The sequence below is a fragment of the Serinus canaria genome, chromosome 8 (assembly GCF_022539315.1).
Source record: "Serinus canaria isolate serCan28SL12 chromosome 8, serCan2020, whole genome shotgun sequence".
Lineage (NCBI taxonomy): Eukaryota > Metazoa > Chordata > Aves > Passeriformes > Fringillidae > Serinus > Serinus canaria.
The window spans coordinates 26,869,663-27,158,020 of record NC_066322.1 but is presented as its reverse complement, the minus strand read 5'-3'; the positions used below and the strand labels follow the sequence as shown (position 1 = coordinate 27,158,020).

Below are 288,358 nucleotides of genomic sequence, written 5' to 3'. Positions count from 1 at the left end.
TCACTCCCAGCCTCACAGAACCTTCCTTCTTCCCCTGCTTGGTAGGTGATTGCTGCAGAGGGGGAAAAGGCTGCTTCCGAGTCCCTGCGGATGGCAGCTGAGATCCTGTCCAGTGCTCCAGCTGCTGCTCAGCTCCGTTATCTCCATGCACTGCATTCCCTTACCACAGAGAAACCTGCTGCTTTCATCTTGCCCTTGCCTCTGGATGCCATGAACCTGGTCTCTTCAGCTACCCATAGCTCTCCAGCTGTGAGCAGCCTCCTCACAGGTGCCACAAAGCTCCCAGAAAATCCAAAAGACAAGAAGGACTCGCCCATGCTCTGAGGGAAATGGTTCCCACCTTGCTCCTGCTCAGAAAGGAGCAGGAAGGCTGACCCACTATCAGGTTCTGACCTGGAGGCAGGAGGGAAAGCAGCTCAGGCCTGCAATATAAAGTGGATTGTACATGGAAAAAGCCTCTACTTGTTTTGGAAAGGAGAAAATGTGGAGTGCAAGGAGCAGGCCTAGCAAGTGTGTGAGCAAGGGGATGAGGGAAGTGGGGTGTCATCCCTTCCCCTCCACAGAGCCAGATGCACCTTGACACATTACAGCCTGGCTCTCAGGGTGTGATCCATCTTGCCCCATTACCTTCCCCTGTGTCCTTACATGTCCCCCATCCACAAACCAAACAGCCAGGCAGGTGGGAGAGGGAGCATGACAATCAGTGAGGGAACAGCATGCAGGCAGGATGCTGGGTGCTGCCATCCTGGTGATCCTGCAAGGAGGGAAAGAGCTGGGTCCTTGTGGTGTCCTGGGTATGGGATTTCAGTAACCACCCACATACATCCCCACAACCACGGTGTTTAGCCCTGGTTCTGAAGTAGGAGGAAAAGGAAGAAGGTGAGAGGGCAGCCTATTTAAAGCTTCCCTGCCGGGCACATCTGCTGTGCAGAGGAAAGGCTGCGCTGCTGCTCGCTTCCACAGGGTGGTGAGGCAGGACAACGTCTGAGCTCGTGGGCACTTCAAAGCGTTAGGGCGAGGTGACCTGCTTAACCAACGCCCACTGGGCTGACAAGGGGAATCCAGCACCACTGGCTGAGAGCCTCGGGAACAGTAACACCTCTGCCCCCCTGCAGCTGCCTTGGTAATTTTCACACATGGAGAACCAAGAGAGTTAGTTCTCAAAAATCCTAGAAGCCTCAAAACTCCTATGAATCTTTCCTGCCTACAGCTGTTTTAAATGGCCAGGAACCTACAGGTATTGCAGTCCTTTCCCTTGGCAAAAATCTGGAGCACTGTCAAAGGAAATATCCCTGCACTCAGATTTTCTGATCCTGGTGCCCTTTATGTGGACGTCAGCTCTGCTCCTGCCCTTTTATTTGACCTACAGCATCTCCCCTTGCTTCAAAGCAGATCTCCCTGCACAGCCAATCCCAGCACCACTGTTCTGGTGCTGGTGTCTTGTGCAGGTCAAGAGACAGGGCACTTTGTTGCCTTTCTCTTAATTGCCCCCACATTGTTGGTCATGATGTCCGTGCCTAGCAGGGGGTACTCAGCCAGTCTCTCACTCTTGAGTTTTCATTTATTCATAGCTCTTTGCCTGTTGGTAACTCTAACTGCTCCCATGACGGCTCCACCGTCTACAAATATTTGCCAGCATTTTTACAGCTGGCGAATAGGACACCTGGCCAACCAGCCCTCTTACAAGTGGCTGGGAAGTGGGAAAAATCCACCTCTGAACTTGGCAGTGACCACACAAGCACCCTGACCTGCAGGTGTAACCTCCCTTTTACATCGGTTGCCACTGTAACCCTTCCAGGGGAGGGGGCAGCAGGATCACTGTGGCTCCTGCTGGTGTGGCTGTGGTACATCTCAGGAGTGATCTGCTCATGGAAAATTTGCTATGTGAAATTGAACAGCTCTGTCTTCTTCCACTGGGGAACATGAGCTGTGCAGTTACTCCTCTAAAGCTGGTTCTGGTTATTTCTCATGATGCTGGAATAGACCCTTCTTTCCCAACCTCAAGGACATAAGGGCAAAAGGGCATAATACTACAGAGTGAACTGCAGCTGATCCTTTCTCTGGACACTTCTTTGGCTACATTTCTAACTCTGTGTAAAATGATCCATCCCCACCAAGATTATTGGCACAGGAAGGACCAACAGCTTTTCAGATAAAGTCTCAAAGGAACAACACTTAGCCCAAGAACTGATGTCAGGAGACACACAGCACTATGTCAGGGCACACGTGAATCTGCAGAAGCCAGGCATGGGTTTTTCAAACATGTCACTTTCTTACAGAAAGGCAAATTATAACTAGAGCATCCTGGTATAACTGGTATAAGAGCATCCTCAGTTCCAAAAAGCATGCCTTGTTCCAGCAGGATCTTCTCTCTTTTACATGTACAGAGCCAGCAGAAACTTGTCATTTTACTGCCAGGAGATACTAGGCTCAAAAGCCTTGCAGAAGGAAAACCTAGTTTAAAAATGTACTTAAGGATTAGTGATAGAAGAAGTTTCCAAGAGAGAGTTTACTCTGAGGGAGTTGGCAGGTGTTGTCTGAGCTGATGTGATTCCTGACATTTTCACTGCCTGCTCTTCCAAGCTGAGAATGGGTCGAATTGCAGTCATCCTAATTCCTGTACATTTTCCTCCTAATCAGTCAGACAGCTGGTAGCTGAATCATCTGAAGCTCAGAGGATAAAGAGAGTACCCACTAACTGATACATAACCAGGCCATGCTGGCACTGAGGTAAAAAACCCTCTTGATATGAGAGGGAAGAGATGCAAACAACTTGCTTGCATCATCCAACAGGGGTGAGACAGAATAAAATAAAGCAGCAAGAAGAGATTGATGAGTGCAAACAGGAGGCAAGAGAGGTGTGTTGAGTAGAAATTTGATTGTTTTACAAGGATGACAAACTACAGAACTGTGGGAGGGGGCAGAGGACAAGGAAGACACGTGGAAGAAGTGGCAGAAAGAAGAACATCATAAATGCTGAAATAGCAGAGACATGTCAGGGTAGTAGGTAAGGAGTAACAGCAGCTGATCAGGGTGAAATGCTACTGGGAACGAACACTAAACACTCCTCAGTCATTGCTGTTCTTGAGTGTTTGCTTTTTCTGGATCTCTTGGGCTGGCCAGAGGTAAAAGCTTTGGGAATTGAGCAGGCCATGTCTTCTGAGATATTTTCTTGAAAATTTTTCAGAGACAAAAAAGAGCAAGCCAAAGCCATTAAAAATACCACAGAGTTAAAATATGCCCAAGGTCTCACATCCTTAACAAACAAGTTAGCCCCTCCTCCCATTTTGAAGTCAAAGGGACAAGATAAATTGAAGGACTAAGGGAAGAAATTTTAATTACCACTCTTTCTCTTTCTCCACATTTAAATCTTGTAGATCTAGTTGAGAAAGGACACAAGGAGATGCTTTCATGCCCAATAAGCTTGTGATCTGAGGAACTCATTGCCACACCATGTGGGCAAGAACTGTAGGTAAGCAGTGTTCAAATACCTGCTAGAGAAAGCAAGAGTGTCATGCTATAAACACAAAAGATCTGTGGCCTCTGGAATATAATTTCTTTCTAATCCAAAATCAGTGATCCTGAACAGATCTTCTTGACTGTCACAGGGAGCACTCACTCACAAGGACTTGATTCCAGTTACAGTGATCTCCTAGATATAGATCCTTTGTTACATGAGAAAATCAAAATTAGTTTCTCTCAAAACCAGAGCATGTTCAGCATTTTTTTCTGCCCTGATCTAGAATCATGTTAAAAGCCTCTTTGCTTGACCACTGACAGAGCTGACCCAAAACCCCAGGATGTGTCCAGCAGGAGAGGGTTCTGCATTAGGGTTAGATGAGTGAGGTGTTCTCAAAGATTGCTTCAGTCTCCAAATCTGGAAAAAGGTTCAGAATATTGATTATCCTGACTTTGCCTTTCCTTGTTTGTTGCTTCTTGGATGCCTTCCTTGTCTTTCTCCAGCTCACACTCTAGCTCTTGATTCCCTGCAGAGCTTCTTCCTGCTTCTCTTCAAGACCTTCAAATCTTTCCTCTGCATTCTGAGCACGGATCTCTGTTTCTTTGAAACACAGAGGCAAAGTCAATGCAAAAACATGAAATCTAAGAAGCTGCTGTCAGGAGACCCAAGAGAAAGATCTGGAGAGCTGAAGAGTCCAGTGGGATTGGCTGGCTCTATAAAACATGATTATGGTTTCAGAGAAGGGCATTGTTAAAAGATCTACAAAGGATTTTATGGCACATCTATACAAACCTTGCAAATTTAATTAATTATAAAACTCAGTGTTTGCTAGCAGAGGGTAAGATGCTGATCTTAACTGTGAGAAGATAAAAACAGAACTGAGTCAGTTCTATTAGCAGAGCTAATGAGATGGGGTTTCCCTGGTTAATTCAAGCTCTCAGACAAAATAAGCACCTGTCTGAAATGAAACCCTGCCCTGCTCAGGCCTTCAGCACAGGACCAGAGCAGCTGCACTTGCAGACATTCCAGTGTTGCCAGGACTTCAAAGTCTTCCTGAGAAAAGGAAGTGGAGGACTTGTTGGCAGTCACCTCCCTCTAGTTGGAAAGGGAAAAACCTTTTTATAAGTGAACATGAAACCAACAATGCCACATTTCATCAGCAGCGTGTGCCTGGTTTGATGCTGGTGTCTCAGTTCAGAGTCCCCACCCAGGCAAGAGCTCTGTGTCAGCAAAACATGGAAAACCAGAGGCCAGGTCAGGCACTGAATGAATCTTGACATTAAAAAAAGACTAAAATCCTTTTCTGATGCTGATATGAAACTCTCACTGGCTCATAGTCTTGGATTGCTGGTGTAATCACTGGTTTATAGAGGTTGGAGATGGCTGTAGCTCAACCAGGATCAAAAGGAACCCCAAAATACACCAAAATGTTTGGAGAACAGAAAGAAGCAGCTCCTTACGGGGTCCAACAGGCATAAGTCAGCTTTCAACTATGATTTTTCAGTACAAGTAACTCTTGAGAGGCTCCTGCTCTAAGCCTTGGAAGGTAATTGTTATTTCCAGGGATTTTTTTTCTGTAAAACAAATCAAATCCATAAAGAAATGCTCCTGCATCTTCCACTGGTGTGTAGAACTGCTGCCCTTGGTCAGATAATTCATACCAGCACCTGGCTGCTGCTGAGAGAAAAGGAAATAAGAGAAAAGGAAAAAAGAAAATAAGTATGAGGTACCACTGGCATGCAGGGCAGTTGTAGGGCCACATGTCACATCACACACTGTGAGAAATAAATGAAAATGTCCTGCTGGAAAGTAGCACATTGCAACTATTACAGTCACGTGCATAATAGCAGCTTCCTCTTTTACTTCTAATCTTTCTTTCTCTGTTACGGATTTTCTATTGGTGTTGGCATCTTCACCTGCAAACTGTTCTTGAGTTGAAGAAATTATAGTCCCTAAAGTCCCTAAAGTTGAGCTTAAGTTGCAATTCCTGTAAGGCACTGTCAGGATCAGGTTAGTAATATGCTCCATTTGTCCATGCAAATAACCTAGGCAAACCCAGCTGGTCTTTGAGTTTCTCTTTCACCTATCTAGACTTAAACTCCAGCTACCTAGGGAGTCCTGGGTACAGATATTTCTAAACACAAATGAAAAGGCCAATTACTTAACATTGCATCAGCAGGAAAAAGAGAGGCAGCATGAGAGCTTCAGCACTGGCTGTACACTGGAGTCATGAACATCACTCTGCCTTGGGACTGAGTTCAGAACCAATGGGAACAAATTGTGCTAGACAATAAATCTAAATCCAGTTCCTTGTCATCTGAATGTTACTTGCTTTTTCATGAAAGCAGACTAATGCCAGGCCAGCCATCTATACCATGCAGCTCATTGTCACAGGCAGTCTCAAACATCCTTCCACATAAGGAATTAAATCAGAAGCTCAATCTGATCTCCTGGGCAAGGCAACCACCAGGATTGCAGCAAAAGTTCACCTCAATGGGTGAAGCAAAAGCCATCATGCACCATGGGGAGCTGATCTTCCAGGGTGGTAAAATTGAGACACTTATAGGACAAGCAGTCTGCTGTCACATCACAGTAAATCCACCAGCCACAGGACCAATTTTCTGTGCAGCTCAGTCACCTGTACAAAGCATCAGAGCAAACCTAAACCATTAATGAACAACTGGTCTTGCCAAGTAATCTGAAGTCGGTGTATTTCACATCAGTGTCCTATCTCATTCAATTTGCAAACTGATCCAATAACAGAAATGTTTATTTTTACCATTTTTTCCTTTATATTCATTACAAACAGATCTTTTCCTACTATGGATCTATCCTTCTCCCAGTTCTTGTTTAGGATCATATGCTGCTGATCAGCCACGTGGTGTGTTCTCATGTCCACAATTCAGCAACAAACCAAAAATCACGCACTACACTGCAACCCTAGGAGAAACACTCCCTAGGAATCTACAGCCCTAGGAGAAGGAAGTAAAACAACAGAGAGCCAGCAGGCCCAGCTGCTCTCTGAATGGAAAATATCAGTGTTATTCCAAAGGAAATGCTTACTAAGGGTGAAACAATAAATTTGTGCTCGTCCACTGTGCAGGAGACCTTGCAGCTACTTTTGGAGAAGCTCTCCTCTGCTTCTTTGGCTGGCAAACAAAAAACACAACTCAAACAGGAAAGAAAGTGTTGAAAGAGAAACAAGTGCTCTTCACAACTGTACTCTGGCCAGAGGGAGACCAAAGGAAAGACTGGATACTAGATAGAAAGCTCTTATCCCTAGCAACTGCAGTCTTGTCCTTCCTTTTTCAGGAAGAACACCATTAATTCAAGAATGGAACCCATTGCTGAATCATCTGACAAAAAATCCCTAGGTACCACCAAAGAAAGCCCCAAATCCAGAAGCAAAGTGACCTCCAGACCTGAAGGATCTCCTGTCTCAAAGACATCTTTTGCTTCCCAGCTCAAAACCCCCCAGTATGTTTAAGCACACCATATGCTGGAAACCTGACACAGGCTTTTTTGTTAATGCTGTATTTGTGGGCAATTCACAAGGAATCTTGCACATACACATTATGGATGTGTTCTGCAAATTATTTATTTCTTGATGATATTTAACCAAAGACAATGGAGCACCGTGGAGAAGAATATGCCCCCACATATCTAACTCTGTATGAATAATTCATTTTGGTGGGTTTTTTTTTTTCAAATGTCAAGATTTCCAAAGCAGGTGGCAGTTCTGAGGGAGATGGGGGTGTTCCAGGAAGGATATTGAAATCTCCAACTGTTTCCACAGGTGTTGCCAAACCGAAGCAAATGAAAGGCAGTCACCAATCACTTTAACACTTTAGCTGAACACATTTATCCCACTGCACGTGGGGCCTCACAAAAGGACATTTTTCAGGTGTAGTTTTCTGTACAAGGCCAGCCCAGATCCAATTAACACCTCTGTCTTACAGGAAGTGTGGTTTATCATCACTCTTAGCTTCCTGCAATGGGCTGGAGCCTGTACAGCTCCTCGCTGCATCCACCTGGGCCAGTCAGGCAGGAATCTTGTGATAAATGCTGGGAGCTTGGCTTCGTGCTTGCCAGGACCTCACTTCAACTTTCACACCTTGAATATTTCTACCCAGTCAAAAATCTAGCTGTGCCTGCAGGGGAAGAAAATACAACCTTTAATTATAATTCCTTGAGCCAACAAAAATAAAACTGGATTCTGTGAGGGATGCCAAGAGGGATGAACAGTCTATGTGGGAACTGGCTGCACTCAGGATTAAGAATGATCTGTTTAATAAACACTGGATACAAAGCAAACTGAAAGAAATTAGGCTTGTTATAAAGCCCTGACTTCTTGTCTTGGCAGATTTGGCTCCCTCATTGCACAAAGTCTTAATATAATTCTTTTTGAAAGAGCCTTGCAGTTACAATCACATTCTTCAAAGATGCAGGTGATGCAGATGTGCAAAATGCCTGGATGAGGCAGTAAATTACTTGTTCATTCACTTATCTAGCCATGCTGATGGACATTCCCTGTTTCTTGGGGAATATGCTGGAAATGTAACAATGCCTGCTCTTGATACCTAATGTTAAACCTTAGTTAAAGTCCTGGGGAGGTCTTGGTCTCCGTGAGGTCTTGTAGCAAAGTTGGCACATTAAGCACACAGTGGTAGGGGCAATTCTTTTATAGTTCAATGATTTTGATGCATGGCTTGGTTTCCCCTCTGCACAGCTGTGGAGTAGGGCTGGATAACTTCTCTGGTTTGGGAGAAGGGCAATGAAGCAGAGTTGGGATGTCCAGGCTGGTAACAAATTGAGTCATTTTTACCCTCTGTAGGATGGAACTTTTTAGAATGCACAATGGGAGCTCCACAATCAGGCATTAGTTTATAATTATCAGGAGGCCATGAGAAGCAGGAGTGATTTTTGTTTAAGATAAGGTAGGTGCCATGAGGGCATGGGATGAGGGAGAACAGTGACTTGGGAACACTTCCATGGGGTTTGGCCGTATTAGCCCTAACAAGTATTTTGTTATCCTTACTAAATAGCAGCTAGCTTTGGGAAGGCTGTCTGTGTCATTGCATTGATCTTAGCACTTAATTAAAGCCCAACACAAGAGAGACCTCAATGAATTCACTGGGGAGGTCACTCTAGTCCCAAGTGCAAATTTCAGAGTAAAAACACACCTTGTTCTCACCATGAAGGTACTCTGTGAAGGGTTTAAGAAGTGATCAAGGAATAAAATAATAGCTCAGAATAAAAGCTCAGACATCAAGCAAACCTTTTAAATTTCCTGTAAGTACTTTCTTACATGTCCTTTCTAAAACAATCTCATCTGTCATTGTTCTCTCTCCCTCGCTCATCCTTGTCATCAAAACATTTGTATTTCTGCCACATGCTGCTTGAGACCAGGTAATTGGATCATAGAAGATAATAAATACTTCAGGTAACTGAGTGCTCTTGTCTTAGAGGACAAAATTACCGTGTTCTCAGTATTGTCTCTTACCTATTCTTTATAATCTCATTTTCACTGTTTCTTACCAAAGAGCCATGTAAAGAGAAAGGATACCTTGTGTTTTCTGCTGAAAGGCCATTCATTACATTACAATATAAAAATGAACCCAGGCCATTCAAAACTCGTGTCCTTGTATGGATCAAGAGAATACCTTTCCTGTGGCCCAGTTCCCAAAGTCTTTGTGAAAATGAGCTAAGATTTCTTTATCTGGGCTCTACAGGCTGAAGCAAGTTTGGATCAGATATCCATGCTGTGCCTGTGCTCAGACCATGGCTAACTACGACTATCTGCTGTTAACCTTTTGCCATGCTGGTGTCTGGCCAATTCTGGTCCCATTCCTTCATCTTGCACTCCCTTTCTTAGGACAATTTATTTCTTTCCTTTAGCTGTCTCATCTCCTTGTGTAGGCTGAAATATGGCATGTAGCATAAGCTAATGCAGGGAAAAGGACAGGATAACCCTGAGGGAAAGAATTAGATGACAATATGAGAAGCAGCTCAGCAAACCTGAGTAACACACATGCAATTTAGTTTTAGTCTGAATAAAGGAAATAAGATGAGTAAAAAGCCGGCACAGATGAAACGCTTTGGAAATCAGGAATAAGTCACGGTCTTGCAGAGGCAAAGGTTGAGAAGGTTAGTTGCAAATTACTCAACAATTGTTTGTTATCTTACACAGTAGATGATAAATTTGATAAAGATAAGTAGATGATAAAGGTGATAAACAAAGAAAACATTTATTGACATACTTTATTATCAGGATAATTCGGGATCTAAATGCAGATAACTTTGCATTACTGATAAGGTAAAAAAAAATTACCCTTAGAGAGTGCTGTCTGGTTAATGATCTTCAAAGTGATGCATTTTAAATATCCATCCTTTTATTTTATTTTCCATAAATCATCCACATAATCACAAACCACACACTCTCCCACTGAACATATGACTTTCCTGTGTCATATCTGCATTGCATGTTCTTTGCACTGTATCACATTTAAAATTACAGGAATTCTTTTCAACTTTGACTGAGAGTCAAGTTTCTTGGAGTTTATCCCGGGATAGCTCTTGATTCTCAGCATATATCTGGGGGTCATACTTTAGCTTTGGAGAAGGCCAGTATACATTATGTCAACTGGTCCTTTATTTACCTGCTACTTTGCTGACATCCCCAAAGACTGAACTGCAAAATTGGTCATGCCTTACCATAGCCCCCAATTTTCCTTCTCTTGGAATCCCAGTAGTTTACCTGCCCTTTGGTTTGTTTCTTCCAGGGCAGGTTGCCATGGAGACAATGCCTCCCCACTGCTCTAGGTCTGCTTTTAGCATCTGAAAGAAGAGCTCAAGCCTGCTGTGCCCCCAAAAGCTAGACCAGCCTTTGGCTGTGACAGAAAGGTGATGGAAATCAGGTAAGAGAAGTATGAGGAATCCATGAGCATAAAGATGCCACAGTGAGTAGGTAGCACAATAAATTTAAAATCTACTGGTGACAGTTCTGAGCATTTCTACAGATTAATGTAATTTATCAGTCACCAGAGCTTTTGATCAGATAGTGGTCAAATGGGACTGAGTTTTTTGCCCTGCCTGAACTATGGCATTGGTCAATCATTGCTTCTCATGTGGAGACTCTTGAGCTTCTGCACAAAAGGTTTGAGTTGAAGTGGTTTTGTTCACACTGGCAACAAACTTAGATGCCCCCTAGGGCTCAGCTAACAGAGATCAAACACCGCTTGATATGTTCAACCCCCAAAATCTTGCATTTATCAACTCCTTGATGTCTTGTAGGATTTCATCCAGTGCCTTTTCATCATCGAAGGGTAGCTAAAGCAGAGGGAAAGAAGGGAGGACAGCTGAGGAAAAACTGTTAGTAGTCAAGGACTCTTTCAAGGATGGGGCAGCCACAGCTTCTCTGGGCAACTTGTGCCAGTGCATCACCACCCTCACAGTGAAGAATTTCTTTCTAATATCTAACCTGACCCTACTCTCGTTCAGTTTGAAGCCATTCCCCCTTGTCCTGTCACTTCATACCCTTGGAAAAACAATAAAGATGTGCACATACTCCTGGTTCCCTCCCAAAGAGGACACAGGTTTGGCACCTGGGAGAGGGAAGCTCATATAGTGTTTTTTCACTCTGCTTTTACCTTTCCCACTACACAATTCAGAACCTGACAGGAGCAATCTGCATCTGAAACCAGATGGAAACAGCCAACCCTGAACTGTGCCAGGAAAGCTGATGAGTTTTAGGATCATGGTAACACTGGGACACATGTATGAGGCTGTTCCTTCTCCCAGCTAGTGACAGACCCAGAGAGAGCTGAATGACAGCACTGATGGTAGTGACTCTTCAGCAGCCCAGCACTCCCCTACTGCAACCTAAACCATGCACCAGTCTGCACTCAGCCTGAGCCTTACAGCCAAGGCTCCCTCCCTTGGGTCAAGAAAGATGGATGAGACCATATTTTTTAGGCAGATTAAAACTTGCACTGCCTGTGCTTGGCCAAAGAGCATTTTTCAGTCTGCTGCCAATGCCCTATTGCCAACAAACCAAAACATTCCTCCCTTCCTAGCACTGTTAAGCGTCACTTATGTATAAAGAAGTGTAAAGCTATTCCCTGCTAAGTCAATTAAAGCCGGGAGAGCTTCTTTTCTTAATCATGGATCACAGAGCATCCCTGCCAGCCTGGCATCCTTTGGAAGGATGGTTCTAAGAAGTTATCATTTAGCAACTGTTTCATTTATTAATCCCAAAATGCCTTTCCCTCAGATTCCTTGGCCTGCAGTCCAACAGGACAGCTGGTCTGTCCATCCAGCCACATCAGGCAGCACAGCCACTACCAGAAGAGACCAAGGGAGAGACCTTGCTGTGTGTTCCCAGCTCTGTATTTCCACTGCCCTGGGCTCCTTATCCCTTCTTTGCCTACCTTCCAGCACCCATCAAACTGACAGGGTGGTCTGTCAGGTACCTGAATTTGCTCCAGCGATTAGGATAATGCCAAAGCTGATCTCGCATTTGCAGGCAGCTCTGCAGACAAGGCACATGTGGCTGCCACTATTGAGCAAGAAACGTGTCAGGGAGTGGGAGAGGTCAGGGTGAGCATCTAAAGAAGCTCTGTGTTGTTATTTCTTGAGGCTAAAGAAACCAGTGTGGACAAAACCTCAGCAAGGGATTGACACAGCACAGGGCATTTCTGAGCATGTTTGCAGGGACTGGAAGGTAGCACTTCAAATCTGAGTCAAATGGTGTGGTCAGCAAAATGATGCAATATAGGAGAAATTTATCTTAGGAGGTCAGCAAACTTTTTGCCCAGGGAACAAAAAAATGCCCTAGAGAAGACTATTCTACACAGATAAAAGACAGGAGATGGAAACACCCCAAAATCCCCTGGGGCTCTGGTGGTTTGTGGGGACTGTAAGTACCCTGGGCTGTGGAGAAAAGCACTAGTACAGGTCAGGCTTTGGAAACCTCCTCTGGAACACAATGACTCTCCAGAAAGAAAACCCTGATGTGGTTAAGCACCCTGGAGGTATCCCTCAGCTTGGGGATCTCTGGAGAATAACACATCAGAACCACTTCAACAGCATTTACTCTGCTGGTGAAAAGAGAGAGCAAAACTGATGATAGAATATAGGGCTGAGAAAATCTGAGGCAAAATTCCTGGTCTCTTACCCCAAAGCAGCATCTAAACCACAGGCAGCTAATCCCATGTTTAGTGGTTGTTAGGTCTTTGGTGAAGCCTAGGACAAGTTACCAGCAGGAGATAAAGCTCCAGCTGCATGGACACCAAGGGATATTCTAAATCAACTTGTGTGTGTCTGTAAAACCATTTTTCTTCTGGTGGACTGCTAGCAGTCAGCTTCCTGCAGAGTTGGGAGTGCCCTAAAACACCAGCAATTGCATAAATAAAGGCAAATTGTAATGCAGAGAAAGATCCCATTACTAAAGGGAAGCTGGAAGGATGGAGAGTCAGATGCAGAACCCCACAGCCTCCAGCCCAGAGCTACCTGACAAGTCCTCACCATATGGCTCCTCTCATATTCCCTCCATTGCCTTTTGGTCCAGGAACAGGCACTCCACTTGCAGGCATTGTGAATGGGGTTTTTTTTAATGCTTAGCCAAGAAAATTTGCAGTAATGAATCCAGTAGCAGAATTAAACCCACATTTGTACTTCATAGGGTTAGGGATTTTTTGCTCTTATTTATTGTGGAGACCCCCCCTTATACCAGACACTCTGCATCTGTTCAGGAGCCCCCAGTGCTTTGCTGTACCCTCCAAAGGGGCACTTGCTTGGCTTCCACCTACAAGCTGCCTAAAGCACAACTGCTTCTTTCATAGGTCTTACTGGGCCAGAGATTTAATAGATTTAATGGTATTTGTCACCAATTATTAATCTTACCATTTTTCTCATTGGAGGTGTATCTTACTAATGAAAAAGAAACATATTTCCATTGGTCTCATAATCCCCATGAATTATCTTCTGAAGCCTTTCTCCCCCACCAACCTTGCCAAATGTGTAAGTTTTTATAAATGCTTCTGCTATGAAGCATTTATAAGCATCCTCTTTATCAGCTCTATCCCTGTACTGTGGGTTTTAATTACATTAATTGCATTTCTTTACTTTCAGATACATGTTTGAGGGTGTAGGTATAATCAAGGAGTAGCTCTGACAGGTAGTTTCTTGTCTTGCTGTGCAAATGGTTCCTTGGAAAGAAAATAGAACAAATTATAAAAAAAATCTTGACAGAAGTTTTGTTTTCCATCTCGTGCCTTTTTGGCAGTACTTGATATTCCCACCAGAAAGCATAGGAATATTAATGGCCTTGGTCTGTAGCTGTTACAGCTTAAGGACACAGACAGGACTTTGGAGCATGTGGTACACAGCTGGAAAAATATCACATTAAGTTCTTGGCTCACAAACCCTTTTCAGGCCCAAATTAAAGGCAGAAGTCACCAACATGATGCACATTTGGCAGCTGCTCCGATTTGATGTGTAGTAAACTAGGAAAGGTGTGAAACTCTGGTCTGTTCCTGGAGCTGTTAACTCCTTCCCTGTGCTACTGTCCTGCAGATCAAGGATATCCTTTCCCCTCTCAGTGATGATACAAAGTTTAGAAAACCCCAACTTCCCTTCTCACCTGGTGTTTTACCTTGGATATTTCATACTGGTTTCCAGGACCTCAGGAAGGGCTTGTGTAAAAGTTTCTCCCCACACACCTAGCCAAGGTCTCTCCTCTACCACCCTGTGATCATGCCTCGTGCTTCTAAGCTTGGGTCTGCTATGGCATGAATGTCTCCATCCCTCTCCCCTCCTTGGAAAATAAGAAACACAGCCCCTCCCCCCCCAGGACATAGCTATGGGCACAGGCAGCTTCAGGATCCCCTTCCTTCCTTCACAAGGCCCTTCCCACTATCTCCCCCTAGCAGCCACCTTTCCCAGGAGAGAAACCCCACTTATCTTACTCTGTTCCCAATCCCATCCTCTGTGCCCTCTTGTACCTCCCCCCAAACCAGGCTCCTCAAGAAAAAATAGGCCAAAGCCATTTCTTTTCCTCCCCAATAGCAAAATATTTTTTAACGCTGTAATACAGTAGATTATAAACAGCTCTTGTATGTGACAGAACACGTACAGGTTACATCTTGAAACAGCTGGTGCCAGAGCCAGGGCTAATGCTGGTGTGTCCCCTGCCACAGCCAGGGACGGGCCACCACGGCTGGGGCGTCCCCTGCCACAGCCAGGGACGGGCCACCATGGCTGGGAGCACTTGGAGGAAGGACAAGGTGAGGCTGGCTGGGAGATAGTTGGGGAGCTGGTTCTGATGCTGCAGAGCACATGAACTCCTGGAATCTGCTGTCCCTCTGGCACATCTGCATTCAGAAGCAGAAGCTCAACCAGTTGAGTTTGCCTTCAGCAGGTAGGCCAGGTGTAATCCATACAATATTTATTGAACAAATCCAGCAGGAACTCCCCCAGCTCCCAGCACACATTGTACTCGGACAGCTGGCACAGGAGAGCTCAGACGCAGGACTGCTTCACCCCCCCAGCTAGCAGCCCCAATAGAAAGAACAAACTAGGCATGAGGACTCCACAGAGCTTTGGTCTTCACAGGAACAAACAGCTTTCTGCATGAAAACCCCAGGAAGCATTTTGATGGAGTAACATTGATTTTCATGAGGTTATTGAGCAAGAAGCTGCAGCTGTACTGGCTGCCATTCCAAAGCTGGAGGCTTCCCACCTCGCAGCTCAGGGAGTTACCATGGAAGCAAGCTGCACAGTTCTTGTGTTGGAAAGAACCACAGAAAACAGTATATACTATATTAAGTTATATTAAGAGCTTGTAAAGGGCAGGTTGGGAACCTTCACATCCTCACCACTGACCAGAACATTGCACTGTTCTGGTCAAGTGCTCTGGCACTTGCAGTCTAAGAAACAAAAACGTGGTGTAATTTAATTAAATAAGCAAGGTGCAAAAGACTGAGTATTTCCCCTCCAGCACTCTTGAGAAAAATGAAAATAATCCCACATTCAAAAGATCCACAAAATTGAAAGTAATCCAAATTGTTAATGCCCTGACAGCATGGTTGCCAGATGCCTTGATCTACAAGGCTGAAAACCTCAACTTGTCGAAAACTAAGACTAGTTCCAACAGCTGAGCATCCCTTTCTGGTTGCCTTCAGCTTGCCAGATGCTCAAGCCCTCAGGCTCCAAACAATGATGATGCTGACACAGTAAATGCTAATATTCCTTCTGGGCACACAGCAGTGCCAGGTGTGAGGGAAACACCAAAACAGGGCACAAAGTGCCATCCTTTGGTCTCTTTTCGAAAACACTGAAATTGTATCAAGTCCTGCCATGGGTTTCAAGATAGCAAACCAAGTCCCTAATCCATCCCACCCTCTTTGAGTGCAGTTACCTCTGTAAATGTTCTGAGCACCTAACAAAAAAGAATTGGACTGAATCTCATCCTGTACTTTGTCATCCTCTACTTTGTCATCCTGTACAGGTGACAAAGCTGTTTGGCCAAAAGGTGTTTTTTTGTTTTTTTGACTGTTTTCTCAATAAGGAAGCTTAGTTGTTCCAGAGCTTTTATTCTCTCCTCCCAAAAAAGGTATGGTGAAAGATTTCAGATTACTCAACCTGAATGATGATAAAGTAATCAATTTAATTCTCAGGATTTTGTATATGAATACTGCCAAATTTGAGCATATAGTTCCTCTGTAATTACTTCAACAGTTTCATCAAACAATTTTTAGCAGGAAGTGTTGTCAGAGGAGAATCTCACACAGAAACACTATTTGGCAAATTTGACCTGGTACAATGTCCTTTCTCAAGAGCATGCTTCCATCTTACTGAAGACTTGGAGGAGTTGAAGTACTCCCTAGCTTTCATAAAATTACTTCTGACTGAGCTTAGTGAAAGCAGAAGCCCAAAGGGGGCTTGGGAGACAAGCCCACCAATGGTCCCAATACTGCTGGTATGAAATACCCAGGGCTGTAGGTAGTAAAGATATGTTGTTCTCCATTGGCAGTTTCTGATAACATTTGAGTAATTCTAACATACCTGTCACCAAAGTTCTGGTATCTCTATCAGGTGGCCCTTTTCACCACAGTTAAGGTATGTCCATCAGGTGACCCTGTCTCCAATAATGGGAGCTACAGTTCCAGTAAAACTGGAGTGATCTGTACCCAGACACTCTGAAAGTTCCCTGTTCTGTTTAGCACCTGACAGAACAAGGGAGCTGAAGGAACTCTGACTGATTCATTGCTATGCAAACACCAAACTCACACAGGGCCCCTGCCTTTATTGGTGCGGGTGGGAAGATGTCCTACCTCTTCACCAAGAAGGCAGTACCCAGGAGGCTGATCTCTACCTGAAGCCCCCTCTGATGTCAGGGCAGACAAGGCAGGTGACAAAGCAGCTTTGGGACAATCCTCTTTCCCCAGCAGCATTAGAAACTTCTCCAATACACATGGCAAGGTGTGCTGGCACACTGAACTGCACGTGGCCATTTCAAACAAGATCATGCTCTGTACCTGTAAAGCTGATCCCATTTTCTTACAGTTTGGTCATATTATTTCAAGTTTTTCTTACTAAAGAAACCCTTAAGAACGTGTGTACCTTAAAGCACCTGCCAAATTAAAGCAAAAGCTCTTTTACAAGTTAATCACGTTAAAAGAACTGATTACCTAGAACAGGAGAAAGGAAGAACAAGAAGAAGAAATACTCCTCAAGTCACAAGGGCCTTCAGAGAACAAAAATGCTGTAAGGCAGTTGGGAACTAAACGAATACAGAGAAACAAATTTTTGGTGTAAAAAGTCATATAAAGACTGCACACACCATGCCCTGCTTCTGAACCTGACTTAGCACAGTGACAATCCCTCTTCCTCTACCTATTTTATATCTGTTGGCATACACAGGATGCAGTTTGAAGCCAGCCAAGAAAACTTGGGCCATCCTCAGAGCAAGGATGCAAACACCCTGTTGCTCTGCCACTTGTCCATGTTACAATGGCAGGCAGGATCATGAAGAACAGAAGTTTTGTAGACATCCCATTACCAAAAAGGAGAAAAAAAATTGCAAATGATGGCTAAGAAAGATGGACGGATACCAACAATGAGCTACCAGCAAATCTGACTAGCTTGCCTCTTGTCCAGAAAAGCAGCAACTTGGGGGGATCCCTGGATGAGTAGGATTCCAGTAGACTCCACCTTCAGCTCAATGTTTTACTGGCATGGAGATGGCTCAAAGTGGGACAGCACATTATAGATGCTGCCTTGGAAGTCTGTTGCAATCCAGGTCAACTGGTTTGCTCCAGCAATGTTTAAAAAAATTACAGTTTCTCCCCAATAATGAGGAGGCCCAACTTCCCTTAGAAAAAGTCTGTAGTAAGTTAGATCATTGGTCCAAATACTTGGAGGACACCTCTGTTTTTCTGTGATGTCATGGCCAGAGCACCGATTTTCACATCTTCACATGACAGGACCATGAGCGTGGCTTTAAATAGTCCAGGAATGTGGGCTGCAAAACATGGAGAGGCAGTAAATTAATCACAAGCCAACAGTACGAGCTGTGGTACAAGCTGCTGAAATCAAACTTCTCTAACAGGAAAAAATCAAACCACATTTCTGCACCCTACAAACCCTGTTCTTGCCTTCACTAAGCAGGTGCCTGGAAGGGTAAGTACAGCCACAAGTTCTGTTACATCAGGCAAACACTGTGCCTACTAACCTGTTGTATCAAGAAGCCAAGTAATTCATGATGGCAAACTCTTAATTGAGGAGAATCAAACTTAAAACAGAGGCTGCCAAAGGATACCTTTGGTTAAAACTGAAATCACCTGGGACAGCAGGAAGTTTTGTCTAGAACATAATCTGGTACCAAGAAAATGAGTTAGAGAAAACACTACCTAAACCCCAAACTATCCACAGGTAGCCACTTCTCACCGCCACCCACTCTGGGGCACAGTTTTTGTGAGCCTTCTACAAAGTTTCTCCTGACTTCACTGGCCAAGTGCTGCAGTTTCATTGCCACAGCCTAAATGAAGTCTAGCATAACCTCAGAAATGGGGTAACACCACCCTCAGTTTCAAGCAGTGAAATCCTACCAAGCACAGAAGGAGCATTACTGAACACACTTCTGTTAGGCAGCCTCTAGGCTAAATAACTCCTAAGGAATAGATGTAGCACACTGCCAGAAAGGCTCATGCCCTTTAACTTCCACTCTTCCTGCACAGCAAGACAGGACAGCCACTCCCAGAGCTGGTTATCCCAGGGGAATAAGGAGGCACTCACATTTTCCATGGGGCAGTACTGGCGGGCGTACCACTCCTGGCTGTAGAGGCAGATGATGACACCTTGGCCCAGGAAGAGGGAAGTCCACATGATCACATTCCAGAAGGGCCCTTTCCGACGGTCATTCAGGGTGAAGTTGAAGACCACTGAAAAGGGGAGGAATGAGAAGCATTATTCAGAAACAAACTCAAGATCCAAGAATCAAAGATCAACTGATTTTACTGGATCTTCCCCTCCTTTCACTTCACCTCTGGAGCAACAAGGCTACTGCATGAAAATCTGATTATGCTTGGCAATAGAGCAAATACTCTGAGCTGATTCTCACATTTCCTTCCAGCAAGTTTGCCAAGAAGCTGTGTGCCTCTGGGGAATCAAAATTATTTGTTTTACATTGGTCACTAAGGCATGGCAGGGGTGGCCTAGAGTTTATTAGAGCCTTCTAACTCAAAACACAAAAAGAAATCTAAGAGCTCTGACTTGTAAATGGGCTCTTCTGTTAGATTATACTTTTTCTGACCCAGATATGGGGTAACAGAGGTGTTTTAAAAACTTTTATTCTACTTTCAGTCTCATGAGAAGGGTGAGACAATACAGATATTATAATTCATGCCATCATAAATCCATTTCCCACACTCTTCCTCGCTGCAGTAGTGAACTAATAGATGCCTTATATTGTGAATAGAGGAAGACTGACAAGCTGCTGACACACAGCAATTCAACTACAGCTCAGCAAAGAGGAAGCAGTGCTGTTGAACTCTGTGCAGTGTCACAGGAACAGCAGTGTATAACACAGATCTCTCTTCCTTGCCACCAAGACCTTGATCATCTAAGCCCCAAGCTTACACACCTATATACACCAGAGGATGTGGATCTCCTGAGCTGCAAAAATCCATTCACAAAGCTTGGACTCACAATTGCAACCCTTGAGCAACAATACTGTGTGTTAGTGCTGAGGGAACAGCTGGCATCATTATCAAAAGCACAAAGCATGCTTCTCTAAAAAAAGCCACAAACCCCACAGCCACTCCCACACTCTCTTCCTTGGAGCTTACCTCCAAAGCATGAAAACAGGCAGAAGAGAACTGGATAGAAGAAGCCAAAGCAGATGCTGAGGACATACTCGTGCACAGCAGCTGACACAGTGAAGACAGACAGCATGGCCGCTGCTCTGAACTTCTTCCCAAAAAACTAGGAGAGACAAGAATGCCAAATATTAGGAGCTACTCTGCTGTGGTTTTTGTTTGGTTGTTGCAACACAGTGAATTTCCTTCCCTGAGCTAAGAAGGCTCTCCTCCAGCCAAGAGGCACTTGTGAAATGCTAAGTGCCTTGCAGAGCTTTAGGTGTTTCTCTTCAGGTACATTTCTGCATTTGTACTTGTGCTGAGCTCACTCATTAAATACCTACCACAGCTCATGGAAACAGTGCAACGTGAGTTCTGACTGCTCAGGCAGTCTCTGCATTGCTACATCTCAGCCCCACGTTTTGCACACATTAAGGACTTGGAAATGAGCAATGGATCTCTCTAAAAGCACAGAGGCTCCCCACAACAGCTGTCATGAAACATTTTTATGCTTCTAAACAGACAGGGATGCTGCACCTTGACAAATGTACCGTTTTGCCCAGTAGTTGAATGTTTAATTAACAAAAGAATACATCTGCTTGTTACTCACCCAAAGGAAGTCCCTGTAGGCATAATAATAGAGCCAGTCATGTACCACCACATTCCAGGTTCTGTAGTAGTTTGCATAGGATGTGGAATTCCACCAGTCCTGAAAGCACAATGGAAAGACTATAAATCTAATTAATTATAAAACATTCTAGAGGGCTTTTCTAGGATATCAAATTGAAAACTATTAAACAAAATAATACCAAGCTAACATAACAATTTGACCAAGCTTTCTATCACACTTCCAACATTCTACCTGGAGTATCAAGGTCTGGTTTTAACCCAAGCTGCAGTGGCTGACTTGATAAAAGAACAAAAAGAAGGCTAATGGAGCTATTGGGTAGGTCTGGTGGCTTCTTCTGTTTGTTCACAGGGTGTTTCACCTTAAAGCAACTCAGACTGCCAACAGAAACCAAATCTGTTCTACAGCACACAAACAAATTTAAGCCTTAACAGCATAAATCAAGCAAAATCCCATGGTTGTTTTGTTTGGTAAAACAATCTTCAGTTTCCTCCTCTTTTTTTTTTTCATTATGACAATGACTTTCAGAAGCTTTATCAACTACAGCTCCTGCTTCTCACCTTGTAGAACATCCTGTCTGCAAAGCGCAGCATCTCAGCAAACGCATTGAGCCAACAGTGAAGGAACGCAAAGAACACCAGGAAGAGAATCAGGACACCTGGAAACAAGGGACAGCCACACCAGTTTTGCAGTGTTTTCTCTCAGCCACAAACAAGAGCACCTAGCACAGCCAAAAACTGTTCTTATAGGTACTGACACAGTTGGGCTTTACTCTTTTGTGTACAGGTAGCACAACAATATTTCAGTTTCTCACCACACCAGGCCCTGCTTGCCCCAGAGGGCAACAGCAAGCCTCCCCCAGAGCATGCAGCTTGATTTGAAGACAGTTAAATTCAAACCCAGCTTTTATTTTGTATTGCTGATTTTGAAGTTTTACCCCTTAATGCTGCCCCCAAGATCTCCTTTGTTGATCTCTGCCTGTCATGAATGCATCTCAAATGAAGCACTTCTCCCTTCCACAAAGATGAAAGTCACTCATGGATCTGGGCCTTACCTGGCAGGATGGAGTTGAAGATACAGAGGACCAGCCCTCGAAGGTTGAAGGTTTCCTGACTACTGTTGCGAAACTGAGGAATGCAGAGTCTCACAAAAATGTAGTAGGCATAGAAAAGTGAGCCAAGCACCTGGAACAAAAATACCCCAAAACCTGACTTCATAACAGGAACGCACAATTAACACATTGCCAGCTCTAGGAGAGAACAGCAGCTGCCAACACAAGCCAAAATAATTTATTTTACATTGCTGCCAATAAACCTCCCTAAGGATCCAGGCAGAAAGAAAGCCACAGCAATCCCTGGAGCACACTGAACAGCCAGCAGTAAAATCAACTTCTCTTTTCTACTACAGCAGCTGTCAGTTTTTCCCAGTCCTATCAACTCACACGTTTTGACACAAAAAATCCATGCCACTGCCAAAGTGAGGAAAATACCCTTGATATGCATCCAAGGTAAGAGCAGAAATAATTGAAAAATACTTACTGTAGTTAAATCTAATATTAAAGCTTACTTTTATTTGATTCCAAAGTTGACATTTACAGGCCCAAGCATCTCAGGCTTTCTCTGGCTCATGATGCTGTGGATGTTGAGGTCAAAATGCCAATCACTGTTGAAATACTCAGATGTAAGGCAGGTGTGTGGCCTGTCATCCTCTTTGTCCAACAGCAAGCAGCCAAAGCCTGTTCGTGCTGCCTTTTTTTTCTTAATTGTTTTGCTCTTTAAACCATAAATGCATTGTGTGACAGCAAAGGTTTCAGTCACACAAGTCCATTACTTGGAAACACATCCACAAGAGGCTACTGGAACTCACAGCCACAAATGTGAAGAACCAATCAATCAATCTTGAACTCAAGCATTGGGGATTTGGACTCCAGGCCTCATTATTTCAAAATTGCTTTGAATAACTGCAGAGAAGAAGCTGTACCACTGCACTACAATCAGGGTGAAGAAAGAGAGCATGGGTGTTGCTCTACACACACAGAGAGGCTTTTTTTTTATCTGGAGGCTTGTTTAAGCAAAGATTTTAATTTTTTTTTCTTTCTTTGGTACAACCATTAGTGCAGCAAGATCACAGTTTATTAGTGACTGAGAAGTATTCTTTATTGGTAAGGCCACGCCAAGTAGAATGATTTAATGCCAAAGAAAGATGTTGAGCAACACATCTTAGATGATCTCCAAGAGTGTATTCTGCAGAAAGCTGCACCACTCACCTGTGCAAACTTGGTAGCTACATAGCCCCATCTTATTGTGGGATTCCTAGGAAAAAGAACAGGATATCACAGCTTAATAGGACCTCAAAGCAGCAAACCCCTCCCTTCAATTACTTGAAGGATTTTACAATTTTACTGACATATTCTCTGAAAAAAAATGGCTTCTGAATTCCAGAATTCTTAATCTCCTGACATCCAAGGGATGTCTGCCCAAATTGCTGGTTCCCCACTTTCAACTACAGCAGAACTCCAGCAATTCCATAAATGGGAAGGAATCTGGAGGGCAGCACTGTAAAGTTCTGTAGGAGGTGGGGATCTGCAGACAGTTGTGTGAAGGACTGCTGACTTCACACAGCCAAAGTGCCACCCAGCAATGTACAGAAGAGTCTGGGAGTTCCCACTCATAAAGGCTTCAGCCTCAAACTCAGAGATGGGGCTGCTTATTAGCACCACATAAAACACACAGGCTCCTATTACAGGAACTGTCTATCACTACAAGATCTGTAGCAAGCTGTTAATTAGTTTGACTTCAAGTGAGAGTTTCCTAAAGAAATAAAAGCAGAACTCCATGAGCAAGTCCTGCCCTTGCCAGCTTAACCACATCTTTCTGAAAGCTCTAACTCATAAATTGATCACACCCAGGGGTGCTTAATGTTGGCTTCAGTTTTCAGACTGCTTTAGTGTTCTGTTGTTGCTCACATTACCTGGGATAGTTGTCTCTGTAGATGAGGGTGGGAGCAAAGAGGAAGTACAGGTACTGAGAAATTCTGGGAATATGTACTGTGCCTGGGAAGAGGGAGAAATAAAAAACAAAAGCAATCTTTTTACTGACAGTTCAGTTTCCCCCAGTACCCTTTCAAAACACAGACCCTCCTCATCTCAGAAACCTCAGTCTGGAATGAAAGGTATGGGATTTGCAGAGAATAAAACAAACTCAGATGGTGTACATGAAGGACAGTTAGCAAGTGAGGGTAACCAACTATCTGCTAACACCTTGGTATCACATTTCCTTTCCTATCAACACTGGGTTCAGTCCAGTCAGCTCTAGCATGCCTTGCTTAAAAGGCCTTTTGTTCTATGATTGCTGTCATTTCAACTAGAGCACTGAGCTGGAGGTCTGCAGGCATCATCTAGACAACTTTTACTCCTAAAAGCAGAAATAGGGAATCCTGGAGAACAAAGATTTAAGCTCCAGAGAGTACTTTGACCTGAACAACAGTCTAGCCTGTTGTCTAATACAACTGAAAACAAATGAAAAGGTTCAGGCTGAAATTACGATGCAAAACCTTCGACCTCCCCATCCAAAGGCACCAATTCAAACCCCACCTCTCCAGCTCATGAGAGCAGCTCAAAGCAATGGAAGGAAAGCTAGAGCTGGCTATATAAAATGGAGCAGGGCAAGTTACTCACCAGACTTGTCCTTCACTGAGGACAGGACTCTGGGTACGTTCTCCCGGATGAAGGAATGAGCCTTCATAACAAGACGAACCTGAAAGGCCAAGAGAAGAGCAGCTCAGTGCTCTCATTTTCACAACCTTCCAGTGAAGACTGAATCAAGCATTTTACAGCAACACCTTCAGCATCTTGGTGTCTTTCCCATTTAACCCTTTTACAAGGGAAGGGCTGCTTCCTCCGCCCACAAGCCTGTTTAACTGACATCAATTCCAAACTCTGCAAGGGGAAACATGCAGCAGCAACTATGGCTCAGGAGAATCAAAACACATCTCAGCTACACTTGCAGGGCCACCACATACACAAGGACTCTGAATAACACCAGCAAGTCACTGATCACTAACATTAACTTAAAACTGAAGGGAAACCCTTCTCCAGTTCAGCAGGCCAGGATGTTTCAGAGTCTAGGTGTGTCCTTGAAGTTACATGTGTTGAACAGCAATTATCACTACCTGGGTATAAGGTGGTGCCCCACATGAACAGTCCACAGCTGTCAAGCAGGTTTTTCTTTTAATTTTGTTTTAATACTGAAGTACCAAAAGTAGGGCCAGTCCAAAGTTAATTCTTAAAACTCATCCCTGACCATCCTTGTTTTAACCTGATGGACTGACCAGACCTCCATTCTTGCACTTTTCTGTTCCCCTCCACAAAAAAAATCCACTTCCAAACAAGTCCTGATTACAGAGCCAAGACACTTGCTTCTTGAGAACAGAAATGCCAACAGGAACCACTTCTTGACCATGTACTTGCTTTTTTGGGTTTTGTTTTTTAAAGAGCACTTTCCAAAAACATTGGGAACTTGCCAAAAACATCACAGCTTCCTTGTAGACTACAGCACAACACATTCTTAAAAGTTGTTTTAAGCACTTAAGCATCCACAAGACAACCAGAAACAAATGGAATTTCAGTAAAATACTGAGTAAAAACCCACAAGTGGTTTCCAGGTCAAAATGAAGTTTATTCTCTACTCTTATTAGATTTGCTGCATGTAACTGTCTTTAAGTCTCAGAGATGCTGCATCCACGGCCTTGGCTTAATTTAATGAATAAAAACAACATTTGACTCCTTTAGGAAAAAGAACCCTTTCTACTTTGAAAATAAAATGCAATTAAGTGTATCCTAGGATCTGGAGGATGCAGGGTAGGGACTTACCTGTTCCAGGATTACAATGAAGCGGGAAGCTGGAGGCAGGGCATAGGCTACAGCAACATAGGTTGGTCCAAACCCAAGCCCAGCTATTTGGAAGAGTGTGAACAGCATCCCATAGAAGAAAGAGTGGATTGCACGATGGGAGGAACTGGAATAGCCTTGGGCCCACCACACAAAAAGGTTGTATGGAACAATTACTGTGGCACTGAACATGCACAGCCAAGTACAGAAGACAACTGGGAACTTTCCAAAAACAAAGACCAGGAGATCAAATCCAAGGACCAGCCTAGAAGGCACAAGGAAAGAGACAATTTTTGAGTGTCCATTCTTTGATTAAAACTACTTCCAGTCCACTAAGTGGCCACAAAACACAAAGCTTCCAGTTCAACAGTCTGGATAGATGGGACCATGGCAATTTCAGCTCAGGGCTGTCTGTGGCAGCTTCAAATGGCCACACTCAAGTATCCCAGAAACTAAGAGAAGGACTGATGCCATCAGTGCTGGCAGGCACAGCTTACCTTCAAATCCCACAGGGCTTAAGCACATCTCTAAGATCAGCATGTGCTTTTAAGAGTAGGCTCAAGCTCATCCCTCCCAAGAACAAACATGTGACTGAACAATCCACTGCTGGACAAGGGTCCACGAGAGCTTTTGGGGAACACTCCCAGGACATTATCACTACTGCACTGAAACTCAGCTCTTCCCAGGGGTTTAAGCCTAAAGAGGCTTTTTCCCTGCCTCTATAGGCATGGGGTATTTTAACATCCAGCACCCAAAGCTAGTTTAATCCTTTTCTGTGGGCATTCCACACAGAGTCAGTTTAGAAGTTATCCAAAAGGCTAAGGGTCATTAGAAGGTCAGTCCAAATAAGACCAACTGGTGTGCACCAGGTGCTTTAGTCCATTAATCAAGCTTAAAATATAAGGACATAAACAAAAGGTTGATCAACTTTACTGCCTCTCACATTCATCAGAGCTTACTCCTACAATAAGCTCTTCTAAACTAAGACCAAAGATGACAGTACAGAATACACCAATAAAAGTTATGCCTTCTCAGGTGGAGACTCAACTGCAAACTGGATCCAAATTATCAGATCTTGCTAAAACCATAGATATTTTTAAAGTAATCAGGGCATCCAGCTCCAGATGATTTTAAGGTAAATGCTAGTGCATGGACAGTGGGGGAGAATGGGTAAGTTAAAATCAGCTAAACAACATTCAATAGCACACAAGCCTGTTCTTAGACCCAGACTAAAGGGACAATGATTATAATCAAGATACAGCTCTGGTTTTGTACACTGAAGAGCAGATAATCAGCAAGATAAACACGTAATCCTACTTGTGTACATGAGATACAGCTTGCCAAAATACTATTTAAGCAACAAGTGAGGAAAGCAGTCTTTCACAATATTATTCACAACTGGCTACCTGCAAAGCACTATCTTAGCAGAGGCTCTGCCAACATCCTTGAGATTTTTCCTCAGGGAAAACAAAGTTCTATTTTTATTTGAGTACAAGTACAATGTTCCAGAACTGTCATTTTTAAGCAGAGGAAGGACTGCTGAAGTATTTAAAGTTTTTCTAAGCAGAGTCCTTCTTCAAGCAACACAAGCAGCTGAAAGCTGTAAAGATACTCAACCAAAGCATTCCACATTCCCTTTTGCCAGCCTTGTGATGAACTAAGCACCTTAGGCTGAACTGTGTGGCCACAGCTCTCACAGAACACATCAGTTAGCAACTTTTTCCCAATATCCAAATTTCCAATTTGGAATGGTCATACCTTCTCAACAGGAATTCCAGCACATATTCTAAGTATGCCAACTTGAAACCCATACTTCCAGCAACACCCCAAGAAGGATTCCCCCTTCTTTCTGCACCATTCTGCAGTTTCATGTGCATCTGGCACTCTGGAAGAGCTATTCCCAGCCCTTATCCCTGTCCTTCCAAGGCATTCTTACCTTCCTTCATCAATGAAGTCTACTAGAAGTGTACTGAGGATGAAGACGATGAGAAGAGCGATGAACATGTGGTAGATTGTCCTGATGTGACTCACTTCAAACAGCTCACTAAGGGAGACACCAGAGTTAAGGTACAACTGGGGTGCCAGAGACACTTCCTCAGCTTATCCTCAGGCAAAGAATAATTAGCCATGATCCCAGTGGTACTGAGATGGCTGTAATTAAGATTTATATTTGCAAGATGTAGTACAGATATTATAGAAAGAGAGAATCTTGAACAGATTAATCCTCATGGATTTGAACAATATAGTGTGGGTGGTGGCGGGGAAAGGACCTCAAAGCAAAGATTCATTAGTTTGCAATCAAGGGTATTTTCAGGGAATTTGATGAAATTACTTTGATGAAGTTAAGTTACTCACTCTAAGAGGGACCTCCTGGCAGTAAAGATTTTCCCGTGTTCTGGAGGGGCCCTCGAATTCCTGCAAGCAAAGAATATATGTTTGACATTTGAGACAAAAAAGGAAATAAAGCTTCCAGGAAACATAACCTTGTTATAGCAACAGCTTAAAAGGAACTTACTTGGCTTTGTGCAGTTCCTTCTCTGCACAGGAGGCTGGGAAAAGGGAAGCTGGAGATGAGGAATCCAGGAGCGCTGATTTTGCCACCAAGCTGTTCACAAACTCTGTGAAGTGACTGTCCACCTCTTTCATGAAAGCTGGCTTCAGTTGCTGACAGAGCAAAAACACAGCAGCAAACTGTTTAACTTGCTGCATACACTTTCATAAAATATTTATATTCCTTTTTATCCTGGAGCAGGACAGAGCAAGGCATCAAGAAAACATTTCTGTACCATGTACCAACAGTTGGAGCCTGCTTGGATAACCTGGGGCTTAGCCTGCTCAGTTCACACACCTCAGGCCAGAGGACTTTGAGTAACATTTATCTTCTCCATCAGATTCAACACAAAATTGCTCTGGCCTTTTAGAAGACTTATCAGAGTTCTGAGAATTTAGTTCCTTAATGTTTAGTCGTCAAACACTAAATGTGATGGAGGCAAGTGATGGAGCAGAGCTGGGAGCCAACCCCAGAGCTCCTGAACACTCTGCCAGCCAACCAGCACCTTAAGCACAGGCAAAAGGCAAGTTTCAAGAAACTATTTAAAATCTAATTGCAGATTATGTTTTGGTTTCTTAATGCAAGTGTGTACTAACCATGTTTGTGTGACCATCCTTTGCCTGGGATTTTTCCAGTTTGCCTCCAGATTCGAGGTGCAAGTCTTCCTACATGATATCCCAGATCAGAATTCCCAATTCCTATTTACTTTCTCATCTTGAAGGTTGAAAACGAAAAAAAAAACCACCTGTTTTCAAGGAGCTTTGTGGAGAGAGGGTTGTGTGGAGACCTCACAGCACCTGCCAGGGTCTGAAGGGGACCTACAGGGAAGTTGGAGAGGGACTCTTCATGAGGAAATGAAGTGAGAGGACAGGGGGCAATGGCTTCAAACTGGCAGAGGGTAAGTTTAAATCAGATGTTAGGAAAAAATTCTTCCCTGTGAGGGTGGGCAGGCCCTGGCACAGGGTGCCCAGAGAAGCTGTGGCTGCCCCCGGATCCCTGGAAGTGACCAAGGCCAGGTTGGATGGGGCTTGGAGCAATCTGGGGTAGTGGAAGGTGTCCCTGCCCAGAGGGTGGAACAGGATGATATTTAAGGTCCTTTCCAACCCAAACTATTCCATGATCCTATAAAATACATGAACAGGTGATGTACTCTTACAAATGCTCCTATTTAATGTGACAACAGCCAAGTAAGTTTAACTCTCTGGCAGAAAATACAAGAGAATCTGAAGTGAGATCACACACAAGCAGAAGACCCCAAAGTCATAATGGATCAGAACTCTACATTCCTCCTATTTTATAGTGGTCAGATCCAGAGAGATCTCTTGAAACAAAAGCTGCAGTAGGAGAAGGAGCAGATTAATATTTAACTTTAAAAAACATTTTTCTCCTATTTGGCAGCTTCCAGAATAGATTAAATAAGCTTTCCCAGTGCTTAACAAAATTCTTAGGATCTGGCCACTTTTAGATATTGCTTTCCTGGGAGGCACAGGATTGTCTCTGCAAGAGATATGAACTTGTTCCTTGAAAAACAGGAGAAAAAATATAAACAACAAATACTGAGTACTTGTGAATATAACCTGTAAGAGAAGACACTGGTGCTCTCTGGTACAGCCTAATTTCACAGCATACATGCATACATCCCTACAAAAAAGTCAAATAGAAATCCCTACTTCTGTTGGAGGGCTCAAGTTTCCATGCTAAACAAAGCACTATTAATTCCCATCAAAACAGATTTTTTTTTTTTTAATACTGTCTCCCGATTTTTAGCCTAATCTCTCCTCAAGTGAGATGAAATTTCCTTAAAGTACCTCTTCCCTTTGGCTGGCACTCTGCTGAGATTGCCTCATCCTAACACAGCCCTCTGGGGCTGATTCCAACTCGTGCATGTTGGGATTGGGAGAGCAGGGCATGAGGTCTTAATGGATAAAATCAAATACAAACTGGAGGAAAGACCCTACAGTAATTGTAACTAACTGTGATTACAAACCAAAAACCCTTGAAAGAATGCTATGCCATCAAAAGCAGAAGCTGGCCAATAGTAAAAAAAATGATGGCAAGTCAGAAAGTTGAGGGAAGTAACCCTTTACTTATAAAGTTGCAACAGTTCCCCAGGACTTTACTCATTCTAACAGATTTAGTAATTTTTGTCACTGACACCTGACAGCCCTGACCTAGTGACAGAACACACCATTCTCACCTCCCTTTAGAAGGAATAAAGGACTGGACTTTTAAACTGCAGATACTTGAACACCTCCTATACATGAGTGACACCCAGCTCCCACAAATCCCCTTTACACCTTGGCCAGGCTTTTCACAAGTCAAGTATCTGCCTAGGATTTAGGTACACATCACAGAAAAGGTGAACTGCAATCCCAGCAATCCCAGCCTCTGTTCAGTGGTTCCCACCACAAAAGGACCAGCACTCCAGGAATTCACAGGTATTTTGCAGTAGGGTGGGGTTTTTTTTCCTCAGCCTTGAGGCACCTGAAATAAATCTGCAAGCTGCATAACTCAAAGCTTAAAATCTGAACTCCCAGTGCTTTGGGAGAAACTTCAGCAATTAAAACACCACTGCTTTTCTAGGATTCTCTCTGTGGGTAAGAAAATTTTTTCTATGAATCATGTCTCAAAGCTGGTAACCAAAAAAAAAAAAAAAAAAAAAAAGAGGAACAAGAGACACACCTGAAGAAAAAAATCCAAGGTCAAGTTGTCCCCTTGCAACCAGCTAGTGCTCCCTGGAACTCCCAAAGCTACTTGTGTTTTACAGGGAAAGCCTTCTCCTGCAAACACCCACTGCCAACACAGTGATTAGCAACGACTTTTCTGTCTGCAGAGAAGTTACCAGGCTTGATCTCCTGTTCTCAGTAAGGATAAACAGGATAAGACAGCATCCAAAATAAAATTCTGAGCTGACTACCCCTCTAAAGGGCTGAATTTAAGGAGTTTCAGCAAAAAAAGCAGCATACCTTTTGCAGAAGACTATTTAAATACACCTTAGTTATACCTGTTATAAATGACACCACCTAAAAAGGCAGGGAGAAAAAGGAAAAAAAAAGAGTGAAACAGGAAAATATCTCAAAGGTGCAAGGTATTTTTCTCTGTCTTCTAAGTATCCACTCCCTACTATTGATGTCAAGCTGGCACAATTAGATTACTTCAGATTTACCACAGAATTTTCTGCAATAAAATTATGCAAGAGTGCAGGGCAATTTGCCCTGAAGAACACGGGTGCCACAAAACAATGGTTAACAAGGAGGGTGCAGTTCATCATTAGCCAATTTCATTTAATTTGGGCATAAATCACCTTAATATAACCTAAGACAAAGGCAGCCCACACAGATGCAGATGGTGCCAGAAACACCCAGTGCTATTTCCTATGAGGATATTGTTCACTAACAAAAAGAATGAGACCAAAGCTCGGGAAGGTCACCTCCACAGCCAGGGCAGCAGAAGCTGAGAGGTGCATGCTCCATGCTGCCCTTTATTCAATGGGTAGCAGGACATAGAGCATTTTAAAGGCTCAATATGCAAGCAAGCTGGCTAATCATCACACTGCCAAAAGTTAGTTGTAAGGCAATTTCCATTTTATTTACAGGTTTCAAAGTTCATTCTTATCTTTGGACTTCAACCTATTGGGGTCAAGTAAGACAGAACCCCATTACGTAAGATTACTCCTCTTGTGCTAAGTGGGAGAGAGAAAGAGGAAAAGTCATTGCACTCAATCTAGGACTGAAAAGGGCTATTTGTGTTCCAGGGCTAGTGACTCTCCAAAAGACTTCCAGGGTCAATTGTCCTGCTCCCCACCACAAGCAAGTATTGTGTTTACCTCAGCTTCTGCTATAAGCTGCATTTTCCTCGTTATCACGTGGTCCACATCAACCCAGCCTAAGGAAGGAAAGCAAATATTCAATATTTTTGTTTCATGTCTGAAAACACAAAAAGTACAGCATACAGTAGTTCAGAGACCAATTTTTCAAAAGCATTTCTGACTTCTAATAGGGTCCCACTAAACTCAAATCAAAGCTGCAGGAAGTTCATAAACACTGACCATGTATTTTAGGATCACAGCACTGTAAGGTAGTCAGCAGCTGAGAACATGCTGGATTTTATTTTTCATCAGCAACTCTGCAAATGTTTCCAAGGTCCCTAAACATATTCAGCCTTGAAGCAGCAATCAGAATGACCCTTAGAAGGTCATTTCCAAGTGTGCTGATTTTTTTATCAGGGTTTTATCTTAAGCAGACATAAGCTTAGTTTGTCTGGAGGCCTCTACATTGCCAACAGACAAGGCAGCCAGCCCCAGCTATTAGTAACATACCATGATCAACTCTGAGACAGGCTGAATGGCAAGTTGGGCAGTTATCCTGTGTTCAAACCTGGCTATTCCCACTCCTTTTATCCCTCAGGAGAAGTGCTAGATATCAGTGTGACTGTATTAAGATGTTTGGCTGTTTGAGTAAACAGTCAGGTTTAACATGCCATCAGTATAATCTGACTTTTTCATTACTAACACCATTGGCCAATAGGTAAAGCCTCAAATGCCACCTTTCTTTCACATCAAAAACTACACATCTGAGATGCCTCTGTGACATCAAGAGGAACAACACCCACAGGTCAGACATTTCAGACTAGTTGTGTTTTAGGACAAGCACCAGCTGGTGTTTCACTTCTCCAATAACAACACAAAAGATAAAGTTACTTAAAACAGAGAGTCTTGCATATGAAAGAAAATCAAGATTGAAGCAGCAGCATCCATCCCCCTAAAATACCAGTCAGAGTGAAAAGATAGCAGCAAACCTTGCCTTGTTCTTATCCTTTGGCATTTATGGCTGCAGCACCACCTTACACACCAACACACAGCCAGCACTACAACTTGCATGTTTGGTTTCTAAGACAACATTACCACTTTTAGAAAAAGAAGGTACTGAGGTGATTCCCCAATAAGATTCCAGAGAAGCATAAGCTAACAGATTTGCTGTAGAGGTGCCAAAGTTGTGCTACTGTGAGACAAGAAAACAGAGTGAGAGCACTACCACAGTGCATAATGTGGCCTCCTTGTATGAGCACAGCCTCCACACACCAAACAGTTTCATTTTCAGAGCAGGAAGTGCTTCTGTGCTGCTCAGGAGCCTCAGTCAGCCTGTCAGAGCAACTGCTCTTAAGTATTTTAGGTAGGCCTGCTTGAGAAGTGACTCAAATTCCAGTACTGGAAGAGAGTACAATAACACAAGAAACTTTCTCTTCAGTGCAGCTATGATCAGTTGTTAGCATTAATTCCCCTTCCCACTGATCAACCAGGAATTTTGGTTTTTTCCTATCTGCTACACAAGCTGTAGATTTAAGGACAGACCAGCAACAACTACCTATCACTTAGCAGACTTCTGATGTAATAACAAACAAGGAAACTGCTTAACACCATTGATTTTGGCTGCATCCAAGATCCATTTTTACAAAAATAGAACTCCTGGTTGCTAAGCATCTCACCTTCAAGACAAAAACAAAAAAAAACCAAACACCTCAGCATTTAAACTCATTGTGCTGTTACATTTGCAGAACAGCAGCAGTTTGGAAAACAATTTTCCAAATTGAAGAATGTAAGATACCTTTGACCACTCACCTCATGCACTTTGCTGGTCTCAAATAGGTTCTCCCCCAGCATACTAAAAAAAATAAATTGTTCCACAAGCAGCAGAACTGTATCCCCTTCAGATGTTCTCAGGGGCTCTACTCCCTCACTGTGCCATTCCACAATTGTATTCCTGGCCCACTCCTTCTATTACTACTATGGGAAGAACCACCTTGTGCTGGCTGACCTGCTAGAAAGCAGAACAGAGCTGCTGAGCTCAAAGAACAACCAACCCTTCCCTTCAAAAAACTAAGAATTTGCTACCCTTCCCAGCTGCCAATCTTCAAGATGATATCAAGTTTGCTTGAAGCCACCCAACAACAGCCAAAGACAACAGGGCACATGGGACTTAAGGAATTGCATTATCTCCTTTTAAAGATAAGCCAAAAATAAAATAACCAGTTCTTTGACCATATATTTCCTGTCAGATCTTGCCTTCAAAGCCTCAGTCATTAAAAATTCACATTAAAAACTACCCAGGCAAGGCTCACTTTGGAAATAAAACACCCTTTTAGACTACAAGGCCTTAAAACTGGGTATAGCTTTACATATACCAAATGTCCAGCTTTAATGGTTGCACAAGAAATGAGGACAATCTCTGACCTGCTGATGCTGAAATTGCTAAATTGGAATTTAAAGTGTCCTCCTGTCACTTTAGTTGGCCTCATACTGGGGTGCATGCACAGAAAAGATTAGAAATACAGCATCTTTTAATAGGTTTTAAAATCAGGATCTCCATGGCTTCAGCCAAAGCAACTCATATGACAAAGTAAACTCACCTGTGAGATTGTCTTTCTCAACACAAAATCTTCCATAGAAAAGAAGACTCACCCCAAACCAACCCATTCTGCTGTATTGCATCACCCCAAAAACCCAGCTGTGTCACAAGGCAGATACCAGAGAAAAAGCACATCATCTTTAATCACTCAACTTCCCTTGCACAAGACACCACATATATTCTGTCAGGTCACTGGAAAAGAGATTCATCACATGATTTTGAGTCTAAAAGGAAATGTGCACTGCTGAGAAGTCCAAATCTTCACGTTCCTTTGACCCTGCAAATGAAGCCTGGATCCCTCTGTATCACTTTGGGATTGCAACAGCATTATAGAAAAATGGACTCAAGGCTGCACTACACAAATAAGCACACCTTTGCATTTAAAAGAAGTTGAGATATGCCTTAAGAAGACAGAAAATATATTTAAAGTCATGAGAAAGTTGTCTTGAAGACAAGTATCAAAGTGGCCAATTTCAGAGGAGGCTTAAGCTGGACTTGCTTTGGAAGAGCTTTGTTCACAGGGAGAAGTTTATTTAATGGCCTTGGGTTCCCTTCCCATCAGCAAGGACATTAACAAGATCTTTAGAGGCCCATTGGTCTTGAGCTTGATCTTTCAGAATGTGACTCGTCTGTACAGACCAAATTCCGAGCATGTTCAAAAGTCAGAAGAAAAAAAATCATGGAACAATTTAATTGTAAGCTTTGTTTCTCTTTGAAAACCAAGCCAATAAAAAATTACCTGAAGATTGAGAAAGCTTCTTAATTGTTGAGAAGTTGAGCAACTAGAATTTCACAAGATTGACAAAGTACCTCTTCTAAAGGATCTTGTTGTCCCTTTTCCAACCCACTCTTGCACATTTTACAGAAAAGTGACATTTGAAATGGGTAGAGCAGAGAATCACTCCCATGATGTTTGGGCTGCAGCTTGGGATCCAAAAAAAAACAACTTTGTCATTTCTTGATAAGACAACTTCCCATTCAAGAGGTTAAAGCAACACAGGCAGAAGGATTTTATTACTGTCAGTCACCTGGATTTAAAGGCTCCCTCTCCAAAAACACTAAAGATGTTATTAGAAGCAAAAGCAGTATTAAAGCCAATCTAGTGCAGGGCTACTGTAAAGAGGGGAGGAGTTCCATAATGCTAAAATACAACCCACATTAATAATTGGAGCTAATGAGCCCTTATTCTTACTTATGGTAATTTATTTGGCCACTCAGCAATTAGAGGCAAGTTCTGACTAGATTCAGATGATCTGTTTAAAGAATTCACAGGCCATAGGTCACTGCACTGCTGGGCAAGCATTCAGCTTAAAAATTCAGTTCTGCAGGGACATGGAACCCAAACAGCCTCTTCACTAGCAGGAAGGAAAACCAGCATTCTCTATATTATAGTACCATGTCCACAGGCTCTTCACAAGAAACTGCTGAGCCTTCACCCAAACCACAGGCTCCAAAACATGACAGCCCCTAGAATTACCAGAATCCACCTAGACAAAACAGCTTTTTGATCTATCTCTCAGAAACACAACCCAGATACTCAATTCAAGCAGCTGAACCCACAAGAAGAAGCCTGTTGAAACACTGAACACTCACTGCTGTGAGTCATACAGCAAAGGCTAAATCTTTCCAAATTGCTCCCCCTTGGAGAGCTCTCTCTCCTCCATCCCTCTGTAGGCACACAATTTGTGCATCACCGTGAACTTTTGCACCAGGGATGATCGATAGTAACCTCACTGGAAGATAACAGCCCCTTTTTAAGATCAGCATTACCAGTCAGGCTTACTCACACCAAACAGATATGCCACATAGCTTGTTTGCAGATCAGCCTCCAGAGACACTTCCAGTCCTTGCCTGATATCTGGCAAACAAGAACAGACTCCAAACCCACCTTTTTACTGCTCTGAACACACTATCTGAGCATTTTAGAGGCACTCATGTGCACACATGATCCATGTCCTCTCTAGCCTTTTAAGAAGTGTCCATGCAGTTCCTGTTATGCTCATTCCAGGTGACTGGTACAGTCTGATACCAATATCCCATTAGGCAGAGCAGTTTTCCATTTCTTTATGTATCTCCTGAAGAAAACATATAAGACTAATCTTATTAAGGAAGCCTGGCTTTTGACAGGGGATTATTGCCACCTAGATCATCTGCTGACTCTAAGCCAGGACCAAATTAGTTGTTTAATTACAACTCCGGAGCTAATTCAAGGAAGAGAAATGATGTATAAGACTGAAGTTCAGCTACTCTGTCAAAGTAAAATTGCAGTCTGAATAATTACAAGATAGAAACAAATCAAGGCACAGAAGAAATCTTCTGGCAATCTCCAAGTTATGAGTACTTCCACACTTTTATAAAATTGGGTGTATCTGAGTAAAAACTATTTGAATCTTAGAACCCAAACAATGAGACAGACTTCAGAAGCACTGCAGAACCAAGAAAAAAAAATAATCCCAACTGTACAAAAGGAAGAGTCAGATCTGCTGTAGCTCTAAAGCCAATACATGTATTAAAATTACTCCTCTAAGCAATTTCAGATCAGCCAATTGATTTAAATTTTAATAAAGAAAGGATTAAGGGCTCAAAAGTTTCTGTAGAAAGTTCACACACTTCTGGAAACAAGTCAGCTGGCCCTTGACACCTCCACTCTTACTGTAGGAAGCAGACTGTGATGGCTATAATCAGAGAGGATCAAGGGTGGGTAATCACGTTAAAGGTTTAGTTTTTCTATGGCAATAACTGCCACAAATATGCTACAATATTTACTTCTGTACATTCTTGGCTTGGCTAGAATCACTTGACTGCAACAAACATGGATTTTGTCTAAAATTCCTCAGAATACCCAGCATTAAGTTGTTACAATACAAAAAAGCTGTTGCCAGCCAGCAGACCATTAGCCTCACACTGCCTTTGTGCACATCAGCCTTAGAAACTGCAATTCAGGAGAGAATGGCCAGGACAAAAGAAAGAGAAAAAACATCTATGCCTGCTTCTTCTGAGAAATTCTCCCACCTCACTCATGAAAGTCCTACCTAGGACTGGAGTACCTGAAGAGGCCACTGTCTGCAACTCAGAACACTTCACCTTCATAAATCTTCAACCTTTGGGTCACAGAGCTGCTGATTTAACTCTCCTGTACAGAGGAATTCCTGACCAGAGGGATGCATCTTTCTCCCATGCCTCAAGGCACAAACGCTGAGCTAAGAAACTTTGTGACACCTCTGCTCAGCTGGCAGCAACCTTGGCAGGTAAGGCACTCAAGTCTTGACTAACCAGGATTCACCTCCCTGCTGTCCTTCACTGCAGTTTGTGTGGGATTTAAACCACACTGCACTGTTCCAAGCCAACCCACCAGGCACATGGATACTTTCAAGAGATCTACCCCAAGATGTTTGTTTATTCCACACTCACAGTATCTCACCTGCAGTGAGGTTTTGTCACATCTAAGAGGTGTTAAAATGAATGGCCTGTAAAGACAGACACACCCACCCATCAAGTCCTGATTATCACTGCTCTATTTATTACTTATCCTCCATTTATTACAATTAAGGAGTTTCCACACATGAAAAGGTTAAAGTGGTAGAACTCTACTCCCAAGCCCAGCATCACTGGTTCTAGTAGACACCAACTCCCTGCAATTTTCTAATACAGTCCCATTTGATCCAATTAAAATTAGGTGACACCAAAATCTTAAAATCCCAGTTCTCCAGGCAGTTTGTAGGATGGCTTTCTTTCCAATGCATTTTATTTTCAATAAAAAATCTGACTTGTCCTAAACTTAAACATGCTCCAATTTCCATTTCAGTTGAAAGAAGTACTATTGAAATTGTGATGAGATCCAGAAGCATATCAGTGAGAATTATCTCCTTGAGTCACTGGCACCAGGATTTTGGATCTTGTACTCACACAGCACATTGTGATAACCTACTTTAGCTCTTTGCTTAATCTATCTCACAAAGAGAAAGGAAACAAGCTGCAGTTTCATCTCCAACCTCCTTATCAGGGGCTGGAACGTGGTACAGCATGAACCAGGAATTACAGAGGGTCACAGGCAAAACCACTCATAGTGCCACACAACTGTCCCTGCAACCCAAGGGACAGGGCATGGCAGCACTGATCCTTCCACAAAGCCAGCTTCAAGCCACATAACTTCTAAGGTGACCACAAAACAAATGAACAGACACAACTGTGCATTATTCAGTTTTCTGGTAGCCAAGATTTAGTCTGAATAAAAGGGAGCTGTCCCTGACATGAACAGAATCCCAGAGCATCATTCTCTGTGCCCCCAACCTCCACCTGTCTGTCAGGTGGACACAGCACCTTAGCCTGGCGTGTTAAAGACCATTTTCTTCCATCTTGAGAAGTCACATACTTAAAGGATGTAAAGGAAGTGAGATGAAGTCCCAAAACCAGCATTTACCAGGATTACTCAAAAGTGTTGCCAGGAGGCATTTGCACCATATACAGCACTAATGAATCTCTTCCTCCTGTGACAGTTAATCACTGTTTTAGATCCCTGCAAGCACTGCAGTGCACAGCTCCTGAGGGAAAGCTCTGCAGGACAGCACCTCAAACAACCCACACCTGATGAAGGGGTGCAGTTGGGACACAGGGAGCTCCACCTTCAGCCCTCAACCACTGCTGAGCCACTGAGTCTCACCATTGCTTGAGTTCTGAAAGGACCTCTGGCTCTCAGGTCTCCTCGTTGTTTCTTCATTCTCAGGGCTCTTGGAGGTTGCAGTGGAGCCAGACTGGCGTTTCCTTACACAATCATCACCTGCCATGGTTACCTAGCTGGATCAGAAAAGGAGAGAAATAATGAATGACAAAAATCTCATTTATTGTTCAATAATATGTTTACATAATGTTGGACTTTCTTCCCTTCATTGTGAATTCAGAGCATTGATAGAGGAAATTCAGCACACACTTGAATTGGTCATTTACTGTTGATCACACTTCCTTTCCCTTACTACAAGCAGTACAGGAACAAAGTAACCAAATAAGTTCCCCTACCAAACTTGTTCCTACAACCAAAACATCTCCTTACACCACCTTCTTTTCCCTGCTGATTTTAAAACTACTTAAAATAACTTCAGCATCTGTAAATCTTTAAAATCAGAATTGCAAGGGTTTTTATTTCTGACAGCCAGTTGGACATCAAGACTTGTCTTCTGTGAGCTGTGGAAAGTTTACTTTGTGGAATCACCAACAATATTTAAGCTGAGCCAAGCCCCTTCCCTGTCAAGTTCTCAGCTGTTGCTGCAGGAGCAGCTTCCTCAATGGATCCTTCTGTTCTGCTTGGCCAGACAATGTTTGTGTTGCAAACCAAGGAAAAAAAGGAAGAGAATCAGGTTTGAACTACACCAGTTCCAATGACAAAGGTCAGAGCTGCCAGTAGGGAACACCTGAAGTACCACATGCACGATGAAAACAAAATTCTCAGCTAATGAGAAGTGGACAAGGAGACTCTAATTTGGTCACAAAGTGCTATTCCAGAACACTTCCCATAAAATTAATCACAAGAACCTCTTGGCAGTGCAGCTACAACCAGGGACAATTTGCAGATTTTTTCCAGAAAACCTCACAGGCATGTATGTAATCACATTTTCAAGCTTGATATATTTTTTCATCTTGGCACAAACTCTGCAGCAGATGTGTTTAGCTACTAGTGAACAGCATACGTGCACCAGCACATATGAGCTGTTACAAACAGGCCAGGAAAACTCAGGAACTGGTGAAAAAACAAATTAAGGATGGATTACTTCAGAAAAAGGAGGCTGACACATCTGCAAAAGGGAAATAAAAGTATGACCAGAGCTTTTCAAAACTCAACTTCCTGTGTTTGTCCCTCTAGTAGGAAAGTCTCCTGTTCTCCTTTCAGCTACACGGCATACAGGGGAGAAACACCAGCCACCACCAAACAAAAAAATCAATAACTGGGTGAGTTTTCCAGCTCAAACAGAGGACCAAAAGTTTAATTCTTGTCTCAGGACACTTTTCACCTTCTTGAATAGCTTAGGAAGGCATTTCTTCCTCACCGGTGCAGAGTGGTTACAGTATCTAACTGAAAGGTTAACAGGAGTTAAAAACAACCAATCTTGGGGTGGGGGGAAGAAAAAGTCATGTGTGGCATGAAAACAATTAATTTAAAACAATCAACTTAAAGAGTTAATAATTCAGATAGGCTAAGTTATCACAGCACAGCCTTTTTCACAGCGAAACACGAAGTCTGCTAGGGGAAATCTATGCAAACAAACATTTTCCCAGTCCCCATATGAACAGAGGTGCAGCATTACAGTACCTAAGCAATTATCAGCACATCAGAGCCTAAAGAGGACATCAGCCCTTCCTGCCCATCTCTACTAGAACCGAAACATTCGTGACACAATGACAGGATAACTCCAAGATGTTCACCACCCCCCTCACAAGAGGAAATCGCTCCTCGCAATAGTAAACACTCCTTTCACCCCACTCGGAGGACATCCACAACTGCAGATGAAGTTTGTAGTCCTACAAACCCATGAACAGACTTCCTAGCAGAGACTCCCTGATTTCAGTGGTACCTGATTTACGGTACCCGCAAAGGGCTCAGAGATCTTGAGCTTCTCCGTCTTCCCTTTGGACAAAGTGGTAATTGATCAAAAGATGCCTCGGGAGAAAAGCAACACTTTACAGGAAGCTCATCTTTGCATTTCAAAAGGCTTGGTGATGGAACAGCTAAGAATCATGGAATGGTTTAGGCTGGAAGGGACCTTCAAGATCACCTAATTCCAAACCCCTGCCTCCAATACTAATCACACTAGATAACAACCTTATCCCAAAGACTTTCAGCTCTCTATCCCAAAGATTTTCAGCTCTCTAAAGTTTTCCTTCGAAAACTCTTGACCCTCGGGCATAGCTCCATCTCGCAGACCCGGACCTCGGTACCTGCAGAGCGAACCAGACAGGGACCAAAACAAAGTTAAGGTCACTCCACAAACCAAAGTTAAGGTCACTCCACAGCTCATCCGCAACGCGCACGACACCCGGCAGGAAAAGGTTTTCTATCCGAAGCCTGAGGACACCGCTGGGAGCTGCCCAAAGCCCCGCCGAGGCTCCGAGCCAGCCCCTGCCCCGCTACCTCCCGCACACGCCCGCGCCTCCTCCGAGCCCCAGCCCCGAGCGGCTGCGGGAGCCGTTGCCCGCGGGGGCGGGGCGGGACGGGGCAGACACGTTCCCGTGGCCGGTGCCGCGCCCGCCAGCCCGCGGAGCGTCACCTCAGGGGCGGCCGAGCCGCTGCCTCCTCCGCGCGCCGCCGCTCTGCTCTTCCCAGCTCCCGCCCGCTCCTCCCGCCGCGCGCGCCGCCACCGCCTCTTCCCAGGGCTCGCGCACGTCACGGCGCAGGGGGCGGGGCGAACGACGGCACCGCCCATTGGCCGAGGAGGCAGCTCCGCGGGGGCGGGGCGGGAGGCGCGCGCCGGAGGGGGTGGTAGGGGGAGAATTGGGAAGGGGCGGCACGTGAGGCGCACGTGGGGCGCGCCTCCCCCTCCCCCTTTTCCCTCAGTTTCCCGCCTTCGCCCCCCCCCCCCCCCCCATCCCCTCAGGTATCGCCGCCTGCTCCCGGCGCTCCTGAGGCGGGAAGTCAAGTGAGGGAAGAGAGGCGCTAAAAATGTGGTGACCCTGCGTTAAACATGAGGGAACATCCGAAGTTGGTAAAAGCTCGGAAGTCAGAGGGGCCGCGCTTAATCAAAGTTGTATCACTAAGCTACACACTTGGCGTGGAAATTTGTATGCTGGTACCTGACCTGCTATAGGAACAGTGGGTTCTGGATAAAGCAGCTGGGAGGGGGTTTTAGATAAAGGGGTAAGGGAAAAGAGAAGAGAGAGCAAAAGAGATTAATTAAAGAGAGAGAGAGAAACAGAGAAAGAAAGAAAGAAAGAAAGAAAAGAGATCTCCTTTCTGGTTCTGGCCTCAATCCAGCTGAGGGAATGTCAGTCCTGGTTCCAGGGTGTCGATCCCAGCTGTGACCACCCAGCCCAAAGTCCAGGTGGGCTCAGTCACCCCCAAGGGCAATGTCTGTCCTTGCCCTGAGGGCCCCACACTCCCCACACCCCAGGCACAAGGAAAACTTATTTAAAGGTACCGGGAGGACACCAAAGTCAAGGCTAGGAGGTCCCAGTGGTGTTATTGGTCCTTGTCCTTCAGTGGGAACACACGGGTTGCTCAACAAGTGCTTCCCCCAGCACCCAGACTTAGCACCAATCAATGTGTGTCCTACCCCCGAGGTTCTTCCAAAAGGTAGCCAAGGTAGGTATTTTTACAGGAAACTAAAAATGGAGTGCCCCCCAATTTGAGTAATCCTCCAGGGACTGGTGTTTTGTGTCAAGGCGGTGTTCTCCCTCACAAATGTTGCCCTGGGGAGTGGGAGCTCAGCTCTCCAGTTTGGGGGAGCTGAGAACGGGCTTGGGTGGAGACCTCTCCTTTAAGTCCCAGCTGTGCTCCACAGGGACAAAAACTGGGACAAAGGCTGCTCCACAGGGCCGAAAATGGGACAAAGGCTGAGGTTTGTACCTTGCTTTCTCTCTCTCCCCAGACAGACACAGGCTCGTGATGGAGGGTGAGTCACACAACACGTCACCAGCAAACAAACTCTAGTAACCTCCTGTGAGCTGCATTTCACACTGCAAACGGGAAAGTTTTCCCAAAGCCAGGAGAATTTATCCACTAATCTCTTACTGGCAAGTACACTCTCTCCTCTTCCTCCTCACGACATCAGCGCTGTGCTATGCACGATATGCCCCCAGGTGCACCTTGAAAGGTCACCTCAAAACAAGGTACAAAGTTACAATGGGGTAATAAAACATTTCTGTCACTTTTGACAGGTGTGTCACACCTGTTACTAAAATTTATTTTAACTAACACACACCTCAGACACACATTTAAATTGTAGCTGCTGAAACTTTCAGAAGTTGTTTTAAATACCTGTGGGGACTCTTGAGCACAGCCACTGAGTGAAAAAGTCCAAAACAGATTTATTTTGCAATGTGTGCTCACACTATTATCCCATCACTCATCTCTCATGCTGCTTAATAAGAAAACTTGTAAAAATGAAAAGAAAAACCTAAAAGCCTTGTCATTGCTGAAATGCAATGGGTGACAGCAGCAGGAATTTTCACATAAACTCGTCCCTGTTCTTAAGAAGTTGACTTTAACACAGTGCTGCTTAGAGATATTTTCAGGTCAGGCTGTGTGTGATCTGTGGTGCCCTCACTCCAAAAATGCTGTGCCAGCTATTTATAATGAAGTTGTGGGGCCAGCATTGGCTGAGCATGCAAGAATAAACAAAATAAAAATCAAAACCCAACAAAATACTCAGTGCACAATGTACAAAAATATCCTAAGGTTCAACAGCTTCTTGTTTAAACTGTTTCGTCCAATTAGTAAAAGCCTGACTCTGGGTGGTAGAAAAATGAGGTTCCTTTAATAGAAAGAAAAGTGCAGCTAACCTTCAGAATAAATTTGCTTTGCTTATTTTGCCCCAAAGAGGCTGTACAGATTTTATTGGCAGCTCTTGACAAATCTCTCAGGCCAAAGCAGTACAGTGTGACAAGCACTGAGCTCCCTCCCTGGTCTCTGGGTTTTTCCCTGGAAGAGCTTTTTCACAGCCTTCCTTCCCTTCTCTTTAGAGGCTGTTTACCTGCAGCTCGCCGAAAAACAAAGTGGCTGCTCTCCTTACCTTCCTTCCCACTATTTACAAGCAACTGGGAGAAGCTCTGCCTCCTCTGCTTCCTGCCACTCACGCCCATCATCTGCTATTGTCTTTCCCACTCTAAATTGCTGCATTGTTTCATCAGTGGCGTAATTTACCCCTCTTGTCACCACGGTGCTTGTAATCCTGATTTTCTGGGGTGTTGTACATTAATCCTCCGGTACATTGCTCAATGATTGCCCAAGCACAGCTGTTCCTGAGCACTCCTGCCTGAATCACCGCGTGGTCGTTCCCATTGTTGACACGGGAACCTTGGCCCTCATACCCCAATTTCCTCCCTCAGCTCCACTGGCTTTCACCTTCCCGGCTCCAGGCAGCAACTTGACTTTAGCAGCACTGCTTGTTTCTTTTCTTTTTCTTTTTTTTTTTTTGGTATCCAGGCAATTCCGTGAACCGGACAATCAAGTGCCATCCCGTCACGTGCCCTGTCCATTCCCTTCCTTCCTGTCCCTTCCCTTCCCTTCCCTTCCCTTCACTCCCTTCCCTTCCCTTCCCTTCCCTTCCCTTCCACAATGCTCTCAGGCACAAGGTGTGATTTTTGGGGATCTCCTGTGCAGGGCCAGGAGTTGGACTCGATGTTGCTTGACAGTCCCTTCTAACTCAGGATATCCTCTTTCCTTCTTTCCTTCTCTTTATTTCTGTCCTGGGTCCTCCTGTCATTTTTTGGCACTACTGTAAAATAGATGTGATTAATACTGCCTACTTTTAATTCTGAGTCACTCTATTTTATTTTCTATTTTAAGAATTTTGGTATCAGTCAGCCTAGGAAGTGAGCAGCTGTGGCTCTTTCTGATGCCCACATTTATTGACCAGGATGATTAATTCCTTTAAAACTTCTATCTTAGCTTTAAAGTCAGTCACTTGAGATCCTCAATGGCTTTCACATATGTCAGCAGATCCTACAATTAACTGTTTAAAACTGTGGTTTAGAATTTCCCAATGTGCAGAGGCACATTGAGGAACATCCTGATAGAAAAATGAAGGAGCTCCCTCAAGTGGTGAAAAATATTGTTATCTGTTCCACTTAAATGTTTTCCTTTTAAAAACATTAAGAAAAGGACAGCAATGTCAGTTTTAGAATGCAAAGCCAATTATAAATGTAGCATTGAACGAGCTTCCATTTTTACCTAACCAGAAATAATGGTGTGCATGTAAGACTATGGCCAGAACTCAGTCAGGCAAGTGCTACTGTTAAAAAGGAAATAATTTAAGAACCTGTGGAGGACTTCAGCCTGATCTGATAATGCATGACTGAATTTTGGCAGGAAAGCCAAAAAGTAGCTCCAGCAGATATCACATTTTTGAGGATGCCTGAAGTGTTTATAAATCATAAAGTTTGCTTTTTAAAAACTCTGGCTCAAGCTTTCACAGTTTCTGCTATCATCATGTCAAGATTTTGTGCATAAATAACCTTGCTCCTTTTTACTCTGTGTGAGACATAGACTTTTCAAAATATTTGGTGTGAGAGATTCAGAGCAGCAAACTTTGGAGGAAAGGCTGAGGCAGCAGCAGTTACACTCACTTTCCAAGCCACGAAGGTGCTGGTTTTGCTGGCAGATGAGTTCGAAAGAAATGTCCCCATCCCTCTCAGCAGAGGGCAGTGGTAACCTTACTCGGAGTCACATTGCTTTTTGCTACTGAACTGAAATCATCCCTTGGGGAAAAAAAAAAAAAAAAAAGAAAAGAAAAAAAAGTGAAGCCCTACTGCAAACCAGTGAGCTCCTGGCTTCCTCTCCCAGCTCAGAAATTCAAGTGATAAACTTGCCATGACCAAGCAGGAGGCGCAACAGCCAATTTAATTGCTGTGATTCCGTTGCTGAAAGGGAAACCTGCCTTGTTTTTTTGAGGAGTAATTAATTTTGCCTTTCCCTACCATTTTAGGTAATAGAATGAATCTTGCCAGCTGGGATGGTGTAATAGCTGGGGTTATATTTGTTTAAGTTGAGGAGGTTATTTCTTCAGTATGTTTAAAAAGGAGGTGATCCTTCTAGTCTGGCTAAACATCGAACTATGAGAGGTATTGAACCTGTATAAAAACTGTCTCACCCCACTAAGCTGAACTGTGTTTTCTGAAGCTGTTCTTTACTCTCTCTGACACACCAGCTTCCTCTTTCTGCTGGGCTCAGAAACAACTTCACCTGGGTCCCAACCACATTATATAATATCATTGTTCTCCTTGTGTCACCAGCTCAAACCAAGCTCAGATTTATTCTGCAGCATACTCTGCTGCTTATTAAAAATGCATGAAAATATTGAACTGCCTCAGTGAGAGGGTCTCTGAAGTTGTTTCAGCAGGAATACATGGAATTAAATATGCAGTCAACCCTGGAAGGGTGTTCAGAGAGATGCATTCCAGAACAAACAGATCTAGTTACCAGTATTGACTCTCCTGCATATAATGACTGTCTAAATATTTTTGTGGAAACAGGGCACTGAACTTGGCCAGCATCTTCTTCCCACTCCTACAGCAGCAACTGTTTGTGTTCCTTGTGACTCCACAGACTGCCAGCTGTGTTACACACCTGGGACCCTTCCTTGTGAAGGTCAGACATTTTATACCTAATTTAATGATGGCTTACTGCTCTTGTGGTAATCTCTGCCTCTCCATTTTTCATAAGCATGTGAGTCCTTTCTCTTTTTCCTAAATAAATGCAAACCAGTTTGCTATTGCCCTCTACACAGCTGCTGAGGTGGAGAAAACAGTGTATTGCCAGTATTTTGTATCAATTCATTGTCTCCCATTTATTTGCTACAGTACAAATGTGCTGACTGCTGATGGACATGGAAGAGAATCCTTATGGAATGAGAGATCCAGGATGATTCCCAAGACAGCTGTTTGCAGGTAATCATGAATTTCTACCTGTTCTGTACTTTGTAAAGTGCAGGTCCTGGGAACTAATAACTTTCTGTTTTCAGTAATCAAGTGGGAAAGTTGTGAGACAAAAACCACTGAAGTGCTATGGTGAGACTAGATCAGCCTTTTTGGGTATGAGATCCGTGGGGTCATCAAGGAGAGACCTTGCAGAGGAATGTCACGTGGGGAACACCATGGAGAAGTCCAAGAGCATTAAAATGGCAGCTAGAATCATAATGCCAAAAGTGATTGATGAAAAAAGTATAAGGACAGGGGGAAAAAATAATCCCCATCAAAACCAGGATATATTTCTCAGAGAAGAACAAATATCCCCATTAAGCCACAAAAGATTGACTCTCTGCTGTAAACTAAGTTTTTTACTCTCAGTGTCAGACATTTCCTCTTTTCCACCTTGTTTTAATCTCTGTAAAAACAGATGAAATGTACCAAAAGTCGTCCCAAGCAGGACACATTTCTAAATCTGCCCAGCCAGCTCTTTGGTTGTCTCCATGGCAATGAGGCAGCACATCCTGCTGCTCTCCCTTCTGTGAGTGCCTTTCCCAAGTTTGACACGGACTGACAACACTGTGCCTTTGTAGCTTCCCTGCCAAAAACCTCCCTTTTCTCTGCTCAAGGCCTGTCCCATCTGTTCCTTCCTGCTTCTCCCCAATTTTAGAAACACCTGGCTAGAGGGGGAATCCATCCATTGCTTCTCTGCTGCAATGATTCAGGCCAAGGAGGGACTGGAGAGGGCAGTGCTTTCCTGTTTGGGAAGAAGTTTTGGATGATGGTAAGGGAGAGCACTGCAGGGGCCAGGAGCATAAACAAAGCAGAAGGAAGGAAAATCCAGAATAGTCTCCCAAAAGAATCTCACTGAAACTTGGCACCATGGGCCATAGCAACAAATAGAGCAGTAAAGAATGTACAGACTTGGTACAAGGCAGTGCTTATTGAAGGAGATGACAAGCGTGAAGGAACACTTCCAAACCTCTGAATTCAGATAGAACTGTGTCACAGCTGAGTCTCTGGCAACTCTCAACAGCATTTTGCTGAAAGTGGAGAAAATAGGAGTTACAAAGCTGAAAGAGGCATTTTTGCTATCAGCTGAGGACTGGCAGAAATGGGAGGTTCTAACGGAACTACACCAGGAGGTGAAGCAATCTGCAGGGTTTGCTGCAGTTGATCTGCCTTGGGCTGAGTTGATGTGGTTACAAAAACATCTTTGTGCTCAGCACTATTCCGTTGTTGGCCTAGCGCCTTGAGGCTTACAAGCTTTGGAAATATGGATGAGGAGATGAAAACTTGAGCTTGTTTAAAGGATTTAAATCTGAAGATGGCAGGCCCAGGAGAGGGATTCTGAGTTCAGGCATGTAGGTCATGCAAGAGAGGTCTTGTCTTCACTAGAAAGTTAATGTGAAATATAGTAAAAGTGTTCCTGTTAGTTCAGTCCTTGCACACACAAAAAAATCCCTCATTGCAAAAAGTGGCTGGAGAGACATAAATTGACAGAGCAACCAGAGAACAAGGTAAACCTTGAGTGAATTCACTTAGTCCTTTACCACTGCTGTTTCTCTACAGTAGACTAAGGACCCCCATCAAAACATCCAGCAGTGCTCACTCCCTACAGTTTTTCCACTTGTGCTTTCCTTAGGGGCTGCTGACTCTGCTTTCTATTTGTGAGCTTATTCCCCCAGGTGCAAAAGGCTTCCAGTGTCCCCAGTACGAGTCACCCATCTTCAGCACAGAAATCTTGGGTTTATTATTCTGCAACTGTGTCTAGCAAGACCTTGGTTTCCTGTTGCCTGCTGATCAGACACCAAGTTATGGAAGAATCTCTGGCATGATGCTACTGTAGTCTATGATTTTCAGAGCAAGGATCCAGGCTGAAAGCTTATTGGTGACATTCCAAGTAAGCTGTCATGAGAAGAGAATCCAACACCCAAGACCTCAGTGCTTAGGGAAAATCAGAGGGTTTCATCTACTCTGAAGAAAAGATTAGAACTATAAATGCTAACTCAGTAACTCCCCAGGAATGAGCATGTGCCATGCTGAGACTGAATGCATCATTAGCAATTCCCTGGGGCTGGATGCCTATTTCAGACTGCACAGTATAACAGCTCCAGGGAACACACAACCAGAGGATGCTGATAATTTCACAGTTTCTGCTTCCCTCTGAGGCAGAAAATAGAAGTGCTCTGAAGCTCTTTCCCAGGAACACAGAAGTAACGTTTTCCAAAGCCATCAAAAGCAGAGGAAGATAGGTGTGTTCTGTGCAATCTGGGAGAAAGGGAAACAGAATATTCTGCTGCTCTGGCTGCTAAAGGAGGCTCTTGCCTGATCAGCAAGCTGTGTAGACTGAAGCTATGGAATATGTAGAAAAGATTTCAGAAAAGATTTTGGGGAGGCGTGTAATGTTGGCTCAGGTAGATGGCTATCTCAGAAGCACATAGGGTCTGCAGTGGATTCACACCACACCAGTGCCTCCCCTCACAGCACAGATTTAAATGCTTCTAGTACATTCATTTCAGGGTGTCAGTGGAGGCACAGACAGCACCAAAGAAGACTTCAAGCATCTGCAGCTCTTTATTGTTCTACAGTACAACTTTTTATAGCCCTCATGTTCATGCATTACACCTGTGTGCCCTCTGTACCCTTTGGTGATTGGTCAGTACACTTGGCACTCCATGTCTCATTACCTTTAATGCTGGTCACCTGTCTGGCACAGCTGTAGCCTATTAGGGATGAGGCTCAGCCACAGCCCTGCTCCCAGTTACCACAAACTGTACCTACAACACATTCACACTTGATCACAAGCAACCCATGGGAAAAACTTCCAGGACAGATGACTCAAGGTAATTTGGTAGCGTGACTGCATCCTCAGAAAGAGCAGACAAAAAGGGAAAGGCAGACAGCCAGGCGGTCTCTAGCACACTGAGGTCAAATTCCCCTTTCTGTTACTCTCGGCCATGGGAAAGCTGAGGACAACTGAGAGGTACCAGACACACTCCGGTGTCTGCTGGCAGAGATGGGTGAGGCCCCAGGCAGACTGAAACACACGCCCCTCCTGTGAGCACAACCATGCAATCTCTGCCATCAGAAAGATGATGCCCGGGTTTTAGGAATGCTCCTGAATGTCTCAACTTCTCTGCATAGTTTGGATTGCACAGTAAATGCCTTGGCTGCATGAGATGTGCTGTTGGCTCTGGGGAGGCATTATTTCAGGTTGGCTGCAGCTGGGAGTATGTAGCATGGCTTCAGGCCTCATTAGATGCACACTTGACAAGTTTTCTGCTCTAACATAAAGGGAAGAAAGGTTTCCTTAACAAAACAAAGCTTGTACAGTTGTCCTATGTGTATGAGGAAGGGTGTGTCTGTCTCTCTGCCCCAGCTGTCTTTTTTCTCCCAGTAACTTTTGAACTTCTTGGCCAGTTTTATGCAAATTGCATGAAGAGTTGAAGGTTCAAGAAATATTCGGTTCCAATGGCTTTTGCAAAAAATTCAGCCTAGTTAGAGGACAGAGTCTTAATTAATGCCTCAAATGGGGGAAATTTTTTTGGAATAAGAATTTTAGTTGGCAGCAATTGCTAGTCCAGTCTCCTGCTGAAAGCACAGCCAGCTTCGAAGTCCGATGAGGCTGCTCAGGACCTCATTTTGAAAACCTCTGCGGTGTCAGGAATCTACTCTGGACCTCAGCTTCACAAAACAAATATACTGAGAGCAACACCTTTGGCTCTGCCAATCAGAGAATTAGTTTCCCCCTCTTTTAAAGGAGGTATAGAAGGGGCAGCCCATGGTAAAGCCTCTGACAATCCGCACACCAGGCAGTCCATAAGGCTCTGCTTATGTTAAATATATTTAAGCAGCAGCTACTTACTTTATTTTGGCATTCTCTGGTAGTTAATGATTCCAAATACAAAGGTCAGACTCAGAGACACAATGCTTTGTGTATCCCATTGTTTGATTTACCAGAAGCTACAAGGGAAGGAGTGCTGCTCTGTATGAGTGGTAACTACAAGCTACACATCCAGCCTGACAAGCTAATGAGAACAAGTCATTCATTAACAGGAGACTTGCTGCTAGGCAAACACACACAGCTGGTATGGGAGAAGAATTTGGATGTGAAATGAGACAGTGTAGTTGGTTTTTTTATAAGACATTTCCTATTTCAGCAAGTTTACAGTCTAAATAAAGACCACACAGAACACATTAAGAGCCTGATCAGAGGAAAATTTGGGCTTATGTCTTTTCTGAAAGGTTTGGTAATGAGCAGAGAGGCAGAATTTGCAAGGAAAATGGAAATATTTGCATGTTTAACAGAAGGAACAAGTTTTAGATTTAAGTGAGATTTGATTATAAACGTAAATTCTGCTCTCTTGAGTACCAGTCTATTCTGTACACACACATACACACACACACACAAATGCATTCACAGAAACATCTCACAAAACTCTAGTGCCTTCTCCTGCTTCAGTGCCTGCTATTATTTTTTTTTTTAGAATTTCACACTAGTAAGCATTTTTTACAGGATGAACATTAAAGTTGGAAGCTGCAAAGCATGGCTATGTAATAACTGTTTGAGGAAGGAACACAGTGTCATTTGAAAGATAAAGTAAGCATTTACAATTCTTACATAATCAAATGAAAAATCCTGTCAAGGAAGAATCTCTCCAGACTTTGTGGAATGAAACAATAGCAACATTTCAGAACAAACTCTGACTTTCAAAGTGATTTAACTGTTTAGGAACATTACATAGAGCATGGCACCATCCATGGCCAGGGCACAAGTGGTCCAGAGCAAGGCTGGATCCCTACCATCCTAAATGTGTAACACAGAACAGCAATCCTGCAAGAAGCTGTAGCCTCAGGCTTCCTTATGAGATCAAAGGTTATATTCAGGAGTGTCTACAACTGAAAACAATACTAGGAGTGCAGTCAGTATGGGATTCCTTACTGTAACAAAGGCATCTTCTGAAGATGTGGTTTTCAGCACAACTTAGAAAAGGGAAGTGAAGGTGCTGGGGAAGATGGAGGGGAAGGAGATATTAGGGGAGAAAAAAGAAGCAAAGAACAAGGCGAGGAAGCACTGCTGATTCCAGAGTCTAATGATCTCTTCCTGCCTAAATGCCTCTATGATTCTAATTCCATCTTATTTTAGCTTCACATCTTGTTTTTAATGTATCTTTATTTTGTTTTGGACTGCCACAGAGGTTATGCTAATACAAACCCAGCACAGCAGTCATCAGAGGAATCTGTGCTGGGACGAGGCTGCTCTCTGAGGCACTGGTGGAGGAACTGCAGTACAGCACTGTGCTCTGAAGCATTTGCTATCACTTAACTAAATGTCAGCTCTCTGGATACAAACCTCTCAATGAGAGGAAACAGAAAGCACATGAAGAAAAGCTTCCATCTGCAAATCAAGAAAACCCCCTCACTGTCCAATGAACTAAGATTTTAAATTAGGAATCATAAAAAAATCGGCTTCTAAACATAAATTAAGTCAGTGCTAGAACTCTGGTGGCAAAACATTCCTATTGACCCACCTGCAGCTGAATGCCTAAAAGCCTGAATCATCATCAGCACAGTCGAGGGACCTCACATTACCTCAGCAAATGTACTTTATCAGTGATCATTGTGCAAGCTTAGTACTAATTTGCAATTCCCAGCAGATGCATAGACTTGTCATCATTTTTGTTTGGTAGAGGCAACATGTTCCACAGAAAAAGGCAAACAAACAACATTCTTAATGTTCTTATTAGCATAGTCTTCCACAGCCTTTGGTGCCTGGAACAGATGCTTGGGAAGGGTGGTGCAGCTGTAGTACTTAGAAAAATATATTGGACAGGAAAGAAATTCCTGAAGAAGTCCTATAATCTCCTTAATTCCATCTCTCCCCACCTCTGGCTCCACTCTGCTGGAGGCTGTGTGAGGTTTTGTGTTATACCCTGATGGGTACAGCTCCTGCAAAACCTCAGCAGGGGTAATGTGCTGCTGTTGACAGCTGACAGATACATGCACAAGCTACACGGTTCTGATCCGTGAGGGTGCTTAGTTACCCAGCATACCTAACTCCAAAACACAGGGCCAAATAAAAGAAGAATGGGGATGCCTGAGATGCTGTGGTGAGCTGGCTGTCTCTACACACTCATCTTTTCCACTACAACACCATGTGCCCAGTTCCTTTCCCTCCTGTGCATAGAGCCCTTCCTTTCCTGGCTCTCCTGGCTGGCATCAATGTTTAGACTTGTGGCAGTGTCAGAAGAATGGTTTAAATGAAGACAATGCTGAAGCAGCAGAAAAGACAGAGCAAAAGTCTGCTTCCACAGAGGAGGAGGATGATTTGGGTGGTGGGATACACAATTGTGGGAGTGTGTATGCGTAGGGCTTTTTATCTAGGGTGGAAGAGAGTTATTGAAGAGGAAATTTCATCTGCCAAGGGCTGCATGTGAACCCTTCTGTACTGTTGGGCAAAAATTGTTACTTCCCCAGAAAGCTTTTATCTTCACAGACTCTCACTGAACAGGCATGAGAGTACCCCAAGCTATCCTGCATGCACCGTACACAAATGCTAATTATTTTATTTATCACATAGTAGTGATTCAAAATAACTTTTAAGACCACATTGAAGCACTACCTATTGTGCCAGGACAGATCTGTGCAGACATTTTAAGAGCTGTCAGTCAGAGATGAAAGGGTGAGCGTTTGAACAGGTTACACCAAGAAACAATATCCTCCTTTGATACAGCTCAGCACTTACAAGCTTTCAACATTTACTGCAGAGTAACTAACCTTGTGTCACAGTGCCTTTATCAGATTCTTAAATCTTTCTTTTTTTATTTTAAAGCCTTTCCCCAGAACCCTATGGTGACTGAACCCCAGGAACCAGGTGGCTGCCTGGTATCAGGCGGGTGCAGCCCAGGGTGGTAGAGGGACACAGAGCAGCTCTGCCCTGGGCCATGTGGTGGGCAGTACCCATTCCTTGCAGACACCCCAGAGGAGCTGCAGCTGTCCTGAGCTCCACAACTTGTTCTGGCACTGAATAAAGGCACAAAAATCTCTACATGCTGTACACAGGTATCCCTCAATCAGGCTTCTGCTCTTCTACTCACTTAGCAAATACCTTAACTAATTCATCTGTGTCCTAAATACCAGTCAAATATTTCACACACATCTGTTTCTCTGTACAGCTTTAGTATACAGAAGGTATATGATCTGGAAGAAGAGCAAACATTACTGCTAGAATTAATTTTTAAGCTATCACCAGTATCCTTCTAGCTAATTTTTCCTAAGTTACAAATAGAAACTGCCCAGTTAACTCAACACTCAGGCTCTGGAGTCTCCAACTTGTCCACAGGCTCCTTCTGGCACAGAACCCACACTTCAGGCAGATGACAGTTAGACTGTCATGCACAGTATGATGTAAGACTGCTCAGCCAGCAATTTTTTTGAGTGTGTGATTTTTGGAGCATGCTGTGGATGAGGAGCAAATGCATTGTCAGTGCTTATAAGAAGCTTCAAGAAATGGAGATACCATTAATATTTAAAGTCAGTTCAAAAGTGTTTCTAGAAATACCACATTTCTTGTCAAGCACATGACTGTAACCACAGTGCTGCCTTGGTCCTTTTTACCCCTTACTTGCACAGCTCATGAATGGCAGATTGACTGGAAACCCAAAATCACCAGGACAGTAACTGTTACTGATGCCTCATTAACACATAGTGCCAGACCTCTTCACAAGAAATTACCCTTGAGAAACAACCTGTTCCTGGTGCTTCATGAGGCTGATAACATCACAGCTGATAAAAATAGATAGCATTGGTGCAGGTTTTACCTCTTGGCTTTGCATGGTTAATAACCATGACACTCTGTGACATAAATACTTATTTTAGCCTCCGTTTTAACAATGAGCAACATTGTCATCAGTAACTCAGCAGCACAGACTTCTTTTCAGTTTGGGGAGTTCCTTGTTTATATCCCTGTTGTTCTTCTAGCAGGGACTAGAAGAGCTGTCACCAACCAGGGCATTCCCTGTTTATATGACACTATAAAAACAAAGTTGATGAGGGGACAAGTGCACCAAGGGGACCACGTGGGGCACAGTCTGAGGGTCTGGCTTTTTTGGCACACATCAAGAAATGGCTGGAGCTCTGGGTTTGCTCTTTTTACAGGGTAGAGCATGATCTTTAAAAACTATTATACAACAGCAAAAACCCCATGCTGCTGCCCTCTTCTCCTTGCAACAGGCCTTCTTAAAAAGGCCTTGCCTGACCCCATCCCCAGAAAAGATGGTTTTGTGTGTCAGACTAGTTTCCTGCAGTTGGACATCAATGTAGCCCACAGCAAGCTGTTCTATGTGCAGAAGGTGCTGGGAGAGAAAATGAGGGATTTTATGAGATCTGAGGAATAAGAACACTGCTTAAATCCAATTCTCCTTGGTGCACTTGCATGTAATAGTCTCTTGACACTTGTATCTTCTTTTAAAACACTAATAGCCTTTCTCTGGATAGTTCTTCATGATCAGCAAGTAAAAGCATTAGGAAAAAAACCCACCGTTTCTGTTGATTTTTAAAGAGTGGCTCTATGCTACGTGGCAACTGCAAATGGCATGAGGGAGTTCTGTGTTTGTTGTCTCTACAGTCTCCAGAGAACATATATTTTGTTTACAAGGCAAACCATTTATAAATGCCAAATCCTGCAAATTCTAGCTGGAATGAGACCAGGAAATAGCTCCACTGCAGAGTTTACCATGGGCTGGTTCTGCCCGAGACTGCCCATTCTGTAGAACACCCTCTGCTCATTTCCACATAACGATGTCCATACAAGGTCCTGGACTTGGCACCATGTACCCCATGCTGCACCCTGGATGTTCCCAGCACTATTTTAAGAACTGTTTTGTTGTGTGTTATTAGCAGGTCTGTTTGGAAGTCCTGATCTCCCAAATGTTCTAAGTCCATTAATTTAGCGAGTTAAGGCATTTCTGGCTCTTCGTGCTCCTCATTCCCATTTACTCCATCCAGCCTGTCAGAGTACACATCAGTCCAGTGGGATGAGCCGCCCCTATTTTAGGTAGAATTATTATTGCAGCAGGGCTTGGTTTGGGTTCATGCACCACTGTGAACTCCCTGGAAGGCAGAACATGAGCTTAGATTCCTGTCACTGAAAGCTGGTTTTCACAAAGCTCTGAGAGAAATGTCTCCTTACCTTCCCACCATAGGACAGTGACAGAGGTTGGAAGCTGGTTGGCTCTGAGTGTTACCAAGCCAATTTGTCACTGTCACATCAGTTCTCAGTGGTAAAGGCATCTGAGGGGAGCAGCACTGCAGCTCATCCAGGATGAAGCAACATTACCAAGACATTGCTGGAATAGTTGCTAGCGTGGAGAGAGAAATACTCCCAACAGCCCAGCTCCTATAAACTGTGATGAGCACCATTATCTTTCAGGACAAAACTTCCTGCCTTCTGCTTTGATTGGAGTGCCTTATGCTAATATTACAGAAGGTGAAAGAAGTTGGTTTACTAATTAGTTACAGAATTGAGTGTATGTTTCAACCACCCAACAACAAGATGCTGCTGCCAACCACTCCTGGTGTTATTCACACAGCAGTGCTTTCCTCCTCCTCCATGCCCTTGGCCAGGACAACAAGTCTTGGAGGGAGCCCAAGGAATCAACCTGGAGCTTGGTAACCCATGGAGATCACAGAATCAATTAAGTGGGAAAAGACCCCTGAGCTCATCGAGTTCAACCTGTGACCTGACACCACCATGTCAACCAGTGAGCGGTGAGTGCCACATCCAGTCTTTCCATAAACACCTCCTGACAGTGACTCCACAATCTCCCTGGGCAGTCCATTCCAATGTCTAATCATCCTTTCTGTGAAGAAACTTGTCCTAATGTCCAACCTGACCTTCTCCTGGCACAGCTTCAAGGCTGTGTCTTGTTGTCTTGTCCTTGGTTGCAGGGGAGAAGAGGTTGACCCTCACCTGGCTACAACAACCTCCTTGTGCACAGCTTAGGACAAGCCCACTGCTGCTCTGTTCCACAGCTGGGCACACAGCCCTGGCTTTACCCTCATGCCTGCTCAGGTTTGTAGGCAAACCAGCCCAGCTGTAGCCTAAAGGGACAGTGTTGCTCGGGCTGGGGCAGCCTTGAGGCCACGGCCATTGCTTGACAAAGTTCAAGAAGTATTTTGGATGACAGTCTCAGGTTTGGTTCTTGGGGCTGTGCTGTGCAGGACCGAGAGATGGATTTGAGAGGTCCCTTCCATCTCAGGAGATTCTGTGATTCTCCTGGGCTGCTGCTCACGGCCCAGATGGGAGGCCTCTCCTGGTGTGTGATCTGGCGAGTCACCCGGGTGGCTCTTGCCCCTCAGCCCATGCCCATGTGCATTCCCTCGTGTGTCGGTCGCCTCTAATGTTCCAGCCTATGACCGTGCCAAGGGGATGGTGCCAGACTCTTCAGTGGCGCCCAGAGACAGAAGAAGGAGCAATGGCCATAAACTAAAGCACAAGAAATTCCTCCTCAGCATGAGTAAGAATTCTTTACGTTGAAGGTGGCAGAGCACTGGAACAGGCTACCCAGGGAGGGCGGGGAGTCTCCCTCTCTGGAGAAATTCAAAACGCGCCTGAACGATCGCGTTCCTGTCACCTGCTCCAGGTGACCCTGCCTTGGGCCTGGGTGATCCACAGAGGTCCCTTCCAACCCAAACAATCCTGGGATTCTGCGTGCCGCAGGAGAGCTGTTTGGGCTGGGGGAGCAGCCGCCCTCCCTCTATCCCAGCTTCCCTTCCTCCCTCCTTCCTTTCCTCCCTCGCTCCCTCCCCTCCCTGGGCGGACCGGAGGCGGCTGCGGGAGCCGCTCCGTCCCCGCTCCGCCGGCGCTCTGTGGTTAAGATGGCGGCGGGGGCTGCGGGGGCGAGCCCGTGAGCCCCAGCCCGGAGCTCCGCGGGAGCCGCCGGGACCGGCCGCGGGAGGACTGGGACGCGCCTGCCGGGCCGGGAGCGGCGGGAGCGGCGGGATGTGAGCGCGGCCCGCCATGGGGCAGCAGGTGGGCCGCGTCGGGGAGCCGGGCGCGGGGCTCCAGCACCAGCCGCCGCCGCCGCAGCAGCAGCAGCAGCCGCGGGGTCTGCGGGGGAGCAGCGCGGCCAGGCCGGCGGGCCGCCGGCGGGAGGCGGCCGGGCGCTCCGCAGAGGGAGGATTCAATGTCTTCACCCAGCACGGTGAGCGGCCGGGGCGAGGGGGAAGGGGCGCGATCGGCCTTCCTCCCCTCCCTCTTTTGTTGTGGTGGGTTTACTGGGGGAGGGGAGAGGCAGGCGGGGGGAGCGGGGCAGCCACGTCCCGGGGGATGCTCGCCCCGGTCGCCACGTCCTGGGGGATGCTCGCCTTCGGAGGAGCTTCCCCCCGCCCACCCGCTGGAGTTGGGGATCGGGACTGCCCGCCAGCCCCAGCGGGAGCGAGGTGGCACCGCCAGGGATCGGGACCTGCGGGGTTCGGTCGCTGTCACCGCGCGATTCCGAGCTCTGGTTTTGTTTACAAAGGTAAAGGTAACATGTGCCTTGTCCAACTGTTTGCCGAGGCGTTTGTGACTTGCCGTTGTAGATCTGTGAGACTGTCCCGGTCCTGACAGAGAGAACAATTTCGTTTTGACCTGGGGCGTTATAGCTGCCATCTGATTCTAGGTTGAAGTTTTTGTCTGTCCACTTCTATTCTTACTGCTATAAGCCGGACCGGAAATGTTTCATGCACATGTCTCTGTAACCTTTCTTAGAAGGACCCACACACCTTTAAATCTCCTTTGTAACCATGTTTCTTTATATATATATATATATACATACACACACACACACTTATTTGTGCATTATGTTAAGATGTTGCCAAGTTTTGGAATGTAAGATCAACTGAAACCTGTCGGCCTTGACAAGCTTGTTGAGAGTAGATGTGCGGATGCATCTCAAATCTTAAAGACCTGAATCAGCTCTGGAGAGCTTGGCTGGCTTGCCTTTAAGTGGAGAGAGAGTTGACAGTGTTTATAAAGCAAAGCTGCTTCTGACAATACACATTTTCTTTTGCTCAATAGAATGAGCTCAGGCAAAAAGATTAAGGAACGTGCAACCAGCAGTCTAAAAGTAAATATCATCTTCTGTGACTGCTGACATGTCAGTATCTATCAAAACAAGAGCACTGCACTAAATCTGGTTCTTAAAAATCTCCGTGTTATTACAGCTTTTGAGTTCAGGGAGCAGTATCAGCAGTATCATAACAGAACATGCTTGCTGAGTGCCTGGCCCACAGTTAAACTAAGAGTTGTTATTTTATCATAACTTCACGTTTTACTCTTTGTATTTTTGTACATTAAAAGGCACTTTGGCTAAACCATTGCTATCACAGACTGCAGCTCACAGTGTTAGGGACATCTCAGAAGTTATGCACATACCCCACTTCTTTCTGTGGGGTGTGTCTAAGTCTTTAGTAGCAGAGCAAGAATGCTGGTAGAGACTGCTGGGTACACTCCTGCTAATGTCAAACTGTCCTCTCATGCTTTGGTACCAGGGTGACTCTTTGGTTCCTGCTCTAACAAGGCAAGGACAGAAAGGACGTTTGTGGGAAGTGCATTACGGCATGTGGGGATGTGTAGTGACTTCCCAATAACACATTTGACACTGACTTGAGCACTTCTTTTTGTTATTGCTGCATGTTTTGGTAGTAATTTAGTTCAGCATCCTGACAATTCCTTCTAACTCCTCCCCACACCCTACTAAATTTCAAAGGTAGACAGCAGGGAGAATTGTTTACATGTAGTAGCAGGGAAATGGAGAGGAAAAGCTTTCTGCATGCACACCAAGAAGACAAATTATGTGCCCTGCCAGCCATTCTGCTCTGTCTTCCATAGAATGAGAAACAAGAATGAGCCTGGAAGGCCAACACACTGAATAAAACTGTTCAGTGCCACATAAAAAAAACATTGCTCTGGGATAAGAGCGATGGTATCTTTCAAAATAATTTCTCTGCTATTTATACTGCTTAGGTTATCTGCTTCAGTGGTAAGGTAATGGATGTAGCTTGACTTAGGGTCCTTACTTAGGATTGTTTTTGTTATTTTCCTTGTAGACTATAAAGGAAGGTGTGTCTTAAAAACAAGAAACAGCTTTTTATTCTGTTAGATTATGTAGAAGGGGTGGGACTTTTTGGCAGCCCAGGTTTTGAGAGTTTCAAAGCAGGTTTCAAACTTCTCTTCCATCTTGGTGAATGCCTCAGATATGTTAAATTGTTCCCTTATTCCATTCACATTTTACTAGGAATGAGTTAACAAGTCAACATCAATAATCTGTAGCAAATGCATGTAGTGTTCCTAAATCTGGAGTTCACTTCCTTTGTCAGAGAAACTGTTTCCTGTGATCCTGACTCTCCTTGTCCAAGGGAATTTTTTATCATCACCATGTATTCTTATTTTTCATTTAATGACAATGCTCTCCTGTTTTACTTGGCCAGCAGCAGGCCAGGTTTTCTTTAAGTGAGTCATATGCTTCTGCTGCTGAGATGCTCTGGTTGCTGGTGGTACTACTTGATCCAGATGCCTCTTTTCTAGTCATTTCTTTCTGAACTCCACCTTCCATCCTTTTTCTGGGACATGTATTCACAGTTTATGAAAAGCAATGGCAAAAGCACAGGATTGTGGGTTAGCACCCTTGGACCAGTGGCTAAACCAACCAGTCACAGGATGGGGCTGGATTATCTCCCTTCCTTGGCTTTCCTTGATGCAGTTATGGATGTGAAGAAGACAATCTGTTTATTAATCCCTACCTTGTGTTGGCAACTTTGCTACCACGTCGTGCCAGCAGCAAACCTTGCTGAGTACTCCTGCCAAGGTTCATTTTGAGGGGTTGCTTCTTCTGGATTGTTTATGAAAAGGGTGGAAATAAACAATGTTTTCAGCCTCAGACCTGGTTTGCTACAGGATTTTGAAGAGCAGTTTGAGTCAAATAGATGAAGTGTAAAACCCTTTTTGCTACTGGAAATCTGAGACAAACATTTAAACCCAGCTGACTTGAACCATAGATGTCCTTGAAAATCAAGAGATTGAGTATAGCCAGTTTGTCCCGTGATTATTTGCTGGGTTATAGTTTGTGTGGCAGAAGCTCTACAGGAGAGGCACTACCTACTTCAGGATGTACTTTTGGGACAAAGGATTTGAAGATATTTTATGGAAAGAGCAAAGGATCTGCATTGTGGCACCCCACTATTCCATCATGAGAACAGACACCTGGACTGCTGGGGCTTTCAGCTCTCTGTGGTGTTGAGTTCTGTGTGTGACATTGAGCAGAAAAGTCCTAAGCAAGCTGATACACTTGTGTGATTTCATTAGTTATGGAGCAGAGTTCTCCAGGATGCAAGAAGATAATAATGGAATTTGCAGCCTTCTGCAATTAGCCCTTCAAAACACCTCTTTGTGAGCATTCCTGGCATGTTGTCAGTGACTTATAAAAGCAGGCTGTGGATTGTAAGCATGCTGGCTGCTGTTGGTGTAGCAGAAAGGATGAGTGTGAACACGAGGATTGTTCAAACACTGGTGTTCCCATGTGCACTCCACTGCAATTCATGAGTACCACAACTCGAGAGGGAAGAGCTGCAGTGAGCAGTAGGTACAACCAAATTCTTACAGATGAGTGCAACCAGCAAAGACAAGAAGTGCTTGCATTACAGGATGAGCTTTCCCTTCCAGAGAAGGAACAGGAGAGTGAAGAGGGAAGTCAGTTATCTCCTTATCCTTTCAGAAATTTGTTTGAGGAAAGGGGAACAAGCAACAACAACCAACAACTTCCAAGCTGCACGGACTCTACTGAGCTGGTTTGACCTTTGAACAGTGACACTTGTAATTTTCTTTCAGAAGAGCACTGATAACAGCCTACTGTACCAAGATACTCTTTGGAATGGTGTTAGCATGCTTTTCATCTCCAGAAAGACTTGCTGAGTGTTGTAGAGCACATACTGCAGGAAAATCAGATTATTTAAATCCTGGCTGGGAAGCCTTTGCAATACCTGTTTGCAATACTGCTACAGTTGCCTTGGTGATATATTTTGGGGTAGTGGAAGGCTCTGCCACACTTGAGCTTTTGATCCAGCAGGCACAGGACATTTGTTCCCTGTTTTGTTTTCTAGAGGAGGAGTTTAGCAACCTTTTATTATGTGCATCAAGGTCAGGCTAGATAAGCCTATACTTTTAAAAATAAAATTATCATTAAAGCTCCCCTAAGGCAGTCAGAGTGCTATGACACATGATAAAAACATTCTAAAATAGGAAGAAGCATAAATAACACTGTCCCTTTGAAATTCTGAAACTGAAAAGCTGGATGCAGGAAAATGGAAAGAAGGAGAGAAAATAGGGTCAGTTTAACAACTGCACTTTGTGGGCTGCCTAAAATGTTCTTTATTCTTCATCCCAGTGAAATGCAGCAAGCTCAGGCCAGAGCTGCTTGCCCACAGACTTTCCTGTCAGTAAATGCCCCGTGCAGATGGAATATAATCACTGTATTCAGTGCCTGGCTTTTTGTACTGTGCATCAGAAATCTTGTGGGACCAAAATATATAAATAACTCTTAACTAATTATTTGGGGAATAAAGGACAGTTCAGCTGAGTGTCTAGGGGAACATCCCTTGGAGAACATGAATTTGTAGGCGTGTTCTCTGTTACATCCTTCTCCATGATATCTAAATTATTCCTGCAGATCCATTGCATTAAAAATTGATTTTTATACCTTGTGTTAAGCTGGGATTTTTGCATCATGAATTTTGCAAAAGAGAAGAGGCTACCAACTCTATTTAAGGGACAGTACTGACTACTGATCTAATTCTTTTCACATAAACAGGGAGCACAGTCTGAAGAAGGTAAGACTGAAATGAAGTTACCTCAAAAGGTTTTTACTCAGAACCAACTTAAAAATCAAATTTCAAAGCCCAGACATATCTCTAACTTCTCAGTTCTCCCCATGCAGCAGATGGTGTGGTACAAGTTGTTCTAGCAATATTTCACAAACTTGCTATTGCTTGCAAGTGCAGTGTTTTGCAAAAAAAAAAAATTTGTGGGATTTTTTTTGGAATTAAGGACATGGCCAAGTGAACAAATTGGTGGGAAATGAACAGGGACACACAAGCAAGTTGTTACAAGTGTCTTAAACTATCCTTTTTTAATCTAGTGGGATCACCAGCTCACCTAATTAGAGTGGGGAGAGTTGGACTGTCTCCTGGAGAAGCTCTAGCAGACTTGGCTTCAGGAATATTTTATGGCTGGTGCTTATTACAGATTCTGGGACAGTAAGCCTGAAACCATGTTTTCTCTGGTGTTCAGGAGGAGTGACCTGCTCTGTGACCCACTTCAGCATATATCATGTTTGTTTGTTCCTAAAGCAGGCCAGTCCTTGCCCAAGTCAAACTGTACTTTGTAGATCTTTGTTTTATGGCTAAAGCCAGACGATCCTTCCCATGATTTATTCTAGCTCATTTCTCTTAGTTGTCACAACTTAGTGTTTCCAGGATACTTACTATCCATAAACTGCCTTCTAAGTAGTGCTGACAGCTGGCTAATTTACAGTCATAAGAAACGATCAGAATCCAGCTAATACAAACCAAGAACCAGCACTTTGTACTCACTCCAGTAGGGATACATGGGGAAGTTGTTAAAAGTAATACAGCTAGGTTTTGTGTGGTGGCTTGCAGAGCTCTTTTTCAGCTGGTTGTGTTTCAGAAAGCCTGGGATGGATGGATGGATGGATGGATGGATGGATGGATGGATGGATGGATGGATGGATGGATGGATGGATGGATGGATGGATGGATGGATGGATGGATGGATGGATGGATGGATGGATGGATGGATGGATGGATGGATGGATGGATGGATGGATGGATGACCGCAGACCAAAGCCTCAGGTACATCCTGTTTCCAACCTGATCTCCCAAATCCCCAGTCCGTTAGCAGTGCTTCCAGCAGCCTGTCATTAGGGGTGACACAAGGCTTGCAGTGCAAATGGCCCCAGGACCGGCTTTGCAGGTCAATCTGCAATGTAGGCATAGAGTTTCTTCCTTAACAGCCTTCAGCACAGTATTGTCTGGTAAAGAAATACTTCTCTGAGTTGTTTGGGTCCCTGGCAGCTTCTTTCCCTTCCCACAGCAGGAAAGAAAACTTGTACTGAGGTGCAGCAGCATTGACTTGCTGGGTCTGAGGTCACAGTTTTCTCACCTTACTGCATCATCCTTCACATTTCTCTGGCTTTGTGGTTATGAAATCCTTTATTTTAAAGTATTTCTTGGTATTACCCATAGAGATTGTTCTCTCTGGAATAAGTGACACTTACAAAACCATTGAGGCTTCCTGTTGGTAACGCTGCAAACCACAACAGCAAAGCTTACTTCTATTACCCATATCTGCTTAGGAAGTTGCCTGTGCTTTGTGGGCTCTCTATAGAGACATGAGCATCTCTCACTATGAGTACTTGTCTGCAGCTGGATGTAAATTAACTTTTTAATAGGTGGCTTTCAGTAGCAGCTAATTCAGCAGAACAATTAAAAAAACAGCCCTGAAATCACTTTGCCTATTTTGAAGGGGAGACAAAGATGTACAGAAGTACTTCACTAAAAATTAAATTAGTTTTATTTCAATCTTCTGGTGCTCTTTAGAGGTCTGTTAAACATACTTCTTTAATTCTTTTTCAAGAATTTCCCCTCCTCTCCTTCTATAACCAAACATTAACCTTAGAATCTTAATCTTACTAAGAGACTTCAATTAAAAATAACTACATGTAATAATGAACTTGGAGCTTCACTTACAATAATTTGAAAGTTTTCTGTGACAGTAGTGATGCAAGACTTGACTACAGTTATGTAAGGCAAGTAGCTCTTAAATGAAGGAACACTCATTTTTCTATAGGACAGCATGCCTCATCCTTTAATTTGTAATCCTGCTTGGTTGGATCTTGGTCTCTTTCCTGCTTTGTTTGGTGTTTTCTTGATTTTATTGTTTACTATTGAGGTGAAATGGAAGTAGCTGCTTCTTGTTATAAGCTCTGTATAGCAAAGGCATAGGAACCATCTCCTACTGCTTTTGGGTCAAGTTAGCAATTGAATTCTAGGATAAGAGGGTGAGAACATTCTGGATTTGTGACCCTGTGCACCTCCATGTCCATTTCTCCTTTGTTTCTCTAGTGATAATTCCAACAACAAAGCATCAAGCAAGTCTTGGCTATTCCTATTTGTTGTCATCTCAGCTGAGATCAGCACTGTGGCTAATTTTGAAACAGGTTTCATTCTTGCCTCTGGTTGAAAGAAATTGTGTGAATATTGGCTAAATTATGTGGATATTATACATTTTGGAGCATGTAGCATAGGTCATGAGGTGTTCTTGTTTTTCAGAATCTGTTTTCAGTTAGGCTCATTTTTTTTCAAAAAGTTAGCTGCAGAGTGGTGCTCCTCAGCAAACACACCAAAACCTACAGGAACTGCAAAGTGAAGAGACATTTCCCCATCACAAATCTGTGTACACTCCAACATGGCCTGGGGTAGGAGCTTGTTTAAACATTATCATATCCCAGTAGATTGGTATTACCTCCTACATTAACCCTAAATATCAGAGATCTAAAAGGTGTTTACAGAGCACAGATCTGTTTTCTAGACAAAACCCCAAAATATTTGTACATTCGAATTCCATAGCCCCTGGATTGTGAAGATAACCCTTCAAACCCAAGCTGGAGTGTAAATTAATATAATGAGGCCTTCCTTAGCCTGCAAGGTCAGCTCAGTTTCTCATGATTTCCAAGCCTTTGCTGCTCAGGGTTGGTTTTGCTAACCAGCAGTGTCACAGAGTTAACAAGACTGTTCAGTTTTACTGCTGCTATTCAAAAACCTGTGGGAGGCTGCACGACTGATGAGAATATCAATTTTGGGTTGCTGCTTAGGAGAGCCAAGAGCAGAAGCAGAGCTAAGGTACAGCTGTAATGGTATTTCTGAAAATTGCTTAATAATAGAAGGAAACTGGAAAGATTATTTAGATTAGCCTTAAAGGGTTTTTAAAAAAAGAAATTTTAAAGTGTTATTTCCCACCCAGCAATCTGTCAAAACTGGCCAATTAATGAAAGTGTACTGCTCTTTAGCAGTAAGAAAGCCTTTTTATGCCAATCTTTTAAAAATTGATATAACTTGGGTTTTCTAGGAAGGAGGAAATGCACTCTAAGAAATCTGAATAACCTTGAAAATGTTTTGAATAGTGACCTAGCTTCCTTCCTCCATTAGGTCACTGGGTTCAGCAGAACTCAAGGTTATACAGGCCTGACTGATTTGCATAAAGATGGACTTAATGCTTGTGTTTAATGCAATTTTTTCTTTAAAGACAAATTTGAATTATAAGGCTTTTTCTATGGTCACCATTCCCTTCAGTACAAGTGAAAAAGAAACAGCATCCATTGTCTGAGAGCTGATTTGTGGTTCATTTTGTCTTGCAAATTTTGTTTTTTCATCTATAAACTGACAAATAAAAAATTTCAGTCTAATAAGTGGCAGCTCTCAGGCTCAGTTCCTGGATAGTAAAGTTAAAATAGGAAGTTTTTACAACTTGAACTGTGAATTGTTGAGTGTCCTTTGTGTGCTCTTTGGAATATTGTTGATTTTAATAAGCAGAGTGTTGGTAAAGTTGCTCTCCCAGTGACAGCTTGATCAAGGCATAAAGTCTGGGGTGGAGGTGGGACCTTGAACAGGTGCTCTGAAAGTGAATTCTTTGATCATTTTGTGATATATCTCTCAATTCTGGTTTGTTTTCAAACCTGCTTTCCACTGACTTGGATGGCATCAAGTAAGCCAGATGAGCTTTATCATTTGTGGCAGTAAAATATAAATTAAAAATAAAATAGTGAGAGCCACCTCTCTCCAGGATTCCTGTGCTCTCCTCTCCTGCCTCAGAAGATGAGTAGGGTTTGGGGAGGTTTTGGCATCTCTTTCTGAGGCAGGGAGATGCTGAGCTTGGGGAGGGATGAACAGAGCTTGTGTGATCAATACCACTGTGAAACCTGTGCTCTGGCCTGATTACTCAATGAAGCACAGCAAAATACTTTTCACTAGTCATCAACTGTATGCTCATTGTTTGGGGTTATGTTTGTTTGGTTTACATAATTTTATGTTGGAATAAATAGGGAAAGCAGAGGTACTTTATGAGATTAAAAAGGCTTTATCTACAGAAGATCCTTAGAATAAATAGGAAAATGGTAGGGTTTTGTAATGATAGTGTTTCAAGTTATATTTACTCTTTTTTTTAAATTCAGGATCTTAACCCTGGGGATATAAGGTTTGCAACATAGATTTGGGGAAGGAGCTGATTTTTTGTATTAGAAGAAATTATAATTTAAATTTTTTTTTTACTAATTAATAAATTTGAGTCCGATACGAACTACAGAGGAACATCAAGCCCATTTTTCATATTTTTTTTTCTTCCAGAGGTGCATTAGATGCCTTGGGATTGATTTGCAAACTCACTAGGTGCCCAAATGCTGATTGGAGTGGCTTGGCCTGCCATAGCTATCCTAGGAGAGAGAAGTCCAGCCAGTTGAAGCCTTGTTACATCCTCTTTGTTAGAAAATGTTTTCACTTTTAGGTCATTATAAATAAATATATTTGACTTCTTTAGAGGTAAAATGTACATAAAGAAGGCACTGTCCTCTAGATCAAATTCATTGTTTATGTTGTAATTCTTGCACTTAGAAATACAGATGTGCTTTAAAAAGTTGAAATAGACCACAGGGCTTATGTCTGTCGAAGATGAGGTTGGCTGTAGTTTTGTGCAGAAATTCAAATTCTTATTTTGAATATGCCTGTATAGCTTCCATCTACTTTGCTGTCAGAGGGTTGAGCTAAATTTGGATGAGACTCTTGGCACGTGTCTTTCTTTCCATCCACACACAAGCACTGTGGCAGCAGAAGCACAGGGACATTTTCTGTGTGCATGGCAGCATTTCTGCTCAATAAAACACCTTGGTTCTCATTCCCTGCTCAGGGGCAAAGCCTGGAACTGCTCCTAGGTGCAGCCTGACTCTGGAATAAAGCTCAGCTGGGCTCCCAGTGCCTGCTCTGTCCCAGGTGGGGACTCAGTGTAAACTTGGAAATTTTCAGCTGGCAAGGTAAAAGGATTGATGGCAGCTGCTCGTGCCGAACGCTGTTTCCAGCCTGCCACGAGAGGGTGCTCCAATGCCTTCATTTATCCCTCGCTAAAAGGTTTTTTCCACTAAGGAAAGTGGGGTGTGTTACTTAACATAGCTGTGTTACAGTGCAGCGCTTGAAGTAAGTGTTGGGTTATGAAAGCAGGCAGGATCCACACAGCAAAAGGCAGACGTGGCTGTATTAAGATGTAACAATACATGTTTGTTTTGATTTTGCCATTAAGAGCTTGGATGTTTCCCTTTTAGTTGTCTTGTTTCTGTTGGGCTTTATCCTAAGTTAACTTCATCTGCCAGCAAGGGAAGTTTCCCAACTTGTTTATGTGCAAGTATGCAGACAGCTTTGGTGCATGGAAGGACATTAAATCTGATACTTTTGCTAGGTAATCTGAGCACTCAAATTAAGAATCACTTCTCATTGCTTCTGTGCACTTCTCATCTGTAAAATTACAATTATGCTTACTTGGTTTATGGAGCTGTTTAGACTTAATTTTGGCACAAACAAACCCAGGAAAGCTGTCTGCAGGCTAAATTAAATGTGCAGTCATACACTCTTGTCTCATCCTGTAGGCTTTGGAGAAATGTGTTTGTTGTGGCTCTAGCCTGTATTTCAAAACATTTGTGGTGTGGTAATAGGTCCAAGGGAAGGGTAATGTTTGTGTTAATTGTTGGGCTTGAAAAGGAATCTCAAAGCACTGTGCTTTGCTCAGTATTATCTCTCAAATATCCATAAAGAGGCTGAAGCTACAGTGAATTTTAAAAGAGAGAGAGAACTGTGGAGTAATGTCTTTGGCTGCCCAGCAGTACAGCAGTGCAAAGGGAATTGCTGTAAGCATTCATGCTCTTGGGCTGGTGGCTGGGAAACAGGATCTCTGCAAGGAGATCCCAAACCTGGTGTTAAGGGCAGGTAATTACCAAAAAATAAAATCAGTGGTGTTAGCCATTGACTGCTCAGTTGTTACACTAAATTGGGATGCATTTGTGTTTTTCTAAAAGTCATGTATTAATACAAGCCAATGAAAGGCCATGCTGAAAGAAGCACCTTAATGAGTCTTTCTAAAGGAGATATGGAAACCTGTTTAAAATGCAACCCAGGCAGACTTCCTGTCTTGCATACTGTCATGCAAAAGCAAAGGCATGACTTCTGGTATGCTGTAGATGCCCTTTTATTCTCCCACAAACTCTCCTAACTTACCACAAAGTTGAGATCTTAGGTGCATTTCAGGCCTTGGCATCTGGTTTATTACATCCTCCCATCTATTCTTCCTCTCACAGAAAAATACTCTTCATCACACAGTTACCCCTTGAGCTGCAGGGAGGTGGGCTTGTAGTTTTTGAAACCTAATAAAAGCTATTAGGCAAATAACACCTCTGTTCACAGTTAGTAGGGAAGTAGGCTTTAGTACATAGAATTTACTGTTGCTCATGTGTTTTTAGAAATTAGATAGTGGCCCTGTGTGGAGAACAGGTGTCATTCCATGGACAATACTGTGTGAAATGAGGGTGTTTGAGGTTTAAGGAGAAACACAATTGAATGTCCAGGAATTGATGCTGGTGTCAAAGTAGGAATAAAAATTTCCTTTCCTCAGAGCATTTAGCATTCTTACTCAGGTGGTGTCTTGTTTGGAGCCATATCCATTCTGAAAATAAGACAAGTGATGCACAATGTCTTTCTCTCTGACTGTGTGCTCCTAGTTTGTTCCCAAATTCTTTACCTTTGCTGACAAAGGATGTCAGCTCTAGAACCAGGAATACAGACCTGCAGGAGCTGCAGAAAATAGTTTCTCCCTGTGAAGGTACCAGCTGTCTCTCTCTCTTTCTCTCTCTCTCTCTCTCTCTCTCCATATATATATATATATATGTATATATATGTATATATATATGAAGATACTGGCATAAGTGAAAATCACTGCAGTTAGGAAAACTATTTTCCACTGTAGTTAGCTATTAAATTTTTTTCTGCACTGGCAGAGTAGTCAGCTTTTAAAAGGAAGACTGTCATGTCACACAGATAAGTGAGGCATGAGCACACAAGATGGTTTATGCAGCACATCTCTAGCAGGACTATGGATGCAACACCCTTTCCACAGGCCCATTTTTTTTTTCCAAGTTTGACTGTAGAGGCTTTCTATTATGCTTTGCCCCATGGCAGGTGGTTTTTTTTTACCTTTTTTGATGCTTGAACTCAAAGCTATTTATTTTAATCCTACTTCATTAGTGTGAGTAAGAGTAGGATTTTTTGTTTAGGCAACATCAGTAGTTGGGACAGTAGCTGTTTTCAGAGTTTTTCATGACTTTGATTGGAAGGGTTATTTATTAATTAGATAGTGTGAAGGTTTTGTAATGAAAGCTCTGAGTGTTGCACTTCAGGAAGGATCACTGGTCAACACCAACTTGAGTCCTGCTCTGCCATAGCTTCAAGATATTTAGGAAATCACTTTTGCTTTGCTTTAGACCTCCTTCATAGCACAAATTTATCCTACTACTCTGTAGGGCTGTCAAAAGAATAAAATACCAAAACTGCAAGACACTCGATATATTGAGTGCTACAAAAATATCCTGTGTAGTATCAAGCCATAATATTAGCATGCCCTGACTGAGAATGTTGTGTAGGCTGTGAATTTAATGTGTCTGAGAATAGGCATTTGCTGCTGGGTAGAGCATGGTTAGCAACAGTGAGAGGAGTCACTCACAAAGCAGGTACAGCCCAGCAGAAGTCTGAGATTTAATACATCCTCTTGCTCTTCCGTCCTTTAATTGCTCATAAAACATTTCAGCAAAAATTGTGGATCTTACTGTTAAGTTACCTGAGCAGGGGAGATGGTTACCTACTAGAGGATTTAGAAATAAATCTTACTAGAATTCATATCCTCAGTGGGAAAACATCATTGCCTCTTGTGACAAATCTAGAAAGCAATGATCCAGATTTAGAAAAACCTCACAGTTTGGCATGAAATACTCATGCTGCTGTTTCCTGACTGCCTGTTGACTAAAAGAAAATCAGTGGGTGGCAGGTGAGCCCTCCCAGCTTTGTAGGGTAGCCCTCATGCAACTTTAAAGCTGAAAAAAATGTGCCTGCACACCTCATTGCGAGGAGGAATGCCTGGTCCTTGCTTCCAGAGACAGCTGCACAGCTAGCACATGTGTCTGCACCATGATCCCCACCCCAAAGCTCCAGACAAAACCAGGAGAGGAATCTCAACAGCTGCAGAAGGTTCATTTTATGAATCTTAATTAGGGTTAGGAGTTGGTGGAGGTGTTTCTTTTCATAACTGTCTAGTGATGGTTGGGAGGGCTCCATATCCCAGTTCAGGTTGTCAGGGTGTAATGCTGTGTCTTCACAGGGAAGGAGTTTCTGGTGATCTGAGCCTGTGAGTGCCACATCCCTCTAAAAATAAAGAATGCTTATATGGACCATAGTGTTTTTCTGTGCCCTACCAGGGTGCTCTTAGTTCTCCTTCCTCTTTTCCCCTGCCCAAGTTACACATGTTTTTGCACAGCCTGATTTTTCCAGTTGTGTTTTTTCTTTGAGAGGAGGGTACCACCCTTGCAGCTCTTATGACATTGGCAAAGCTCCCACAAAAACTGGTTTGAATCCTCCACACCCAGACCTGGTTATTTTTCCTCATCAGTTTAAAGGAAAAACCTGTATTTTATGTATTTGTCTTAGATTACAGCGGCCACCTTCATGCAGTAAAAACAAAGACAAGACTGTCAGTTTCCCTGTTATTCTCTTTTACCTGTGATTATGTAGGATGCCTTACCCTTTCTTTAGAAACAGAATCATTAGACTTCATATATTTTGAGTAACTTAGTTTCAACCCTGCTTCTGCAGGATGTATCTCTTGTATGAAGTTTGTTCTAAATTATCTGCCTGCAGTATTGACAATACATCACAATACATAATTTCTAGGAATTTTCAAAATAAGAGTAGTTTGGTTGGGTTTTTTTATTTTTTTTTTTTTGTGTTTTTTTGTTTTGTTTTGTTTTTCAGTTTTTTGGGGGGTTTTTTAATTTGTTTGTTTTGGGTTTTGGGTTTTTTTTTCCTTTGGCTTTTTTCTTTCCTCTATGATAGGGAGGAGTTATAAGTTGATCTAGGAAGTACCTGATCTCAAACTAAAGTTTTACAGGATACAGCCTACTTGTATCCTGGTCATCTGAATGGCCATGTGATAAGGCTGAATGGATGGAAACTTGTCAAAAGAGACCAATATTTGTGCCCAAAGAGTCTGGTTCTGCCAATGAATCTGTTAGTCTAGTTTTGTAGTAATTAGGAATGAAGTTCTTACCCTGGTAATCTTTGGCTGCATTTTCATTAGACCCAATTCAGATGTGGAAGTTTTACTGAGCAGGCATGTTTGACGTTGCTGGGAAGAGGAGACACCATCCCAGATTAGTCAGTCCTTCTGAGGGCTGATTCCACTTGCTGCATTTGCTCACAACTATTTGATGTTTGCCATTACTCAGTCTCTGGCGTCAGAGCACAAGGTGTGACCCTGGATGTTTAAGTCACTGATCTTTTTAGAGGGGGAAAAAAAATCAAAATATTGCTCTATGCAGGTCCCTGCTGGATGTTCTCCAGGCTCTCATTTTTTGTATATCAGTCATTGATTTGGGTGCTGTTCAGAGGCTTTCCCTTTTTGGGGCACTGTTCATGATGAAAGCATGACCTCAAGGGGTGTTGGTCCCACAGCCTCTGCTGATGCATCGTGTTGGAACTTCAGCATCCTTGCTAGAAGAGCTTAGTGTGCTGGGTGCTTCCGATTTACAGCTCTTGGGTCAGTTTTTCAGAGACTGATCATACAGGCTTTTAAAAAATTTAACATGGTTATGCATGTGTGGTTTATTTTTGATTTGGAGACTTAGCTTCCAAAGCAATAATAAGTCCATATTTCCTTACCTTGCTGTTTTTGACAGTTTTGGCTCTTGCTGAGCTCTATAACCTATCCAGGTTACTTCTAAGCAGCAGCAGCTCTGTTATATTGACTTTTAAGTGCTTAAAGTAGCTTGAAAATAGTGGGAAGACAGTTTCTGGCAGTGATGTAGATGAACAGGAAACATGTCATTAATTCTAAACACCCTTCAAATAACTTTCAAATATTAATTAGCTCCTAGTTCTTCTAAGCTGAAAACCCATTTTAAAGCTGAAGTACAGCAGCTTTCAGTCAGGAGTTAACGGGATCTGCCTCTGGATCCTCCATGGCTTGCCAAGGAGCAGCTCCTGGGCTGAGGCATGTCTTGGAGTTTGCCTCAAGGGTACTTTTTCCAAAGAAATTTGCAAGTTAAGTAACAGTCACAGCAGCTTGGAATTCCAAAAGAGAACTGCCCTGAAAGGCAGGTTTAGTGGCATCTCCAGAAGCTGGCAGTGGCTGACTGGCTTGTAGTAAATAAGGGGTGTCCATAAAGGATGGGGTAGAGAAGCCCTTGGCTGGAAACAGGATCTGCACGGGATGGTAAATGTTCTGCTTTCTAACTACTGTATTGAGGAGAGCTGTGGTCATTTAAATATCTTCAAAATACAGGATTGCCATAGGTAACTGCTATTAATAGTAGAAATGAAACTGAAAGGTCTCCCAAGCTGCCAAAAGCTTTGGAGTGGCTTTAATTTCCAGTACCTGGACAAAAGATGGAAGACAGGATTCCTTTGCTGTAAGAGGCTGAGTCAGAGTGAGTACAAGTTCACCATGAGTTTTGGTGAGTAGCTTGAGTAGCTGATTTGGAGTAGGTTTGTACTTTGAGAGGCTCAAGAGAGAATGTTTTGAGAGGAGCATATGGAGGACTGCCTGTTGTCTTGGGATTTCCAACTTCAAGACAGCACCTGGTGTGCTGGTAGAGCCCAGTACTGAGCCCTGATCCCACTTGGTGTGGCTGGGTCCTGCAAGGATACAATACAGCCCTGTGTAATCCAAGCAGTCAGCTGTCTGACAGCCAGTACAGGCCAGCAACAACTGGGAATGTTTTTCTGTGGAGTGGGAGGAAGAAAGAATGAGGTGGAACTCTGTCGAATTAGAAAAAAGAAAATATCTCAGTTGAACAAGAGAAAGGGAACTTTCTTGGCCTTTCAAACCAGAAGATGTGGGGATGCTGCAGGTTGGCACAGCCAGACTTTGGTCTCAGTTTCAGTACCAAATGGACATTTGATAAAACATCACTCCTAAATGAAGCAGTCTTACATAGCTCCCTGGAGCAGCTGTATGGCACAACTGGCAAAAGTCTTGCCATGAACGTAGCAATGTGTCCTTCTGTCAGAGCCTTTTATTGGCTGTGGAAAAGCATCTTGCTATGCCCAGTGAAATCCACCCAAACTGCTGTTGTGGATGGATGCAGTTTAGGAACTAAGCAGTGCTTTCCAGAGCAAGAGGAAACCAACTGCTGAGTGAGCCACGATGTTACACCTCCCACTGGGAATTTCCAGCCCTTTCCCTCTTCCTTCCTCCCTCGGAATATATATAGTAAACACACTAAATTAAGCACTGGGGGAGGTGGCACCCAAAGGCAGGAGCTGTAGCAGAGGCTGAGTGGCCCCAGTTAAAAGTAGCTGACAATACCATGGCCAATCATGTGAGCATCCCAGTCATACCACCCGTCCTGGCAGCAGGGGAGATGTCTCAGACAGCTATGCTGGTATTGAGTGGGAGGAAAGCTCCTTAAATAACCACCAGTGACTCCTATTCCCTCAGTGTGTCAACACTAAGTTGTTGTTTTATTCTCTGAATAGGAAAAATTAGTCAAGTCATTGTGTGGCAAGCAAGTGACAGAAATGAAATAATGTGTTTTGCTTTTTCTAGCTGCTGGATCTGTTTTAGCACACAGCAGATACTTTCCTTGTCATTTTGCATTTCTATTAAAAAACCTCCAAACAGTGGATGAAAACCAGAACAGAAGAGGAATAGATTTGGGTAAAATCAGGGGAGTAGCATTCTATTGAACCTCATCACTGACTGCTCCAAAAGAACACTTTTCTAGGTTTTGGGTTTGGAATATCTGCGTTTTGAGGGGGTAAGGCAGCATTAGTGCCTTCCCCATCATTGTTCATCTTTGCATGTAGTTAAATTACAGTTCATAATCCCTTCTTGAAAAGCCTTATTCTTAATATACCTTACACTACCTCTTCTTATTCCAGGTGAATAGCAAATGTTGTTGTGGTGCCAAGTCAATAAAATAGGATTTTATTTAATTAATATTGTCTCACAGCCTGTTACAATCCTAGATAATTCCAGACAACTGTTTTCCTCTTTCATATTTCCCCAGCACCAGGAGGGGATGTTGGCAGTGGTATAGAAAAACAAACCATTAGTATTCAGGTTAGCATTGTAAATTGGCAACAGATCTCAGCTCTTTTGGGGATTTGTCTTGACAAATTGTTGGGTAAATCTGAAATTGTAGCTACCTCCCTTATTGTTTGTTTGTTTGTCTGTAGACCAGATTCTGTCCTTGCTAGCCAAATTGAAGGTTAATCTAAGTATTTTCCATGCAATTTCTGCTTTTTGAAATGGCAGTCATGAACCTAGGCAAAAGATTTGGCCTAATGTGTCTGGGGAATTAAGTCACTCATTTCCACACTGTTGTACTTTGTTTGCTTTTCTTTACTGCTCTGAAAACAAATTAGTAGAAAAAACATCATCTGCAGGCTGGTTTGGCTCTGTTGGCATCCAGGGACAGTCAAGTTTTCCTCCTCCTGGGTTATTTCTCCCAGAGCAAATGTTGCTTTCTTTAACCAGTCTCTTAGTTCAGCAGTTTTCTAGTTTCCTTTGCAAGGTAATTTTTATATATATATAGTTTTTAGTGCTCCTCACCTTAGGATAGCAATATTTGCTGACTTAACCAGACCATACACTACCAACCACTGCTTGTAGTATATTCCTTGTCAGAAGACCTCAGGTTTTTTTTTTTAGTGAATGGGGTTTAGAAATGAAGAAACTCTCAAACAGGGTTTGACTTTACCTCAGCTTTCTAACTTTCCTTAAATTCAACTGTTTTTTGGGTTTTTTTAATTAAAAAAAAATGATGTGAAATGATATGACAAATGATGTGAAGAAGAAAGCAAATGGCAGGTGATAAAATTGCTTGCAGGAGGTTGAAGAAGCAGAACAGGATTCATTGTGATCATGTAGAAGGTGGGACACGGAGGAAAATGGTTCTGCCTTTGCATGTGAGGTATTAAGTTCTGAGCTGCCCCTGTAACAACAGGAATCCATTTCTGAGCTGTAATAAGACATATCATGACAACATTTATAGGCTCTCTTCAGCCTGGAGGACAGGTGGCTGAGGTAGAATGAGATTAGGGCTTATAAAAATCATGAGTAGCAAAGAAAGCACCTACAGGTACTGATCATTTGGGATTTGCCTTGTGGAGACTGAGGATCATCTAATAAAAGTAGGAGATGTCCTGAACAGTCAGAGCCTTTTCTTTGTTCTACAAGGTGCTGTGAGCTCTTGGTACTGTGGCAGAGGGATTTTGTTTGTGTGTGAGGTTAGTTTGCAATGCTTCAGACAGCAGCTGGACAAAATAAAGCCTGTCAGGAAGTTTAACTTCAACAACACAAGCTGTGGCTCAGAAATACCTTGAGTACAACATGTTGGAGGCTTGGAAAGTATTCTGGAATAATATTATTACTCTTTTGCCAGGCAGGATGCTGGGCTGTAAGTGACCCAGGACAGTGGTTGTTGTGTGCCTGAAGAATCCCAGTTGTTAGCTGGCTGACTTGCTTTTGACATTTTTAAGTGTTCTGCTAAAAATGAGGGGCAGGACTTGTTTTTCCTGTCATAACTTCCTTTAAATGTTGTATAGTTTTGATGTTAACAGTCAAAAAGTGCTGTACTCCCTAAAAGATAATCCAGAAGTAGCAGACAGATAAAATGTGTGTTTATATCTTAACTGCATAAAGTTCATCAAGACTAGCCAATGTATTGGCTAGTCTTACCTCTCTTGAAGTAATTAAAAAAAGTATTGTTTCTTCTATTATTCTGTCTTAAAATGTCTCATCTACTGAATAATATCCATTGCAAACATACTAGATTATATAAACATTTTCAACCCAGCTCCTCTTAACTTATGCACAATTTTGTCTATTTGCTTGCTGTTATCTTTCTTTGTAATAGAACTGATTTCATTTCCACATCAGCAAGTCAAACCTTTTGTAGTTTTAAGTACTTTTAGGAGTACTGAACCTGCTCAGTCTCACAGTGGCTTCTTTTCTTTCAAAGCTGTATTAGTTCTTCCATAACCCAGGAAGGATTTTCCAAAGACATTATTTCAGTGAGTACATTCTTGACTTAATACTAAATTCAGATGTGTGTGGGGGCCAAACACTGCAGTTAGATTTGGAAAAGCAAACGTGGTGACACAGCCTGAAACTACAAAGCTGTGGCAGCGCTGGGCTTGGAATTCTCCCTCTGGAGAGGCTGGGGCTTGGAATTCTCCCTCTGGAGAGGCTGGGGCTCGTGTTACCCTGGTCCCTGAGCAGCTGCTGGGCTGGTGCTGGTGAATGGAGCCCCTTGTCTGCTCGCTGGAGCCAATGACAAGTGTCTGGCTTTCACCAACGGGAAGCGGTTCCGCAGCCGGAGCTAAGTTTAGTGCGGTGGATTTGTTCCTCTGACTTCACATTCCCGCTGCCCCCCCCCAGAGGAAATCAGCCCAGAGGGCTGAGAAGGAGCAGGACAACTAAACCTCCCTCAGCCAGGGCTCAGCTGGATGTCAGGGGCTTTCCATCTTAGGAGTTTTCCCTGGTTCTGAAGTTCACAACACGGCATGCAATTTTTGGGCAAGTATTCATGCTAAAGCTCAGCTTTTCTTGGAGGAAAGGAAACACTTGTTTGTTTTCTAAGACAAATGTGTTTCAAAGGAGGCAAGATCACAAGGGTATTTTAGTCAAATGAAGTAAATATTCTAAAAAGGAACCCCCTTTTTTGTTCAAGAGAAGAAACTGTGGACGATGGTTTGAACAGCATATTGGTTGCTGACAAATGAGGTTGAGAGTTTTGTGATTTATTTTTAGCTGGAGAATTTTTTTTAAAACAGAAGTACTGTGTAGCCTTGGCAGTTGCTGCATATTCGGTGTGGGTGGATGGAACTGAGAAATCGCATCTGTGCTAAACAAGCGTTTTGGGATTCCATTAAAAAATTAAACTCATGTACTGGAAACTGAAGCTGTACCAGCTCACCTGGGGAGCTCTGCCCTCCGAATATCCTCCACAAGGTAAGCAGTGCTGCCTGCCCAAGGCACTTGCAAAAATACTTGGGCCTCAAGATGTGACATCAACTCAGATTTGAGCTATTAGAGTGACATTTTCTTTCTTTCCTGAGATTACAGGTCAATGAGTTAATCTCTACCTTCTCCTTCCAAGTTTTTCCTCTAACTAAAAAGGCTAAAAATAAATTTCAAAAAGGCAGCTGAGAAACAGTTTAATGTGGTCTTTGATCCAAGTGCTGAGTCTAAGGAGAGTACCTAATACTGTAAGGTATCTAATAAGATGTAATTATGTCACTGGGAAAGCAGCTTGGACATTTATATCATGTTAGCTCAAAGGTCTGATCAGTTAGTGCTTTACAGCTGGAAAATAAACCTCTCTCCAGCTAGACTTTGTGAGTGTGGGTATTTCTGGTTTATTCAGGGATCGGCTGAGCTGTGATTTCTCAAGTAGCCTTTTTGCAGAAGAGCTCTTACTTCAAGTGTTTGTGTTACACTGTGAGTAAATAAGTACCCATTTGATTTGCTTAGAAGTAGATAATATCTGGCTTTGATGTGGCCAGTAGTAGCAACTCCCCAGGAATTCTGTTGCAGTGCAGTGTAATCCCCATGAAGCAACTTCTCTCCCAAGGTACTGATTTAAAAAAGTGCTCAACGACTTGCTGTAAGCAGTGTGTATTTGGCCATCCCACCTTTCCTGGAGCAGGACTGGGTGACCTAATCCTCCTCACCCTTCACACTGGAGAGGTTTACTGGAACTTGCCAGGACAGAGGACAGAGGAAGAATGTCAGACACACTTTTGATCTACAGTTTCCCAGTTACCTTCGAAATCTGTGTCCCTTCATAACACTCCTTTCCTAAAGCTGACATTGTGGGAGTAGTTGCTGTCTGCTGTGGGCAGCATTCAGAGGAAGATAGACTGGAGCTTCAGTACTCAATGGAAGGAGGTATGTGACACAGAGCATTTACACTTGCTGCTCTCTGCTTGTTTCTAGACTCTTGCAGTAGCAAAGCTGACTGCCTCTATAGGAGCTGAGCAAATCCTTGGGAATTAAAGGAACAAACACTTGGATACAGTATTCATGATTTTTCAAAAGGGTTACATTTGTAGTTTTTTGTTCTAAAAACATCTTTGTATTTAATTTAAATTACTTCACAGTCTCTCTTCAGGGAAGGAAAGGGTTTTTCCCTTATCTGCTGTGCTGTTGGGTTTTGGTTCCTCATCCAGAGGCCCATTTAAAGAAGTCACGCTTGGAGTTTGTCTTTTCTGGTGCTTCTGACCATTCCCAGTACCTCTGCCAAGATACATCTGTTGTTCCCTCTAACAGCTGCTAGGTCCAGCTCTCTTGTGCTCACTTGGGTACCTCACCCTAAAGTGCTTTGTAAATGCTTCTAAACCCCTGCATCATTTTGCTGGCTGCACTTACCAGAATTGCTTTCCTGACAGAGTTCTCTGAAAATCTTAGAGGTGATGAGAGCCAGACTATTTGGTTAACAGTATTGTACTGAACATGATCAATACTTCATCTACTTCAAAATTCTCTCTTAAAACAGCAGAGCTACCAAATGCTGCTGTGGATGGTTCAGTCACAGCCTACACTTTGATCTATGAAGAAATTTATGCATCTTGGTTTCAAGGAATGAAGATTTTCAAATGAAGGCTTGGGAGTTTAATCTTGATTTATTTCATACTGGATTCTGCAACAAAAAGCTACTTCACCAGAAATTAGTTGGGGAAGAAATAGGGAAGCACTTCATTATGTTGATAATGGGAGGAATGTGTCACTGACATATAAGCAAAGAAATGGGCTGAGGGATGCCTCTGATTGCATTAATAACAAAGGAAGGGGATAACTGGTACCAGGGAAACAGAAGACAGGCAGTTTTTCTAAAATCTTAACACAGCTTGTAACATTCAGGTAGACAGACAATGTCTTGAATTCTTCATACATTGGTGGACCTAAATCAATTTAGATCAATATCTCTCCTTTTACCAATTAGATTCAGTAACACCAGATCCCAAAAACTTGTCTTCCCTTGGATTTTTGTATTAAGCTAGCCAAGAAACCCCTCTCCTAGGCAAAGATCCACCACTTTAACCCCTCTTTTATATCAGCACTTCATCATGTTGCAAAATTGATCTGTTTGCAAGGGATGAAGCATATAGAGAACTCTTTCTCCATGTATTTCTCACCTGAAACCAAAGCTTACTTTTATCTATGTCAGATGTATTTTGATCATTGAGGCATGACAGTGCTGCCAACTTGAAATATTTCTTTTTATATGATGTGAGCTGTTCATGATGCAATTTTGTCACTGACTCTGAAATCTCCTCCCTTTCTGTCTCTCCCAGCCTGGTACCATAAATAGAAACCTACTCCTTGCCCATCCCAAGTTCTTGGCTTGGAGCTGTATTTCTTGGCTTTCCTCAGTGGGTTGTTTACAATACTTTAACCTTGCCCCACTCTGTGGGAGGCCCAAGGACTAACTATGGGTCTGTGCTTGGCTCTAGCAAACCACATTATTAAGAGTCTGGTTGCTTGCAGGAGAGGAACACCTAGGAATGGCATTTAGGTAGTGCCTGCATTTTACCAAGGCCATATGTGAGCTGTCTGAGCCCTTCAATCTGGTGTTTTGCATGGCCACATGGATGTCAGCAGAAAGCCTAGGTGGTCCATTTAGGTAGAGGCTGCAGTCTGTTACAGGGTAAAGGAAGTTCATAGGTCTGCTCCAATACTACCACATTATTAGACAGCAGAAACTTGGCCTGTTCAGCACTGGTTGCTTTTCAGAGTGTAGCTTGTCTTGAGTATTTTTGGTTAGCAGGAAGCACTGAGACTTGGCTTCAGAAACAAAGCTGCTGTAGAACTTGAAACTGTTCCAATCATGTCAGCAAAATAGGAAACCCACTTGCTGCTGTGTTATCAGTTTTGTTTCCTTGTATTCATTAAGGCAGAAATCCACCCACTAAGAAGCCAGTTAAAGATCTGAAGGTCCAGTGGTGTAATGTTTTGTATGTGATGGATGTTTTGAAGATGCAGTGGAAAATACCAATTATACCAGCACTCATTAGGTACCTGATGGTCTACTTTCCACGAGTTGATGACCAGTGCCTGTTCTTTGGTGGTCTTAAAAGTAAGCAAATAAAATGAGCCTGTCTGTAAAACAGCATCATAGGTAATTTATTGGTGTTTAGTTTAAGGACTCAAGAGTGAAAATAAAATATGTGGCATGTGCAGGGGTCTTGGTGGCTTTGTGTTTGAGTTGTCCTTATGTGAAAACATACACTCATGTCTACACCCTGTGGGTTTTGTTGTATAGTATATCAGATTAAGACTGTATGCAATAGCCAGTATTTACCCCATGAACCTCCTTGCCTCTCTCATTGACAAACCAGTCACTTTGGCCTATGGCAAACAACACCAAATCAATTTCAGGGCTGTATTTTCATTAACACATTCTTTTCTTTGATTAAGAGACATTGAAATTCAGAGTATAGCAAGTTTTTTAGAAGCTCCCTGAACTACATTACCAAGTAGCATAGTCAGCAAGATTTCCTTTTATTCAACTTTTCCCCACTGCTGGAAGAACTAGAAAAATGCTTCTAAATGGATGACTTAAGTTGTACCGGAAGGGTAACCACTCTCAGGAAACAGCTTTGAAGGGCACCACAGGGAATAGGATAAAGAGCTGGGAAGAACTGCTGTGCCTGAAAGGTGCATTCTTCCACTGAGGAAGTTGAGTGTGCCAGAATTAAGATTTTATGTCATGCACTTACTGTGAAGAGCACAGGAACAGGATGCAGATGTGGTGGATGCAGGTGTCAAAGTGATGGCCTGTTGTGTAAAATATCTATCTAGGAAAATCAGTTTTAAGAGAGAGAATGCCCATCTAGAAGAGAAGCCAGAAAGATGCTTGGTTTTATTCTGGCTGGATGCATTTGACAGGACCTTATGAACTTCTGTTTACTGTGTGTCCTTTCTACTGGAGAGCACCTTCAGGAGGGTGCCTGGAAAGAGTGTAGGCACAAAATTACTCTGCTGCAGGAGACTTACAGCCAAAATGTTTCTCACCAGTAATGCCACTGCTGGCAACTGCATGGTTCCCATCAGGAACTCTCAACACATCAGCTAGCCATTAGGCTTAGGCTACAGACTCTTCTGACAGAGGCTAAAATTGATGGGGTAAGTAGGGATATGTGCAAAATACATTATTAATCCAGCTTAACTTCCTGCCAATCCTTCTTTGTTTGAAATACCAATTACTCATCTGTTGTACTTTAACTAAGAAGTTAAATGTGTTATTTTAGCTAAGGTTAGTAACTGTCACAGCTGGGACTAATCTAGCCACAAATCCATACACAACTTGCCCTTTCCTGGTACCATTTTAGGTAAGGGTGATTGTCACAAAGCTCATCCATGTCTTTCTGAAACTGTGCTGGCTTTCTCCACAAATTCTGATTATTCTTTGTGTATTAACAGATATGCTAAGCTTAGTCCAAATGCCAGTGTAATTCAGAGTACTTGAAGCAAATGTAAGCTGAGAAAAGAGTAAACTGCAAGAAGCAAAACAAAGAGGAAAAGAGAGGAAGCCTAGGAGCTCTCAAGTAAAGGTGTCTCAGCCTCTTAGCACTGGGTAGCATGCTGCAGGATTCACTGAGCTTGGTTTTGGAAGAGGAAGAGAAGGAACAGCAGTATTCAGGTGTCCCAAGTTAATTCTTTGCCTAGTTAGTTTTCCAAAGTGTCAGTTGTTGGTTGCAGAGGAAATTACTCTTGTCAGAAGCAATATGGGAAAGGCAACTCCTCATCATCGCAGCATCTCCACAGTTCTCCATACACTTTTTCTACATTCACAGCCTTACAAAACACAGACATTTGGAATAAGCCTGCTTGCTTACCTTTAGTCTGGTTTGAGTCATCATCACACAGTGCAGCTGCCCCTCTCACAGAACAGTGACGTTCACAGATCATGGAAGTGCTGCTTTCTTGCCTCACTGGACTGCAGCAACTCCTCTCCCCCTACAAAAGCCTAAACTACAGACTTCCCTTTCCCTGTTCCCTTTTATACCCCTCTGCAGGCCCACCACCCTCCTAGGTGTGAGAATGCCATGGTGAGTGCTGTTTTGTTAACCCTTCCATGGCCACCTGGCAGGAGGACCCTGTCTTGCCACAAGGCAGCTCTACTAGAAAACCAGGGCTTTCAAAGAATTCATAACAAATCTGGGACTTTTGAGAGGTAATTTGATGGGGCCCTTGTGGAAACTGTCTCAAGTGATTATTAAATCAGCAAATGTGCAGCTCAGACTGGGTGCACTGTGCTGACCTTGCTTTCTGTGTCTTTCTGAATTCCTGACACGTCCACAAGCGTTCAGGTGCTGTGTTTGTACCTCTCCAAGATGTGGATTTTCACCAACATCCTTTCCCGTTGATTCCTGTAAGCAGTGCTCCAGCAGTGGTATGTGGAGTGGAAAAGTGAATCAATCTGGGCGGTCCCCTTAATGGGTGATCTGATTTGTAATTTGTGCAAAGGAATTTCTCCAAGGAAACTGTTTGCTTTCTTCCCAAACACTTTGTTACCTAACTCATAGTGGAACAAAACTCTGTCTCTCCACTCATCTCAAAGTTGTTTTAACTTGCAGTCCAATCCCCACATCCTCTGTGTGCTCAGCAGTCCCTGGAAAGCTCCACCCTCCCATCCAGTTAATAACCAGTTAGCCCAGGGTCTGATTTTCCCAGTCTCTGCTCTGCCTGCCTAGCAGCGTTTCCTTTCCCCTTGGCCCCTGGCCTTGTGAGGAGTGACTGCTGTGTGTGGAGCCCTTGTGCTCAGCCTCGTGGTGCCAAGCAGCCTCTTTGCTCTCTGGGAAGCACAGAACATGAGTGTGGGGACAGTCCTCTTCCAGTCCAGCAGCTATGGCAAGGAGGGCAGACTGCTCTGCTGCCTCAGCGAGGGCCCCTCTGAACCCACTGTGAGCTTCACAGGTAGGATGCTTGGGGTCTAATCCTGTCCTGTCCCTTTCCTCTGTTTTTCCAAGTGCTTCAAGGAGGATGAGGTCCTTTCAAGTTTGTCTTTGTCTTGTAGTATGAGGCCAGCCACAGGTAGGTGTGAGTCTGCCAGCTTTTATTGGGATTTTAGGATTAGTGAAATCCTTCTTTTCTACGAGCAGTTACATAATATTTCAGAAATAGAGACCACTTCAGCACTTAATGTGACTCTGAAATTTAAAATTTAGCATATTCTACCTCCTGCTCTGAGACCAAAGAGATTGGTAATTATTCTGTTTGCAGCAAAGGTGGGGGACAAAGCACCCCTTACATGGTGCCTGGATAGGAAAGCTTTCATATCCGGAGAGAAGCAAATTGTATTGTGGGAATAAAGGAAAGGAAGGAGATGGATGAAGCATAACCTCCTTGTGTGACTGTGTATTACTTGTTCACTAAGTGATGATGTAAGTTTTCCATTGCATAGGAAATGAAGGTGATAATATAAGATTTATGGTTAGCCTTGAAAAGGAGCTGATATAAAATGGAATTTCCCAGCTCATTTCCTGATTTTTGGTGCGGACTGAGCTCACAAACTGTTCAGCTGCAGGGGCACCACTGGTGATATGCTTTGGTTATGATCATATTTCTCTTCTGTGTTGGATGGTGTAGATCCCACACCATATGGAACAGTGTGGGCTGTTATAGAATTATAATCTGCAAGAAATACTTTTGTATCCTGGTAAAAATCCCTTTAGGTGTTGGGTAACCTTTACAGTTATTTAAGCATTCAGGTCACTTTAACAAGTAAAGGAAGTTAGTGAGACATGAACTCTTAAAAGCATTTGATTTTTAGGTAATAAGATTTTTAGGTAAGCACTGTAGCTAAGTGATTGAAGCTTCTCATCAAACATTAACTTCTGCTGGCTTTTTTGTACATCAAGTGGGTTTTAAGAACCTGTGCCAGCCTCCCAGGCATTCCTAAGAAAATGGTAGGAGTCCCACATCTGCTTTGACTCCCCTCTGCCAGTCCAGCACAGCCCCACATGTTTCCATGTGGGCAGAACTCTTGGTGCTGACCAGGTTGCATTTCTCCTGGCTTCACCTTGCCTGCAGTGGGCTCAGCCTGGCACAGGGCTTGCTGCAGCACCTCTGGAGCTGGGCTGGCCCTGGGCTGCTTCAGCCTATCCATGGGTGCATGGATGAACACTTAACTTTGTGCTGTCTTTGGAGCAGGGCTTGGCTGCTTAGTGTGTGAGCTCTTCTGGCTGGAGAAAGAAACTTAAAGGATGCTTTATGACTTAGAATAAATGCTATATTTTTGTTTAAAGCCTTCACTGCTTAGCAGCTACATATTTGAAAGTAAGAAGGTAATTACCACCATTAAGGGATTTTGGAGCTGGAAAGTTGGGTATTTTTTGGAAGCTGCCTACTTTCATCTTTGCCCTCTAGCAGAGATGTGTAAGTCAGGGTTCTCATACAGCACATTTGACTGCTTAAAGCATTGAAACACTCATAACACAAGTCATTGTAGGAGCATAAAGAATGTATTATTTAATTAAATAGTATTTTTACACCATAAAGAGAGCTGGATTTAGGAACTGGTGTTCTTTCATGGAGCTGAGTATGCACACATCCAGCCCCAAGTAAATACAGTGGGATGTTGGCAGACATGCTGTAATGTAGGTGGCTGAGCATTGGGATTTCTTATTTTCCATGATAGCTTCCAGTCTGATGGATTAACATCTTGTAAAAGTAATTGCAGTTGAAAGTTAGGAACAAGGAGTGTATGTAAATATTGCATCTGCAGGCAGTGCAATCAAGGAACTGCCATTTTGGTGCCTTAGTCTGTAGGCTCTTCTTTTTGTGCTAGGAGAACCCTGACAGAAGGCTACTTTTAGGTTATTAAGTAATTGCAAGATGAGCAGGTTATGCTAGAAATAGAACTCTGAATAATTACCAGAAATGCAGTCAAAAGGCACTTAGCTAAGCTTAAAATGGAAACAGAACAAACCTCAACCACTTACTTTCTCATATACCTACAGTACAGTTAAAAAATTACATATTAGGCTGGAAACCCCCCCATAGTTCTCATTTTCTAGGCCTGAGCTCTGTCCTGTGACACAGATTTGGGTTGTGTCTCACTGACTTCCCATTTTTCCTGTATTGTGCTGCTTTTGAGCTCTTTGTTCCTTTTTCAAGTGCCTTATAGACCAGCTCTTGCTCATGAGTGTAAATCTCAGGGGCCTGTGGAGAAGGGGGTAGGTATAGCCACACACACATTCTCTGGCAGTGTCGGCTTAAAAACATCCCAAACCTGACTTCTCAGCCCATCAGAAATGGGCCAAACCAATGACTGTAAAGCAAAGAAAGCCTCAGATGTTTTTAGAGAGAACTTTTTATGTTTAGTGCATTTTATGAAATCTCTTTGCAGTATACATTTCTCTAAGTTCACCTAGAGAATTCAGAAAGAGATATTGGGATGGGGACTTAGATCTGTGCTGTCAGAAAAAGTATATATAACTTTACACCTTCATGTGGTTTTGTTCCCTTGAGTAGCCCTCATGTATGAAACCACACCATCACTCTTTCTTTTCTTAATATTGAGATTTACTACATGTTCCTGGAAAACCTCTCCGTGAGTTAGAAAGCCAGTGATGGTGTTGACATAGCACTAGCATGAAGTGTTCACAGTTTGGCTTCTTGCTACAGTTCTTCCTAAAAACCCTGTGGATTTAGATTAGTTTTAATCATTACAAGCACTGTAGGGACTTCTTTTTTTTGTTTCTAAAACATGTCTGATTCCTCCCCCCACTCCCTTGTAGTGACAAGTTTGCATCAGTTGTCCATTCAAATAGCAAAACAGAAATGCTGCTGCTAAATTCCCAGCATCACCTGTACTGCCTTTTGTCCCTACTCCTGTCAGTTTTCCACCTCTGTTTGCACAGTCTTGAAATGTATTACAAATCACTGTTATTCCTGTTAATACTGAACCAGTTACTATCCCAACTTATACATCTCATTTTTGCCATAGTTCACTCTTACTTGTATTTGTAATGTTGGTTTCAGATCCACGCTGTGTCCACCAATAACATTTTGTGATGGAAAGGTTTTCTTCACTCCTTCATGTAATTTTAAAAAGTGCTTTTAGTTGTGCACCTATTTTTTAATCTATGGATGCTTAAATAATTTCGAATACAGGTGTAGATATATAATAAATATTAAGTAGAAATTTTATATACATTGCTTGCTGTCTGGCTTATAGCAGTTAAATCACTTTCTTCAGGAGTTGGACTGGATGATCCTTGTGGCACTCTTCCAACTCAGGAAGGGAAATGATTAGAGCTGTACACAAAGTGATTGCCTCTCCTGTCCTTTCCTCAGAGGCCCTGCATCGCCCCTACGGCTGCGACGTCGAGCCCCAGGCACTGAACGAAGCCATCAGGTGGAGCTCCAAGGAGAACCTGCTTGGAGCCACTGAGAGCGATCCCAATCTCTTTGTTGCACTTTATGATTTTGTAGCAAGTGGTGACAACACACTCAGCATCACCAAAGGTAACACCGGGAGTGCAGAGCCCCTGTGGGCTTGAAAACTTAGCAACAGAAATGAGGAAATGGAATCCCTGCCTGGATAGGAATGGGAATAGTGCACTTAGAGACTGGGAATGCTGCACTTAGAAAAGGTGGTTCCCTACAGCAGTGGTGGGAAGCAGACTGCCCATCCCTCATGGTGCTGGAGGGACACCTGCTGGGCAGTTCTGCTGGGACAGGCACAGTCCAAATGCCAGCCTCCCCACATTCTCACTGGCCCTGTGAGGTACCTGTTCTAGGAAGGGCAGAGGGAAATGGGTACATCATAGATGGTAACAGAACTCAGCAATTTCAGCTGGGGGCAGAATCAAGAATTAAGCTTGCACAGACACTTTCTGATTCTGGTCAGTACATGTGTCAGAACTGTTAAATCATATGGCATTTAAAGCTTCCACAAAACAAACCTTAGCCCTCTAAGAAAATAAAGTCTTCCTATTCTAATAAGCTGGATACAAGAAGCTTTTTGAGTTCATCTCACTGCACTAAACCAGTGAACAGTATCCTAGGTAATCTGTCTGAGCCTTTGCTGCATAAATGCCTTGTATGTAGCAGTTTATTTATAAGATGGTTTCTTTTGTTAAGCTACAAACCCAAGCTCAACTGATGCTGAGTTTCTCCCTCAAGGAGACTCAGCAGCTTGCACTGTGCTTATTTTGTGTTTTTCTTTCTGGTCCCAGGTGAGAAGTTGCGAGTCCTGGGTTACAACCAGAATGGTGAATGGAGTGAGGTACGTTCAAAGAATGGGCAGGGCTGGGTACCAAGCAACTACATCACCCCAGTGAACAGCCTGGAGAAGCACTCGTGGTACCACGGGCCCGTGTCCCGCAGCGCAGCCGAGTATCTGCTCAGCAGCCTCATCAATGGCAGCTTCCTGGTCCGGGAGAGCGAGAGCAGCCCAGGGCAGCTGTCCATCTCGCTCAGGTACGAAGGACGTGTTTACCACTACAGGATCAACACCACCTCAGATGGCAAGGTAAGGACCTCTGGACAGCGCTGTGGGGAGAGGAGATGAAGATATCATCTTGCAGAATCTCAAGTTGGAGATGCAGTATTAATATAAAAGAGCACGTGTGCCAAGGGTTTGGTGGTGACTCGCCAAAAAGCACTTTGGAAGAGGTGCAGACAGTTCTTTTTGGGGCTGAAAGTAGCTGGGTAGCAAGGCAGCTGTGGTTGGAGGTGGGGTAGCCTTCCACTGCTCCCCTTAGAAGCAGCAGAGCTTTGGTAAGTCAGCATTTTTAACCAAGATGAAGTAGTGGCCTGTTGTGTTGAGAGACCTAAGAATTCCAGCTTCTAGTCCTATGAAGCACAAGGCAGGAGACATTTAATTGTCACAAGAACTGACACAGCTCTTCAGTGATGGCTTACATGTAGTTGCCTTCTGCAGGTAAAACTCCCATAGATTAATAGTTATTTGCCCAACAGGAAGAAAACAAATATTTTAGTCCTGGTTTTCTGATTTTTTTTCCAACATTATTGAAAACTTGCAGCTGCCTTCATTTAAGCAGGTTCCTCTTCCTTGCTTTGCAGGTCTATGTGACAGCAGAAAGCCGTTTCAGCACCCTGGCAGAGCTGGTGCACCATCACTCGACGGTGGCAGATGGCCTGGTGACAACTCTGCACTACCCAGCCCCCAAGTGCAATAAGCCCACGGTGTATGGAGTGTCCCCCATCCATGACAAGTGGGAGATGGAGCGCACCGACATCACCATGAAGCACAAGCTCGGGGGAGGGCAGTATGGAGAGGTCTACGTGGGGGTCTGGAAGAAATACAATCTCACAGTGGCTGTGAAAACCTTAAAGGTGAGTTTTCAGATTCTGGGCACTGTTCATTTGGTCACTGTTTATGACATGAGTAAGGAAATTGGAATGTTCTCAACTACACCTCGTGATATGAACATCAGAAAATGGAGTGTATTGCTCTGCATAAAATCCCTGCTTGGCAGTAGCTTTGCAGATCAAAATGACCCCATCAAACTTACACCAGTGCACGTGGCTTAGAAACAAATTGGAATTTTGGCCCAGCAGGCGCTGCACGTTCAAGTCAGACCAATAGAAATGGTTACAAACCCAACTTCCCTTCCTCCAGAGGAGCTATGGAGGCTTTAAGAAATCAAAGATGTAGAAAATACCTTCTGTAAGCTGTCCTCCACTCCTGAAAATATTCAGCCTCTCCATTTCTCTTCCTTTTCAAAACTTCATTTGTTTCAACATTAACAACTGCAATTCTAAGTGGTCTCTGAATAAGTTAATTTTTATAGCTCTACAGGGGAACTAAGTCAGTGATCCTGAGAGTCTTCCTCTCATCAGTCACAACAGCTACCAAATGGGCAAGCCTGGCCCTGCCAGGGTACTGCAGATCATGTGCAGGACAGCCAGGCAGCTGTTCAGGGCTGGTACAGTTTGCTTTGGTAAAAGCCAGAACAACAGAATGGAGACAAAGATACCATCATATATATTCAACCAGGATGTGTGGTGTTAGCCAGACCTTGGTCATGAAGATAAATGTTCCTTTCTTTGCCTCTCTGTCTATCTAGGAAGATACCATGGAGGTGGAAGAGTTCTTGAAAGAAGCTGCTGTGATGAAGGAGATCAAGCACCCAAATCTAGTGCAGTTGTTAGGTGAGTGAAATGCCTTGCCTTTTTTTTTTTTTCTTACTTAGTCTTCATTTTGGCAGAAACTTCCCTGGTTGAAATGCAGTGGCAGCTTTTCTGTATTTATATAACTTTATGAATCAGGTCAGGTTATGGGCTGGTATTTTTGACAGCTTTATGTAATACTGGGGCTAAGAGACACTAATTTTAAATAAAACATCAAATACAGTCACTTACATTAGTAGACAACTTTGCTGTTGAGGCATGACTGTTACATAAAAGTTTGTAATATCAGCCTCCTGCTGGTTTGTGTCCTTGGCCTTAACATGCTCCAGGGTTCAGTGATCAGGTTCAGATTCCTTCTCTGCTCTCTTAAATCAGATTTACAGAATAATTTTCTGTGGCTTATTTTTCTGAGAGAACAGGAAAAATTGTAAGAAAATTCAAAGTGAAAGGAAAAATTCTGTTAGAAGCACAGCAAATACCATTCTCCACACTTCTCAAATCAGAGACATTTACAGAAAAGGCAGTATTGAAAAGAACAAATTAGTCCATAATTAGGCAGAAGACACCAGATTGCTGCTGCTGTGAGGAACTCTGTGTATCACCAAATAAGTACATGAGATCAAACAACCCAGGACTGGAAAAAATCCACAGGCTTTACATCGTGACTGTGCCCTGTTGTCTTGCTGGCAGATGCATGATATGATGATCATTATTAAATAGTTTGCATAGCTGTTAAATCCACATGCACAAAGATTCTTAAGGAGACACCCTAAACCTCTACTAGTGTTAAATTGCCTCTGGATTTCTGGCACTTTCAGAAGTAGAGCTGTCAAGCCAAGCCTGGGATGAAAGGAGAAATGAGAAGAATGTGAAGGCTTTTACTAATGGCAACTGTTCTGTACCCATTTTAAAAAAGGGCACAGATGAAATTTTGTGCCAGCCCTCTCTGGTTCCAGGAGCAGCAACTCAGAGATTAGTCATCAGAGAGGTGCATTTTTTTCTCTTTCTGGTGCATGGTGCTTTACTCCTGAATGTGTAAAGAGCTGCAGGGGGGATCCCAGAGCTGTGACAAGGGTATCCTGTTGCCCTCCTCCTCCTCCTTTACACAGAATGACTGTAGCAAGGAGTCATCCCAGGAATGTGTGGGAATGCTGCTCTAGGAGCGGGTCCCACCATGCTGATTCCTTACCCAGCACATGGGAGTGCCTCACATTACGCTGTGGTGACATTTCAGTCTGGAAATCTTGCCAGCTGACAGGTACCTGCTTCCAGTTGGCCACTCTTCAGCTCTGTGAAGGCAAAGAGGGGAAGAAAAGCAAACTGTGTGTTCATAATTCCTCTTTTTTCATTCTGTAACCTTTCAAAGAACAGAATTACTGCTTCATGAATATTAGATGGGAATAGTGGTGCTTTTATAGACATGTTTCTCTCTATCCATAAAGCTGATGGAGAGAAAAACAGACAGAAGCCCTGAGTTTGGGCTGCACTGACCTGGGTGTTGTACATGGAAGTCTTCACTTTCCCAGAGGAACACTCAGTGGTACAAAATGCAATGTTAAATGAGGAACAGTGGTGAGAAAGGGAAGCTTTATTCACATGCTGCCTGCTGCTCCCTGGCAGGTGTGTGCACCCTGGAGCCCCCGTTTTACATCGTGACGGAGTACATGCCCTACGGGAACCTGCTGGACTACCTGCGCGAGTGCAACCGCGAGGAGGTCAGCGCCGTCGTGCTGCTCTACATGGCCACCCAGATCTCCTCTGCCATGGAGTACCTGGAGAAGAAGAACTTCATCCACAGGTGGGTGAAGTCATGTTCAGCTGGTGCAGTTTCAGATTGCAGTGATAAACAGGTCACCAGAATGATGGGCCAGGAATTTCAGCTTTTGGGGAGGTGTCTTCCACAGCTGGGATTCACACTGGCTTATCCATTGGCTCTGCTGGCTTCAGTACTGTCTTGCAGTAGCTTTTCCCCAGGACTTTCATAGCAATCTTGTGCCCAACTGCCTGGCAACACCTGTGTGCAGACAGTGCCCACCCAAAGAACTGTTTAAGTGCAGATAAAGCTGTGCCATAAACCTGTTACCAGTGTGTGATGAGCTGCTGATCCCATCCTATCCTTGGCACCGTAACAGCCACCATTACTGAAAACTTAATAGAATTTAAAAAGTTAATCCTAATCCAGATTTACCTTATTGCTCCTAAGAATAAGTCCACTCAGTTTCTGACACTGTTCAGGGTAAAGCTCACTTTGCCTCTGCCTGCTGCATACAGAGAGCACTTTCTGATCCAGGGGAGCAGGGCCCCAGAACTGCATTCAAAAGCCCTGCTCCTCCTGCAGTGGTGTCCTTTGTTCCTTCATGCAGAGACCTGGCAGCACGGAACTGCTTAGTTGGAGAAAACCACGTGGTGAAGGTGGCTGACTTTGGCTTGAGTCGACTCATGACTGGTGATACCTACACAGCCCATGCTGGGGCCAAGTTCCCAATCAAATGGACAGCTCCTGAGAGCCTGGCCTACAACACCTTTTCAATCAAATCAGATGTGTGGGGTAAGAAAACTCACCTTCATTGTCATTTTCTTATTAATTTTGTTTTTTTATGCCAGCCCAGACAATAACTTGCTTTCTGGATGGGCAGAAACCCTTGTGAAGACAGTCACATGCCAGGCCAGAACTTCATGAATCAATAACATTTTTAGCATGTGATATCTCCATATAGATTGGCCTGAAATACCTGCAAGGAAACAATGCTGCCTCAAGCTGCAATGAAGGCCACAGAGTAATGAACAGCACAATGATCAGGATTTTTGTTTTCCTCCTTTTGCAGCCTTTGGGGTGCTGTTATGGGAAATTGCTACCTATGGGATGTCACCATACCCAGGCATTGACCTCTCTCAGGTGTATGATCTGCTGGAAAAGGGCTATCGGATGGAGCAGCCAGAGGGGTGCCCTCCCAAGGTGTATGAACTGATGAGGGCATGTGAGTATCTTCTTCCAGTTGTGGGGACAAAGTCTGGGAAGGTGGGAGGAATCTGGAATTAACAGCAATACCTGATCCTCAGCATGTCACAGTGAGCTTGGGCTTCAGTTCTGAAACAAAGAAGGTGGGAAATGATGAAGGATATTACTGCTTAAAAAACCTTAAGGAAGCTGACAAAAGCCCAAAAGCTGGTAATTCATATGATCATAATGCAAAACAAGCAGAATGCCAATCACTTTCCAGAGCTTGTGGTGATACCAGCAGACAGTGCTTCCAGAATACATCTTTCTAGTGCAAGTTTCTAACTGCAGAAATTACACTTTTCATCATGATACTCTTCTGTAACTTCCCAAGCTCCATCTAGGATCAAGGCATTCTCCTCCTCTTTCCCCCAGAGGGTCCACACATCCTTCTTTTGGAAGGGTCTGCCTGAAATTCAGTATTAAGAGCATGAGAGCAGGATGGTGCCTGAAGCTTTACACACTCAGTTATCTGTGGCTGGGCTAGATGTGTTCAGTGTAAGCAGCCAGGGTAGCAAATACAGAATTGTCCTTTGCCCAGACAATTCAGAAAAGGGGATAGGGAGATCAGAAAAACCTGTAGAGGTGGCAGAGAGCTGGGATTTCTAGACTTGGTTCCTTCTTCTCATGATTTGCTGGTGAGGATACAGCAGGGTACTAACTGCTGCCATGAATCAGTACCTGTGATAACTCTAAAGCCTGTTAAACAGTGGGTCAGAGTGTTACAACTTTCTGTCTGCTTGTACAGAAGAAAAATTCATCTCCCTGTTTCAGGCACTGAGACTTACTCTGCTTTGTGGCATTGCAGGCTGGAAGTGGAACCCACCAGACCGACCTTCCTTTGCTGAGACCCACCAGGCTTTTGAAACCATGTTCCATGACTCGAGCATCTCAGAGGGTGAGAGCTGCTGTTGTTTTCCTCCTGAAACAGCACTGGAGGTTATCCCTAGAGTGCTGTGTCTCATGGATGGGCCCTTAAGGCTCCTCTGCTGGCAGTGAGCTTGAAATGGAGCTCCACCCCTTATTCTTTTAGCCATAATTGGGATAAATAACTTGTTTCACAAATATTGAATAAAGTTAAACACATTCCAGTGCAGGGAACAGTGTAATTTCATTTGAGCAGTAAATGCCAAAGAGCTGATTTAAAGAATATTGTCTCTTCTATCAGAGGAAATCTCTTGTTTTCCTGGCTGAAGAGTGAGGAATAGTAAGTGATGGAGAGAGAGAAAGAGGTATGCATATCACAGTCCCTTGCTGACTGCAGCAATTAGGTCATGAAATATTATTCTACCAAAGTGTGCTTTAATCTCTGGATTTTCTGCTTAGCTACTTCTAGGAGCAAATCTCTGCAGCTCAAGTCTGAAATATTATCTACCAGGAGGTAAATACTGGTGAGGAATGTGATACTATTCAGCAGACAAGCAGAAATGTCAGAGCATTCTGCTTAGTTTTTAAATTAAATATGCAACTGATCCATCAACTTCCCTGCTACAGAAAAAAGACACCAGATGGAATTTTGCCTGTGAGGATCTAAAATAGACACATCCAGTGGCCACACAAATGCCAAGCTGGGCGTGGCCAGGAGGATGTGGGTTTTTCTCTCTGTTTTCTTTTTCTTTTTGTTGACCTCTTGTTGACATGTAATCTTCATTTCTTCATCTGGGGGGATGCAGTGGTTTGCTAAGCAAAGCAGCTTAGACTCAGATTCCAGGGAGAACACAACTTTGGGGGTGAATCAGTAGGAGGCACCTTGATTAAAGACAGGCAAATGCATCCAGTGCTGCCTTTGGCACGTGAGCCAGCCTTTAATAGACCCCTTGTACAGATCCTACCACTGCTTTTTTTTTTTTTTTTTTTTTTTTTTTTTTTTTTTTTTCTGAATTTATAAAGATGTAAAGAAGTTTGAAATCGTTAGGAAAAACATCTGACCCTGAATACCTCTAGACTTGAACAAAGACTAAATCCATAAATTATGTATTTCTCTGTCATGGATCTCTTCCTGCCAGTCTGTGTTTGCAGGAAAGACCCAGTTTTTTTTTTTTCCTCTTCCTTTGCTGGTCTCTATTTTGACTATTCCCTTTTTTCCTTACAGAGGTAGCAGAGGAGCTTGGAAGAACAGCCTCATCCTCATCCATAGTTCCTTACCTGCCCCGCTTACCCATGCTTCCCTCCAAGACAAGAACCCTGAAGAAACAGGCAGAGAACAAGGAGAACATTGAGGGGACACAGGACACTGTGGAGCACTCAGCATCCAGCTCAGCACCAGGTGTGGGCACAGGGTGTAAATTCCCAGAGAAACAAAGAGCAATGTGACATAGGCATGCTTTGTGCTGCTGTGTCAATTATTTACTAGCAAGTAGTTTTTTCAATGTTCTTTTAGTAAATCCAGTTGTATTTTTTCTTTCAAATTCAGTTTTGCTGCTTTTTTAAGTGACAGCTTCAAAACTTCAGTTAACAATGTAGCGAGATTTTCTCCTGTACTTAGGAGCAGAAAATTATGGGAAGGGAGCAATAAACTGAAAGAAAAGAGCAGCTCTTTTCTGATCTCTCTCCAAAGTGGCCTTCTCAGTATAGACAACAGACAAGTCACATACAGAAAAAAAGTAAAGAAAAAGTAAAATACAAGTTCTTGCTACTTCCCTCACTCTATCTCTGCAGCACCTGGGCAGGTAAATACACCAGGCCTATAAAACCCAGTGCAGGACAGGGAGGTGGAAATAGAAATGGATTGTCCACATTGACACCTGTCTCTCCTGCCCAGGTTTCATCAGAAGCACACAGCCAGCAGGTGGGTCCCCTGCGCTGCCCCGCAAGCAGAGGGACAAGTCCCCCAGCAGCCTCCTGGAGGATGCCAAAGAGACCACGTTCACCAGGGACAGGAAAGGGGGCTTCTTCAGCTCCTTCATGAAGAAGAGGAATGCTCCCACGCCTCCCAAGCGCAGCAGCTCCTTCCGGGAGATGGAGAACCAGCCCCATAAGAAATATGAGCTGACGGGTAACTTTTCCTCTGTCGCTTCCTTGCAGCAGGTGGACGGGTTCTCCTTTGCTCCCGTGCAGCAGGACACGAGCCTGGCACCCCCCAAGTGCTATGGAGGGGGCTTTGTGCAGAGGACCTTCTACAGCGAGGAGGGCACTGGGTCCAGCAGTGCTGGGGGTGTGAGCACTGGTGGAGGGTGGTCGGGCATCACTGGCTTCTTCACGCCACGCTTGATTAAAAAGACGCTAGGTTTACGAGCGGGAAAACCCACTGGCAACGAAGAAGCTTCAAAGCCTTTTCCAAGGTCAAACTCTACATCTTCCATGTCCTCAGGGCTTCCAGAGCAGGATAGGATGGCAATGACCCTTCCCAGAAATTCCCAGAGGTCAAAAATTCAGCTAGAACGGACTGTGTCCACCTCCTCCCAGCCCGATGAGAGCACAGATAGGGCCAGTGACCTGATTCCCAAAAGGTTTGAAGAAGGCCCTGCTTTGACCAGAGAGAGACCAAAAGCAAAACTCTTGCCAAGGGGTGCCACAGCGCTCCCTTTTCGAACTCCCTCCGCGTCAGAAGAAAAGGAGGGTCCAGGGCTAGTGGCAGCTCCTAAGGGCAAGGAAAAAAACAGTGGCCCACGACAAGGGGCCCTTGAGGATGGCGAGAGGCCGGGGTGGTCATCTCCGGTTAAGGCTGCAGCAATACTTCCAACCACTCATAACCACAAAGTGCCAGTCCTAATCTCACCCACTCTAAAACACACTCCAGCAGACGTGCAGCTCATTGGCACAGACTCTCAGGGTAATAAATTTAAGCTCTTATCTGAGCATCAGGTCACTTCTTCCGGCGACAGGGACCGGCCCAGACGGGTAAAACCAAAGTGTGCTCCACCTCCACCACCGGTGATGCGGCTCCTCCAGCAGCCAGCTGCCTGCTCGGACGCAGCAGAAGAGCTGAGCAGCGCGGCGGGAGCGCAGCACGGACTGGAATCCAACGAAGGGAGTAAGAAGGCAGCAGCACCTGTTGGTGGAAAATCCGGGAGGCCCGTGATGCCTCCGCCCCAAGTGCCTCTGTCATCGTCTTCCACCTCCCCAGTGAAAATGGCCAACGGCACGGCTGGCGCCAAGGTAGCGCTGAGAAAGACCAAACAGGCGGCTGAGAAAATCCCCGCAGACAAGATCAGCAAGGAGGCGCTGCTGGAGTGCGCCGATCTCCTGTCCAGCGCCATCGCCGAGCCCACGCCCAACAGCCAGCTGGTGGACACGGGGCACCAGCTGCTGGATTACTGCTCAGGCTACGTGGACTGCATCCCCCACACGCGCAACAAATTCGCCTTCCGGGAAGCCGTGAGCAAACTGGAACTCAGCCTGCAGGAGCTGCAGGTGTCCTCGACAGCTGCTGGCGTCCATGGGGCGAACCCCGTCCTTAATAACTTATTGTCATGTGTCCAAGAAATCAGTGATGTGGTGCAAAGGTAGCTACTGTCAATCTGGGTAAGAGAAACACACATGGGGAGGGCGGGACTGTTTTTCTGTACTGATGCTTTCAAAAGGAAAGACTGATACTTGAGTATGTGAAGTACCTCAGATCACTGAGTTCTCCTCACGTTTACAGGTTCATCTCAAAAAATTGGGGATGGAGAGGGTAGATTAAAGCTGTAAGGGGCAGAACATCAAGGATCTGTCCCTACCTAGTCAGGCTGATCTGCTTGATATGACAAGGGAAAGAAAGTTCCTTCTCCTCCCCTGGAGAGGCAGGAGAACCAAGGGCAGGTTCTCCCTCTGGGCAGGACGGTGGTGACAGCCGGAGCCCTGGGCTGGCTACAGCTGCCTGGCTGCACAGATCCCACCCTGCTGCACTCACCTGTGCTTTGCTGTCCTGACAAGGCCAAGGAAAGGCACTGGGGCTCTGCTGGTACCAAGGGCAGAGCAGCCGGAGCAGCTCCAGAGGGGGGTCATGTACAGCTGGGGGAAAGGTCTAATGCACTGACAGTATTCAGAGCTGCTGGAGGTGGATGCACTGGTCTGGATGGCTTAATTTCCACAGCACTGTTTCTGCTGTAATGAGAACTACAAGATTGGTTAATGTATGAAACTGTCCCTTTTCCCTCCTGTCCACCTCATCCACCATGTTCTCATCATCATTGTATTGGAAGTGTCAGGGATGCTGGGCAGACTTACCACTGGAATTCCCTCTTCCCACCACACAGCCTTCACTCAGCTGATTTCTAGTGGTCTAGCACAGGTGCTGCTTGATGGTCATTTTTGAGTAGTTTGGGGCTCTTGCACAACTTGCCAGTGTTGTTGTTGGGGTGGGTGGGTGGGTTCTTCCTTTTCTTTAAGCTCTAGATTGTTTTTAACTTGTCACCACGTTTTACCCCCCAGTTCAGTGTGATCACCGTGAGGACCCGTGGTAGGTAAGGCAGAGCCTCTGCCTCCCTGGCTGTTCTCCACATTCCTTTGGCAGTCACAGCACTGCAGGGCCAGCTGGAGAACCAGAAAGTACAGCCCAGCCTGCCCACCACATGTCCTTACTGCTGCAGGATTCCCTGGACCTGTCCCTTACCCTTCACATTGCCAGATTCCTGGGATTTGTTCTACTGTTTACCTGTCTCACAGGCTTCCAGCTTCACTGCATCCCAAGGTGATAAAGTATGGCAGCACACAGGAAACACCACAGGCATCTCCATGGATTTCTTCCCATATTTTAAAGGCTAGACCAGAATCCTACACTGTGGTGTAGGGAATGTGCACATAACCTGTGCACTGCTGTGCCTGAGGCATGGCAACAAAAGCTGTGGCTCTGCCTTGAAGGGCTCCCAGTGAGTCTCTGATGCCTTCTAACAACCCCAGAATGAGAGCAGCTGAGTGGTTGGCATTGTCATCCTTGGTCCTGGTGCTGTTTGTTGTGGCCTCAAAAAGCTGGTCTGTGTCTATGCCCAACTCCCCAAGGTGTAAATGTACTGGCAAGTAGGAAGAGCTCAGTTGCTGGTTTGTGAGAGGAAAGGAAACAGGCCTGAAACCCGGCTCCAGATACACCTTACCTGCATGCTGCTGCTCACTTCACACTGCTGGTGATGAGGACCTTGCTTGCTTTCCACCTTAAGCCTTTATTTTTTTTTCACTAAAACACTTTCTAAACTTGTTTTTCAAGGGTGGCTGTGCTGCTTTTAGTCTGAGCATTTAGAGTGGAGCTGTGGCACAGGTGTGACTTTAGAAGATGGGCACTTTGTTTCTGTCTAGAAGCACATGGTGGTGCTTGGGAGCAGGCCCAGGAAGTGAAGTGCTGGGGTGGGAAAGAACCAAGCAACCCCTTGTGCTGGCAAGTCCTGATCCCCTGCAGCCCTGGGGCTGTCCCAGGGCTCTTCCACAGGCAGAGTACCAACCCCTTATCTCCTAGACTTTGCTGAGGGCTTTTGTGGTTTACCTTATCTCTTTCAGTCATCTCTGTGGAAGGTGTGCATCCAAACTGACGGCCTTTGGAAAGGTGACCTGCAAAGGGAAGGTGGCTTGTGGCATTGCTTCACATGGCCTGTCAAACAATCAGAAGGATTTAGAAGGTGGGGGGCTCTCTTCTTGGGGGCAGAAGGGCAGATCTTGCTTAGCATGGCAGACCATGACATGGTTCCATGATTGTACTGCTGCTCAGCCTGGGACAAATGGGCTGGAACTGAAGGGATTCCAGTGGAAAGGAATTTTAACCAGAACATTTTAAAGTTTAACCCAATTCTGATGAACATTTTGAAATAAGCCTTTTTTTTTTTTTTTCCTAAATGCCAGTCTTCCAGAAAAGCTACAGCAAAAGTGGTAGAATAGCAATATGGAATTTCTCACTACTAGAACTCCCCTCTTGCAGCCGTCTCTTAAGAAAGCAGCTGTGTCCCAATGGACACTGTGGGCCATCCCCACTTCCTTTCAGGTGCCCCATTTTCTCCTTGCCCCTGCAGCAGAGATGGGCAGTGGGACAGGCCAGCATCCAACTGCTTTTCCAGAGTCACAGAATGGCTGAGGTTGGAGGGAACTCTGGAGGTCACCTGGTCCAAACACTCTTCCCAAGCAGGGCCACCAAGAGTCACCTGTGAGGACAATGTCCAGGCAGCTTTTGGGCATCTCCAAGCACGGAGACTCTACAACCCCTGTGCCCAACACAGGAGCCCCTTTAGTGCAGACCCCTCCTCTGGGTCAAAAAAATCGAAGGCTGGTGGAATTTGGGGATTGTCACTCTCATGGGAAGTGTTTTCCCTGCCCTTACCTATCATCTAACATCAGGTAGGCAGATTGTGGCAGAGGTGGTGCTGACTTGTCAGGTTTTTTTTCCCCCTAAATTGAAGGCCATGGAATTGGTGGGACTTCTGCTGCCCTAGAGTGTTTTATTCCCAAACTGCAATGCTCCCCTGCCCTCTGGCAGGATAGCAAAAGGAATCTGGGAAAGCTGGTTCTGCTGTAAATTACCATCCACTTGTGTTTCCTTCCACTGCTGCTTCTAAAACTTCTACCATTCCCTCTCCCTTTAGCTAGGTCTGCCTTTCTCTTCAGCCTTAAAGTTCTCCACTGTGGCCAGTTCTCTGTTTTCAGCCTGGCACCAGATGTGCAAAGGAACAAATGGGGGTGCTGATACCCCTTTATTTGTCCCAGCGAAGAGCACTTCATGCTCCATGGTTTGGGGCAGGGGACAAGGCAGAAGGCCTGTTGCTTCTTCTCCTCAGCACTGTCAGACAGCTGTGGGGCACAGCTGGAGCTGGGCTGGCTCTCTTGCACTGCTGTGGGCCAGAATTTAAGGCAGTTGTCTTTGCCATGGGGAAGGCACCTGTGGGCCTGGTACTGCCAAGCACAAAGCACAGAGTCAGCTCAGGGGGGCACTTTCTCTTCCTACCACTGTGGGAATTAGCTGACTCACAGGTGCAATTCTCTCTTCTTCCTGCACTGCACACCCTTCTTAACCCCAAAGTGCTGCACTTGGTTTAGTCATGTTCTTCATTAGTGGGGGCAGGGCTGAAGCTGAGCTAGGAGTCTGGGTCTTGGGACTGCACCAGATTCAGCCAGTGGGAAAAGGGGAATTGAAGGGAGCAGCGTGGCTGATGCAGAACACAGCAGGGAGAGAGGAGAGGCTGTGCTTGTCTTTCTCAGGACTTTCTCCTGGGTGCCACTGGCCTTGTGTCTGTGAGACACCGCCAAACACGAGGGCTGACATCTGTCAGGGTTCTTTGGAGGAGCTGTGGGGCACAGGGAGCCAAACCCCACAGTGGAGCCAGAGCAGCCCCTTGCCACCAGGCAGAGGTGTGGGTGGGTCACACTGCAGCCGCAGAGCAATCCCAGCCCTCGTGTCCTACCTTTCCCTGAGGCAGGCTTGTCCTCCAGGGCATCCACAGGCATCCGTGACTCCACAGGATGGTGGTCCCAAAGCCATCAGGCTGCTGCCTTCTCTGGGACACGCTCAGCTCAGCCCTGCTGCCTTCTCTGGGACACACTCAGCTCAGCCCTGCTGCTCACCAGGAGCAAGCAGGGAGACTTAAAGGGAACTGCAGCATGTGTGGAGGCTGCTGGGGTGGTGCTGCACATCCCTGGAGTGTGGAACAAAGCCCTCAGCCCATTCTCTGGGACACTGACTTGTTTCTCCCAGCTCCAGGCTAAGCAATGTCTGTACCAAAGGAGGTCGTTCTTCCCCATGTGTCTGTTGTGCACGGGAGGTGGAGCCTGCTCGGCTCACATGGCACTGTGTGTATTGGTAGTGAACTTGTTGAGGGCAGGAATGGATTGAAATGAATCACGTTAATCACCAATCACTCTTAGCAGTGTTGTCAACTGTTTTTGTTTTTTAATTGTTATTGTAATATATTTTGGTTGTTTTTCTAATTTAATTCTCTCACTATCGTCTGACTGTGAACTGCGAACAGTGTTAAACTTGATGTAAATAAGGCCCTTGGAAGGGCCTCTTTGCCTGTCGTTCCACAAAGTTTTGCCAATTTGCATTTTGTTTTAAATAAAGGTTGCAATATTTTATTGGCAAAAACCACTTGAGTAGATGCTGGGGCATTTTTCCCCTTTAATGAATATTTGAAACTGCTCAGTCCTAACCAGAAGCCCTTTCATTTGGGTAGAAAATTGTTAAAAAAGAGAGACAGTTTAATTCTACCACGTTGCAAGAAAAGCAGTATCTTTATTTATGTGGTATCTATTTATAACCAAACTGTTGCCTCTGGCGTGGTAAGAGAGCAACTGTTGCTGCTGTGAGGCAGATCAGAGCTCACCCAGGTGTGACACACACACTGGTGACCCAGCAGAGTGCAGCTCTGGCCTCGCCCTCGTCAATGTCACCAGCACCTCCCTCAGCAGCCACAGCCAGAGCTGCTCCATGCCCACCTCAAACCAGTCCCCCTGCCACCCCAGCCTGTGGCAGCCTAACCCAGCTGAACACTTCTTGACATTCAGGAAAAATCCTGGGTTATCCTGACTTGCACACACAACCTTTACTCCACTAACCTTCAGTACACAGCTTGCTAAACTTCCTTCCCAGGTGACCAAACACAACCCAGGCTGTGTCCTGTGAGGCAGCAGCCTCTCTGCCCCAGCTGAGTGGAACCATCACTCCAATGGTTCCCAGGTTTCTGACACCTGGGATTAACCATAAACCAAGTTTCAGAAATGCCTGATCACCCCTGCTGGCACAGCCCCAGGCTCCATTCCACACAGCTAGGTTAAGGCACCTGCACTGGCTGAGCAGTGGGAGAGCAGCTGGCTTATCTCTGACTGGGACTGTGACACCTCCTCAGGTAACAGAGCCAGTGTGCCCGAGGGAAGCAGGGACTCAAAGTCTGCAGGGCCCGGACGAGTCTGTCTGGTCAGTCTTCCCCAGAGGTCACACTGCTCATCACTGGCACCACAAAATGGGTCAGAGCTTAAAATAGACCAAAGGTCCCCCGTGGGGGTGGCTGGGAAGCCAAACCCTGTCCTTGGCAGGGGCTGTTTCACTCCTCGCCAGCACAGCCCTGTTGGAAGGGAGTTTTGACCCAGAGGTCACAGAGCGATTCCCGTAACACTGATGAAATGTTTTGGAGCTGCTGCAACACACTTATCACCTGGCCAGTACCCAGACAGCAAACAGCCCCTTGTAGTAGTAATAATAATAATAATAATAATAATGCTGATGCCAGCCAAAAAGCCACAGCATGAAATGTACTGAAGACAAAAAAAAAAAAAAAAAAAAAAAAAAAGGAAGGAAAAACCCAAGTTTTTACTGCATCCATGAAAACTGACATTCAGCTGCAGCCTGATGCTTCAGCCACCATCCTCCTCACCTGCCCTTTGTCCTTGGGCAGAAGAGTTCTCTCCCCGTTTTGGTTTTGCAGTGAAGGAAACAGGCTCTGCACCAACCTGCTTAGTAGAATAATTGCAACAGAAGTTCCCCTCACTGTGGCAGCTGCTTCCATACAACGGAAGACTCCAGTGAGAGGTGGACACTCCAAGGTGAGAGCTATGGATTTGGCATCTCCAGAGGAGATTATTCAGTCCTTTTTTCCCTGCACACACTACAATCCTGGCACATGTGTCCCTGAGCAGCAGACACCTTAGAAAGGCATGAGAGCAACAGAGGGAAAAAAACTCTACTCCAGCAAAGCAGTTCTGTGTGATGCTGTAAAATGACAGAGAAAATTGGGGACAGGGATGTGGCTTTCACCACACAATCTCAACAGGACCAGCCTGTCCAAGGCCTCCCTTCACCACACAGCAACAAACCAAGGACTTGGGCATTCCCACTCCCTACTCACATGGAACAGCATCTGTCAGCAGAACCATATCACCCCTCCAGCTAAAAGAAGGGACTTAGAACACCAGACAGGCTCCAAAAGCAGCCAAGCACAGGCTGTCCTCACATCCCAGGAGTAAGGGATGCACCTCCTTCCCTGCAACGGCTCTGGGGGGCTTAAGTCTCTGTTAAGTCCCTGTGCAAGTGCCTGGCTGGGTCATCTGCCTCTGACCCTGTGCAAAGAGTGCAGCGCCGGGAGTGCAGAACCACCTTCAGCACAAGAACCTCAGCAGTCTGGTCCCCCTGGTGTTCAAGGAAGGAAATAATTGATGCGCTGGGGGACGGATTTGCAGCCCTGTGCAGAGAACAGCTTCTCCTCTTTAGGGACAAACACCATCATCTGGGCCACCTGGTCGAGTGTTGCCTCGGTGTAGGGAAGGCCTCGGGCCAGGAAGGCGTCCCGTGCACAGAGCTTCACGTGCTGATACTCCAGAGGCAGGAACGGCACCACGAAATCGATCAGGTTCTCTCTGAGGAGCTGGCTGTGGGCATAACCGTTCTCTGGAGCAGAGCACAAGACAAGGCAAACTCAGAAGCTTCACCTGAGAGCATCAACCCTCTGCGAGGCCAGGCTTGGCTCCGAGGGACTCATCCAGTGGGACCCACTTGTGGAGAGCTGCTCAGCACTCTGAGCACAGAGCATCTCTATGAGTCACACCAAGAGATGCCTGGAGCCCCAGAGAAGCCTCAGCACTGCCCTGTGAAGTTGAGCTGCCTCTTGCCCCCAGCCCTTTTCAGGGCTGAAGGGGGCCTGAAGGCCTCTTGGCTCACAGGGACCAAGGATGGGGCTCTCATTGTCAACAACCCCTGGAGCGAGGGTCTGTTCCCCCAAGCACAGCCCTGTGGATGGCACACATTGGATGGGACACTGCAGAGGGGCAGCCTTGCAGCAGCCTGCCCACAGCCCCCCCAGCAAGCCCAGCTCTTACCTGCAGCCTCCTGCAGCTCCAGCCGCAGCCGCTGCTCCAGCAGCTCCAAGGGGATCTCCTCCCGTGCCCGGCCAGCTCGCCAGAAGTCCAGGGCCACCTCATTAATGGTATTGCCACCAAGATTGCTGGGGACAAAGAGGGAAGTCACTCAAGATCTCCCCCAGAGCTGAAATGCTGAGAGCTGCCAGCACCTTCCCTGCAGACAGGCCCCAGCAGTTCTGTTGGCAACAGAGGATTTGCTGTCTAGGATCAGCACATGGAGAGCCAGCCTTCTTCCCAAAGAGCCCCTTTCCACAGGCATCCATGCAGCTGTCTGCCATCCTGCCAGGGGCAGCAGAATTCTCCATCTCCCTCAGTCCCCTGTCCTGGCTTGGGAAGCCATCAACCTTGCAGGTGACACTTGGCTCCACATCAAACGCTGAACAAGCCACCACAAAGTCCAGGTTAAAGGGCAGAGCACGTGGCAGGAGTCCCACTGGAAGTAAAGGTCCAGGGCAGGGATTCAAGTGGCAGCTCAGGACTTGGCAAAGCATCCTCTGCCCATGGGACAAACACAACACAGCTCCCACCTAAGGGCTCCTCTGGACACCCATGGGGGCAGCTCTGTGGTGGGGTTTGAAAGGTCCTGCAGCTCTTCAGGGGCCCAGGACAGCCCTTCACCCTGGAAAGCAGATCCAGGAAAGGTATCCCCCTCCCCAAGTGCTTGTGAGGGGCTTGTCCCCAAATGCACCAGTGGACTGGGAACCAGTGGATGCAGAGCTTGTGTGGGTGGGAGGGCAGAGGAGGCACACATCTTGCACCCCATCCTCATGTCAGAGACTCTGGACCCCAAACTGAAGGCAGGGAAAATTAAAAAGGCACCACTGTTTCCCACCATGCCCCCACCCACTGTCAGGGAGAAAACAGCTTGTGCTGATCCTGCTCCCAACCCAAAGAGCCCCTTTTGGCTGGACAGGCAGCCAGCCCCACCCCATCTGTAGCACCCTGCCAGTGTCCACAGGAGCCCTGGGGCAGAGCCATCCCTCCTAAAGCAGGTCAGTGTCACACTGCCCCCAGGAGTGATGAAACCCCTGGGGTGACACACTGCTGCAGTTCAAGGCACCCTGCTCCCCTCTGCTTGCTGACAGTGTCTATTCCTGACCTTCATGGCTGCCAAGCAGGACACCAGGCCAGCACTGTGCAGCGGGCAGCACGTCCACCCTGTGCTGAGCAATAGGGCAGGACCTGCCCCTTCCACCACAGCCCCTTCCACACAGGTGGGACCAGAGTGAGGGGAGTTCACAGGCACTGGGGACACACACAGGTCCTCCACAGGCAGGGAAACCTCTCTGAGAGAAGCACCAAGCTTGGAGGTTGGAACCGTTGCCTGGATGGTGGGAGGCGGAGGAAGAATGCACTAGGAACAGTTCATGCCAGAGCCAAGCCCAAGGCTGCAATTCCCAAACTGAAGGGGGCCCAAGATGCTGATCTCTCACTCTTTAGGGGCACTTCAGTCAGGTGCCTGCCTCACATCCTGGTTCTGAGATGTCCCATTTCTCCCTCCAGCTGCATTCCACACAGAGTCAGTGCTGGGGTGCACACGTGCCCGACTCCTGGGAAAGGAATCAACTAAACCAGGCTGTGCTGATGCCAGGATCAGCCTCACAGCACCTCAGTCTGCAGGCACATCCAGGCAGTGGGAACTCCCCAGCTCCTAAAAATGCATGGGAACTTCCCACCAAGACCTTCAGCCCCAGCTCTGCTCCCTGGAGTGTGACATCTGGGCAAGGTGACACTATTTTAATCGACTGTGCTTCCTTGCTTCCAAATCTAGACTCGGGCTCAGGTGTCCCAACTCAGCTGGACCTCATCTCCTCTTGCAGATATTCCCAGGGAGGATGCCCAGCATCCATAGGTAAAACTGAACATGGAGGCAACCACCACGAGGAAACGAGGCACCTGTGCACCCCACTGCTGCCTCAGCCCCTTGTACCACACCTCTGGGGACAAACACCATTGCTTGGTGACTAGAAATCACCTGAGGAAGAGGAAGATGGATCTCTGCTGATCTGCCTGGCCCTCGCTGCTGTGCTGAGCCATGAAGGGTTTGATGGCATCCAGGAGGTTGGAGTGCAGCTTCTCGGCCTCGTCGAAGATGAGCAGGGCCTGCCTGCAGCGCTGCAGGGTCTCGCTGATCTGCTTCTGCAGCTGGGCCTGCACAGCAGGGAGGGGAGTCAGGAGCCCCTGGCATCACCCTGCCAAGCACCACAGCTGCTCCATGCCCTCCCACCCAGCAGGACAGGGCAGAGAACAGGAAGAGCAAAGGCAGGAAAACGAGTGAGGTGAGATACAATAGTTTAATAAGTGAAGGAAAGAGGAAAGAAAGACATCAAGTGGTGCAAAGGCAGCTGCCCACCCTGCCACAAACAGACTGATGCCCAGCCTGTCTCTGAGCAATGGCTTCCTGCCCCTGAACCCCCTCCCTGCAGCTCCTGAGCATGGCAGTAAGTGACATGGAATATCCCTCTGGCACTAGGACTCAGCTCTTTGGCATGTCCCAAACTTCTAGTACTCAGCTCAGGGGCTGAGTGGGAGAGGGGGGAAGCCCTGGGGCTGTGCAGGCACTGCTCAGCAGTAACCAGCCAGTGCTGTGGGACCCAGTTTCCCTCACAAACCCAAGGCACAGCCCCACAGGGGCTGCTGGGAAGGACAGGAACTCCACCCCAGCCCACAGGACCATCTGTTGTTGGCTCTCACCTTGTAGGAGTCCACGTAGTTGTGGTGTGGGAAGTGGAGCAGGGAGACGAACAGCCTGACACAGTCACTCCTCAGCCCGTCCCGGTACAGGTGAGTGGCCACCATCCGAGCCACAAAGTTCTTCCCCGTGCCAGACCAGCCATGGAAGGACAGAACCAGAGCCTTGGGGGGCCGTGGGCTCTGCAGGAACCCCTGCACCGCCCGCACCACCACGGCCTTGGCCAGGTGCTGCCCATGGAGATGCCCATTGAGGTCTGCCTCCAGCCCTGCACACAGAGAGCACAAGCTCAGCTCCACCTGCCAGCACAGCTACTGCAGGTGGGAGAAAGAGGAGAAAACTTGGCAGGGCTGCCTGACCAAGAGGACTGTGAAGTGGCATTAAAGCCACAGGCTGCCTGTGCCCTGCCTACATCAGCCTCTGGCCCAAAAGGACACAAATCTTCCACTGACCCCTTTTTTCCTTTAGGAAAAGGCAGGGACGCTTGGCAGCTGCAGAGAGCACCGATGCCCCAAGGCCCTCCCAAGCTCCCAGGGCAGGGTTTGCACACCAGCAGTCTCAGGGACAGCAAGACACCCACTCATGGCTTACACACAGGTCTCAGTGTGCCCTCCCAACCTAGGGCAGGGTCCTGGGCCAGTTTGGATCCCACTGCATGTGCCTGGAAACTACAGGATGCAGGCAGGGCTCATGGCAAGCTGGAGCAGATATGCTGTGCAGTAAGGAACAAACTCTCTTCGGTCTCAGAACTTCAAATGGGACACAGAACTGAGCTCAGCCTCTCACCCTACCACAGCTCAGCACCCCACTCAGAAAAGCCCTTTACTAACATCACTTTCTAGAATACACTTTAACAGGAAAAAAGCCTCAAAACAAGCCACAAAGCAGCACAGCCCCTACCTGTGATGTTGTTGATGATCCTGCAGTCTCCTGTCTCACAGCACTTGCCGAAGCTGCAGTACCAGGCAGAGAGGATCTCCAGGTATTCCTGGCCCACCAGAGGGAAGCCCCAGCCTGGAAACGGAAGGAGAATGAGCAGAGAGGTTCCAGGAAAGGTTTTTTTTACATTTTGAGTAGCCACTCAGCTGAGCCCTGTTACGGCAATTCTGTCCCAGGTGCACGGACTCAGACCTGTCCCTGCGGGCAGCCCTGGCTGTGGGGAGGAACACTGAGCTCGGAATTTGCAGCAGCTCGAGATGGCTCCGAGTGCCCAAGAAGTGCAAGAGCCTCATCCCGGGGTGTGCCAAGGAGGGAGATGCCCGGGGCAGCCACCTCGGGAAGGAAGGGCAGCGCCACAGCAGCCGGGGCCACAGCAGTGTCCGGACCTGCTGCTCCTTCCTGGGCACGGGAGAGAGCAGAGCAAGGCGCTTACCTGGGATGGGGCTGGCCTCTCGTTCTCCTTGCTGCTTCTCCTCCTCCTCGCAGCCCTCCGGCCACACCTTGCACGCCAGGTACTGCCAGTACCGCTTGGAAAGAGCTCCCAAATGCTTCTTCACGGCGTCGTACCTCACCCTGCCCCACGGTCCCCCCTCCGGGACGGCTCCCTGCTCCTCCGCCCAGGGCGCCCGGGGCGCTGGCCTTGTCCCGGGGCTGCCCGAGCCGCCCAGGAGCAGCAGCAGCACCAGCACAAAGCAGCCGAGCCCGCGGGGGGCCGGGAGTCTGGCCGGGCCCATGGCAGCGATGCGGGATCGGGAATGGAGCGGGCCCGGCCCGGCCCCGCTGGGCCCCGGCCCGAGCCGATCTCACTCCCTGAGGCGTTGCTGGGCAGCAGCCGCGGGCGGTGCCGGCCCCGGTCAGACGTGGCTTCCCTGTTGCCGTCGCAGCCACGGGGACGCGACAAAAGCCAAGGCCGGGGCCAGCGGAGGCTGCGGCCCCGCCCCGGGCCCGGCCAGCCCGGGCTGGGAGGGGAAGGGCTGGAGAGAGGCCCGGGGAGGCTCCCGGCCACCGCCTCCCACAGGGCTGCGGCACCGGCAGCGAGCGCCTGGGGAAGGAAACAATCTGGATTTTAAATAGCCCAGCGGCTCGGCTGAGATTTTGCGGCCGCAGACACAAGAGCAAATGGCAGCTGTTCCTCAGTGTCCTTTCAAAGGGGACACAAATATAAGAGATAAGGAAATAAAAACAAGGGAGCAGCGGGGGAGCAGCACGGCTGTCCAGGCTGCGTTTGCTGCCTGCTGTCCTGATATCCCAACTGAGCCCAAGGCCAAAATGCTTTGGAAATGGAAAGGATATCAAGGTTATCCCACACGCTCAGAAAAATAAAAGTAAGGAGGATCATAAACAGAATTAATCCAGCCTGGTAGTTGCCTGGTCCAGGTGGATGGGAGGGGGAGATGCAGGCGTGGAGCAGAGCGCATCACCATCTACAGGTGCCTGCAAATATTACACAGCAGCATTTCTCATACTGGGGCTGACAAAACGGCCCCTTCAGCTACAAAAACAGTGAGGCTGAAACCTGAATGCCACTTGCAACAACTTAAACACAGCTAAAACTAGTGCGTTAAAGAAATAAATAAAAATCAAACTTGCTGTAGCCATAAAAACTGCTGTCAGCCTTTCTAAAAACTAGCTGAGGTACCTCAAGCATTTATACAGATTTATAAAAAAAGTTCATAGCTGGAACATTTAAACTTTGCCCACCCAGGATAACTGCTCTACCTGAAAAGTGATTATTAGAAGAGACAGATGCCATAAAAATAGATGGTTACATGTTCCAAAGGAGAAAAGGAAATTTTGAAGGATAAACTGATCATCCAACACTGCACCAGCTCATGGTATAATTCCTGGGATGTCAGCCCTGCCCAAGCACAGCACATAGTCAGAGCCAGAAGGAAAAACAGTTCTTTAGGAGGCCTTGGCACAGGATGCCCAGAGAAGCTGTACCTGCCTCAGCCCTGGAAGTGTCCAAGGCCAGGCTGGATGGGCCTTGGAGCAACCTGGGCTGGTGATGTCCCTGCCCATGGCAGGGGCTTGGAACAGGAGGAACTTTAAGGTCCCTTCCAAGCCCAGGCATTCTGGGATTCTCTGAAGCAGAAACCTTGCTCTGCTGAAACCCAAACTGCAGTTTGCTGATCCTTAGGTGAGGCTGAAGGCAGAAGCAGGACCTGCACAGCCCTGGAGCTGATGGGAGGATGCTCAGCTTGTCACTCACAGCTGGTTATTCCAGGCAGTCGGTCCTGGTGAGCAGCAGCTCCTGACTAAGGCTCCACCACCTCAGCTCAGCTCCGGCCACCTGAAAACAGCACCACAAGAAATGGTTATGCCTGGCTTATTCCAAACCCCAGTGCAGCCTGGGACAAGCAAACATTCAAAGGGAACCTCACAGTCCAGAATTTCATTTACAGGCTCTCCAGGGAAATGCCAGGCACCCATCTTTTAGGTTTTTTCCCATTTCCATACAGCGATTTCTTCTGCACATCCATCTCTGCACTCTGACAGAAGGCAGGAGGAGAAGAGCCTCTCTCCAGAGCTCAGTATAACACAGTTATGGATTAGGTCACTAAATAAAGATCGAGAATAAAGGGTATGAGAGGAGTCCTTTCTCCTCCTTCCTTTTTCCCCCACAAAGTCCTGTCTATCCCCAGTTTCTTAAAAATATTGAGATTCTAAAAAGAACCAATCACCAGTCCCACACTTGGGATATATGAACTAAGGACTTCTTTTTCTAATTTTTAGATTCAATTTTTAAAAAATTGTAGGGACAGGATTTGAGGACTTCAGGAAAAATGCTTATTTTCAACCCCCTTTGGTTCTCCATTGGCTCAAAGTTGTTTGTGTTCATTCTTTTGTAAAAGTACATTCATTACATAATCAGAAACACTAAAATCTCCCAGTTATACAAATTCTCACTCTGTTACTATGGCAAACTACTCCAAAAATACAGAGCAGCAGCACAACAAAGTGCTTGGAACAACAGCTCTTCAACTGCCAGTTTCTGCCTGTCAGAACTTAAAAGCATCTGTAGCGGTTGAACTGTTCATACCCAAGAAAGAATCCTGTCCAGCTCCCTGAGCAATTGGCAACTCAGAAATAGAGATGGAGGAAAGGAAAAGTTACTGTCAGCACACAATGCTAGGAAACAAAAAAATCCCAGAACATCCTCCCCCACAAAAGCCTCAAAATAAACCCCAGAAAGCAGCTCTTACAGAATTCAACAATGCTGCAATCTGAAGTGTCAGTGAGAAACTCTAGTTTAAAGAAAAACAGGTTTCACACCACCAGCTGATGCTACAGAGCAGGTCAAAGATCCCTGGATTCAGAAGTTCCTCCTCTCCTGCCTCTGGAACACTCCCTGTTGGGGCACTAAGAGAAGCTCTGCTGCAGCCTGAGTACAGCTCTGCTCTTGGGGCAGCAGTGACCTGCCCATGCCAGTAAAAGCTCAGAAAGGCAGCCACAGCAGCTGCCAGCTCTACAGACACCCCTCACAACCCAGGAGTCATCCCTGGCTCCTGGGACCAGCTCCTGGAACACTGCCAAGGGCTCAGCCCCTGTGCCCAGCAGATGCAGGGCTATGGGATGCATGGGCAAAACCACACCTCAGTCTGGTGTGTTTTATTTCTGTATCCCTTTGGGACACTCTTCTTTCCTTACCAACAAGGCTCTGGCAAACAAACTGCATTTTTTGGATATACATGACTGGAGTAAATGCCATGGACAGCCATTAGCAGAGGAGGAGGTGGGAGACAGCAGCAGCAAAACACTTCACACATTCAGCCCACCACATGTTGGGACTCCAGAGAGACAGGCAGGGGAGGGAGAGAGACACTTAGGCAATCCATCAATGTTGCTTTATTAAAATCTTTATTCACACAATGTTGCTTTATGTGGGATCTGACCCCGGGGGATAGGAGTAGAAAGTCATGATTGCATTCTGTTTGCTTATTAGCAACTCCATTTGTGCAGCAGCTCCCAGGGGCCTCCTCTGGCACATCCAAGAGGGGGGTCTGTTTCCAGCATCCTGCTCCAGCTGCTGCACTAAATAAATTACCTTCTTAATAAATTAGTACTTTTGAGTTGAAGTTTGTTTGGCAAGACACACTCCAGTTCATCAGCTGCTGGAAGGGGAGATGACTCGAGCGTCTCCTCCCCCTGATGGCTGACTTGGGAAGGAGGAGGTAAATAGCAGATGGCTGATGAGGCTCTGTAATTAGTTCTTGATTTCTGTGCTTCCAGTGCTCTGATATCATTGACAGCCACGACACAACCAGTGTGTAACATCTGGGGCCAGTGGGTGACACAAGAATCAGAAGGTGTCTGGAAAAGCTCCTCCCCAGAGCACCTGCCTTGCAAACAATGTTATTTTCAGAGATTCTAGCAGACCCTGTTGGCACGTGGGTGCTGCTCCTCATTTCCTTTGCACTGGTTACAATTTAAACTCTCTCAGGGTTCTGTGTTCAAGCAAAACCACCACCACTGCCAAAAGGGCAGAAATTGTCACAAGGCCAAAACCAGATCTTCCCAAGTTTGTTTAAGAGAGGAATTTATTTTTCTTTCCTGCTGCAGAACACCAACCTCCAGTAGTGTTTACAGCAACAAGAAGCATCAATATCACAAATAAAAAACTAATCCCAAAAAACAACCATTTCTTGCTTCCTTCTACTGATAATGCTGGACTTCATGCCCTTTGTCCACAAGTAAACCAAAATAAACCAATACCCTGCTTTAAATCTTTGACATTTATACTGGGGAAAAACTCATCCCTGGGTTCCATCTGACAGCAAAAGCTTTAGCTTAGAGCAATATATAAGTCCTCAACATTAATTTAATTTCAAAGACTGAAAGACCTTTTTTTGAGCCCATTAGTAAATATCAAGAGTGATCATATAGAAGTCAAAACTTAAATTTTGGTAGATCCCTCATAAAATATTAAGAGCTCATGTTTAAGCTCAAAGAGAAGAATACGCTTATAGAAATGCTACAAGCCACCAATCATGTGCTTCACTATCTCCCCTTTGGGTAAATCATCTGAAATTTCCTGGGAAACAGCTTAAACCAGCACTTGCTCCTGCCCCACAGGCACCACCCAAAGCGTGTTCTGATATCAGGTGATAGAGGCAGGAGCTTCACAGTGTCCTCAAAGCTGGCTGTGTGTCACCACCCTGACTAAGAACTCCAGTAAATAACTCCAGATCCCATCATCTCATGGCTCTATGGCATCTGTGATTGTGGCCAAGTCCAGAAGAGAGCAAGAATAACAGAGAATTCAATCCCAGGTAAACAGTCACATTCTACCTTCAAGATACTCTGCTCATGCAATGAGAAAAAGACTTCAACAAAATAAACCAATGCCTGCATTTTTCAGATAAACTATTTCCCTGACACCTCCTGGATCAGGTGTGGCCAAGGTGCAGGAACAGAAAACAGCTCTTTACCTGCCTGCCACGCTGCAGTCAGAGAAATCCTGACAGGAAAATCAAGGAAAAGGGTTCAAACTGACATTTTGGTGCTCTTGCTCTCAAGTTCAGTAACCTGTAATCACCTGGGGAAGGGAGCTCCTTCCTTACAATAAGGACCATGCTGGCTGAACACTGATGCAAAGCTGTTCAATTTTCAAAGTGATGAAGCACCTTCTCTTCTCGAGACACAAACTGAGACTTGCCCCAAGGTGATCAGTTTTATGACACAAACTGAGCACAGGCTGCAGTGCTGAAAGACAACAGGACTAGCACAAGATGAGTGCTGCAAGCCTGTTCTGAAAAGCCAGCTTTTCTCTATCTATGGCAAAACCATTAGTGAGGACTCCTGGATGACCATCCCAGGCAGAACATAGCAGTGGGGGTTGCAGGAAGCAACTGGGGAAGGCAGAAAACCTCCAGGAAGTGGTCACAGCTTCTGAGCTCAGCCATAGCCAAACCAGGTGAATGTGGGACCCCAACACTGGTGTCCCCAGAACAGCAGTGCTGAGCTGTGGTCACAGGGAGCAGCAGAAAGCTCTCTCAGGTGAGATGAAGAAGACAGACCACAGATCAGGAATGTCTGCACACCTCAGGCTACTGCTGGTGACTGGGGAAGTCCAGCAAACACCTCTTCCCCCAGTCCCACGAGCCCAGAGGCTCCACAGCACTCAGGGCTCACAGTAAAACAGCCTGACCTCACTACACAGAACTGCTGCCAGGGACAGATTCTGTCCTCCTCAGCTACAAGAGAATGAACATTTGGTTATAATGGACACAGGACTGCAACGATGTTTTCTCTACTCAGACCTTGCCAGTTTAGTTTAAAAAAAGAGAGACAAGACACATGGAAACTTACTATAACCCCTTAATTATCAAGTGCTGTATAACCACCCTGTCCTCTCCTAAATCTCCAACCCTGTGGATAAACCTTTGATAGGACTTCAGCAAAAACACTGAAGCATTATCACATATGAGGCAGGCCCCTTTCCCAGCCTTTTATCAAGGAAAAGCCAAGTGAGCAGCAGAGGTCCCCTCTCCCACCCCTCAGACAATCAGAAGAACATCCCACCCCGGGGGGTGGCACAACTCTTCAGTCCAATAGTTATTTTATTCACCCCTGCTCGTTCTCTAGAGAAGCAGTAAAATGCCCAACCAGCTCAGAGCCGATTGTGTACAACCCTGAATGAACAAACTCGCCAGAGTAAAGGGGGAAGAGAAGGGGAGGGGACTGTACTGTTCATCTCTGAGGGTCCCCTCCAATCTAGTCCACAAAGGAGCTCAGTGTTCCACACTCTGCACAGCACCCGGAGCCGGGTTCGCCAAGCGCGACGCCCACTGCCGGCAATGGACACGCCAGTGGGCTGAGCCATCCCAGGCTCCTTCCCACCTCTCACTGCCACCAGCCCAAGGAAACAGCCAGGGTCATCTCCCTTCCTCTGGCTCAGGAACTTTCCTGTTCATGTCAGTCCATCTTGGCCACAGCCCTTCTGAACTGATTGTGCTGTTTTTCTATCACTTGCTTGATTGTTTGTTTTTAAAAAAGGAGTTCCATCTCGTGTTCTGCTAGGATTACAAGTGAGACAGAGTCATCCTGTCTTCCACCAGCACAACATCCTGCCCAAACTGGTCTGTGCACTGCTTCACTGTAGCCAGGATGCTGAGGAGCCGCTGGTCCAGGGCATCCAGGTGAGGGGTGGAGAGCACAGGTGAGATGGGGTCATGTGACATGGCAGTTTTTAAGGCAGACTTCAGGACTCCGTTCTTCAGGTAATTCAGCCTGTTCCAGGTAGAAACCCGGATGCTGCAAAAGAAACAAACACACATCACCACACCAGGCTCCTGCTGCTCATCAAGAATGGAGACTCATTGCAGAAGTGGGTTTGGGCTGGCAGGGTCCAGGTGGATCTGCATCATAGACAGGATCTAATGAAATTTGAAAATTAAAGGTGATGCAGAATCAATCTGGTGTGACATAACTCTGATGTTACACAGAATGCTTCCAGCTGAGAGCACAGAAGGTCTTCAGTCCTGAGGCCTCCCAGACAGTTTGGAAAGGAGAGAAAAGGATGGAAAATCAACAAATTCAACAAAGGTCACCTCAGAAAGAGCATCACTGACCAATAATGAATCACAAAGGACAAAAGGCAGTTGACCCAACTTCCAATAAAGAGAACACAGCAGTGACCTTTCCTCTTCACTGGTCACTGAGCTCGCTTGTGTCAGCCCATCTCAGTTCTCATGTTCTGTGAAGTCTCTTGGGATTCTCCCCCAAACCTTTCAGGGCCAAATCTTTAGCATCCCTGATCAAAACTCTTGGGTTCCAATAAAATCAGCAAAATAAGAAAGTGTTGTAACAACAACAATTGTTGTTGTTAAAACAATTATGCAAATTAATTATCATGTGGCATTTGCCCAGTACCAGAAAGAAGGACAATCGGAAAAGCAGGAAATTGCAAAGTCTCTTACAGAGATAAAACCTCTCCTCTGGTTGCATTTGGGGGAATCAAGATGACAAAGACTCCAGAAGAATCTCAATAAAGCATGAAATTAAACATACATTTAAATTTAATGTAGGAAAACAAAATCATTTAAAAGTTCTTTAACTGTTCTCCTTAAGACTTCTAAAAGGATCTTGCAGAACATGGGTCAGGTGTACTGCAGCACGCAGGGAGCTGTGCTTAGTGCAAGCAAGATGAGGACTCAAGCTTTCTGCAAAGGTCCCAGATTTCAAAGGTCCCAGAGAATTTGGAAGACAGGACCTTTCAAGTACAAGCTTCACAGACAAGCTGCATTTGGAAGGTTTGAAGGAGTTCATGTTGAAGTATCAGAGTCAGGAAATTGATATCTCAGTATTTTTCTTCCTGGAAGTTTTCACAGAAGCCCAGAATGACTTGGACTGGAAGGGACCTTAAACAACATCTCATTCCACCCACCCCCCCCCCCCCCCCCCTTCCATGGGCAGGGACACCTTCCACTAGATCAGGTTGTTCCAGGCCTTGTCTTACCTGGCCTTGGACATTTCCAGGGATGGGGCACCACAGCTTCTCTGGGCAACCTGTGCTAGGGCCTCCTCAGAGGGAAGAATTTCTTCCCAATATCCCATCTAACCCTGCCCTCTGTCAGTGTGAAGCCATTCCCCCTTGTATTGTCATTGCAGGCCCTTGTCCCAGGTCCCACTCTGTTCTTTCCTGGAGCCCCCTTAGACACTGGAAGGGGCTCTGAGCTCTCCTCAGGGCCTTCTCTTCTCCAGGTTGAACACCTCAGCTCTCTCAGGCTGTCCCAGAAGAGAGGTACTCCAGCCCTTGGAGCATCTATTTCCTAATGAGAAGTAGCAATGGCCTGGTAAGAGAGTGGACACAGAACAGAAATCAAAAAGTCACAGCCTCTGAAAATAAAACCACAGCTCCCAAGGCCAAAGCAGAAACAAAACTTTGCAAAGAAACTACACATTTTACTTGGGAGGACCCCCTGAGCAGGCTGAAGGTTTCTTTAGAAGCCATGTTTGAAATTAGTAAATTGCCTCTATGAAATTGCCATCCTTCACTACTGTCAGGAAGAACTCAAGCTGGGATGTGAACAGGATTTGTCAGGAGCTGGATGGGACAGCTGCAGATGCAAAGTGCCTGTCACACTGACTGTGGGTGGAGCTGAAGCAGTGACCTGGAGGTGAGAGCACTTTCTGCAGCCAACCCTCTGCCTCCATGAAAACGGATTCCTCAGCTTCTTGGGCAGTGCCCACCCATCAAAGCGACAATATCTCAAAAAAGTACAGCACTGTGGACCTGAGCAAACCTTTTCAGGTTGCCAGAGGGCTCCCAGGTTAATGTCACTGCAAACCTAAGGACAGCAATTACATAAGTAAAGTGAACAGCAGCCCTGTGTTTCACTTACATGCAGCACTGATAGAGAGGAGCCAGGATGCTTCTTTCATCCAGGGCAGGGTTTCCAAAACTGAAAAGCAAAATGAAAACCAAGTGAACCAGCTGAACTCCTAAGGTTGTTCTCAACATAAAGAGCTTTGTAAAGAATTCAGAGAAATCAATACTAGGCAATTTCATGCTCCAAGAGATCAAATAATTTAAATAACAATATAAACAGTCCAAGACCAGTCACAGATATAACTTTTATCAGCATCAGCTAAGCAGGTAAACAGAAGCAGCACAGTATACCCAAACCAAGGCACCTTAGAAAGGCATTTCAGAGGAGTTCAGAAATGATGCAGGGGTAGGGAATAACTGCTATACTGGGCATGCAGAATGGGAGCTTTGCCTGTCTGACACAGCTGGGCAGGGAAGGAACCAAACAGCAGCAGTTCACTAACAGGGTGATCAACTTAAACATTTCAAGCCAGAAAGCTTCCATAGTATTTCAAGCTTCATCCAAACACATGCTGGATTTATTTTTCATATAGCTTCACCTTCCTCATACTGTTTTCAACTAAGAACTTTCCCTTTAACAAAGGTAAGTTGCTACAGGGGCCTGACCTTATGCTGCCCAAATAATACTGTTAGTCATAGCTTCAAAACTCAATAAGCTCCCAGGGAAGTGGTCATGGCACCAAGGAGCATCTGCCATCTGCTCTTACTCACATGGTTTAGTTTTAGGTAGCCCTGTAAGAAGCAAGGAGTTGGGGGTCAGTGATCCTTATGGGTCCCTTCCAAATTGAGATCTACCTTGGTTCTATGAAAAACTGTCCCCTACCCATTATTTCAGAGGAGCTAAAGTAATTTAAAATTTTATTATAAATAAATCACCTAAATTTTAAAGAAAACAATTTACTGTCAGCCTGCAAAGCCCCACCACAAATATTTTCATGCTATAGGAAAGGACCATAACAAAAGGACTTGACCTTCAAAGCCCATATTCACTTCCAGTGACTAATCCATTACTTTCCTTCCCCCTAGCACATTGTCAGTGAGGAACAGAAAGAGCATTTTTACCAAATTCACCTAAAGCAGCAGTAATTAAGCAGTCCCAAGGTGGAATGCATCCTGCTGTCATACTAGAACAGGCTGATGACAGGAAGGATGGGTGGAAAGACAGACAGAACAAGAACCACTATACAAAAGATAAATGGGAAAAGAAAGGTAACTCCAAGGCTTCCAAGGACCTCCAAGGTCTCAAGTGCAATGTACACTTGGTACACTGCAGAGCAGAGCCTGCCACAGGAACTGCTGGCCCTTTACAGAAGGGAAACTCACTGCCACTGCACATGGGAGTGCCCACCAGGAAAATAAATAATCCAGAACTGCTGGACTATATGAGAAAGGCAAATAGATGACCTTTATGTGTTTAAGAAAAATTAATCAAATTGTTATGATTTAAACAAGGTTGTGTCTTCAATATGATTTTTAAACTAAACTATAGTGGACAATATAAAAAAAAAAAAACAACTATAGCAAGGACAGAAGAACTCCTATTCTAAACACATTTTTAAAACATTTTTTCAGGTAAGAGTTAATGCCCACATTTAGAACATCATCATTTTTGTGTTTGGTATCCCTTCTACCTCCATTCTAAACTTTTAACCTTTCAAAGCCAGGGTAGGCATATCCAGAAGGCAGGGAACGCCAAATTATTCAGAAACACATTTTAGAAAGATTTACTTTTATTACAGCACTCACTTATACTGACTGGTGATAAATAAAAAAGCCAAAGTTTTCAATCTTTCATTAATTAAAAGCCTAAAAGGAAAGGGCATTCTTGGGATAGAGGAGAGACTTGAGGAAACCTTTGAAAGTTGCTTTAAGAAATATGTATTAATTGGGGAGTTTTTGTAGCTTGAGTAGGACTTTGCCAAGACAGAAGAGTATCTGGAGCACAGAGCAGAATCACAGAGTCCTAAAATGGTTTGGGTTAGAAGAGTTGGGTTAAAGCTCATCTTATTCCACCACCATAGGTGGTGGAATAAGATAGGCAGGGACACTTCCACTAGACCAAGGTGCTCCAAGCCCCATCCAGCCTGGCCTTGGACACTTCCAGGAATCCAGGGGCAGCCACAGCTTCTCTGGGCACCCTGTGTCAGGGCCTCTTCACCCTCAGAGGGAAGAACTTCTTCCTAATATCTGATCTAAATCCACTTTCTTTCAGTTTGAATCCATTCCCCCTTGTCCTGTCAGCACCACAGCCTTTAAAGGACCCTAAGATTTGGTAATTTCTGATAAAAAGGGAATAGACAATTACAAACAATACAAAAGAATAAATTAGAGCGAGAGAGAGCAACAGAGCAGCTAAATGCCCTTGCAGCCAGCACTGCAGGCCAGCAGGAGCGTGGCCAGGCTCACCTTTTGGCATTGTCCAGCAGGATGAGCATGCTGGCTCCCTCATCGTCCTGGAAGCTCTCGTAGTGGTGCCGGTCGGCGTTGCCGATCAGGTAGTCGAAGACGGCCGTGTCGATGATGTCCAGCAGGCGCGGGCCCGAGTCGTACGGGGACGTTTTCTTCACGGCGTCGCAGTAGCTCTCGTCGTACTCCCACCTGCAGCCAGAGGCAACGAAGCAGCTTCAGGGAACCAGCCCTGCACAGCAGCAGCTACAGCTGCCCTGGGTCACTTTGAGTGCACCAAGAAAGGGCACCAGCCTAGACTAGACCAAGAAGGAAGAGCTGACCACAGTGTTTATGAGGAGAGTTGTAGAGGGTGATCTTGTCCCCCAATGAGTTGCAGCTGGGTCAGTTGCTGAAGATTGGAGGTGGGCCTGATCTTAACAGGCCACACCTGCAATCAATAAGAACTAGTGCTAGATAAGAGTAAGGAAAGAGGCGTGAGGAGAGTCAGATTACTGCGAGGACCTGGAGAAGTCAGTATGTAGAGGAGCTGCCTGTGAGCAACATCAAGAAGGTATGAAGCTCTGATAATATGAGATCTTCGTACTATGATGATGCTAGAACCTTTGATATCTAGGACAACAGAGAGTAAAGCCTGCATTAACATCCCAGCCTATGGAGCAAGCTTCAGTTTAAAGACACACAAAATCCTCTTCCTATGGAAAACAAAGTCAGAGTTTGCTTCCTCACAACTTCACAGTGGCCGGGCTATGTTATGGGAAGATTACTGCCATGCCTTGCCTCCCTCAACTTCCCAAGGAACGCTTCAGTTCTGTGTGTGTTTCCACTGCCTTGAGCTGCTTCCATCTGGCTTTCCAGCCATCCCCTTCCTTTTTTCTTTTTACTGGGCCCCTCTGAGCCCAGAAGGGCTTCACAGTGGTCACTCTCCCTCACTCACAGCTGTCTCTTTCCTCCCCTCCTCCTTTGCAGAGTATTTCACCTTCTTCTCCACTGACATGAGTTCAAGCTTCCCTCTTATCTCCTTCTCCGTGTAATCTCATAACATTGGATGTCATGTCTCAATTTTCCAAAGCTAGGATTTTAAATTTCCTCATTTTCTTCTTTACAGCTTTCAAAGCTATTCAACACCACTACCAAAACAGCCAAATCTCTGGTGTATATCCTTTCCATCTGTCAACCTAAATAACAGGACATCTTCCACGTAAGGACTGAAACAATCCTTCACAAAATAGCAGTTAAATTGGAAATGCCTTAAACCATCTGTGATTTGGAAACAGGGATGGAAGAAACACAAGCTGGAGAGACTTTCTGACATGCTCAAAACTGCAGATAGTCATAAAAGCAGGAAGATCAGAAGTTAATGACTACAACTATCACATATCCCACTTCATCTTCTAGTGGTCTGGAACCAGAGATCCCAATATCCCACCTTTCTTCCAGGTATCCAAATCAGACATCTTAAAAATGTATCTTCTCAATGTTCCCAATAACAGGTCACACATGCTCCTCAAACACTGTGCCTAAATCCCCCTAGGAAGAGGGATCTTTGCACCAAGGTACAACTCACACTCCAGGTGTAGCACAAATCCACACAGCAACTGTCTCAGAACCTCTTCTCCTTGTTCTGGATACACTTCTTATGCTGCATCCCACTCTCCCTCAAGTGTTTCTTTGTCTCTCATTTTACTTCAGAGCAGTGCTTAATCTCCTTGCCACAATTTTTCAGATATACTATGCTCTCTCTCATTTTCCATGCAGTCTTTCAAGAGAGACTTTTATCCAACACTCATTTCTGATATTTTATTTTGTATTAACACAGGCCTTGGAAGGTCAGGGATTTTGTCTATTACACCTCCATTAAAAATTACACACACTAATGTGCCTGTGTGAATTATGTTCAAAAGGTCAACTCAAAACAATAGCTAGAGCAGGAAAAAATTCTTACAGAGTTATTTTTTTCACAATTACCAGGCACAGAAAAAGGAGAGCATGACACCAAGAATGTTTAATTCTGATCTCTCAAAGTGAAATGTGCAGCATGACATGGTGAAAAACACCAGAACCTTGTAACCTCATCTGAAGGAGGCAAGTGTGAGTTTAAATACACCAGTAAACCCCTGTGTAAGCAGAGAGGGTGTGATGAAAAGGAGCCTCTCAACAGGAAGAACACCTCCAAGAAATTCATCCTGTTCATCACTGCAATATATCATATACTGAACACAGCTGATTTTATCCTGCTGGGAAAGAAAAAACACCTGCTGCTCAAAATTCAATCTGTGCATTCTATACCCTAAAACAATTCAACAGAGCCTTTGGATGAGATTCTTTCTGAGAACAATCACATCACTGGAAATCAATGGCTACTTTAGATAAAGTACTGAAAATCTCTTCTAATCACTTTCATCTTCAAGACAGATTCAGAAAAATTTACTAAGCTCAAACCCATTTGTTCTGGTCATGGCAAAAACATCCCCACCTGAGGAACTCAGATGTGTTACATCTATTGTAGAATGCTGCTTAAAGAAGGACAAATGTGGGTAAGTGACTCCCCAGCACAGAACCTAGATGGGATTGACCTCTGGGCACTGTGGGATCTTGCAACAGTCTTGGAATTGGTGGAAGTTGACAATGGTACCTACAAAGCAGCAGTTTTTCTTCTAGTCAGAGAAGAGGAGGAAGTGAAGACATGTGAGGGAAAACAACATGGAGACACCAAGGTCAGTGGAAAAGAAAGAAGGGGAGATGGTGCTCCAGGCATCAGAGCCAAAGTTCCTCTGCAGGTTGTGGTGAGGACTTTGATAAAACAAACTGTTCCCTTGTAATGCATGAAGTCCATGGGGGATGCAGAGATCCAGGCACAGCCCACGGGAAAAGTGCTCATGGCTGAGTGGGTGGATGCCAGAGAAAGCTGTGGTCTAGTGAGAGACCTGAATAGAGAGAGTCCCTGCTTCCAGAGAGAGACAGAGCTTGCTTGCTCTCTCCTTGCTCCCAGACTGGAGCAGCCTATCCTTAAAAGACTACACCCCACAGACAAGTGACCCACACCACAACAGTTTTAGGATAACTGTTTGCCTGTAGGAGGGACCCCATGGCACAGCAGAGAAAAGGCTCCTCTCCCTGAACAGGAAAAGATCTCCAATGATGAACTGACCAAAACTCCCACGCCCTGTCTTCCTGAACTGTTGGTGGGAAGGAGGAGGGGCTGGGGGAAAAAAGGTGTTTTAAAGGCTTATTTTACTTCTCATTATCCTCCTCTGACTCTGTCAAAAATAATTCTACTTTATACCTTTAAATTTGGACCTGGTTTGCCCTTAGAGTGTTTTTTTTTCTCCTAGTTGTTAATTCATGAGCCCTTTGTTATTTTTCTTCCTTCTCCTCTGCCCAACTGTAACAGAAGAGGGTAAGTGAACAACTTTTGAGAGTTCCTGGTGTTTGGCCAGTGTCAAACCATGACACAGGGCCTAGCTTAAGTTAAACCAGTTCCACAACTCTGAAAACTGACTACAAGGATAATGAAATTAGGTATGGGACAGTGCTGCCACATTTCAGGGGCCACAGCATCAACAGAAGGCCCAGTGGCACAAGAGAAGAAGCTTAGCTTGCCCACAGACAAGATTTTCAGAGTGACTGCATTGTGGAGTTCTGTTCCAGCCAAGATACAGGAAAAGAACAGTGCTTAGTACTGTGGAAAGCAATGAAGATTTTTTTTCTTCCTCATTTTAATTTACATTTTATTCTGGACTTCTTGGCTTCTACTGCTGGTACTAGATGTGTGCTAATGGCTGGGCTATTAGATGTGTGCTTGGCTTCTACTGTTGTGCTAAGAAAGTTGTCAACACAACTGTAGGTTTTGAAAGCACTTAGAGCTCTTTAATTAACCAAGGGTCATTTTAGTGCAAATGATCATCTCTAAGGAATGACACTGCCACCTTCTCATACCTGGCAAGTTTGCCCTCCCGGTAGGTCCTGCCCCAGGGGTGCCGGTGTTTCTGGAGGGGCCAAACGTCCGGCAGCCACAGGGTCACTGAGCCCTCCATGATGTCCCCATCTGCACAGGCTGGCTCTGTCTCCCGACAGTAGTAGCACTTCCCATAGAAGCAGGTGTTATTGCCTTAAAAAGAAAAATGAAGAGCTATCAAATTAAGAGGTATTAATCCAAGGAATCCAACTGAAATTCAGGAGTGTGTTGTTGCAGCAGAGGCTTCCCCGTGACAGGATTTCACTGCACTTGCCTCCATGGTTCCTGTCTCTGAGAGGGAGAGGCTCAAAAGAGATTACACAGACATCCATTCATTCAGAGCAATTAAAGAATAATATGAAAAGGAGAGAGCAATTGTAATTTCTAATGACTTTATCACTCTGAGAAACATTACACTCTCAACAAGTTTTGGTGATCCTTTCCTAGTCCTGAGGACCACGACTTTGCAATGTTAACACTGCTTGTTTTTCACATTTCATACTTCATGTGTCAGATTTCCCACTTACTTGAAAAAGCTGACCAAAACGAGATAAGTGAAAAGAGACACAGCAGAACTCAAAGGGATTTGGTGCCTTGAGACCTGCCACACATCTCAGTACTTGAGCTGACTGGCAGAGGAGACAGAAACAAGTATCATTTTCATATGATCTAGCAGTGCAGATCTGTCAAAGGTTCATCAGCATCTTCTGCCAGGAGAGTACCAGCAAAATGCTGCAGCCTTTAGTCCACTAACACTGATGCATCCCTTATTATCAAGTAATATGGAGCAGCCTGCATATTAGGAGTTTTAGTTTAACCTTTTCTGTCTTCCCCTTCTTAACCCACCTTTGCTTGAACCTTGCCAAGTTAAATCCAGTTCCATGCTCACAGATCTTGTTCCAAAATATTCTTCAGCTATGTCTCACTTGGTTGTGATTACCCTCTGTCCTTTCTTCCTTTGGTTCTATATCCAATATCCTCCCCAGAGCAGGCTCAGCTCTCCAAATGCCATGTTCTTCTTTTCCCACCCTCACACATCCCTGCCTCTCAGCCAGCACTCCTTTGGAGCCCTCCATCCACACCCTGTGCTCCCAGTATCCTGTCAGACAACCTGAGGATGTCACAGATCACCAACACAGAGCTTGCAGACCAGATCTCTTATTGGTATGGAAAGCCTGCAAGTCTCTCCTCCCATCCAGGGGCTGCAGCAGGTCTAGCATGAGACAGAATTCTTTGAGATTCTAGCTGTAACTCCAGTAAACCTGCACTGAGTATGAATGAATTTTCTCTTCTTCAAAACCTCAGGAACTTGGCCAAATTTGGCCTGACAAAAGATCATAACCTACTCCACAGATCCACCTATTTCTTTAGCTCCTGCTTTGCAGAACAGCAGTTCCAAGGAATCTAAGGAGGAGCAATGAAAATTTCTAGAGCCTTACTTCTCAAGTCAGCACTGCTGCTAGCAAACAGCTTGGCTATCTTGGCTGAAATTGGAAAATGTAAAGCCTGCCCGAGGCAGGAACCCCATGTGAATGCCAGGAGAGGCTGATGAGGCTGAGCTGCAACTTTCATCTGGAAGTTGCACCTTGTAAGTGGCAGTGTCAGGCAGCAGGTGAGACTGCCAGCAGGGCTGCTAACAGAAACATTAACAGTGGTAAGGAACAATCATCTCTGGAGCCTTCTGATTAGGAAATGAAACAAACAAACAAAAGAGTAATAATTGGATGGTTTATGAAAGCCTGAGGGAGTTAAGGCTGCAGCATAAGTAATTTCTTGGTGCTTAATGACCACCTGGTAGGAGTTCACATTAATAGCTTCTATTATGTGTCCTTCACAGCATTATTACTGTAAACAACACAGGGAAGTTCTGCCATTGGTTGTAAATGCTCTGCAGGCTCTGATGCAGCACAAACAACATCTAATACCAACCAGTGTGTCAGCTCTATAAATTATCCCAAATCACCACTCTCTTCACATTAAATACAACTTTATTCTTTTCAGGCCTAATCACAGACTTTTCTAACCACTTTTGACAGCAGAGAGAAAATTCTTAAAAAATAAAAATCCCATCTGTAACAGCAGCATGAGGGAACATTACTTTAAGAAAACCAAGTCCTCCTCCCCCTCCAAAGGGGGTTATCCAAGATCTCTCCTGGCACAGAAAGAGCTTCCTGCATCATGGTTAACTGCTCTATAGCTGTGTCAGGCTCCCACGGCTCTTTTTTCCCATTAAGCATTTTTCCTTCCCTGGGCAGCACAGCCCATGGGATGCACTCACCCACAGTCATGAAGGTGCCCAGGAGCTGCTCCGTGGCCACGGGTTTGATCTCCGTGCGCAGATTCACGAACCTGCCAACCACCAGCGGGGCTCGGCGGAAACCCAGGATTCTGGTTTGGGGTGAAAAAACACTGCCTGAGAATTTGCAACATAGGCAGCTGTTCAAAATTAAAACAAAAAATCCTCACAGTCTGTCAGAGATTATAGAGACCAAAGAGTAAAGCTGAAGCCCTGCAGTGACTTCCTCTCTTCTCTGAGACAAAGGAAACTCATTTATCTTATGTGCCTGGATGTTAAACTTACTGTATAGGCCATCAGTGACACTCCTTCATTAAAGCATTTGCAGCAGAGCACCAGAGGATGCACCATGCTCCAACTCTCAGAACTCAGACCTCACACCAGAAATATCCATCATGTGTCTGAAGCAGGCTGAAGCAGTAAAACCATATGGCCCGTGGGCTGGTCACCTGGAAAGATCATTTCTAATTTGTGGGAACCACTATCTATTAAAATGCTATGCTTAAGCCCAATTCAATTACACTTAAAAGCAACCAATCCAAGAGTTGTTTTGTTTGGCACAAGGAAGGAGAAGGGAAGAGAGAATGGTAGAACAAAAGTGAATGCCTGAGAAGTGCCTGGAAAAACAGAGGTGGGAAGAACAACCATAAAACTTGCAGTTACAAGATCCAGGTTCCACCCCCATGCCTGCCACAGCCTTTGCTCTGTGACCACAAATGACTTGGGTGTTTGTAATGGAATTTTAAAAGGGCTTAAAGAAGTAAAAAGATCAAAGGAGTGTTAGCCCCAACTCTCTTAATGCACTTTTGACACCCTCTGGATAGTCTTTGCATCTCAGAGAAAGATCCTGAAAAGGTATTCCTAAAGAATAAAGAGGTGCAGAGCCATGGAGAAAGACCAGAGAAAAAAAGCACACAATCATGACCAAATGGACAGCAAGGAAGAGTTAAGTGAGATTTGGACACTTGAAAGAGGCTTTGATTGAATGTTCAATCACTACTTTTTCAGGGACCCTGAAGCCTGTATGCTACTTGAAAGCACAAATGGACTGACATCCAGCTCCATTATCTTTTTATCTTCTTAACATACCCTGATTTTGGCCCACCAGCACAAGCTGGCTGTAGCAGCAATGAGTGTTACTCAACTAGTTATCATCCTAGATATTCTAATTCTTCCTAGAATTACTGATTTTTACTGCCTGTGCAATGAGTTCCACAGGTGAATCAGGACTAACAGACGTCTCTGTCACCACCTATGAGTTTATAAGGATCTTATCTATGTACTGAGAAAGCTCAGTTTCAGTTTAACCATTCTATCCTTTGTTATATTTGTCCCTCCTTATTCCTTTTCTCAGGATTTTATGTGTTTTCACCTCCAGATCTTCCTATGAGGAAAGAGAGATTGTGCTCATTTATGTTATGTGAAATTGCAGCTCTAACAGCATTTCATAACTATTGACATTCAGTGTCTGCTGTTTTCTGTCCCATTCTTTGAACATCCTGTATTTTTCATTTTTTCCTGTAATTACACCTCCAGCACAGGTCCACAAAACCACCTGGGTACCCCAAGCAATTAGGACATGAATAACTGGATTTCCTCTAGGATGCACTGATTCCTGTTTACTCTAGACTAGATTGTTAGTTTAGACATTAGTCTTGACTTTTTAGTGAACTGGACATGAACTTAGCACATACATTTACTATTTCAGACTCTTCCACAGCTCTTTCTCCCCTGTAATATTAACTAGAGTGGTTGCAGGGCTCATTCTCCTTTCCAAACTTTTCACAAATATCTAAAATGTTACACTCTTGAACAGATCTTAAGAAATGAAGTTTCACAGAATTAGCTAATTCTTATTTTGGCTTCAATGTGGTAAATTGGCAGGTCAGAGGTAGCTCCCATCTGAGGTGCATTCTTCAAAGAACCCCTTTGTTCTGGTATTTTCCAAAGACAATAAAACCAGTGAAGCAGTAATTCCATACCTATCCAAGTGAAAAGCTGCCACTTCTGCATTGTGTCTGTCGTAGCCAGCGTAGGGTTCTCCTTCCACTATATAATCCCTGGCATATCTGCAATTGAAATAAATCAAATGAAGTGAGTCAGTGGAGAAACCCTGTCAATTTTGCTGTTCAGAGTAACAATTTAATAATAAAGAGTCTCTGGGTCACTTTGCAAGTGGCTGCCAATGGGAGACTGGAAGAACATCAATGAGATTGAAGTGTCCAGACTGTTGAAGTGGTAAATAAGGAGGAAAGGTCAGTGATGTACAGTGGTCTCCAGAGCTTGGGAAGCAGCTCACATTCCAACTAATAAATTTTAATCCAACCATATGCCAAGTCACATCTTAGAACAAAGAGCATAGACCTTGCTGTGGAACAGGGGGCTATATATACTGGAAAGCAGCAACTCCACAGATGATTTTGGGGTTAGAAAGAATTGCACATTAACAATTCTCAGATATAATCTTATATTGTGGAAGAGGTGGCAAATGCAATCTTTAGTAGATAGAAAATCAGCAAGCATGAACCTGAGGACAATACTGGGTATAAACAGAGCCTTTATTCTGGCAGAGAAAAGACAATGAACAGCAAAAAAGAGAAATCAGGCACTCATTGCAACAACAATGGTGTATTTTGGTGAAGTGCAAGGCTTTAGTAGATGGTACTTAGTCAAGGCAAACACCAATTTCTCAGAGGCCTGACATCTGGATCAGTGTAGATACAGCTCTAGCACCACACTGCACCAAAATCAATACTGAGCAAACGGGTGAAATGCAACATGTTTTCAAATAAAATAAGGCCAAATGAGGTTACCTGTTCTCTTATTTCCATCTCTGTATCAAATTGTGTAAACTGGAGTCTTTCCAGCAGAATTTGTGTTCAAGCAGTAGCACCAACAGTGTAGGAGGAGGCACAGAGCTGGACCTTGGTGTTTTAGCCTTGCTCAGGGAGGATGTGGGGTGAGAACACAGAGAAGACAGTCCACTCCCCCAGGCTGAGCAAATGCTCCAGCTTCTCTGCAGGGCAGCTCAAAAGAGAATTCAGCAGTGCAGGATTCCTGCCAAATGGGAGCTTTTACCAAACCAGCATCTTCTCTTACATATACCACCAGATGTGATGACAGCAAGTATTATATGTTAGTAAATAAGGCTGAATTTCAAGTAAATTTGAAGTGAGACAGCGAATCCTCAGAACAGGTCCTCAAAGGCAGGTCTTTGATATGTACTTACAGCTGGCTTTTGGAAACATGGTCACATTTTGAAAGCTGCAGAGCTAAAATTTATTAGTAAATCCTGACCAAACTCTTTGTTTCCATCCCAAGTCGGCATCTAGTCCTTTCCAGAGCAAAAGTAACGAGGGAATTCCTTCTCTCTCTGCTGTTAAGTTTGCTCAGAACTGTTTTTAGCAGTAACTTTGACAGAGCTTTCAGGTCCAGAGCTGTTTCAATAGACTCTTGCAGTGCCAGAACAGGACTCTGCCCACAAGCCTGGCTATTCAGCAGTCACAAACAAAACATGAGTCTACCAGGATGACCAAGGCCACCCTCTCTAGTGCTCCTATAAACATTCCCAACTGCACATATCCTTGCTGGAGCTCAGAGCCTCTGTTTGCCTGCACAGAAAGGGCATTACAGAATGCAGTTTAACTCTCAGTTAATGCTTGACTGCACTCACTGACACAGAAAGCTCTATGGGAATGCTGTGAATCCCCAGTGCTTCCACTGGAGGAGATGCCTGTTGTACCACCAGGACTTTGTGTGCAAGGGTGGCACTACCTGGGCCTGCAGGGGAGCTCCAGCCAGGGCAGGAATTGGCTGTACAGAGATTTTTTTCTCATTCTCTAATTTCTCTAATCATAGAATCACAGACTGGTTTGGGGTGGAAAAACATTTCATTCCAATTCTGCTGCCATGGGCAGGGACACTTTCCACTAGACCAGGCTGTTCCAACCCCTGTCCAACCTGGCCTTTGAACACTTCCAGGGATCTTCTTCTGGACAACCTGTGCTAGGGCCTCACCAAACTCACAGGAAAGAATTTCTTCCCAATATCCTATCTATCCCTGCCCTCTGTCAGTGTGAAGCCATTCCCCTTGGTCTTGTCACTGTAGGCCCCTGTGTCAAGTCCCTCTCCATCTCTCTTGAGCCCCTTTATACACAGGAAGGGGCTCTCAAGTCTCCCTGGAGTCTTCTGTTTTCCAGGTGAACAGCTCTAGCTCTCTCAGCCTGATTCAAAGCAGAGGTGCTCTCACCCTCAGAGTATCTTTGTGGTCTCTGCACTCACTCATTAACAGGACAGGAAACCTTAAAGCCTGCTTAACCCAAAGTTTTTTTCTGTGATGACACTTCTCATTTGCAGTGAAATCTCCTAAAACACACCTGGACTTATTTTTTAACATCTTCCTTCTCCTTTTCCCCAAAGACAAACAGTTCAAAAAGCTTTACAGCCAAGACTCTTCAGAAACATTTAATCATGTCAGTTTTTTTCTGAGGACCACTGTAAACTGAGGCCATACCAAGGAAGTATCACTACCCTCCATTCTTATGTTGCTCCTCCAGTACTCACTGCTGGCAGACAGGAGGCTCAGGGGCCCTCACTCTGACCTACCCAAACCATTTTTACAGCCTACATTCAACTACATCAGACACACACATGTACTTTTAAGACCACAGCTGAGTTTCCTTCCTTCCTTCCCTGCTTCTGAACTGCACCCTCTCCTGACAGTCTGACACAACAAGGAGGCAAAGCTTGTCTCCAAACTGCCAGAAGCTGCACTTCCACGGTCAGGAAGATACAGCTCAGAAACATCAGGTGTAACCAACATCCCCTCAGTACTGAACACAGTGATTATTCTTTTAATCTAAAGACAGGCTGAATCAAGGCTGTACAGCCTGAGAGACAGCTAATGTTACTAGAGCACCAGCAAGGTTCTGTTCTGTCTAAAAAATAACAGGATGGTCTTTCCACTTACAGAAAAGTTCGTAACTTAAATGCTAATGTGACAGCATGGAGAAGAATAGTATAAGTAAATGAAGCAGTTGCGAATGCATCGAAAGCAGTATTTACCTCTTGGGCTTGAAGACAACCTTCTGTCCTCCTTCGAGTATCAGCAAAGCTTTCAGCTGCGTCCCTTTGTAGCCCACATCAGCTTTGATGATCTTCTTGGTGGTCATGGCGTGCATGACAGCGCCTAGCTCGGGGGTGTCCTCGGGGTACACCTCGCGGGGCACCACCCACTGCGCCGCGATCTCCCAGGGTGACTGCAGCGTGTGCTCCAGGCGCGGGTCCAGCGCCACGCGCAGCCCCGACAGCATCCGCTGGAACGCGCGCTGGTCCTCCCGGTTGGCAGCCGAGGTGTCCAGGTTGTCGATGAGGAAAACCTTGGTGAAGATGAAGATGACGAGGAGGATGGCCAACAGCACAACTCGCTGCTTCAGCTTCATGGTGCCTTTCAGCCCTTCTCCCCTGACCCTTTCTTCCAAGCGTTACGGGAAGTCTGTTGGAGATCAGGGTGAGGAAGGGGATGTTAGTTGATGAATTTCATGCCTAACTTGCATTGTAAAAGGTGTCTCACCACTGAAGCATCTCCTGGTACCCCTAAAAATAAACAAAACACAAACTTACAATCCCGCAGACCCCACCAAACTCAAAATCAAGTTTATGCTTGGAACTTAAGCCTGCATTCGCAGAAACCTGTATCCTAAAGCCTGAACACTTGTGTTAAAACACACTGGCTTTGCTGCCTTCCTGCAGCCTGTTTGTGATCTGCACGGAAGGGGAAATTGCCAGATAGCATCTCTGCACAGCTGAAATCATAGCAGCTGCAACCACCACGGGCAAGACTTTTGCAGGGAACTGTAGTTTAACGTGATTGCTCCAATTTCACATGCACTCTTCCACTAGTGCGAGCTCCCATAATTGCTGGTGTCCTAAAGACCAATCCCTCAGAAAAGCTCCCAGGTAGATTTTAAGACAGCTCACAACTGTGAGAACAGCTGCACAACTTTCTTTCTTGAAGGTACAAGACATAAGGACAGAATAGAATGAATTGTTTATTGCCTTTCATTTGCAGCCACTATAATTTACTCGGCTTTTTTTCCATTCTTAAAAAAATATGAGCTGGGGTAGGGAGTGACATCTTTACTTCATCACAGTTAACTAAGTTCCTTCTGCACTCAACTGTAAAACCCATAACCACAGAAAATATACAAAGTGTCTGCAATCTCAACCAAATTAACTAGAAAAAATATTCCAGACCACTTGCCTGTTCTCACATCCTCGCCTACAACAGTTAAAACCACATCTGTTTCTATATTTACAGTGGCCTCCAAGACACATCTGGCCCCTCAGGAAGCCTTGGCCAGGGCAGTGTTTGCCTGTAAGGACCAGAGAATGCACCATCAACTGTATTGGGTTATAAAGACAGAATTACCTTCCTAGTATTAGCAGAATGCAGTCAAAAGCCAAAGAGAAAGGGGACATGAGGCACACCTCTGAGGGCACTGGGAGCCAGCAGGAATTTCTCTTCACCAGCCACACTGATCATGCAAACCCCAAAGAGCACCCTGAGCTGGGGGAGGACTGACACAGAAAAGCCTTCTCATGTGATTTAACAGTAAGCGTAGAAAGCAGCCATAATTAATCATGGCACGGAAAAAATGAGCTGCCACAGGCTCCTTCACCAGCAGCAACCACAGGACAGCCAGGCTATGCCTGGAGAGGCACACACAGGTCACAGCCATCAGTGCAGAATCAGGCTGGCACGGTGTAAGAGTGTAAGTATGAAAGGACATACAAAGCCACAGAGGACTCCACAGCACCCAGAACAAATTTACATGAGGTCTAGAGCAGACCCACCCAGCCACACAGCTCTCCCACATCCCTGTCAGCCCTCACAGCAGGACAGAGACCCCAGCAAGGACAGAGGGTAGAAGCCTCTGGGATGCTTCAAACTAGAACTATGGTATCCTCTTAACTGTGTAATACTGATTTTAATCTGCTGGAAAATAAGTGCTTGTGCTCATGCTGAAAGAGAATAAATCACATGTTTATATGGAAATTAGAGCCTATTATTATTATTCATCTAGGTTTTTTTTGGCAGCCTGTTCTTCTCCAGACAGCACTGCCACCTGCACATTACCCACTGTAAGCACAAGAATGTGAAGCACAGACAAGGAAGATGCACCTGACCCAAAAGCTCTCCCTCCTGCAGATACAGACTCACCCAGGAAGAGATCCTTAAATAATAATCACATTATTCTTAAACTTAAGCAGACAAGCAAAGCGGATTGGCTGCACCTGCACCCTCTCATTTTAACTGCATAATTCAACTCTTTAAAACTACTAATTCTGAATCATTTTGAGCACTGCTTCCATTCATTTTTAAAATCCATTAGTTTGTAAGGAGTTAGGCAGAAGAACAGAGGTAATTTCAGAACAGTTACTCCTCGCTGTGGGATATGTGTATGTGTTCACTCACATTTAAAGAAAGCTTCTCAGTACAGTGCTGGCTGACTAAAGCTCAGGGCAAGGTGTTCCACACCTCTGGAGCTCTCACTTTTCCACACCAATTTCCAGGAATGCTGAGTTTCTCTAGAGATACTCTGCCTGGGACTTCGGGGGAGAATACAACTACAGTCACTTGAATTAAAGGTGATTTACTTAGTTTATCTTTTGTGACGGCTTTGAAACTAATTTTCGCTGAAACCCTCCAATGAGGTAAACAGAATTTACAAAAATAAATAAAATTCAATATTAACTATTTGCTGGTGAGTTGGCTCTCACTTTTTAGTGACATCTGAGGACATGAGTCATCGGCTGCTTTCCTCCAACAAACACCAAAGCACCCCCCGAGGTTGCCATGCAATCAATTTCCCCGTGCTCCACCCACAGCCTGCACTTTGCTCCTTGGTGCCAACATTACACTCTCTGCTCTGCAAGCCAAGGGAATTGAATCCTTTTATGAACAAGTTTACCACGGCAGCAAGAACTTGAGTTTACTGTTCTAAATTGAAGATGGCAAGGGTGACAGTGTCAAGGCAATGTAAGAAAATATTTATGCCATTTTGGAAGAAAGTAATTTGAAAAAGACAAGTCTTTGGCAAAGTCTTGGATTGGAAAGGAAGATTATGAGAACTCCAGAAGTGTCAAGCTGGCCCTGGAATGAGGTCAGAGATGAGAAAAGTGAAATAACAATACACCGCCAAAATTTTAAGAAGAAAAAAATAAGGTGAGTGTGAGCAGAACTCTGATAGGAACAGCAAAAGGGTCTTGGACAATGACAAAAGTAAACCCAGCCAAAAAGAGAAAACAGACAGAAATAAACAGCCCTAGCAGCTTTTTAATGCTGTAGTCAACTGCAAGGTTTGCATAAGAAATGCTTCTTGTTTTTTCACTACCACTTTGGGAAATGTCCTGATCAATTCTTTCTCTTATTACAACCAGGTCTGTATTCTCAGCAAGTATGAGTCTTCCAACTCAGTATATAAATAACAGCATCTCCTAGGTATCATGGTGGGGTCACTGTGCACACAAACACACGAACTAAAGCACATCTTCTGGCATTAAATACCAACATCAGACCACTTCTCTCTTAGTTCAAAAAACAACATGCAATTTGCCTGTTACAAAAATTACAGCTACTATAAGCAGCCTGCAAAGTTACCAGAAAAATCCCACCAGACATTTTTTATTAGAGTCACAAAATCAATGGTGTGCCTCATATCACAATATTATTTTTATATCATAAAGCTTTTTAGCTGCTATGTCAAAAACACTTGTGTGTACAATTTGCCAGGATTTCATTATGCTCCAAGTCACAAATCAGGTCCGGGGGCAGGCAAAGGTTTAGTTTGGCAGCGTAAGTACACAAAAAATCGTAGCTCAAACAGACACTGATCTGAAATGGATATGGTGAAAGTAGAGTCTAATTCCTGTTTAATGCAAGGGGTTTTTCTTATATACACTATACCTTTTGGGATCACCTATCAAAAGGCCTTTAGAAGTTCTCCAGTAAATCCTGGAAAACCCCTTGAAGAAACATCGTACACAGTAGTGACATTTTCCTCTTCCCAAAACATCCTTCAGTCTCACCAGATCAATCTTCCTTCCCATCCTCCCCTCTCCGGCCAGCTCCTTGGTGGCTCATGCCTCCCTTCTCTGTGTGAGCCTTGTTATTCCAGCTTCCACAGGCAGGCTCCCACAGACCTTTCCTTGGATTTCTCAGACTCATTCTGTCACTTCCACTCTCTGCATGCTGCCTGTCTTGTGTACAAGTTTAGTCATCTAGTGCTCAAGGCTTCCCACGTATTTACTTGTCTGCTGTTTCTCCATCTCCTTTCCTCTTAAAACCCTTGTTATCTACAGGCAAAATCTGTGACAGTCTACACTCAAACTTTCCACAGACACAACTGCACCCCTGGTTGAGAGCTACAATACTGATATATATGAAAGAACATGAGCATTTTAACCACTGCAGTATCTCTGCCTGCAGCTGCAACAATCAGTAACTGCCTGAAATATTTTTACACAGCTTTGGAAAGAAACAAAATAATTTTGTCACTCTCTCTGCCCACCTTGGCCTGTTATATCCCTTAGTAACTTAAGAATCTGTCACCCGCATTTCTGCCAAATTTGTCAGAGGACTATTTGCATGAGCTTTACAAAAACTATAGGCCAGATAGAGGACAGAAGCCTTGAGAAGCCAAGGACAACTGAGTAAATATCCTGAATCTTTCCCAGCTGCAGGCACAGCAAACAGGAGCACCTGACTCAGCTGGCTGCACAAATAAGGACAGGGTGGGTTGGGACACGGGAAGCTCCTGGGTGCAGCCCTGGGGAAGGAGAAGCCACCAGGCACTGAGGCCCATGGGAGCCAGGCAGGAGCTGCTGGGGTAGGATGTGGCAAACAACTCCTCAGGAAACCAGGCTGCATGAATCCTCCTTGCAGAATGATTTCCCCCAAGCACCGTTTCCTATGGAAACAAAGTTTATATAATCACACTTTTCACTTAGATCCACCAGCTAATTCCAAACGCATCTGAGAGGACAGTAGATGTTTTGAAGACGGGGTTTATGTGTTTATTGGAAGCTGGCAGCTGAGGGTGCTGCAGGAAGGGCCGCAATGTTGGCTCATCAGTTGTCTGCTTGCCTTGGCCATGTGGGCAACCCACAGGCACACAGCTGGTAGGGGCAGGGAGGGATTGGGAGCACTGAAATGGGGAATGGTACAGGACAGGGGCTGGAGCCAAGGGCACTGATACAGATGGTGCTGGGACCTGGTCAGAAGACGGCCAGAACAACTCTCCCTTGTTCCCATCCCAGTTACTGACATTCCTCCTGACCACTACAGGTCAATAAAGCCAGCTGGAAATGCTTTAGGGAGCCTTGCTCCATTTGGAAATGGAGCCAAGGCAATGAGAAAATTCTACAGTTTCCCTTCTCCACTTGACACGTTTATTCATCTCCTACATAAGACTGACATTAAAAATTTAACGAGGGTCCATGTACCCATCTGGATTTTAGCAGTGATGAGCCTGTCTCTGCTGTAGGATGGTGCCAATCAGCCTCCCCCACTCCTGAGGAGAGGCAGTGGGATTCTGATGTCAGAACCAAGCTGACAACTTTGTACCACAAAGCAAAATAAACTTTTTACCTCAAATGGAAGCAAATCTTGTAGTGACTATGTAGGTCAGACTTAAGGACACGACGGGTGCATGGAATAATTTTCAAATTAAAACAAGACACAAGAACATCTGTTCTGTAATAAATACAAGGTGGAATCCACTCACAATGAATCCACTGCAAACCTAGGATCTACATTTTACTGTTTACTCTGTTTGCTCAGCCCCTAAAGCACTATGGATGTTGTAGGGCCTCAGAAGGTACAACGAAACAGCTGCAGTGCTTATGCACATCTGTATCCAGAAAGGATCCAAAAAGAGATATCCTTTACAAAGGGCTAAACCCATGCCTTTGACAACCACAGTCAGCACGCTTCTATGGACACACACATTGTATTTTTCCACCAGTGGACCATGACCTTCGCCAAGCTGTGACTGGCAGTGGGTGAGAGCCCACGGTGCAGACGGCTGTTCCCAAGGGTTAACAGATGGCCAGAGAGGCTTCACAGCTGGACGGGGCTCCGTCCCCAGCTCAAAGCGAGCATCCAGAAGAGGAATGAACGGCAGGAGTGCAGATACAAACTCCCATCTGCCAGAGCTGCGTCCGTGCAGCCCCGGCCGACCACGGGCTTAGCCGGGGGGTGTCCGGGGGCCGGAACCGCGGCTCAGGCCGGACCTGTCAGGAAGGACGTGGAGGAGCTGGAGCGAGTCCAGAGAAGGGAACAGAGCTGGGGAAGGGTCTGGAGCACAGTCTGGTGCTGAGGGAGCTGGGGAGGGGTCAGCCTGGAGAAAAGGACGCTCAGGAGGACCTCAGTGCTCTGCACAACTCCCTGACAGGAGGATGCGCCCAGGTGAGGGTGGGCTCTTCCCTCAGGTAAAAAGCGACAGGACAAGAGTACGGAGCCTCAACCTGCGCCAGAGGAGGTTGGGGTCGGACATAGGGAGGAATTTTTTCACGGTAAGGGTGATGAGACATTGGAACGGGCTGCCCAGGGAGGCGGTGGAGTCACCGTCCCCGGAGGTGGGTAAGGCAAGCCTGGACGTGGCACTTGGTGCCGTGGTCTGCTTGACAAGGTGCTGCTGGGTCACCGCCTGGACTCGACGATCTCGGAGGTCTTTTCCAGCCTCACTGACTCACGGATCCTGCGATTCTCCCGCCGCCGGTCCGGCCGCAGGGGCCCCTCCGGCGCTCCGCGGGGCGCAGCCGCCCCTCCGCCCCCTCCCTCCCGCAGCCAGGCCGGGAGCCCCTGCTGTACCCGCCCCGGGCCGCAGCAGCGCCGCGTCGCGTCCCGTCCCGCTCCCGTCCCTCAGGCGCCGCCGGCCCGGCCCGGCCCCGCTGCCCGCGCCCGCCGCACTCACCGCGCCCGCCGCCCGCCCGCCATGGCCCGGCCACCGCCGGCCCCCGCCAGCCCCACAACATGGTGCCGCCCAGCGCCCCGCTCCCGCCCCCCAGCCAATGGGCGCCGGCCCCGCCCGCCGCGCGCCGCCCGCCCGCCAATCAGCCGCCAGCGCTGCCCTGGCCGGGGAGACGCGGCCGGGCGCCTCCAATGGGAACGGCGGGGGGGGGCGCCCGCCAATGGGGCGGCGGCAGTGGCGGCGGGGTTAACCCCGGTCCGGCCGGTGCCGCTGCACGGCTGCGGGGAAGATTCCCGGTTTTAGGGTGAAAGCGAGCGAATATACATTTGTCACACACGTTTTTCAAGTGCTTATGGAAAATACTGAGCTGGGGCTGCGCGCAGCAGCGCTCCGCGGGAGCAGGATGCTGTGGCAACGGGTCCTGGAACGAGGCGCGCCGCCGTCAGAGGCACTTGGCTGCTCGGACTTTGGAATTACAGAATTACAGTTTAGAATTACAGCCCTCTTAAACAGTATTATTATACTATAGAGCCCTATTATACTACACATTATGACTATGTGCAGTCCTGAGCAATACACCTCCTTTTATAATCTAGCACCAATAAATTGGATGCTATTCAACCATAACATCAATAGAATTTTATCTCTCCCCGTTCAACTCCAAATAACGTATTAATTTTAAAAATTTCCCCCGTTCAACTCCAAATAACATATTAATTTAAATTTCCCCTCTACGCTCCCACACTCCCAATATAAAATGACGCTGCGGTGTCAATTCCATCTGGCAGGCAGCGCTGGAAGTTTGGCAGGGAAGGCGCCGCTGGTGCAATGCCAGCCTGGCTCAGCAGGAGCCACCAGCCAGCAGCACCGAAATGTGCTCGGAGAAACAGCACGGCAAGGAGGGCAGAGCCGAGCAGGGCTCACGGATAGCCCAGTCCTGCACATCCCACCACAGCTACAGCCCGTGCATCCCCTTCCTCCACAGCTCCTCACTGTCCAGGACGTTTTCTCCATTGTTTCTGCTCCACTTGCTATTCCCCGTTCCTTTTTGGTCCCCACAAAATCATTTAGGTTGGAAAAGACGTCTGAGATCATTGCATCCAATACAGTATCTTGGGCTACTTTAACACTGCAACAAATACTGCACTTGCAGACTGGCCTGAAGTGGAAAATAAATGCATTTCTTTCCAGGAATTTTCCCTTTCCCTCCTCCATTTTTAGGACTTGGAACAAAAACTTTTACTGGGACTTTCAAAAACCCCTTTGGAAAAGAAAATCATACCTAGTGCTTTATGACTTCCTGCTGCAAGGTTCCAAGTGCCTCAAGCAAACATCTTTGCAGACATCCACACTAAGGCTACTTCTCTTGTGCAATGCTACTGCTAGAAGGAAAGATATTTAAACATCTAGATATAGATATATAGCTATTAATAATATGGTTTCAGTGTTGTGGACTGCTCCTCTGCCAGCTCCTCGCCCAATTAAAGTTTTAAACCTAACTACAATCTCAGCTTTCATTATTAATTAGCACGTTAATATTTAAGTGCTGAGCAATTGTCTACAGCTATAGAAACATTGAGGGCTAAGAAGTGGCCAAGTGCATCAGGTTACAGACAAGGCAAGGGGCTGGGGATGTGGGATGGACAGGGGACCAGCAGGACACAGGGTGGTCATGAAGGGCCACCATCTTCCAAAAGGTGACAAGCAGAAGAGCTTTGTTATCCCTTGCCAAGAGCAGAGCCCAGGAAGATCAAGAGAAAGAGCTGGAATAAGGAATAAGGACTGTCTCAGGCTGGAGAATAAGGTCTGGCTGGGGAAGAACAGCAAAGGGCCATCTCAAAAGCTGGGGCTGGTGCCATGGAGGCTGTGAAATACTTCTATCTGCTCCAGGAAAACCTCTTCATGCTTAAAAGGAGAAAGCTTTAAATCAACATATACTCTCACCAGATACTGCACAGATCTTCCTGTTCAAAGAGCTGTGTGATCCTGGCAGCAGGCTGAAATCAGATTTACACAATACAAAATAAATTCCTGAGTCAAGGATGGCACTTGGACCTAGCAAAGCATGGTAAGCATGGCTTTGCAGAAGATACCAAGATACCAGAAGATACCTTTATTTTATGTACAAAATAAAGCCATGTGTCAATAAGCTGAAGGCACAGAAATAATTTGAGGCAGAGTGCCTCTGAGGTCAGGTATCAAGCACTGACTCTTGGATGGAAACTCTTCAGCTGAAAAGGTGCCACCCCCAACTCACTTCCTCCCTGCCAGGCAGTGGAGAGACAAACAGGAGTCATTGCCTTGATTCACCCAGGAGGAGGAGTCCTTAGATCCTGTGAAATGGGAAAGAACACAAGAGACATGAGACAGACACCAGGGAAGGACAGGGCAGGTGAGCTGAGGAGCACCTAATGTGCACCAAGACTTCTCACAGCAGCGTGAGAGTTCACTCAACTCAGAACCCAACTCAGTGCCCACCTTCCCCTGCCTACAAGGACATTGCTCAGTGGAAAGGTGCCACAGGAAAGCTTTCCCTGGGATTACAGAGTGGCAAAGGGGTCCCTCAGCACATGGTCAAAAAGGCCAGATCCTTGGTGCTGAGGATAGATGAGTGGAACCAGGTTTGGACAATGTGTAAACCCTCAGGAGTCCCCCAAGCACAAAACCCCAAGTGTGGCTGTGCTGATGGAGCCCAGGTGACCTCACAATCAGCTGACAGCAGCTCTGCCTGCACCTGAGGAGCAGACAGGCCAGGTCAGGCTGGCTCCTCTCTCCTGCACCTGCCCAGAGAGAAGGACAGCAAGAGAATTCCCTCTGCAGATCCAGCCTGTGGCACTGCAGCCTCCAGCTGTTGGAGCTCCATCACTCCATCAGTGAGCATATGAAATCAGTAGCACCAAATGTCTGCTGCTGAGCATTTCTGCCTCATGACTCCTTAATCTGTTTCAGGGAAAAATCAACAGAGTTCGTTTGTATAGGTGCTTTGAGCCACCTGGGTGATTTTGCCTGGAGCAGATTAGGAAATGTACACCCCAGTTGCTCCCAGACAATGCTGGATACAGGAGTTACAATAAAAAACTACATGTGTCAGTATTTTAACAGAGCACCACACCCTTTTAACATGAAGTTAAAGCAGTTATGCGAGGCATTAAAAACCTTTCTAAAACTGTCAGGCTTATTTATACAGTTATAAATGTGTAATTAAATATTTGGGAGGGTTTTTTCCCTCCAAAACTGTGTTTAACTGGAAAGACAAACCCCACACATTTAACATTTAAACTTCCTTAATTGCTTTTAAATGTCACCACAAATTAAACAGTGTTTATTCTCAGTTTAATTGACAGCACCACAGAGACATCACCTCTCCACCTGAGCACAAAGGCTTTAAGGGAACAGCAATGCACATTTGCATTGCACAAAGCTGATTTTATCCTCCCTGCCTCCTCAGCAGCACCTCTGTGTACCTTTGATGGCCCTGTGCCTGCTCCTGCCTGAGAGCTGACAATCCCAGCTTCATTCACTGGAGCAGTAGCCACCAGCTCATTACAGAGCAGGTCTCCTTGTGGAGAGGGGGAAGAGTCCTGGTCCCTTGGGAGAGGGAAACCAAGAGCAGTTAAACAAAGCCCAGATGTTTGTTGGGGTCCCCTGGAAGACAACTAACTCCTCTCTGCATCCTTTCACCAGAGACTGTGCCTGGAGAAGACAGAGAATTTGGGGGTTATTAATATCTCATCAGAGCTGCACATACTGGAAACCTGACAAGGGCACTGGAGTGGCCATTTCAAATGGACTGAAATTGGATAAGATAATAAATAAATTTGAAAATCTCTTTTTAAAATTAAGAGTAATTTCAAGTTAAAGTGCAAGACTAGTCTGGCAATTTCATGAAGCATCAGTGCCCAAAATCAACTTTTGGAAAGTAGAATCCCTTCCCATGGCAAGGAGCTGGAGCTAGAGGATCCTTTAGGTCCTTTTTCAACTGAAACCATTCTGTGATTCTATGAATAAAAGCAGTGGGCAGTTGTTCTGAGCCTTCTCTAAAATATTAAGGTTCAGCAAAGCCTGGGAAAAAGAAAGGGAGAAGAGGGATTGCTTTGCTTGGAAAACAAACTCCACAGAGACAGATGCTGCCAAGGAAAAGGGGCAGTACCCACAGTACCAAGATTTTACCTTTCTTTCACTCTAGAAATAATAGAAGTGTTGGAGATACTGGATTAAAGCAATTCCCAGGCTTCTCACAACAAATCAAGCTCTGTTGAGCTGGGGGGGTTGAAACAAGTCACTGTGCTGTGACAACATGCCAGCCAGGCTGTTGTGCATCTTCTCTTGTATGTGGGTATTAGCCCAAAATAACTCAAGATATTTAAATCACAACTAGCTGACTTCAGAGCAAACCAAGTAAGCTGTGCAGAGATTCCTCTGGTTCTTCCTGTCACTTTCTCAGGCTGTCACCAGAACGTGGGGATTTATTTTTAATGTCTGGCCTTTATCAGATTCCTGGAATGAAAGTCCTTCCTTCTTCATGTGAGCCTTATGAAAGAGAGGGGTCACAGCAAGGATCCTGGACACAGCCTTGAGAACTGACCTGGAGAGCTTTAAGTCATTTAGCCTTGACCCCAACTTGGCTCCTAATACAACAGCTACAGAATGAGAACTGCTTTCCTGAAAAAGGCTTCTAATTCCTCTCCTGGTGATTCAAGACATCACTCAAATTTAACCAACCTTACTAAAGGAGTAATTGATGCTGAGTGTCCTCCGTGGCTACCCAGCTGCCACTTCCTTACAGACAACCCCCTTGATGGTTTCCCTTCAGGACTGCAGGCAACTGCTGCAGAGTGCAGGGTGAATTTCCCTCTTGCTCAGAAGGTTGTGGTGTTGTTCAGTGGCAGCAAATTCCAGAGACAACTGAAAGGAAATGCTCCTCTGTGAACAGCAATCCTCAGGACCAAAGGTGGTTTGTGAGAGGGGCAGCCTGTGTGCATGCACAGCCCCATGCACAGCTGTGGATATTGTTGTGGATATTGCATCTGGAGCACAACCAGGAGAGCTTCCAGTGGGGTAAGGACAAGGAGAGAGCAAGCCCAGCCTTTTTGGAGCTAAGCTATTCACATGTTAACTCTAATTCTATTTCCATGAACACCCCCTGTCTTGGAAGCTGGATCTTTCTGTAAGAATTTTTTCAGTGTCTATAAATACTTTTAATCTCAAAGGTTTTTCTGTATGGACACACTGGCTCTGTGCAGAAATCCCTTCCTTGGTGACTGGGATGGGATCTACAGGGGGGACTCCCTGCTCTCAGGGCTGCAGCTCTGCTCACTGATCTCAGCAGGATGAAAGCACAGAGCTCAGGGAGGGGTGACATTGCTGGAGGTGAAGTAAAACCATACCACAGTCTGAAACTGCTGTGATTTTGAGATAGGAGATGGTGTCTTTATGTCACTGATACACTGGAGCTCAGCTTCCTCTAGGACGGAGTGAGGGTCTAGAACTGAGGCTGATCAAACAGCACCATTCCTTCAGTGGGAAAATGGCTCCTGGGAAAACATTCCTGAAGTGTAAGACTAATGATATCCAACCTTGCTCACCCACAAAGATCAACAAGTCCAGCTCTAGCAAACTGAGTTTATATGACAACTCATTTCTACTGCACATTCTGGCACTGCTCAGCCTGGTTTGTCTGACTTTCCCCTTCTGCAGACAATGTAAATCTCTGGGAATTAAACATCCTATCACCTTTGGAGGAAATCAATTAGACCAGGCAACCCTCAAGGTGAAGAGTGCACTTGCAGCACTCAGGTGCTCCAGCCAGCAGGTGAGGAATGGGAGAGCTCCCAGGCTGCCATGCCTTCCCCTGCAGTGCTGGCTGCTCTCACATCATAAGGACCTCCTCAAACGCCCCCCTCCTCTTTCTGACCTTTAATCCTGCATGGGAAGGGGATCCTGTGCTCAGCCTGGAGTGAGAAGGAAAACTGATCCCTTTTTAACTGGGATGCTCTCTGCCCAGGGTCAGTCCAGAACAGAAGCACAGGAAGGTATCCAGAACATGTTCCAAAGAGCCAGACCATCCTCTGAGTGATGAGCAGCAAGAACAAACACAAAGCTGCTGCTCTGCATATTCACAGTGCACATTTACCATTACACTTTGCAGCTCTTACATTTTTAAACGAGAGTCCAGACTGGAAAGGAAATGATTACCACCCTGACTTCACCTTGCTATGGAGCAGCTCCCTCCAATGCTTCCAGCTGTGCAGAAAAAAGTCCTTCAGGAAACTCAACCCACTGCAGGTGCATTCTTCAGATCTTGTTAGAACATTCCTCATCATCCTCTTTTTGGTAAATGAGCTTTTGGTTTTGCCACGGGACTAAAGAAATATTTCTAATAGAAAAGATACAAAGGATTTTCACTTTTTAATCTGACTTTGAAGACAACAAAACCTTCATTGGAAAAAGGAAAAGTTTCTCTAAAAGATGGCATGAATGAATCTAATCACTGGCCTACATTACCAGAAACAAAAATCAGCAAGACCTGGAGAAGGTCCCTCCAAACATCTCCACAGGGTGTCAGTGTTATTTCAAATTTGGGTCATTTTATGCTGGAATCACACTAATTTCTCAGCACATTATTTTTATGAATCTGTTCCTCAGAGAGCAGCTGCCACCACAGAATTTTGCCCATATTTTTCATTCTATTTAAATTAAATTAATTTAATTAAAGCAAAGCATCTCAAAACGGGGAGATGGAAACGAATACTCACTGTGGTCTGGGGACAACAGGAGATTTCAGAAGGATCTGCAGTGGGATCACCATTATAAATCTGCTCCCAGTTTGCTGGTGGCATTCTCAAATGCTGCTGGGCAGTGATCTTCTAGCAGCTGATCCAGAGCCCATCCAGAGGCACCAGCCCAGGGCTCCATGTCTTTTCCCTGGCACGACCACCACAAGCATCTCTGACACTTCAAGAGTCTGCCCCGACCCATTCAGTGTTTGAGAGTCATTTGAGAGCTGACTCTGAGGGAGAGCAAAGCTGTTTAAGTTGACCCTTGCCAAAAATTATTTTCCAGACATGTTACTACCGTGGCTATGCTGGAACAAGGTCCCACTGTGCTCTGGCAGCTGTGGCAGATGTCTGTGACACACAATATCCCCCCGACATGGGTGCCCCAAGTGACAGCACAGCCAGCTCCAGTGCCCCTGCAGGGCTCTGCTGGGATGCCCTGAGCTCTCATAGATCCTTGGTTTTGATCCAACACTCCTCTTTCCCAGCAGCTTTCTTCATCTTCCAGTGGCCCAGCTTTCTACAATGCTCCTATAACAGCTCCCCTTCTAACCTGGAATTTTGAGAGTTATTGGAAGCACTGCTGGATGTCCAACAGGGATGAATCCCAAGTCAGGAACATTCTACAACTATTTACTATTCAGCCTTTCAGTTCTTTATCATATTATTCTAAAATTTGCCATTTGTTATCAGTGTTAGAGGCATCATCCCAAAGAACTTGTCCTGAAAGCACTGCTCAGGAACGTGCCTGTAACAGGCAGCAAACAGGCAGCACATTGTGTCAGCCCTGCACAGAACATGTTCTGCCTCACATATCAGGCAGCAGTTGGACAAACAGGGGTGGTTTTCAGCAGGACCATCAATTTAAGCTGCCCCTGCCACACTCCTTGCCATTTATCCTCCCACCCCTCTGCCAGCCTTTCAGATGTGCCAATACCATGGCCTGTGAGGTTGAATTGCAGAACTGACCTAAATTAAAAATAATCTGGCATCAAAATCAGTATATCTTTTTAACCCAGGTTAATGATCCCATCCAATTCACCAAGTGCCCAGTAGTTGTGCCACCAGGACCAAGTGTGGGAGGAGCACGGGGTGAGAAGGAGGTGATGGACATTTGAATCAGAGCAGTTCTGGAGTCTGACTTGCCTTAAAGTAACAAAGAGATGAAACCCCAGATCTCTGAAAATGCCTAAAAATTCAACTTTCCATAGGCCACAAAATGGTTTGGGTTGGAAGGAACCTTAAAGATCCTCTCATTCCACCCCCTGACATGGGCAGAGATACCTCCCACTGTATCCAAGCCCCATCCAGCCTGGCCTTAAACACTTTCAGGGATGGGGCAGCCACAGCTTCTCTGGGCACCCTGTGCCAGGGCCTCTCCACCCTTAGAGGGAAGAATTTCTTCCCAGGTTTCAGGATTTTCTAACATTTTTTGGTTTTATGTCCTACATAAGCAAAGAAAGGCAACAAACAGCATCATGTCCAGAGGAGAGGAACAGAGCTGGGGAAGGAGCTGGGGCAGTTAAGTCTGGAGAAAAGGAGGCTCAGGGGACACCCTGGTACCCTCTACAACCACCTGACAGGCAGTTACAGCCATGGGGAGGTCAGGCTCTTCTCCCAGGTCAACAAGTGATGGGACAAGAGGAAATGTTGCACTAGGGGAGGTTTCCATTGGGTATTAGGAAAAATTTCCTCATGGAAAGGGTTGTCAAGCCATGGACCAGGCTGCCCAGGGGAGTGGCAGAATCACCATCCCTGAAACTGTTCAAAAACCCTGTATGTGGCACTTGAGGACACAGTTCAGAGGTGAACACTGTGGTGCTGTTGGGGGAACAGTTGGACTTGATGATCTTAGAGGTCTTTTCCAACCTTAGCAATTCCAACAGCTGGCTCTTTCTGCTTTCCCTCACCACAGAGAGCAGGGCACCAGGCAGGGGACCAGCCTCACAGCAAGCCCAGCTCCTGCTCAAAGCTACCTGGTGGTCTGCAGAACATAAAAATATTTTGGAACAGCTGCCCTGGATGATGGCAGAGAAGGAATATAGACTGGGACCGCTGCGGCTGTTTCTTAAGTCTTTAAAAACGAAACATCATGGCAGCTATTTAGTATGGCTTTTGAAAATTCAAATATTGACAGAAGGAAGTTTTCCAAAGGATGCCAGCAGCTTTTGCAGGAACCCCAGTAGTCGAAACACTGCGGTGTCAGATGTGGGCAGCAGCACAAGCAAGCCCACAAGCTCCAGGAGAGCTTCCAGCACTCTGCCCTCTGCAAGGCATGCACTGGAGCTGGGGGTGGCAGGGCTGCAGGGTGGAAGGGAGAGCCTAAAATGCCCCAAGGAGCTACAGTCACACATGGCAAATCCTGCATTTTACTGGGAGAGAGTGACTTCACTCTTTACCTCCCCTTCCCCACTTCTCCTGCCCCAAATGGACAGATTTAATTAATTACAAGAAATTAATTACAGATGGAGGCTTAAAAAAAAAAAAAAATGGGGAACCCCCCCCTCCCCCACCTCTCAACCACAAGGCTTTTTCCTCTGCAGACTTGAGGATGGATGGAGCGACCTGGGAAAACTGGCAGATGGAAAACCCATTACAGATGTGAGGTTTGGAGAATAAGGCTGAGGGACAATTTGAGAGTTGTAAATTTTAACTTTGGGGGTTTAAATGCATTGCTTAGCAACACAAAACAAATAGGAAACAAGAAGCCTCATGAGAGACATGCTTAAATATTTTAAAATCCCTCTTTGAGCTGAAGACTACATTACCAGAGACCTGAGGGGCTGCTATTCTCAACAGCTACAGTCAAGTCAAAAAGAAAATGAGGCCTGTAATCTCATTTCCACACCAAAATGTACATAATTTATTTTGGTCCAGGAAAACAGTTATTTGTTTGTTCCTGCTCCCGTTTTGCATGGTACAAACCTGAATAAGATCAGAATCCACAATGACATTTTAAGCATTTTGCTGCCCAGGAAAGGATATCATACCATGTTCAAATACAGGCAGGGAAGCTGCTTTATTGGGCATGTATATATTGCATATGATCATTGCTACCATATGTCTGACCCTCACTAGATGGTCCAATGGGATTTTATGCTGCTGCATAAATCATCTCCTAAAACTCCTGACGTCTCAAAGGATGGCAGGGGCCTCCATCTCCAGGGAGAGAAGGAGAAGGATGAAAAAGAACAGATCACTTGGAAACAAATGTTGAACTTTTTACACTATTTCTTCACCATGAAAAGAGTAAGAGGGGAGGAGAAACAACAACAAAAAAGACATTACCAGATTTGAAAGGTCAAATATTAGTTTTGGCCTTTTTTTTGTTTTTTTTTTTTTTTTCATCTACTGAAACAGTGGAGATACCAAGTAAAGCAAAGTATGAAGCTTCTGAACAAGCCTGTGGCCAAAGCCTCACTTTCTGCAGCAAAACATGAAGGAAAAATTCGTGAAAGATTAAAAAAGAAATTCCCAAGGAACCGAAACTCCTTTCAAAAATTCTTTTCTTCTCAGAGCCTGTGAAACCAGTTCTTCAAACACATACATCCATTTTTAAATTAAAAAAAAAAAAAAAACAAAAACAAACCCAAACATCAGGTAGTTCTTTGCCTTATTCTGGGGCATCAGCCCATGGTGTTAGCTCTGGGCTGTGCTGAGCTGGATGCAGCATGCACTGATCCTCTCCTGAGCTGCTGAATGTGACATCACCCTGCTGCTTTCATGAAGGAGGGTCACATCAGTGGAGTGCAGAAATAACCCAGACATTCCCACTTGGTTTTGCTGCTTGAGCAAGAAGGGATATGGCAGGCCCACAGTTTTGGAGGCTTTTTCCTTTCTTTTTTTTTTTTTTTTTCTTACCTGAAAAAAGCCAAGCACAGAAGCCCAACCATAAATAACCTGAAAAAACTAAAGCTTGCAAGAGTTAAAATCAGTAGAAAATCTCCTCAGTGGCTTAGAATTCCAGGCCAATAAAACCAGCTGTTCACAGAAATACTTAAACTTCAAAATCACTGAAAAAAGTAGAAGCATAATGGACACATCTTGCTTAATCTCATGGCCAGAAATATGGAGAGCAAAGAGCACTAAGAAAAAAGGCATTCTGACATAGAATCCTGGAATGGTTTGGGTTGGAAGGGACCCTAAAGATGTAATCTAAGCCATCCCAATCCTAGTGGACACCTTTCACTATCCCAGGTTGCTCCAGGCTTTGTCCAGCCTGGCCTTGGACACTTCCAGAGATGGGGCAGCCACAGCTTCTCTGGGCACCCTGTGCCAGGGCCTCACCACCCTCACAGGGCAGAATTTCTTCCTAACATCCAGTTAAAATCTACTCTGTTAGTTTGAATCCATTTCCCCTTATCCTGTCCCTCCACACCTTTGTAAAAAGTCTCTCCCCACCTTTCCCGCAGGTTCCCTTCAGGCACCGAAGGCCACCATGAGGTCACCCCAAAGCCTTCTCTTCTCCAGGCTGAACAATCCCAATGCCCTCAGCCTTTCCTCACAGCAGAGCTGCCCCATTCCCCTGATCATCCTGGTGACTCTGGATACTCTCCAGGCCCTTCTCCTTCCCCAGGGCTGGAAGCAGCTCTGCAGTGGGGGAAGTATTTCTGTACAGACCCTCAGCAGTTGATAAGCAGCACTACATCAGCTGAAATTACCAGAGGTAAAGACTCAAAGATCCAACTCCAGCTGTGTTGGATCATGGCAGCAAGAGATGTCCAAAATGCAACTGAACACTGTTTTGTGGGCATGCCACAATGATGGTGTAAATCAGCAGTGTCTGCTGCCTGTACACTTGCCTAAAGCCAGCCCTAAGCCATGACTGGAACAGAGGCTTTTGGGAAACACCTTGATCTTGGGCCAGAAGAGGCATGGAGGAAAATCTGCACCAGGAGGGATTTTAGATGGATGCTTTTAGCTTGGCCAAGGACAGGAGCAGAGACCACAGGCAGGGTGATGGTAGGAACAGTGTATGTGGTGGGAGAGTGTTCCCTTCTCTCATGTTCCATTTTCCCATCTCCATATCCAAACCCATGGCACAGGACTATCAAGACATCTTTTCTCCACAGTCCTTGCAAGGGTTTTTTTTTGTTTTTTTTTTTTTTTTTTTTTTTTTTTTTTTTTTTTGTTTTGCTAGGAGATTGAAAAAGTGAAGGGGCATTTTTCCAGTCCCTGAATTATATACTAGGTTATTAAACCCACAGATCTCATTTACCAGACCTAATTTGAGAAAATACCTACTGAAAAAAATCACTTGGTGGACAGCACCAGCAGATGACCTTAAATAAGGCCCCAGCAGCTCCCAGGAGGTTTTTCTAAAATCAGTTAAACTGCTTATCAAGAAAGTAAATACATGCCAGAAACTGATGGTCTCATCTAAGCACAGACTCCCTGCTGCTGCTGGTACCACCCCTAACCTGGGGTAACATTGGCTGGAAAATTTTCCAAAATTCCCTTGGATAGCTAAGGGTTTAGTTTTCCAGGATTAAAAAAGCAAGGAAGCCTGGCATCCTACACAATAAAAAAAATCCCTTATAATTTCCTTTATTCTACTCTGCAAAATTCTCATGGGTATTCAATGCACAACATGGAAAGCAAAATGAAACACAAATTCATTATTTCCCTTTTGCCAGCTGCTTTTCCTTGCTATGAAACTTCCTGTCATGTTTCCCTCCCAGATGAGTTGTGAGACCGGCCTGCTGCAGCACTGCTGCCCAGCTTGGCTTGCATTTTTTTGGAAGCAAGTGGCATAAGAGAAGGCACAGTGAAAAGTGAGCCTTTCTTTGTTGGATTCTTTCCTGGATAAAGGCAGGAGTTCCTAGCAAACCCCACTGTTTGTGGCCAGAAGGTTCCTCTAGCCAAGGATGTGACACCAGGTCACTCGACACAGGGAGCTTAACAAAGGGAAAAAGCCCTCAGAGTTTACTCCTGCTCTTGGCTGAAAACAGCCTGCTAAAAACTGCACTGGAATAAAAGGGCACTGTGGTGTGGAAACTGAAATCTCATCAGATGTTCCACTGGAAAACAGAAGGAGCAGCTTCTCCAAGCACGAGGCAGCACTGCTGCTCTTGGAGCGCTGGAGGCAGCGAGAGCCAAGGGGCTGGGCAGGCCTGCCCTGCTGAACAAAACTCACTTCTCTGCATGCTGCTGAGACTTTCACTGTTGGTGAAACCCTGGCTTTGACATGAGCTTCAGGCAGAGGAGATAGATGTGGGGCAGGAGAGATGACAGGGCAAAGGAGCACGGAGAGAGATAGGAGGGGAAAGGAGCTGCCTTGTTCCCAGCCCAGTGCCTGCCCCATCCCTCCTGAAAAGGCCCCTTCAGGCAGACCTATCTGTCAGCCTCTGACCTGCCTTTCAACATTATGATGCTCTTTGATTTTATTCATTCCTGCTGGAGGTTTTGCTCAAATATAAACAGCAGAGCATTTCAGCCGGAATTAAAAAAATACAAATAAAAGAAATGAGAAATTCCCCAAGCCTCCAGGCACATTTTAAAACACATTAAAAAGGATAGGACAGTACCAGCTTCATACATACCACAGCTGCAGTGACTCGCAGCAAAAGTAAGGAAGGTTGAATGTGCTAGTGTTTTGTTTTAAAATATGGCCTTCACATTCAGAGAGATCTCTACAACACCAAAACCTGAAGGAGAGAGTGAGAAATTCAGTGATTCCCTTCCCCAACTTGATATTCAGTGATTCCCACCTTCCCCAACTTGATATTTCTGCTTTTCCATATGCAGGCCAGGCTGGACTGCAGGAGAGCAGAAGCTTTTGTGAGGTCCCCATGACTCCTGGAAACACAGGCAGCTTTACACCAGGATTTACAACCAGTAGGTAAAGAAGAACTCCAAAGGTGTTTTATTACTTGTGATGAGGGACTGTCAAAGAAGCCACAGGCTACTTTGCCAACTGTTTGGTGTTACTCCTTTAGTTCTTATTGGCAACCCTCTAGGCTATTGCTGTATTTTTCTTTCCCCCTCCCACTCGCTTATCTTTCATCTTCCAGTCTCTAATATTAACTCGATTTCATGTTGGAAATTAAACTGCACAAATGCTAAAGAAGTTCTGCTGCTAGAAAAGAAAAATAAAAAAGAAAAAAGGCAGCAGGTCAAGTACCTGACACACACAGAGGCCAGGATAAATTACAGACACACAGAGGCCAGGATGCTGCTCCAGCACTTTATCACAACACTGGTTGTGCAAACAGAAGATGAGTTCTTAAGTTCTTTTAAATGAGTCACCAGGAAAGGCAGAAAGCTTTTTTGCACAGATTTTGACATTCCTATTTTCTGGTTTGAAACATGGCCAAAGGATGAACATGGATGATTTTCCTTTGTAAGCACGGGGCTTTAATGACATGCCCCACCTTGTGATTAACAGTAATGTCTGGGTTTCTCGATTCTCCTGACACGAAGACCAAACAGTGTTGGAAACTGTATATATTTACCATATCCTTCTGCTTTTAGCATTTTTCAAGTACTGCCCAAAATAGAAGTTCAGACTTGCACTGTGATTGACACTTGTACAATCACTGTGGGAGACAAAAGATTAAGAAATGTAAGCGAATATTGACTGACACTTGTTTGTCCTGGGTGAAAATAAAGAGGCCCAGGCCAGGGCAGTTTTGTGCTGCAGCATCAGGAGAGATGGACTGGCTGCCTGTGTAACTTAAACAAAAATGGGAAAAAAAGAGGTGGTCTATGCTGTTAATCTATACTGGAGGATTTAGAAGCAAATAAAGCTCTATTAATCTTTTCTAGCTTGTAAGTACAGATGTTTTACTTTTTGTAACACTATTTCAAGTTAAACCCAGATGGTGTAAATCAAGCTCTAATGCTCCTTAAAGATATTTTCAGAAAAAGCATTTATTCCATCCCTTCAGCATTCCAAGCAGTTCAGGAGGGCAGAGCACCCACCCTGAGCAAGGATTGCACATGGCATACTTGACTCTGGCAAGGGAACACAGCTCCAGCAGTGGCTCCTGCAGCCAAGAGTGAGACCTCCAGACCAGGAGTCACTGGTGGGTGTAAAATGCACCCAGTTTCTAAGCTGACAACAGCCACAAGTACTGGACCACTAAGGTACGTCTTTTTTGAACAAAATACGTTTTTTTTCCTCTCAACAGAGAGTTACAAGGCATTTTGAGAACCAAAATGGAATCTTTAAAGTATTAACCATTTTTCTTCTTTTTTTTCTTCTCTTTGTAAATTGTACCTTCACCAAGAATTCTTCATGTTTACAAAACTGCCTATACATCTTTTCCATGGATTACCCTGTTTATAGTGACCATTAAATTCTACACAGACCACTATGTAAATGACCAGTTAAGCCTGGGTAAACATCCACCTTGTTTTTCCAATCCCACCACTACTTTTTCATTTACTCTTGTTCATCTGCTGTCTTGCAATGCCTTTTCTTGGCCTTATAACCACATTAACTTGCTCCTGCAGTCCTTTCTATGAGCAAATTGTTTAAAAGAAATACCTATGTTTTTGTGTAATAAAATGTGAAAAGTCAAAACCCCAAAGATGCAGTCCAGCGTAAATCATGATGGAACACTGATAATAAACGAACCTTATTCATGCCAGATAAAGCAACAAATCCTAATTTAACACACCAAATAATTTATCCTTAGCCAGAAAGACACTCAGACATTCAAACAGCCGTCTTTGTACATATGGAGAAGCTGCCAAGTCTCCATACTTGAATGATCTCATAGACTCTGGGAAAAAAAAAAAAGAAAAACAAAACATTTTACCATACTAACTGAATACACAGGGGCAGAAAAGGACCAAAATGAAAGCATTTTAGTGGTCTGGGTCCTAGTACAGATCTGCAGAGAAGTGTGGGGAAAAATTATGACCACAAAGTCACAAAGAAAAATCAGAGCTGAGCAAAACCTTCTCTAAGTTTTCTGGTCTGTAATGGTGCTGTCTATGAAGCAATGAGGAATAACCACCCCTAAATATCTACTGCTGCTGTTCTCTCCCCAACTCTCATCAAGCCTAACTCGTGCTGCTGTCTGGAACAAGGAAAAGAGGGACTGTTTGCAAGAGCAGAGTGACAGGACAAGGGGGAATGGCTTCACACTGACAGAGGGCAGGTTTAGATGGGATATTGGGAAGAAATTCTTCCCTGTGAGGGTGGGCAGGCCCTGGTTGTCCAGAGAAGCTGTGGCTGCCCCATCCCTGGAAATGTTGGATGGGGCTTGGAGCAGTCTGGGATAGTGGAAGGTGTCTCTGCCCATAGCAGGGGGCTGGGAGGACATGAGGCTCTAAGGTCCTTTCCAACACAAACCTTCCTGGGATTCTGTGAAAAGGTCTGCAGCAAATGATGAGCACTGTTGGAGAAGAAAATGTGTAAAGGCAGTAAAGTTTTCCTCTGAATCATCAGGAAAAGGTGATCAGTTTTCACCTACAATGCCTTTTCCTTTTGGTGTGAGGACTGCTGAGTTAGAAGGGTAAGGAGAGCAGGGGACAACAAGGATACAAGCAAACAAGAGGACATTGATCCATGTGCTGTGCCTGGGAGAAATATCTGTGTGCAGCCCAGCTGGCTTGGGCTGAGGACTGAGCACAGATAGTTATTGAGCTCAGCTTGGTTCCCAGCTGTGTACACTGGACCTGATCCTCCACTTGGGTAAATTTCCAGCTCAATTAGGCTGTGGATGATGACAATTTTACCAGCTGGAGACTGGCTGCATTCGGGGTTTGCTGCGGTGCCTTTTATCAGACAGCTGCACGTGTAAAACCAGCTCTGAGAGATCACACCAGGTCCATCCACCTTACCCTGCTCAGGTGAGACCCAGGCAAGCACACATCTCAGGTGCAAACAGCAACTGAACAGTTTGGATTTCAGTTTTGTCAGTTGTGAGTTCAGCATGGGCTGAAATGCCAATTGTGCCACATACTCAAACTCCCAGCTGACGAGAGAGACTTAAACAATCCATTATAGAATTGAAAATGTGAATTTTCTTGAAGCTTTACATCCTTTATCTACCTGTAACTCAGTATCTCCCTATACTGCTGTTCATAAACGAGGAGAACAACCTCAGATGGGATTCCCAACCCTGTCTCAGCATCTCTCACCCCACCTCAGCCTCTCCAGGCCTCCTGGATTCCACAACATTCACCCCAAAGTGGGATGGCACGGGCAGGGCCGTGTTTGGTGTGCAGGGCACAAGCCCAGCTCTGTGTCTGTGTGGGATGGAGCAGCCTGGAGCAGCCCAGCCGGCCATCCCAGCCCACCACACACCTGCAGGGACTCCACACTCAGCCCACAGCTCTGGAATCTCTCTCCTCAGCCCTCTCTGCATAAATCAAGCAGCAGGGAGGCTCAGAAACATTACGAATACGTTGGCTAGAATGTCTCCTGCTGTAAAGACACAGGAGGAAGGGGGATACTAAACTAACCTTGCCTTGGATGGAAAAGCAGCTGGAATTTAATGTTCTTGGAAGCCAGCCCTGGCTGTTCAGACATGGATCTGCCAGGGAAGTCCCCAGCGGAGGCATCGCTCATTCTCCAAAACTAAAACGTCAAGAGAAAGCCCTGGAAATCATTAAGCACTCTGTTCAACATTTCTTGAACAATCTCAGGCAGGGGAGGGGAAAAAACCCAAAAAGTCTCTCAACCAGACAAATTCTCAGTGTTAATATAAAACAGAGGGGGGATCACCAGCAATCTGAAGTGGAATTTTGCTTAATTGTGTCAATCTGAAATGATTACAACATTAAACCAGCCTCAAAAAAAAAAAAAAAAAAAAAAAAAGGAGACAGGAAGGAAAAGAGCAGGAGGAAGAAAGCTAGGAAAAGATAACAAAACAGAAGTGTGTTTGGCCTGGGCTTTCAGAGTCTTCACTATCACAGCCCACCATGTGCAACTGCCTTGGCCCAGGTGCACCCCCAAACTGTGCTCAGCCACCAGGAACTCCCAGTGGGACTGAAATGGTGCTCAAACAGGAGGCAAAGAGAAAATCTGCCCTGGAGAAGAGCTAGCAGATCCCACAGAAGCTGTGCCTCCCTGGCACCAGCCCCACTTGGAAGTACGTCACTGCTTTTTCCTAGGTTCCAATTCAAAAGAAAGGAGGTAATTTTGCCATCTGCCACAGAAGCACAGCTCTAGAAAAAGCTTGTGTGAGTTTTAATGCTGCACCAATTTAGACACACACCCCAAGTGGCTTCTATGAAAATGCATTTCTGGAGTTTGTTCTTTCCAGCCCTTCCTTTCTCACAGATATCCTGCTTCTCCAAACACTTTGCTAGTGAGGTGCCTCCTAAATCACTGACACAGAGTCAGGGTGGAAACTCACCCCAGGCACCACCACCTCCCACCAGAAACACAAATGATTAACTCACACCCACTGAAAGAACTAAAAACCCACTGGCCATTTTTGTAGAAGAGAAGCAAACTTGGTGAGCAGGAGGTTGAACTGGACAGGGTTTTTTGTTGATGTTGTCCTAAGAAGATAAGGTTCTGCATTTTATGAGTTGGGTAAACAGGTTGCTTATTGTTGGCTGATCCAGTAGGTGCCAAAACCAATTTCTCTTTTGCTGTGTGATCCAGAAAGCATTTGGCAATCTCTTTTGGATGAAAGCTGTATCAAGGAAAAACAAAAATCATTCTGTACTCAAGTATCAGACTCTCAGGAGTCTGAGAGTGCTAAGATCAACTAAGTGCTAAACTTGATTTTTTTTTTTTAACAATGCTGGAAAACACAGGTACCAATGGTCCTACTGAGCACTGCTGCAGGCTGATGAAGCTGTTAACTCTGGTGGCAACAGACAGACAGACTTTATTCTGTTCCTTGGGTGCCTGGACTGGTTCTGCCTAAAAAGCTGCTATGGAGCAGATGGAAGGGGCAGGTTTTGAAGCAGGCTGGAAGACAAGGAGCAGAAGGATCCCCAAAAGCAGCCCTGAGGGAAGCCTGGCACAGCCAGGCACTTCCTTGAGGGCTGGGGAAGGAAACAGAGAAGCACAAGTCTGAGGTACTAGTGAGAATTTCCCAACTTTGTTTATGCACATCTATTATTGGACACATTTCAGCAGAAAAGACATTGCTTAAAAAAAAACACAATAAAATGAGAAACAGCCTTTGTGCATTGGGATGAGACACCTTTTCCTAAACCAGGCTTCCCAGCAGAAACTAACCACATTTATTCCAATATCTAGCAGCATACACTGGATTTAAGTTGACAGAAATAAAGAAGTTTTATCCTCCCACAAGTTGACTGCTATAGCAATTTTCATCTAAAGCAGCAGCAGATTACCAGGACAAACATATTCACAGGGATTTCCTTTCAAAAATCACTCTAAGACAAACATATTTTAGTGGCAGAAGGGAAAAAAGCTCACTAGTCACACCAGCAAAATACTATTTCCATTTAAAATGAAGAGCGTGGCAGCTCCAGTTTAATGGAAATTAAAGTGTGTTGGCACTGTCAACTTACTGTAAACCACTTGAAAGCTTTGTTTAATTTTTAATTTAAAAAATAATACAGGCACAGGACATACTGTCAATACTTTTCCAGATCCAATCTCCACTTTCCATGTGTGCTAATGGAACCCTTACAGTTCTCGATTCACATGACTTCAATTTGAGTTACCACAAGAAATGTGTTACGACTTCAAATCTTCAGCCTGATCTTTTAGGGAAAATTAAAAGAGCATTTTTCTGTAGCTTGTAACTAATTATACAAAGTTAATAGTACAAAATATCTGTCTTCCATTGTTCTGATTAATCCTTAATACCACCAAAGGAACTAGAGTCCAGCTTTGGAGAAACTGTATCAGGTAATTTTCAGCACAGCTGCGACCCCCATGATTTAAATTAGGATAAACAAAGGCTCAGAGTATTTGAAATCTCAGATTCTTTGAGGTTAGGCATCATAATGTGAATTCTCATCTTGCAAGCTCAGATTTTGACAGAAGGTGTGACCAAAGGAATTTTTGGGCTACTCTCACTAAATGGCTTTCAGGTTTCAGAGTTGCACCATTTTGGCCCTGCAGTACAACGGGACTCAGTATTTTGCACTAATAAATTATTTTAAAAAGAACTTTTAGAAGATTGGTTTTGCTTTTATATTTAACAGTCTGAGACTGCTCATAAGAGACCAGAGCCCAGAGAAGCCTTCTCACATTGCCAAGCTGTGCCTCGTGGCACTGCAGATACCTAACTAAGAGTGGCATTTCTCTCATGACCTGATTAAGCCCCACAAAAACCCCCACACTTATGGGTTTGCTCCCCACTGTTCCTTTGAGGAACTGTAACAGAAACTTGCCCTCCTTGCTGGTGTGAAACCTATCTTTAATCTATAGCCAGATTATACAGATTTGCTGCTCATGTGGCAATATTCTCTTATTTTAGATGTTTCTTTTCCATTTCTGGCGTTCCAGGATATGCGTAAGGAGCAGCGTCGAGTTTCACAATGAGGGAATAATACATTTTTGAAATACTAAAGTGAATTAGGAAGTAGATTTAAAACAGTAACAAAACCTTAAAATATGAAGTGTTGTGTTTGCCTAAACTGCTCTTTTAAAGAACCATGAGAAATTAAAATTCATCTAGCTACCAACATTCAAAACAGCATTGACTTAATCCAATTTGTTATTTCCTTGCCAGCAGCAGATTTTTACTTTAATCTTACTGCCTATTACATTTTCATTGCCTATCCTTGACAATGAAGGAACAAATGCTGGGTTGATATTATCAGAGAATTCAATGTTATTATCTAACCAGAAGTGAGAGGCAGCACAATATATTAAAGAACTCTTGCTTAACTAAAGGAGTGGATGAGCTCAAGGTGAACCAGTCTGATCCATCCCAAAAGTCTCTTTTGGAAGTTCTTGCTTGGCAAGAGGCATGTTCATGCATGGCAGGAGGGAAAAAAACCCCTGTATTTGCTTGTTTACATTCAGCACTGAAAAAGCAGCACTTCAAGGATCAAATGGCAACACAAAGCACTGAGTTAGGGAAAATAATAAATGTATAAGCCTTGCAGGATTTGTGACCTGCTTTTACTCTTGAAAAGGATCAGAATATGGGGGTGAATTGAGAGTTTTGCATACTTTCCCTTTTAAACTTGGACCTAATAAATAGTTTTTCCTTACTGTTTTATTTGAATAAACTATTTTACTCATATTTTCCCTGGCCACTTTTATGCAGACAGAATGGCAAGAGGAACACAAAGCTACCCCTTCTGAGACTGGCAGGAGCTCAGTCATCCAAATGCATCATTAACCTTGGGAGCATTGCTGATGAGCTATTGGAAACCCTTCAGCTCGGTGAGCTTTGTCTAGAGAATTGTTTTTATTTTTGATACTTTAAGCTTCTTTGAGTGCGAGAGATGGTTCTGTCTGCACAGAGCCCCACAAAATCCCTGAGGTTCCACATCCACAGACACCCCCCCTACAGCCCTGGCACTACCAGGATTTAAATGATTTACCTTGCCCTGAATTTTTCTTGGGCTGACTGTCTGAGAGACACAGCAAGGTCAGTAATGGGCTCTACCTCCACACATCATCAGTGTCAAAAAGTGATTTAAATCAGGGTAGCTGATGGATTTTGGCTAGGAACATCAGAGCAGACCTGCTCTGACAAGTTCTTGATTATTTTATGCATTTATGACCCACTGGGTAACATTCTGTTAGTGCTGCACAATGAACACAACATTTACTACTCTGCTGTGCCTCAGTTTCTCCACTGCAGCACAAGGACAGGATGAGAGCAGCTCCCTCCCTGGAAGGCACTCAGACTGAGGGATGAATCCCATGGCAAGAGCAAACATATGAACTGCTTGCTGATGTTCTGAACTGGGCAGAAAGGAACAGCTTCCCCTGCAATCTTATAACCAACAAGGCACTGAATTTTTCAGCTTTGATTTGGACAAATGGGACTGGAAGCAGAGCAGCACAACAGAGAGGATTTAGGCAAGATGCTGTTTAGTAAATATTCATTAGATACCAGAGCAGCAAGCATGGTGCATCCATGTACAATGGCTAGGAGATAGATAACTAAAATAGCCATCTATCCTGAAAGAGTTTCCTCATTCCATTGAAGGTCTCTGAAGGAACCTCACAAATGTCCTTCAGAACATGAAGGGAGCCCACAAGACAGATGGAGAGAGACTGTTCCCAAGGGTGTGAAGTGACAGGACAAGGGAGAACAGCTTCAAACTGGTAAGGGAGCGGGGTTGGATGGGATATTGGGAGGAAATTCTTCCCTGTGAGGGTGGGCAGGCCCTGGCACAGGGTGCCCAGAGAAGCTGTGGCTGCCCCTGGATCCCTGGAAGTGTCCAAGGCCAGGCTGGACAGAGCTTGGAGCAGCCTGGGACAGTGGAATGTGTCCTGCCAATGGCAGGGCTTGATTGAGATGAGCTTTAAGGTACCTTCCAATCCAAACCATTCTGTGATTCTATGGAAAGTTAAATGCAAAGTTGTGTGCAAGAACCCTATGTGTCATTGACATTGCATGAACTATTTAACTCCTAAAGTGATAATACACAGATGTCTCTGACAAGATGTGAACCAAGATTTAACACAGTCTGGGGTCTATTTCACATTGGCTCTGTGTTGGTGTGTTCATACCACATTAGTTCTGCTCTTTATCATCTTACAGCTTCTCTTCAAAGAAACCAAAAGATTTGCAGGAACATTTTCACTATTGAGCCATTATCCTATTGAATGGAATTGAGAAAATAAAACTGTAAAGCTTTCAATACACAGAAGTCATTAGGAGTCAAAACTTACTTACCTGGCTAAAATTTCACACACTGTATGTTTGCTCTTTCCTCTGAAGCCTCTGATACAGGTGTCAGAGCCAGGGAATTAGAACAAAAGCAGCACTGGTGTAACAGCATAGAATTTAATACTGATGGAGACCTGATTACTGAGGTCAGAGTGACTCAGGTTGGGTAACTAACTCCTATACACAATATTTTGGATATGTAATTCTAATCAGAAGTTCATAAAATGCCAACACCAAATAACCCTAAATCAAGAAATTATAATAGATCATAATTAGCCCATTTTGACTGTCTTGCTTTGAGTAAGTCTTAGATTCATGTTTAGACTCATTAAAGAGACTCCTGCTGTTCCAGCACCAAGGACTCAGGGTTTGCATTTGCTTTTCCCAGCTCTACCATGACACATTACTGAGCTACTCACACCACCATCAGTTTGTATTTGAGCCACTGCTTTGGGACTGCTCCTGAATGAGGGCATGGCTCCCTCCTCTCCTGAGCTGTTTCATATTCCAGTCACTCTGGAACACTGCAGCAGATCTGCAGAGTCAGGCAGTGAGAAACACAGGCCACAGTTTACCCTTGGCTGTCTCGTGCCATCTCCAACAAGCAATGATTTGGTTAAAGGTTTAGCTGCTGTATTATTTGACCTTAGAACAATTCAGCTCCTTATCCCTTTCCCACAATGAAAGTGACACACTTTCCTACCTGAAAAGAAAATGAAAGAGAGATTAGCACGTTGCTACTGGCTGTGCTCTTGTATGAGGTTTCTCTTTAGCTTAATAAATGGCTTGGACTCACTTTGTGTTTTGAAACACATCAACCCCACACTTTTTTCACCTGAAAAAAATATGCTTTTATTTTGCTCTTTGCAGATCTCCTTTGAGCAGGCCCTTTCCAATGTTTTAGAATTAAAACAGTTTCATCTTATACACTGGAATTATTCATCAGGTGCTTGACATGCTCTATCAGACTATACACATCATAGGAAAACCACTTCTCTCACAGAGCAAGATAAACACATTCAGAAAAGGCAAGTTTTGCACAGTCTCTTGTACCAGCTCAGGGAGACAAGCAGAAGGTTTTATTTTAGATCTGCATTTTGTCCTTAGGCACCAAATTGAACTAAAAATGAGCAACTGCATGAGGCAAAGATAAGTATTACCCATGTAAGAATGTATGTTTCAGTATTAATGCTCAATTAAAGCAAAAACCTAATAAAACTAAGAAAAACATTTCTCACAAGTTAGAAGCACAGATTCAATCTTCTGTATTCAATTTATTTGTTGATATAAAAACCATAACCCTGCTCTGTTCTGTGAAAGCATGTAGGCTATGCCAAAACAGTATCATCTGTTTACATCTGGCTGTCTTCTGCTCACATTTCTGTTACCTAACATTCTCACTTACAAAAACCAATATTAAAAAAAAGGGGAAAAGATCATCATCTTCCAGCTGGGTTATTTCATACTTCTGGTCTGGTTTCTCTGTTTTTCCCACAGATGTGAATCCCTCCTCCAGCACTGTGGCTTCTTCCCATGCAAAAGGGAAAAAAAAGCAAACTGAAGATGAAATTACAAAACCAAGGCAATTTCAATTCTTTCAAATCTTACAGTTTCAGAAAGAACATTCAGTTGGTGGATTCACCATACACACCTGGGGAAAGAGCAGAAGTGTATCTGGAAATAAAATCATTCCAGTTGGGAAGCAAGGAAGGGGTGAGGTGCCTTTCCCCCACCTCTCTTCTCATTCTGTGGATTAGGAGGCCATCTCCAAATGTAAACAGCAGCCTGAGAGGCAAGAACATAAGGAAAGGGGCAAAAGGAGTCCTTGACATGGTCCTTGACTTGGAAAAAAGATAAATTAAAAAATACACCGAAGACTCTCACTCCAGCCACTTCTATCAGGATTTGCAGAAAGGCAAAGGAGAACCTGACTGACAAAATCAAAGATGAAGACAGAGCCTGACTTGGAATCTTTGCTGTGGTCAGAGATGCAGTTCAAACAGGGGATAGGAAGTCTTCTCCAAGAAGGATCTGAACCAAGAAGCTCTTTGCTCTGTGCCTCCCACCTTGCAGAGTCTGGAGTCAGCTTTTGAGTTAATAAAGCAGCTTACCTGGAAATGTTTGCTATGAAATGAACATCTTTCAGAAGGAGAGGGGAGAGAGGGGAGGTCACCACCTCATTAATTTTGTATTTCCTTTCACACTATTGAGAAGAAAGCATTTCTCAGACTCAGTAATCTGGAAATAAGAAAAAGGACGGGGTTACAAAAATCTACTTTATTCCTTCTCTCTTTGTAAATACATTTGAAATGAATGGTTCCATTAAGGAGAAAAGGTGAAGGAGCCCAAGGCTCACATTCTGACAAGCATTTCACAGCATTTCCCCCAGGGCTGTATGATCAGTAAGGCTTCACAGCATTACAAAGGCACAGAGAGTAGGGAAGCAACACCAAACAAAGAGCTAAGGAAATACAAGGTTTGCATGCTATTCATTCCTTCTTCAGTTTCAATTTATCTTCCATGTAGTTGCTCCTTAAGAGCCAATCTGCCTGATGACTGCTTTCAGTGAGTTTGAATTTACCACAGCTTTAAGTATAGAAACAACAGACAAAAAAAAAAATCTGATAAACTACCAAGGAGAGAAAAACCACATCATTTAACAGAATGACCTCTGAGACCAGACATACATCTCTTCAATGAACTGGACTTCCCTGCCAGTCTCTAGATTTCTTTTGCACCAGTGGACAATGGTATCTTTACATGCTTCATTTCAAAGGTTCATTGAAAAATGCCACTAAAATTCCAGCTGATCTCAGCACCATTCCAAAAGACAGTCAAATTCCACCTAGCTGGAGTTTGGATGCAGTTTTTTAAATGAGAAATTAAAACTTCAGACACAGGCCATCTTTTAAATCATTTATTTCAGTAGGAAAGATTTTTGAAACCTGTTCTTAAATTCAATTAAACTAGCTTATGCAAACACACAATTTTCACACACACACACACAGAGAACAAAGTATTAAAAAAGGTGAAGGAAGAGGCTTGAGGACAGCCAAACTGCACATCACTCAGAGAGATCATAGTGCAATCCCTCCATCCCTGGAATGCCTCAGCCAGCAGGGAACATTAAAAATGGCTTGTGTTTACTGCATGACACCTTGATCCCCCTTCCAGTGATGGCTGGTCCTTACAGGATTATTCTAAAACACATCTATGTTTCCTGGGGGTTCTCTCACTCCAGTTTTTGAATGGATACACTCCTGCACACAAGGAGCCAGAAGTGCCAGTAACCCAGGCACCGCAGAACCCTTTATTTCAACATTGAATTGATTTATACTGCTTGTCTGCTTTGCAGTTTCAGCTGTGAACAGCTTTGGAATGGTAAGAAATTACTTCAGCAAACACACATGAAGGCCAGAACCCACCCAAATAAAGAGAAATAATAATAGTCAAACACACAAAGGAATCAGAGTATTTATGGTGGTTTTAGTCACGCAAGAGCAAGACCAGGCTAGCAGCCAGAACCGTGCCATGATCTGCAGGAATCTGCATTTCATTACATTTTATACACCTTCTTTTCCTTAGCAACTCAGTAACTTGGAGAAAACTTGTCAGCTCAGCTCTGCAACAGCCAGAGCTACACCAAGTAATTTGTTCTCTTCTGACTTTTCTGTTCTCTTTGAGTATTCTTAGAAAGAGCAAGATTAATTTTCAAGTTAGTCTTCCAACATCTGAATTTATAAAAAGACTATAGTAAAACTGCTGTGTTTTTATAAGGATATATTCCAGGAAAACAAATATTTACTTGCTTAAGAACAACACATTCTTTCTTTCATTTCCCCTTCCAAAGCTTCTGAAGTCTTTGCTGCTAAAACAGTCTCTAGCAGTTGTTTCAGTGAAGGACAGTGCTCCCTACACAGTGCTGGCACTAGAAATACAACACACTACACTGAGCTTTTGGGATATGAAGAATAAGATTTAGCTAAGCCTCCTCTTTCCCCAAACGTTTTTTTTCTGTGTTTAGTTGTAATAAAAAGCTTGCAAGATAACTTGTCTCCTAAGAATGCTCCTCAGTGTTTACATCAAAGTGGGACAGACAAAAGCAAGCTCCTTTCTAATAATGTGAGCTCCTGAGCTCATGTGGTCTAGACCATGACTTGGACTATGCTCTTCATTCCCCCCACTAAATCTACTCTAGAGACATACCAAAATAAAAATAAGTTAATTTTTAAGAGGTCTGAGCTACTTCTGATAAAAGCTGAACAAGCCCAAGCTTCCAAAAACTTCTGCATTTTTTTCCTAAAAAGAGGCTATTTAAATACAGAAATAATACTAAAGCAACTCAAGCCACAGCTATTTTACACTGACCAAAGCAAGTGACTGCTGCAGAAATGCAGTGGCTGTCAGGAATGTCACCCCTTGGAACACTGAGGACACAGCCTGCAAGTCTGCCACGGTGGGACTCACCACTGAAATAAAGGAATTGGTCTTCAAGTTCATAATAAGGCACTGACAGAAGTCCTGCTCCAATCCAAGCACTCACCCTCTTCATGCACTACAAATCAGAATGGTGGATTTTAAAAGTAGGGATAACCCTTTGCAAAGAATTCCATGGCCACTCGTACAGATCCTTTTGATGGCAACTTTCCCAAGCCAAAGCACCTTATGAGCAAGCTGCTTTTAGAGAAAAAAATAAAGGAAAAGGCTAATATTAAAGAATAATAAAAAAACCTTCACAGCTGTCTCCTTGTAGGATGAACAGACAATTCACTGATGTGATTTAGGAGCAGTCTTGGGGGCTTTATACAGCAGGCAGCACTAAGAGCTGGCCACAAATAAGGTTGGAATTCCTTGTGTTGGTGAGTTAGAATACCAATTAAAAAGGACAAGTAATGAAGAAAAAGGCCACTGACAGAGCCAGAAGGAAAAGCATCCCATGTTTCATTTGGACAGTATTTGTTACAGTTAATCAAAACCATAAGATCAACTTGCCTTTTGTCAAAAGAGACCTCTGCTTCTCATGTGCCCCAGCAGCACAAAAACCTGCAACTGCTTCTGCTGGGAGAGAGAGCTCTGCTGTCACCATGTGTTATGTCTGATATCAATAGAGGAGGACTAGTGTTGAAAATACACAAATGCAAATACAGAAGGCTGATGTTGCAAGAAGCATTAAATTTGATTAATTTATTCCTAGTGATGAGTAGATAACTAATAAAACCCTGCTGAGTTTTTTTTATGCTTCCTTTTGTTTCCAATATGTTTTCCAATGTGCATGATTCTCTAAATATGATTTTAAAGCAGGATATTAAAGCTCATTCATTAAGTATTTAGGTGACTCATTTAGTATTTGTAGTTTTAATGCCTATAATGTGCACCTAAATACTTATTGAATCATAACAGCTAGAGTAATATTCCTCTGGCATAAACCAGACATCTAAAAATGAAAAAGTGTCTGAGCTGAGCTATGTTTATTCAAACTACCAGAATGTTTTAAAAATAAGAGTTATAAAAATTATTTGCTTTAAAGGGCGCCGGAATAGAAATCAGGTTTGAAAATCCTAGCCAAAAGTAGCAGAGATGAATTAGATAAAAGCTAACACTAAGCAGTGCAGTGTTATATATTTTTAATGCAATGCACCAATTTCATAAACCAGACATTCCCCGTTGCTTAATCTTTCCCAAAACTTTTAGTTTAGCTAAAAGGCTGGTTATCAGTCAGTAGATAATTAATATTCATATCTGAAGTCTTGCTAGAAGAGCTACTCAAAATAATTTTTGCTCAAATACAGCCCAAATAAGGAATTGCAAGGGACATCTTTAGCTTCAAAATCAAAACATTAAGGGATAAAGTGACAAATATTAGCTGAAGTGATTCAGCAGTTATTAACAAGATAAACAATTAGAGCAAGACATTAAAAAAGAAAATTAAACTGCCAACTGTCTGAAGCAGTCTGGATGACAGCCTTACCTGAACACCATGAGCTCGCTGCTCTCCTTGTTTTCTCAGCAATACTTTCAGTTATTTAACATTTTTAACTCCTTTTTTTTATAAAAAAAAAAGAGCATTAGTACATTCTTTACAGTGTGTCATTTAACTTGTCTGAGTCTTTCCACAGCTAAGCTGAGGCAGCCTTTCCTGAAGGAGCCAACCCAGCACCTCTTTCTGAGCACCATTTAGCTCAAGCTCTAGAAATGTCAGTGTTTGTGTAGGACTACGTGGCCATAAACAAAGGGAAAGTACTCAACTACTCACTGTGACAAGTGCCAAAAATACTCCCTGTGTTGTGATTACTCACTCCAGTTATTCTGGTTACACATTGAAAGAAACTCCTCCCATAATAATCAATCTCTCCCACAAATACCCAGCAGATCTGAGGGCAGAAAACAAGGAAGAGTAGGAGGCCCAAGGACAATGCAAGCTGGTAACAGCAATTCATTAAAGGATAACTTGTGAATTATTTCCCCCACCATCCTCCTACCATAAAACCTAACTGAAAACAGCTGGAAAAATGCAAAAATCCAGTGATAAATGACACGTCCTGACCTGGCTCTGTCCTTAGCAAAGCTGAGGGCTGTCAGGCTGTGGCTCCCAGTTGCATGTTTCCCTTCACTAACAAAAGAACAGACACAGTTATGCTGCAAGGAACCTAGAATAGCTTATTTAAAAATTCAAAATCCACAATACTTAAAAAAAGGGAGCACAAATTGTTAAAAAAAAAAAAAACCAAACAAACATTTAGTCATTGAGAAGAAACACACATTAGGTAAGTTTGAAAAGAGAAAATAAACCAAACTCAAGTTGTGCAAAGTCAACTAAAGTAACACTGCTGGCTGTCAGGATGTTGCCTTTACTACGCACCCAAAGTGGGTAAACCTGGGAGATGTGTGACCTGCAGAGGGATTCAGCACAAGCAACACCTTCCCAAAATTCATGCCTTCAGAACACACTTCATCACCTATATAAAAAACCAGCAACAAAAGAACTGCAAGGGCAGCCAAATTCTCATATTCCTTGTGGTGTAATTCCAACAGAAGCATCCTCCTACTGTTTTTCTTTCTACCAAGAGCCAATTCAGAACAATTCTTGGAAACATAAACCACACTATTACCTTTTACATTACCCAGTGGTTGGGGTTTTTGTGTTTTGTTTTGTTTACTGGATTACCCTTCTTTCTGCCTGCCAGAAATCAAATATTAATCATTTCTACTACATGATTAATTTGACTCTGGAAAAAAACCCCTCAAATGTGAATTTATAGGCTTCTACTCAGATGCAATAAACAAACTATACATTTTCAAAATAACAACTACTAGTAGAAACCTTTATTAGATAGTCAGAGAACTCTGAAACAGACTGGTAGGTAGCTTGTTTCTGTTTAAAAAGGAGAATTCATGGTGGAATCTGCAAGCATATTTACGGTCACTAAACCACAATGTCAATGGAACAGTTACTATTTCACAGACTTCAAAGCTCCAATATCAGAGTCATGTTTTGGACAATGTTTCCTTGCTTTACAAAGATCATATTTCTGAAGATTAAAGAAAGACCAATCATCCAGGAAACTAGGTGATGTCAAGGAAACCCCAATAAAGCAAGAATCAAAGTCTTAAGCATCAAACACACACATAAAGCACAGCTCCCTTTTTACAACCATTATGATTTTCTCTGTGAGTAATTTCAGTGACCAAGAATGATTCCTGTCAAGCATGGAATTTTGATGGCCCCACACCTTTTCTCTCCTTAAATTATCCTACCTTCTAATAAATTAGTTCATTGCCTGAAGATCAAAAGAGCTTCTGTATGTAAGGTCTGCTTTAGGCCATGTTATCAACACCACACAACGTCAACTACTTTGACCGAGACAGATACTAAAATCAATTATTGCCAAATGAGAACATGAAAGCTTGAAATTGTGCCTCTATCTTTTTAAGATGTCCATCTGAAGTGATATTATGAAACACCACACACTAACAGTGGTCCCTAACTGATAATTAGCAGATACCCAAAGTCAAATATCTCAGTGAGCTGTACCCAGGTGTTGGTGTTTTGTCATTCAGCTTTTCTGTGCAGGACAGTCACAGGCACAGAAACACATGGGATGAAAACACTCAGTTCTGACCCAACAGTGCTTTCAGTTTTGTCTCATACACACACCCCCCCTGACTGCCCCAAACACGTGTTTCTCACCAGGAATTAGGGCTAAACGTACCAAACTGATTTTTGGCTCAGCTCCGTGCCCCTATTGGAGTCTGGCTCCCACACAGGACCAAGGTTTGCAAGCTCAGTGCTGCTCTGAACTTGCAGTTGTGTTACATTTTTACAGGTCTGAGAGAAATAACACTGCTCCAGGCCGTGTGCCTGGGACAAGCTCCCCTCCAGGACTCCTGGGATGGCCTAAACAACATCTCCAGAACATGTAGTACCTTTTACCTGGTTCATACACAGCTTTTGATACAACTCTTAAATACCAGTTTACCTGTTTTCTTAAGAATGCCTAAAAAGGTGAGTTATTTTCAAAATTAGTATAAAGTTAAAAGAAACTCAAAACTAGCTACAATCTATTTAACTCAAGCACAGCACCGCCAGAAGTTTCACACACACTATTTGGTGTTTCATGTTGTTTTTCCTTTCACTCTTTAAGGCAGTGGTTTCCACAGGTCAGTTCTCAGAACATAATGAAGCATGGTCCATGGCAATTCATGTTGCAACTCCATTTTTAATTTGGGGGACTCCACTCCCCAACCTTTAGTGGTTTTGTTCAGGGCTCCAGAGTTCAGAGATTGAGTTGACAGGTTCTGTTCTGGCACAGAATACAGCTGGCACATTTTTCATTAGGACCTTGTTCTCAATTATGAGATGGTTCAAAATGTCCTTTTTTATTGTTTTGAATTTGCTTGTTATTCAAAGGTCATCAAGTTGGCAGGAACCTGAAAACAAAAACATGAATGATAGAAGAATTTACTTCAGGTAGTAGCTACTTGCATTCAACTATTTCACAGACTAAACACCTTGTTAAATGCACATCATTCTGGCTTCAAAAAAGAGGGAGAAAGAATGCAACTATCATCCAGCAGGAAAAAGATATTTAGAGCTCCAGAAACCCCAGGTATATCAAAAATGTTCAACTCCTGTGAGGGTTACAATTTTCTTAGATGGCTGTAGAACTTCTTAATTTTGATGACATTTAAGATCTGTCATCAAAACAACCTTAACATGATAAATCTCAGCTCTGCTAGACAAGGAGAACCCTCTCACCTGAGCCCCAGCTAGAAAATTCTTGGTACATCAGTGATTGATGTAGATCCCTTAGTCTTTTTAAGACTACTTTAAAAAAATTGAGGCATAAACACTTGTTTGGGTTTTTCCCATAGCAAACCTGAATGCCTGTTGCAGATCTGTTGCAGAATATCACTCCCTTTCATGAAGATTATTGCAATTTATTCGTTTACATCCCCATTTTCTCTCCATCAGGAATCTGACCCCAACATCTCTCATTTAGTCAGGATATTAAAGAGCCACCCCATTCCTGACAACTGTCAATAAATAGTTTGGTCAGATATGAATCAAGCATTTCTTGTAGAAGCAAGAATGCTCAACTGGGGTAAAGCTGCACCACTAAAATAGTATTTATTAAAATAGTTCTTACTATTATTCAGCTATTACTATTAAACAGACTAGGTGTTTATATTCCATTGAAAACACATTTGAACATCCAATTTTTCTTAGGCAGTTACACTGTTAACAGCAATAAACAGTATTGCCAATCCTTACTGAACCAGAGCTGTCTTTAGAGGACAGCTTTTCACCACTTACTTGCAAACTCTTTGCCACTATTTGCTACCTTCCCCACTTTCTCCAGCCAGGAACACAATTCCTCTCCTTTGCACTGTCTCAAATACCTTCACAGGAGCTTCTGCAACCCTCCTTACTTCTTAAGATCTCTCTCAGAGGCAGAATTGAACAAGAAAGCACAGAAGGATCAGGAAAAGCCTTTTTGTTTCCCCTTGAAATTCAGTAGGGTTTCTGCTCTGGGAACTCCATAAACAAATGGGCAAAGAGAAGGAAGAGTTCAGGGAGGCAAAGTAACTTAAAAAGGATTTTGTTGGTGAAAAAGGTCAGTAAGAATTTATACAACAACTGCATTTTATAGGGGCTGGAGTCTTATCTTCCTTTTTGATTAACAGAAAATGCTACTTTTGCTTTCAAAGACTGGAAAAATGTACCAAGGGCTGAACCACTTTCTGTACATTTTAGGAATACAAAATACATACACAGCAGAAAATATGTATGGCCATGACCTGAAAAAGGCACTTCAGGAGAGTTATCTGGAGTAGATATTGAATGCTGCAGTTTACAGCTTGTTAGATAATTGTGCAATAGCCTTTTTCAAATGGGCAAGACAAAAATACTGCACTCATATTTCAGAGCATCCCTTGCATTTCCCCACTTGCTTTAAATGAGTCTCAGGGTAGCCCCAAATCTTTCCTCATTACTCCAGAAGCTCTGAGGACTTGTTTGCAAAGGGCCAAACAGAAAAGCCAAGGCAAATCCATCAGCATGTGCAAGGGGTGGAGAGGCTGCTCAGGGAACACACAGAGCCCTCAGTGACAGCTTGGTCACCCCGAAGATCCATCACTTCTGAGCTCTTAAAAAACATTCTTTTTCACTGCCTTGCTCTCACCTGTTGTCTGTTGCTTTGGCAGGCAGCACTCAGGTGTTTAAACCAGAGCATTGCATTCATTCTGTTTCCAGCTTGAAATTTATATGAATTTCCTAAGAAAGAGAAAAAAAAAAAGATGAAGAAACATAAACAGTGGTCCTTTTTAAACACTTAAATCCTTCCCATATTCAAGTACCTCTAAATTGAAATATTATGGGAAGATTTACTAATAGATGGTCCATATAACTTTACACTTTGTCTGGAATGGGTGCAATTGCTTGACCTATTGAAGAGAAGTTTCAGCTTGCCTCTTCCTTTCCAACATTCTAGATTTCAACTAATGCCTGTCTCAACTAGGAAAGAACAAAATATCCCTTAAAACAGAAGTGGTTTTGTTCACTGCCATTACTGTAACTGGTTTATAATATAATTTTTTTTAACAAAGTGCAAGGTATCACTGAAATGCACCCTGGAAAGCTACATTTGAAAATATCTGAAAATCACTCCTAAATGTATTGATACATTTCAGACCAGTGTTTTCAGTGGCTGGAGTTACACAGAGCTTGCTTGGGTTCAGGAAGGTCAAGTATTACAAAAATATTTCAGATTGCTGTTGCAGAGTTTAAGCTGACAAGCATTCACAATTTATACTTCAAATCAGCAGTGCTAGGAGAGATATTTGGAAATAAAATGTACTAAGACCTGAAGCAGACAAAGCAATAAATAATTTTAAGCTCCTTTATCAGAACTTCTTATAATGTTCTTTCTGCACAATTTGCAGTGCTATGGAAAAATAACATTTTCTTCAGAGTTTCAGCTGAAAGCAGCCACTGTGTTGGAGTAATGGACATCCACAGGCTTCTTCACATAACAGTCAGGATCTCTGAGGGGCTTTTTCCTGGTAATAGCACCACATTTGAACAGATGGTTTGGGTTTTGGTTTTCACTTGGAGAGAAGGGACTGCTCAAGCAGCTAGTCTTTGCTGAATCTTTTTTTTTTTTTAATTGTTACTTAGATTTCACACATGTAAAAATGCCTCTTAGTGTTCTAAACATATTTTAAAAGAATACAGATGAATACTTCCAATTAAAATCACATCTGGGGTTGTCAAGAGTTTGGAGAGTTCTTATAACTCAGTGAAGACTCTAAGGATTCTCCATGAGCTGTTGCTCCCACAGCATTCTAAAGGAGAAGATGACATGTTGGAGAGAGCTGAAACTAGAAGGATGTCACCTTTCACCTGCTGGTTTAGTGGCTGACAAATGACCTCAGCAAAGAAAATGTTTATTCTGTGCACAGCTTACCCTTCTCAGAATCAGTCAATAAGAAGAGATCTGGATGCTCAGGGTCATCTGCCATCATCACCATCCAGCCCACCACTGAGACACTCTTACTTGGTGTGGATTTGAACTGGAAACACAAACAGGGGTGAAAATGGAATTAAAACAAGATCTGCACCCAGCAGGGCACTTCCTCTCACTGTTAAAAGAGTAGGTAACTTCAAACAAAGCAGAGCACTTCACAAGATTAAGAAAATTAACAAAGGTTATACGAAATTAGTGCAAAAAGAACTAAAGACAAGATATTCAAATCAAAAGGAGTATCACAATCTGCAAAAGCCTGTTAGACATCTAATCTGCACTGCATGATTACAGCAGCATTCCTCACCACATTAGTTCACATTTCAATGTACAGTACAGTTCTAAAGCATATTAATAAATGCAAAACTATTCCCTCCACTGCTCACAAACAGAAGAACTGAACTTGCCTGCTGTAACTGTTCACAGTTAGCGTGCAGTAATTATTACAGCACTCTGTAATTACACATAACATGAGTCCTGGGGACAAGATAACACAACTGTGTAATTAAAAATGATGACCTGATGAAATAAATGGATGAAGTGAGGATGTAAATTCAATAAACAAGTGCCCAGAAATGAGCAGTCACGCTCATTTATCAACAAGATGCTCAAAATGATGGGGTTCTCCTGCTCCAGCTGTTATTCATGGACTGACAGGTAACTTAGGCCTAAGCACCATACTTGTCTTTGCTACACCAGCCCCTCTCCTGACAGCTCCCTGACCTCACTGTTTGTCATTCACCTGGCCACAGTATATTTTCTTCTCATGCTTCTCTCAGTCCCTACTCAGGCTCTACTCACCCACTCAATCCAACTTATCTCTAAAACATAAGCCTCTTTTCTCCCTGACCTTCTTTTTACCTTTTAGTAGGCCCACCCAATTCACTTCTCCTTGCTTGCTCAGGCAGTCCCACCCACACCCCAGCTCCTAATTCATTCAGTTTCTCTCATGTCTTTGGCTGCCAGCTCTCCTCTTCCCATGTTCTTGGGTCCAACAGAGACTCCTCCATCAATCCCTGCACTCTCACCCTCTGCAGTGCTTTACCCAACTTCTCTGCCCAGAAAGTCTAATTCTGGTGTATGCTCATCCTCATCAGATGCATCCTCCTCCTATCCTGTGAATCCCAATTCCAAACTCTTTATTAACACATCAAATTTGATGTCTCTTTAATTGAATTATTAGAAAAAATTAAACATCCTTGAGATTGTTATGGCTTGAAGTCATTAAAATTAATCTATAGCTCTAAAATACTTTTATTTTTCATGCTAATGTGTTGTGTCAATCCACTACATAATGCCACAAGGCAGATGCACAACATTAAGCATCAAGTTGCTTTTGTTTATTTTAGAACTCCTCCTTTAGTATCACAATCCTGGAACTTTGGTTCAGCCAAGAACCATAAGTTTGAAGGTAACAAAACTCCTAAATTTGAAGGTAACATGAGCAAAGTAAGAGTTTATAAGAATATTCTCTGCATGGGAATACAGTTGCTTTATAAATAAAATCCCACAGCAAGTCTAATGTCAGTTATTCTAATCTCTGCCACAGATTAACTGAAGACCTGGAAGGTCACAGAATCATCACAAAATTACAGAATATTTTGGGTTGGAAGGGACATTAAGGATCATCTCATTCAATCCCTCTGCCACAGGCAGGGACACCTTTCTCTAGACCAGGTGGCTCCAAGCCCTGTCCAACCTGGCCTTGAACACTTCCAGGGATGGGGCAGCCACAGCTGCTCTGGACACCCTGTGCCAGGACCTCCCCACCCCCACAGGGAGGAATTTCCCCCTAATATCCCATCTAACCCTGTGAAGCCATTGACTAGGGAAGACTATCTGTCTGGGACCTGCACAACTGGCTGCATTTTAAACCTTAGTTTAAAATCCATTAGAACTCAGAATGAACAAATGTTAGAACAGAAGCTGAAAGAAAAATTATTTAAACCAAGTTCAGAATAGTTTAGGAGTCCAAGTTAAGTAACTCACAGTTACTGATGTGGTAAAGCCTCCAAAGAGGAGCAGGTAAATTATAAAGCTCAATCAGATAAGATTTCATTACAGTAAGGGCTGTAACTCCTTTTCAAACAGAAACTGAAATTTCTTTGAGAAAGGATTAAGTAATGTCAGTCTGAAGTAAAAATTATGGCATTTTATCTAAAAGAAGTACTAAAGACAAGGAAAGAAAATAAAGTTAAGGATACAGCTCATGATTCTTTCAAAAAAAAAAGGAAGTGTATTTAAAAGATTTGTTATGGATTCACTGACAACACTGCCTCAAAAAGTATGGTGACACAATTTAACACTCAAAAGGGACCTGCAAAATGCAAACTTCCAAGTAGTCCTAAAGCATTAATAGGTCTTTTTCAAAGAGATGGAAATTTGAGACACAAAGCAGTTTAATGGATTAGAGATCAAAATGTACCTTTTGAACAACACTCATTGCTAGAGTTTCATAGGAACAGCACACTGGGCTTTCCTATCTCAGTTGTATATCCCAACAGGTATCCAGAATGTGACACTGCCATGCAATCCAAACTGCTAGAGCTCCTTGCCTTTTCTTTTCACTCCAAACCATCAGTTAATCATGGTGCTTCTCCATGAAAGGAAAAGCTCCACACAAGGAAGTGTTTCCTGCCAGCATCAATCTGTCATCTCTAGAAACACATGTCAGCCTTCCATCCCTGTGCTCAGCTGGATTTGTATTCCATGTTTACACAGTCCCCAGGGCAGCTCATTCTCTACTGATGCACAGAGCCTTGCTAACAGCAAGTCTGCTTTGTTAACATGAAGGGAATGAAAGCTTCATTGTAATTTAATGTTCCTGGTTCCTATTTGCTTTTTGTAATACAGGCCACTGGAATGACTCTTATTATACACATGGAAAACTGCACAGCTCTGGCACTAGGCTTCACATACTTGATTTTTGCTGTTGTTGTTGTTGTTCTGAGCTCAAAGGCTTTTACAAGTAAATCTTTGAATCAAAAACTCTGAATTAATATGTGAACAGACTTTTCACTCCAACATTTTGGCACCTACAAATCTCCCCCTCCACATCTCCTGTTGAGATTCTACAGATTTATAATATTCAAATAATTTTGTTGGTGGCTGAACATCCCTCCCAGAATGACAGCATTCTTCATCAGGGTATTTCAGTCAAAGTGCCTGAGCCACAATTACCAGGTTTTCTACCCCACAAATAAATCAATCTAATTTTGATTATAGCATGCAATGGAAGGCTTAGAACTAACCAGGGTTTGTGCTCAAGCATGAGGCATAAAATGTCTCTGTTGCATTTCAAGCACCTACAAACACAGAAAAATCTCTCATGCATGCTATGTTGTCACAGAAATTGCCAAGGCTCTCAGTCCAATCACTATAAACAGTTATTTTACAGGTGTATTCACATTTTTCAAAGGGGCTTATTTGAAGTCTTAGTTCAAGGGGATATTCTTACTGTTGCCCCTTTCTAAATGTGCACAAGTGCTGCAGTTTTTCACTCTCTGAGCTCCATTTCAGCATACAAGATAAAACCATTGTCCACACATTCCTCTCAGATTGTGCTGCACTACATTTCTGGGCTCTCGAGTTCACATGCTTATTTATAGACAATTCTCCATTACTGCATTAATAATTGAAACCTGTTCACTATTTAAACTCAATGCTGATTTCATGTTGTTACTCTTAGGAGATGCAGCATACAATACTGGATGCACTCCTTGGCCTTTGACCACAGGCAGGAGAAGAGCTGGCTTGTCTGGGTCTAAAAGGGAGGGGATTTCTTGCCCCTTTTGCTGAAATTACTCTGGGATTTTTATGAGGTAATTTTCCAAAGAGGCTGGCTATTATAAGCCTGGAAGAGCTTTGAGTGTCGATGCATTCCAAGCTGCCTGGAGCAATTGCAGCAGCAGAATGGTCAAAAGCATGCCTGTAATCAAGACACGTTTACCATGAGAGCTCCAGCCAGGAAACTTTATATAGCAGACTGAGCCTTTTGTTGCCAGCGTTCCTTTCCATGTCACAGAGGGCTTGAGAAAGGAAGCAGAAAAGACAGATGTTTAAATGGCTCCTGAAGATGCTTGGAATATTTTGCTGAGGTAAATCTCCGACGTATCAAACTCTGAAAAAGAAACCTGCTTCAAAGTAGATGGCATCATCCTTTTTATCTGGGAAGTAAACAACCCCAAAGCCTAAACCTAGCCTTGGATCTCTTCATTTTGCAGAGTGAACCTCCTGGGAATATCACTGGACAGTATCTGGAGCATTTACTCATGCTCTAGCTATCTAGGGATGATTGACCATCTGCAGTTCATTCTCTCCTGATTAACTTTTCCTGAAAATGCAACCAAATGTGAACTGAAGCATGACCCTTGACAAGCCACCTCCACAGACTCCAGAACCAAAGCTGAGGCCCTGTACAATACATCTGTAGTGAAATGGATGGAAACCTAAGCCATCATTAGCCATCAAAGTACAACACAGGCAGGGCAGCTGAACAAGTTACTGACCCCCTATTATCAGCCTGTTTAATGAACCAGAATCCATCAACCAATCCCTCTGTCTCAGCAGCAGTTACCAGGTTTCCCACCCTAATTTCAACACAAAGGTCATGCCCTGTGATATAGTAACCTCTGAAGCAGAGGTTTGCTGTGACTACTCACTGCCAACTATTTGTTTAAATAAAAGACAACCCAAACTGTAGTAAATAGTTATTACAAGAGGTAAACCTCAACTGCACCTGGGAAACCAAATCAGAGACTGAGCTCCACAACAGGCTTGGCATGCACAAGAAGAAACAGAGCCTGTCTGCTGCCCCAAAAAGCTGAAAGCAAGACATGAGCTGTGTACAGCCAATTCCAAGGCTGTGCTGGACAGTTCAGCCCAACTTCATAGAGCCAACTATCAAAAAGGAATTAATGTTCTTCAGCAGTCATTGCTTTTGACTACCACTCCTCTTCCTCCTTTTCCTGGGAATTGCTCAAACTCCTCTCAATATCTGCAAGCCACAAGGCTGGTAGGCTCCAGATGGGAAATCCTGCGAGCACCCTGGACTCCAACACCTCCTCACCTCTCTCTGTGGTTTGCTGGAACAACAAGCCACTTTTTTTTCCCTTGGACAAAGAAACACGAGCACACAAGCATGTGAGCCAAATTTTGGCTTCTTAAGCCTCTGTTGACCAGCAGTCTATATGCTGTAGGTGTCACAACATTATCAGTGACTTGGGAATATCAGAAGTCAATTCAAGAGGTTTAGAAAATAATCTCTGAAAAGCACTGTAAATGGATGTGACTATTTCCAGGCAAAGCAAAGGCTTTTGCAGGAACAGAGACTCAGAAGGATCAGATACCAGACTGTTTACCTTTTTCCTTCATTTACTTTTGCTAGAGAAAGGGCAAGACTATTTAAATTATTGAAATTGTTATTCTGAAGGAAATGAGTAAACAACACAAATTTAATATACTTAATTTCCAATCAATACCATTCCTTGCTAACCATTTTTTTCAAATTCTCTAAACCTGCATGCTATTTAGATTGTTTCAAAATGCTAACACAGAAGAGTGAAAAAGCTTCTGAATAAATAGATATAAGTCTGGTAAAGTCCTCCATAGTTTTGTAAAGAACAGTGAACCAGGGAGCCTTACATATACACACTCTATTCCTAAAAGAAAACAAAATGCAATTTTGGCACAAGGCCTGAAGGAATCACAGCAGTAACAGGAACACAAAGTCTGACATTACCACAAAAATTTCTTTTCCATTTCTCAGTGTTTCCAGAAAAAATAGGCAACTAGCTGTGAGTGACATAATGCCAGCAAAAGTTCTCTCCTGGTTCCTTCTTTTTTCTTAATACTTTGCATAAGAGCTTACAAGTCTGCTCTTTCCTTTTAATGAGGTGGAATCCTTCCCTAAAGTTTTCACTGAAGCCAGAAACAAATGCATCCAAACACACACACTTCTCCCAAGACACCCAGAAGACAGAAGGGCTGGCTAATGAACCTTCAGCCTGAAGGTTCAAATTAAGTAGGATCAGTTTCAATCTTACCTAAGCAAAGCTAGTAGGGGTACATGGCCAAGAAACCACATAAACAGTCCTGAAAGTAATGAGTATTAGAATACTGTTTCCTAATGAACTTCCAATAAAAAGTGGGAAATAATCTCTTAGATTAAGGGAACTGTATACACAAACTTTCCACACAGCAGCTTCAAATATCCAGGAGCCTGCAAACCAGAAATGTTTAGCTTCAAATCTCCACCCTCTGCCTAACACAGAAATGGTAGGATAAGAAAACAGCATTTTGTACCCAAATCCCCTTTACAAGGATTCCAAAAGCAGAACTCAGTCTGCAAAATTCCATAAGCTCTATGCAAAGCAAGTGTTCTGCAGTGATAGTCGGCATAAATTAACCTGAAACACCTACCAAGGCAACCAAGTAATGATTCTGAGTAGTGAATGAACTCAGATTCAAGTATCTCAAATTTTACCCAGTTTCTTAAGAGAATCATTACAATTAATTAGGGACATCAAACAAGAACAATGCACACCTTAACATCCATACAGAAAATCCTCTTGCTCCTTCCCCACACAAGCAAAGCATTTTTAGCTTCTTTCAGATCAAGTTGCAGCAAATAAAAGGAACCCCAGCATCATTTGCCACTGCAGCTCTCTGCTGAGCAGATGAAGTGTTTGGTACTCCACTGCAGTTAATGGTTTACAGGATTATACAGAAAAAATCAAATGGTCTAATTTTACCACACAGATGAAATCAGTACATGTTTAATTGTTCTGTCTTGTGACTGCTCAATTTTTCCTCATCAGTGCTTGTTTGGATTTCAAACTGTGATAAACTGCTGCAAGACTGAAATCATCCAAAGACAGAGTTTTGAAAATGGACAGACCAATGATATACCTCCTCTCCTAAAAGGCCAGCAAAGTCAGAGAAACATGGTAGATGCAAAGCAGACGTTCTTGGTGTAGCATACAAATGTAAATGATATTTCCCTGGGGTATATCCATATGAGGTGACTGACTGACTGGGAGACAGGATAGTGCTGACTAGAAATCAGGCAAGGCATGAAGTACTCTCAGTGTTTACATCAGGAAATCACATTTTACTTTTGGCAGGTGATACTGGAACATGCTTGGTTTACATACATGTTTTCTCTCTGTAGCCTTCAGGGATTTTGCAGCGTAGTAGAAGAGCTGGGTTCCACACAGTGCTACCCAGTATTTTGTCCAAGATGCTACCTGCAGAGAAAACAAACAAACAACCCCCAAAGTGCAATTGGTAAGTGAAATGCTTCTTAACACTGAGCTGTGAAAGAGGAGGCACCATCCTTCAAGAACATGAGAGCACTGACTGTCCAGCCAAGCATCAGCCATGTTTCCAAAGCTGCTGTTTGTTGCTCATGCAGGCCTATGAATGCAGGAAAACTCCAGAAAGCAGAAAGATCATGGGCCTTTCCTCTCTAATCTGAGAAAAATGTTCTGCATCTTGCTCTATACCTCCTGCAATCCCTACAGAACACTTTGTGGAGTCAGAGTACATCTGTTCCTCTCCTTTTCCATCTCAGTAACCCCCATTGTCCTGAATATGTATTTTGATTTATAATTATTCATCAAGTATTTGCAATGCAAATGCTAAGGGTTATCATCTATTGATAGACTGCTGGGATTTACCCAGTGTTAAGGAAGACAAAACATGATTCTCTCCATTTTAAAGTCATCTGTAACTGTATGCAGCATCCTCTTCTCTTCTACTTTCTAGATTATGTGTATAGCCTTACAAATTGAATAAATGCACCAAACAGAAGGATTGAAACTCTGGCAATGACCCTAAATCTTAATCAGCAAGGAAGAGGACATCTCAGACACTTGAACTAGTTGCCCAATGGCCATTTTACTGTGTTTATAACTGGGCAAAGGAAGAAGGTGAGAAAATTATTTTATTAAAAAAAAAAATCTTACTGTAGGTTTTTTGCCTTCTTTCAGCAAAGTCTTCCTCCTGAGAACACCTTGAATAGTAACTGCTCCTGGATACAAATGAACAGCCAAATCTTCAGATTCTAGAGAGCTGAAAGGAGCATGTGAAGAGTTGTGTGAAAAAATATTTTTCCTAAAGTAATCTTCAAACCTTTACCAAAAACTAATGCAAATACCTTTATTGTAATTTGAAAAATTCAACTTTCTATTGATTTGACTTCATGTGGACAACGACTTTGGCTGTTACAAGGAATTGCTGTTGTGGAATTAACACTTGCAAGCAAAAGTGATCAGAAAAATTAATTAGCCAAGCAGGTAATCCTTAATTAAAAAATTAAAACTCAAAACACGACTGAAAGACAAGAAAAATTAATTTTAAAAAGTAAACATTTGAAGTACATTGGTACAGTTGCTGTACGTGTTAAACCTCTCCTTCAGCCCTGGCAGGAAAGATTTGACTCTTTTTTGGTTAGAAACACCAGAACCATTAGCACATCAAAACCAAAGCACAGCTCAAACATGCACAATCCTTAAAATATCCAAAAGCAAGGAGAGTGGGAGGGAGCAGGAATAAAGAGTAGAAACCCAAATCACAGCTTTAAGGTGTTTTAATGCAACTGGTGCTCTACTGATCATCTGCCCTACAAAGGACTGGAGAGCAATGGGCTGAAACAAAGGCCAGGTACAGCACTGAGGAAAGAAAACTGAGCTTGATTAAAATGACAAAGCTGACTGGCTTCAAAAACATTTCCAATCAGAGAAAAGTTACACCAGGAATCATTTCAGTGAATGTCAATCAGAGCATGTAAATAAAGTGCTGAACCCAGCAGCTTTCTAGAAAAGCCAAGAGATTGAACAGCACCCAAAAATCATTGTGAAGGAAGCCAGGATTTGTTGCTTCATCCATCCTATGTCCAAAGTAAACTGGAAATGTGACAAACACTTTCACTGCAGCACCTACTGAGGATGATGATATGGAGACAATTTTGGACACTGACAGATGTGAACATGGGTTTAATTCAGTGAGACAATGCTTGCTTCTTAACATGACAGAGGTTTCTCAGTTTATAGAAATTTCTTTCCCAACTACAGTGACACAGCTGGAGACAGAATCTGTATCCATAAGGAATCCGAATAATCAGTTATGTTACTCTGCCAGCTTGCAAATATTATGTATACTAAATTGGGGGCAATTTGAATGTGTTACTCATTTTAGGCATCTCTCTGGTATCAGGGAAGAGGAGCAAAGAAATTCAGTACAGAACTGCCAGCAAAGAAAACATCTGGAAAGCCATCCATTAGCACCAGGAGCAGCTTTGTTTCCCCATGAGAACTACCAGCACTGCTCCACAGGGGCAGGCAGTTCAAAAGCTACCCTGGCAAAACATCTTTAGCCTCAATAGAAAGATCCAATGGTTCAGAATTTGGATTAGCAGACTGGAATGAACAGTCCTTATGCTGATATAGAAAGTCATGGAAGAGAAAAGTTTCGAGTCTGAAGAAAAAGGTCTCTACCTTTATTTTGACACGTAAGTTAGAAAGGGAACATCAGAAAACACCCACTTAATTATTAAACCAAACCAAATCACCAACAGCAGAGGGAAGGTTTGACACCTCTGTGTGCAGTGGGATTGTACCTGCTGGCCTTCATGAGGCCTCGATGGCCATTTCGTGACACTCTTGTCCCCGGGCCGAGAGAATGGTACAACCTGTTCCTGTTGGATTCCATTATAAATTGGATGTGTTACATATACTGTCATTCACACAAACAGCACCACTGCTACAACAGCACAGAACTTTTCTTGTGTGCATATCACAAAGCCACTTCTTCCACGTAAGAAAAAGCCAGTAATTTTATTTAGAAAAAGGCATGCACAAGTAAATAATACGGTTTTTCATTTCATCAGATGTTCTCTTTGTCAGAACTCACAATACTGAAGTGTTTTACTGGCACTGAAGATTAACACATTTTAGAGCAGAGTTTGCATTTAGCTTAGACCAAATAAATGTAAAGGAACCATATTGATAAAACTTGAAATCTGACTTTAGATGTTACTACAAAAACAGTTTCACTTCTACGAGTATGAAAACACAGAAGCTGTTGGGCTGCAAGGAACCACAAGCTCTGTCAAAATACCCCTGACATTGTTTAAAATCCTGTGGTGCTAAGTAACATGGAAATCAGCTCAGCAATATTTCAATTTTCCAGTTCATCTACGCTGTACACTTTACCTGGAAGCTCCACATTGTAAATTCATTTACCTGATCCATAAAGTTATCCCTATTCAGGAACCGTGCCCCAGACCTGCCTTTTGAACACTGCTTTGCTTCACTGAACTTTGTTTTTCTGAATCAGGTCCTCTTAATTGACTGAATTCCATTTAAGTCAACATAAGCATTGTTGAGGCACTTTGTCCTCATGTCCTATTTTTTTATCCATTTTTCTAGCTGCTGTATTCTGTTGAAAGACTGAAGTTCAGCAATTCTTTGGGAGCAGGCAGTTAAGTACAAGCCTTATTATCAAAATGATATTAATAAATCACCATCTACTAACCTGTTCCACAATTTGCCATCATTTGTTTCTCAACATAACAGATATATTTGAATTTATGAATTATTTTTCAGAACACACTCAAGATATAGGCAAATAAAACAATAAAGAAAAAAAGTAAAATGAGCTGTTTATTTCTGTATACATATGGCATGCAAATTAAGTATTTTTTCTTCTTACCTTTAAGCTTGTTTTTATTGCATACCACTCTTGGAATCCTGCTATTTCAGGGAAATCTATTCAGAGGCACTCAGGACGACAACCAGTGAGACTGAAGTGTCACTTAATACACTGCCCTTAACAGGATCTAACTGTAAGGACTTGAAATTTTAGTCCTTCCAGTAATTTTGATTGGCCTGAAGGGACACTCCAATGCTGAAAACTCTTTCTCAAGTTTCAAACTAAGATTCTGTTGCACTTAAAAAAAATCAGTGGCTCTCATTCTCACCCCTTCTGCATTCCTCAGCTACAAGCAGAAAAGCCAGGAAAAACAAGAATACATTTTACATTTCCTTCTGTTACTTGGGGAATCTGTGTGTGGAGGAATTGTTTTCATCCTCTTAAGGCATATGATGCAGATTTAGGCCTTCCTACCAAAAATGTTCCTAAAACACAGAGAAATACTGTATTCCTACTTGCATTGCATAGAAAACATTCATTAACACTGGATGTATCCCAGTTTTGCCAGAGTTGATAATCCCAGGCAACTAATGCCTCTCCCTCACTTGAATATCTTTATAAAGAATTGAAACCACTGAGCTTCACTGTACAGACCAAAACCAGAGAGAGACTTTCTCTAGTTACCTTAAATTTGTACACTTGCATGTACACATTTTTAAAACATGCCTTATCATCTTATAAAGCAAGGAACAGACTCAAGGTTGCTGCAGATCTCTAGGAATTTCACACGTGGTGCTGGGAATGTCTGTAAGGAACCTTAACCCTGTCCCTGGAAACAGGCAAGAGAACTCACCCTGAAACACAAGAAACCTCCAACAGGACTCCCAAAAGCTCTCTCAGAAGAGAAGCAAGTACAGAGGGCAAGTGGAATTTGGAGGAGGAATCTTCTGTTTGACATGGAGCAAACATTTTAACTGGGGGAGCCTAGGGCTGCCAGCTCTCATTAGCACAGGCATGAAAAGGTTTTTCGCATGAAAAGCCCCTGCTTTGTCTCAGAAGCCCACACAACAATTCTGAAGAGTGTTATCATAAGTTTAAACCTAAATTTCAAAGTTTCTTATGTTGCTCTGGGTAACAACACTCAACTCACCATTGTTTCTAGCTTAATGACTTTTTATCTTTGAGAAACAACTTGATACCAACACACAATTCCCTAAGGCAGCAGGGAAGGGAAAGAAAGAAAGAAAACCTTTTGAATGTTGTATGTGCTTTGTGATACAGCTTGCAAGTTATGAGATTGCCTTTCTGACCCCATTTGTGTTCTCTGCTCATGTGGAATGTTATCTGATGAAATTGTTAAGGGCCTTTCCTCATGTATGTATTCATATTTAAGGCATGTGGCATCCAGGAGTTCACGTTTGGCACAGAGATTTTCAAAGACTTCTTCCAAAATTAACACAGCACTCATGCTTCAATGAGTTCAATCAGAATGTTTGTGGCAACAGCTCCCAACTAAAAACACAAAGTTTTTCGACAAAAATTCCTATGAAAAATGTAAAAGCATGGTAGAAAAAGTCAATGGCAACTCTGAAGCTGATGGATTACCTGAAACTGTTACAGAAGCAAGCAATGCACTGTATTGTGCATCTAATTCAGCTGTGGCAAGGTGAATTTTGCACCTTTTTCTGGGTTAAACTACAGCTCTTTGTCTTTTTCCACATTCTCAAATGCAACATCAGAATGGGCTGAAGTGGTCAATGCCACCTGAGCACTCAGGTGCTGGAAAAGGAACCACTTGTTAACTCTGGACCACAAAGTCAGACATTAGCAAGGGGCATTGTTGTGTAACAGTGAAGGGAAAAGAGGATGAGAGAGACAAAAGAGGTGACAATGTCAGTGAGATGAGAGCAAAGGGACTATGAACAGATGAAGTGTCTCAGGGAAAGTGAAAATCAAAATCAGACAAACACAAACAGCACATGTGATATCCACATGTATAAAATCTTTGGGGCCTAATGGTTCTCTGGCTGAGCTCCTCAAGGATGTGTGCACTGAGTAAGCACCCAATTAGACAAAAGCCCTAATAACCATTAGTGAGCAGAAGGTGTTGCTATGCTGTTTAACAGATCCAGTGAACTTACTACAGCTTTTTAGTGTTCTGACAGGCAGAAGATCTCTAGTTCAGTGAAAAGAGCATCATTTTCAGGACTGAGTGAGAGCCTCTAAGTAACAATGTGAATAGAGAAACACAGGTTTTTCTTACCTTTCAAATGCTGGCCAGGAAGTCTCTTCACTGAGTTCAGAACCATCACTGCTACCTACAGAAATGTAACAACAGATGATACATTATTTCTTCATCTACAAACCATCTCTGTCAATTGTATCTAAACAAATCAGAATATTTGAGATTCTGAATATCAGAATATTTAAGAAATACAAAAAATACTTCATTAGAATACTATAAGGGAAACACTTTGTGATTTGCTTCAGGAATTGCACATACACTGAGATGGAGATTGAAGGGACAGGGTCTAGTTCCACATTAAGAAGTTGAAGAAAAGGAGCACTAATAAATGTGAACCTTATTTTCAAAATATAAAGAACACCCTAAGCACAGATTTGTCTGCATTTAGAAAAACAGTTATTATCACTTATTTAAATAATTTCATATCAAGTCACACAGTCATGCCAGAGAGCTGCAAATTCACTGCTGAATCTCCAACACATGATTTGAGAAGCCTTAAACAATTTTTTTTAGCTATGTTCCACTTACTCTATCAGATCACAACAATATTATTTCCTTCTGTGCTTTGTAAACTAATCCAGAAACATTTTATTTTAAACCCTGAAAATAGAGAAAAATCCCAAACCCCAAATGTCTGATGCATCCACTTACGGCAGTCCCATACATAAGACAGTAACTTTACTATCTTGTTTATTCCACTAAAAATTCCACTAAATCCCATCAGCCTGAAAATGAGCATTTAAATATAGACACAAGGTGAGTGTTGGCTCTAATGTTCAAAATCAGTACATAATTATCAGTAGATATGCTGTTAAGAGAAATGAGTAGCTTCTATACACAATTCCAAGCTGTTGCCTTGCTGCTCTCCACCTTTCACAGCAGCCCAGCTGCTCACAGGAGTCATTATCCTTGTTCACTAATTCAAGCCAACATTTTTGGCTCCAGATAATCCCAAAGCCTAAATATCAGTGCAATTCAATGTCAGTCAGTGCTTGAAGCCACCTTCTGATAAACTAAATTGCCACCTTGCTTGCTCTGCTGCCTGAACACCCATATAAAAATGGAAGTAATAAAATAATACAATTATTTTGAAATACGCAAGAAAACAAACAAACAAAAAATCTGAATCAATGCTCCTTACTCAAGAGTTTCCTCAAAGAAACAGAGGCTGAAAATGGGACCCAGTTCCCTGGAATTTTACACAGAAAATCAGCAGGGAAAAGCAGTGCCCTGAAAAATCATGTGTACAAAGTAGGTCTGGATCTTCACTGAGTAAACACAGAATAAAGATGGAGGCAATAAAGATTTACACACAGCAGGGGTAATTCCAGCCAAGAGCCATGAAAATCTCAGCATGGGCTGGAGTTCCCTCTGTGCAAAATTTAAGAGAAAATACAAGCCTTTATCTGCCAGCCAATTCAACTGAGATGCCTCTTCTGCAAACATTAGCTCAACATCCACATATTAACACCATCTCTATGGGATACCAGATCATCTGGTCTCAGCTTATTCTGAATTTTTCCTAAAGGCAAGTCCTAACCTGATTCACACCAACACTCCAGTAAGAGCCACTTGTGTAGTGGATGGAGCTATGAAATACAGAAGTGATGTTCCAGTGGAGGCATAAAGGGCTGCAGGCAGGGAGGTAAAATATTCAACAGGTAACTTGCATTACTTTCTAGAAGTGCCTTTAAGTTTTTAGGGCTTCCATTTGCAGATCATTGATCCTTAAGCAGCCAGCTGCTGGGAGGGTGACAGCAGCAGGTAGCACTGGGCACACAGGAGTAGCACAGTTACTCCTCCTGTGAGTTACACTTCCTCTGAGCTGTGGGGACAAGTGACAAAAGAGACCCAGTTACTATGGCTGAGTAAGTGCTGGCACTTCAAGTGACACTCTCAGACTGAATCTATCAGCAAACATTCAGGTGCCACACAGGGCAGGTGAGCAAAGGAGTGGCCATAAAAATAATCAGAAGTTCTGCTCAGCACAATTTACACCTGACCTGCAACGTGGAAAAGAGAATGTGTGGGTTGAGCTCCACATTATTCCAGGCACTTCTATACAGAAAGACTACCAGGTAAATCATGAACTATCCCAGAAAAAAAAAGGAGAAACCAGTGGAGTAACCTATCCAGGTGGAGCCTGCTCTTACAGAAGAAGTCATTGCAAAGTCCTTACCATTTCCTGGAAGAAACAACTGTCACTCAATACTTTCAGCAAATTCTAGAATCCCCATCACAGTGAAAAGCTCAGTGATTTATTCCATCCTAATGAAACCACAGCTGCATTCTCTGTAAGGCAATCCATGAAGTCTTTTCTACTTTATAAGTAGCATGGTTTGGGGATGAGGAGACAGAATCAGATGTAACAATTCAGAGACAACTTTAGGCAGGCATTTTGGGTAAGACCTCCCAGCTGACTGTCTTTGAAGAAGGCTGTTTGTGGTATAATCTCTCACAGTAAGATCTTAAGGTGCTGAAATCCTTTTAGCAGTTGGAATGACAATTAGGATGGTAGAGTTCAACCCCAACATGAAAATACTTTGCCTTGCATATAACTGAAGTTTTCTTTGTGGTTACTTGGAGCAATCTGTCCTGCAAAATGGTGCAGCAATTTCTGTCAAGTCATTCAGCCAGCAATGAAAGCATTAGGGATACTTAGAATCTTATTTATTTTCTTACTACTGCTTAGATTTAGCTTTATATTAGCAAGAAGCACAGATTTAATGTGACTAGAGCTCTACTTAATTTAGGCCCACGTGATAGATCCAAACAATTAAAACCCCCTAATAAATCAGTATTATGAAATTATTGCTTGCATTTAAAGTAGGCTGATACATTAAAATTCTACCTGAAATGACATTTTGATGGCAACTGTATCAGCTTTGCCAATTAAGTTATATTCAACTGCTGTGCTAAGTACACTACAGAAAGATTTAAAAGCTAGTGTTGCTTTGTAAAAATGCAAAGCAATCTAGATCAAGAGCCAAAATGTCACCTATCACAAAGTGACAATCCTTGGTACAGTATGAGGAAACCTACAGGAATTTGGGGGCTTTGTAAACCAAAAGTTTCACTTAAAAAGTTAAATCTATACAGCAATTACCAATTACACTTAAAAAGGAGCATCAATTTGTAAAAAAATTGGACAAAACATCATAGCAATTGATTTAACATTTACATTGATGCCTACAGGGGTTGTAAAAATTGTAACAAAAACCTGGAAAAGATTGAATTTTAGTGTTTGACTATTCTTCTAACATCCATATATAAATATCTCCCACAGGATTTTTTAGATTCTAAAACCTTCTAGGAGATACCTTAAAAGATGCAAGTTCTGATACTAAAAAACACCCCTTTCCTGAAAAGCAAAACGAAATCCCTGACATCCCTCCTTCCAAAACAAAACAGAGGTAAAAGGGGCTGTTTTTAACTTAATAAAAGTTAGATGTCTAGCCAAGTTCTGTTTAAATATTAAGTGAACTATTTGAGTGTCACCTCAACTGGAAATATTTCATTCATTCAGTACTCTAAAAATATATCACCTTCTTAAATTCTTCTCAAGTATGTACTCAATATTTGAGTTTTTCCAACAACCTCAAGCAAGTTCTTCAGGTTAAACTTAATAACAAATCCTAGGTAGCATAAGCCCTTTCTGTTAGCTAATGCTCTAAACAAATTTTGGCTTTATGTAAGAAGCCACTTAACACAAAACACCATCTCCCTAAGTTTTCTTCATTGCTAATAAACCTCTGATGCAGGATTGAAATAAAGTAAAATCTTTATGAAGGTTTTTTCCCTATCTTAGGAATAACAGCATTTGGCAAGATGCCTTTTTTGCTAACTGTGCTGGTGATTATCTGAGAAGGCTCAGGATTGTCTGCAGAGCCCCAGCACTGCAGCTCCGCTCAGATGTGAATTTTCTGCTCACATCTGCAGATGTGCACAGGCAGATGGATGTCTGTGAGATGTCTGTGCTCCAGGCACACAAACAGCATGAGGTTCCCAGTTATGGTATAGGGAAAGCCTGTGCTATCCCATATCCACTCCTCTGGTCACGGCACCCACTCGCTGCCCCAAGTCTGGGGATATTGAACACTTAACACAGGCTTTCTTTATCCAGAAGTTAGTCCCCAAAGTTAAACAGGTGTTAATATAAACAAACCAACCCCAAAGAGTTTAAAAAGTCTTCAGACTAAAAATTCTTTCCCCTTCCCAAATCTGTCATCGACACTCTCTTGGCTCCGGTTACACCGCGTTTCCAGAGCTGGGGACGGACCCGGCCCAGCCTGAAACTCTACCATGAAAACTGAAAAATTCTATCCCACAGAACTGCTCAAGAGGCCTGAAAACCCATGGCTGCAGCACAGCCCAGCCCAGCCAGCACCACAGAGATGGGCTCCAAGTCCTGAAAGCTCTGCTCTGCTGAGTTCACAACCACACCAGAAATCCTCATATGTAGCTCATGACTATTTAACCATTTAAGTTCAGTTTAAGCAGCTCAGCTCTGGCTCCCCAGTTCATCAAGTACAGATGGCAGGAACTCTGGCAATATCACACCAGAGAACTGAGAGAAACTTTTTATACCATCACTGAGTTTCATTGTGAAAAATCAGCAAAAGCAAATAACCAAATGGATAAAGATGGGGCAGAAACAGGGGGTTTGTATAATTACATTGATGTAAACACATCCAGAGAGTGAGCCTTGGAGCAAACAGTGCCAAGAAAGACTGGGGCAGAACTGGAGTGCTAAACTGTATCTTCTCTCAAATCCAGGCCTTTTTAACCTCTAATATTACACAGTTTCTTAATTTATCCTATCACTAAAGAAGCAGTAGTTCACAATAGCAAGACTGGGTATCCATTATTAAGGGAAAAGACAGGCATCCATACACTCATATAAAGAAAATATATAAAACCTGACATATTTCTTCTGCCTGAAACCCTACCTGAAATCTGATCTGATGACTCAGTCCTACCCACCTGAACAGCACAGTACAGGGTAAAGAATCAAACAAACACTGGCTGTGTAAAGGTCTTCCCTACTCTACAGGCTGCCAGGACCCCTGAAAGTAAATGCATACACTGTATACCTACACCTATACTTCATTTATTTAAAGAGAAATATAATCCCTTGTAGAATTCAATAACTTCGAGGTGGTGACTTAATACAGGAATTCATTAAAATGCTGATTCCTCATATGTATTTCATGCCAGTTTAGGTTTGGAAAGGTACTGTTCTTACAAAGGCACTTTCTTACATTAATTCACACTGATTTAGAATACCTTTCTTTGACTCTGTAGCATTAATTGCTCCAATTGCATTAGAACAAAGGCTGAAGTTATTCTCCAGTGATTGCAACACACAAAGGCAAATGTTCAAGAGTTCTAGTTTTTCCAGAGCTTTCATCCATATCATTGCAGATCAGGAAAAATAAGTGGGGAAAAATAAATAGCTTAAAAAGAATTTCCATCCAACACTGCTACAAACACAACCCATTATTGTTTCCTTTGAATTTTTAAACACCTCAAGTTTCAATCTCAATTTCAGCAGTGCTCCTATGTTCATACCTTGACATCTGTTTTGAAGTGTTATACATGAGACAGCACTGTCAGAGAATAACTTCCTTAGTAAAATGACTTTGCATCTTCTAGGTTAGATGCTCTAAGAGGAGAAAGGCCACACAGAAGCAGTATATGAAAGGAGGGCCTATTTTATACAGCTCCATTTACTTCTTAGGAATTATCTGAACAATTTGCCATTGTAAACAAACTCAGCTTGAGAAATTCAGTAACATAGCAGAGCCAAATTGGGGGAAACAAATGGTGGAAATCCAAAGCTTCTGAACACATTAATGAAACAAGCTGAACATTCCTGCAAAGATACTTAAGAGCACACTTAAGCAATAAATACTTTGAAAATGTAAGAAAATCAGGAATTAATAGAGAACCATGTATTCTTTGGAAAAATATCTTATGAATTAAAGGAGGTTTCATGCTATTTCTGAGTGGAACCAGGATCTAGTAAAATCATCTTAATTTAACCTACTTTTAGGTGAGGAGGTGACAGGAGGCAAATACAGGCAAGAGAACAGGTGGTACAAGAGTGCAGGTGGTTCCTTGAAGCCAGCCAAGAGCAATGCTCACACCTCAGGAGGGCAGAGTGTACACAGTGACCTCACCAAAACAGTGACCTCATCCAAACACAGCCCTCCAAGAACAAAACCACGTTGTAGCTTTAGGCTTGGCTGATAGCAGTGAGTGGGGGTTCTCAATGAACTTCCTTTACTGCCAAGTAAAAGCAGCACATATTCTGGGCTGTCTGCACCAAACAGACATTTTCAGCACAATTCATCTGTCTGTATTTGCTTGTGCTGTCTCTCAAAAGTGTCTGCAATCAACAGAAATACAGTGGGGTTTTAAGGACTCAAGCCATATAGCCTCTTTTTAGCCATCCACCTAAGAATGAGATGAATTATATCCTTGTGTATTTCAATTCTGTATGTGATTATAAAATAAGAGTTCCAATTGTAACCAGCTCAAATATAGCCATCTACTTTATAAATACCTGAAACTTAAAGAGACTACTTTCTCTTGTTACACTCCTGAATTCAAGAGAACATTTCTGACCTAACACTGTATATAGGACTGGACAACACTGTATATGGGACTTCCTTCTTATTAGGATAGTCCTGGCACTGCTGGAAAAAAGATTTCTCACTTTTTAAAATCTTCTGCCCAGGTAACAAGCACCTATTTATAATATAGGAGGATGGCAACAGAACCAGAGGTACAGCTCCCTGATTCCAGCATAACACATGACCATCAGCTATGGAACACCTTCCCACAGCTCTAGGAACAAAAAACTGCTTTGACCCAAGCACAAGAAACCAATATAAAAGAGGCTGTATCTTTAATATTTTTGAGTTTGTTTGTTTTCAGAATGAGCTGAATGTTGAGGCACACTCAGCCTCCAATAGCTGAAATTAAGAAAATAATCTGATAAAGTTCTCTGACCATGGCTGTCACACCACAGATCAGCCTGCTTTGAGCAAAATCTGTACCTCTCTCACCTACTGCACTGCTGCTGCTTTAGGAATCATTCATTGCAATAAAAAACACCCAGTTAGTATATTCTTCATCTGTGAAAGCTTAATGACATGGGTGTAAAAACGGTGGCATGCTCTGTACCATTTCCAGAGTGGACTGTCAGCCTTTCCCAGCAGGGCATAACCAAAATGTCCATCACCACTTCAATGTGTGCTTTAGGTTACAGACTTGATGATGGATTCCTGTGGCCAGTGTTGTTACACTGGTGGTGTTTTGACATTTAACAGAGGCAGATCCTATCAGATCCTCCAATATGAAAGGACTGGAAAGGTCTGAACACCTCAGAGCCCTCAAAACACAGGAGTGATTTAAAGCAGCATTACAGTTGTCTTTAAAGGCACATTTAAGGTGCTGACATAGCAGAAACTCTGTCCATGTTTTGAAGAAGGATCATTTACCCAAAAAGTAAAGTCCTATATAGGCTTATATGTAAAAAAGGTAGTCCTGTTTCTAGAGCAACAGTTTAAATCCACGTTTATGGGCAAGGTGAGGAATAACACTCCTTTCAGTACACACATTCAGGAGACATTTTCCTGACAGTCTTTTGAAGCTGTGTTGTAGAATACCATAAACCTCCTCTCTGCTGCAGTGACTGTACTAATTCCAAGTCCTGAGTAAACAGACTACTTCAAACATGATGGAGGAACTCAGCAGCTTCAATCAACTTCCTTAAATCCTGCTGAGGCAGCAGCACAGGATGCCAGACAACTTACATTTCCAAGAATTCTGCAGTAATAGATACTGCAAACCTCCAGAACCTACCCTCTTCTTCCATATGTATTTCTAGCACCTCTATCAAACTTTTCTGTCATTGAAATTTTCATCATCAAGGACCAGCAAAAATAACACCACTGCTGGACTGTCAAAACAGTGATAAAACTGAGTATGGGGAGGCTGGAGATGAAAGAGAATGGGAGAGGGGAATTTCTAACAACAAACGCTGATCTTGCACAAAATGCCAAAGGTTGCTGTTTTACAAGTCATTTATACAAGTCTTCCAAAGTGGCAATTTTGTTCCAGCTTGTCAGGTCATGCTTGAGCTAGAGAACAGAACTGAAAAATTCAGAGAGGAGACAAAGTAGGAAAATCCTATATTCTCCATAATATAAAAATGGTGGCTGGTCTCAATTGTACCTTATGAGAAACTGCCTGTCAGCTCTGGCAAACCTTCCTTGCTAGGCTCTAATGGAGGCACAGAAGTAAAAAAAAGGATCAAATGCAGAGAATTTCTTAGGAATTTAAGTAGAAAACATCCATAAAACATTGTCCTGAGAAAAGGGCAATGCTACATTTCAGCAATGGTGACAAAAGCTTGGTTCTCCTGCACCATGCAAACCCTGGGAATGGAAACTGCCTGGATGCTGAGGAGAAACACCATTCCTGATGGATGGCTTTGAAATGGAAAACTTTGCCACAGCAGAGAACTTGCAGGGAACAGAGACAAGCAATGCACATTAATAAGTGGAAGCTGCCTGATGTGAACAGGTTCACTTAGACCAGCTACTTTGGTCTAACTCTGTATGGCCTTCTTCTCAAGAAAATACAGGTACAGCTCCTGAAAACAGCATCATCTGACAATCTGTGACTTTGTTTCCTTCCACAAAGGCTAAAAAACAAAACTGCTTTTAAAATTCAGTTATCCAAAGAAATGTGAAGAACTACAAGGATCTTTCATCATCATAGATGCATTAAAATTTAACACCATTGAATTCTATCAAACAAATAATTCTGAGGAAAAGGACTGCAGTGGGGGGTTCCACTTGTCAGCCCTGGCTGCAAACAGGTGGATTTGAGAGGCACTTGTGTCCTGTCCTCCCTCCACCTAAAAGATCTGTGTGCAACAGAAAAAAAGAGCACTTCTTCTCACAGAGGAAACTCAGGAAGCAGAACTTCTCAAAAAAAAAGACCCCACCACCCTGAATATATGAAGATAAATAATTTATCAAAATTTAGTGGATTCTGACATTTTGAAGAATTTGAAAGTTAGATATCTATCTTCTGTCAAAGTCAGAAGCATTTAGAAATTATGCTCTTAAAACTGTCAGCAATTTACGCTGTCAAATCAATATGGCATTTTAAATAGAAATCCCCCTATAAAACTTGAATTGATTTTGGGGGCGGTGGAACGATGATAGAAAATCATGTCCCATACTTACTTCCACCTCCAGTGAGGAAGAGGAGTATTGGAAGCCATTATCACTAATGGGATAATGAAAAAGGGATAAAGAAAAAGGAATAAAGAAAAAAAAAAAAACCCCAACCAACTGAAAAAACCCAAACAACAACAACAAAAGAACCAAAACAAAAATCTTTTTCATAATTTCTCAGTTCATGGTGTGTAGATGAAGTCACCCTCCTTCCCCTTCACTTCTCAGATTAGTTTGACAACAGAAGCAGTAATTTGGAACAGCACTGCTGCAGGCCCAATCACCAGCTAATTGTGCTAAAACCTTTATTAAAAGCCCAGGCTGAGTGTGTTTGCAGCTCCTACCTATTGAAATGCCACTGGACAGGGTGGAGCTCTCAGCCTGCCCTCGGGAGGGGACGTGGGGCTCCATGACGCTGTCATCCAGCAGGTGCCGCGGTCCCGCGTTGGGGAACGTCGCGCTTTTAAACTCCGCCGTGTTCATTTTGTGGATGAAACTAGAAACCAACGAGGACAGGACGTTACAAGCTCGCCTTTGGTACCTCCCAGGAGCTGCTTTAACATCCTGAAGGACTGTGTGCCAAATTAAATCATGACCAAGCCATAAGTAATTAAACACAAACTGGTAAATTAATTTACCTAAATTACTGGTACGAATTGCCAGTTTTAAAACTGCATGGAACTCGTGTAACAAAGATGAAGTCAGGAGTACATTAACAATTACTTTTAATATCTTATGCTATTCTTGTCTTCTATAGCACTGTATTTTTGTCTTCTATAACACTATATTTTTGTCTTCTGTAACACTTCTAATTGAACTGCAGTGTTGCATTCTAGCTCATTAAAGGTAAACTTAAATAATAGAAGTTATTCATTACTGAGTAGCTACAATCTTGCATTTTGAAGACTTGACAAGGGAAATGATGAGATAATGATCAAGATATTATCAGAAGTACACTTATGTAGAAAAAGCCTGAAGCCATTACTAAACGGAGTTAGTCTACAAAGAAAGTCCATAAAGGAGGTCTTCCTGTAAAAATACCAATCAAGCAGTGATATAATTTTGAATTTTAAATAATTACAGTGGCATTGAGTTACTAAAAAGGGATAGTTTTGTCATTCAGAGACAGCCATTCTGGTTAACTCACTGACTAGTCTTATCATCAAAACTTCAGCCTTCCTATTTTGATTAGTTCTCTTTGGTTGGGATACCAGCGTTATTGTTCTGAGCTTGCTCCCTGGCCACAAATTGCTCTGTGAGTGAAGTACTGTGTACAGGTCATGCTACTTTCTACAAGCAAAGATTTTGTATTGAAAGATGACACATCACTTCAAAAAACAAAAAGCTCAGGATTTTTAGGTTAAGCAAAATGCTGACTTGTATCCCAGGCTGTGACATTTCCTATGCCCATGGGGTATCAGGTTCCGAGGTGAAGGGGGTGTTGGTGGTAGCAAGGCTCCTTCAGCTGCAACATTTTTCCTTCCACTTTGTGGAGATGCTCCAACTTCAGAGCCTGGGAAGGAAAAAGACATTACTCCCAAGTCATTTCAGAATTACTGTCAGGGTCACTTATCAGAAAATCATGGAAAAATTGCACAAAACTTCCTAAACTCCCTTTATAAGAGATAGCTTCTGTAAAACTCATTGATCTATTGATAATTAAAACCCCTGCAATTCGGGATTTTTGCACAGGATTAAAACCAAAAACATTTCTTTCAAATAGATCATCCAGTGGAAGTATTTTGCAAGTCCTAAAGGTGGCTGCATTTACTATACCAGCACTGGGCACATCCCACTGATTCTACATTTTCAAACTCCTGCCTTCAACCACTTTTGGCATTGATCAAGAAGAATGTTCATTTTTGGAAGCATATTATGCCATGAAAAGTTTAGATGAAGGCCCTTCTGTCTAGACACAACAAAGAATGAATATTTAATAGCTCTTCACCCCAAATGACATTAACAACTTAGTGCCACAATACATACAAGAACCTAAAAAAATGACTCAATTCCTTCTTTACAGATCACCTTTAGACTTTTTATTACAAACATGCAGTGTTTAAACTTCACACTTCTTTATAGCCTCAGGCAAATATTTTCCACGTCTGTAATTCTAAAATAATGCACATGACAACCTCAAGTCTTCTCACATTTATTAAGTATTTACCTACTAAATCTTCTCTGGAAGCAGCAGAGTGGGGGGTGCTGGTCCCTGGTTCTATCTTTAATGAAAGTCTGCATTAAAGAAACATTAAAAATTACTTTATCAGGAAATAAAAGTATAAGTTTATGTAGAAGAATTTTTAAAATTTATGACTGCAAGCTGCCTGATTCTGTGATTGCAAGGAATACTATGAAGGTAATACAAACAGTGCAGAGTTATCTTTAGCACATACTATTTCCAAACTTGATTTTTCCTGCCTATTGCTTTGGTTCACACAGACCACCAGGACCTTCAGTGCCCTGAGATGGCAAGCAAACACATGAAACTGCTACTCCAGCTAAAACCTGGGAAAAATAAACTTGAAAATAATACACAACTTCTCCCCACACCTTGGCTAAAATATTTATTCTTGGAACACTTCATATTTTAAATTTTTTTTTATGAAGTGCGCTAGTGTGACGAGCACCAAGCCTTTTGTCTTTACTGGTCCAAAGGCCAAAATCCTCTTCTGTGTTTTGGAAAATACATTACAAACTTGATTTCAGCCATAATTCAAGCTTTTTCTGTAACTTTGTAATGCCATTTCCAGCAGGCCCACAAAGAAGGCACTATAGGGGCAGATAACTCCAGGAATATGAAGTGTATCTTGTCCACACAGTTTTCAGAACTAAAATCTTTGAAACTAACACTGAAAAAGCATTTATTTAATTTTGGGGAGGAAAAGTTTAAAGTTTGACAGCTCCTCTCCCTCCCATTTCAGACAGTATAGCAATGATTCATGACAATTTTATAATTTTTTTTTTTCCAATAAAATCTTTTAGGAAGAAAAACCATGTATTGAAGTTGCTGTTCTCTAACTTCAACCTTTTTGCTGATAGGCACCTTAGGGGATGAAAAGCAGAAGAGTCACTTTAAGTAAGAACAATTCTTCAAACAGACTCCTTGACCATAAAAACATTCAGTCTGGAGATGTACAAAACCCATCAGTGCAAAACCAGACATTGTGAACAGCAGCCACGCTTCTGATTTATGTGCCATTGTCTCCAGTCATTGCCCTGCTACCAAAACATGGATTGAAGAGACTGCAGCTCCTTCATCCATCAAATTCCCACTGCTAGGGAGTTCTACCCAGTAAAGGTGAAGGAAGATGGAGAGTGGAATTCATGAATACAGTGTCCTAAAGAGACACTGGAGATAAGAAGCTTGGGTTTGGGTTAGCCTTTTTTTTCCTTCCTTCAAATGTTTGACCACAGAGCTTTCAGTGATAGACAAGTGACACTTCCCAAATCAGGCTGCAGAACGTGACAGGAAAAAGGTGAAGCTGGATGTTTCTACAGGGACATGAAGAGAACAATTTACAAAGCTGAGAAGAGAAGCCACGGGTCTGAGTCCTGTTAACTGTTCTCTGACATAAACAGAAGGGTCCCCATTTGCTGCCTTTCAGTAAATCCAAGTCAGAGCTATTAAATGGCAAAGCACAGCTGTTCCTGAAGTGTGCATCCCCCTCCTGCCATTCCAAGGGAGCTGCACAAGCAACCAATTCAAGCCTTCTGAGGTGACAAACTTCCCGGGCGGGCAGGATGGGAATGGGTGGGGAACCTCCTCGAGCACATCAGCCAATGAACAAAACCCTCCTTCATAGGCAACAGATTTGCCTTAGGGTGTTTCCTATCCTCAATTCCTGTCTCTTGCCTGAGATTTCCCTCCCCCAGTTTTGCTGGATGCCAAATCACTTATTACAGTAATAATCTTTTAATTAAGGACTTAGAAACCTTGGGTGGGAGGCTGGGAGAAACAGGCAGAGAACTTGCCTCTCAAAAACCAAGTGCTTACATTTTACTCACACTTTATAACCTAATCAAAGAGGAAAGTATAAAATTAAATATTATCTAAAAGTGAAAGCTGTAAGTCACCCTCAGTAAAAACCTGGGACTGGATGCACAGATGGATTTGTTCTGATGAAGAATGACTTAAGCCATCTCCAACCACAGGATTCCTCTTAATGACAGAACAGTGTTACAGGTGAGCCACGTGTAGAAAGTCTTCCTCAGCAGATCAAACCCACCTGAAGCAAGGGCTTGGTGCAGTCTGGCACAGAAAAGGGAGCAGATCTGCCATTCAGCATGTGGGAAAGTGCCTTGAGCACAACATCCTGCTGGAACCACAGCTGCTCACAGCTGCTGTGTCTGAGGTGCATCATCACAGAATCACAGAATGGTGTGGGTCAGAAGGAACCCTAAATCTCATCTAGGTCCAGCCCCCTGCCATGGGCAGGGACACCCACATAATATAATACAATTCCCCAATGCAAGTGCAATCCCACAAGTGACAGGCTTTGAGTTATAGAAGAAATACTGTAATAAGTTATGGTCAGTTTATAGCATTTTGTACTTACTTGTAATTGTCATCTTCTACAAACTTTTGTAGTTCTTCTATGTACTGAACTGAGTTTAGGTATTTTTGGACATGAGGCAACATAGGAATATCTGGAAAAGAGACAGCATTCATTGACACTGTGCCACTCATTGGTAAGCAAAGTTTTTTTCCAGAAACTATTTGAACAGATTCAGATCTCTTGCCTTCTTATGTGAGATGGAGGTACAAACTACAGGCCCTAATGATACTGAAATTTTAGAACTTCATAGCAATTCTCATGAATTAGCTGACACTCCCCCCCCACAAACCCCAGAGCTGCTCATCAGAGCACACATAAGGGAAAGGTAAGACAACATCCCTGGCCAAACCAAAGGCCCAGAACTGGAACATGGAGTCTGAGGACTCCTTCACAGCTCACATTCTCTTTACACTAAGCTTTCAGGGAAGCCACAATCCTGTGCTAACTCACATTCCACCATCACAAACACAGCATTAGGACTTTACTAAAATGGGAAGAGGACTGTGAGGGAAACCACCTTTGAAGAAATAAATACATTATCTGATACATGGACAGAACTATAAATGTCCAAAAGACAAGCTGAATGTATTTTATTATCTCCAGTAAAAGTACTATTCCAAAAGAAATCCTATTTTTAAAATTCAGTCATAAAATTATGAACACAGGGATACAAGCTTATAAACACCAGTAGAACTGCTCTTGAGTATGATGTACTACTACACATTTATAATCAGAAAATATATACTATAGTTTGCTCAATACAAGAGAAAGGCAATTTTATTCTGTCTCCTTACCCTGATACTCTGTCTTAACCTACAATACTAGAATAGACTTCTGGGCTAAGAGGATGAGGGAGGGTGTTAATGGCATTCTCAGGGGTCCAGCCTTACTTAATTGAATCACAGCAGACAAAAATTAAAGCTTTTAAAATTATTCTCTTTAACACTGTGATATTTACACACTAGCTTACCATATTCACACGACTGCTGCAAATCTGAGATAATTCGAAGAATGTTGTTCATTAAATTTGTTCTTTGCTCACTTTCCAGAATGCTTGCTGTTGAGGGGTAGGCAGAGTCAATATATGTCAAGTCTGACAGATAAATACCTGAAATTAGATTAGAATGAGAAGTTTCTTTGTTTAATGTCTTTCACTGAGCAGGAAAAAAACCTGTCACCAAGAATTTTGTGAAGAATTTTTGCTTGCACTAACATTAAAGCAGGTTGACAAAAGAATTGTCTCAGAATAGGATTTTGGATCTACCTGGAAAATAATTTTAGAAATCTAAAAGTAATTACAAGGACATGCACAGGTACTCATAAACCTCATCTTCTCAACAGCACCAATTTACTACACCCTTGACAAATATGAAGCATACTAAACACACAATACCAAAACACACCATCAAAATTAATTGTTTAGGAAATCTACTACTTCATTCCTCCAAAGCAGCAATTAAAAAACAATAGAAGGATAAATTATACCCAAAACTCTTCAAGCTGAATAAAAACTCAAGCTCAGCAACATGGGAAAGATTAACTTAGATAAAATGGGCAACCAGACTGAAATGAATGAATCCTGCAGTTTGTAATAAGCACAGCTTCAAGGAGCCAACAGCCTTCTAGATAAGTCACTTCATATTCCCTGCCTGCCTTCTTCCCCTGCACTGCTCCTTCAATTCCCTGATCATGTAGAGAGAAAAATCCTCCTCCTTACACACTAATGCTGTAGATAAAATGTTTATTTTATTTCCAACCACAACTCCATTTCTTGAACTTCACCTGTTTGTCTCAACTAAGCGAAGCATATCCTGACCAACTCTGCAGTTCAAAGGAATTGGCCTGCATCCCTTGCATCTTTCACAGATATCCCAATTTAAAAAATGACACAAACTTAAATAATATTACTTAAGAAAATTGTTTCAGTAACAGGGAAATTTTAAAATTATATTTTACTTCACCTCTCAGCCTTGTACAACCAAAATCATAACAAGGACTTTGGCTTTACAGGTGGAAGACTATTAATACAACCTCACAAGAACAGCAGTTGTGTTTGTATAGCACCTAACCAGTACAGTCCTCAAATGTGAGCTGGGAAACTCTGGGCATCCCTCCAAAACCAACACACACTCACACACACACACACACACGTGTGTGCGCACACACAGAAACAAATTAAAATACTTGTGGTTGAAAGGTGACACATAAAAAAGTGAATAAAAAGGTATTATACATGACCTGATATACTACTAAATCTCTCAATTTCTGTTCTGCTAGAAACAGTTTGCTAAAAAACAGAAAGGATAATCAGAAACATCAGGTAGGGGCATTTAATTGCTATGCTACCTAAAGTGCATAAGCTGTCCTGAATCTGAATTTACTAACCCATGTCCTAACAAGCCTTAAAAATCCCAAACCCAATCAATCTTCCACAGAAGGAAGTAAATCATACTTATTAACTATATTTAAGGAAATTCCCTGTAACAGGCACCTGCACTATTATGCAGGATTTTATAAACCACTGTATTTGTAGAATTACCTCTGAATGACTTGTACTGATCTTTTCTTTCAGCCTTCTAAGTCTTCTGTAAATAGCAGTTCTCTAAACCTATTGGATGAATTTCTGTGAAATCTAAAATAGTTTTGAAAGCATACAAGGGTAATTCTCTTTCAACTGTAATTGGCACTGCCATTGTGAAGAAACCAGAAAGATCAATGGCAGCAAATTGAATGCACTCACGTGCTGGCTGAGCATGGACAGGACCAATCCCAGATCCTGTATTTCTTGTAGAGCATAATCTCTGTGGCTTTTGCTACTTCTAACACCAGTGAGATGTTATCAAATATTCTGATACCTACCCAAAACCATCACACACAGAGTTTTAACGTGTTCCACATGTATTGGAGAATTCATGCCTTTAACAACTGGAACTGTTTCTTATTAAGTGAACGTCAAGAATTGAATGCGACATTCTGTTGAACATTCTTCTAGACTACAAATGCTTCATTTTTCCTGTTGTATCCAGCCAGGCTGCCCCTTTTATTCCCAGCAACACAAATCGAGTTTTATCAGCCTGAAAGAATCTTTCTTCTAAATGAAGCCCAGTACTGTAATAACTTGAAAGGCATCTTTAGGCAGCATAGTAAAAATGTTTGATTTGTAATTGCCTGCTGAACTCTTGCACAGTCCGTTGCCATATGGTACCTCCCTTCTACTGGCAAACAATCTTTCCTTGTTCCTAACTTCTCAGCCTCCCTACCCCCTCCTTTTCTGGAGGGTATGGATAGGAAATCCGAAGGAGGAGTTTCTTCTGCTCTCCGAGTGCTCGCGGTGACATCATAGGTGGGCTGAACGGCTGAGCCGAGTGTGTGTTTGTTTAAAAAAACACTGTCCAAAAGTGATGTATATGGAATCTGGGTCAGCTGTAGCTGGTTAGAGCACTTCTGCATGTGAGAATTAAACACTGCAGTTTCAAAAAACATCTCTCTCTCTCTCTCCTGGAATAACGCATATTGGAGCATTACTTTTATTTTTTTCTTTTTTTTAAACTGATTAGTTAGCTTGGTTATCGTATGGAGAAACCCAATTCCTCAATACAGCTTGGATCTAACAGAGAAAGACAAAAGCAGTTTTCAGCTCCAGCTGCAGATTAACACTCCACACCATCGGGTAATATAGGAAGCAAAAGCAATTTGGCCTCTGGATTTTCCATCTGCCACAGAAGCAAACCAGCTGGAAGACTTTATTTCTTGGTAAGTTTTAAAGTTATTCTTACTTACAAATTTAATTTTGAGCTATTTCTGAATGCTACATACATCTCCCTCAACATACAATTGTGAAGAAACAAATCCCTCTCAGCCTGAGAAACATTTGACAACTAACATTAAGAGTCATTTTTGTGGCATTTGGTAGACTTTGGAAAGAATTTAAAAAGGCACTGCATAAGAGCACAGACTAACTTGTTCCAGTTGTAGGGATGAACAAGTTTCGCTTGTTTAGCTGTATTGTTATCTACAGTTACAGAAAATTAGCACTACCAGACTCTTTGCAAAGCATGTAATTTGGGTACTGTGAACATACTCATGTGAAATTCTGATCCTACCAGAAGGCAAAAGCCAAAAATCCTATCGATTTCAGGGCAGCTGGATTTCACCCAACACCAGAGCATAGACCTAGCATTACTAGAACTAGAAAATGGATACCTCAATAAAACCACTGTGAAAAGTCCCAAGCAAATCAATGCACATCTGTAAGTAGCAATCATTGTATATCATTTCAAGTATGTTTTTATTTATGGCACTTCTGAGAAGCTGAAGTTGCTGAGCCTAGAGCCAACCAAGAAACCAGAGTCAAGCATTGATTCAGAACATAATCGAGTTTGTAGCACAATCAATTGTGCAGCTGAAAATCCAAAGACATTGCTGCAACAGGCACCAATACCTTCCTTATTTGTACCTCAATTGAACTGCGGTTTGTTTCTAAATAAAGATCCATTTCATAAACATGAAATGTAGTGTAGAAAGCAACACTACATTAAGTGGAAAATTGAGGGGTTTGTTACAGTTCACTAGTGGAAGAAAGGGAGAAGAATGCTGCTGCTAATAGATGATTAAAACAAGAAAGTTGTTTACAAACAGAAGACAAAAGTATAGATGAAACCCAAAAAATACTTGCTTATACATAGGAAAAGCGTAGAAAACTTTCTTCATGCTGACTTGGAAATTAAAATACAGTAAATAATATAGAACAATGCAAAAGAATTTCAGTGATGTATTTGAATTTACAAACTCTGAGCTGCCTAACACGGTAAGAGAGAATGAAGGGGCTGATGCTAAAAGGACAGACAAAGTGTTACAGAAGACAAACTTAATTAAGATTTAGTAGTTACCAGAGGAAAAAAATTCTGAAGCAGCCTTGATAAACAAGAAAGATGGATCATTTCCAAGTTCTTGAGCCCTCTTCCTTACTATCCTTTTGTGCTGATTTTCATAAGGAGGAGAAAATAACCTAAACAACAACACAACCCCCCTTTGAAGCACATAATGTGCTTTGGACACCAGGCTCCATTCATTCATCATCAGCCAAAGGCTTGATTTACACTGCTTAGAACAATTCCTAAACCTTCCACAAATGAAAACAGCTGAGTCAATAATTTTAAAGCAATAAACTGGCTGTATACAAGGGTTTAACTCTCTCTCCTTTGCTGCCTTCCAACTTTAGAGTTCAAATTTTGAAATGTTTGTTTTAAAACAAATAATGCAATACTAATATTATGTTGCTGCCAAAAGAATGATCTGAAGTACAGTGAAAAAAATACACTTTTTGAAGTTTTAAAGGAACTCATGAAAAAGAATGGAAATTCTGAACATTTAAACTTTAGCAGTAATTACATGACTCTGTCAAGTTTTAGTTATTGTTTTATTGGGCTTTATTTTTTGCAACGTGCCCTATTGGTTTGGTCCTTAAAATTTATACACCAATGAATGAAGTACAATTTCCTACAGCAAGCATAACTGGATGCTTAATATCTTCAGTATCTGTTCTAAGCAGAACTCTGGAGCCCTAAAATTACACATTTTCAACAAAATGCAAAACTGCATTGTACCTGCCTGTTCAAACAATGCAAGCACACACAGTGGCTGCCAACAAATGCAAAGGAAACCTCATGCTAAAAAAACTTCACCAAAAAATCTGGAAATGCCATGAAATTTTGCTGTGCTTTCAGAATATCTTCTGTGACAAGATTAGCAAATCTCTCCTGCAGAGAATTTCTAAGAAGTTATCATTTTTAAAAGGGGCACGTTTTCAATGACAACCTCAAAACCCCCTGAAGATTTTTAGATTGCCTTTCCTAAAAGGAATCAGATTGATGGCAATCTTTGAAGCAGAATTATGTGACTCAATATATCTATCACATATCTGATGAACAAAACCCAAGAACATATTATTCCTGGATCCCAGTCAATACAATTGAAAGTAATCCTGTTATTTCAGCAGAGGAAGAGGGAAAAGCACTTGTTTATATAGGGAGAAGTAACTTACTTAAATACAGAGATATACTGAAATCCATGAGAACATTTCTCCTATAGGAAGAGGGTTTTCCCCACCTTAGTATTACTTCTAATGTCATGGACCCAGTTTTAAGCTAAAAAAATCTACAAAAATCCTCATTTAGCCTGTGCAGACATAGGGGAACACAGCTGGGTTTATTGATTTCAGCTGCTAAGGCAAAGCTCAACAGAAAATGAAGCCTGTGTAACATCAATAACTGAGTTCCCTATTAGCTGGTATCATGGGCAGAGCATCCTTAGTCTCAGCATTGCAATTTACCTTCTTAAAGAACCTGGTCTGTTTCTCTTCCTGTGACACGTAATAGGGCACTGCTGGCATTTATCACTTGACCATATTCTCTTAATAAATATTTGGAATAAAGATAAGTACTGATACTGCATTTTCCATATGAAAGGAGCCCTATATTCTCATTTATCTGCAACAGCTTTGTTATATTCACCCATATCACCCTACACTGCCCAGGGAGAATGAGCCTTTGTCAGCTCTGGAAGAACAGATTCCAATTTGTGTTGTGGGTTTCCAAATTTTACATCCTGCTGAACATGACTCACAGCAGTACAACAAAGAACAAATAGTTTGTTGTGCAGAAAGCTAAAAAATGCCAAATATATACCAGCTTCCCCACATCCTGATCCATGCAACTCTGTACTTGTGATTACAATATTTCTAGGGGGGGGGTAACACAGTCTGTGTTACAGCAGTTAAAATAGAAGTTACTGGCTTGTTTTGCTCTTTTAAATCGGAATTTTGGACCTTGAAACACTTTTTAAAGTAATAAATCAAAAACTAATTTTGAAAGCAGGTTGGGTTTTTTGGTTTTTTTTTTTTTTTCTGCACAGGGATCACTGTGGAAAAAGAAAGAAATTAGAAGAAATGGCATTAAATTTAAAATAGTATTGAAGCCCTGTCTACAGCTCTGAGTGTTTCTGACAAGCTGATGAAGAAGCTTGTGTTGCTGTGAATAACTGCACATTTTCTTCTGCAGAAGCTATAAAACATCAGCAGGCCAGAACATACATAATGAAACTTCTACAGAAATCTGAGGTCCGAAACTGGGTGGCACAGAAACACGACAGAAGCAGCTGAAATGACAGTTTGTTCTAATCTAAAAACCATGACACTTAATAAAGAGTCAGATAACGTATTTCAAAGCAATGGTATCTGTAATCACAAGATACTTGCTGCACTTCCAAGGTCTGCACCAGCAGCCCCACTCAGCAGAGGGGACTCCAAACCTGCAGGGAGGGTGGGAGACTGGCTCTACCTGAGCTGATCCCTGAACTTCAGCTGTCTCCTAACACTTCTGCCACTACCTGAACACCTAAACCTGGGAATCCAGCAAAAAATGCATCTGATCTAAAAACTCTAAACCTATTTCCCAACTCTAATTTTAATTTGTCATTTGGGTCTCACATATTAGGCTATCATTCTGGGATACTTTGGATAAACAGCTCCTATTTTTTTAAGCTGCTTGCCCAGAACATCAGGAAATTTCTGAAACAGTATTTTCATTTCCTTCTAAGCTGATTAAAACTCCAGGTAAATATCTTGCTCAGAGCCTATTATTGTATAACAAGTTAGGCATTAAGCTGCTCAAACTTGACAAGCAATATTTTAAAACACCTAATTTTTTTAACATCAGCATTTCCATAGAAGCATACACATTCCCTACCAGATAGATTCTCAGAAGGAATTCATCCCTGCTTATCTGAATGTCTCAGTTTACTACAAGATATTTCTGAATTTCAAATTCTAGGGCATAATCTTATGCAGCTGCTGGATTTGGTTATGCTGTATTAGACCCTTTAATTCACTTAATGGTCTGACAGCACGTGTATAGACATAGAGCTTGAAACTTTAATACATAAGGGTAAAAGTTCAAAATGAACACATTTACTATTAAAAGAAATGCAGAAAGCAAACTGCAGCAGAATACATGATTTGAATGTGGACTGTGTTGCAAAGTGATTTCTTTTGAAAGATTAATTTAAGTTCTATTTATTTCCAAGGGAAAATGTGCTGCTGCTGTGGAGAAAAATCCCCAGCCATTCATTATTTCAGTAACTCTGTAGGGTCTTTAAAAGCTCCCAAGAAGTAAAATGTTATTCATTTTCTTGGACTATGAAGTACCTATTACACCCTGTGAAAACAGCAGAATTCTGGACTTGTACTATGGCCTCATCCTCACTCATATGCCACAAAGTCTCTTTCCCTTAATCTGCAAATAGTAAATGCAAAAGTATAAAAAAACGAGTTAGGAGATGCAAAGAGGTTTTAAACTTCAGACAATTAATTCAGCTCATCTTTGTCAAATTAAAAACCACACACAAACCAGTTTCCCATGTGCTTCCCATGATGCATGTGAACATTTAACCTAATGAACTACCAAATCTGAGCACTGTACAAGTGATTAATATTTTAAATGTCTGAAATTACCAAAGAATAACACACAACCAGCTCTGTAGAAAAGCAATACTTTTTCCTAACTTCTTTTTTTTAACAGAAGTTACAGTTTCAGCAGAGAAATATTAACAAAATTATTAAATTTTGTTTTTGATAGTAGACAAAAAAATACCTATTCCTGCAAACTAAGTTAAATATTTTAAAATAAACTCCTCAAACTTATGGTGCTCCCTCCATTTATGCAGGGTAAGAAAGGATTTTTAGTATGTGTTAAATATGTTTTCTTCCCCTTCCAGGAGCTGGGCTTACAACACAACCATCAGACAAACAAAACGTTATCAAACATTTAAGCAGAATTCCTAGCTCTAACTCCTGATTGCATGTACATCATGGTTTAAAGCTTGTAACCACTGCTCTCAGTGAAGCCAAAAAACAAAGACTTGACAGGTTTCCTGCGCCTGAGCAGACACCATTTGTTACAATAATATTAAAGCCAGTAACAGAACTGGGAAAAGGGACCCGACCCACAAGTCACCTTATCACTTGTAATGTGAATGTAAAGGAAGCAGCAGAGCTCTGCTTCTCCTTTGGGATCACTGTGTCAGGACTGCCAAATGCACTTCAACTTGGACCTGGCAGGAACAGAAGGTTAATTAACTTTGCCTGCTCTTACTGTGTTACTCTTTGTAATTATCCAAAGGCCACTGTAGAAAGGCTATCCAAAGGCTGGCAAAAGGAGGCTGGAAAGGAAAGCCAGACCAACAGCTGAGATAATAAGAGTGATCTGCTTCACAAAGCAAACAAACCATAAAAAATGAAGGTTTTTTTCTTTATTTAAGTGCTACCTTTGTTTATCATCTCAAATATTTAAAGCTAAAACACAGGTCTCAAAAAACATTCCTAGATCTTTATCACTCCACTTTAACTCTTTAGAGTTAAAAGAAATTCCTAGTTTTCTTTAAAAGAGGAATGAAATACTTCAGTATGGTATTTATAATGACAACATGCCTGATACTTCAGCATTATTTGGATAAAGATGTTCTCGGAGATATAAAAATAGTGCGACAAGAATTCTAGATGTTCATCTCAAGGCAACTAAATAGGGACACATGTGCTGAGCAAACAGTCTTCTAAGCTTTCTTTACAAATTCAAAGTCACTTGCATAAGTAATTTTTGATGTTTGCAACAATATCTAATCTCCTGCCTAACACTCATGTCCAAAAATAGTCTTAAAGATGAGGTTTTCAAGACTACTAAAACTCTGTAAATATAAACTTGAAAAACGGGTGTATATATGAATCAGTATGTATATAGAATTTAACAAATTATACATATATATCTATATATAAAGCTAAAGAAGGAGCAGAAAAGCTTACATAATCCAAACTCCAATATTTATATAAATCATTTCATCTCCCTCCTTCCCTTCCAGGAAGGTATTTTGCAAGCACTCCATGCTCCATAACCTTGTGCAGGTAATTGCAGTGAGCACAGATCTGAGCAATCTGATAACGGAGCGTAACAGAGGATCTAAGCACAGCAACGCTTCTGAAAAGTTACCCATTGCAACAACTCCTTTACCAAATCCTGTACCTTAATTCTAGTGCTTCCTGCTCAAAACAGCCAGCCAATCTAATGGAATCTAACTCAAGGAAGAGATGCCAAAGGCTTGGCTACATAAATGCAAGCACGGCAAACCCATCAGTTTAGGCAGTTTACAAGTCCAGGAACTTTAGTTACGCCTCTGGCTTAATGACTTTCTTTTATCTGTTCAACAGGCTCCTGGACAGCGGTCACGCCTGCTCTGCAATGAAGATCCTGAAGGGGACTTTGGGTGTCCTGCTGTTCCTGCTGCTGTCTATCGGGCGCTGTACGGAACAGTCCACGCCGAGCAAGACGCCCCAGCAGAGACAGCCTCGCTCAGCAGACGGGGCAGAGGAAGGGAAGAAATGTGGTTACACCTTCCTGGTCCCAGAACAAAAAATCACAGGGCCAATATGCGTGAACACAAACGGCCCAGGCACCGGGAACAGGAAAGATGAAGTCACCAGGATGGACATCGAGAACCTGAAGGATGTGCTGTCCAAGCAGAAGAGGGAGATCGACATTTTGCAGCTGGTGGTGGATGTGGATGGAAACATCGTGAACGAAGTCAAACTACTGAGGAAAGAAAGTCGGAACATGAACTCTCGTGTGACCCAACTGTACATGCAACTCCTGCACGAGATCATTCGCAAGCGCGACAACTCGCTCGAGCTTTCCCAGCTGGAAAACAAAGTCCTTAATGTTACCACAGAAATGCTGAAGATGGCAACAAAATACAAGGAGCTGGAAGTAAAATACGCGGCGCTAACTGACCTAGTAAACAACCAGTCTGTGACTATCTCGCTGCTGGAGGAGCAGTGCCTGAGGATCTTCTCACGCCAGGACCCCCATGGGTCCCCACCCTTGGTGCAGGTGGTGCCCCAGCACATCCCCAACAGCCAGCCCTACACTCCTGTCCTGCTGGGAGGCAACGAGATCCAGCGAGACCCGGGCTACCCCCGGGACAGAGATGTACGGCCACCGCCCGACCCCGCCACTTCTCCCACAAAGAGTCCTTTCAGAGTGCCACCTCTGGCTCTGATTAACGAGGGTGAGTTACCTGTCACTATTTATCTAACCTGAGATCTCTCCACTTCTGAGGGAAACTGTTACCAGGGTAGGGATTAAAAGAGCGAGACGATATTTCTTGTTTGCACTCAAATGTTAATTAGTTCTTGCAGCCGTATTTCTCTTCAGAGAAAAGGTACAACTTCCCAAGGTTATTTTCTGGGATTTACATTCTCTGAACCTCAGAGAGAGAAAAAACAATTCTTATCTCAATTGCTGCTCCTCTTGTTGTTCTCAAGTGGAATGCATTGCGGAAGATTGTTTAACTGAAGGGAATTGGTAATTGGATTCTGGTGATGGTGTTTTGATTCATTGAGCAATTGAATCCATGTGTGTGTGTGGGGACTGCTGGCTGACAGTCACAAGATTCTGGGCAGTTGACTGCAGTTAAGTTGAGTTGGGTGCTTGGCAGATTCAGTGTAATATAGTGTAATATAATGTAATAAAGTAATTAATTAGCCTTCTGATAAGATGGAGTCCTCCTCATCATCTCCCCCATTGTCAGGGTTGCCCTGCTTTTACTCTAAGTTCTTATCTATATTCTATTATTTAGTGTGAGTTCTGCAGCACTTCCCTCTAACAAACGAAAAATGGAGCTGTGTTTCTCTCTCTACAAGGCTTTTTAAGGATCAACTGTCCAATGAAGAAATGACACCTAAATTATTTTCACTTTTAACCCAATAACCAATCACCTGTGGCCCACAATGTGGACTTCTTTATCCAATTACACAAAACCACCAAACCCATGAAGAAGAAGGTGAAGAGGAAGGACCAGCCTCTGTCCTAAAACCTCCATCTTGCTTTATATTTATTACTATATTCTAAAACCTTCAACTCTAGGTTTTCCAGCTTGTGATATTACACAATTCTATTCAAACTCCACACCCACAATCCCAGTTCTGCCATTCCATTTGGGAAGCCTTCTCCACGGCCTCAGGTCAAATGCAGTGCTCTCTTGGGGGTCAGTGCCTGTCAGCTCAGAAAGTCTCAAATTCTCAGTAAATCAGGGTTCCAGCACCTGACCACAGAAATAGAAGGAAGAATTTAAAGGACTGGTACAGCTCGCTCTTGCTCCTGATTTTCTCTCCCCCTTCTACCTCCCAGGGAAAGCTTTAGTTTCCCAAATGGCCTAAACCTCCCTAAGATGAATTTGTTGAAATGGCCAATACTCAGAAATTCAATCTGAACAATACTCACCTTCAAGTCACAAAGTGTTGGGGTTTCCCTCTGCTGAATTTGAGTTACGAAAATATGAAAATTCAGTATTAGCATAAACTTTCTAATATTTACCCATTTCTTTAATGATGCCTGGTATCTACATGTTACAGTAGAGTTGGCAAGAGTGAGTAAGAGGAACTAATTTCTCATAAACAAATGATATAATTTCAAGTTTTTGTCCTTTATACTTACATTTGAAGAAAATTCTATTAGAAGAATTTTCATCCTTCTATTCTGACCCACTTTAAAATGAACATCTAAATCCACCATAGTCCTGCATCCAACATAGTCCTGCAATGAGTCTCTAAGTGTTTAGCTGAAATATTCAAGAGTGGTAAGTTTGAAAGGATAATTGAATTGAGGCTGGATCCAATTAGAGGCACTCAGCTTGAAAATTTAAAATCACTACACTCCCAGTGTAACTCCACTCCCAGTAACCTGCTGTCAGTGGGGGATGGCAAGTTAAACTAAACCCATAAATATTATGAAAATACATTCAGGAGACTATCCCATCTTCACATGTTCACACTCTTTAGGTAATTAGATAAATTCATGTATCACTAAGAATCAAAATTAGTGACAAGACAATTAACTATCTCTGAGCTGCCCTGAACTCTAGCACATTTCTCCCTTTACTGAAATTTTGACAGAACTGCTATTTTAAAAAAGTCAAGGATTCAGAAAAACAATTTTTTCTCAGACTTCCCTTTGAGTGCTTGCTCTTGGCTTCTGTTAGCACAGCAAAAGGGTTTGGTGGGGGTTTTGGGTTTAGGTGGCTGTTTTGGTTTTGTTTCTTTCAAATTGCCTTTAGTCACAGCTGAAAGTTGAACTTCATTCCTAAGATGAAGCCAAACATTCATTTGTGACTGTTCTGCAGCATTACACCCAACCAGCTGCTGATGTAAAGAACAACTATTTTTATTCAAGGTCTGCAGAAAATTCAGGCATGAGCCCAAGCAAAATGCCAGATGTCATGTGAATTTCAGTGGCACATCATGACAGAAAGGAAACAGTTAATATCAAAGCATTGCATTCATGTCTGGTCAGACAGCACAAGTACAATTCTAAAAAAAGGCACGACTTCCTGCTTCTCAGCAAAGCCTCCCTTCCAGGTTCTGCTCTCAACACATCTTTTTCACAATTCACACCTGCTGCACGGTCAAAAAGAGACAACAGCACTAAGTATTATCCTCTGAATTATCTACCCTGGTGTTCACTGACCCCTCCACCCCTAGAAGTTGAGAGCTTGAATCCATTTTTGGAAGAGAACACAAAGAAATTTTAGGAGACTTATTGTAACATTATTCACCTTCCTTTAATACTAGATTCTTGAGTTGGAAGTTTAAGTCTTTCTTGCAGTGCTTGGGAAAGAGAGGGTTGAGAATTGCTACAGCTGGTAGAGCATCAGTTATCACAGCCCAAATTTGGACAGTCCAACACAATGCCCAATTAACTATCCCTGATTTTTAAAATTAAGGTAAACAGATTTCATGGTTCACAGAATCAAAACTATGTCACAGAGAAACACCTTTAGGGTTAAAAGATACAGATTTTTTAGAATGTATAAAGATGTCCAAAAAGACCAAGGAAAACCAGGCAGTCCCAACTAGAAATAGGCCAGGTAAAGACTGATGTCAGAATAAATACCTGCACCTCCTCACAAATACTTGCATGCAGCAGATGGGTCAGAAAGTCAGTGTGCATCTGATTACTGTGAGTGGAGAGTAAATTGTAAAATATATGGGGAACAAAGGGATGAAGTTCTGTTTTCTGAGTACAGTGGTTATTTTGTACAAAAAGTGCTCTAGCCTTCCTCCAGGAAGGTTAACGTGGTCACAGACAGGATTATGAGCCTGGATCTGGACATACCTGTGAACTGTAGTTGTCACAATTCCATTAATATTTGGATAATAACCAGTGACCCCCAAAATTACTGCCACTAGTTTTGCAAAAAGTAGTTTCAAGTTAGTTGAGTACTTGAAAATTAGACACTGCCCCATATAGTAACTTCTAATACCTCTTGATTAACAATATAGCTTCTTTTTTTTGAATATGTGTCCAATTTTATTTTGGACTTTTCCTCTACTAATGCCCCCAAAATCCTCTCCATGAAGCTTATACAAGCACAAGTTCTGTATCATCTGATAAGATAACATTTGGCATCTCAAAATGGGATTCAGCCATCAAGTTATCAAGCTTTCAACTTAAAATATTTAATCTCTTTCCTTCTCCACTTCATTTAATTTAGCAGGGAATATGATCTGCACTAAATCACACAGCTAAGCCACAATTTTGGAAGTGAAATATTTAACAGATCATCTTCTCAGAGTATTTCTGACTTATCACTGTCTCAGTGACTTATGTACACAGACTGTTACAAAAGACTAGATGTACATGAGATACTTAGTCCTTACATGAACCATAAAACCTGTAAGATTATAAAAAAAAAAAATCATGCTTTTTTCATCCATCAGACCTCCACCCACATCAGCACTGTGGAGAATCTCTCACTTTCACAAACCTCAGCATTTCCTGAACAAGATCAGTTCTTATAATGTGAACATGAAATAATTATACCTAACAAAGAATTTACTTCAGTAAAAAGAGTCAAAGCTATACACCAAAAATTATGGGATATGTTAGAATTCCTTAAATTCAGAGCAGAAGTCTCTAACCTCTACCACAACATTAATTTATGTTAATACATGCAGACAAAGCTGAGCATCAAAGCAGATGAGTTGCATCCTGAGAACTTAAAGCCAGCTGAACTCCAGAAGTGATCCAAGAACTACATAAACAGCCTGGTACAATTCTGTCTGCCCTAAAAACTGCTTAAAATGACCCCAAACATCTGCTTGGGTCTCTCATGGAAAAAAACAAATGCTCAAGTGCTCCTCCAACAATAATCACGTGGGATGACACCTAGGGAACAGCAGATCTAATTAAGCCATTCTTAGTGTTCAATCAACATTACAAAATATAAGGTTTATTTGTTTATACTTTTCCTAAAGCAGTAACTATTTTACAAAAATACTTCTGGAATAACATCCCTGTTCAGTTACAGAACACCCAAATTTACTTCAGAGAGATCAAGGAATGGGGATGAGACCCAGCTTAGTCCAGGAAATTATCTATCCCCTGGACAAACTCTGGGAATTTTAATTGTGAACAAGAGGGGATAAAAGCACTTGTATACCAAAGCTACAGGATTTATTTCCTGAGGTGCCACTGCTTGCACTGGAAGAATGACAAAGCCATCCCAATCCTGACAGTGCAGCAATACTTACAGCAATGGCTCAGTGTCTGTGACATTCCTGTCACAGCCACAAGCTCTGAGTACTCCTCATTAGTAATGCACTCTCATTATGCTTTACAGATTTCTTGCTAATTACATACTTGTCCAACTGACAATTACTACCTGAAAATCTGAGAAGTGCAATTTTCAGCTTGCTTTTGTCACACAAGCTTAATCTGTAGTGAAGTCCCTTTCCCTCAGCCTCTACTTCTGATTAAAAAATAACCTCAACAAATTTATTCTATGCTGCGTGGCACAGGAGCTGTTTCTGTGACTGATGGGTTCTCTCTGAATTTCCAAGGAGATTTGAGAAAAAAAAACCTCTAGAAGGAGAGGAAAGCTGTAGCTAATTTATTTTCAGATGTGCTGAGTTTTCAAATACATTTAGGGCATCCACCACTAACTAGTCATCAGAACACACTTTGCTTTTCATTTGTAAATTACCAGTTTCTCGAAACCAACCAAAGTAATGACACACAAACAAATTTTTTTCTTAAAAGCAGAAAATAAAAACATTACCAAAAATTGAAAGGCAAACTAGGCAAAGTTTTCAGAGACATGTAAGCTGCATCAAAAAATTAGCAGATGGTCTTCTCTAAGTATTATTTGTAAAACCACCATTCACATGGACTAAAATAGAGCTTTGAAGCAGCATTCACAACAGCAACAGGAATTTTGTGCAACCACAGCCCTGAGAACAAATATGTGAGTCCTTTTAGCTGTTCAAAAATCCTTCTCCATTGTTTGCTTATTTCCTTCATCAGCATCCATCTACACACATCACACCAGGATGACACAGCAAATTTAAGAAGAGTCCTATCCTCAGGTGACATCCTAATCCACAAACTACCTAAGTACATAACAGCAGAAAATAATGCAGCATAAAATTCTCTCTAAATTCAATGTCTGTAGACTCTGGCAGTAGATATTTCTTATAGTAGCTCTCAAACTACTTATATATTCAGAAATAGGTAGGGTTGGTTGGGTATCCTGGTTTGTTTTGGTTTTTACTTCCACCAGTTTCAAACTGGTGTGCCAGAAAATGAAGGAAATTGATGTCTGCCTTTTGCACAAGAGAAAATAATTAATGAAAAAAAAATCATATTGTTTCTCAGTATCAAGAGCTGGAGTATAAATCTTTGCCACAGCAGACAAAAAAAGATCAGGTGCTGGTAACCAAAGTCTATTATTTATTTACCAAAATGAAATTTTTGTTCCAAAATCCATGGAGAGAGGATATTGACATGTTTATTTATATATACAATTAATCTCTGACAGTAACTTGTTGCACTGTTCTCCAAAGCAGGTTTATATCTTAATTGAGTTCCTGACTTTCCATTACAAAATATTCCTGGACAATGGGCACTGCACAGCCAAGCTTGAAGGCTTACAGTGTTTCTTTTCCAAAGGTCCATTCAAAGACTGCCAACAAGCCAGGGAAGCTGGGCATGCCAACAGTGGGATTTACATGATCAAACCCAAAAACAGCAACGAGCCAATGCAACTCTGGTGTGAGAACAGCCTGGACCCTGGAGGATGGGCAGTTATCCAGAAGAGGACAGATGGATCTGTCAACTTTTTCAGGAACTGGGACAGTTACAAGGTAAATTCTAGAATGCAGAACGTCAGTGGGCAAAGAAAGATAATTGAAAAGAGTGATCATCCCTTAGAGGCAAACACATTTCAGTGAGAATGTCCCATTTCCCTCCATGCACAGTTAACCTTGTATGCACCAACCTGGCTGAGACAGCCTGGGTTTGTAATGCACAACACAACTGGGAGACATGTTATTCTAGACAGTGGCTGGGAAGTCATTTATTACAAAGTTCTAACTGAACACGTGACTTTTATTAACACACTGAGAACTACAGTGAGTATTTGTAAAGCTTCACTTGTCTCCCTTATGAATAAGCAAACTCAGCCAGTGAAATGATTCCATTAAACACACTAAGAGATTTGCTGGATTGGAGGCTCAACTTAAAAATAGTTCTTATAATGAATTAAAGGAAGTAATTTCCACCCATTAATTTAGGTTAGAAACCTAAAGATGTCAGGCTGGTGAAAGGAAACACATTGCTGTGTGTTGCTGTGATATTGTGTTCTAGCAGGCAGAATCTCTAGGATGACAAGAGGATGCTTGCTTTGGAGGAATTACATGCTAAATGGGAAATTTGAAAACCATTTTGTTGGGGTAATAATAATAATAGTACTAGTATTTATAATAATAATAATTACATATGAGACACAACATGAGGATTTTAGCTTCTTGCATTTTTGGAAATTTCTGATTCAAATATTAATCCCTAAATCAATAATAACTAAAACAATTATTCAATAATCAGTCAAACAAGTAATTAAGCAAAGCCTTTACTTCTCAGAGCAGTCCATGGTTGGTTTTGGAGTTGTTAAATGTTCTAAAGTGTTTTAAGGCAGTTATGGAGTGCCTTATAAAGCAATCACAAACATTCTGAACCTAATGAACCACCAAACATTAGCAATACTGGTTTACTTGGGGAAAGCAGACAGCAGATAGGAAATATCACTTCACAGCTACTGTGCTGGGAGTGATTTGAAAGAAAATATGTCTTTATATTTAATTTCTAATAAATCTTGTAAAGAACACAGAGGAATAGTGTGATTAAATTCACAGCAAAAAACCCCCACCAGTTGCAATACAGAAGCAACAAGAAGTTATTTGCCTTGAACGCTGAGACTGTACAATCATAAACACTTTTTTCAACCTGGAATTATAACCTAAAATTCCGTTATTCACCCAGTATTACAAATCCCCTTAGCTTTGTCAAGAAATATTGCTTCAGTTTCCTTATTCTCCCTCCCTTTACCTTAAAAAGAGGAGGACAGCAAGAACAGAGATGTTTTGCCACCATTAATGGTGCTGGCTCATGCAGCTTAGCAGTCCCAGTGCAGCAAAATAAAGCACTTAAATGCATGGGTTGAAGTCATTCAGAAGTTTAGAGGCTTTCAGTACCCAAGTTCTACTGCTTTATCACACTCCTGCTCATGAGTGTTTTGTCAGGGGCTGGGGTCTAGTATGTGGTAGGAATGTGCTTGGTGTGCCATTGTGTGGGTAAGATGTTTTCTTGTAGATGGAGGCTCAGTAGAAGCTCGAAGACATAGGCTTGGATTATTGCTACTGCTACCTCTAGGATGGTTAGTAAGAAGAGGACTAAGAAGGTCAGGGGTGAAACTGCTGGTATTGTGGAAGAGAGGGCTGTTGTGGCTGTGGAGATGAGCTGGATGAGTAGATGAAGAACTAAGCTAACAGCACCTTCCCATCTTCTTTTTTTGCACAGAAAGGATTTGGGAACATTGATGGAGAGTACTGGCTGGGACTGGAAAACATCTACATGCTCACCAATCAGGATAATTACAGACTCTTGATTGAGCTGGAGGACTGGAGCAACAAGAAGGTGTACGCAGAGTACAGCAGCTTCCGCCTGGAGCCCGAGAGCGAATTCTACCGCCTGCGCCTGGGCACGTACCAGGGCAACGCTGGAGACTCCATGATATGGCACAATGGAAAGCAATTCACAACACTGGACAGGGACAGGGACATGTATTCAGGTAAGCAAAGCGGTGTGGCTGTGAAAAGTGAGTTAAGTGTGTTCCACCAGTGACACTGCCTCAAAAAATACAGCATAGGACAAAAAAAGTGTGTAAATTCTGGTAAAATAACCCTACTGGGAGATGCTTCGAATCAGTGATGACAAAAACCACATTGGCAGGGCCCCCTTCGAGTCCCTATACCTGTCAGAAATTCAAAATCTGTCACCCTCACTGACAACACTCTGCAGCAATTTTCTGTTTAGCTCATCACTTGCATGTGACTGCAATCAGAGTATCTGTCCAGGTGATCTCTGAATAGTGCTGCTGTCACAGAATCACCAGGAACTAAAGCCTCTGAATAGCATGAAAGGAACTGCAAGTGTGCAGAGGTTTAGCTGTGTACCAATACTTTAGAAAGGGGCCCATAATTTGGTTTTTGCACTTCTTAAAGCTCCCTTTCTCTCGTTTCCGCCAGTTTTTCCCCTGCAGTAACAGGAAGCTTGGGGAGTACAATACTTCAACTGCCTTTCCTCAGCTGTCAATAACCATAAAGCTGGACAAATCCTGCAAACTCTTAGACAAGCCTGTAACAGTAAAAACACAAGTTACAAGCAACTCTTTGTGGAGCCCTGGCCCCATGTACTGCTCGGGGCTGTATCAACTCCGTTGCTTCCGCTGGAGTATTTCTAAACAGCACATAACCCGAGTTCCTTGGGTGTTAGCTCATGGACAAACAGTGCTGGCAGGCTGAGAAGAGATCTCTCCTTCATTTTCAGCTGTCACATTAAAGACCATGTCAATAACCCCCCCCTCCAGCAATGGCTGCTGTTACACTACAATTTATAATTTAGCAAGAACAGCGAGATGTTCCACAGGCTATGAAGCACTTCCAAGCTGCCTCTGTGAATAAGCCACAATATGAAAACATTTAGCAAACCTCCATTTGTACTGCTGAAAGCTGAAGCTCACCCATGTCCTTCTGTTCCACAGGAAACTGTGCCCACTTCCACAAGGGTGGCTGGTGGTACAACGCCTGTGCCCACTCCAACCTCAACGGGGTCTGGTACCGAGGGGGCCACTACAGGAGCAAGTACCAGGATGGAATCTTTTGGGCTGAGTACCGGGGAGGTTCCTACTCCTTGAAAGCAGTTCAGATGATGATCAGACCTATAGACTGAGCAGGAAAACCCCACAGTGTTCCCACATAAAATTCTCAGTGTTTGAGCTCCAGAAAAAAAAATAAAATATTACTTTTTAATCATTATTTTGCACAATCTGCCCCTGCAAAAAGCAGGTCTACAGTTTTCCTGTCTTCTTTCCCCTGTCATGTTCCCCTATCCTTTATTAGGACCCTTCTCTACTGTGACAGACAGTGTTTTTTTTTAAACACACATTCACAAAAGCAGATGTTTGTGCTTGCAAAGCATATTTATCTTTTTTTTTGAAGTTCAATATGCTTGATGTAAACAGTCAAAACTGGTACAAAATGCCAGGTCTTTGGCAAGATATAAGCTTTTCCAGTTCAAAAAGCTTATGCTTTTTCAGGTTAGCTCAACCCTTAAATGTAAATATGTGAAATGACATTGTCTTGCTTTAATGTGAAAATTGATTAGTTATTTAACAATTTATTTAAAAATGTTGGTATTACTTTCAATGAAAAATATGACTTCACATTACTGTTTGATATTTACTCCAAGAACCTGCATAAAAAATTGGAGACATTTTAGCTTTGCCAGCAGAGAAAGATCTTTGCAACAAATAATTATTTCAAAATGAAGAGGCAAATTTAACACAAAATACAAAATTTCTTCGGGAATTCTCTACACTGCTAAGATCTGCAAGTTCTATCTTCTGTAAGAAATTTAGGCAAAATGTTCCTTACGTAAGAAAATTAATTGTATGAAACTTTTGATAAACCTGAGACAATCAAATTACTTGGTACTTTTTTACCTTCAAGCTTTCAAATTGAACTTTGAACTTAAACAGCAAAACAAAGTCCTGGTATTAAAATCATGACCTGACACTTCCCTGCTCTACTTAGGAGTGATGAGGGCTGACCAAGCATTCACACACAGTCATCCAGATAAGTCTCTGAATATTAGAAGTTTTCCTCCAACACAGCTTCCTGGTGCCACAGTAAAACAAAGCTTAGAAATCAGCTCTGAGTATGTTCTCCCTGACATCCCAAACTTGGGCTGCTCTTATGACACACCCATTTCCCTTCCCTTACACCTATACAACTTTTGATACTGTTTAGACTAAATTTTAGCTTCTAGATATCAGATTTTCACTGGAACTTAGAAATTAAATAGAAAATACTTTCCCTAAATTTAACAAAAACTATACCACACACAGATTCACAACAAGATATTTCCAAAATCAGATCCAACCAAACATTCCTTTAGGTACCAGAATCTTTCTTCCTGTTATATAGAATTATTTTATAACTGCACTTATAGCCACACAGGTTGCTTAATTTAATTTTATATTATGTAAAACCGAATATGCTGTTCTGCACTGTAATCAATGTGTTTGTTTAGCAACCCATAGGTACCTTCAGGATGGTAAGGAACTTTGTCCCTATTTAAAATAAGAAACTATAATCTAGTTTTATTGTTATGTTAAATTAGTCAATATCAATTACTATGCTAAGCCTTGGATGTAATTCAGAGGAGAAAAAACAGCATTATGCTTTCAGAACACACCCTCTGGAGCAGAGATAAAGCTTCATTGATAATGTATGGCTGCAAGGCTTGTAGTTAAATGTTTGGTCAGAGATCAAAGCCAACCAGTTCCACCAATATTTAATTGGGGTTGGCAGCTGTGGGGAATCAGTCCCAGCATATTCCATCCCTACATTCCAGGAATTTTAACTGACACAAATGTTTATGATTACAATTCTGAAATTGTTCTTCATATAAGGAATATTTGTTTGTTACAAATATCATACAGACCTCATTGATTGAGTGTCCTGCAAAACATTTTTTAATTGCAAATGCTTAGAATCCTGACTCTCTATAGCCTGTCCTTTTTTCTCTATGATAGCTGGATAGAAGAGCAGTTCAGGTAAACTTAAAAAAAGGAAAATGCCATCCAAAACATTCCTTTAATGATCACTTCTGACAGCTTTTAGTTCATTCAACAGGCAGATTTCTTTTCCTTGGCAGAGAGTATTTTACCCCATGAATCTCTTGCCTGCTACAAAAACAGTGTTTGTTTATTCAGTGCAGTCAGTGAAAGGTGTACTTTGCAGAAACCCCAAAGTAAAATTAGCTTGCACTCAGCCTTTTAATTAAATCTTATAAATTAGACATCTAAAAAGTGAGCCTTCCCCAACTTAAAGCTGCAGGATGACATTAATTAAACATTATTACAAAATCCACCCAGAAACCTCAGACTCTACAAATGCTGTGCTCTGAAAGGAAAGAGTTAATTAAGTTGCCAATTTAAGATTATGAGGAAGGAAGGCATAGCATGTCTTCTTCAGGTTGATTTATACTCTGTATAATAATTCACTTTCAACTGCTTGTAACTCCATTACTTTGTAGCTTTTGGGCTGAATTTTCTAAGCAGGGTGAATGACTTTAAAAGTTCAAGGTTTTCTCTCACATCTTTTCTTTTGAAACATTTTCAAAAGAGCCTGTAGCATCCCTCAGGCTTCTTGCCCTGGGCATTCAGAAGCAGTCTGTCTGGGAAGGATAAAGCCTTTACCATTCCTCTACTATCAGTCCAAATTTAACCAGGCAGACCTCAAGAAGTTCAACTTGGACGAAACCTCAAACATGGTTTTCACATCTATTTCCAAAATCTATTGCAAACACTATCACTGAAGCAGCTGAATATTCCTCAGATGAATAATTAATAACCTGTTTTCAGCTTTTCTTTTTCTGGATATCACTCCTCAAAGACAGCTATAAGAAAAAGATCTCACAAGGTAGTACTGCTTAGTTAAATAAAAACCTTACTTCTCAAGATATGGCTCCGTTGTTTCATTGTGCAATCTCAAATGGATCACAACTCTGGAATGAGACTCCCTTGGAGAAGAGGGTTTTACTCTAAGGTGAAATATAACATCACATACACAGCTCCCATTTGTTCTGGCTGCTTCAGCTCTCTGGATGATGCAACACTGATGACATATCCCACACTGTGTACCAAGGGCCTGCTGCTGAACATATTTATTGGTGTTGCACAGCTTTTCACACTCACATTTAAGTAGGTGAGTCCACACTGATGATGTGCTGCTCTCACCTGCATTTCTAGAATTCTGGAATCACATCACAATCATTGCTGCAAGGAGCTGAGAAACATTTTTATTTACTCCAGTTAAACGTGGAAGCACGCAATTATCTTGCCCACAGAGGGTGAGCTGTGGAAATAAGACACCACTCTGTACTTCTGTGACTCCACTCCTATTGGCAAAACCTACACCAAGGAAGCATTTCAGCTTTTTCTTATAATGCCAAGATGGGCATAAAAAAAAAAAAAAAATCTATACCCACATCTGGTATTTGGCTGCATAAGGGTGAAACATTCATCCTTGAAATTGCAGCTGAAATTCCTTTATATGCTCACTTTCCCTGTGACCTTCCAAAGAGAGGTGTCCATGACCAGTGTTCCTCTAGAGGGGATTTAATTGTATGACAAGAGATGCCCTACACTCTTCCAGAGAGCATTTTGAAGGAGTGTGGCAGCTGCTGGCTCTCCCCACCAGGAGAGAAGAAGACCCCACTCCTTTTACCATGAGAGGGAATGGTCCTCCTGAGGAATCCCTGCCCTGCACATGCCATGATCACCATTTCCATCTGCAGACTTCTAGGCAGGCTTTCCTGTGTTTTAAACCAGGAGCAGCACTACTCCCTTACAGAATCTTATAGCAGTATTCCTTTTAGGAATTGCAACCTGTAACTGATAAGCTTAAAACAGCAAGTTAAACAAGCAATTTAAGTCACTTCTGTTCCAAATGACTCTTTTATTAGTAAAAATGCCTTGGGAAGAAAATGGAAGAAATAACAAATCTACTCAGGTCTTAGCAGAGATTAAAGCTTTTATCAAATGAGAAAACTTTGACTCAGCTGTCAATCCTCCAAAGTGGACCCAGATTTAGCATGACTGTGTGTTCAAGGCAATGGTTTTCTTTTTCCCACTTTTTTAAACAGCACAAAATTAATTTTAGAGGGAGTGCACCGGTGGGAATTCGCTATTCCTATGGAGAATTAAAAAAGGCTTGAGGACATTCCTTATGTCACCAATAAGAACTGGTATCACATGAAACCAGGTCACAACACATGCTTTAACTACAGCAGGTCACACAGTAAAGAGCATTTCTTTCTAAATAGAAAAGAATTATATATTTCACTTCAAACTATCAAGTCAAGCCCAAAGGCTGTTCTAATGCAAAAGTTAGACAAGAAGCTGCAACTTATTGGGGAAAACATCTATAACTGAATAAAACTTAAAAACTGTTTCCCAATATTTGGCTTGGGATTTTTACAACCAGCAAGAAAACAATTTGATGCTGGCTTCATGTTTCAAAAAACATGGCATACAGGTAAAAAGCATCAGCATAAGAAGCATTTCAGAACTATATATCAAGTGTCTATATTGTCCATGTACACAAGATGGGAAAGCTCCATGGCTCATCACATTATATAATGCTCAGCTTCCTTTTTATGCCTTAGTGTTTGGCACAAACACTACAGGGCATTAAAATCTGGTCCCACCACAGTGAAATATTTTTTTCTGTCTCTGTAGCAAGCATGTAAAATTCAACCAATTAATCCTGGAAAAGTTAACAGCCCAGCAGAGTAAAGGAAATACCAAAATTCAGGAACAGAAATTGAAGTTTAATGGGCCTTAATGACCACAACAGCTCATCTTGAATTCAGGTATAAGAGCAACTTATTATCTGCAAAAATACAAAGAATTGGATACACAGGGCCTTAATTTTGTGTGATTACCAACATCTCATGAAACAAAAGCTACATTAAAAACAGCACACTTATCATTTTAATACCTGTTTAGTTTAAGTAGCACTAAATAAGCTTGACAACAAAACCAACACATATTAAATGCATTTATCTAGTTTTCAGATACATAGAATTATGATTTACTAATAATTATTCCAGAAGGCTGAGTCAGTTATAACAGCCTAGTTACTCTTGTCACATTGGTGCATATTAAATGCAGCAATATCTCCATATTTTACCATGTTCCAAACTCTAAGATCTATATTTACCTCTCTCAGAGGCTTGTGATTTATAGCTTCTCATAAATTAAAGGCCATCACTACTAGAACAGTCAAGTGTTTAGGATTTAGGAGGGCTAGCAGGCATAACAAAGGAAGTACTTCTCCAGAAGCCATTGTACAACACGTGGCAAAACAGTTTCCTAGAAAACTGATACTGGATGTAAAACCTGCAGTGTTTGTGAGCTTTAAGAGGTATTTTCTTTTTGAGGTTCTGTCCTGCCACATACAGAGTATTCAGAACCACCTTGGGTTGCAGATTCTCCACTGAAGTACTCAGAGTTTCCTGAAAGCTTAAAAGATGGTGGTTAGCTTGTGTAATTCCTGGAGAAAAAGGCTACTTACCTAAGTAGGGAATACAAGGAGTCATCTTCAAGCTGCTGATATAGTCTCTGAGCCTTTTGTAATTATCTTCTTTACTCATAACATATTCCAGCTTGTCAAAGGTGGCTTTATCCTTCCGACTCAGTAACTGGGCAAAGGATAAAGAAGGCAAAACCAGATGAGTTAAAGTCTGATCATTATGATTTCCTCTTCCCCACTGTTGTTGCTATAATTGGTGAGCTGTGTTTTTCTGTTTTGGTTTTTTTTTTTAAACTCAACTGCTTCAAAATTGCATCATTTACTCCTTAAAGAGGAGCACTTTGAAAGTTTACAAAAAAGCAACAATTCTGGGTGTTAAATTTAAAAATACTTCTAAAAATTAAGCAGGTAAAAATGCTGGTGTCCTTCTGAAACAATGTAAGTTACCAAAAAACAAATGTAGCTAACACACCTCAAACTTTGTGGGCAGTCCACTTCAGCAGTATTCATACCAGTAACACTTTCACTCTGATTATCCATAAGTGTGCTGGCTTGGAATGGGGTGGAGTCAATTCTCTTCACAGTGGCTAGTATGGGCTGTATCTTGCATTTGAGTAAGGATTTTATCTATGGTTTTTTTACAGAAAGCTCAAGGAGTTGTATTTGTCTGCCAACTGGCAATTTTACTGGGTCTTAATATCACAGAACAGAAAACTTAAAAGTCATGGCTCTCCTTCATTATCCATTCCTCCTGCCTCCAATCTCTTCCTTTGACAGAATTACCAGCAACCAGGCTCTCTTTGTAAGCTGAGGAAAGTAAGTCAAGATATTTTCCAAACATCTTGCTGAACTGCTGCTGCAAAACTGCCTCAAAGTTTTCACTTGAACTCAGAGTCAGAATTTAACAAAGGGTGTAAGATGTTCCCACCAAAAATTTTGGCAGGAGATTCAGTGTTCCAAGTCCCAGTCACAATTTTTCCCCTACAATGCAATGACAAGGGCCAGACCACTGAATTTCTACACCTATTCCCTTTTCACTTCAGTTACAGATCAACCTAGGTGAGCCTGACAGAAGTGAAGTCTCCCTTCTATAAATTCACTGTTGAAATAATTTATTTTTACTTCCATTACCTATATTCAACTCTTTATGAGGGCAGACAAACTGAACACTGGATCTCAGAAGAAAGCCACTAGTTGAAAGTGAATTGTCTCCCCAGACATACTCATCATTGACATTCCAGCAATTAGTTTGCATCTTTAATTTAGGTTTGGTTCCAATACTCAAATGAGAACTGGAGACTCTTCCAGGAGAAGGAAGACTGACATGACTCCAACCACCCAAATGTGACATTTTACTTGTGAAGTTCATCTTAAAGCTGGTCCCAGTTTTATCAGCCTGGATTACCTTGCTTCTAATATCCTAAAACATTCTGCCATCATTTAATGCCTGAAAGGTTTTTGTAGTTTTGCAGACTGAAAGGTGAGACAAGACTAACATATAACAATTTTCAAACTCGAAATGAACTGTTTTCTCCTCAAACCATGCTGATTTGCACACTCAAGTCTGATGTATCTTTTCAAGTTCTTTGGATCATCTCATAACAAGCTGATCCTGCATGACTTCCATGGTGCTCCTAGGCCAATCCATGCCATGCCTCCACCTCCTGCACTCAAGGAGAAAAGTCCAGAGAAGCCAAGAACATTGTAACTGTTTCTGTGAGGGCCAAGTAAGGACCCATTTTTTAGTCCTTCAGTTTTGCAGCTCCTTCTTTTTTAAATAATGTTTCTTCTTCTGTCTCTGGGATGAAAAGAACAGTAAAGAGCTGTACATATGCAGAGACAATAAAAGCTGAGGCTGAGAGTTTATAGCAGCAGGGAAGGATTTGGAGCCTTCTAAATTGCTCTTGGCTTTCTAGCTGTAGTGTGCCAGCACTGAATACAACCTTTTTGAAATGCCAGCAAGAAGAGATGAGGTCTCAGGATGCTGGCTCACCCCACTTCACATATTTAATGATTATTTGCTTTATTGCCCAAACCCTCACTGGTCATCTAGAATTCCTTTGCATTAAATGGAGGGAAGCTGAATATTCTATTCTGTGAACTTTCTTGGCAAGGCTCACAATTCTTCTCAAGTTTTGAATGGGGCAAATAACACATTAAAAGTAGCACTTACTATTCTCCAGAGTTCAGTGTGTGCAAGCAATGAGCGAGACAAATTTCAGACAAATGCAGACATACCGTCAGAAGACATGAATTTCATCTTTTTTAGGGACATTAGATTACCAAGCAAGTATTTAATGGCTCCTTTAAACTCTAGATTCCAACCATTTAAGGTGGATTTTTTTTTTTTTTTTTTTTTAGGGAATGAATATACTAGCAGCTATTTTCCTGACTTTGTAAATCGAGTTGATTGAAGGTTGCTACAAACCATCCCAGAAATGGAAAAGAAATTCTTCCTTGTTGAAGGTTTTGGAGGGCTCCTGTGCAACTTATCCAACTGCTTTTGTGATTCAAATAAAGGCTTGGTGTGCCTTTCCTTGCTTTCAATACAGAAAGCCAAAGGCTTAGAATTATCTTTGGGAATTTACAAGCTGAACTTCAAGAGAAGGACAACTAAATCAGTTTGCAGTGCACATTGCTGGGAGCTATCCTGCAGCTTGCATTTACAAAGGCTCTTGTATGATGATGAAGAGCACAGACCCACTTGGGATTGTGTGAGGAATCAAACACCTGCAGAAATGTGGGAGAAGTTACCTGGAATTTCAGAGGTTGGAAGAGGGATGAGCTTTAATGACTGATACATGTGTCAAGAGCACACAAATAAACCTTGTATGTGCATACTAGTGCATAACCAAGCATCAAAAGAGACTGGGGACTCCCAGTTCTGAATGGCATTACCATGGTAGTAATTAATGTGGTTGTTATTAATATATGGTAAAAGTTACATTTAATTTGAGCTGTGCACAAAAAGAGATTTAAAAATCGACTCAGCCTCATAGTTACATAAAACTGTTGAGGCAACAATTCCAAATATAAAAACTGAAACCCAGAAGTTCCCCTCAAGATAATTTTGAAGTGTTAATTTCACTAAAATTTCCTCAGAGAGATTTTTGGTATTTGGAAGCAATGTCTGACTTAATTGTGCATTTGCAAAATGTGACCAGAATTTTAGAGGAGTATCTTGGCAGAAGTGAATTATATTAAATTTTGGGAATATTTACCAACTGAATGACATTTTCATGCAGTTATCAGACAAATAAACTTTTTGCAACATCCAAGGATGCACTGATGTGTGTTCAGGGAAAGCTTTCAGCTTTTTTTAGTGATATGTATTCTGTGCACAGGAGGATCTCAATCACTTCATTTTTTCTGTCACACTGAATGTCACATTTATCTGAAACAGCTGAAAAACTACACAATATATGGCTGAATAAAGACTGTTTTCTAAGCGCTAAAGCATCAATGAGCAAAAGTAATTCCTAATATTCTTCATATCAAGGATACAATGATAAACAATATTAATGCCAGTCAAAAACCAGATGACAAATAAAAATGATGCCAAAGAATACTGTCCTCTCACAACTGTACAAAGGCAGAATTACAAATACACTGTGTAATGGAGTTCTAAGTAAGAAATGATAATGAAAAGTGCTAGAGCTAGTTATCAGTCAGAGAAACAACAAATCTCTTTATGGAAACTGAATCAAGAGTTTCTGAACATCTGCTCTCCATAGCAAAAAAGAAAAAAATAATTCCAACAGTATAAACTCCTAAATGATTAAAGTATGACCCACTTTGGCATTCAGAATTTTCCAGCAACTAAATACAAAATAGCTTCTGGCCAAATGAGAAGCCTCTGCATTTAGCAGAATCTGCAGGGAACTATTTTTGAGAGGAAAATATTTCTACAGCAGAACGGAAAAAAAAATTTAAGAGGAAACCATAGATTTCAGAGGAACTAGAAGCATTATGTACACAGCAGAACAAAGTTAAAGCTCTCTGTAGTAACTGCTGCATCCTTGAAAAGAAGCTTCAGGATGTTGTATTTACCTGAGAACAAGTGAACCCCTCTCCCCTGTCCTGCTGCTCCTCACTTACCGCCCACGTCTTGGTCAGCCTGAAGATGGGAGCACTCTGGAGGCCTGACACCACTGCCATGAGGGCATGGAGGTTATTCAGCTCATACAGCTTCTGAGGACAAAAAAAAAGAGAAAAAAAACAACAATAAACAACATTCCAAGTGCTGTTAATAGTGAATACAGAAGAAATAACAATATAAAGATGGAGAAATCTCACATGGTCTAAAATGAAGTGCTACAGTGAACTGCTGTGCACACAGACCACTTTTATGGCACCTCCTAATTTTTCATTACTGCATCTCTATGGTTTTGGATTAGACTAACTAGCTGTTTCATAGCCCATAGAGAACCCTTAAAAACATCTATACAGACTAACATCTTGGGGAATACATTAGAAGTGCCAGATATTTTCTGACATTCAAACCTAACAAATTCCTTTCATAGCATTCAACAGTATTTTAAAACAACACACCAGAAAGGACAACCCAGTGGTGAATGATGTAATCATGTCAGTACCTAGAGTTTATGCAATGACCAAGGCTACATCAAAGCACCCAAAAAATATCTTAGCAGGATGAAATCAAGGAGGTAAATTTCAAAAGCCACATCCCTAGAGCACTCCTCTCACTGAAAGGCCATTTCTGGGGTATGACTAGTGGGGAAAGCAACAACCCAAATAAAATTGAACAGCAAAACTGTTAGGGTAAAAGAATTCCCTTAAAAACTCTGTACAAAACATTGTGTTTAAGTGCATTTTCTCACACATTTGGAATTTCCTTGCCTTTTCTTTTTCCTTTCCCTCTGTCTCCAAAACTATCCACTGCCTTGGCCAAGTAACTACAGGTACTACTGTCATGAAAGCTTAAAAACAGTCTGGAGGAAAATGTTCTTCCTGAAGCTCTCCTGCAACATCAACTGTTCTGATAGCTGTGAGCTCCCAGAGTTCCAACCTACACTCAATTTTGGTGCAGTGACCCCAAACTGAGGACCCTAACAGAGAGACTTTGTTAAGGAGAAATGATAATCAATCACAGTATTGCAAATCTTGTTTAATCCATTTGGAATATTCACCAAGGTAGGTTAGGATTCCAGCAAGAAAAAATAAGGAACCCTTCCTATTCAAAAAACGGTGGAAATCCCTTTTTCCTACTTGAAACTCAGCTTACTTCTTGCTTAGGAAGCCTTTCATGAGGCAAAAGGACAAAAAATCGATACCAATGGAATACTGACTAAATGCTGAACATCAAAGGAGAGCCTCTGTTTGGAGGGATGAAAGCCAAAACCCAAGGATGGTTTTCTGGCTAACAGTTTTGGAACGGGCAAATGATTCTCTCTCCACTTAACACACTGCCAGGAAACTTACAGCCTTTTATGGAACAAAGTCCTCACAAGTATTAGTCAGAAATGCCACTTTTAATGGCACCCCAGTAGCATTTCAACTCTGGGTGCTCAGACCCCCATGATTCCAGCATGTCCTGCTGACAGTGGAAGTTTGTGGCCCACACCTTGTGAAGTGCTTCCCTCTCCTCATCCTCTTTTGGGAGGATTGTTCAGTAACCAGTGTAAAGGGCAATCAGTATTTGGTGGGGTGAGGTGGAAGGGGTTGGATGTTTGTCATTCACCACAGTCCTGCTGAAGTTTGTCCCTCCACTTACACAAGAACCCTTCTTCCTCACATACACATCCCAAGCAAGGTAATAAAGCTCACTGTCCCAAAGGACAGTGGAGATGATCAGAGATGAAAAGAAGGGCTTTCCCAGGTGCTGCCAGCAGTGAAACAGGAGTCATCACCACCCAGGACAGCCTGGGAGCTTCAGGGGAACTGTCAGGTCTAATTACTTCATGCATTAAGCAGTGTAGGTGAGATACCATTTACGATATACAATAGGTTGCCAGCACAAGGAATTCACTGTGGAGTGGATTTACAGCTCCTCTAAAGGTAATTAGTGTGACCCCTGGCATCAAGCTGCTTTGATAATAGCTCTGGATAACAGAGACTCCTTCCAACAGCCCCCACTGCAGTAACTTCACGTCAGCAGCCATAGGCAAGCAAAGCCAAGGTAACAAGCACAGAAATAAATGAACTGATATAAAAACACCCCATACAGAGCAGCTTGCTTTTTGTAACTGTGATTTTTACAGCTGACAGGTAAGCAAAGCTCAATTATCTGATTTTAAGAGGACATAACTGCCTCCAAGCCAGCAGCAGTCCATCAGACACTGCAGCCTGCAGTGCACTGGTGAGGTCAGGCATGCTCAGGGTGCTGTGCCCAAAGCTGAGCCTGCAAAACCCAGCACTGCCCAGTCCCATCCCAGTATGAACCAGACTGAGCCCACATCTGGCTCCCACATCTGTTCTGCACTATGGCCACACAGAGCTGGACCTCCCCCTCCTATGCAGGGACATGGATCATGAAGCCAATTCTTTTATGTTTGTATTTAAATCAAAACCACAAGCACTGACTTTTAAAAATACATGAGATGAAGATACATTAACTCACCAGATATCAAAGGATGTCTAAGAGAGATCATTAACACTTTATGACCACAGCATGATTGAGCAGAGCCTGTGCAATCCTACAAAATTACCTCTTGCTTTGCCCAAAGTTGAGAGTCAAATTCCCCACGAGTAAAATATTGCTTCATTAAAAAAGGGCTTGTCAAGACAGGGAATGCACTTGAATACAAAATGAATTAATTAACAAATATTTTACATCTTTTTTTTGCAGGTAACCTGGGGTGGTCACAGCAGTCAGCTATAGTAAAAGGCAGCCACCATCTGACAGAAGAAACTTGAAAAACATCCCCTTTTTCTCAACTACTGTGAAGAAGTTTCACTCTCTTTGAAGGGCTATATGTCACTCCAGATTTGCTGACCTTTTTCTTATGAATGTCAGTCCAAAAGGCTTTAGGAAAGACAGAGCTCCAAAATGTCTTCTGAATCAAAGTCTCTTTTTCAAACCACAATTTTTAAAGTTGATATTATTTGAGTAAGAGATAAAAGATCCTTTCCTTCCAATGGTAAAGGCAAATAAACCATTTCTGTTCTGACTAAAGCTGTTGAAACTGACTGTACACTTTGTGACAACACAGAAGCCAAACAGTAACAGATGTCAACAGAAAAAACCACAGCTAAGTCAGGTATCAGACAGATATTTCCCCATGTGTATTTTTGAACTGACCAAACTGGGTAGAAAACCTTTGATCATGGTGAATCCCACACTCCCTTCACAATACAAATTCTTACCTTTGCAGTTTTAATGTAGTGGCTCAAAACCTCAGCTCGTATTTTTAAAGTCTGTGCATGCAGAATCTCTCTAACAACCCAGAAGCTTACCTAAAATGTAGAAAAAAAAGGCTTTTAAAAATACAGAGTTTCAACACTATACTTTTAAAGTTTTATTTATTTTTATGGAAGTATGGTCTATGGAAACTGACTTGAGTTCAGTGTAAGCCTGAGGGTGAGATCACACACAAAGCTAATGGCAAAACACTCAAACTTCCAGCAGTGCTCTCCCAGGAAAATAAAATCATGAAGAAATGTTATGAAAAGCCTACAAAATGAAGGAATATAAACACTAACATTGAATCATACCCACTGGTTTGCTTTCCCACAACATCAGTGCTGCATTACTCAACTCTTACATGAATTGAAGACCTCCAACTACAGTTCACTGACATTTCCAACACCTCAGACAAAAATTAACCTTGAACAAAATTAGAATGCAAGGTAGGAAGCTCTGCCATAACCCAGCTTCTAGTTTATACTCTTATTTCTGGCTATGCCAATTACCTGCTGATGTACAGCACAGTATCATACTCTTGGTTAAGCTCTCCAGGACTGATTCACTGCTGTGTAAAATCCCTGCTAAATTCAGTATAAACAATGGTTGCTGCATTTCATACTTACATGAATGTCCCATAAAGGCTGTACTCTAAAAGTGTTTGCTAATATGTCTAAACTCCACTGTTTACTCTGCTCCCTGCCACTCTCTGCCCTCACAAAGAATGATAAAAATTAAAATCTTTTGTAACTGTAATAAAGCAGTAGTAAAGAATTAGCAAATGGTAACAAATACTGCAGCTTTTATTCATGTATTTGCTATGAGTTAAGAAAAAATTAATTATCATCAAGATACAGCATGACTGGTATTTACAAAACTACTGAAAACAGTGTATGAACAAATTTACTGTAAGTTTACTCTTATACATGAAAACTTTTCAACATGTCATGATGCTTTGATTTTTAAGTGATGCTGAACTACTTCTTGTAAACAGGTTCCTGGCCAAAATCTCAATTGGAAAAATGAAATGTCCTGTTCCACTTTGTTCAGTATGACAGTTCCTAACAAAGAAGAGTCCTTGAAGATCCACACCTCCAAAGTGATTACATTTGCAGTGAAGCTATAGGGAACTAATGAAAACTGGGATGTTAAATCCCAACAGCTCTTTGGAACTGAGAAATGGAAGAATGACAAGAAAACCCACAAAAAATCCCCACAAACATCTTGCATAAGAATCACTTTCCTTTGGTCTGTTTGTCTAAGATTGTATTAGCCAGGAAAGAATTAACCATGGAGCTCAGGTTTCTATTTCCTTTCATTTTTCTTCATTTTCTTTCCTCTTTTTCTTTTTTGCAAAGCAAAATATCTGTTCACAAACAAAAAGTGGTTCCAATTAATTAAAAAAAACTCAATATGCTGCCATGCTCAAAAATAGCAAAGTTTTGAAACCACTGTTTAAAGTCAAAAGGAGAAAATATGGAAAATCGTCTCCTTTTATGATGATACATCATCAAATTGTAATAATCTGAAAGTCATAGTGACAGTATCTGCATTTAAATGAGAGAGATTGCCATTCCCTTTGTCTGGTTAGAGAATAATTTTCCTTTAAGGACAGGGTTCCAAGTGCTGAGACAATCTCAGGGGTAGTGAGATTAAAAAAGAATAGAAATTCTTGCACCTTCTTCATTGTTTAGAAAACAAAAATACATGTTGGATTGTTGCCAGGTCTTCTCCAGTATTTTCTTTAATTAAATATTCTGAAGGTGTCCTTTCTGAGTCCTGCCAGGAGCAGGGATTTGCACTCACTGATCCTTATGGGCCCCTTGCAACTCGAGATATTCTATGACCCTATCAAATACAGAAGTACTGAATACTTCTGAATAAAATATTTGGCAGTACTTCAAAATTTTGTCTTAAAAAGCTTGACCTCAGTTTGGTGCTCTGCTGTAGTTACACAGCTTGAGAAAAAGAACTTTTTTTCTCTGATTGATCAATGAGTTTTTAAGGAGATGCTTTCCCACTGAAGATCAAGGGAATTTAAATTTTTAACACAGATTTCTGTATCATAGAGAATCAGGTAAGGACAACACACACAGTACTACACCATAAGATCCCAAATCTCTTTGATTTGAAGTTCAGAGAGTGTTGATGTAATAGGAGAATGCCTGTGATGGGCCAGACTGACACACTTGCTCAGAACACAGAGCAACACTCCAGCATTTTCAGCAGGACAAAAATCCCCCGATTTCCTCTGTCTGTCCTGACTTCTGTGGAAGTTCCCTGGCATCATAGAGACACAAACACTCTTGTTTGCCCAAGGAAGTTTGGTTTCTGTCCCAGTCCCAGCCAGACCTCAGCTAAACACTTCCAAGCTCTTGCAGGAAAAGAAAAAAACCCAAACAAACCAGAACAAATTTCCTTCGAAGCTTTGAGCCCTCCAGTCCCTCCAGTGACAGAGCAGGCAGGAGATACAGAACCAAACACACTTCATCACTTCCACTTCAACCACTTCCAGTCCTCTCTGATGTGTTTTTACTGACACAAACACTGGGGTTTGGCTGGTCATGTCTATTAACTGGTATCTTTAGACAGCACCACGACCTAATGCACTTGCACATTTTGAAAAAGCAATAATTTAAATAAATATTTTTGTTTCATTTCTTTGCATAAATAATACATATTTGTTCCATATAGTCCTCTCTTGCTACATTTAAATGTTATTATACCACCAGCAATCAGCAACATGACTGACAGCCTTTGGTACCAGTTCAATGCAGCATTTAAAGCCTTGACATATAATTGTATATTTATATTCTTCCCTATTAAGGTCAACTGAGAATAACAGGCTCAACTTTGAACATATCTGTTCTTGAGTCACATCTAAAGATTTTGAAATTATCCCATGTTTGCCCTATCTGAAATACCAGTTCTGTTATACTGGTGCTTTTAAGATCATAGTCATTTGCTCCCAAAACTATCTTTGCTTTCTGTGCTAATCAAAAAATAGGGAAATTGAAGAATACCCCTTTAATAGTTTCTGGCTTTTCCTTTCAGGTCTCTTCCATGCATACCAACCACTCCACTCCTTAGATTCCCATAATCCCAGTAAAATCCACTGCAATTCAGCAACACTACAATATTCAAGAAAAAAGTTCTTCATACAATGTTTGCATTCAGGTTAAAAAAAGGATGCAAAAAAACGTGAAAAACACCTATAAATACAGTCAGTAAAACATAAAATTTTCCTTTGGCAAGTGATATCTCTTCCTTTAAAATTGTTCCAATGTACTGAATCTAGCTGACAAGTTTCTCTAATATTTTAAGCTCTCTGGCAGCACAGTTCCACTCCCATTTAAACAAAAATCTCAAGAAAGAGGTTTTCAGTTGAGGGACTCTGATAACCAGGAGACCAATTTACACATTCACCTTCAAAAAATGGTTTATTTGAAACAAACTATAAAAGTTTCTTTTCAAAAGGTAAGACAATGATCTAGTAAGTGGACTTGGCAATTGTGCAGTCTGACAGGTTTACCAGTAACAGCAAGTCTACATCTCACTTTCAGAAGAAAGCTGAAAATGAGAGATCAGAGTTTAGGAAAAAATAAAGATTCTTCCCTCCTCAATAAATATAAACTAATGGAAAACTAGCACATTAAATTGCATATTAAAAAAAAATTATATCAGATATGTAGATGTATATGGGGTACCCCTCAACAATGACTTCTCCAAGAACAGGAGAGTCGTGGCATGGAACGATTCAGCTGATTTCTGTTTCCTGAAGTCCATCTGTTTTCACAGGCACATCCAATTATCCCATAACTAATGCTGGAACTGCCTGACTTCACCCTCAGTGGAATGTAATCAACTGCACAGAATCATCTCCGCTTCCAAAAGGCTACCTGCACATCACTTTGCTGTGAAGCAGCTGTTAGTAATTTCATATTCTCTTTATTTAAGAAGTGAGAGCTGTTCATGGTTTTCCTTTGGCAAGCTGAGGGCAAAAGAGAAGAGACAGATGCATAATGCTTAATTTAAGCCCAGTGAAATTTCAAAGGTTAACAAAATTTTGCTGACATGTATTCCTGCCTGACAAGGCCACAATAGTTGATTATTTATTTTAGGACTAAGCATTAGAACACCCCAGGTAAGTGAAGCAGAAACAATATCTGTACTTTTCCCTCTCTACTCCTATACTGAGGGCTTCCTTGAAGCCAGAACAAAGGCTGATATAAACTTTCTGGAAGTCTTTATTCCATGATAAGGTTTACCCTCCTTCCTTCTGACTACTGAGCATATTTTACCAATTCTTTAGTATGTCTGAAGCTGACTTCAGGCAGTTCCTGCAGTTCTTCAGCAGAGCAAACAACAACAACTGAGAAGTGAAGTCCTTGATGACTTACACTGCCTAACATGGTTTTTACCACAGAAACATTCCACAATATTCAGCAAAACTAAACATTTCATTGAAGAGTCAACTTCCATGAATAAGCAAGGCAGCTAATGTTGGAATCATTGAGATTAGTGTCAAAATCATGAATGTTTTTATAGCAGCCTATACAGTCTAACAGGAGCAACTTCAAAAGCTAGATCAGGAAATTTCAACTAAATGCACAACAGCAGCAACAACAACAAAAAAAACAAACAAAAAAAAGCCACACCAAAACAAACAAACAAACAAAAAGCCCACCAAAAACCAAAACACCACAAAAAAATCCCATCCAAACCCCCCGGGATGTCAATAGATGGTACAGTCACAGAAAGTTGGCAGTGTAACATTTTCTCTTCAGTCCAGTGCACAATCAGGCAAGTGTCCAAATCCCAATGCCAGACAAGCATTTGAGTCAGTAGGTTAAGAAATATTTTAAGTGTTATCAGTGAAAAGTAATAGGATTTGATCACATCCTCAATGAGAGCAAGCATGAAAAGTGAGAAAGTTTGAATACACAAGAATTGATAGGAAAAAAACCCTGAAAAGTTGAGAGGTTTGGTCTGAGTTTCATATGATGAACAAAGATCTCTATAAGTCTGAGACTGGGTGCAGAGGTTAATTCTGCAAGACAGCCTGTAAGTTTGAGACATTATTAAACATTTACAAGATGAGAGATGAGAGTAATAGAATTACTTCATCTGAAAGAGAAAATATGGCATTACTTAAAAAGAGCATCACAGTTTTGAGACAGGATTGGGTAACCCCACAGCTGGACTCCTCCAGCTTTAATTGTGGAGAAAGGGAGAATTCTGTTCTTCTTTTAACAGTTGATTTTATACAGAGAAATTGTTGAGTTAAAAAAAATAAATCTCAAATATGCTACCTAAAAATTATGTGAAATAGAGAGTTAAAGAACCAATTTTTTACAGAAAAATTGTTTGGAATTTTAAAAAGTTTGCCTAGAATCACCTTAAAAAGGTACCTATGCTGACAAAAAGCTTCTATTTCTAGGGACAAAAATATCTATGTGAAGCATAAGGCACTCAACTAACACAGAAGGAAATTACATCTAATTACAAGTCCAGAAATCCTGTATGGCAAGCCTTCAACCTGTAATTATGATTCTGTCTTCATACAAAAGACAGCCAGCAGTTCTGGGGAAAATGTGCACTTTTCATCGATTGCTGCTATTTAAAACAGAATATTTCTTCACCACTGGTTTGGTCTTTCTGCATATCCTACAGATAAAGTATTTGCTAAAAGGAGTTCTTTAAGTTGTCAAGTAATCAGCTGTGATCCAAAATAAAAAGTGATGTGCCAGAACACTTAATCCCACAGACTTTCTCAAATGTGTACATGTAATAATGCTGGAAAAAAATAACTCACATGATTGAATCTTCTGGTGAAAGCAACAGCATTTGGTGCAGAACTGTATTTCTCCTTTTTATTCCAGCCACAGCTTGCCAGCTCCTGGGAGAACAAGGATGAAAATTCACTTCTTTAATTTAGTGCATAACACATGTTCAGAGCCAAAGGCATATAGAGACACAAATCTTAGAAGTTTTAAAATAACAGAGCAACAACACATTGAAGTAATACAGTTACACTTGTTCTGATTCCTTCTGAAAATTGAGATTCCACAAGTGTCATTTCTGAATTGTGTTGAGTTAGTGATTACTACAATTCATCTTTTGCTGAATTAGACCTTTCCTAATTTTGTTACCACAGAAGATACTACTTCAAACATGAATCTGAGCTAGAGAGCCAAATGTCCTTTTGTTTTTAATCACTTTCTGAAGATATTTACAGAGATGTTACACCTAGTTAACTCAATCTAAGACACGTTTTTAATTTGGCATGTTGCACTAAAGAAATACCCAAAAAATGTCATCATTTGCAATAACAATAAAAGAAACACTATTTTCAGTTTTCCCTTCCAAAGGAGCCTATTTTGGGGAACTGCATCATCTTGTTATTTACTAGCACTTAATTTCAACAAAGAAGTTTTCATTAAAATCATAAATAACTAAATGTACTAAAATGAGCTCTTCCATTTGTATACAACAGCACATGAATAGATGCAAAGACAGCATTCAGCACACAACCTGTTCCACAGTGCTACCAAGAAAAATAATCAAAATAGACACAGCTTAATTATTCAAGTGGCATAATAGCAAAGTACAGCCCTTCCTTTTTACTTATTCATGCCTTCCTTCCAGATCACCCACTCAGAAGTGCTCTCAGTTTTATTACCATGCTGTAAATTCCTCACTGAAGCCAGATTCACACTACACATCCAGCTACCACATAACTTAGATAAGATGACTCAACATGTAACAAGTAATTGTACCATTTAAGACAGAGTTTAAGAATTTGGTATCTGGCTAGTCTAAGTTCTAATTTTTTTTACTTTTTAAAATCAGAAGCTTCTCAGCATCTTTCTAACCAATGTCCCAAAACTACTAAAGAATCTCATGTCAGTTAAGAGGGACCCTGAATTCTTCTACTTGAAGTTTGTGTGCTGGTATTTCTTAGAGAAGACCCAGAGATTCTTGGCCAGGCACTGGAAAGAATGCAGAATTTCTGGCTTTGTATTTGGGGCTATTCCTTAAAATTTCACCAGAAAGTTGTGCCACCTACATCCACCCTGGAAGATCTGGCATGTTCAGCACAGGAAAGCACATGCCCCTGTCCTTACACCTCCCCTTCAATGAGTATGCATGAGACAACCACACAGCCCTGAATTACTCCTGCTCCAAAGGAGAGCAGGCTACTGGAGAAGGGAGCCATTCAAGAGACTCTTGATTAAATTCTCTATCCCTCAGTATCTTCAGTTTCCACTGGAATCACAGCTCTGCACTTGGAGGAACACAAGGGAACTCATTCACTGCCATTTGATAACCCTTCCTTAACAGCAGGAAAAAATTAGTTGTCACCTCAGGTTCAGGGAAAATATGTGAATTTCTTACAAACTCAGGCCATGTCCCAAAATTGCAATTCTCATCACAGAGTGAAAAACTCAATGATTCTAGGCAGAAGCTCCCCATTGCCCTGGCCCTGTACAGACCCACAGGGTACAGACATCAGTGGCAACAGATTTGAGAATACTGCAAAGCAGAAGATTCTGTTCCTGCCTGGGAAGACACACATCCAAAGCTTCTCCCAGAGGTGTTGAGGCACAGTCACACAGGCATTCAGGACCTGTGCCATCCCTTCTGATTCTTTAACAGCCTAGGGTGACACCCACACCACTGTGCAGGGACAGACACAGGAGAAGCAAAGCTTTGGGAATTCCAAAAGCATTTCCCCCTCCCTTTAAGAAGTGTAGGAAACACTTCCTCATCTCACTTACAAAACCCCTCACCCTTGGGCAGCTAACTTCATTTTCTCTCGCCTTCAGACTAAAAGAGTGATTTCCCTTTGCTGTCAGGTTTCCCAGATGACCACCTGACCTTTCTGCCTTGGGGGACCCCTGCTCAGAGCCCCCTTGCCCCTTGCCAAAACCTGCCTGTGTGACCTCACTGCCCTCAGTACTGCCCCAAGATGTCACCAGCAGAAGAGCAGCCACCAAGGTGTTTGCCCTCCCTGGATTTGGCCTGGAGCAGTCCCATACAGTCCCAACAAGGACACATCTGACTGCACTCATGATGGCAATGAAACACTCACACACCACACTGGAACTGAGAAACCACTCTTCTATACCCTCTATAAACCTTCTATAAAAATACTCAATTCTCTGCTAAATAGCCTGTGCTGCCTATTTCTACTTACTCTATTTCTTGATCTTCCTCTAGGATTCTACTTTTTCCACCAGAATTTTCAAACCTGAAGTATTCCCCAGGATTATTTCCTTAGTCTGCCAGTCAGCTCAGGAACAGGAGCTACATCACTACAACCACTAATTTCTTACTTAATGTGGTACATTTAAACTGATCTGAAAAACTGAAAGACATAGGATCAAGAGCACAAAACCTGAACTTTCTCTGTAACTCATTCTGGTTTTTATTTCCTTTTGAATACATAGAATTTTATTTTCCTTAACAAAATACTGTGGGAACATTTAAATTACAACCTGTACTACACAGCAGAGAGCGAGGTCTTGTTTCTCACAAAAACCTTTATTTAGGTCAAAGGGAAAGTTTCAAAAAGAAAGAAGAAGCAAGGATTAATAGTGGAACTACTCTACACCTTCAGAGTAAGCAGAGACCAAGAATACTCAATAAGTATTTTTTTTTCCACTGCCTAGTCTGGTGAAGCAAAGGGGATGAAGAGGTTAAAGACAATAACCCAGCAGAGATTTTCAATATGAACACATGGGCAAATAATTTTGGATGACAGACTAAAACATGTAAAGCAAGCAATCAGATTTTCCAAGAAGAGCAAGCTGATGTGAAGCTGATGTGTTCTGCAAGGGGTTTGTGGCTGTTATTTAATGTTAAAACAACTAGCAGCAGCACAGCCAAGCAAGTCTCAGACTCCCTTTTTTTAGAGTAAAGCAGAGCTTTGCAGTCACTGCTCTCTAGAAAGCCACAACCACTACAAAAGAGAGAGAACAAAAACCAACATACCACTCACCATTCCCAGGGAAGAGAAGCAAATCTTATGACTGACTGGGGGAACTCTGTAATTTCTTTTTCCCCCCTTAAAATTAAAATGCAAATTGGCTGCTTTCATACAGACAGATGTTTATGTCAGAGAGATGTGCTCTTTATAATCTTTATTTCTTATACTGCAGCCCATTAACTAATAATTAACAAACAACCAGTAATTCCTTCTCCTTTCTCAGAAGAAACTTGCAGGTGTTTTTAATGAAGAAGGAAGGTGGTTTCCAAAACCCAGGAGTGATACAGCCTGCACACAGCTCAGGCAGGGGATCATGTCACTAAAGAGTATCTAACCATGGTAATGGTTCAAGTCCCTGCTTCTGGCTCACCCCAAATGTAAAGGGATCCACCACTTCTCTTAATCCCAGATTCTGTGGGCAACACTGAGCTTCCAGTCTGTTTTTCCACCAAGCATGAAATGGTGAGTTGTAGTGGGTGGAGTGCAGGAACTTGAGCACGTGTGTGAACCCACAATATTGCTAAGCAATTTGAATATAAACAAATAATTCTATTTACTTGCTACAGAGAGAGGCAAAAGGCTGCCAAAGTATGCATGTGTGCTGTGAGCACGTTCATTGATTTTGATGCTAAAAGAAAAACTACTACATATTGCTTTGGAAAGTGGTATTCAGCCTTTTTTTTTTTTTTTTTTGGTTAAAATAACCAAGATGAAATTCTGGTGTTGCTTTTAATTAAAAAAAGACACCTGTAATAATTTAATAAATATTTTAACACAATGAGAAAGGTGCAACACAATAATTTAAAAGATATTAAAAGAATACTGCTCGCACAGCTAAAAATGAAAATTCATCTCCAGCAATTAAAAAAATAAAGCATCTCTGAGTACATCTTTCAGAAACCTTACTAGAGAAAATAAATGAACACACAATAAAAGCTAAAAAATTTCATTCAGATACCATTCTGCAGTTTGGGAACCAAAGGGAGATTCACAACTGTATAACGAAGATTTGCTGCTGAATTACAAATTGCAATAAACATCCTGTTTTTAAATCACAGCACACTGAGGAAAAACATTGCTCATCATCTCCCACCATGCACCCAGATGAGAGCTGTGAAATTCAGTATTCAGAATGAAAAACCCCAAGTCTATCAATGCTTTTCAGTCACTCACTGAACACTCAGTTTAGGAGCCCTTTCATGCAGGTGAAATCAGCTCAATGGTGTTTTGTTTTCTAATTACAAACTCCCCAATGTTTGAGTGTACATGCCAAGGGATGGATAAAGATCTACAAGTTGAATCAAGACATGGATATGGCAGAGGCTGGTAGAAACTTGAAGGAAGCTCAGAAATCTACACCACTTCATTAACCTGCTGTCAAGATGCCTTCAGGCAAACCAAGCCTTCCACATCTGATATTCCCTTCTGCAAACCAAGAGAAAAGCAATTTAATTGTGTTTAGCCTTTTCTGATGTGAGAGCTGATCTCTACAGCCCTTTTCCTCAGGGGATGAACACAGTTTAGAGACACATCAGCTACCAGTCTCTGAGTACAGTGAAGGAGCACTGATGCACAGGTAACACCTGTACTGTCAGAGCCTTCAGCTGCTTGTCTGCAAACACTCCAAAGAGTCACACAGCCACCCTCCCTCATGGACATTTCCCAGTGAAGGCATCACACCAATTTTTCTTATTTATTTTTTCTTATTCTTACAGTGATTTCTTAAAAATAATTACTTTGCAGGTATGTCTGCCTACACTCTCATATTTTTTCTGAATAGCCTTGGAATGCCTTTAACTGGCAGAATATGTTTATCCTGATCTTCATCCTGATAGGATGCCTCTTTTTTAAAAGATCTTCTCCAAAGCTTTAAAGCATTTTTCCCTTTTATTTGACTCTTCTAAATGTTTTTCTCATATGTATGTCTGTGCACTACTTTTGCTAATGTTCAGTACTGCTGTGATGTAGGTTCAAAGTAGATCAAATGGAAAACTCTCTGAAGGATTAAACCAACAAAAAACTCCAAAAACCCAAACCAACAAAAACTAAGAGATGACCCAAAAATCACACACAGATCCACAAGTGCAGGGAAATGCCTTGCTGAAATACTATGAAAGCTGAATCATGACATCTTCAAGTACAGATCAAACAGCAGCCTTCAAAAAAATTCCCAGGTAACACAAATGATGAAATCAATTATCACAGCCAAGAGATTGAGCTGGTTTCTCCACTTGAAGCAAAATATTCCTCAGCAGTCACAAGAGTGACATAACAAACCTGCTGCCAGTTTGTGATGAACCGAAGTGACTGATGATCTGAGAAAGACTTTCACAGCACTGATAAAATGCACAACAAACTGAAAAATAAACCCTCAAAGTGCAAAACAATGCCCACAGGAAAACGCTGATGGTACAGAAATGAGGAAAAACAAATTCATCAATTATTATAGTCACTGTGAAGATGCTGAAATGAGCTCAAGTCAGCTAAAATCGGAAAGGAATATGGCATTACATAAAAACAAATGAGAGAACACAAATCATCAATGTATTATCCCAACAGATCACACACATCTTGAATGCCACTACAACCATTTTCACTTTGCCAAAGGAGAAGTGAAGCAGTTATGGAAACATGGGACAGGATGAAGTATTAAAACACATATCAGTAGCTGAAACCTAAAACATTATAATCAGAATTATCAAATCAGGATGTTTGTCATTCAGAAAGACTAAATCCCATATGCTTTATCTCCAGCACAAGCTGAATTAAATACCAATATCAGTCCCCAAACAGGCTATTAGTTCCAGATATTTTTCTGTTAAAAAAACATCTGCTTCAGAAATGTATGAACTGGGACAAAAATTAAGATTTATAGACATACACTTGGCAATTCCAGAATTTATACTCTGGCATCACTTTTCTTATTTAAACTGAAAAACAAAGCTAAGGAAATACTTACCTCTGGCTGAATTGCTTTAAATACAGGCACATCCATTAGTGTTATTTGACCCTGGAATAAAAATTTCAAAAAAACATAAGTTAAGATCAAAATTAACCTTGCATTCCATGTAGGTGCTGTGCTGCTTAAGAGCTGCATTTGTTCTGTTTCCTTTTCTTATTTGGCTTTCATTTGATATCTAATTTCAGAAGTTTCAGCTTGTACCACAGGGTCATTCTGCAAAACCAAAACCACCCCATGCTCCCAGCTTTACAGGCACAAATAATAAACAAATTATGAGAACTTAATCTCAGGAGCACAGTCCTGCAGTTACATAGGCTAGTAAGAGCTTGAACTCAGAAGCACAACATAAAAGCCTCCCCAAAAAGACAAGGAGCTGACTGCAGTTGCTCAAGGGTAGCTTCTCTCCAAACTCTGAGTGTTAGCCCAGCTACACAGTTCTACTGAAACATCCCTACAACTTTTCAATCAATACTTGAACCATATTTGAGTAACAAAGCAAAGCAATTGTTCAGTTGCTCAGCAACAGTTCAAATTCAACACAGTCATCTCTTTTCCAGCAAGGCAGAGTCAATAAGTGCATTTTCATTCTGGGATGTTTGCTCAGCTTTCAAAAGAGTCAAGTCAAAGACCAGGTTTTGAATTTTGAAATATATTCATAGAGCCTTGTTTTAAGTTTATTAATCTTGCACAGCCTATCCATCTAGGAAAAAAAAAGACCATTTCTTTCAAAGGTAGCCCAGAAATACCAGTGCCATCCATGTAAGGTATCAGAAATTTTCTTTCAATAATGAATCCAGGGACCTTGTTCTGTTCCCTCAGCTGTCAGCTGCATGGCTTTATTCCCATTTCCTTGAAAACAGCAGTGCCCCATATATACACTCCAAGGTACACAGTGACAGCTTTGTGACTCTCATAAATTACAACTGCCACTAGATGCCACCATGGATGGTGGAACAGCTCCTCAGAGAAAGCTAGCCTCGAAGGAAAATTTTAACTGGGATGCTCTAAGTGAAAGTCAGCAACTACAGAGATGTACCTGCTCTAATGAGGCAAGATTTTGTGTTTTGCAAAGACAACTCCATCTATATTTGGTACCTCTAAATGTGTTTTTAGATAGGAATTCTGACAATCAACAATAAACATAAAAAAACTAGATATATCATTTGTCTGTAACCAACACCCTGACACAATCATCTGGTATTTTGCAGTACAAAACCTGAGAAGTAACAAGCCCTTTATATATTTCAATATATTTTATTTTTACACACTCTCTTTCCTGGTCTATGCTCTAGTGGGCTGCTCTTTCCCCCAGACACCCCAGCATGGGGCTGCAATGTCAATGTGCTGGAGGGCAGGAAATCTCTGCAGATGGATCTGGACAGGTTGGATCGATGGCCAAGGGCATGAGGGTCAACAAGGCCAAGGGCTGAGTCCTTCCCTTGGATCACAACAACCCCAGGCAGAGCTACAGCCTGTGAGGAGAGTGGCTGGAAAGTGAGGAACCCAGTCCTGGAACAGCAGCCACAGAACTCCACCTCCAGCCTCCCATTTGTGTGCTTCAGTTTATCAAGCTTCCTCAGAAACACATTATTTTTGGTGAATGGTGTGGCTGAGTGGGTGCATCATTATGCTTCTCAGTAAAGCAAATTAATAGCAAATTGGTTGGGTTTGGGAAGATGAAATGAAAAGAATGGGCTGTTCAATAAAATTCAAGTAGAAGGCACATTAAAAGATCCTTACAAAAGACATGGGCATTTCAATAGTTTTTAATGTTTCACTGCAAATCCCCCTCACTAAAACAAGACTGCAATAACAGCACAATAAAAATAAGCCAGGAAACTGATTATTTGTTCACAATGAAGAGAGAAGACTTAAAAATAAATGTTGTCTTTCTTGCTAGCCCTCCAGAATCCATCCTCTTCATCAGCCTGAACTGCCTTAGCTAAACTTGACTTCCTTCAGTAGTGACTCCTAAACTCCCAAATTACTACTTTAAGATGGGATCAATACAAAATACTTACGAAATAAAAAGTATTATTAGAATTTCACACCAGAATTCATATATCAAAGTAAATGCATACTATTTAAACAGGGGTATTAAAAAAGGCCATTTTAACACTGAAAAAACACACATGTGTCAGGGTTCAGGATTAGTGGTCATTATTAAAAATATTTGAAATTGCTATTAAATACATTAAAATACTGTAAAAAGTCTGACAATTTAAAAACCTCTGGAACTTTTAACAGAAAAACCTCTTCTAGCACCATGTTGATATTAGGCTGATGGGTTTTTTTCCTTGCTTGGTTGACACATTTTTGCTTTTATTAAAACCTTAAGTAACACTGCAGCACAGAACCACTTGCTCAAGAAACATCCTTTATTCCAGTTCCTTTCTTAGAGAGCTTGAAATTCCATTATGAGTTCCCAGGGCTTAGTAAATTGCTCATAACTCAAATGAACCAAGCCACTGAGAGGTCAATATCTAAGCTGATTGCTAAAAAGCCATTTGAGTTTATAGATATGACAGTAACTCACATTAGAGTCTAAAACTACATTTAACAAAACAGATTTTTGAAACATTAACTTGCTCATATTTCTAAGTCTATATTTGTAAGTCTAATGACTGAACTTTTATTCTTTTAAAATGTGCTTGCTCACTGCTAAGTAAGTAAATAAAGCAGACTGAAAGGCTGGCAGTCTAATTAATAGCACTTGAAATTACAAAGCTTCAAAAATAATTTCTGAGTTTTATGTTATGTGCCATTGCTCAACTCTAACAGCAACAAAGAACTTCTACCTTGACCATCTCAAGGAGAATTTGAACCCCAATAAACAAAGCCCCTAATTTGGTTTTTGCAAGTAAGAGGGATACAATGCCCTAACTTTTCTCACTCCAGCTCCTTAACCCAGCCAATACAAATTCTTGGAGGGCTTCCCTCTCCCAAATGTGGTTTAATGCTTTAATATTCAAACCAAAAATTATAAGTGTTCAAATCAACTTGTTACATGAAGCACGCCAACCATAACTTCTCTGGTTTTGGAGCTGCCAGCTGCAGATTTAAAAAAAACAAAAATAATTACATGTGCAATACAAAATTGTGAACTTACTTATCATTTAAATAAGCATTCTGATTATGTAGAGATAGGGAAACATGGTATTTTCTCTTTCCAGAAGTGATATTTCTACCAAGTTCATTTAGATAATTAAGTATTTCATCATTGCACAGGGTGAGCTGAATGGAGGTTTTGTTTCTGTTTGCCCTAGATCCTAGATAACAGTTCAAGAATATGAGTAGAAAAGGTATGGTTTTAATATATCACAATTATATTTCCCAATTCTCAACCACTTGAACAGCTGTACAAGGCAAAACCATTTTTAAAAGCGGTGCATGATCATTTTTCAATTAACACACCGAAATGGCTGCTGGAAGACACCTCCCCACCCCTTCACAGCCACAGGAGTTCTGCATGTATAGAAAAGACCTTGCCTGGGGAGTCTCCAACAGCCAAATGTAAAAATATTTTAGCTCTCATGGGTGTTGAGAAGTTGGACTTGTTAACAATTAAGTACTTCAAAACACTAAAATTATTACCACACAGCTTCATATAAAGAGGTTTTACCCCTCTCTCGGGGAGGTCTGAAGGGTCAGAAATTTTATGTTCAAACAACTCAGAACTACATTTCTGTGTGCTGCTTCTTTGAGGAATATGAAGAAACTTAATGAAATAAAATTCAAAAATATTTCCTGATTCTCTCTCTTTTCTATGAGGACACATGGATTACCCTCCTTTCAGAAAGACCTACAACTTCAGAACTCCTAGTTCCAGTTAACACCACTGCATTAAGCTCTTCTCCACAATTCTGTATGAAAGTTCTCATTGGACCTGAGCTATATTCCCACGTTTTTGTCCTTCTCAAGCATGAACTCTTTCTATCAGGCCACTTGCTGTATGTACTCCAAGTTTTCCTGCCATGTACTTACCCTAAGGACAGGGCACTTCCCCCACTGCTCCCTCCCAGACAGAAAACCCTCAGTCTAAAAAGAAATTCAGTTTCTATTTGAAATTTAAAAAGTCAGACGTCTGCATTCTGGTCTTTGAAGAATACTGCCATCACCTGATTTTACTTGAAGCCATGTTGGTTGAGGCAGCACTTCATAAATTGTTCCTTAATCTGAATTTCTAGAAGGAATTATATTTAAGCCTTCCAACTTGGCTTGGTGTTGTCTCTCTAGGCTGCCAGGATATTTTCCTCACTGAAAAAATAGCTAAGCCTCTGTTAAGCACAGCATCAGTAGGAGAATGATTCTGCTGTCCAGAAAGAACACCAGGGGATTCCAGTTCCTGTGTTGAAGCTCTACTTATTTTCTCACAAAGTGCCCTCCAAAACTTCTATCATTAATAGTTCCTCCACACACTGTAATTAAGTTGCTGCTTCTTGTTCTCATTGGGAACATATTTACTCTAACATTCTTCTGTGAAGTAAAGCTAGCAGGATGTAGATAACCTGATATCTCACTGTTATAAGAACTTCTCCTTGTTTCATTGAAACCATTTTTAAATAAACTCTACTTCCACATTGTTTCCAAAATAAGCAGTATTTTCTTCCAACAACCATTTGACAAAGCTTCACTGGAATTAAAAAGAAAGAAATACACATACATTTTAGCATGAGCTTACTCCATAGCACTTCCAGGGACTAGGGCAAAGAATAAAGAATCCTTCTTAGATAACTAGGTGGAAAAAAAAAAAAGCAATGGATTTATACAGCTGTGCTTCCCTTAATTCTACCTCAAATATTTACACCACTGTGGCTAAGTCAAAGTATAAAATGAAAAAGTGAGTCAAAAAGTAATAAACAGTCTAATAATTAAACAGTAGCTGTCTAAGGAATAAGAATTTACTGTAAAGCAAAAAATAAATATTTCCTCAATCTGAGGTTGGCCAGCACCTTAATTTGGAGCTTATGTCCCCAAGCATTCTCCTTCTTTCCTTCAGCCTCACCAGCCTCCCCTTTCCACTGCCACTGCACCACTAACAGATCCCTCCCCCACAAATTGTGCCCTGTGTGCTCAAAACCACACTTCTCCCTGGGATGAAAATGGGGAGCATTCACTGTGACCACGCCGACCCTGGACACACAAGGGCCCCCCCAGCAGGGCCAGACACCACGGGGCAAGCCTGGCACCAGCCTGGCTGTGGCTTCCAGCCCAGGAATAAAAAAGTGAGCAGTGACCAGCCTAAAAGCAGGGCTTTAAATCAGAGATGGTCTCCCTCCTAGTTACATCTACAAAGCTGGCCATTGAATCCTTAAATGTGTCCTACTTCATACTCATTGAATGGGATTCTTCTTCCCCAAAATCCTGGAAGCTCTCTGTAAGCTGCAAGGTGATAAAGCAAACTATAAATTTGCAACAGCAGCAGCAGGGCCTGAAGATCTCACCCATTTCTGTAACTCAGCCCTTTCTAAAGCAGCCTTCAACCTTAGGAAGAATAAAACCACCCAGCTGCTAACAAGGTTATAACTGACTCTTACACCTCTATTACAACAAGATTTTCCATTACTGCTCCAACTGGCCCCCTTGACGGGCTGGAAGGCTTTTGCTGATGAGACAAAGGACCATTACATGAAACAGCACTCCTCCTGTTTACTCAGGACAGTGTTAGATGACTGCCAAAGGGGAGAATATGGAAATAAAATCACCAAAAATATCTGCACTCAGATTTCTCTTTGGCTTGGTAGCAGCTTCTTGAAAATACAGGATTATAAGCAATACCTTTTGTTGTCCAACCTCTTACCCACTAAACGACTAAACAGAGAGTTTTGAAAGGATAATGATGTCTTTGAGACAGTGGGAACTGAAAATACATCTGTGCCTCATTGGCACTGAAATCACTAGCATGGATCTTATTTCCAGCATATCTCAATCTTCATTATCTTTCAGATTTTTGCTCTTCTTCATAACTGTACATCTCCCATGTGTGCACAGGGACCTGTTCTGATCAAAAAAGATCCCAAAAGTACAAAATGGGACCTCACAATGTCTGTGTTGACTTGATCAGTGAACTCTCACCTCTACACTACCTCTGTTCAGGAACTCTTTTCCATTGGAGCCAAGGCCTCCTACCATTATTTAGACAGCTGCCTAACTACCTCTTGTGCAGCAACTTACTTTTATTGCTGTTTTACTGCTTTTTCATGTTATCTTTCCTTTCAATCAATAAACTACTTAGGTAGCCCACAAATTATTTCATCAGTTTACCACTTCAAAATAAATTACATTATTTTAAACAGTATTCACTCAGCTGTCACAGAGACATGTCTGCAGCCTACACTGCATCCATTTTATAAGAGCTATCAATAAATGAGAAGCTTTCTCATGCTTTGAAAAAGCAACTGGCAGCATATCCATGTCCAACCCAAGAGGTAATACCCACCAGCAGGAAACCTCACATACTTTTGCATCCTCAAGAGTTTGGCCCTATTGCATCAGTCTGGTGATCTTCACATCCACACTGAAACCCAGATGAAGATTTTACACCTCTCTGTTATAGCAGGATTAAACTCAGGAAGGGTAAGGAAGTGGCCAAGAAAATAAATAAAAAGGGTCAAGATACTTTTCCTCCAGGGTATCTAAGTTTTTGGCAAATTTACTTCTTTCTACAACCTTCAGCAAGAATGATCAGAAAAAGACAGTATTCAAAGCAAAAAGATGCTACTGGAAAAGCAGATACATGCCTGGGGGAACAAACATTAACAAAGTAGTGCAGCTGTGTAAAGAAACACTGAAAAAGAAATTAAATCCATTATTTCCTTGCCAAAGGACTGAATACTGATGATTTTGTTCAATTGTTCAGAATTCTACATGCAAGATGTTTCATACTGATTTACAGTAAATCAAACCTGGTATGAAGAGCTAGATACTTTAAAAGGAAAAAGGTTAAAAGCAAAAATGTTTCTTTTGAGGGACTGAGAAAACAGCAAAATTATACTTAGTAATAGAAACCAAAAACACAGGCACAGCTTCATAACTGTAATGTGAAATGCTTAATTAAAAGATTCCTGTTGGTGAGTAGAACTCTACCCACTTTGAGGCCTAACATGAAAACAGGAAAAACACTGGATTTGAATAGATTTTTTTCCTAACCAAGATTTCTTAAGTGGGTAACATTTAGAACACACAGAGTCAAAGGTTGCTGCATTTGAGAGAAGAAGGATTTGATGGTGGAGCAAAAGAATTATGAAATGTGATTCTATGACAAGGCACCTCTGTATATTCTGCTGTCCAAGGGAGTGACAGCAGTTCCACAGTGACTGACTGATCTATTCTGCTGCCCAACAGCATCTACCACTAGTAAATAGTAAAGCCATTCAACAAACTCATTCTGGCCTGAATGCCTAATTCCACTGGAATTCATGTCCCTAGCCCCAGATTCCCTAAATTAGATTTACTTTATGTACAGGAATCATAAGATAAAACTGGAAGGACAGCCAGCCCCAAAAAATATCTTCCTATGGAAAGTAGGTGATGCATTGCCCAGCTGTTCCTGACAACAGTGCAAGAAGAGGCCCAAACCACATGACTTGAGCCTCAGTCAGGAATAAATCTCATAATTAATTATGATCCTTAGCCAAGAAGAATTTAATGTGTAAGTACCACTTCATAATCCAGCTGCTTTAAATTTTCAGTGTTCTCATTAAAATCAATTGTGCCATTAATAATTAACTGAAATTGTTATTAAAAATACAAACCAGAACAAACTAAATGGGAATATTTTGTGACATTTATTACTCCATATCAATAATCTCCCCAGGACAACTCCTCATGAATCTCATCACTTGAATTGGAAATACATTAAGAGCTTAGCAATCCTTCTAGCAACATACTTGAATCACTTAGAGGGACCATCTGTTGTCCTCACCTCCACAGGGAGTAAAAACAAAACAAAACAATCACCCAACATTTTGGTTAAACATCTCATTATTCTCTGCAGCCAAAAGAAGAAAATTAAAAAAGCTTCCTAGAGCAAGAACTAGCAGAGTTAAGAATTAAACCAGCTCAAGAAAAAATCCCAAGTACAGATCAAGTATAGCCTTGCAAATAAAATATGCATGTCAGAATTAAACTGCATCACATAAATGAAGAATCTTTGGTCTATGCTACATATAAGAGCATGAAAAATACCTGGACAGCAGAGCCCAGAAAAGATAAATTAATTTCAATTCAAATTTCAAACAGAATAAAGACAATGAAGAACTAAAGAACAAGATATGTTTTTAAAATCCATAGATGACAGAAATTAGACAAAGTGCAGCAATAGAGAAGCAGAGGAGAGTCACACACAAAGTAATTAGAATTCCTGGACTTGCTTACCGCATATTCCTCTGGTGTGACCTTTAGAACATCAAATACCACTGCATCAAAGCTCTTCTTCAGTTCAGCTGAACCCTTGTCACTCAAGGACTCGGAGCTGCTACTCTTCTGCAGAAACAAAAAAAACACAGAGGATGTTTTGGACCTGTCCTTCTTTTTGTCTTCCCTTTTTTACACTTCCAAAAGCAAAATTTCTGTCCAAATGTCATTGTTCACAGGATTTTTCTACTGGGTAAATTATCAATTCAAATTCAGTCACAGAACAGACTGCAAAAAATCAGACCCTCTAAGTAACACCTGGATTTTTATGGATTTCCTTCTAGCTGAAGGGGGGGCAGGGTTAGATTAGATATTAGGAAGAAGTTCTTTGCTGTGAGGGTGGTGAGGCCCTGGCACAGGGTGCCCAGAGAAGCTGTGGCTGCCCCTGGATCCCTGGAAGTGACCAAGGCCAGGCTGGATGGGGCTTGGGGCAACCTGGGATAGTGGAAGGTGTCTTGCGCATGGCAGGGGGGGGCATTGCATGGGCTTTACCATCCCTTCCAATCCCAATAATTCCATGATTTCAAAGGAATTCATCAAAACACAACAGTTATATTTCAATTAATAATAAATTCCAATTTATTGACAACTATATCAACAAAAGCAATACAGTCACTTTGAATTTCAAACAGAAAAAATATCACAAAGATAAGGAAAAAGGGTCTGCCCCAAGGAAATAGTTATTAATTCTCTTTCTCTTAAAAGCAAGGAAGCTTACAAAAATTACACTGAGTTTCATGTGTTCCTGTTGAAGACATTTAGCAGAAGGAATTTTACTGTTGTTTTCAAATTACAGTAATTCACATTTGCAAAAAACCAGATCCTAGGATATCATTCTATGAACATTTACCTACAAAATAAAGATTTTGCTTCCCTGCAAAATACAAATGTGGCTTGAAAAATAAACACTGCATATTGGCTTCATATGTTTCATACAGTTTTCACATTAAAGCAATACCTCTGTGTTATGAGCAATCACTTCCTCTAGCACAGAGATGCAGACCTACATTCTATTTATTCATTCCTGAAGCTGTGTCAGGGGAAGTCAGGCTTGGGTATCAGGGAAAGGCTCTTCCCCAGAGGGTGCTGGCACTGCCCAGGGAATGGGCACAGCCCTAAGGCTGCCAGAGCTCCAGGAGGGTTTGGACACCACTCCCAAGGATGCACAGGGTGGGATTGCTGGGGTGGCCAACACAATCAAGGCTCTTTGTGACACCCTGTGCCATTTTACTGCTACTGTTGCAAGCTTTCGGACATTGGTCCTTGAGAATTCAGCCAGTTGCAATAAACTCATGTCCATTTTCAAGCACTTTTGTTGTAAGGACACATTACAAAGAAAATGCTTATTTAATAACAATGTCCACTTTTAATTAGATTCTGACATTACAATCTCTCTGAAAAATCTGCCTTTGAAAACACCAACAAAAACTGCAAACCAGACATTCATTTTCAGTAACCAGTATGCTTACAGAAACATTTCAGTTACAAGTCCTCTTCCCTACTTCTTAGTCAAGCTAGAAAAAAAATACCACTTGCTTAAAGTAAATTCATGTAATTTAGCCAAAATATATTTTAGTCAATTTTATCAGACATCACATAAACATTCAAGACTATTTTGCTGAGTAAAAAGGTTGCTTTCCTCCAAGAAAATTTTTCAGGTGCATGCCAAAAAATAGTCAATGATTCATGAAGCAATTATAAGGGGAGTACAAGAATCTATATAAAAACAAACAACGGTCTTGGAGACCGATGCCAGCTTTGCTGACAATAGTTGTGAAATTGTGGTGGAGATTATTTGGTTCCTTTTGGTAACACAAGACTCCAATTCTCCTTTCCTCTTGTTTGTGGTACTCCCCATTTCCATAGGCAAGTGCACACACATACAGCTGCTATTGAAACTCATCTGTAAATATGTAAATAAATAAAACATCTTTGCTACAGTGCAGAGATTCATGGAAGGAAGAAAGTTCAGTCAGGATTTTGTGGCTCTTCTCCCTATTGACTTTGTAGTGTTCTAATTTCAGCCCAAGCCTCTTCCTTAAGAAGCAGATGACAAATGGAAAACTACATTCACTTCAAACTAAGAGGCATCAGCAGATGAGGCCAATCTCCATTGCTTGGCTGATGCACACACTCAGCTCACAAGCTGTTCATTTCTAGAGGGCAGAAGATTTGATGGGCAGGAGGGACCCCCACCTATGCCAGAATACAGTCCAAGAGACAAAGGGAACAACTTTATTCCACTGCTGCTGTGTCAGACTGCTCCTCAGTACACACACACAAGTACCTGTCAAAGAAAAGAACATTTCCCACCAGCCTTGCCAAGCCAGCTTAATGTGCTAAGAGGGTCTATTCTTGTTAAAACTTGAAAAGAAAAGCTTCCTTGTCTAGATGTGATGGAAGAGAACATGGAAAAAGTCAGCTTTGGCTATGGTATATGCAAGTTCATGCTCTATTTTGGTATGCCAAGTTCAGGACTTTACATTTTATTCACACTAAACCGGAGTGTATGAAACCAACACATAGAACAAGAATCTGTTGGATGACAGCTGTTAAAAGAAAAATTCACATTTTAGTGCACTTAAAAGCAAAAAGTGAGTACATAGTTAGCCAGTAACTGAGGTTTCCAGTCCTTACCTCTGAAGCAGTAGCTGCAATGTTAACACCACTGGACTGTCCGTTCATTAGCTCCATACTGCCCACACCATCAATCTTCAGCCCTACATTTACAGCAGCAGGATCATCTCCAAGGCAACCCAATAACCATTCCTACAAAGAGCAAAGAGGTGTCAGAAACCACTTTCTGCAGGGGTTTTCATCAAGATGCAGTGCCTAAAATCCTTAACAAAAATAAAGGACTTCCAAAATGGCTACACAGCTCTTAGGTCCAGACTTTGGATTCTAACCCATATTTTAAGATGACTTTGGATTCTAACCCATATTTTAAGATTACCAACATACTTAAAACCAACATAAACTGGAGGTTCCATTAAGATCCATCAGTCTCTGGCAGTATTGACTTACCATACTCTTTTCCCCTATTGTTTTCTCTATGCCAGAATCAATATGTAAATAAATGCAGTAGCCCTAACAAATTGAGGTCTGCAACATCAGTTCATATACTCTGTTTTTCCTTTTATCAGCAGCTTTAAAAAGTGTATTCCAGTATATATGTTAACTCTATCAGGTAACTTAAGGTATTATCACTTCCTGTCTTATAGGACTCTTTACTAGCTTTAAATAAAAACTATTACACTGAAAGCAATAGAAGTAAAAATTGAATTTATACTTTTCTCAATTTGTGTGCTTCATAGAAGTAAAATGACCCAAACTATTGTTTAGTTAAAAAACCCCCAAACAGAAAAACACACAAAGGAAAACTCCACACACTGACTTTTAATGCATCCTTGCATGAATACTATGATTTTCATTTCTGCAGAGAAAAGGCTGCAAAGAAATGGAACCCTTTGGTATCCACTATAAAAACAGTAAGACTACCCAACCACAGTGTTACAGAGTAAAAATTGGTTTGTGCTTAAATTAATGAGCTGTTAGTGCCCTCTAGTGTGAAAACTATTATAAATCAGCTTCCATGGATCTATGTCTATAGCACAGGTGACTGCTTCCAAAGTTGCTGCTGTTTATTAAATTCACTTTTGGTTTGTAGTTTAATTCAGAGCTATTGCATGATCTGAAAACAAATGGACAGTGACAGGTAACTGGGTAATTCCACATGACAAAACAGTTTTACAGCAGCTCATACTTAATGACTCTAAGGAATGCAATAAAATAATCTGAAAAGCTGTATCTCCAAGTGACCTAAACCAAGTATGTCAGTCAGACAAGCTTGGAAGGCAAGAAACTGCAATAGTTAAATAAGAAAATATCCTTAAAAAAACCCCACTATTTAAGCAATAAAATATCCTCAAATTTTAAAGTGTCACCATAAGAATGCAATGCAGAAAGGAAAGCAATGAAAGACAGCCATGTGGCAAAGTCAGTCAAACACTACAGCTTCCAGGACAGCCACCCACATTTTACCCTTTGTTGTTTTGGGAAAACTGACAGAACTCTCTCATTCACAGGAGAGACGATGCTACATTTCACTTTAATGTTACATTCCCAGTCCATGTGCTTTAATTAACACTGATTCCTCCACTAAAAATGCATTCAACTGCACTCAAGCTTTAAATTACAGACCACATAAAGGAAAAAATCTCATCTCTGGCTTGTGAGTGCCACTGCTGTCCTGTCCTTCCCCATCTCAATTACCCTCCATATTGTCTTGTGGAATATTGCCAAATGCACAGCTCCCCAAAGCCTCTCTCCTGCAGCTCGTTCCCTTTACAGAAGGGAAAAGCACAGAAATAAAACTCTGATGTGTTACAAGTTTCACTTATGTAGTGACAGTAGAGGACAGAGGTATCACATCTTCAACACCAGCTGCAGGCCCCTCACATGCTCAAAATGGTACATTTATCCCAAAGTAATCTCCTCTGCTAAAAAAAAACAAACCCTACCCTTTAAAAATTTGGGTTTAAAATTTTTTAAGGAAAGTTGGCACTTTGACTTTGTATGATACAGTTATGGAGAGTATGAGGAAATTATGTAATCTTAAATAAAGGTTACATATTTGACCTTTGGCTCACATCAGCTTCAACTGTTCCCCTTCCCCATATCAATGGGAGCCAAAAAAGAAGGAATTAGGGATGTCCTTCCGTGTAAGGAAAAATAAAAACCTGAGCTCTGAGAGCTTTTTTTGTGGCAGTATTTGGATGTTGCTAACTAAAAGAAATTACAGCTGTCATAGAAGCCTATTGAGTTGGCAGCTCAGCCTCACATCAACAAGAGCAAATTAATTCCTCTATCAGCAAATGCTCAAGCCCAGTTTCCCCAATGACTCCTCTCACATAACCCACAGCCACTCACAGGAACTTCCTCCCCATATTTCCTGACAGACTTTCCACCCCACAGGATCTGCCTGGAAGGGACAGCAGTGCTGCTCACTGATCCAGGTTTTCCTTTTCTACCTTGTTACTGTGATGGGAGCTGAGAGAACTCTGTCTCTTTGTTAGGTGTGGGCCACTATACTGAGAAGTGACTTCTATGAAGCACACAAATATTGGGTTTCTCCATTTATTTTTTTAATAAGCAGAAAATCATTTAGGAAAAAACCCTCCATGCAAAGGAAATGGAGTTTACAAAATGTAGCATCTGCCATCAAGCTGTATCCTAACAAAGCTGTCCACACAATGATAATTTTGTGTCCATTGCTGCATCACTAGGGTATGCCTGAATACATTTATACTTTTTTACACTTCATGGATACACTAAGGAGCTAAATTAGTGCTGAACTGCTATAAATATATATTTATTAACCTTAAAGTTCCAAAATTGGCAACATCCACAATGTTCTCATGTCTCACAGCTTTCAAAAGTACATCACCACTCCCATAACAAGAACAGTCACAGCAACAGTTTTGGTCAATGTGCCACTTGAGACAAATATTGAAAAAATCCTCACACTGGAATAACTAAATAATTTGCTTCCTATACTGTCCTTCTGCACAAAACCCAAATAATCTGTGAACAGCAATATCAGAAAGTGATCAAGAGCAGAGAAGTTCAGAGCAGCACAGCTGGGTCTGTGGAATGACTGTCACCACACTGCTACAGTGAGTCACAGTGTTCACTGCCTACCTTGTATCCAATTACCAAAACTGAATTACACTGAGTAATTTGAACTTCCAGTCAGTTTCTCCTCTCCAATTCAATAAATGCCTTTGTGCTCAGAAATGAATTACATGTGGAACTGAGTGTGTTTCCTACGATGCATAAACACCTAAGCATTTATGCCAGCCTGAAGCCTTGACACACTGTGTGCTATCTTCCTACCATGCCATTCATACTGTACAGTAAACTAAAATACTGATACACAAATGTTCATCACACCCAAACAATGAAAATATCTAGACTATTGTTGTGGTTTATCCCCAGCCAGCAATTCAGTCCCATGCAGCCACTCAGTCACTCCCCCACAGTGGATGGGGGAGAGAATCAGCAGAATAGAAGTGAAAAATCTCAAGGGTTGAGACTAAGACTGCTCAGTAGGGAAAGCAAGACCTGTGTGCTCAAGCAAAGCAAGGAATTAATTCACTGCTTCCCATAGGCAGGCAGGTGTTCAGCCAGCCCCAGGAAAGCAGGGCTCCACCCTGTGTAAAAGTGACTTGGAGAGGCAAAAGCCATTCCAAAAGTCATCCCTTCCATCTTTGTCCTCCAGATTGATATTATTATATATATGACCTAGAATAAGCCTGTTGGGGTCAGCTGTCCTGGCTATACCCCATCCCAATTTGTTGTGCACCCCAGCCTCTTTGCTGGTGGGATGAGGAGCAGAAAATGCCTTGACTCTGTATAAGCCCTGCTCCGAGTAACCAAAATATTGCTGTGGTATCAACACTGTTTTCAGCACAAATCCAAAACACAGCCCCACTCCAGATACTGCAGAGAAAATGAACTTTATCCCAGCCAAAGCCAGCACAGCTAAGCAGGGTCTGTTGCCTGCAGTGAGTTTTTCTGTAAATTCACCCAAGGCTGTGCTGCTGCTCATTCCCACGCAGGGGCTGACCTGCAGATCCCCCCAAAGGGAAGGCAGCTACGAGCAAGGGCAGCAGCAGGGTGTGCCTGAGCACAGCTGCTGCAGAGCCGACCTGATCTCAGCCCCAAGGGGAGCAGAGAGTGCCCTTCGCTTCAGACAAACAGCTCTGTCAGACCCACGGACTGCATCCCAGCTGAGTGAATCAACTGGTGCTGGAAATGCTTCTCACGGGGCAGCCGAGACGTGTCTCTACAAAACCACAGAACCGAGGAATTTCAGAGAGCTTCAGCTGGCTTCAACCCACGCACTCCTTCCTGCTGTCACCAGCATCGTGACAGTGAGCACACTCCAGACCACACGCGGGGATCTCACCAGTACTGTGTTGAAACTGTACAATGCAATTGCTGGAGTTTGCTAAGTGGAACTTGCATTTGTATTGCGATTTCAGTGTATTTTGTATCACACTGCTAAATCAGAAATCAGCTATATTCAAACGGTTAATCTAGCATTAAGCATTACACCTTCCATGGAATATCTGACAGAACCTGAGCAGAGAGTACTGGACTCTGACAGATATCTAACAGAACACTGACGCTTGACTCCCTTCCACAGCAGACGTTCTTGGCTCAGTTTGGGTCAAACACTGTCCCCAAAATACAGTATAAACAGCATTTTAAAAGACAACCCTAAAATTACATTTGAAACTTCCTGCCCAGAACTTACAAAAGCTTTGAGAAAACAAACACAGTGAAGTTTTAGGAATAGCTCAAGAGTCAAGATGACCAATATCCTCTTTATTCTTATGCATAATGTGAGTACAAAGTGTCATTTGTTTTGATCACAGAGCCCATGAAGAAAACAAAAGTGCCTTGCATGGCTCATCATTAACTACAAATGCAGAGTAACTACCCAAGACTTTAGGGACCAAAAAAATCTGTTCCAGACACAATGAACTTGCTCCCGATCTTGTGGAAACTAGAGAGTGCAGGAAAACTTAAGGTAAAAAGCTGAGACAACTGCTAAGAACCAACACAACCCACAATGAAAAAAACTAAGAAAGCAAACACACTAAAAAAAAGCAAAGCACACACTCCACACCAAAATGAGAAGATCTAACGAACATAAAAGCCCCACAATGAAGCAGAGTCATCAAGGAACAGGCAAAGAACAACAAAGAAAAAAACAAACTGCACCTTCCAAACTATATCCTTCATTTCACATTCCAGCCACCAAAGCAGAAACCCACCCAAGTTACTGCACTGTACAAATAAAGACAGTATGTAAATATCCTTAAAGAAGAGAAATGAAAATCACCTAAGGCCATGCTTTAATTCAGTTTTCAGTAGGCATGATGATATTAAGATAGTAAAACTGATAAAAATAGTAACTTCCACAAAAGACATAAAATAAAAGCTGAAGCAATTTAAATTTCCTGCAGGAGAATGCAGTTGTATTATCACTCAAAATAATAAAATCCCAGCCTAAAATCTAACATACTATGAAATCCCCAGACATGTGAATCTTGGCAAAGCACTGCCTCATTTACCACTAGTGAAGACTGAGATAAAAGAGAGAAGACACACGCTGGGTAGAGACATGCCAAAACCAGGTAGGGCAGCATAATATTAAAAAACCAGATTACTAAGAGTTATTAAATACACAGTACCACTACAAATATTATAACAAAAAACATTTAGAAATACAGGAAAGCAATGTAATAAATGAGAAATAAAACTATCTGAGGGACAGAAGACTGAAAAGAAAAAAAAGTCAATCATTAAAGGACTCTTGTAGCTGACTCCTGTAAAATTCCTGCTGTGAATTTCAGCTGGAAATGATGCCACTAAAGCTGTAAGCATGAAGAAGCCTAATGAGACCCAGATATTTACATTAGTTATGAACCAACACTACCTGCAAAACATTGCAAAAGGGACACTGATGCTGTACTCTAGGCAGCTCTGATCACCTTGCTCCCAAAAATTTTTTTCCATGAAATGCATGCACAGAAGGGCTTCCAGGTATTCTAAAGGCAGTGAAACTTTCTTCCTAAGTGGAACCCACAAGACCTCAGCTTGCTTATGGTATGAAACTGAGATCTGCACAAGGACAAAACTGCCATATTTAACTATCAGGAAGATAAACCAGAAGTATATAAAGCAGATAAACCAGAGGAATAAAATGCAAATTTATGCTCAAAATCTCAGTAACAGCAATTGGGTTCTTGAACAGTTTTCAGACACCACCATTAACAGCAAATATCTCACAGCTGCTTAAGCTCATGCTGGACTCCCTCCTGACAGAAACTGTCACACGGTGCTGAGGAGCAGCACAGCTGACCCAGTGACACAGACTCCTGCTGGAAACTCAAAGCACTTCTGTGCTCACACAGCTCACTTCTGTCACACACACATTCTTTCCTCAAGCATCTGTTGCACAACAGTCACAGCAGTATCAGCTGGTTAAGCTCCAAGACAGATGAAATTAAAATCCACGGAATAGCAAGAAAGGGAACAAAAAGTTCTTTCATTAGGTTTGACACTGAAGTTTTAAATAAAAAAGAAGCTTCATTTAAATATGTTCATTTAAATTTAGATTCTCTTTTTCTACCTTAGAAAAAGGCTTTAGCTGTCAATTAGGTAAAATTATTACTCTTTAAGACACTATTCACAGAGCACTTTCACTATAATTTGTTCTGAATAAATCCTATTGCTGCTTTTATGCACCTCATCCCCCAACTTAGGGAATGGAAGGAGGCTGGGGAAGAAATAAAGAAAGAGAGAGAGATTACAGCAATGTAACAGCAAGGCTCTGTCTCATTCATATCTTGGTTTCCAGCTATCTAGGCCTCTTCTCCGTGGTTCTCCAGTACCCATGCTCTCCTTCTTAATCTCAAAAACTGGTACAACTTGTAGCTCCCATGTCCTTGGATGAGATAAAGAAAGAAAAAACAAAACTGAAAGCTAGAATATCCTTCTCCAGGGCACAAGTTACTCATTTACCAAATCCTATTACAAAAATCAAACCATTATCTCAGTCTGTCATCAACTTGCAACAACAATCAAGAGGTTCAGCTCAAAATGGAAATTTTTCCACATTAGTTACACACAAATAGGAAGGAGATCCTTACCACTCTGACTTCCACCACTCAAAAGCAGCTTTCCTCAGTGGACTGACTCAGGGCCAAGACTTAAATGAGAGATATTCTAGCAGAAGGCAACAAATTTGAGTATGAGAACTGGTACACAGCTGCAAGCAGTGGCAGATCTGGGCCCTCACAAAGGCACGAATCAAGCAGAAGAAAAAGGATCACTGCAGGCAACAAATGGAGTAAGCCAAAAATGTGAACATGTGTACATGCTATTTAGGCTTAGCCTGAGGTCCTAAGAGGTTGGCCTTCTGCTACCAAAAGGTCTCTCCAGCAGTGTCTGAGTGTCAACAGACAAAATGTAGGCACACTAAGACAACTGCACAAAACCTGAAGAACTTTCTGCTCACAAACTGCTTTCAAATCATCAGGTCCCTGGCACTTCTTCCTTCAGAGATCACCAAGAAGTCTCTGTTTGTAGTTCTTGAACGAAGTGCATAGAACAAAGCTTTATTTCTTTGCATCTGCAATTTTTTTTAACTTTGCAATTGTTACCAGAAGAGTGAAACTCCTGAATTTGTGAGACATTGTTTTCCCTCCCATATGCCAAGAGTAAGCAGCAGGGAATTCTTTTAGCACAGAAAGCACATCAAGAGTGTAAGGTTCTACTTTCCTCACTTCCCTCCCAGAACTAAAGCCAACCCAAAGTTTAACCTGCTGGAGAAAAATTTTTTTCTTCATCCTGAAGAAGAAATCCAGGTTTGCTCAGTAAGGAACTGGAGGAGAATCCCTCCTTGTCCGAAAGACACAACAGGAGAAAACATAACCTAGAGACATATCTGAAGGAAATATTTATTTTCAAGAATAAGAAGTAAAAAGATTGCAAAGAAAATAAATAGGATTTAAACCAGAAGCAAATATTTTTAATTAATTAGGCAGTTCTATAAGATGATAATCTTTCCCCAATTGGATTTTCAAGACCTCCACCACTTAGCCATACAGTTGTCAGTTTTGTTTGCAAACAAGAGGAGCAGTAAATGATTAATGTCCCCTTGATTAAGTGATGCTCAGTTTGCAAAGTGTTATTCTGGCTAAGAAGTGCAGGCACAACATCAGTAGAATTAATGAAGAACACATCTGTGTACACCCTCGTGAACAGGGAAATCATACTTAAGAGCATGCAACAATGGAGCACTGAATGCTGCTAACATGGACTTCAGGATCCAAAACCTCTTTTCAGAGGTAGTTAGATCTAGTTTTGCTTTGTTTGAGGATAATACAAGTAACACACAAATGGGGAAGAATTATTAGGACTGTGCATCAGCAAAAATATCACATCTCACAGTGAACAGTCTCTAGAACTGCCTTCTGTATTCCTAGCTTCTTTATTATTATTTCATTTCTTTATTTATAAGACAGCACAAAACATTTCAGCAGAAGGCAGACTAGAAGAAAATCATTGTAATGATCTGCAAATGGATCCATGCAGGTGGTATGCCTTCTCTCAGAAGGAGAAAGATTTGGGAAAAACACTTGAAAATAATTTTATGTACAGGAATGACAACTGACAGCCTGAGTTTTGTTACTGCAAACAGACTTCAGGAACTCCGACACCAGCAGTCACCAGCCTCACATGCCAAAAGCACATGTACAAAAAAACCTGACAAAAACTAAGCCTGAGGATCCACACTGAATTTCCTGTGTAAGCCTACACATCACACAGGGATGTCAAGAAAACTCAAATTTCCATGCCTACTCCTGGAGGCATTAAGTGCTAGAGTCAAAACTGCAAACAGCCAAACCAAAATTAAGATGATCGAACCATCCTAGGACAGATTTTAACAAGAGAGAAATGAGAAAGTCCCAACTGTTGCTGAATAACAGCCTCCAAATCCACAGAATTAAGGACTTGGTACATCCACCAGCCTTGGCTGCACCCTTGGTTTCTACAGTAAGGCAAAAAAGAAAAAAGTCAAAACTCCTCCCCTGTTGAACACCTGAGTTTTTCACTGAGAAGAAAATACTTGAGAGAACATTTTACTGTATTTCTTTATTAAGCCACTAATAAACACTTAGGACCTTTCTCAAAGAGGACGAAATATCGTAGTCTGGTTTGAAATTCAGCTTTCAGAGAGATTACTACATCCTTTATCAGTAAAACCTGGGACAGCAACATGTCAGCCATGTTCTCTATAATTATTCCTTTCTGAACATCATGCATTGATATGCACTGTTGCTATAGAAATGGTGCTAACAGGAGAAAATCTATCAGCCCATGAATTGCCTGTTTGGTATGATGACTGCTATGGGAAACTACAACAGGCATTTGGGAAGAGAGCTGGATCTTCTGCCTGTGTCACCATCCCCTGCATTCATCTATGGAAGTGTGTCAAGCCCAGGGTAGACAATTTCAACAAGCAAACAACACACAAACCAGTTATTTATCAATCTAAGCACCCCATTCACCTCTTTTCCATATTTCTACCTCCCTTTGGAAAGGCCTCAGTAAATCAGCCAACTCAGGAGAGAAGAGATAAAGAGCCAAATACCCATCACTTAAAGTTAAATACCTTTCTCCACCCAAGATCAGTCAGCAACCAGTGACCACCAAAGCATCAGCCTAATAAAACATGACAGAAACCAAGTTGCACAGAAACCTAGAAACCAAGTTAATTCAAGTACAGGACTCCAACAGTCAGATGGCCTGACCATTTATCAGTGACCCACTCAAAGTGCTTGAAACTGTTGACCAAGAATATGTTTGCTTCAACTAATTCAGAGTGAATGTTTTCATGAAGGAGGACAATGTATTTTTAAGATGGTATCAGACTTTTTTTCTTGTTACAAAAATAGAAACTTATCGTAGCCACAGGGTGTCTCTTTAGACACTTAAGGTAGACAGGAATTTATTTGAAGGCCTGAAATTCTGGTAAACCCATTTATTGTCTGTTCACTAACAACAACACTGCAGTCACCAGAAAAATCTCAATGTGATTTCAGGTAAATGGGCATTATAAACAAGAGCCCTGCTGGAGCCATTTCTAAGCCATCTATCTACATTATTGATGAAAGGATGCGCCCTAAAGAGGGAATGACATAATAAATATCTACAGAACTTGTGTAACTGATGTAGAATACAATGCTTTCCAGAAGACATCAAAAAGACACCGAGATGTAGCAGAACAAGCATTAATTTGAAGATCCCAGCTGGCAAAGAGTAAGAACCAGCTATACAAAATCATCTGTATACCTCCAAGGGCTGTAAAGGCAAGCCTTAAATTCTTGTTACAAAACCAAGAGAAAGACACTGCAGGGGTAAGATTAATGACATGCCTTCGATACACACTGTCAAGAAGGATTTTTAAGATTATTCTAGCACTATGAATTCTGCACAGTATGTTCACAAGTGATATCCTACCCAGCTACTTGGATATTTGAGCTATTCAGTGGATGACTGGATAATTATCACCCAAACACATCCTTAAGCTTATGAAACACAGCTGTGTCCATTTCTGCCAAATCAATGAAAGCAGACATTAAAGATTGATTTAAGTGCACATACGTGCAAGCTGGAAACTTGGGTCCAAGAGTAATGACAGAGGTACTCTGTACACAATGTAGTTGTGATGGATTTGAAGGAAAATGGTGTTATGAATGTAAACTACTGATTTACAGCAGATAACACTTTCCTTTTAAGGAAACCATGCCATTTAACATTTCGTTTAACTAAAAAGAGAATTATATCCAGCTTTTTGTTAATCTTTTAACTGATAAAAAGTAAAACTAGAATGCCATAATGCAAGAAAGTGCATGGCATGACAGGGCAAGCTATCACAAGTAGGGATATAAAACCCATTGTCATGAGGTGATGGTAACTTTATCTTTAAAAAGCTCACAGAAGAGAACCTTCCAAAAGAACCCCCTATCTGCTACTTCACTAATACTAATAGCCAAAAGCTCTGATCTTAGAAAAAATATTGGAAATTGCTTTCCTTCCTTACCAGGTTCACCAAAACCATCACAGCAATAAAGCAGCACAAAGCTCAGGGAAACCACAATCAGAAGAACTAAAGCAAAGATCCTCAGATCCTAAGACATCTACCAGGTAAGGATTCCCTGGCAACTTCTGGCAGGAATCCTGCAGGAATTCTGACCTATATTTTGCACAAACATTTTTTTCCCCTTCTGCAGAGAGGACATCTTCTGGCCCAGAATAACCAACACTGGCTTTTTCTAAAGCAACAGACATTGGTCATTGTGGACAAACCAACAGAAGCTAATTCTTCACCTCATCTAAATGAAAATACAGCATTTCTTTGAGCCCTGCCATGTCCTGCATTGCTGCCTTAAAACAAAAATCCAGTCACATAAACATGTAGCTTAGCTAAGAGAAGCATTTTTGCTCTCATGCAAGATTCACCTTGAACAGGAGGAAAAAACATGAAAGAAATGCCCATGACTAACACAGAGAACTGTAAGGGTCTGAGCAATTGGTTCTAAGTATTTGGAATGAGTAGCCCAAGTTACAGCTTGGACAAGGATTTGATACTGCCTTGTCATTACTGTCATTAAACTGTCCTTGTTCTGGAGGTACAAGGAAATCTGTTAACATTAGAAGGATGAGTGGATGCTGCACACGAAAGAGGGAGCAGCCTTGCCTGAGCAACAAAAAAGCTGCAGTGAAGAGAAACCTGTGCTGGGAAACAAACTCAGCTGGGAGAGCTCAACAGGGAACCCAATTAAATATATGTGTGTGTGCATGTGTGTGTATATATAAACTAAACTAATTAAGAGCTTTCAGTACTATCTCAAAGTCAAGATCATCCATATCATTAAACTAAAAAACCAAAGCAAAACACAAATTAGTAATGCATTTCCCCATTCTAAACTAGCAGGAAGCAAGTTGCCTCTTACCTGCTGAAAGAATGGCTGAAAAAGTCAATACCTTGGCTGCCCTTTGAAAACACTTTAATCTTTTAGTTTCATGTTCAGCTTGCCAAGTAGGGGAGGTTCATGCTGGTCCTGCTGTTATTTAAACATAAAAGAGAACCAGCCACATCATAAATAGGGTATTAGTACCTTACTGTTGAAATACCCTGAAGTCACCAGCCACAACATGGTTAGTGTGTTTTGGCAGGTGATACTTTTGAAACAGCTTTATCACTTAAAAGCAAAACTATTTTAATGACCTATACAAATTTATCTTTCACTACCTCGGAGTCAGCCAACAAAAACTAGCTAAGCAAAACAGGCATCACAACTACTAATTTAAATGCAATATTCATATAGAGATTTACAGGGTCTTTCTGACAGATGAATCTAGTTTGTTCACAAACAAGGGAGCAGGGCTTTGCAGGAGAGTTGTGTGTGGCTAACAAACACCATTAATCTGACAGAGCTGGCAACCATCAGACAGCAGGGCTGCTCTACCAGAGACTGCTGCATAAACCAGCCCCCCTCACTGACAAATGAAGCCAATTCAACATCAGCTCACCGTGGGACCCAAGCAAATGCCCAAAAGCCCCATACCCAAAAGAGAACACAATTCCCAAGTGGCATTTCCAACCTAGGCAAGACTCCTTTACCTCTTCCATGATATGTTCTCTGATTTTAAGTATTGTTACATTAAAAATCATCAGCCTCATCATCATCAAAGAAGATGCTGATTATGAATTCCAAAAGACAGCAATTTTTTTCCTGTAAGCAAAGCACTTCTACCAACTTTATGACAATCAGAAATACAGAAAAAACAACAAAGAAACAGTGATCAGCAAGTCTAATGATAAGATCATAGAAACACACCTACTACCCTGGGGAAAAAAAGCTATCCAATTCCATTAACAGGCTGGAACATAATAGGGAAAGATGACACCAGAGAAAGAGACAAGCAACAAAAACTTCAGTTGCTGAAGTCCATCACTTCACCTCATCTTCCCTCCCTCACTTCAAGTAAAATCAAGAAGATATCCATGACATTCAGTACCAGACACAGAAATCTGACACCTGAAAGCAGCACAGAACTCAGGCAAATCCAAGGCAGCAAGGGAAGCCTGTCTTTTCCTGGTGCCTGCACCAGGTGCCTGGTGCCTCTGTCCATGTCCTTTAACTCTGCCACTGCCTGATTCAGTTCTCCATTTAAGATTATTACCTCATAAAAAGAGAAGAAGAAAAAGTAAGTAAAATTCATTTCCTCAGTCGGGAAAATAAGAGTTACCTTTAAAAAAACTCCCAGGTACAGCTGAAATAAAGGTCTAAACTGTTCTACAATACATCTTTGTTTACAAATGAGGGATTTAACAGAAGTTTTGTGGGTGCAATAGCTTAGCAAGACATCTCTTATGTTTGTCTGATAAATAATGCAAGGAGCTATCTTCCCTTTCTAGCAGTATCATTTAACAGATGCCAACTGGATTTCTATGTCTGTCCTACAGTGCAACACAACTACAACACACCTCTGAATTGTATCAACACACAGATCTGCACAACAGATTTCACATCTTCCAAACCCACCCCTTATAGAAGACTTTGGCCTCAACAATGTCCTCTCAATGAATGTCTTTACTGTCTTATGAGTGAAACAATTCAGATCAAGAATTGTTCTTCAACAAAACTGCATCAGCCTCAAATCAATAGTGCATATTGTCAACTGCTTTCAGTCTAAACATGCTTAAAAAGTTCATACCTGTTTTACACACTTGCTAAGTTTTTCTATAAGCCCTGACATAATGTCACCTTAAATACTTTAAAACTTTCCATTGTACATACAAAACAAAAAATAAATATAGCAACATGCAACAACGCATACGTGGCTATTTCTTTCCCCTCCCCCTCCCAGTCATATGGCATTCATGACCAAAACCAGAAGAAATTAAAACAGCTCCAACTGCTGGTCTTGAACAGTTTTAGACTTCTCTTCTTAACAAACCCATGTCCCTGAATACCAGCTTATACACAGCTATAGAAATACCTCTTTGAAGGTAAATTAAATTGCCTTATCTGAAACATGAACTAGGTCCTAATTGAAGAAGCCTTCCCACCAAGACAGCTTCAGAAAAGAGTTAAGATTGACTTTTCAGAAGTATTAAAGGCAAGTCACAGCATGAAATACAGTTCAGGTTCTGTCATCACATAGACCCTATCCACACTAAAAAAAAAAAAGCCAGTGAGTTAATTAGGTACAAGGGCAAGTCATTACATGCACTGAGGAAGCTGCAGTGCACAGGCACTGAGGAAGCTGCTCACAAGCAGGTCCTAGAGCAGTCCATCTGTTTACCTGCCATTCCTCAAAGGTAAAGAAATATTGTACCTCAAAAGTAGCTTTTTTTGCTTCATATTGCTTTAATGTGCCTTCAGCTTTATAAAACACAGTACTTCTGGCACACATCAATAGTGAAAACTTACCAAGCTTGCTTTTTTGTTTCATCTCCTGACTACAATTTGGTTAACATCATTTTCCTCTCTAAATTCCTTTAAAATTATTCCATGTGGACGCTCAGCCACTTTAATAGATATTGGTAGTTGAGCTGAACAACCTCCACAAACAAAATCATCTTTAGCCAGCATACCTACAGCTACCTAAGGGTATAAAAGATAATCACAGTTTCACACTGTGATTACATTTGGTACTGCTACTTTCCTTTGTCCAATGTAACACAATATGCACTTGTTTAAAGCACCATTAAAAACATAGCAAGGTATATCACTGCGAATACCAAAATCTATTATCAAAGAGCTACCTGGCAAAATCTTTTCAAAATAAATGCAAAATATGCCCAGCCTAGGAGGGAAAAAAAAAAATCCCCAAAGGAGGATTATAAGAAATTACATATCATCAACAGAGCAAACAACCAGCAATGAGTGTTTGAAAAAGCAAAGCCTTTTTCAAACACGAAGTAGCAAAAACAATTCTGCCACAGAGGGACATTTGCTCTGATATAAAGAACACAGGAAACAGTTTCCTAAGAAACCACACACCTGACACCATCAGTGAATGACATATTAAAAGGTAATAATAATAAAGCCTCATAGCTAGGTAATGTTTAACCTCATCTTATCTTGAGGCAGACCTGCAAGGGCCAGGTTTTACCCACCCTAACAAATGCCCCAAGTTTCAGGCTGCTCACTGTCCACCACACTCATATCTCAGAAGCAGAGGGTTCATGTGTAGCTAAGCAGAAATCTTGCTAGTACTTCAGTAATTTTGCACTCTGAGGTCCAGAAAATACTTGCAAATCATTTCAGCTGCATGGAAGGACTGAAGTTGATGAATTCTACTCTTACACATTATTCTTTTCCAAAATGCCTGTTGGCATAGTTCTGTAAAAGTCTGATCAATAATTCTATCAAAATTCTTTAGAGGCACTTACCAGACAAGCCTGATGACTAACGCCTAAACAAACTGGTCAGTCTAAAAGTACATGACTAATATTCTAAAAATACACGAGATAGCTGCCCCTTCTCAGGTAGGCTTACCAATAAAGCACATGGGAAAAGTGGCTGTTGGTAGAGTGGTCTGGACCTGCCAGCAACAGCAGCACTGTTCAGGTGCCCTTTAACCACACAGGGAAACTTAATTACATGACAGTGGGAGAGGAGGTACAACGATTATGAGTCATCCAGGTAACCCTGTGCTTTATCAATACACTTCATAATATTGAAGTTACTAATTAGTGACAGCACAAAACAGTGATGCAGTAATGGGAAAGTGAGCAGCTTGAAACTTTTTTTTACTGGTCTGGCACTTAGAATTTATGTGCATTTTGAAACCCACAACAAACACGTAGGAAACTATGCAATGCTACCAGCATTCTAACACCTCACATCTGCTAACTGCAGATGCTTTTGGAATGCCCAAAATACTTTACAGACTTCTGGACATGATCAGCTATATGACCAAATTTCCACCAATACTATCATCACTGTCAACTCACTGCACCAGCCTACTGTAAAAGATGCAACAATGGTAGAGTTTAGCTCTATGCAAAATGGATTTTCAGAAGTGCCACCAGGATCCTTAAGTGCCTCAAATTTTCCTGCATAAAATCTGAAACAAAGTTTCAACTTTATTTCAAGCTCCCAGATTTGCACACCCAGCTAGGGATTCAAGACAACCACTCCACAAGCTCAGCTAATAAACAACTGACATTTGATCTACTGTTGATTTCAGCTGGTTTATGGGAACTTGATTTTATACTTGCCAGTCATCTCCAGCACTAATGCTTTTTCATGTTCCTTTCTCTGCCGTGACATTAGCCCAAGAGTTTGTATAGCTGAAGTGAATAGTTTGGGGGAAATATCAAACTGGAAAACAAGGCAAGGGTGGGGGGGAAAGCTTAATTTCTTAGCTGGGTAAGTTTCCTGCAGTTCTCTCTAGTGTATTATCTCTCTGTTTCTGCCAATACAGGGAGAGAAGTGGGCAGTCAATAAATAAGCTTTCTCACTGCAGATGGGGATCACAACCTAGCTCAATTACAAACCAACTTAGATTAGTTACAGCTGTGGAGGACCCCAAAGTTATCAAGCAAGCAACAGAAATTCAGAGCAATTAGAAGATTACACAAACAACCTGGCAATAAAACAAGTGGACTAGAAACGACCATTTACAGAGTTTATAGATTTGAGTTTTACACAGAACTCAGAAGTCTATCTGTGCTTACACACCCCCTCAGAAAAATTAATATATGAAGCTAATAAAGAAAAACAGTAGAGATGAGACCTTCAGCTTTTCACTGGAGGCTTCTGCCTGCCTACACATTAATCTGAAAATTATGTATCACAGCAGAAAATGTGTTTTGGACTAGTACTGTTTATTCACTTATTAGTCTGAGTCTGAGTCCAGTCACTCTGTGACACTATACCACTAATTCTAGATCTAAATGAAAATATAATACTAGAGTCTAGACAATTACCCCAAACCCTGGGCACATTAATAATGTGATAAAAGCAATCCAATTTACAAACTGCATTAAGATCACTTTTTTCAGGATCTCTGCCAGTTTTATCTAGACACTATTATCTAAGAAATATACCTTCAACTTCTGAAAAAGATCAATATCCTTCTTCCCCAGCACAATCAATCTGAGCCCATTTCAATGAGAGCTGATTACAGTCTCCAAGCTGCGCCTTAATGAATAATGAGGGAGGCACAAATCAAACAACTTTTAATGCCACCCTACTACAGCAATGGTCAGAGCATGGACACCCAGACCTAGGTCACTTCAGACTTAATTGATTGCTGCCAATAGCACAGCTCCATTAAAGAGGAAAAGAGGTGACATACACATCCCAAAGCCCAAGTGCCCCTGAGGCAGCTCTAAAGCCAGCAAAGCCTTCTGCATCCAAATTGCTTTAAAATGGAATTACAGCCTGAGAGCCAGGGTACCTCAAGCTTCTCCTCTGCAAACCCTGTTACCCATTTATGCTCTGAGCACTTCAGCCCTCAGACAGCTGATGGACAATCAGGACAAGCAGTGTAAGTCAAGAGATTCAAGAGCTCCAAGAAATTAATAAATTGGGCCAACCACTTTTTGGCAGAGGAGCTCATAGCAAGCTCCACAATCAAATTCCCTCGCTGGCAGCTCTGCTTATGCCTTGGCCATGCTAGTTTCAACTCCTTAACTGACCCAGGCTTATTACAGTTCCTTACTTGCACTAGGAACTACACTACAATCTAAAACCTATGGGAGGAAGGGCAAAGACAACTTCCAGTCAAACCTTCCAGGTCAAATCAGCTGGGGGAGGGAGTCTCAGTCTTCTAGTCAAAGACTTAAAAAAGCCTGATTTTACTGCTTCAATATGACTGCTAAGAATAAGTAATAAACGTGAGTCACAAGAGGGCACTAACGCTTCTACCAAATGGCAAATACAGCCCTTCAATTAGGGAAGCTGATAATTACATCCACATCATCATGTATATGTTATCTGGATTGAACTTCAGCCAGCTTGTTTTAATCCAGGTTCAAATCTAAACTACAAACTGATGAGGCACTGAGCTACATTAACTGTTGTGGTCACACTTGAAATACATGGGACAGACTCACAGTCTCCTCAGACAGACCAGGGAAAATAGGGCAGGCACACGTTCACACGCCAGCTCAAGCTTCCCTTGCCTACAGAATGTACGTCTACCTTTAAATACAAATGGAATTCTGAAACAGGCATGGAGAACAGGCCACAAGTCCTGCATCTCAAAGAAACAGAATAAATAACTATTCTTAGCAATTTGAATCAAGATCTGTCCTAACACAGGGGACCACAAGCAGCATCAGCCTGCAGAAGAGAAAAGGGAAAGGTTTCTCCTTGACCATGAAGCACCAATGGATGTGTTATTCTCTCAAGTCTGGCATCAAATCAACTGCCATGTTACAGCCTTAATCTATAACACAGGAGGCTGCTCTTTACCACTGAGAAATAGGCAGGTTTTTAAACCACAAATATGATGCTCAGGAGGGGCTGATAAGAGAGTTTCTTGATATTCTGACCAAGCAGCTCTAGAACTTCTCAGTGCCAGCCAAAGGTGTGCCTGAAGCACAGCCAGGGAGTTTCTGGGGAAGGAAACCTTGAGTTGCTATTGCAGTTGATACAAAGAGCCAAAACACACCTAAACAATGCAGATCTATAGAAATAACAGCAAGGCCTCTAGGCCCTGCAAGGTACACAGCTGCTTATTTTCCCAGTTTTACCTAAACTGTCATTCTTGTAAGTCAGGACTGTAGGACAACAAAGCCATGGGAAGAGAAAGGGAATCCTATCCTTATGGAAAAGTACACCTTGCCATCCAGCTGTTGTTTGTCTGCGCTGAAGTTACTGACATGTAAAATGTTACAGCGACAATAAGGCCGGGGTAGGAAGCACTCTGTGAGCAAACTCAGGGGATCTCCATGGGTTCAAGGCAGACACCACTTGTGCCACATGACAGTCTCCAACCCATCTGGAAGCCCCTGGGGAGTTCTGAAAACTCCAGCTGTGAGTGGCACACCTCAGAGCAGTGAGTCCAAGAGAGTAAAGATCAACCTTATATGCAGGTCAGGAACACTATATTTTAAATACTTTGTGGTGACTCACTAGACATCCCAGTGTTTTATATGCTGTACTGTAAGATTTACCAAACAGGTCCCTTTCGAGACAACTCTCCTATAAACTGAAACACAAACTGGGAACAGCCTCCCTTGGCCACAAGCAGCTCCAATGCCCATCATTTGTGCCATTCTAACTCCTGAGTCACAGCCAGCAGCTCCAGTGCTCACAACACACCACGATGCAGGATACACCCTCCCTGTTCAGGACTCTGGGCCACCCTCTCCCTGCTCCCCACCTTCTCCTGACTGCAGAGTCAGCACTGGGAGCCCTCCCACCCTTCCCTGCTCCAGCTCCCATCTCGGATGGCCCCATCCTGCTGGGCAGAAGCCCAGGTGGGACCAGCTTGCCCACAGCTAGGTCTCCAATGCCATTCTCCCTGGATTCCTACACGGCTTTCACGGATCTTTGTAAAACAAAAGGAGTTGCAGTCACACATCCACACATTCCAGGGGTCTGAGCATACAGAGAATCTACTTAAAACGCCCAACTGCAGCATTAAGACACACTCACTTCAGCAGTCTTTTAAGGTGATTAATTTATAAACAGACCAAACATGAAGCCCACAAAGCTTCTGTTCATGCAGTAACTATGACACATACACTTATATTAAAAGATGATTCCTACTGCAGCAATTCCAGGTATATAAATGCAAAGATTTTTAACAGAAATCTTTCATTATTTTGAAAATACATTTCTAAGTCTGTTTTCCAACAAGAGCTGTAAACCAATACTTAGAAGAGAAATATATCATGCCTTTGGTGGCTTACACTTTGAAAAAATGCAACCAATTACACTCCCCACCCCAAAGGATATTTTCAACTCAGCTTTAGTTATTGAATGAAAGGGGGAGCTCAAATGACTCAGCTTCAAGCAAATATAAAGGAAAAGATTAACCCCTAATCTCAATGAAAAAAATAAATAGTGGAACAAACTGATTAAGATGGAGGTGTGGCTTGTCAATTCAGATCTTTTAATATTCAAAGACATCAAGCAGAACATTAGCACACTATGACTGCATTACTTTTCTGTACAAAAGTAATCTTGTCAATTTCAGTCAATTTCAAAAAATCCCAGTCCTTCAAAAATCACAGTCAATTTCAAAACACAAAGTTTACACAAGTGTTTGAAGTTAGAGTTAGCCCTGTATCTTTATTCTTGTTCCTTAGTGCTGAGCAGCATAAAGATCAATAAAGCATCTAAACACTGACATTTTTAATCTACAGCCACAAGGCAAGATAGAAGTGTAAAAAGGAAAAGACAGCTCCAAAATTCTGCAGGAAAACTCCCACATTTCTACAGGGAAAAAAAAAAAAAAAACCACCAAAAAAACCCAAACAAAACCCACTGGTGAGTAAACAGGATAAACTCATGAAAGGTTTTTTGGTTTTTTTTTTTTTGGGGGGGGGCTTGTCTCCACTGGACTGAGTTAAACATTTCATATTAAAATGCAGAAAAATAAATTACAAGGTAGAATATTTCCCAAGGGGGCTCCCAGACACCAAGGGACTGCTGTACATCCTCCACATGGATTCCCAAGTGCTCGTCCCCCATCTCAGCCAAGCCACACCAGCTGTGCTGGGAAGAATGTTTCATTCCAGACTAGCCGGAGCGCTCCTTTGCATGCAGCCCAAACTCCAAACACAGATGTCACCAGAGGGCACCCTCTCAATTCCAGTGACCCAGCTTCAGCCAACTTCTTAGCAGGACTACAGACAGCCCACGAGCAGGGATGTGCAGAGGCTGTGGAAAGCAGGAATAATTCTGCTTCTACAAGGAATTTCCTTTAAAAAAAAGCCTACCAAAATTAAATTAATCGAAATTAAAAAAAATAAATTTACTTATGTGGCCACAAACATAAAATTTTCCAGAGTAATCAGAGACATTGATAGAAAAAAATCACTATTATCAACTTCTGTACAACATTATGCTGTAGCACTTGATGGTGCCAACTCAGTCCAGCTGTTTTGGCAACCATGTGGATCATATCAGCTCCCAAAAGCAGGGCCCAAGGCAGTACAGCTCATGCAGAAGTGCCTATGGAAATCCTTTGACTCTGCTATCAGATACTACTCCTTACAATGATACATAAAAAAATGCATGAGTAGTTCTCATGCTTTGGTCCATGTATTATTTCTAATGCCCTGTTGAGAGTTAATAATGTTTTACAACAAAAACCTGATAAGTTGAAGTTCATTTAATAAAATTATGCATAACCAGTAAAACATGCAATAGATCTATATACCAAAAAGGGTCTCAAACCACCAGTTGGCATGAAAAGAATGTTATAACCATTTTGTATAGAACTAAACACCACCATAGTACAACTAAAATGAAGTCAGCTACAGAAGCAAGCAGTGGTAAGAGAAAAACACAAAATAATCATTGTGCATCCCATATTTTCCAATCCTGAGAAAACCTAAAAAGCTGTAGGACTATCAAACATTTGATTGCCTGGTTATCTACCGATCCTACTGGAATATAAAGTCTCCACCTCTCCTAGCTATCTGTGATTGCCAAGCTCTTTAATTCAGCAAAGGCACAGAAGGAGGGGTGCAGGAATAAGACCTGTGCAAAAGCACCTTTTTCCAGTAGAGAAATCTCTCCAATAGTGTCAGTATAGGAAACCTGCAAATAGAGATACACATCCGCAGAATTTCACCAGGCCTGCAACTACTATTAAACCCACAGGGCAAGTTACTCCAAAATATTACCTGTCATCACCACTCATTGTGGTTTGAAATATATCTACAGAACTGCCTTTCCAGCATCTGCTGCCAGGAAAGAAATAATGTTAAACACATCTCACGTCTAATAAACAGCATCTATTTGTCCATTCTCTAAAGCCCATTCCCGTCTACTGGAAGGTAACATGCTCTGAAATGACCCTGGTTTACATGAAAGTGGTGCGACGTGGTGTTCATCCCCTGCTTACAGATGCTGTCCATGTTCTCTCGTATCCTCATCCCTGGGCACTGCCCTGTCGCTCCTGTCCGCAGCCCTGTGTGCTGCCCCGTCCCTCGTGTCCCCATCCCTTCGTGCTGCCCTGCCCCTCGTGCCCGGTCGCGGGGCCCATCCCTGGGCCAGCACCGATGGATAGCGGTATCTCTCCGCCACAGCCTCCGCTCCGCCCCGGCCGCCCTCCGGCCCCCGCGGTGCCCCCACACGCGGACGCGGCTCTGCCCGTCCCCACGCACCAACACCCCCGTCCCTGAGGGCTCCACAGACAGCAAAGGTGGGGTGTCCACGTTATAACCCACTCTTCAGCCCCGCAAGCAGGCACCGGGGGGGCGAACATCTCTCCCGAAGCCCCGCAACCCTCCGTCCCGCAGCTAGGCTGGCGCCCCGCCGCGTACACACCGGCGAGAGGGGGCTCCGCTCCTCACTACCCCCGTGTGAGGAGGAGGAGGGAGAGGAGGAGGAGAGGGCGGCAGGTGGGCGGCGGAGCCCTGGGGGGCCGGGACCCTCCCCGGATCTGGGAGGGGACGGAGCGCCTCCAATCCCCGGCCGGCAACAGCCCTGCAAGGCCCGGCGTGCGAGCCGGGGTGAAACCTCCTTTCTTCTCTCCTCCTCCTCCTCCTCTGAGGAGCCGGACAATGAGCCCCGCGGAGGCGGGCGCCGGCTCCCCTCTCCTCCTCCTTCTCCTCCTCCTCCTTCTCCCCGCCGCGACAGCGCAGCTTACCTGCGAGAGGGGGGATGGATGACGGCGGGGCGGCCGCTCGGAGAGGCTGCGATGTCTGCGCGGGTCCCTGCGCGCCGCCGGCTCCGCAGGCGCGGGGCGGCCGCGGCCACAGTGCCCCACACACACTCACTCACTCACACACTCACTCACACTTACACTCACACACACACATACACACACACGGCGTGGGGGGGGGGCGCCCGCCCCGCCTGCGCATGCGCGCAGACACCCCCCCGGCCCGCCTCCTGCCGGCGCCGCGCGCGGGCTGCGCACGCGCTGCCTCAGCGCCGCCCGTGCCACCCCCAGCCGGCGCTGAGGGCGGGGAGATGCGCGCTCGCTCCCTCACGGCATCGGTGGGGCTGGGAAAGGACGGCGGGGCTCGGCTGTGGGCGGCGCCGCGGTGTCAAACCACAGCAGGGTACTTCATGCCACGTCCCGAAACACCTGCCGGGACCGTGACTTCGCCGCCTCCGTGGGCAGCCCGTTGCAGCGTCTAATTACAGAATCCTAGTGTTGTTGAGGTTGGAAGGGACCTCTGGACATTATCCAGTCCGGTGGAGCAGGTGACACAGGAACGCGTCCAGGCGGGTTTGGAATGTCTCCTAGAAGGGAGGCTCCACGCCCTCCCTGGGAAGCTGTTCAGTGTTCTGTCACCCTCTCTGCAAAGTTAATTTACATATACATCGTCGCCCTTTCTGTGAGGGAAATCCTGCTGCTGTCCAACCCAAACCTCCCCTGGCGCAGCTCAGCACCATTCCCCTTCGTCCTGTCCCTTGTGCCCTCGGAGCAGAGCCCGACCCCACCCGGCCCCGCTCCTGTGAGGGCCCTTGGAGAGCGAGAAGGTTCCTCCTGAAGCTCCTGTAATCCAGGCTGAGCTCTTCTTGAGGCGTCGCTCCCTAACGAGTGAAAAGACACCGGGGGGCAAGGAAAGGAGCTGGTCTCAAAATACAAACTATGATATTGACAAGAGCTCCGTTCTGAAGGGATGCAGTGCAATGACTTTTATGATTTCCTTCTCTGCTCTCACAGTCGTTAGGGAATAATCAGTTTATGAGGGGAAAGGAAGGCCTTCAAGGTTTGGGCAGCATTTCTGGAGTGAAAGCCCTCAGAAGACCACAAGGTTTTGCAAGAGCTGCTCTACAGTCACCAGAGCTGGCGCTGCTACAGTCGTGGGGACATCGCCACCTTCCCATCCACAGACCCAGCCAGGCAGTGTGCAGCCCCAGTGAGTTATTGCAATAATTAATAGCTAACATTTATATGTATTCTGAGTGCTTTGAAAGCATTTCCTAATCTCATTAAATTGGGAATTGACTTGTTTTTATCCTCTTGTGGAGTTAAAACAGTCACTGCTTCCTTCACATCCATGGGAGATGGAGTTGGAAGTTTGTTCCTATACTGGAACTGCTGCCATTGGATCTATGGCCACCTGCTATGGGTTTTAATGAAACACAGAGCCACCTGCTATGCAGAATGCCTGATTTTTATTAGACTTGCAGTCTGGTGAGAATACAGGTACTGTGATACAGATTAAACAAGTCCAGCAGGCTGGAAAGAGGGTACCAGCTTTTAAATCTGTGACAGGGGAATATGGCAGGCAGGATTTGTGAAACTACAGGCACAAATTTGCAATAAGCAAAGAACAGCATTACTTTTAGGAACAGCGCCATTTCCCAATTTTAAAAAGCTTTGTGCCTAGAATGAGAACACCCTTTACACTGTTTCCTCTTGTTTTGGGGTTTTTTCCTTTTTTATTTCCTTTCTTTTTTTTTTTTTTTTTTTTTTTTTGCCATGGTAATCTAGCACAGTATCAAATTCATTTTGAAACAGAATAAATGAAAGGAAAATAAAATGCCAAATGCCATCCTGCTGCAAGATTTTCAAGAGGTGAGTCAGTGGATGCAAAGAATATTTCACCACATTTGGAAATACAATAATCTGTAATGTAGAAATAAGAAAATATTACAAAATCATCGAATCATTAAGGTTGAAAATGAGCTCTAAAATAACCGAGGAATAAGAGAAAAGAAGTAGTAGTAAAAACACCTCAGAAGGAGGAAACAATGGGATACTTTTTGTAAGCTATTCTCCTTCACTAAAGCAGGAGACAAACTACTTTATCTTGTAGAAAAAGCTTAGGGGTGTATATATGGATTAGATGACAAATTTTCAAAGACATTTTACAATCCTCTCAATAAATGCTTCCAGAAAAAAAAACTGCCTAGTGGGTTGTGAGGAAAAAAACCAATGTCATAGACCCCAAACTAACAGAGATTGAACATGTAGTCATTCATAATTGTGGTGAAAATCCAAAAGAGTGTTTTTAATTTTGTTGTAAATACCCTTAAAATAATCTAGAAAAAAGTGGTACTGAAGGAGATAACATTTGTAGGAGACACAACATTACTCTGAATTTTGGGGCAGATAGTGAAGATCCTTGGAGTGACCCAGCTGTGTAGGAAGAAAATATAGTGACGTTCAATATTGATAAATAATCATCAGTAGAATGCTGTGGATACTGGAGGAAAGAATTCTGAGTAGGCATCACAGAGGGGTCCAAACCAAAGGAAATAGTTTAAGAAATGGTCAGGCATCCTAGGCAGTGCTTCAGTATAAATCTCTCCTCAGTTTATGAACACAGTCATGCACACAACACATCAAGAGATAAAATGAGAAAACAAGAAAATGTTGTCTGTCTTGCCATCATTTCATATAAAAAAGTTTTAGAGAATGAGCAGGGAGGAGAATGTACATTAGACTGTGAAACTGAAATGACCAATTCCACTCAAGTTTTACACCAGAGCCCCACATTTAGCTGCTTTTCACCTACAATTCCAGAATCTTTTCCAAGAAACCACCTTCCAATACTCACTTGCCAACTCTATATACACAGTTCCTTATTTACAGGTACAGATCTTCCCCATTTCCTTAAATAATCCATTTTAAATACGTTATTAGTTGAATGTTGCAGCTGTGCTGTTAGATATTCAAATCACAAGGAGCAGTGAAAAGAGGAAATGACTAGATGAAAATATGTGGCGAAATAGTCAGTTATGATGAAGAAAGCTGCTGTCAAAAATAACAGGAAACCGCTGTCCCTTGTGACTGGCAGCTTGTGAGGGAATGGGTGCAGAGGCCAAACCTGAACCAACACAGCCATGGGAATTGCTCCCAGTGAACACAGCTGGAAATCTTACAGCCCACAGGATGCCACACTTGCCATAGCCAACCTTCACCCAAGAGAGCAAATTTAGGGATGGTAGTAGTCTGGCCTGCTTGCAGTATTCTTCTAGTAGAAAATAATTATTTACTATAGGTTCTTTTTTGGACATATGTATCCTAGATTTTATTAGGAATGATTATTTTTATAATTCACTTCCCAACAAGCTGCATTTCCCTACAAGACTTCACCGTACCCAACCCTCCCAAATTATAAAGGCTATAACATTTCCTTTTGAAAGCAATATCTTGCATCTTCAACATAATCTTCCAAATGAGAGGAGGAAATTTATCTATTTTTAATTTCACACATGAAAACCATTTTTCCATTAGGCAGCACTGAAGGTGTGTGCTTCCACACACAAACTGCAATGTGCCTGCAGGAGTGCCTGTAATGAAATGTTGACATTGCAATCCAGGGCTCTTGTTGATGTAAATTTTAAGTCTATAAAAATGGCAGCAGAGTATAGTTTATTATACTTTTTCATTAACAGAAGGTAGCATAAGCAATTTAGAATAGAACATTCCTAATGTAAGTTACTTTAATGTAGTCGGCTTTACTTGTGTAGGTTATAATGCAGATCATTCTACACCATTTAAGAAAAGAGTACTTTATTATGGGTGCACATACCATGCTCTGGGATTAAAACTATACATTCATATAAAATCAAATCAATTTTGCTGCCTTTCATCCAAGCTTCCTCAGTACTGCAGAAAAGTAATCAGGAAGTACCTTTTTAATCTTGTAACAAATTATTTGAAATAATATATCTTACATTTTGGTTAATTAATTACTAATTGCTTGGCTCTAAGTAAAGTTCTTCTATCATTGCTTGAATCTAGAAACATAGTTACTGTCATAAAAAATCATAATTTAAAATCAGTTTGATATAAGATGTCCCAACTGGATGTCTGCAAAAGTATTTAGTTCCCTAAGAAATGAGAATATAGTGAAAAATATTTTATTTATATAACCAGGAAATGTTATTTTCTATTCTTACTCTTAGACTAAGTTCTTCTGTGAGTCTGACTGCACTTAATTCACACAAGTACATCAGGGTGAGAAACACTAAAGAAATGCAAAATATTGCTAAATTTACTTGTCAACCTAAGAAAAGAAAATGGTATAATTTTTTGTTGAAACTGCGTAATAATTTTAACAATTGCAGCACAGTTCTGGTATCTGCCACCTTAATTCTGTTATTTCCTGATTTTAGAGTGCTTACCTATACAGGTCATTTATAAATGTAGTGCCATTAATATTAATTGTGTAATTAATATCCAGGTTCTAGTAAGGCGCACAATCTGTGACATTTACACCTACATACTCCTACTTTTTGATCTATGATCCTGTGTGATGTCCTTGTCTTCATTACAGGGAAAATAGGAGTCAGAACTGGACAAATATAACATTGCTGTAACTACCACCTTCTTCCTCTTTCATTTTGGAGGATGTTTTTGCTTTATACATAATACACATATGTTAGCTTCTACCCCTTTTTAAAGAGGATGAGCTTCCTGCTTCAATCATAACCAAATGAAATTTTCAGTCCATTCATTTAAATTTAAAACCAAGCATAAAAAAATATTTTTATTGATAAAAATGTCTGTACCAGAGAAATCTGGTTCAAATAGACTCTAGACACCCTATGTGTTTAGAGTTTAGAGCTGGAGGAGAAAAATATTACAAGGAATGCTATTCTGGAGAGTAGATGGATGTTTCACAGCTCCTCTCGCTCGGTGTGTTCAGTTGATGTGCTGATATTTGTTCCCAAAGGCGTTGTGATTAACGCTAAAACACCACCTTAGGCTTACACCTCTGCTTGTTTCTCATTTCCCACAACCATGAAGTGAGGAGCTGGAATTAGAACAACACAAGAACACTCTGAACCAGCTTGGGGTTTTTCTCAATATTTTCAAAATCACAACTTTAAAAAGAGCGTATCCAAGGAGCAGCTTCTGAACTCGCCCAAGCATACATGTAAATATATATATATATATTTACATGTAAAGTCAGTATATACACGCAGCCGCTTTAAGAGGACTTCCTCTACATCTGCAAATCATTGTTTTCCCGAGGTCAGCAAAGGCTCTTGCACCCGTCTCAGCAGCGAGGAAGCTGCCCACGGATAACACGTTATTTCCTCACTGTCTCTCACACAACCTATGGATTTTTCCGCAGAAAGAGAAGGCTGTTCTTTCTGTGCTGCCTTCCCACGCTGCAGATGTAGGAACTCAAACCGTGCTTTCTGTTTGAGCCGTCTGCGACAGGGACGCTGCTGGCAGCGCCGGGGAGGGAGCCAGAGGCAAAGACCAGATTGGCAGCGCAGAGGCTGAATGCAGATGTCCTTCTTTTTCTTCTTCCCTGGTACATCACCAGAGACAGCACATCACTACTGGTAAACTGCTTAAAAGGAAGCAAGCACCATTTTTATGTCGTATAAATATCTATCTACACATTTTCCAAAAAGTATGGAGATGCTGGGATGCCTACATGATTTATACACAGTATGGAAGTAGTGCAAACACGATGATTTACAACAGGTTTTAATGACCATCTGAAGGGGAAAGATACCAAATATGGTCAACAGCAACTGCTAATTGAAACAAGTCATATTTCATCTATGTAAACAAAGTAATGATCACGTCCGCCACAAGATTTCAAGAGATTTATCTTCCAGGCTCCCTAATATGGTTACATCTGTCCCCTCCTTAAATCCTGTGTTCTTGCCATCTGCTCCTATGCACTTCTTTTCACCCTAAAGCAGTGATTAAACGACTATATGGAAAAGAAAAACAGTATTTTTCAATTTTTGAGCAAAATGTTTAACAACTGGAAAAAAACTGGAAAACCAAACCTACAACCCCTTTGGGTCTCAATTGTTTTCTGTCATTGGGAATGTTACTAGTGAGATGCTCAGGTGAAGTTTCCAAGAATCTTTACATCTCATTGTACAACAGGAAACACTGCAGCCATAGATTAAGATAGTTTTGTTATGGAATGTAATAAATTTGGAGCAGATTAAACTACCATTCAGTTAATCAGTCAAATTGTCACTGAGAGGTAATGTTACATGGGGAGAACAGAAAGCATTTTTCTTTAAAAAGAAGGAAACTTCCTACAATTCTTTATTTGCGCTGTGGGAAGCCTTGATAGTTCCTTTGAGATGTGCTTTGAACTTACCTCTCCTTGTCCAAACATGGAGGAGCAGGAAGGACAGAGCTGCAGCTTGCTCTCCTCTCCTCTCTGTGTGAGAAGGACCAAAGAAGAGCAATTCCACAGATCCTGTGCTCCTGCCTCCTGGGCAAGACTGCTGCCTGCTGGTCCTCATGTAGGCCACATTAATTAGGGGAGCACTCTGCTCTGCATCCATCACCCTCTGTAGCCATAGAATGGGCAGTCATAATCCATCTCTTAGTGTTTATTTGGAGCTGGAAATCCTTGGAAGGCATGAGAGATGCACTGAGCATCTTGTTGCAGGAGAGGCTTGATGCAATGACAATACTGTCATGCTAAAAAATTGCCTCATCCCTTCTCTAAGAGCTTTGTCAAACTTTAATTTGTTTTCTTGGGCTGTTGCTTTCTCCTTTATAGAAGAAATTATGGATATCACCTAATCATTTCCTTGAGCTTCATAGGAAGTAACTGGACTTGGTACCTCTGCTTTTCAGTTTTTTCTCCTTTGGCTGGTTCATTCTGCTGCTTCTATCCCCTACAATTATAATTGTTACTGCTTGCAAAGATGGGAAACCAGAATTTTTTGTACTGGTTGTAAAACATTGTGAAGTATTTTCAGAAATAATGTGTAACAAGGCAAATTTACTGTGGCTTTTTTATCTACAGGTAATAATTCTTGTCTGAAAATCTAGGCCTATAATTTCTGCTGGTATAAATAACTAGGTGCAGCTCCATTAAAGGCCATGCACTACTGGAGGGCTTTGCTATGAAAGATGTGGAGAGTTCAGGCAGTTCAGCTTTAGATTCAATAAACACCATTGCTTAAATTACTAAAATAGACAAGCCCCACATTGTTTTACAGCCAGCATTTTTAGAGCAACTTACACAATTGTCTTGGGAATGCCTTTGGGATGAGCAGAGCAGCCAGCCATTATCTGCTGCAGTCTGTGCATTTTGTCTGTAAGTCTGAGCTGCTGGTAATCCCTTTGGTACTGTGCTGCTGTGTGCCCCAGGGCTTTGCTGGCAACTGGAATTTGGTGAATGTTGTTTTTAGGTGGATGGATAATGTTTTACTCCATACCTGCCTCAGTGAAAGTTAGAAAGCCAAGGTACAGGATACTAATTCATTTTCAAACTAACAAAAAAGGTAATGCCTCATCTACTCCAAATACTGGATTTTTTCCTGTCTCTCAGGTACTGTCAGGATGACTGGGTTCACTTAAAGAGTCAGGACATGGGGAAAATGTTGAATGTTAGGATTTTGCAAACACTGTTCTAGACAATTTACATTAAAAGGAAAAGAAAACATTTAGGAAAACACCTGCATAAGGTTTCAGTATTCTCCACCCAAACTAAGAAATTCATGTATAAAATTAATCTAGGTTTCTAAATCCAAACTCTGTCTTAAGGCATGAAAGACTTTTCTTACCAATACAAATACTATGGGGAAAGTAGAGAGTTTTCAAAATTTCATTTTAAATAGAAAGGATAATAATGACATTGTCACATTCTTATAATATCCATGCTGAAAAGTCACTTTAACATTCATCAGAATAGCTTCTGATAGATGAAAAAACCACACCAATAAATATATTTTTAGAGTAAATAAGTCAGTGTGTATGGAAACAAGGCCTGTTTCTTGAGAAAAATCTGACCTGGAGCACTTGGACTAAATGGTACAGTGTTTATAAATGTGACTCAGCTGGAGATGGTGTCTGAACTTCTGAAATTTTGAAGAGATTTTTCCTGTATACTCTGGAAAGGCTTCAAAGAACACTCAGCAAGCAAATTTCAAAAATACAATGGCTGTACTTTAGCTGGTGTTCACCTTAAGTTTTACTGCAGTCTGATTGAGTCTGTGGCCAAACCTGACATGTATAATTATCATTTGCATATCATCCTTTCCCACTGCAATCCTTGGAAAGATGAAAAGATTTATTTAAATACAGAAATCTGAGTCTTACAAACCTAAATAAGACACATGCTAACTCTGTGAGAGGATGAAATCTCTGTTTCCAGTTTTCTTTTACTTTTCAAGAGAGGACCCATCCATCATGAGGACAAGGAACCTAATCCATTTTACTGATTTGAAAAGAGAGTTTCTGACAGTTTGTGGTTAATACTTTCTACAAATACATTAGAAGTAAACATTCAACACTGCTACAATCTAAGTTCATCACTTTAAAATGTCCTCTCCAGCTTCTTCTGTATGTCATGTAATATTAGAAAAAACACATACCTGAGACTCAAAGGAGCATTGTTACACCCTGAAAAACTAGACACTCATTATAAATTATTCTTTGAGAGCTGCAGGAGAAAATACTTTCCCACCAATTATTCTGACATAATGTGGGACTGGAGTCGTTTATTCTATACCACAGTTTATGACATTGCTTTTGCCAACACGTGATCTGAACACTTTTCAGCATGTTATGAATTGTAGAGGGTGATCTTGCAACCCCAATGAGTTGCAGCTGGGTCAGTTGCTGAAGATTGGAGGTGGGCCTGATCTTAACAGGCCACACCTGCAATCAGTAAGAACTAGTGCTATATAAGAGTAAGGAAAGAGGAGTGAGGAGAGTCAGATTACTGCCAGGACCTGGAGAAGTCAGTGTGTAGAGGAGCTGCCTGTGAGCAACATCAAGAAGGTATGAAGCTCTGATAATATGAGATCTTTGTACTACGATGATGATAGAACTCGAGTTATCTAAGACAACAATGAATAGCAACTAAAATTGGACCAATTTATTATCTTGTTCTCCCTGGAGGAGAAGGGTAAATTAGCTACATTGTTTTGCATTGCTTTGTGTTTTAGATGTACCTCAACATACCCTTAGTTTTCAGTAGAGAAGATAAGATTGAAGAAGCACATCCTGAAGTTGAATCAGAAATTAGAGTTTTCCAACATCCTTTGTAAGGACTATTTTTTTGGACTTCTGCATACTGTTCAAACAAACTGAATTTGGGAACCTCTGTCTCAATGAACAGCAGCT

General features: G+C 42.5%; 7 protein-coding genes across 20 annotated transcripts in view; 3 read left to right on the top strand and 4 right to left on the bottom strand.

Moving 5' to 3' along the window:
* The window catches only part of NPHS2 (NPHS2 stomatin family member, podocin), a 5,720-nt gene extending 5,396 nt beyond the window's left edge, over positions 1 to 324 (top strand). The window contains exon 8 of the mRNA XM_009088402.3: positions 46 to 324. Within this exon, the coding sequence (XP_009086650.3) occupies positions 46 to 324 (279 nt within the window). The remainder of the gene's footprint in view (positions 1 to 45) is intronic.
* Positions 325 to 14,889: 14,565 nt separating this feature from the next.
* SOAT1 (sterol O-acyltransferase 1) lies at positions 14,890 to 83,302 on the bottom strand. 8 transcript variants are annotated; one of them, XM_050977240.1, is made up of 16 exons: positions 83,163 to 83,302; positions 38,950 to 39,083; positions 31,712 to 31,770; positions 27,850 to 27,998; positions 27,690 to 27,749; positions 27,271 to 27,378; positions 25,317 to 25,599; positions 24,123 to 24,201; positions 23,417 to 23,498; positions 22,713 to 22,758; positions 21,501 to 21,630; positions 21,007 to 21,104; positions 20,429 to 20,527; positions 19,810 to 19,945; positions 18,758 to 18,903; positions 14,890 to 17,984 (listed from the first exon to the last, which is right to left on the bottom strand). In XM_050977240.1, the coding sequence occupies exons 2-16, from the start codon at positions 39,071 to 39,073 to the stop codon at positions 17,928 to 17,930; spliced, it is 1,656 nt and encodes a 551-aa protein (XP_050833197.1). In that variant the 5' UTR covers positions 39,074 to 39,083; positions 83,163 to 83,302; the 3' UTR covers positions 14,890 to 17,927. The 8 variants fall into 8 exon arrangements, with proteins under 8 accessions (XP_050833197.1, XP_018767522.1, XP_009086651.1 ...); XM_018911977.3 differs by lacking the exon at positions 83,163 to 83,302 and adding an exon at positions 41,546 to 41,632; XM_009088403.4 differs by lacking the exon at positions 83,163 to 83,302 and adding an exon at positions 41,546 to 41,623 and having other exon boundaries at positions 38,950 to 39,079.
* ABL2 (ABL proto-oncogene 2, non-receptor tyrosine kinase) lies at positions 57,922 to 103,623 on the top strand. Of its 3 annotated transcripts, none has more exons than XM_050977238.1 (11): positions 57,922 to 58,105; positions 87,628 to 87,798; positions 88,512 to 88,807; positions 89,362 to 89,634; positions 90,369 to 90,453; positions 92,053 to 92,230; positions 92,796 to 92,980; positions 93,258 to 93,410; positions 94,239 to 94,328; positions 95,523 to 95,696; positions 96,192 to 103,623. In XM_050977238.1, the coding sequence occupies exons 1-11, from the start codon at positions 57,922 to 57,924 to the stop codon at positions 97,877 to 97,879; spliced, it is 3,477 nt and encodes a 1,158-aa protein (XP_050833195.1). In that variant the 3' UTR covers positions 97,880 to 103,623. The 3 variants fall into 3 exon arrangements, with proteins under 3 accessions (XP_050833195.1, XP_018767527.1, XP_009086652.1); XM_018911982.3 differs by lacking the exon at positions 57,922 to 58,105 and adding an exon at positions 78,937 to 79,212; XM_009088404.4 differs by lacking the exon at positions 57,922 to 58,105 and adding an exon at positions 84,002 to 84,243.
* Positions 102,538 to 109,601, bottom strand: TOR3A (torsin family 3 member A). The gene is made up of 6 exons (XM_009088817.4): positions 109,240 to 109,601; positions 108,768 to 108,881; positions 107,870 to 108,135; positions 107,151 to 107,326; positions 105,134 to 105,258; positions 102,538 to 104,705 (listed from the first exon to the last, which is right to left on the bottom strand). Exons 1-6 carry the CDS (start codon positions 109,538 to 109,540, stop codon positions 104,455 to 104,457), a joined length of 1,233 nt encoding a protein of 410 aa, XP_009087065.2. The 5' UTR covers positions 109,541 to 109,601; the 3' UTR covers positions 102,538 to 104,454.
* A 3,038-nt stretch (positions 109,602 to 112,639) lies between these two features.
* On the bottom strand, positions 112,640 to 138,839 carry FAM20B (FAM20B glycosaminoglycan xylosylkinase). 2 transcript variants are annotated; one of them, XM_050977531.1, is made up of 8 exons: positions 138,779 to 138,839; positions 131,865 to 132,395; positions 128,783 to 128,869; positions 126,783 to 126,892; positions 124,486 to 124,657; positions 120,547 to 120,738; positions 118,154 to 118,213; positions 112,640 to 116,063 (listed from the first exon to the last, which is right to left on the bottom strand). In XM_050977531.1, exons 2-8 carry the CDS (start codon positions 132,239 to 132,241, stop codon positions 115,832 to 115,834), a joined length of 1,230 nt encoding a protein of 409 aa, XP_050833488.1. In that variant the 5' UTR covers positions 132,242 to 132,395; positions 138,779 to 138,839; the 3' UTR covers positions 112,640 to 115,831. The 2 variants fall into 2 exon arrangements, with proteins under 2 accessions (XP_050833488.1, XP_050833489.1); XM_050977532.1 differs by having other exon boundaries at positions 131,865 to 132,294; positions 138,779 to 138,828.
* A 25,363-nt stretch (positions 138,840 to 164,202) lies between these two features.
* RALGPS2 (Ral GEF with PH domain and SH3 binding motif 2) lies at positions 164,203 to 279,214 on the bottom strand. 4 transcript variants are annotated; one of them, XM_009088408.4, is made up of 20 exons: positions 278,969 to 279,214; positions 256,166 to 256,297; positions 253,490 to 253,597; positions 245,111 to 245,161; positions 238,975 to 239,058; positions 233,123 to 233,212; positions 229,895 to 229,987; positions 225,839 to 225,965; positions 201,008 to 201,145; positions 200,038 to 200,128; positions 197,646 to 197,713; positions 196,856 to 196,991; positions 195,823 to 195,974; positions 186,240 to 186,294; positions 182,943 to 183,020; positions 181,291 to 181,396; positions 180,478 to 180,570; positions 173,267 to 173,372; positions 171,983 to 172,074; positions 164,203 to 170,228 (listed from the first exon to the last, which is right to left on the bottom strand). In XM_009088408.4, exons 2-20 carry the CDS (start codon positions 256,220 to 256,222, stop codon positions 170,199 to 170,201), a joined length of 1,755 nt encoding a protein of 584 aa, XP_009086656.1. In that variant the 5' UTR covers positions 256,223 to 256,297; positions 278,969 to 279,214; the 3' UTR covers positions 164,203 to 170,198. The 4 variants fall into 4 exon arrangements, with proteins under 4 accessions (XP_009086656.1, XP_018767529.1, XP_018767528.1 ...); XM_018911984.3 differs by lacking the exon at positions 278,969 to 279,214 and adding an exon at positions 278,647 to 278,766; XM_018911983.3 differs by lacking the exon at positions 278,969 to 279,214 and adding an exon at positions 278,484 to 278,631.
* On the top strand, positions 203,321 to 223,218 carry ANGPTL1 (angiopoietin like 1). The gene is made up of 5 exons (XM_009088406.4): positions 203,321 to 203,790; positions 210,293 to 211,149; positions 217,089 to 217,282; positions 218,994 to 219,264; positions 220,237 to 223,218. The coding sequence occupies exons 2-5, from the start codon at positions 210,324 to 210,326 to the stop codon at positions 220,422 to 220,424; spliced, it is 1,479 nt and encodes a 492-aa protein (XP_009086654.1). The 5' UTR covers positions 203,321 to 203,790; positions 210,293 to 210,323; the 3' UTR covers positions 220,425 to 223,218.
* Positions 279,215 to 288,358: the final 9,144 nt, after the last annotated feature.

Coding starts and splice junctions, on each gene's coding strand:
- SOAT1 (XM_018911976.3), bottom strand. CDS start 41,296: ATGAGCTGTGGAGTGACCTTAACTTTG. Junction 18,904..19,809: donor CCTGTTTTCATGCTTTGGAG/GTAAGCTCCAAG, acceptor TCCCCTTTTCAG/TGGTCTTCAACTTCACCCTG. Junction 17,985..18,757: donor AGTACTGCCCCATGGAAAAT/GTGAGTGCCTCC, acceptor CATGTTTTGCAG/CCCACATTCCTGGACTATTT.
- ABL2 (XM_050977238.1), top strand. CDS start 57,922: ATGGGGCAGCAGGTGGGCCGCGTCGGGGAGCCGGGCGCGGGGCTCCAG. Junction 90,454..92,052: donor AAATCTAGTGCAGTTGTTAG/GTGAGTGAAATG, acceptor GCTCCCTGGCAG/GTGTGTGCACCCTGGAGCCC. Junction 93,411..94,238: donor GTATGAACTGATGAGGGCAT/GTGAGTATCTTC, acceptor GTGGCATTGCAG/GCTGGAAGTGGAACCCACCA.
- TOR3A (XM_009088817.4), bottom strand. CDS start 109,540: ATGGGCCCGGCCAGACTCCCGGCCCCCCGCGGGCTCGGCTGCTTTGTG. Junction 108,882..109,239: donor AGAGGCCAGCCCCATCCCAG/GTAAGCGCCTTG, acceptor TTCCGTTTCCAG/GCTGGGGCTTCCCTCTGGTG. Junction 104,706..105,133: donor GGAGCTGCAGGAGGCTGCAG/GTAAGAGCTGGG, acceptor GCTCTGCTCCAG/AGAACGGTTATGCCCACAGC.
- FAM20B (XM_050977531.1), bottom strand. CDS start 132,241: ATGAAGCTGAAGCAGCGAGTTGTGCTGTTGGCCATCCTCCTCGTCATC. Junction 126,893..128,782: donor GCAGCTTTTCACTTGGATAG/GTATGGAATTAC, acceptor ACCCCAAACCAG/AATCCTGGGTTTCCGCCGAG. Junction 116,064..118,153: donor CCTCTCTATCAGTGCTGCAT/GTAAGTGAAACA, acceptor TTTCTTTTGCAG/CATCCGGGTTTCTACCTGGA.
- ANGPTL1 (XM_009088406.4), top strand. CDS start 210,324: ATGAAGATCCTGAAGGGGACTTTGGGTGTCCTGCTGTTCCTGCTGCTG. Junction 211,150..217,088: donor TCTGGCTCTGATTAACGAGG/GTGAGTTACCTG, acceptor TCTTTTCCAAAG/GTCCATTCAAAGACTGCCAA. Junction 217,283..218,993: donor GGAACTGGGACAGTTACAAG/GTAAATTCTAGA, acceptor TTTTTTGCACAG/AAAGGATTTGGGAACATTGA.
- RALGPS2 (XM_009088408.4), bottom strand. CDS start 256,222: ATGGAGCTAATGAACGGACAGTCCAGTGGTGTTAACATTGCAGCTACT. Junction 196,992..197,645: donor TTCCAGAGAAGATTTAGTAG/GTAAATACTTAA, acceptor TTTCCTTCCCAG/GCTCTGAAGTTGGAGCATCT. Junction 172,075..173,266: donor ATTGACTGATTCTGAGAAGG/GTAAGCTGTGCA, acceptor TCTCTTTCTTAG/GAAATTCATATAAATTTCAA.